Source organism: Neovison vison, chromosome 7, assembly GCF_020171115.1.
Source record: "Neovison vison isolate M4711 chromosome 7, ASM_NN_V1, whole genome shotgun sequence".
NCBI classification, from domain to species: Eukaryota; Metazoa; Chordata; class Mammalia; order Carnivora; family Mustelidae; genus Neogale; species Neogale vison.
The window spans coordinates 96,309,922-96,598,279 of record NC_058097.1 but is presented as its reverse complement, the minus strand read 5'-3'; the positions used below and the strand labels follow the sequence as shown (position 1 = coordinate 96,598,279).

Genomic DNA, 288,358 nt, shown 5'->3' with positions numbered 1-288,358 from the left:
ACTGAGCACAGAGCCACACACCAGACTCAATCTCGTGACCTTGAGATCACAACCCAAGCCAAAACCAAGAGTCTGCTCACTTAACCCAGTGAGCCACTCAGGTGGCCCCAGAATTCTTTTAAATAAACTAGGTCCTAATTAAAAAATGTTCACTGTATCCACAAAGAGTGTTCCCAAAAGTTAGCAAAATGCTCTCCACTGGTAGCTTTACCATGTAAAGAACATAACATGAGAAAATTATTTTAATGAAAACTATATGTGAAATTAATTGTTGAGAGAAGTGCAAATCTAAGAATTTCCATATGCCTCCTGGCCCTCACTCACTTCTTTTTTCCCCCAATGAATGAGAAAAAAGGAGCCACTCTTCCGCCATGCTGGCCACAGCCTTCTTACATGTGCCCTCCTAGCCAAGGCCAAGAGCAGCAGGGAGGTGGACACAGCTGCATTATTTTCTGAGACCACTGCACACTGATTCCTTTAAGTCTGACCACCAGAGCCATGAGTTCTAGCCCTCAGCAGTCTTTGAAGCTGTCATAAGCAGTATAGGCGATTTCACTATTCCACTAAAACCATGTTGAGCGTGGTTCCAACCCTGGGATCAGCAACGAGCAATTTAAAAATTTAATAGGTCTTAGCCTCCCTTACACCACTACTGAGATCTAGAAGTTGGCTGGATTTTGAACAACAAGGGAAATAATGTCGTCCAGAGCAATGTCTAGCCCACCACCATCCACAAAGTGAATGGAATTCTCATTTACTTCTACGTATTCTGGGTTGTGTCATTTTCAATAGGTGCATTTTTTAATTTGTTGTCCATGGAAAATATTTGTTTTTTTAGGTGTCTTGAATTGTCCTGGAAGTTTATCATGGCATCCAAACAGATGACTTGTCTTTCCAGAGTTTCACCAAAGGGTTTCCGTGCAACCTAAGTAGTATAAGTTCTCAAGAAGAAATTACATAGGTTCTTAATTTGTATTAGAGCCTAGTTTTCATAGATCCATAGAAGCCTAAATTTTCTCCTACCCACTATATGTGACCGTCCTCAAAAAGAAAAAGAAACAAAAAAACCTTCAAAAACTTTAATTTGCACCTTAAATATATTCTAGTGTAGAAGTTGCTACCTACTGAACATTAAGGCCCCAGCTCAAGGCTGACCATTATTAAAGGTCACTGCAGGCTGGGCTCATTAAAATTTCCAAGTAAGAGCATCAACCACAATGTCAGCCACAAAACAGTCCAACTTCTACCTTGCTGTTTTCTCTTGGATTCCCGCAGGACTGCCATCTCTCAGAAATTAACTAAGCTCCCTTGGACTTGGCTTACAAGATTGGGGGCCTGAGCACCAGAACTCACAGATGTTTTTGGCCTACATTGTCAGGGGGCAACAACACCTGAAACAAAAACCAGCCCTGGAGGAGTCTGACAGGGTGACTAAAAGGGGAGGAGGAGGTTTAGTAGAGATTTAATTCTATATTAGCAAAAACCTGGAGAAAAGCCCCAAACTAGTGTGTGTGTGTGTGTGTGTGTGCGCGCACGTGCGCGCGTGCATGCATGGGTGTGTACAGAGGTGTTTTTGCCTCTATTTGGATATGAGTTCCTCAAGATCACAGTGTTTTATCCATCTTTGTCTCCCCAGTATCTAGCGTAGCACATTGTCTACACTAGGTGTTCAATTAATGATTATTAAGTAGACTGCATTTTTTTTTTTCCAGGGTTGAGGCCTGGAAAGCCTTCTCTGTGCCATATCCTGGGAACTCCTGCGAGGCAGCGTGTCTCGGAGCCTCAGTGTATTTGGTTTCAAGCATTCTCTAGCATGATGACTAACCCTCCTACAATCCCAGGTACATTTTTATCAGTATAGATTTTAGGAAGCATATTGGGTCCAACTACCACGTCAGTGCTGTACCCAGAACTCCATTCTATTGGAAAACAGAATGACCTTATATTAATCTCTAAACTTTACACAACAATTAAGCAAAATGAGACAAGGCCCAATACTTTTTAAGCCCAGAGGTTGCCTTTCCGGTCTCATGATGAAGCCAATATACACAATACATACATCTCCTACTACCAATTCTTCAAGTCACAGCATGAGGACCAGAGCCATATTAAAAAGAAATAAATGGGCCATGACTTCCACTCCACCCCACCAAATGACCCAGGCGGGAAATTCCTACTTGCCCATTGCTCCATCAAACCTAGCTGAAGATAGAAACCTCTGGGTGGGGAGGTTTTTATTCAAATAAAGGGTGATGTTCCATGAGAAATCTCCTGGCAAGGCAGCCTACCCACCTGCCTGCAAAAGACCCAGACTCTGTGTCATGAGCTAAAGTGGAATCCCAGAGACGACAGCGCAAGCGTCCTCTCCCTCCTCAGCTCTACTGCTGTGACTGGGACAGGCTTTAGTGGCACAAGTTCCTCCTCTGTGGACCCTCCCTAAATGCTCCATCAGATGATCTCAGTGCCTTCAGCTTGCCACCTCCACGGATCCCGTAGTAATCTGTTAAATACAATTTTTATCCAGAGATAAGGGAGCTAGAGTCATGACTAACGTCTATTGAGCACTATGGGCTAGCCACGATGCTAAGCACTTTACAAATCACCCGTGTAACTCCTCCAGCAACACTATGAGGTAGGCATGCTCACTGTCATCCTCACTTTAGACAGAAGACTGAAAAACAGTGAAGCCTAGATCCTTGAGTCTCTAGTCCGGTCCTTTATCATTATGTGACATCGCTGTAACAAGTGTCACCAAACACTTTACTTCCTTCATTGTAACAATTAATTGCTGCCAAACTACCTGGGCAAGGATCCTTGTGGTTTGGAAACCCGTAAGGACTTCCTGGATCCATCCAAACAAGGTGGCTAACCTGAAATTCTATATGCCTCTCTGTATGCCATCCTACTGCACTTTTAGTCAGAGAGCTCCAGTGTTGATTAACTGATGAGAAATGCCTTATTTGCCTGTGACAATGGTGCGTATCAGAGCAGTTTCCCTTGAGCAGTGCCTAGTTGGTACTCTACTAACAGATAACAGATGTCTGATGATGGAGATATTTAGAAAAGCTTTTTCAGTTAGCAGAGCATGAGGTCACACATCTTGGTGTACTTACAAGCTTGGCAGTTGTAACCGTGACCATGATGAAGCACAAAGGAAATGCCTGGAGATGGGAAAGAGCTGATGAGGCTTCTTTAAAGAACTCCTGAGAGCATCACACTAGACAGTCATTTCTAGACATCTTAAAGGGGCATGGGTGTCAAATCAGGCTTCCCAAAAAACTCCGGGTAAGTTTATTAGAAGATAGAAGGTGATTGAGAGAGAGAAGAGAAAGAGAGAGAAGCTGGTGATAGCCAGGAGAGAGTGAATAAAGATGGAAGAAAATAGTCTACTGATAGAGACTGGGGTGGGTGGGGGAGGACATATTCACTATAATGAGCTAATTCCTAGGGTGATGGCCGTTGGTGGTCACTCTTCTCCAGAGCAGTGGTGAGAGCCAGAGGTACATTGTTCAAAAATGGCAGGTGGGGGAGATGGAAAAGAGAAAGAAGTTTTAAAGATAGTTGCTGTGGACCAGCAAGAATGCTGAAGCAAGAATGATACGGATTTACAGATAATAGGTTGCGGCTTTCATTATAACACACAAATTATTTAATGAATTAAGGTTTTCTCTACTCTGAGGTGTAGACATCTGTGGCTTTGTGGCAGGAGAGAAATTAGGAGAATAGAAAAGGGTGAAATTGAGCCAAATCATAGGGTTAATAGATAGAGTAATTAGAAAAGAATATATATATATAGTTTGAGGAAGCAAGAAGAGTTGAGAACCTGCATATATTCCTTCATTCATTTCATAACCTTTTACTGGGATCTATTGAATAATGGTCATCTGCTAGGTGTTGTCTACATCAGAATGAATGAGATCCTGCCCTGGAATTAAACATAAACTGCGGCAAGGCTGTCACTAATTGCTATGGAATACACGTATACACGTATGCTTTCTAAGAGGTGACAAGTCTGTCTCATGCTCAGACAATAAGAGAATCAGAGAAAAAAGCTTGAGTTATTCAGATAGCAGATAGATCCAGTCAAATGACATACAACAGAAAATAACTATTGACATAAATAGAGGCCAAAGATCATGAGAGGGGAGGGATCAGGAGTGGTGCGTGATCCTGGAAGAGAGGCCTGAGATTCAGAAGAGCTGGGAATCCAGGTTGCATCCAACCAATGGAAACACTGTTCCTTGACTTTAGAGAAAGGATATAATTTGGTGAAGGGACTAAACTCTCTGGCTTTCCCCCACCCCCTTCCATTCTTCATATGGGGTTGTCCAACCTAGAATGGTCTGGGATTAGGACTGTTGTAGCTGAGGGAGTCAAATGAAAGGAGTAAAAATCATTGCTTCAGCAACAACCAGGCAGGGATCCATGTCCATGTAGTCTGGTTGGCTTCGGGCCAATATTAATATCTTTATTGTTTTTGGAAGGATGAATCTGGACTATGAACATTAATCTGATGAATAACACAAAGATAAAAATATACATGACCTGTATCATCATCGCTCAGGTGTTTATTGCCTATCTTCTTCAAACTAGACTATAAGTTACATGAGGGTAGGGACCCCTTCTGTCTTGTGCATTGCTATCTTCCTGGTGCCTGGAATGGTGCCTGGACATACCAATCGCTGGGGGGGGGGCAGTGTTTTAGATGGCTTCGACACTGCCAGCAGACAGTGACACATGCAGACAGCAGGAGGGCAGCGGAGTATTAACTCTGCCATGGAGTTTTGGGCAGTCTTCGGAAAAAAGGTGGCATTTGAGCTTGAAGAGTGGGCAGGACTTTGTGAAATGGAATGGAAAAGGAAGAGTATTCCAGAAAGGGTGGAATAACATAAATAAAGGCAAAGTGTCATGAAGAAAATGGTATATTTGGGAGTTAATGACGTTTACTCTTTTTTTCAGAGAGAGGGAATGAGCAGGGGAGGGGTGCAGAGAGAGAAGGAGAGGGAGAGAGAATCTTAAGCAGACTCCACGCCCAGCACAGAGCCCAACTTGGGGCTCGATTCCATCACCCTGAGATCATGACCTGAGCTGAAATTAGGAGTCAGATGCTTAACCGACTGAGCCACCCAGGCGCCTCTGAGAAGTTTACTTTTTGAATGTTGATATTTTTTAAAAGTGGGACAGTATTAGTGCAGAGAAAACTTCCTTCCATACCATACTTTGTTCAATAGTTGTGAAACAAGGACCATGGGGGAATGCAAGTCAATTAAACTACTTTTAGAAGACTATGGAGTGAAATCCTTCCCATGGTGATAATCCTGCCCATAGCAAACTGCCCGGATATATGGCCTTGATCTAGCTCCTTCCTAGAGGTTTATTCAAAGAAGCAGGAAGAAACCGGAGTGCTGAAAGGCAAGGTAACAGTGGCTAATGTTTTCTAACCAAAAAGTTAGAAAAATCCAAGTTCAAGATTATTTAATGTGAACAGGCAACAGCACAAATGGTCACCGTTTCAAGATCAGCACTAACCCAACCAGTCATGAAAACAGACCACAGACGTGTACTTTCGGAGGCTCTCTTGGTGCACAGCAAGAGCTCTGCAAGCAAGCAAGCTCTGCACAGCAAGAGCTCTGCCTCTGGCCTCACAACAATCAGAGAGGTCGGGATCCCCATGGTCCAGGCTACAGAGGCGGAGCAAGGCTAGGGAACGCGGGTGGTAGATAAAACTGAGATCAGGCCAACCTCGAGGCTCACCCTCTTTCCCTGAACCCGTGCTGCCTCAACGTAAGCAGCGTTTTGCTTGATTATAGAGAAAACGTTCTCCCTTCGGCATGAAGTACCACACCACTGAAAGGCACAGCTTTCGGAGGGTGTTAAGGGAGTCATTCCGGGCCACTCCTGTTGCACTTCGAAGCAGGGCGCCCTAAAATAGCCCCCGAGCACGGTGTGGTCCATCCATTACAATTAACCCCGGGGTGAAGATACTGTTTCGAAGCCCTGGTTGAAATGCAGACATGTGACCTGGGAGGACTGACAGCATCTCTCAATTACACCTAATTAAAGAGTTGGCTCCTGGAGAACTTGACCCGACAGGTCCAGGAGTCGGGAAAGGCGGGCGCTGCCCACGCACCCAGGAGGCTGGTACCCGACACAGGAAAGCAGGTGGGGCGTCGTACCTGGACTGCGGCAATCAGGCTGTGAGGCCGCAAGGGCCGGAGCTGAGCTAAAGCAAACTTTGCCTTCTGGACAATTCTCTGGGAAGCAAGCGAGAAGCACACCGTGCCCCTCACTGCAAGCTCTCTGCAGGACACACTGACAGGTGTCCGGGTCCCCGGGCCTCCCGCGGATCCGCCGGGCGCGACCCAACCGGGCCAACCGCGGCCGCGGCCCCGCTCAGGGCCCCAGCCGCGGTCCCTCCCCCGGCCCCGCGCCCGCGCCCCCCGGCTGGGGACTGGGCATGCTCAGTCGCCGCCCGCGTCGCGCTCCCAGGGAAGCCTTCGCACGCCCTCCGCGGGCTGCTCTCGGTCGCCTCCCCGCCGCCGGCCGCCCGGGTGCCTCCCGGCTCGCTCCGCTCCCCGCGACCCAGATTCCTGGCCCGCCCCCGCCCCGCCCGCGCCCGCAGCCAGTGCGACAGCCGCGGCCACCCTGTGCAGCCGCGGTGCGGGGGACGGAGGGACCGTGTCCAGCGCCGCCGCCGAACGCGCAGCCCGAGTGCCTGCGGAGGGCGGGCATGGAGACCCGGCCGCCGCGCGCCGGGACCTGCTGAGCTTCCCGCCGCCGCCGGGGTCCGGGTGAGTCGCTGCGCCTGGGGGCGACCCGGGAGGGACAGAGGCGCGAGGGACAGAGGCGCGAGGGGCGAATGCCCTTGGAGAGCGGGGAGGTGGTGACGAGGACGCGGCACCGTGCGAGCTGCGTTGCGTCTGGGGCGCAGCGGAGAGGTCAGGGTTGTGGCCAGAGAGGGGCTGGAATGAGAGTGCGCCCTGCCTCGGTGCAGGGGCTTCGGGGGCAACCAGGACCGTCATCCTTTCCTCCTGCGCCCACCCCCCCGCAACTAACACCCACGGGGCTACGGGGCCGCGCGGGAGGCCGTTTGCGTCTCGGCCCGGACGCAGGTCACCTAGCGACCGAACCGAACGGGGGCTCTGGAGGAGGCATCCTTGGAAGAGGCCAACATGGGAGGTGGGGACACCACGGGCGGCCTGGCCCTGGCGAGTGGCCTTCCCGGGTCCTGGACCCCCGTCACCCCCAGCGCCGCGGCCTTGGGCCCCAGGGACGCTGCAGGGCTGCGGGGCAAGGGGTCCTCCGCGCTGCGGTCCCCGAGGGGCCGTCTGAGGAGCTCCTGCAACTGCTGGGAAACTCCTCACTCCGAAACCATCTCTTTCCCGGGCAGGTAGACTCGAACAGGCGTGTGGGGAGCGACGGGCGGCCGAGTGTGGTGGTGGGGTGTGTTGTTGTGAGCGCCTTTTTCCCCGGGTGTGGGTGCGTGCTCCTGCTCTGCCTCTCAGTGGGAGTCTGGTAACACGCCTTATGAATATTTCAGAAACGACCTCACTGGCTCGCTTGCTTCAGATCAAGTTTAGTGAGTGGTTTGTCAGCCCTGCTGCTCTGCACAGCCAGGTAGCAGCCCCGCACCTTCAGCTTTCCACATTTCCTCCCTTTTTCGCACCAAGTAGGAAAATGCCACTACTAACCCTCAGTGAGTTTTGGCATGGTCCCATACGTTGAGTGTGTCCTTTGGAGAGACCGTTTTGGGCAGGCTTCCAGGCATTGTTCTGCATCTCTGCAGTGTGTGCGTGTTGTGCGGTAGCTTGACAACCGTCCTTAACTGGAGCTGCCAATATGGTGGAAAGCAGGTACCTGGCTTGTGTTGGGCTAAACGTCTTAATTCATTATCCTCTTGTAACACCCAGTAGTTAGGGCGGACTTCGTCCTTCTCAGCCTAGAAGTTGAAGCTGAGATTAGTCCAGCTGAAATTCTGAGGAAGGTACATTCCAGTGTCCCTCTCCTTAGGGAGGTATTTCTCTCTCCTTAATGCTTTCATGGGAATAAGTAATGAGAAATCACTGTCAAGAACACGGAAAGAAGAATGCATTAATGTGGGAAACTTTGATGATCGGAACAAGCTGTCCCTTTCACTCCCACTGCACCATCCCCTTCGGTACACCAGCCCGCAGCGCACGCAGCAGTTAGCACTCTCCGGCCGTAGTCGTTTGCAGAAACCTGCTTTTGCTTTCCTTACTGAGACAGGTATGTCTTTTAAGGGCCTGTGAGGAATTCTTCTGTTGACCTCGGTTTCAAGCCTCCACGATTTACAGGAAACTCTCAGAGGCAGCTCTTTTCTGCTTTCCCGCCCATTCACACTGAAGCTGAAGCGCTTGGGTTTACAGCCGTTTCCCCTTTAGGGATGGCTTCACCAACAAAGACCCGCTGCGGTTACATCACAGGCCCCACCTCCGCCTGCCAGGCAGCCTCCCCCTAGCCTGTGAGTGAGGACAGCACGTCTCATGGTGCCAGATTAATGAAGAAAAGAAATCCCCAAATGAAAGACTTACTTATTTTCAATATTGTGTTTTGTGTTTTGCTGGTTTAATTGAAAATATGAAATTTTCAAAAATTATTATTAACACTTGTAGATAGGACTTGACTCAGGCATAGTAATAACGATGAATATCAGCTTTGTAAGAGATTTTGAGCAATGCAACAGTGTTCTTTCTGCTAAAATTATTAACAGATATTAGAAAGGAGTACTATAAATTAGCAAAATGGAAATTATGTACAGTAAACAGCATTTCCTAAAGCATGCTACTGAGATGTTCAGAAAGAAATGGAGCAGCATTAAAAGACATAAAATCTGCCCAAGTGAGAAGTTTGCAGAACTGGGACACAAACCTCCAAGGGCTCTAAAGAAACAACTTTAGAATTTTTAAGGAGTCACTTGTAGAACTGTCGGACTTAGCAAGTAAAAATACAGGCTGTCCAGTTAAATTTGAATTTCATATAAACAATGAATAATTGTTTTTAGTATAAGTATGCCCCATGTACTACTTGTGACATATTTATACTTTAAAAAATATTTGTTGTTTATTTGAAAATCAGTTTTGATGGAGCAGCTTGTATTTTATCTAGCAACTCTAGCCATTGGAACTTTCTCACTCCTCGTTTTTGGGTCACTTAGGGGTTGAAAATAAAGTGGAGCAGGAGTCAGGTGTTGTTCTGCAGACAATCTGGGACAAGCTCATTTCTGGTTCAAGCTATTGAAAATAACTCATGCTTAAAAGTTACTAGTTTCAGTTCAACACGTAATTGTTGAGTACCTCTGCTTGCTAGGCTTAGTGAGAGGTGCCAAAGCTGCAAAGATGAGTAGGGATGGCGTGGGTGTATGAGGGGGAATCCACATCATGAGACCTGAAATCTGCTACGCCAAGTGTGTGGGGGGAGCCTGGGATCGACACTGAATTCAGCTGGGCAGCTCCAGTCGGGGAGTGAGATGACCAGCACTTTTGACAGATCTGGCCTTGAATAAGAGTGAGATCCTATCCTTATTCTGGGAGGAAAACCACTCCGGGTTTATACCTAGTGAATGGGAGCCAGAATTGAAGGGTTTTCCTTGATGGCCTCAGAGGACAGAGAGGCCTGCTTGGCAAGGAAGTGAGGAGGAGATGCAAAAAGAGACTTTATGTAGCTGCTCATGGGAGCGAGCCGAGATGGGACAAGTGCAGGGCTTGCTAAAGGGTACCTGGGTGAACACATCTCCCTGCATTTAAAAAAGCATTGGCCTGCCCTCTGACTAATACCCAAAGTCCTGTTTCGCTATTCCACTTCCATCTTGCTTTCCTACGATAAAGTCATCAAGTAACACTGGAGAATAGCATTTTACAGTATTTTGTATGAAAGTAGGTACTTAAATGTAATATTGGAGCTGCTGATCAATATTCAGTTGCTTCTGGCACAAACTTCTGACATAGGATTAGCAGATGTTTCGGTTTTAGCAAATCTACTGCCTCAAGCAGGAAAAGATACTAACTTGCCATCATTTTCTGATGTTGTCCAGCTATCTTTAAGGAAACAGATTCTGATGGTGTTAAGAATGGAGATTTTACAGAAATAGCATGATGTGAAAATGACCATATGCTTGTAGTACCAGAGAGTACCTACTCAGAATATTCCAAATGCAATTAATTCCAAAAAATAGCACACCACTTATATTTGCGTCTTTGAAAACCCAGTGGGTGCCTTCACTATTAATCAGCACAGGACGTTTCCAGAGAAGCTGAAGATCAAACCAGTACGGTCCATGCAGAGAACTCGAAGATTCCAATCTGTCAGTCTCAAGCAAAGGACACAGAGTGCCATTCTAGATAGCACTTCTGTCAACAAATCTAGTTACCTGAGGGACCATCTTCAGAAAAGGCTCATATGTTTGAGTATCCAGATGGTTAAATTTCCATTTCATATTTTATAATGTCTTAAAAATCATAAAAAATTACTCTGTGCTAAAATGCATCATGAAGTAGTTAATTTGGGTCTTTCTGATCAAAGGATTATCCTTTAAAAATAGAGCAAAAAATAAAAAGTTCTATTTCAGGTATTTGTACTGTTCCTCTTTGTAGTGTCTGCCAAACATGTCTTGCCTTATAATTCTAATAGTAGATGAGGAAAAAAAGGTGATCGAGGACATACTGAACTTACTAAAATTCCTAGGTAATTAGACCATGGGTTTTATTTTGAGCAAGATTCCCCATGGATATGGCTTATTAAAGGAAGGCTTACTGCAGTGGTCTCCAATGACGGCTTACATGCACTACCACCCAAGAGAGATTTAACAGAAATCATGTGCTCTGCTGGCATTCTAAGTCCTCAGTAAATACTGTGAATTGAAAGAATCTGAAGACAGTGTGTTCTTGCATCCCAGAAGCAAGCGCAATCACGCTGACCACAAGCAAGTCTTATTTTACATCAGTTTCTGTGGTGTAAAAATGAAAGATAGGCACATTTAAAAAGAAAACGGTGCCAGCTCCAACCCTCTATGTCTATAAAATAAGTGTTAGCTGTTACAACTGTTTTAAGGGACAAATAACTTCATTTTCAGGGTAATTAGACAATTTGTATATTGTCTGCATACCCTCTGCTGTTTTAGACACCACTGAAATAATTCACAATTTGCTCTGTTTCATTTTTTGCTTTTTTGGTACAAAGCGAGATGATTGTGGTAAATGCTTAAGAGGAGCTCATTAAACCCCTTTAAAAAATCAGTCTCAAACAAGCTAATAACTACAGAATTCAAAGGTCTTTACATAGTTTTTAAATGTAGTTTCCATTTTAATTATTGGTATTAGGACTTGGTTAATTAGAATGCTTAGTAGAAGAGCTTATTTCAGCAGCTGTAGCTCTCCCTCCTATTTCTCTTGTACAACTAGATGGCAAAAAGCTGCCATGTGTTTAGAAGGTCTCATTCATGGTGAAACTAATAATTTATTTATCCCACAGCTGCTTTTTGGCTTAGCAAATATCAATGACATCATAAACTCGGCTTCCCACCCCCCCCTTTTTTTTTACATCACCAGTAGGCATTATAAATATTTTAAGTGTAAATCGATCCCTGCAATGTATTTACTATACTTTTCTTCCTTTTTAGAAGAAGAATAAGAATGTTCCAGCCTTCAGAATTTAGAAGCCAAATTTTCTGAAGATTCTACATTCCAGTAGAACACTTTAATTTTAATTAGATTTTCTTTAGTTTCTTAAGTTAGCAAAAAACTTAAAACAATAGTTTTTATTCAAGAATAAATGAATATATGATTATATATGAATATATGAATTATATTATGATTATCATATATATGATTATATATGAATATATGATTCAAAATCATATATTCTCTTAAAATGGTAATAAGCATTTATCAAAGTTATAATTTAAAAAAATGCACATTATGGACATCATTATTTTTAAGGCCTATATTAAAATGCCTTTTGTAGAATTTTGACTTTCATATTGACTCATGTACAATGCATACATAGCCGAACAGTAAACCCAGCATATGAAAATCAAGACTTACAAAAAGGATTGGGTGTCATAGTTTTTGCTTCACTTAAGAGTTCTGTGTTGTATCAGGAATGTCTCCTACTGCTCCAATGAATTGTAGATAACCTAGAGTATTTAAAATAGAGCCAGACCATCAGATTTTTACATCCTCACAATCATTCTGGAGCACATCTGTAAAAGAGGCTCTTGAGTAATGTTTGTGGGTGAGACACAGAAATGAGGTCTAGGATGTGGTCTAATAGCTGGGTTGATCAGCTGTACCCACAGAATGTTCACAGGTGTGGAAGCCAACATAGAAGGTGGCTTGTGTTGGCCTGCCTTGACCCTGACATTTCATAGTTTTTATCAACAACTCAGGCATACTTAGACTATAAGTATGTTAGGTTTGCTAATGATACAAAGCTCAAAGCACTAATGAATTTGAATGACAATCACTATTAAACTTAATATCCCTGAGCCCAGAGCAAGGGCTGAAACTAAGACTATGTTTCAAAAGAATAGATTTTGGCTTCATTTAGGTTCTAAAATCAGCTGCTCAAGGACATGGAATGGAACTCCTAGTTTAACAGTTTGGGTTGTAAAAAGTTAATACTCAGTTTGAGTATTAACCAACAAGACAAAAGAAATTAATGCTTTCTTTGGTGAGATTCCTAGACCAATAGAGTCCGTATCAGAAACAAACAACACAATACATTATACTCAAAATGATGCACTGCAGACCACCTGTCAGGGATATAACAAGGGGGACTGCCTTTGTTGGGTTGGATGCTGGCTCACATGACCTTAAAAGCACCTAAATCTGATTATGCAGTTTAAATTGAGCTTCCACACACCTATACGTCGTGAGTCGGCCAATGTCTCATTTAGCCTTATTTGGTAATATTTATGTAATGTGTAACCATTACATATCCTTTTGTGGACTTAGAGTGAGTATCTATCCTTATCCTTTTTTCTTAATGATTATTCCCTAGATAATTAATCAGTCATCACTTAAAGGAAGTGCATGTATTCTGTGACCACACTGGGTTAAATTTAAAAGGCCATTTCCAAGTATTCTTTCATTATCTAAGATCATAAGTAAATTCCTAATGCAAAATGATATGTATTTTGAATATCCATAAAATAGGCATGGGTCCAGGTTTTAATATAAAATTGCACAGTGCACCTAATCAACTTAGACAAAGATGGAAGGCAACCATGCTCACTCCATGTACTTGGTGTGTACTCCTCTGCATTGTGATTTGGCTTTTGAAAGTATTTCTTTAGAGTCTAGTGGACACTTGTTTCTTTTGAACACTGTCATCTGAACCCCTTTCCCATGTTGCAGGCTCTCCCACATTCTGAGGCAGAGCCCACTCCCCACCATAGGAGCTACAATGCTAGCTACATAATGTTTGCATCCAGGGCCCGTGACCCAGACTCTGCCCCAGTGGCAGGTGCTCCAGACAACAACATCCCTTGCCCCGTGCTGGGAGATCAGCAGGGCCTGCTCTGGAGTCTGGACCTGGTGGCAGCAGAAGAGGTGTCTTTACTGGACCAGCTCCATGCCATCATTTTAAGGGTTATTTTTGGCTACATAACCTCTAAACCTAGTTCTCTGGCCCTCCCGGAGAGTCTGTGGGTTACCTTCAGAACAAATTCCTTTTTGGCTAAAATAGGCAGAGCTAGTTTCTGGTCCTTGTGATAAGAAATCCCGACTATTAGAGGGTACACGTCCATGCTCATGCTGGCATATTAGTCACTGGGGCCTACTGAACATGATGCACTCTGAAAAGCACAAAAGAAATGTTTATTCATTTTCTGGGTATTTCTGGAATAAGGCACCTTGAAGAGGCACACGAAGCTGGTGTTTTCAAATTAGTGCTATGGGGACAAGTAGGAGGAGGTTGTCAAACAAGATGGAGACAGATATCATTTTGTGGGTTTACTGATTCTGAAGATTGATTTAGCATGGGAATAAAGGGTCGGAATAAGAAAGAATGCTCTTGGGAAAATACTATATTTCATCAATTCCAAGACGCCTTTTTTTTTTTTCATTGTAACTTTCATGAAATTAGGGAACATTGCTAGAGTGTGTCATATTTTAATTGCCACTTTTTTCTCCTAAACCCATCTACCATATTTCACCAAATATAAGACATCACTGATATAAACCATTAAATATTTTAACCACTAAGAAACAAGCTCCATAAATATTTTAATTTTTTTTTTTTTTTTTTTTTGGAGAGAGAGAGAATGTGGAGGGAGAAGGGGCAGAGCGAGAGGGAGAGAATCTCAAGCAGGCGCCATGCTTAGGGCAGAGCCCAATGTGGGGCTCCATCTCATGACCCCGAGATCATGACCTGAGCCGAAATCAAGAGTCAGATGCTTAAGCAACTGAGCCACCCAGTATCAGTAAATATTTTAATGGTGACACTTAACACCATATGGAGGTTCTAGGAGATTTAAAGTTCCTAAGAGAACCAAGTCAGTCATGGAAGTAGTGTGGGTTAGATACCAAATTCCTGTTCATTTTTGCTGTAGTCTCCCAAAGCTGTTAAAGAGCAATAAATTTACCTCTAACTTCTGTTCTAAACAAAGTCAGGTGCTAAACATCATTGCTTGGCTGTAAAACATGCCTCTATGGTTACAGTGATTCTCAATTTTGTTAAAGTCTTCTTTTTTTGTAAGTTTTTTTTTATTTAAAGGATTTTATTTTATTTTATTTATTTGACAGAGAGAGAGAGATCACAAGTAGGCAGAGAGGCAGGCAGAGAGATCGGGGAAAGCAGGCTCTCCACCGAGCAGAGGGCCTGATGTGGGGCTCGATCCCAGGATCCCTGAGATCCTGACCTGAGCCGAAGGCAGAGGCTTCACCCACTGAGCCACCCAGGTGCCCTATCTTTGGAGTTTTTTAAAAAGAAAACCAAATTAGGTTCACTTCCACGTCCACAGATTTCTTTTGAAGAAATTAATATGATTCTGGTAGTATATTACAGCTTTGGAGTAGTACTGATCTTGATTTTCCATTCTATAGCTTTCTCATGAATGTGTTTTCCAGATGAGAATTATTACAAATATACTGCTATTCTTGCCATTTCCAAAGCAGTCTTCAGAAAATTCATATCTATCCTCTTATTATTTTCATTCCCAAAAGGAGGATTCATAGTTACTATATCAAATGACTTGGACATTCTATTAGATAATGGGCACAGCCACACTGAACCATGTCAGCATGTGTTGACCCAAACTCTATGACCGTCCTGTTGATGATTTCCAGTGGCTCTTCATCTACGTCCCCTCTAGCCCTCAATCTGCAGCTTATGGCCTAGTCGGAAACTATTCTAGAAGTAGGGTGGGCTTTTTGAATCCACCCACTTGTTGCAGGCAGTGCTCTGGTTCCTTAAGCCTTAGTTTATCTTTCACTTTTTCTCTCTTTTCTGTCTTTCTGTAAGGGTTCACAGAGTTTAGGACACTGGACCTCCAGAGGCTGGAAGCACCATCCTCTGTGTGTCATCTTTAAAGTGTTTGTTGTTATCAGAGTAATAACTGTCACTTAAAATGGTACATAATTATCTGTCAAGTAAAGTATCAGTTCATTTTTTTCATGAAGATATCCTTTGTTAAGCCCCTGCTCACTAACATCCTGAGAATTTAACCTTTCTCAAATATGGGATCTTCTGATTCCTGGGTCCAAGGTCTTCTCATTCTCTACCTTCATTTTGGTGGAATGCTTCCTTCAGAAACTCCTAAAAAGACATGCTTGGAAGGTACATGAAAGGCTTGTCTGTCCAAAATGGTCTTCATGCTCACCTCATACTTAATATTAATATTTTGGCTGGGTATAAAACTCTAAATGGGAAAGAATTCTTTTTTTAGGATTTTACTTATTTATTTGACAGACAGAGATCACAAGTAGGCAGAGAGGCAGGCAGAGAGAGAGGAAGAAGCAGGCTCCCCACTGAGCAGAGAGCCCAACACGGGGCTCGATCCCAGGACCCTGGGATCATGACCTGAGCTGAAGGCAGAGGCCCTAACCCACTGAGCCATCCAGGCGCCCCTAAATGGGAAAGAATTTTTTCTCATAATTTTTATTCTTGCTTCTGTGTTCCTACTGAAAAACTGGATGCTCTGATTCTTAGCCCTTTGTATATGAACTGTTTTTATTCCCCCCCCCCCAGAAACATTTATGTTGTGAAATTTCATCAGGATGTGCCTTGGTGAGGGTTTTTGTTGTTTAAGGAGCTGGGTATCCTATGGCGCTTTTGATCTGGAGGCTTGGGTTCCTCAGTTCTTGGAATTTCGTGTTTTATTTCTTCAATAATTTTTTCACATACTTTTTCACTTTTCTTTTTCTCGGGAATATCTGTTGTTTGAATGCTGAATCTTTTCTTCCCATTTTTCGTCTTTTTCTCAATTTCTTCTCAGCAGGTTTCCTCAAATCTGGGTCATTTTTTCAACTTCCATTTCTATCATTAAAAAAATTTTTCTAAGAATATTTTCTTATTCTCATACTGTGGATTTTTATTGTTTCTTACAAATCTCTTTCATGAGCGTAATATTTTTTATAATATCTATGAAAACTAATTATGATGTATTACTTTCTTCTCTTTGCATTGCTTCTGATTCTTCCACATTTCCCCTTTCCTCAACTTTGAGTGTCTGTAATTCAGTCAAGTTAGAAACTTTTCTCAATTCTCTGATAATCCCTGGCTGTCTATTCATATTTAAGACTGAGGCACTAAAACACTGACTGGAAGCTTTGTGTGCATCAGTGGAGCTCATGACCAGTAAGGGGCTGGTGCTTCACTGGGGGAAATCCACATTCATGTCAGGTAATTTCCTAAGGGATAAATCCCCCACTGGCCTGAGGAGCACATTATGGCTGCCTCTGTTCTGGGAGCTGAGTAGAAGCAGCAGCCTGGACAAATCTCACATTTACCATGTAGACTTCCACTTAAGCTGCTTATATGCAGTATAAACAAAAGTTTGCAAAAGTTCAGAGCCTCTCTAGATTAACTTCTGCAAGAATAATCTCACCTCTTCTGAAAGGACAGAGAGCGGTTATATTTGCTTCCAAAGAATGGGGAAAGAGATCTAACTATTCCTTATGGGAAATGTCAACCAAACCTCCTGTGTTGACTTTATCCTACACTACCCTTTTGGAGGAATGGGACATTGCTAAGTCCTGAATATAACCAAGATTCTGTATTCTAAATTGTATTGCCTTTGGGTCACTTCCCTCACTGCAGGCTTCATCAGTTAGGCTAAGTAAATTACCACATGTCTATCCTTTTCAAACTCTAGAAATCTGCTGATATCTCATGTATTCCCCTGCTGCCCTCAGCCTTATGGATTTATGCCTTTTTTATTTCTTTACTCTCATGTCAGTGGGATTTCATGCATTTTATTTGCCATGTTTAAATGGAAGTGACATGACACAAGTTTTAAGGGCACATTTAAAAGGAATTAAAGGTGCAAAATACTATTAAATACACCAGCAATAACTATAGTGAGAGAATTACTACATAGTAAGGATCTCATATTGCTTATGTAGACCCACACAATTGCCATGCTTGTTTTGCTTACTTATCTCCTAACCCACAGTAACAATTAATACTCTCTTAACCTACTCATACAATCTTCTTAGCAAAATATTCTACATAACACATACTATTGCAAATAATATGTACTCCCCCCTAAAAAGAGAGAGAGAATTTCACATAATCACTGATCAGAATCTGGTCACACATCCTTGAAGAGTCCCTAATACTGACAGACTAGTTAGGAAGCCTTGCCTAAGAGGATAGTCTGGTTTAGTCTGACATGGCTGAAATGTATTTTCATTTGAAGCAGCTCAGAACTTCTGTACTGACTTCAGAAAGGCCCTAGACTCCATGTGTGAGATCTACTAGATTTCCCACTCCTGGAGGGCAAAGTCTGTATCCTGTTTGTTTTGTGTCTCTACTGCCTTGAAAGAACTGAGCATAATAAGTGAACATGTTTACTGACTAGAAATAAGAGCTGAGGTCTTTTCCTACCAGCTGGTTGTCTGGCCTTGGACAAGTCATTTGTTGGATCTGATTGAGACCCCAAAAGAGAAGGTCACTTAGAAGAGGTGAAGGGGAAGAAAAGGGAACACTTAGGTTTAAAAGGAAGGAAGAAGAAGAATGTGAAAGAGATGGAACCATGAGAACAGGGATCACAGAGACCAAAAACAGGCCCTTCAAGAAGCAGCACCACATGAAATCATATCAGCTACAGTAAAGACAGGAAAATGGAGCTTGGACTAGAAAATGCTCTATCTTCAACCAAGCATTTCCATATTCATTCATTCTTTGTGTAGATAAGGCATGTTCATCACTCCTGAGATGTTTATGATGAGAGCACAAGATGATAGCATAAGAAAGTTGTGCTGAACCTGATGTATGTGTGAGAACATTTGTGTGTGATTTGTGTATGCTGTGCATATACTGGAGGGACTATGTTCGGGAAGGGAACCAGAACCCAGAGACTATGCAGTAAAGGGTTGGGAGGCTCTCCAGTGAGTTAAGGACATGAGTTGCTCATATGTAATCAACCTATAACATATCATGGAAGTACTCAGCCTGGTGTAACCTGAATAGAAATGTTTGAGTTGGGGAATAAGAATCCCCTAGTGTGATTTTCTGCAGGCCCTTAGTCCTCTTTATCATTAACCAATGGATTCTTCTGCAGAAACACCATAGCCTGGAATTTGGAAATAAGTGGTAGGCTTCAATGTCTTACTCTATTTCACTGATAATAAGATTTGTTCCCCCACCACTGAAATTAGGTTGTATCACAGTTTAATTAGCAGCATTTTATTCTCCCTTAAGGACACATGACACATGATGCATTCTACCCTTGATGGCCTTGAGGAAATACCACTGGATAGAATAAAATAATATTCACTCAGCAAACATTTATCAAGTCATGTGTATCAAGTCATAGCTCTAAAGTGAGTTTAAAACTTTTTTAAAAAAATTTGTTTCACAGTATGAATTGTTGCAGAAGCCTAACCTAAAAGATCTACTTGTCCTCGGTGAATGCTATTATCTCATCTCTGTGATGCAGGTCAGCAACTGCCATATAGAGGCAGGGTACCGTTTGCCACCAGGCCCCTGGAAATGCTCCAATTCACTTCCCTGTCCAACGTTTATAGCAGATGCCTTCACTATATTTTCATTATATGCAAGAGAAAATTTTACAAAAAGCATCAATTTGGATTGGCAAAATCGTATCCATTTAATTTTTATGTAGACATAAGTGTATCATTCTTTTATTATGGTTTTATTTAGGAATTTAACTTTTAAAACTCAAATATATAATTGAGAATGAATAAAATCTACATTGAGTATTTTTGTGTTAAAATGGATTAATACTTCGATTTTGAAATATCCTTACTCTTTTAAAGATGAAAGACAAATCTGATCAATTCTGCTTTTCCCACCTTTTACTCCCTCCGTGAGAACAGTACAGACATGTAGGCAACCACATGAAAGCCAGAAAATCACTGTACCTTTAAAGCAGATCATAAATACATTTGCAGGCAGCCCTGAATTTTGTGGCTGGCATGGGCCTCTCTTGCTATAAATCACAAAAATAAACCCTGGAAGAGTGTTTGATTCCCGAAGAAAGAGGGAAAAAAACCTTCCTAGTTGTCATTTTAGTGAGCGTCAGCAGAGCATTTTTCAAGCTAATCGCCAGAGGAGGAAAGTTCTGGAATGTGGCCTCAGGGAGAATGTTATACATGAACATTAGATCTCAAACGCGGCGTGCTGGCCAGCATGTGTGAAATGTAAATGCATAATCTGAAGGAGTTTTCATTTCTCCAGGATGGTGAATTTTCACGTTGCCTGCTCTCTCCCTCATCTGCATACCTGTAATAAAGTCAAAAGTGGAATTGTATACAGATTTCAAATGCTCAAAAAATAGCCTTAGAAATGTTTCTTTCCCTTCTCTTTCCTTCCCTAGCCTGCCCTCCCTTCCTTTCTTATCTCACATGGTGAGTGACTGTGCTACATCCTTCAAAGACTGAGTCCCTCATCCATCTGGGGTTCCCTGACACAGTGCTTCTCAGGACATGAGAAACTAGGAAGCATGATGCAAGCTTAGCCATTCCCTAAACTTGCTAATCAGGACCTATTTGTTCACCTGATTTGAGTCTGATGCTTGGCCCACCGGTTAAAAGAATGGCCTCTGCCTTCTTGTGTTGTTTGTGGGTGGGCTCAGCCAGAGCCCAGCCCCTCACATGGCAGGTGGCTTACCGGCCACTCCTCAGCCACCGCCATCTGTCCTCTTGCTGGTGTTCCCACAGACACGTGCTCATTTGGGAGCAATTCTCAAGTAATGACATCCTAAAACGACCTTAGTGTCAAACATCTGTAAGGTTTGGCCTTTATCAGAATAGCTGCCTTCTCTCTGTTTTACCTACCCCTCCCCCCAGACATGGAGATGTGGCTGAAGAAAGGGTGGAAAAACACAAGCAAGAATCCCAAGTCTCAGGGCCCCTGGGTGGCTCAGTGGTTTAAGCCTCTGCCTCCAGCTCAGGTCATGATCTCAGTCCTGGGATCGAGGCCCACACTGGGCTCTCTGCTCAGCGGGGATCCTGCTTCCCCCCTCTCTCTCTCTGCCTGCCTCTGTGCCTACTTGTGATCTCTATCAAAAAAATTTTAAAAATCTAAAAAAAAAAAAAGAATCCCAAATCTCTCCTTGACTGATCAAGGGTGGGATGTCATCACTGTGACTTCACTGGATGCTTATGTCTTCATTAGGAACACAGACTCTTCCAGAGGGAAACTGCCTCCTTTGCCCCATAGGTGAAGGTAATTTACTTGGGTTTCTTATTGTCTCAAATACTTTTAGGAAATGTTTAAAGTGACATTGTCTTTATTTACAAAATGCGATTGAACCAAATCAGCCATAGCTTTCTTTTGATACCAAAAGCAGCTTTTGACTGAATGTGTTTTTAAGGGAGAAAGCTATAAAAGTTATTATTTCTGGACCTTATGGTTCAACTTGTCATTGTTTTCTTCTTTCCTTTTTTTTTTTCAAGATTTTATTTATTTTATTTACTGGGGCACCTGGGTGGCTCAGTGGGTTAAAGATTTTATTTATTTATTTGACAGAGAGAGAGAGAGAGAGAGATCACAAGTGGGCAGAGAGGCAGCCAGAGAGAGAGGGGGGAAGAGCCTTCTTCCCGCCCTGGGCTCGATCCCAGGACCCTGAGATCATGACCTGAGCCAAAGGCAGAAGCTTAACCCACTGAGCCACCCAGGCACCTCTGTTTTTTTCTTTCAAGTGAAATGAGAAGGAAGGCTCAAACTGAGGAAATTAAGTCAGGGGCAAATAATTTCACTACTGCTGACCTCAACTTTATCGTATGCAGAGTGAAGTTGTTGGTGTGCACCCCCCAACTGCTAAGCGGACTTTTTTTCACTACTGCTAATAACTGTTGTCCAAACTTTGCCTTTTGAATTCAGGAGGGGGAATGGAATGTGTTTTTATCTCCAGACTATAATTACACATTTTGACACTACCTGTTTGATTTTTTTCTCCTTACTTGTGCTGTAGCGTGAAAAGAAAACAACAGAAGCAGTTAGGGAAATCTAAAGGAGAATGGAACTTACTTTGCTTTTCAGTGTTTTCAAGAAAACTCATTCAACTTAATATATATCTTCTAGGTAGATGTGGAATATCTTACCAGCCATTAGGTATATTTTATGTATAGTAAAAAAAAAATTAGTATTTTCATTTGCAAAAAAGAAGGTGTAAAGTATTATGAAAACTAAAACACACAGAGGTGGACTGAAAGCAAACCCAGAGAAGACCCTGCTACACTGATCAATGACTCAAAAAATAATTTGGGGAGAATGAAATCACCACACAAACAGCACTGTGTACCTGGAGCTTGGATTTCATTGGATTTTCCCTAAGGGAAAATTTACACTGAGGGGAAGGGAACTTTTACTATTAGTTATTTCAGAATTATACTACCAAGGACTCATATGTCCTTGGAACTGTGGCCTCAAGAGAGGATATAAAACCCACCCGCTGGGGCTCTGTTGTGTAACTTCCCATAAAACGTTCTGTTTGGGAAACTCAGATCTGCAGTGTGTTTGCTTCGGGAAGGGAAAAAGGTTAATTTTTAGTGGAATGGTAACCCTTATTATGTAAGAGTCCCCTAGTTAGCTCCCAGAGGAACCCTTAGTTTTCAAGTGCAGATGTACCTCCAGGCTTTGATTATCCCCAGCTCTGCAGTTTGGGCTTGATCTGAGTACACTATTCATTTCTTTTACTCTTACGTCACTCCAGAATTTTACTTCAGTGGCTTCCAGAGGCAGCACAGGGGAGTAATAAATAGCAATGCCTCAGGAGCCAGGCTGCAAGGCTTTGAATCCCAGCTCTGCCAGTAGCAGCTGTGTGACTGTGGAAGGTTGCTTAACCTCTCTGTGTCTCAATTTCCCCAACTGTAAAATGGAGATAATAATTATTATTCACTTCATAGGATGACTGTTAAGTTACTATAAAAAGCTCATAGAATATTGCCTGGCATATGAGAAAGCACTTCATAAATATTGGGTATTATTCACAAAACTTTAGGCTGAGGCTAAATACGTAAATTAAATTTTACTTTTTAAATGTGTTCCATACAACTTTTTTTTTTTAAAAACTAGGATAATCCCAAATTAGGCAAGCTATGAGAGCAGAACACTGTTCGCTTTGTAGATTGTCTTTTAATTACATATAAACATTTTGCATCCACAAGCATTTTGGTTGTTACAGAGGATTTAGTCAGAATTTGAAAAGCTACATACAACATCGATTTTTTAGTCTCACTAGGGATTATGATTTTATGGAAAGGACTTTCTTTCCCTCTAGTTGAGTGTCTAATTCATTCCCTGGGATGTTCAATAGATAGATTGGTTTCTAAGAGGTAGGGTCACCCTGGGAGACTCTACAAAGAGCCTTAGGGGGCTTCTCACTCAAAGGAGGCAGGGCAGGTTCCCTGATAGCAGGTGAGAGGATGAGTTCTCAAACGAAGAGACACGCCTGCTTCCCCTTTCCTCCCAGCTGGAAAAAAAAAAGTACAAAGGGGACATAACCCCACACACAGCACTGAAGTGTCAACTGATCTCAGAGGTGTCTGATGCATCAAACACAGTCATTTGATCCTTCCCTTTGGAACAGGTCTGGGTAGCAGATTCATACACGTGGAAAGGAATCACTGCAGATAAACTAGCAGGATCAGGAAACCCACGTTATGATCATATTTTTTATTCTGGTTTTTAAAAATCTGCAGGGTTTTCTTTTTCTTCCAGTGGGGAGATTTTTCATTTGTTTTATTGGTGCTACTATGGAAGTGTGCTATTAAAGAATGGCATTGCTCTAAAAGAGTGCAGAGTTCGTTCCAAAAATCCCTTCTGAGCCCCCAGTGTGCCTGGCATTGTATCGGGCCCTGGGACTTCCCCAGTGCCCTAAAGGAGCACGGAGTCCAGAGGGGAAAGAAACAGGAAGCACATCACTTCAGAACAAAAGGAGAGATTTAAAATGGGGAATTTGATGTCCACCTGGTTAAAAACCCCTCTAGAGAGGAAGTTTGAGGGAAGAGAAGACCCAAGAGCAGTTCCCACATTGTCCCTGCATGCAGCGAAGCAGTTGGCATTAGAGTTCATGTCTGACCAGAAAAGGGTGAACTTTATATAAATAATACCTGAATAAATATGAATTAAACAAATAGTTAATATCAGTGTTTTTCAAGTAGTGAGACAGATACAAACAAGGCCAAGCGACTTAAATGAGTTAAGGTCAACAGGCTGGTGTGTAAAATACTTGAAAATCTATCCGGCCTACCATTTTGTTAAAATGCTGTGCAGACCAGAAGCAGCTGCAAATTCTCCCTGAACTCTGGCCCTGCCCAGCACTTGAAAAATGTTGCTTTGGCCACAAAGGGATAGATTAACTCAACGCCACTTACGGGGAAGGCAACTCAAAAGACTTTTTTTTTTTTAAATCACAGTGGCTCGGAGTGTCATATTTTCACACTATTTGTTCATGTTCCTACCTTTACTAGATTGTCTAGTTAACAGCAACTAGGACACTGACAAATTTGTGCCTCCTTTAAAACAAAGCCAGATTTTTAAAACTTAGTAAGCAGTAATTTTTTTTTAAAGGAAACATTTAAAGAAGCTACTGAATGAATATCCACTAAGCACTGAGTTAAACAGCATTTATACAGGCTTTCCACCCAAAGCCATTTTTGGTGTCTCCTCTTTGGGGGACAGATAATTAGAACTAATTGCTGTCTTTGTGTCCTGTTTGGGGGACAGATAATTGGAACTAATTGTTATTTTCTATCCCTTAACTTTTCCCATCCAACCAGTAAGTCCAGATGATGCTACCTTCTGAACATTTTCCACTGTTCACTTCTCTCCACCACCACTGTCAGTGTCCCGGTTTAGGTCACAACTTACCAGCATTTATCTAAATAGTCTCTTCAGTGATTCTTCCCTTGACAAAATGACCTTTTATTTTAGAAGAGTCTTTAGTAAGAAGGATAAAATACTGATACTAACAACTAGTACCAACTCATTTAGTGCATATTGTACACCTGTCACTATGCTAAGCACCTTACATGCTTTGGTTCATTCAATCCTTAGTACAACCCTACAAGGTAGTTATAATTCCTCTCTCCATCCACCAGGGAGAAAACTAAATCCTAGAGAGGTTAAACAACTTGTCTAAAGCCAGTTGGCAAGTGGTAGATCCCAGATACGAACTCTTTGTCTCTAAAACTTATGCTCTTAACTACCATGCACACTCTGCCATATTTGCTGAAATTCCCCTTAAATAGTAAAACTCCCTTGCAGTATTAAACTATGTTATAACACCCGGCACAATGCTAGCATATAAGAATTCAAAAAGGTTCTGTTTTGTTTTGTTTTGTTTGAATGGATAGATTCAGGAATACTCATGTAGACAGCAGGAAGCTGAAGTATTGCTTCACTTATCCCACATCATTATAAAATTTTTTTTAGATAAACCAGTTTTCTAGATAACAAATTAAACCATTTAAGAATATAATTATTTTTATCTTGATAAAACATTTCTGAAATGTATTTCATTCTTTATTGCCTTAGTAGTAAAGTTCTACTTTATTAACCTAATGACAGAAAAATTGTTATGAGCAAGAAATATTGTATACACTATTTATTTAGTATTTCCTTCTGGATTGCGGTTTTAATTACCATCAATATGCTGAGGAAGTCCAGATCTTTGTCTCCACCCAGAATTTCTCTCCTGACTTTCAGATCCATGGATATCCACACCACCACTTGACCCTGCAAGTTCAGAATACCTCGAACACCTCCAAATACACCTAGACCCTTAGATCTGCATCTCCAGAATTCCATATCTTAGTGAACATAGCCATAGGGACAGGCATAATGTCTGATGACTCCTTTTCCTTCAATGTTCCCTAACCAGCAAATTAACAAAAATTTTACATTCTAAATGTCTCTCAAATTCACCACACTTCTGCGTCCGTTGCCTTCTTTGGCCACTAAGTATCTCCACCTGGATTGTCGTAACAACACTCTAAATGGTGCACTTACCTACAATTCTAACACAATCTCACTCATTCTCCACACTACAATCAGAATTTATTTTTTAAAACTAGAAGTCTGGTCATGTCACATCTCAGTCTGAAAACTTTCAGTAGTTTCCCAGGCTCATGGGATCGAGGTTCCAAAGTTTTTAATATTGCTTATGAAGCCTTCTGAGACTTTCTTGCCTTTCCATATGTTGCCATCCCTTTTTACGGGTCCCGCTCACCGAACACAGCTAGGTCATAGAGAACATTTCCCCTCTGCGCGTTGTGTATTCTCCTGCTTCTAGGACCTTGCATGTGCTGTCTGCCCCGACCCTACATGGGAGGCGCACAGCTCCCATGCTCGTGAGCACAGCAGCTCTTCCCACTTGTAATACTGTGGTTAAGCACTGATTTGTTTCTCTCATCTTCTCTTTTCTCTCCCTCAAGGAGATGGATGGAACCCATGCCCACTGTATCCTGTTCACCCTGTATCCCTAGTACTAACTCTTGTGTCTAGAGCAGAGTAGGTACTAACATTTCTTTTAAATTTTAGTATAGTTTTAGATTTAGAGAAAAATTACAACACAAAGAGTTCCCTTGCACTGGCACCCAGTTTTCCCTACTGTCAACATCTTAAATTAATGTGATACATTTGTTACAATAGAGCAACATTAATACCTAATTATTAACTAAAGCCATGATATTCAGATTTCCATAGTTTTTTTTTTTTTTACATTTACTTATTTTTTTAGTAATCTCTACACCCAGTGTGGGCTTTGAACTCATCATCTCCAAGATCAAGTGTCACATGCTTCTCCAAATTAGCCAGCCAGGTGCTCCCAGATTTCCTTAGTTTTTAACCAAAATGTCCTTTTTCTGTTTCAGTATCCCATCCAGGAACCACATTCCATTTAGTACCCGTTTCTCCCTAGGTACCTCTTGGCCTTGAACAGTTTCTGAGACTTCCTTTCTTTTCGGTGATCTCGAGAATTATGAGGGATACTGACTGGGTATTTTGCGGACTACCCCTCAGTAAGAACTTATCTGATGTTTTCCTCATGATTAGACCAGGTTATGAGTTTGGAGGAGGAAGACCACAGAGGTAAAATGCCATTTCTATCACCTCATATCAAGGGTACAGAGCATCGGTATGACTTACCGCTGTGATGTTAACCTTGATCACCTAGCTGAGGTAGTATCTGCCAGATTTCTTTAGTACAGGGTTACTCATTTCCCCCCTTTCCATTTTGTAGTCAGGAGGTCACTACACTATGTCCAGCCTACATTCAAGGGGTTAGGAGTTAGGCTCCACCTCCTTGAGGCCAGAGTGTCCACATAAATTATCTGGAATTCATTTGTATTAGAGACATAGATATTCCTTATTTATTTCAGTATGCAATCGTAGATATTTATTTTCTACTTTGGGCAATAATCCAATACTACTTTATTTTTTGTACTTAAATAGTTCCAGCTTCGTCCATCAAGAACTTTTTCAGTTGGCTCCTGGGTTTATTTGACACATCGCTGATTGTCTTTCAAGCTCTCCCTCTTTCTGGCACAAGACACTTCAGGCCCACCTTGTGTATTCCCAGGCCTAGACCTAGAATCAGCCATTTCTTCAAGGAGTCCGGTTCCCTTCATTGTAAACTATTTCAAAACCACAGTCTGGGCTCTGGGTAGGTACCAACACTTTTTTAATACAAAACATGATTCATTTTTAAAAGCCACAAAAGCACAAAGACTAATATATCTTCCCAACACCCAAAATAAGCAGATGTTTTTTCCCTTTGTTTCGCTTCAGATATGTATAAAAAGTAAAACATGAAGTCGAAGGCCAATTTTCCCCAAAGGCCTTTTCCCCAGTCCTGACCCCTTCCTTGCCTCCCAGAAGCAACCACAATCTTGATGTGTAGATACTCTTTTTCAAGCATTCGCGGAACAGTTACAGAAGCATATTTATTAAAGGAAAAACCTGGCCTTTATGTGGTGAGCTGCCCCCCTTGTGGGCTGTGCTGGTTGGTAGTGGGGTCTGTACCCTGAGCCATGTGTCTGCACCCTCAGCTCCTCGCCTCACTCCTGCATACTGGGATTCCATCTCTCAGTCACCTCCAGTCACTCTCTTTTCTCTAGTCTGTAGCTTTCCATCTTGTCCCAACCTGCTGCTTTGTAGGCAGCTTCTGGCAACCTCCGTGTCAGGAGGAAGAAGACCAATAGCCCATAGACTTTGCAAAAGCCAACTATAAACTGGAAAGTGCTAGGCAAATAGAAAATGTTACTGTTTTGTTCAAAGTGCCAAAAGGGGAGGGGGGTGGGGACATAACATTCATACATTTGGAGTACTTGGCTCTTTCACATCTAATTTTTTTTTAAGATTTTATTTATTTATTTGTCAGAGAGAGAGAGAGCTAGCGAGCACAGGCAGACAGAATGGCAGAGGGAGAAACAGGGTCCCTACAGAACAAGGAGCCCAATGTGGGACTCGATCCCAGGACGCTGGGATCATGACCTGAGCCGAAGGCAGCCGCTCAATGAACTGAGCCACCCAGGCGTCCCTCACATCTAATTTTTAGCTTAAAGACATTACCAGTTGCTTTTAGTTATTTTTGAGTTGTACTTCTGGAAAGTTGAGGCTGCCAGACTTAAGACCACCAGATATCTAGAAATTAGGATAGTTAATTTCATGATTCTTCATTACTATTTTTCTTAAAAATACTCTTCTTCAAAATATAAGAATAATAAGCAAAACAGAGAAAACCCTTACTACTAAAGAGATTGCTTATGAAATGAATTCTTTCTCCAGCAAGGGACTGACAATGAGGGACTAATTATGCAATGATAAAGTGAAAGCCTTTGGCTGTAATCTCCATCCACTGGACTGCAGTGCTATGTGAGCACTCCAGCTGATCATGGTCTGGGTGCAGAGCATGTTATCTGCTTACTAAGGTAAGCAGTCATCTTGGGTTTGGGATGCCAAGCCCTATTAATAGTAAATATATTAAATTTCTTCCCACAGCTTACACTTACTCTGACAAAGGCAAACTTGGAAGCAATTACTTGAGGATAGTTTGGACAACACCTAGATAATCAAAACAGGCACAATGAAGCACTTCCTGAGGTAAGTACTTATGGTTCCCTGGTTGAGCCCTCTAAAATGGAGAAACTTCCTTCTGAGTTAGAAAAATAGTTCTGTTCACTATTTGTAATCCTATAACCAGATCTCTTAGAATTGCATAAAATAGCACTGTATTTTGGCTACGAATAATTTGGTCACAAGTTTCCTCTGCTGCCCTACCTGAATACTGATGTTAAGAGAGCACTTACAGTAGGAGCTTACCAGAGATCATAGAGAGCACAGGCACGAAAGCATGGGGTAGGTGTACTTTGGACAACCTGGATGCCATGTGTCTTCTAAAGCCTTAAGGTCAAGGTTTAAGGAATCAGCGAAGTAGTCAAGGAATCAGTATAATTTGTGTGGAATCATTTTCCTGGAAAAAGTAATTTTAAATATTCTTTAATTTAGATTTTGGTTGGCTGGCCATTCATATGGGCATTTTCAAACATTCCTTTTTGGTAAAAAAATGTATATATTTTATGCATATGTATATATTTTATGCATTTATGGTAAAAATGTATATATTTCACACACACACACATATTCATATTCTAAGCTTTTGCTCTTCCTGCCTCCTTGATGCCTCTGAAGTCTGCATGAATTGTTGGTTCCCTCAAGATTGTGCTGTGTAGAGTAACATATATGCTGGTGTATTCTATGGTGATATCGAATTGTTCTGAAAGCCATCTGACTGGAATTATAATTATAATTATTTTTAAGGGTATTTGATGGCCATTCACAATCTATTAATGAAATTCCCAGAGAAATTTTACATATTAAAATATTATAAAAGAGAGTTATTCTGGTCCCAAAAGTCAGAAAATAATAACATACTTTCCAGAATATTGAGTTTCTTTTTCTCAGGATAGCCTACTTCTATTACATATTCTTGCCCCTTGCTGTGGCTGTTTTCTCTAAGCAAATAATTAGTCAGCTCACTTCTTTTAGGAAGTGATTTCATTCTTTTAGTGGCTGCCATTTAAGATTTTCTTTTCCTCACTGATGTTGGTTGCATCACTGTGTGTGGAACACCTAGATCAGTTTGTGGGGGAATCACTGTGTTTTGGTGGGGCTACTGGTTTTAGAATTACAGAAAGTTCTCAGGAGGTCACTGTTAAACCATTTACAGAAATTAGCTTTGTTTTATTGTACAGAATATTTCTCAGCCTGTTTGTCTTAGCTGTGTAAAAGGACAATATTTGAAAAATCACTAGGACATCTGCCAGCAAAATACTGATGTGACATGATTGTGGTTGCCATGGTAATTAACCCATCGATTTACTCACATGTTCATGAAAAATTGGTATTTTTTAATCCCTCCTGAATGTAAACATGGTGTCTTTTAGTTGCAGAAGGTTTTAGTGTTAGGTGAAGCTTAGAGGTCAGGGTCTCCTTTTGAAAAGGGGGAGATGCTAGTGGTAAAGTCTGGGGCAAGATTCATATTACTGGGTTTCCTCTTCAAAGTCTTCATTTAGAAAAACTTGAGCAGCCTCACAACCAGCCATTTTAGGAGAAATAGTAGCATTTGTTTCTGTTAGTTTTCTACTAAGCTGAATAGCTACAACACTATGTCTAGTAGGGATGAGAAGATTTTTGTAATTAATTTGTACTTGGGTCTAAGAACCAATCTGGTAAAAACCTGCTGTGACTTCCCAAATGCCAGCACCAAGAACAGAACTAGCACATCCCAGTCAGTTCCATGTTCTGATACAAATCCTTCTCTTCCAACTCAAGACATATATTTTATAAATATTACTTGACATCAATCATTTAAATATGAAACAGAAGATAGGGTAACAGATTACATATCAAGAAAGAAAGTGAGGAGTTTCATTGACCATTGGTTTTGAAATAATAAAAGGAAACTCAATAATCACTGTCCCAAGTTGACTATTGCTTTGGCCCTAGTTTGTGTTTTTAATGCTTTTTTATTAAATTATAATGTGTGTATAGTCATTATATGTTGGTGTTTTTAATGCTTTTTATTATATATATATTATGTGCTTTTTATATATACATTATGAGTATATATTCAGTATATGTTGGTGTTTATGGAATCAGAAGGATAGGAGGGCAAGGAGAATTACCCTGAATTACAAGCTCTATCGGGTCATTTAAATTGCCTTTTTTCCCCCTGTAGTCCCTTTGAACAGATGTGGGACAATTTCAGCAATCTTTTCATTTGAACCAAAGAGGAGGTTATGTAAATACAGCCTGAAAAAATAAGGTGTTTATTCCTGAGCTCAGCAAATACATTATGCAGAATAAGGAGTTGATTCTGAGAAGAATTCAGTATTATTTAAAAGCCCACAGAGTCATTAATCTGTCAGCCTCTGAGTTGCTCTAGAATGAAATGCTTCATTTACAGCTCCAGAAGAAATGAGGTTAATCTTAAACCAGGTTGGGGGAAAGAATGGATTTTAATCCCTAGTTAAATGACAGGATACCCACACTCTGCTCTTTCTAGCTCACTTCTGCCATCAGTGTAACTGACATCAGTGTATTAATGGCATGGCTGTTCAGAGCATAGCAGAGTGGAGAAAATATCTGATTAAAAAATTACATGAAATATTAGAAATAAATGTCACAGGATTAATACACCAAGCTGAAGGGTATATTTGCAATTAAGAGTAGATACAGGATACTGTATAAGTAACCTGTAGTCATCTAGTGACTTTAGCCATGGTCTGCATGAAGGGAATACAAAGATAAAATGCAGAAGAAAGTGTATTTATATACATGACCAGAAAAGGAGGGAGCACTTCTTGAGCCCCACGTAGAACTGAGGCTTAGGGTTTAGTTTTTATATATCATTAATTTTATTTAAGTTGATGTATATAATAGGGATGGCTTAAAACTTGTACCAAGATCTTTTCCCATGCTAGGATTTTTTTAATTGAAATTATATTTTTTACAGTTATCAGAACATTATGAAATTTTCTAACAAAAGAAATCTTCTAAGTCACTCCCATGTAAACAATTGCTTCCAACTATGCCAGCCTCGGGATCTCACTTTCTTGGCCATAGACTTCACTGCGTACCTTTCTCCTCTGGCAGAAGAAAGTGAAGAAAAGCATCTGTCACACTCACACCTCCATGGGAGAAATTTTGAGAAATAGAACAAAGTTATAACCAGTTCCTGGCTATAAGGCAATGAAAGGGGGGAGAGTATTTTACTGTTATCATTAGGTAAATAAAGGCTTCCAATTAGCAAAAATATCTGTAAAGTGTTTTTTTAAGTAATTCAACTCAATATCTCAGTCCACCGATTTCATTTAGTAGGCACTTATCGCTAATAATTCCAGACGTATCCACATTTTAAATTTTTATTTTCTCTTTATAACAATTGTAACAAAGTAGGGATTACTATCCCTTTGTGCAGAGCAAGGCAAGAGGACTTAGCAAAGTTACATAACTCATCAGGGGCACAGATATTTGAAGGCAGGCCTGTCTGACCTCCAGAGCTGTTTCTCATCGTTTCTGCACCAGGTTACGTCCTCCCTCTGTGCCTGTTGTGAGGTGCTGGGTGACACAAAAGCGAATATGAGGGGACCTCTGCTGCAAACCTACTACTTGCTCCAGAGGTGAAGCCCACACATAGAAAACTCTGGTGTAAGCGGCAGGGTGCTCAGGACATGCCATTGGTATTTTGTGGCAGGAGTTTTCAGGGAAGGCTTCACTGAGGTGGGGCTGAGGCAAAGGAGGACTCAAGTCAGAGGCTGGGGGAGTGGAGAAGCCGCTGGGAAGGAACACAGCCTGGGAAAGCGTGACCAGCTGCCATAAGCAGCAGCTGGTCCAGGTTTATTGGCTGTAGACCTTTTTTAGGGTGAGTGAAAGAGAAGTGGCAAAGATAAACTCGGGGCAGTTCTCAGAGATCTTTGCAGGCCCAGCGTAACACAGCCCAAGAGCATGGTAACCTTTTCAGCCAGACCTACAGTGGGACCTGAAGAGAAGGGAGAGCCTGATGAAAACTCATTTTGCCTTCCTTGTGACACAAGGAAGGCTTCCTTGTGTCTAGTCTTCTCTTAGAGCCAGAAAGCTAGTCCATTCCCTTCACCTGATGAATGAGAGGGCAGAGACCCAGAGAAGCAAAGTAGCTTGTCCAAAGTCACACAGCTCATGGTGGCAAATGGCCAGAATGGAAGTCAGGCTTCCAGACACTTCCCTATTTAATCAGGCAGTATTTCCACTCAGCACCAACCAACGTCCACTGCTTTTAAATATTTTTTTTTTTATTTGAGAGAGAGAGCATGAGAGGAGAGAGATCAGCGAAAGAAGCAGACACCCTGCTGAGCAGGGAGCCCAATGAGGGACTCAATCCCAGGACTCCAGGATCACGACCCAAGCCGAAGGCAGTTGCCCAAGCTACTGAGCCACCCAGGCACCCCATCCACTGATTTAAAAGGGCAGATGATGTGTAGAGTCATGCATGTAGTTGTTCCAGAATTTGCTTAACACTGCTTGAGAGATGATGACTGAGCTTAGGAGATAGAGAAGCAGAGTTCTGAAAGGAGGAAGGTTTAGGGCCTGAGCATCCAAATACCTCTCTCCCTGGAGACAGGTACTTTTACCAGAGTTTTTTCTTTCTTAACACACACACACACACACACGCATGTAGATCACATGTGTACTTATATACATGCACGTGCACACATGAACACCTGTGTATATCTACACATACATATATTTTAAATTATTTTGTTCCCTGCGTTAAAAGAAAACAACAACAACAAACTGTTTCCATATCCTTGTTGAAATATGTTAACCTGAAAAGTTTCCTGGGCACTTTCCTGTGATTGGCCTCACCACCTGGCTCTGGTAGAGCGCCACCGTCGGCAGCTGCCCTCCCGTCCCTTTGCTCTCTCTCAGCTTTTCAAGGCCGACTTTCCAGCCACTTCACTGTTAAGCTCTTCCTTCAGAGCATGAGCAGGATAAATGAAAGCCAGGGACCCTCAATAAGTATTGGTTTGAATTTCATTCACTGAACTATTGTATGAAGGCAGGAAGGCATACTGATTTTCCATATTGTTTCTGTCTCCTTGTTAAGAGAATCAGGTGGCAGAGGCTGGCTTTCCTGTCCAATCTCAGAGGAAGGTACTTTCTTTCCTCTGTCTCTCTAACACTCTGGGCCATTTCTTTTATAGAATTATCACACTGTTTTTGTTTTTACCGTCATTTTTTTTACTAGACTATAAGTTCTTTGTGGACAAGGGTGGCATGGGATTTGCAGTGACACTAAGTTTTTGGCTCTGATCTACCTCTTCCCTCTGCCATAACCCCCCACCCCATTCTCTACTACACAACTTCTCATTTTGTACTCATTCAGTTTAGTGAAGGAATAAGTAAATTACATGTCAATGATCACTTTTCATTTTTCTCCCCAATTCATTTCAAATCTCCTTCCTTCAGCTACTCCAGGTCTTTTACTCAACAGAAATTAAAATATTCATAATACTGAGAACATTCTCCATGAAATGAATCTCTAACAGTAACAGGCCCACTCCTTATATGCCCTCTAGAAGGTTTTGAGGCCCACTGTGGATTATGACTTTATTTATAGATTTGGTTAATTTGGGTTCTTTTAAAAATATTTTTATTTACAATAAAACTTTATATTTGAGATTATGTTTAAATACTTCTTTGTTTCTTTTTTAAAAATACTTTTCAAATGTCAAAGTAAAATGTGTTTGCTGATTCCCTTATAAATAAGTCAATGAAAGTATTCTCCAACTAGTAAAACAAAAAATCTGAATTTTGTAAAATCTGAATTCTTGTAAAATGAATGTATTTAAGCATCATTTTTTAGTAGAGTAGGGGATCATCAATAAATCAAAATAAGCCTGTGCCTCCTTTCCTTTGAAATGAAAAGGATAAACCATAAATTTATTTATTGTTTTAGTTATCCCTCTGTCAGCTACTGCTCTCTAAGCCCTCAGATAAAATTTCCCTAGAATGTAAAAACAGTGCCCTTTGTTCCAGCAATAGAATGTGGAATGGTGTCAATCCATGATAAATTTATATCACTACTTTTCAAAGGCAGTGCGATCTTCATGCCCAGGGCACAGGGCAGGGCCTCACCGTGGCTCGGTGGGGGGAAACACTCTGGTCCTTCCAGAGGCCCACAAATGGTTCTTTGTGATACCATAGTATCAGTTCATGCATCAGGTCCTGTCCAGCCTATCTTAGTAGTAGCTAGCTCATTCTACACAGGGGCCCATTTACAAGGCCAAACCCCTAATGACAAGTTAATTCCCAACGGATTTCCAGTGCTCCTAATTAGGAACTCCCAATAGAACAACTAGATTTTTTTTAAAATATCATTTCAGAAAATGCATGAAATGCTGGAAACGACCACTGTTTTGTTCTTTATGGCCACTTAGATGGAAAATGTTTCATTTAGGAAACTGTAGTTTGAACCAAGAACTGTGATTATTTTGTATGTATCCTTCCTCACCAGTAGTGTACTTCTTATTTATTACAGGCTTTCTTCAAGCAAGAATTAAGTTTCATTAGCAAACTCACTGAAACTGTTCAAAATAAGCCACTTTTCTCTTATTATTCCAAACGAAGACGTCAGTAACAAATTTAAGATGCTGGAGTAGTGTTGCACTACAGGTACCCCACCCCCACCCCGCAGGCAGGGGGCTGCATGGTTCTGGGTGATTCTCCCATTTCAGAGGCCCCATCCCTGCTGTGTGGATTCCTCTAACAAAGCACCACAAGACAGGAGCTCGCTTTTATTTGGTGTTAGAGATATGATCCATTTTGAATAATTAACACTGGATGGCTATTCTGGTTCAAGCCAGAGAATGAATGTTAAATAATAGAAGTGATCATAACTGCCTTGTGGAAAAACACTGCTATGAACTCTACCATAAACCTTACTCAGCAGCATATTAATAAACAGTTGTAATAGAAAATGTTGGAAATAAAACATGCATAAGTAGTTCTAATTATTAAATCAGTTTCTCTCAGTGCTTGTGCAAGGCATTGTGTTAGGAAGCCACAATAAGTCCTTCTGGAACACTATCAAAATACTGTGATTAAAAAAAAGAAAGAGAAACAAACAAAAATTTCTGTCTATGCATGGAATTATTAAACATGGGATAGTGATCAGTATTTTCTCCTAGTACTCTTGAGAATGTTACTGTTGTTCCTACCAAATGTAGATCTTTTCAGTAATGAGTTGAGAATCTTCCATCAGAACTAAGAAAATAAGTCTAATGTTATAAAGGAAAAAAGCAAAAGATTCCCCTAATTAAAAGTAAGCCTCTGGTTTTGGTGATTTACACCAGGAAGACAGACCAAGCAGAATTATAAAACCCCTTAATAGAATTCAGATGGTAAAGAGGGTGTGGCTATAATTGTTCCTCTAAGAAGAGGACCGACCTACCTTCCTTCCTTCCTTCCTTCCTTCCTCCCAAACCAACCACTAATCAACTTAAGAACATTTCATGGTCCATTTTCTTAATTTCTTCCTTTTCATGGTAAACATGACAAAATATTCTCCCAAATTTCTCCCAAAACATTTAATCATGTTTATTCTCCTCTGGACCTTCAACTTTTTTTCATAAACTTTACAACTTAGGGACTTAAACACATTCAAAATCTTAAAAAGCTAGCCCCTAGCAACAATTTACGGTAAAGAACAGCCATCCTGAGCCGCTCATAGGGAGGCTTTGCTGATCTGGCCCTTTCATGAGAAAGCAAGTTGGATATTGTCACTGTCATCAAAACAAGGCTTCCAAAGTAAAGGGCAACACTGGTGTTTCCATCTCTGACCATGCCTTAGATTTATGATCTAAATGCAAAAATAAATTATATCTGTCAAAACATTGTTTGATCTGATGCTCTGGCTTGAAAAAAAACACAAAGTACCCAGCAAAGCAAGAAAACATAGTGCCTAGCATAGCGAGCTGGCATTTTAGTGAAATATTTGTGGGTATTTTGGCCCATTAGGAAAAATATTAAAATAATATCCTTAATAATTAATATTATCAGGATAACTGGCCCAGAAATTACAAAAGAATAAAGAAGCATTATATAAATGTCACTCTGCAAGTGAATGGGCATTTCCTGGGCACAGTTTGTGGCAGTATTTCTGTGACAGTGTGAGAGGGATGCCGTACACTTCAGAGATGAGCCCAGAGGGATGATGCAGCATCTCGAACCCCTCACTGTACATTTCCACTAGGTCTCTCAGTCTTCGACAACAGGAACATCCTCAGGGAAGTGGAAAAAAAGAAAAGAGAAAAGCAAACAGAACTTGATGTCTTTTCTCTCCTTTTATGTAAGGCTGTCTTAATGTAAAACAGCTCCCCAGGCATTTTCTTCTCATGTGCAAAGAGGCCAGTGGGAGAAATTATAGATTGGCTAGAAGCCATGGTACACCTGGACATCTGGCCCTAGGAGGACACTTCTAGGCCTCAAGCCACATCTTTGTATGGATCTATCTGATGGAGAAGCTGCATGGGGGGAAAGTTTCTAGTTTAATTTAAGCTGTAAAATGGTCTGATGGTTTGTACTTAAGTAGAGTAAATACAAAGATACTCCTTAAACAATAATCAGAACCCTTCGGTCTAGGAAGATTTGGTACTACAAGAACCTGATTGTCCTGAGAGTCCTGACACATGAACTGAAGAGGCTTCATCTGCGGAGGTGGCCCTTGTGCTAAGCAAACGACACAGGCACCATAAGGACAGATCATGGAAAGCTTTTACCTTCAACTTAGTAACAGGCATAAAGCTAACCTGTAACATCATTCCCACTTGGCTGGTGACCAGTTAACAAAGATATTGCTCAATCTTTTCTTCTGGCACAGCTATCTACTAGATGGAAAAACAAAATTTTTTCCAAGAGAGAAAGCTGAAGTTTAGTAAAATTTCTCACTCATCCAATTAAAATGTTCTTCTGGGGGCCCTGGGTGGCTCAGCTGCTTAAGTGTCTGCCCTCAACTGAGGTAATGAACCCAGGGTTCTGGGATCAAGTCCCACACTGGGCTCCTTGCTCAGCGGGTGACTGCTTCTCCCTCTCCCCTCTCCCTACTTGTGCACACATTCTCTCTCTCAAATAAATAAATAAAATCTTTTTAAAAAAGTGTTCCTCCAAATTTATTTTTAGGTTACCTTTTTTCGGGGGGGAAGGAACCTGATAACCTCCTAATACATTTTAGGATGTATTTGACTAAAATAGTTGAATATCAGACTTTATGAGATAGTAAATCCATTTTTTGTCTTTCAGCAGAATCTGACTTCACATAGATATTTTATATGCACTTTTGTAATGGCTTTTGGTGATCATTTTATACATTTTAATTGTTATAACCTTTTTTCTTAAATAAAATAAAATGTACTTATTATACAAAAAGGAAAATATATATTAGCCAAAAATGAAAATTAAAATTGCTCATAATTCTTCTACCTAGAAATACCACTATTAACATTTTTGTTGCATATCCTGCATCTTTTTCTCCTTGTTCATACCTCACAATTTTTTTTTCTTTCGAGAGAGAGGTGGGGAGGGACAGAGGGAGAGGGAGAGAGAATCTTAAGCAGACCCCATGTCCAGCACGGAGCCTGGCGCAGGGCTCATTCTCAAGACCCTGAGATTATGACCGGAGCTGAAATCAAGAGTCAGATATTAAACCAACTGAGCCACCCAGGTGCCCCGCCATTAGATTTTTTTTTTTTTTAAGAAAAAAGAGATCATTTCATATGTGTTTCTTTCTAATTTTTTTCTATTTGTTAAGTATATTATGACATTTTCTCATATTATTAGATCTTCTAGAACATAATTTTGTTGCCTACAAAGGATTCCATTCTGTTATCTTAGTGTAGCAGTTTGGTTACTTACTGTTTCCTCCATTCCCTTTGCATTTATATGATATAGATCCCATGCCCTTGTATAAATAAGCCTATTAGAATTTTTATTTTTAACACAGGCTGTCCAAGATATTAGGGCCAGAGCAATTAAGCAAAGGAACACAATCCAAGTGTTGGTTCATATTCATAGATGGATCACATGACTAAGGCTATTAGTTAACTACTCTCATTAATCTGAGTGACCCTGGATCACCTTATATTAGAGTTGGAGGGATTAGTGAACATTGGTGAAAAAGAAACCTCTTTTAGAAATGACACCAATAAGAAGTTATATAAAGAATTCTGCCTCTTAGGAATCCATAGTAGGAAGAGAAGATGGGTTGAATGTAAGTTCCTAGATGAGAAGTCCTCTTTACTGGTGTAGCCTGAGTCATTCTGAGACTCTAAGCAGTACTGTGAAGTAGAAGACACTCACATATTAAAAATAAAAGTCAGTGCCAAAGATGTTGTAAGTACATGACTGGCGACTATACATTTCATAGTTTGTTGAATTACTGGAGTGAGATAGAGGGTGCTACAAAGAAAACTTTGTTAGCAGGAGCCAAGAAGAAACTTGTCAAGAGGTGCAGTTTGGGGAAGGTTAAATCAGGGAATGTTGGAAAACTAAAGGTCAATCCATTTGTTCAATGAACTGATGAGGAGGCCTTCTGGCAAGTCCAAGATGTGGAGGGACTGGGCATCAGAGAAGACCGCTGCTACACAAGCAAGTCCTCTAGGGGGACAACAGTGCCTAAAGGAAAGCAGAGAGAAGGAGGGAAAGAATGAGAGCAAGGGAAGAATAAAAATAGTGCCCCCCACTCCCCTGCAAAGCACTAAGGAGGGCCTGGAAATGGACCAAGGCTAGCTGAGAGGCTGTCTACAGAGGCAGAAGACAAGAGCGGCCACAGCACGTTCTTCCCCAAGACTAAGGGACAGACAACTTCTAAAATACAAGGATACTGTCTTCAAGGTACTGATTTATTTTTAAAATGTTTTTAGGCAAAGGTACGAAAAGAAAGGATTCTTGGCTGAGCCTCACGTGACCTCAGTTTTTGGAATATCAAATATACTAGAACAGAGCATTCCAGAGTTGCTGGTAGCGTTCTCGCATCTTCACAGACCTTGGGTTCCCTCCCAATAATGGGTTTTGTAGATTCACCAAATAAAATAACATGGGATTAGAAAAATGAAATATGCTTGTGAATCCAGAAGTCTAATGGTTGATTTTCTTTTGGGCTTTTCCTGCTGGTGGTGGCTGCTTTCTGTTCTCTTCCAGACTTCTAGTGGAAGGGTGCTGTCTTTTGTCTTTGACAGAATGTTGTTCCAGGTGTGCCTGTATTTTTACTGTAAATTTTTGTGGCGCTGCCTAAAATTTGTAATGAGGAAGCTGACTGGAAGATGTGAATTGCAACGGATCTGTTACAATACCAAGCCTGGAGCTTCCAGAACCATGAAAATAGGTAAGCATGAAACAAAGAAGTAAGCAAAATGTAAGCTTGGTGGGATTGTGGGCATAGTGTGTTCTATCTGTGTATAGTAATTTTAAACCACTTGTAGAGGAAAATTTTTGAATGACTTTTTTTAATTGTTTTTAATTTTACAGAAACATCACTGAGGGATTCAAAAAGTAAAGTAAGTAAAATTATTTCTGTATTTTACAGCAACTTTTCACTTGGAGGCTTATCTCCACTGTCAAAAAATGAACATTTTAAGGAAGAAAAATATACCAATGACTGTGAAAGCTGAGAAGAAAGAGTGGTTTGCCCATCACAATCCACTCTACTTTTGACATGAGAGCAGCTACTGTATGTGAATTTCTAGGCATATTTATGATGCACTTATGACTTTGTTGTTGAATTAATCCTTTTTTATACTTTCCAAATCACAGAATGAATAGTCCTTGAAACTAAGAGCAATGTTAACTCTCTGGCATTTCTTTAATATCCAAATCTTTGAACTTTATACCCAAGATCTCCCAAGAAAATCAGAGAAGCTACTGTGCTAGCTCGTTTAACAGTTAAGCATCCATATAAGAGAGTAAATTTGGGGTCTTTTTTCAAGATTCTTGAATATTATAATTTTGGCAACCTTAAGACTATATCCACCATGTACTTCACTTAGTCATAGGCATACTGCCCATTAACAAAGAAACCATGTATATTGGATAAGAAAAATAAAATAATATTTCAATATAAATAGCTTGAAAAAGATGAAAACAGTTTAAAAAAAAACAAACTTTTATGTATTTCTGTTTTACGTTAATTACCTTAATCAGGAAAACTGCACTACCTCCCCTATTGTGAAAATGTCTAATTTACTAGAATTCAAATATGAAACCAATTTTTGTTTTTAGTTTAGCTGTAGTTTAGTCTCATTTAGAAGCTCTAAGCGAATACTCGAAGCCCCATCTAAGACCCCACTCAAGCCACTGATGCTCTTGACAAGGGAACTGACTGAAACATGTCTTCCAGCTGCTGCAGACTTCAGTGAGTGTTCACCCTGACGCCATTGAGAAAACTATAGAGGACATCATGGAGCTGAAAAAAATTAACCCCGACATAAATCCACAGTAAGAATGCACTTATGCTGCTGTAAACGTAGAACACACGGCATATACTTAGTGTGTCTCTAATGTCGAGCTCACTAGCGTGCTCTCCCTCTCTCCCTGTCACAGTCATCTGCAATGTATTTGGTTTTCAGGTGAAGAATAAAAAAAAAAAAAAAGGGTGCCTTTTTCATATTTGTAAAGAGCAGCAACTCTCTAGTTGTTATCATTTATGTTTATGCTTCTGAGCTGCAGTAAGAAATCTGATGGATGCCCTGATATCAGAAGATGAAATCGAGGGAGCCCATTTATCCACGGTTGCTCCGTGTGATGTCTGTTTTACACGAACAGTAAATGTTCACGTTGTAAATGTGCCTAAGCTGATTCTGCTCCTTCAAAAATATCCCTTCAGTTTATGACAGGCAGATAATCTTGGAGACTGTTCCTACTTGCTTGTCAAGAAGACTGGCATGTGTGGGAGGGAGAGATGGTTTTTATTTGAAGACTTCAGAACTTTGTAATTTAGTCATCTCATCTTGGAAATATTAAAATTCATTTGGCAATGTACATGACGTTTAAAATTAGCTTTATATTTTCCATTGGGTGCAGGATTTTTTCAGTAAAATTTTGGGCTAAGGATTTTGGGTAGAATAAATCCTGTAGGCAGATATATTTAGAGACAGTTTAGGTAGGTAACAATCAAACTGTCTTTTAAATGTGCATAGGCGAGAACTTCATGTTATCTCTGAGAAAGGCTTTTAATTGCCAAAGACAGGGAGCTGTAGTTGAAGGGCCCTTCAGAATGCACTTTGTATAGGTCTGTCTCTTGGAAGAATTCTGGGTACTAGCTAATTGGGGCTCATCACAAAACTCCATTTCTGCATGGTCTCCATAGCATTCTTCTGCAGACACTTCAGCTAATTAGCTGTCTTTTCCTTATTCAGTCATTAAGGGTGATTTAATTATACAGTAAATATCTTTTTGAAACCTCTGACATATACTTTATTTCTTTGGGAAGATATAAGGCAATTCATTTTAAATTAAGTTGAGCCAAAAATTTAAGACTGCAGTTGGGCATGAGGGATATATTAGACTCACAATTGTATTTGGAGATTGGATTAGATTTAATAGTAAATCTCTTTTGTCTCTTCTATGAAAGTTTTATGTTTCATTCAGAAGCATTTCCTTGCCATCTATTCTTTTGATTTCCTTTAGGGCAGAAAAAACCCTTATAGGCAGGAGACTGTGTTTTTACATCTCAATATGGATGTCAGTGTTTTCTAGACTGACATGACAAAATGTAATTTTTTAAAATTAAATAATTTTCTGGAAAAAAATCAGGAAAATAATTTTCTGGAAAAAAATCCAGGAAAAAGAGAAGGCTAGGGAAATATTTTATAATTTATATCCCATTACTACCGTTAACCAGCATAGTTACCATACAATGTTATACTAGTTTCAGATGCACCATATACTCACTCAGCACTTCCTCACATTCCCTGGTGCTCATCACAGCACGTGCCCTCCTTCATCCCCATTACCTGTGTCCCCCATTCGCCTACTCACTTCCCTTCTGGTGACCAGTAGTGTGTTCTCTGTAGTTGAAATTCTGGGTCTTGGTTTGTTTCTTTTTTTTCCCCTTTGTTTTTGTTTGTTTTGTTTCTTAGAGTCCACATGTGAGTGAAATCATACAGTATCTGTCTTTCTCTGACTGACTTACTTCACTTAGCATAATACTCTCTGGATTCGTCCACATTGTTGTAAAAAACAAAGTTTCATTCTTTTTTATGACTAAAATTCCACTGTATGTGTGTGTATATATGTGTATATATCTATATACATCTATATAGATATACATAGATATCACATCTTTATCCATTCACCTATTGATGGACACTTGGGCTGGTGCCATAATTTTAAACCACATTTTGTTTTAATTACATTTTTTAAGTGCTGCTTATGCACTTGAAAAATTACTACAGTAAAAATGGGGGGAAAATGGAATTGGTCCCTATTGTTGCTTCTTGTTTTATTTCTCTTGCTCTCTTCCTCAAAATCAACTCTCTTCTCAGTCATTCAGTGATTCCCTGGGTAACCAGAGCCACTCTATTCTTTTCCTAAATTTAAGTATCTCATTTGGTTTTTTGGTGCTATGATAACAGATAATTATCAGTGCCATTTAATTGAATATTCAGTTTAAGTTTAGTATTTGGGCTATCTGACCCTGTGCTCAATATGTGGAGTAGGTATACAGTCCTAAAATGTGTAATTCTCTATTACTCCCAGCATTAGACTTAACCTCTAAGCATCTTATTTTCTCCTCAAAAAAAAAAAAAAAAAAAAGATGGTCATGATTATAATAACTACCACAACAAAAATCTTCAAATTTAGTGTGAATTGGGAGTCGGACCATATTGGACAGTAACTCTGGGTGGAATCATATGAAATTGCCAACATTTAAGTATCTTTAAGCCACAAAGTAAATGGCTGTAGAGAAACAACAGGAACACATAAATGTGAAATACTACCTTCAGATTTTAAAATGCCATCACACAAGTACAGGAGAATATTTACATGACAGAAGCTTGTATGAAAAAAGGATTTTGGTGATTATTTTAGTCACCTGCTTGATAAAGCTGTTATGTGAGTGATTGAAAAGACCCTATTTTATCTGCTATGTTGTAGGGGAAAAAAACAAACTGAGGTCACAGGAAGTAGTGATCCTCTGTGTATCACACTTGCCAGACTGTTTCCGTTCTGGTGATCCGTTTTAAGGGGACTGTTATCCAAACAGAACACATTCAGAGAAGACTGAGTGAGAAAGTAAAACATGAGAAACTCATGTCCCATGAGAGGGAACTGAAAGAATCCAGGATTTTTTTTTTAAGCCTGAAGATCAGACTAGAAGAAAGAATCACTATCTTAAAATAAGTAGTCATGGCAGAGGAAGTTGGAAATAAATTTGCTCAGAGAACAAAATCTGAACCATTTGGTAATAGGGAAAGCAAAATTTGTTTCAACATAGGAAAAAGCATTCAGACAAATAGAGCATTCAGAATGTAATGAGAAATTTTATGAAGTGGTGAGTTCTTTCTCTTGGCATTGCCTCATGTGTCAGGGATGCTCCCAAGCATAGGCTTTCTTGTATTTGTTTCGATATTGTTGCTCTGAAATTTTCCTTCCACTGTGCCCCTGAGAGCAGTCTCTCTTTCACACACACATTATCACCTATATTTTCTACATCTTACTTAAGTTACTGGCGTTAAAGAGAGCCCTTTTTTTTAAGCCATATTGTTACAACTTGGTTTAAGAAAAAGCCAGAAAAAAAGGCAAATTTTAGCCAAGTTCTACAACTGTCCATTTGAAGCTTCAGTAAGAAACTATGCTGCCTCCACTCAAGAAGTAGTTGTGAGACCAATGCAGGAAAAGTAGCATTCTTTATTTTTCTGAGTAAACTAAATATGGTTCTATGTCCACAAAAAGAAAAGAGAAACTAGGCTTTGATTAAATACATCACGTATGAGCAATTTCCTCAATATTATATAAATATGGAAAAGTCCTATTGTGCACCCATCAAGTGAACTAATGCCAAAATATGTTTTGTTTTTCCTCAAGTGTGTTTCTTCTGTTTTTAAACACCTTAGGTTGGGAATCTCTCTTCAGGCTTGCCTTCTGCAAATAGTTGGCTACAGAAACCTTATCGCAGATGTGGAAAAACTGCGCAGAGAACCCTATGATTCTGATAACCCCCAACACGAAGAAATGCTTTTGAAGGTTAGACCTTGAACACATTTCTGTGCTTTTCTTAGGTCAGCTAAGCACTGCCAAGTACCGGCTAAGTGCTAGACACTGTTCAAAGAGGGAGGGTACAAAGATGAATAAGACATGGGTGTGGAACTGGTTGGCAAAGCCTACTTTGCTTGCTGGTTCAGATGTAGGAGGTAAATTCTTCATTAGAAAATTCATGTGGGAAGCTAAATGTAAAGCCATTTTTTTTTAATCTGAGAGAATATCAGAGGTGATTTTTGTGAATGCTCATATTCTGGCTTAGGTTTAGGCTATTTAACTGTATTGAAAGCCAGTAGGAGGAAGAGCATTTGTCAAAGAGTGACCTGGGATTTCCATTTATGACTTTTAATAGACATCAAAGAAGATGAAGTTGGTTTCTGCTTCATCAATAGCCCTCTAGGGAAATTACCTAAGATCTTATTGCTGATTATTTATTCATGTAACTTGGAGAGTATCAGAAGAGGAGGTTAAGGTTTATATCTGGTTTATTAAAACTGTTAGAAGAACAATATGCACTTGTAAATACTTCTGGCTGTCAAAGCAAAACCTTAAATATCTTATATGATCTGATGTGCATCATTAAACACCAATAAAACTTGACCCCAAAACACTGAATTTGGAGTTTAAGAAGTTAGGACCAAACCTTTAGAACTATTCATCTGAAATATTTTCTAAATTCACTCCTGAAAATAGATGCTTTTTAGGATGGAATACTTCCTTGTCCTTTGCTAGGATACAAAAAGACACTAACAAAATTGCAAGAAAACATTTGTTTAGCTGCCTTAACTTTATTTCATTGAAAAAAATGTCAATAGGAGCTGTAATTCTGTGTGAAAGAGTGCTGTATTTTTGTGTGAAGGAGTCCGTGCTTTTGTGTATGTAAATACACAAATGACTTGTCTCTGCTAATTAGCGCTATATCTGATATGAATCCCTGAAATTTAAAGAAGGCTCATTCTTAGAAGTAGTTTTTCTTCTTCCCTTTCTGCTCTGCTTAAATTTAGCTAACCTACTGGCTGAGCTTCATTTCCCGTTATTGCCTTTTTTATCGTGTTTTCTGATAGAAGTAGTCAAGTTCAATTAAAATGACCTCAAGGTGAGAAATAAGAGGTGAATGAAAGAGAAAAGTGGTAGAAAACTTAACAGAGTGGCCACAGGCAACTGAAGAATGCCTCAGAATGGCCGTGATGCCTTCAGAATCAGTGACATCCTGGTGCCTGCTGTGCACCGTCTGAGTTGATCTGTTGTACGAATGCCGCACATTGTGGGTTTTCAACAAATATGAGTGAATGAATGAATTACTGTGGTTCATTAGATACTAAAAGTCAAGAACTTTTATGACATACCTTTTATCTGTGGTCATGATTTGAGTTTGTACGTGTTATTTTTTACTGGCACAACCATAAGAGTTAAGCAAAGTGATGGTTGGTATCTACAGCTGAGCAAACTACAAGCATTTCAGTCCAGATTCTGATCCACACAGCTAGTAAGTTATAAAGCCAGGGATGTCCATTGCTGCCTTAAGCACTCTGAGGAAAGGTATCTTTTCTACCCTCAAGTATCTTGCAATCTAATTGGGGAGATACTATGCATCTACAAAATCACTAAACCTTAACCACAGAGCTCCCTCAAAATAGCTTTTGAATGTTTCCTATGTCCACCAACTTATTCTAACATTATCTCCAACTTGGGCTATTGTAATAGCCTTATAATTCTGCCACTAAGTTTTAGCTTCCTACATTCCATCTTCTAAAACACTGCTGGAGGGATTATCTAGTCACATTATTCCTTAGGTTAAAAACTTAAGGGGCGCCTGGGTGACTTAGTGGGGTAAGCCTCTGCCTTCGGCGCGGGTCATGATCTCAGGGTCCTGGGATAGAGCCCCACATGGGTCTCTCTGCCCAGCAGGGAGCCTGTTCCCCCACCCCTCTCTCTTCCTGCTGCTCTGCCTACTTATGATCTCTCTCTCTCTCTCTGACAAATAAATAAATAAATCTTTAAAAAAAAAAAAAACTTCAGATTCCCTCTATCTGACAGAAGAAATCCCATGCATCTTAACATGGCATTTAGGACCCCTTCTATCACTGCAAGCTGTATCTCCTGTATCCACCATGCTCTGTCATTCACCTTGACCACAACAGGCTGTGTATCCCATATGCCCAGATATTTGCCCATGTTATTCCCTCTATTACCTATTATTCTCACAGCAAAAGTCAGCTCTTTTTAAAATCCTTACTCGTGCAATTTTGAAATCTTCTCTAGTCTCCCCAAGAACGCTTAGGAATGGGATCTTTATTCTCTTCTTCAGTCAATTCAAATCCCAATTCTGATAATAAAATCAGTAATAATAAAACATTGAGAATTTAGCACACATTAATCATCACAGTAAATGTTTTGCAGCATTATTTCACTTAATGGTCACAATAACCTTGTGGTGAGATACTGATATTATCCCCATTTTCAGGTGAGGAAAATGAGGCCGGGCAGTGAAGTGTTAGAAAGGGTTCCTCACTACTGTACTACACTACCTCCCAAGGGAGAAACCATGTCTTTTTCCCATTTGTATTTCAAAAGGCTAGCCTGTGGTTTGTGTTTATTTTTTTTAAGATTTTATTTATTTATTTGACAGACAGAGATCACAAGTAGGCAGAGAGGCAGGCAGAGAAAGAGGAAGGGAAGCAGGCTCTCTGCTTCACAGAGAGCCCAATGCAGGACTTGATCCCAAGACCTTGGGATCGACGTGAGCCGAAGGCAGAGGCTTCACCCACTGAGCTACCCAGGTGCCCCCATGGTTTGTGTTTAAGTCCTGATCTTAGGCTGCTTCATTTTTAAAATGGGTAATAATACCCTTGTTATCTAGTCCATAAACTGTTTAAAGCAAGAGTCAGCAAACTAAAGCCTGTGGGCCAAATCTTGCCTCCCACCCATTTTTGTAAGCGAAGTTTTATTGGAATATGTCCATTCATTGATGTGTGTACTACCTGTGGCTGCTTTTGTACTACAATGTCAAAATTAAGTAACTGCAGCAGTGACCTTTTGGCAACCAAAGCCTAAAATATTTACTATCTGGCCCTTTACAGACAAATTTTGCCAACCCTTGATTTAGAGACTTTGGTAATATATTGCCATATTGTTTAAGTGCTTTGATTTATAAACACAGGAGACCATTATCAGTGCTTTAGTCTTAAAGTATAAAAAGATTTTATGGATTTTATGATCATTCAAATATAGGGTGAGATGAAACTGAATAACATTACTTTATGTTCATATAGCACTGTTCATGTAAGTTATTCACATGGACATTTTTATTAAACATTTTCTAACCACATTAATAATAAAGTGAAAATTTAAGGTGGAGTCACATACTTAATAGAAAATAATAGGAGTTCCTGGCTGTCAGTCACTTGAGCATCTAACTCTTGATTTCAGCTCAGGTCATGATCTCAGGGTCATGGGATTGAGCCCCACATTAGACTCTGCACCGAGCATGGAACCTGCTTAAGATTCTCTCTCTCGGGTGTCTGGGGTGCTCGGTGGGTTAAGCCTCTGCCTTCAGCTCAAGTCATGACCTCAGGGTCCTGGGATCGAGCCCCACATCGGGCTCTCTGCTCAGCGGGGAGCCTGCTTCATCCTCTCTCTCTGCCTGCCTCTCTGCCTGCTTGTGTTCTCTCTCAATAAATCTCTCTCAAATAAATAAAATCTTTTTTAAAATAAATAAATAAATAAATAAATAAAATCTTAAAAAAAAAGAAGAACAATTTTTAGCTATTGGTCTAGTCTGTCATGATACATGAAATTATTAAAATGGAATTTCTTTTTAAGCATTATTCAAACTTTTTATTCCCCTATTCATCTAATGAATGAGACTGATAATCTACCAATAGAAATCAAATGTTTGCTTTTGTCATTTCACTCCACTATGTTGGGCCCTGAGGTTACTTCAAATTATTGGCTAAATGAGTGTGATGAGCTTTACCAACTGTTTCCTTTCATTCTGGTTTGTTTCATTGTGGCAATAATCAAATCAGTTCCTAAAGAATTTTTAAAAAGAGGATTTTTCGCTCATATTTTTAGTCCTCCTCTGTTGAACCCCAAAATTTTCTGTCCTGATGAATGCAGAACACTGGCAAATTCTCATATGCATAATATAAAAAGAAATTTCTTATATGCATGTTTGCTATTTTGCTTTTAAGCATGATAGATTTACTTTCTTCCCTGATCTTTTTCTCTCACCCTTTAGACTGCATTTACCTGTTAAGCCATTAGCATATTATATCCTTTGAATTGTATTTTTTTGGTTAGTGTTTCCTATCACTGAATATTATGTTCTATATTGTCAGATGTGAGAATTCACTATAAAGCATGCTGTTTCTATATTACTAATATCTGTAAGATTTAAAATTCATATATCATAGAATAAATAATATAGAAGTTGAATTATGTCCAAACAGTAATAAGAAAATTTTTACATTTGCATTTGTCTCTGTTTATAATAAAGACAAATAATTATTAGTCTAAAAGGTAAATTTGCTTATGTACCCATCTCTATTTATTAGAAAGAAGAGTTTGAACATTATAGTTATGCAGCTATGGGTCTCACTCTTTCTCAAGTAATAGTATATGTTGAATCTATCTTTCCATAGAAAACTCAGGAAAACAGAACCAGCTCCTTAGTAAATAGCATAGTGTTTGCAATTTGTATTTGCCATTTAATATATGCTAATTGGAATTAAAATTCTTTTGGGTAACTCTTAAAAATGATAACATACTTTGAGGTCTATTTATTCATTAACACCAGTGACCCTCCTTTATCGAGTTATATGATGCTTATTTATTCTCACCTCTGCTACAGGTGAGAAAGGAAACTCGGGACGCCTGGGTGGCTCAGTTGGTTAAGCAGCTGCCTTCGGCTCAGGTCATGATCCCAGCGTTCTGGGATTGAGTCCCACATCGGGCTCCTTGCTCGGCAGGGAGTCTGCTTCTCCCTCTGCCTCTGCCTGCCTCTCTGTCTGCCTGTGCTCCCTCTCTCTGTGACAAATAAATAAATAAATTAATTAATTAAAAAAAAAAAAAGGAAACTCAAGTCAGTCCACTTTTCTTTTTGTTAATAATGCTGTAAAAATAATACATGGCCTCAAATTCTTCCCTATTCACCCCTTACCTTCATTCTCTGACATATTTTTGAGGACCTTTTGTGGGAGATTATGCAGTTATATATATATTTTAAAGATTTTATTTATTTATTTGACAGAGATCACAAGTAGGCAGAGAGGCAGGCAGAGAGAGAGAGAGAGGGAAGCAGGCTCCCCGCTGAGCAGAGAGCCCGATGCAGGGACCCTGAGATCGTGACCCGAGCTGAAGGCAAAGGCTTAACCCACTGAGCTACCCAATGCAGATATATTTTTTATCAGAAATTAAAACAAGGGTGCCTGAGTGGCTCAGTGGGTTGAGCCTCTGCCTTTGGCTCGGGTCATGATCTCAGGGTCCTGGGATTGGGCCCCTCGTTGGGCTCTCTGCTCAGTGGAGAGCCTGCTTCCCCCTGTCTCTCTGCCTAATTATGATCTCTCTCTGTCAAATAAATAAATAAAATCTTTAAAAATAAAAATAAAAAAGAAATTAAAACAGAAAGATGTAAAACACTAAAATATACAAGTACACATTTCATAGCCTCCAGAGTAATGACACTGTCACATGTAATGCAGCCTCTGGAAAATTCCACTATATACTCATGAGAAGATGAGACAGAAACGGCAAATAACTTCCTAGTTTCATTATGAAATAGTCTTTACCTCCCAGACCCTCTGAAAAGGTCTTGGAGTCCCTTCAGGGAGTCTTCAGAACACGATGAGAGAACTGCTGTCAAAGATCGTTGAAATATGATCAAATCTATATTCACCTTTGTACAGCTCCTCCTAATAACACAGTTTACAAAATCTGCCATAGGAAAGAGTGATTGTGTTTACATCAACAAGCTAACTTTCTGTCTTATCTGCCAGTTATGGAAATTCCTGAAGCCCAATACTCCATTGGAATCTCGGATTTCTAAGCAGTGGTGTGAAATTGGTTTCCAAGGTGATGATCCTAAAACAGATTTTCGAGGAATGGGACTTCTGGGCCTATACAATTTGCAGTAAGTAAAATGGAGAAGGGTCGACTATTAAAAAGTGATGTCCTGGTCATGTGGAAATGACAAAGCTGAGTGAGTTATCAGTTCCAAAAGCCACTTTATAGACAACTCCAAGAAAATACTGAAGTCCTCTGATAACTCAGGTTCCTAAAACTTAAAAAGGTACACCTCTTCCTTTTCTTTGGCAAACTTCATTGTGTTTTAGAAGTGGATCTCAAATGTTTTTATTTTTAATTTTGTATTATGAAAAAATTTAAGTAGATACAAAAACAAATGGACAACTGTAAAGAACCCCCTTATACTGCCCAGGTTCAGTGATTATCAAAATTTTTAAACACCTGCAATGCTTATTTTTTTTGGCAGAAGTGTTAATGAAATCCTATACTGTCATTTTGCCTTCACATTTCAATTTGGAGTGCTAATAAATCAGTACTACCTTATACAAACCACAGTGCCATTATCACATCTAACAAAATTAACAGTGATTCCTTGCTGTCATCTGTATCCAGTTCATACAAAAATTTCCCAGCTCTCTCAAAAATGTCTTCTTAGGCTGGCTTCTTTCAATCCAGTTCTATATGACTATCTACACATTGCATTTAGTTATTATGTCTCTCCCTGTCTACCTTCTCCTTTTGACCCCTCCCCAATGTCATAAACTTGTGCAAGACCCCAGGTCAGCTGTCCTCAAAATGTCCCATGGCCTGGATTTTTCTGAAAATTGGAGGTATTCGGAAAGCCTGAGGAAATTCAGATTGACATACGAGGGCAGCCCCCATTGTCCCCTGCTCAGTCCTACACTGAGAGGGATGAGAGGCATCACGGCTTGATGGCTACTTTGTAAAGTCCCCCACCAGCCCTTTATCCAACCATTTCATCCTTCAGTGTCTTCGCTGGATCAGTTAATTAATTGCACAAAAAGTGCTTTTCTAATTCTGTGATGCCTCCCACAATTGTTGGCTAGAATTCTGTAAAAACTTGGTTTCCCTCATCAACTATGGTTACTTACTTTCTCTAACATCTAGGCAGGACAGATGCTCAATTTTTCTGTTTAGTTGCCATTTATCAGAGTGAGGAGTTGGTGCCCTCATTCTCTCATAGTGACCAAAAAAATTTTTTCTTATTCTTTAAATACCATTCTTTTTTTTTTTATCTTTTTTTATTTTTTATTTGACACAGAGAGAGTGATCACAAGTAGGCAGAAAGGCAGGCGGGGTGGGGGGCGAAGCAGGCACCCTGCTGAGCAGAGAGCCCCATGTGGAGCTCAATTCCAGGACCCTGAGACCATGACCCAAGCCAAAGGCAGAGGCTTACCCCACTGAGCCACCCAGGCGCCTCTTTAAATACCATTCTTAATTCATGGTTCTTATATGTTCATCATGATTCAAATAACTGTGCTCATCCTTTTTTTCCATGTTTGAATTAATTCATATGGAGCCACTATTTTTCACGCCGAAGGGAGTCTTTTCAGTGGTTCTTTGTGTTTATTAGTTAGGATTCTGTTAGTTAAGATACCTATGTATTTTTGTATTATTAATTATTTTTATTAACATATAATGTATTATTTGCCCCAGACACATGGGGTTTGTGATATGGTGAGTGCTGTGAAGTGGAAACCTATGTATTTTTAAAAGAAACAAAGCCTGGGACACCTGGGTGCCTCAGTCAGTTAAACGTCTGCTTTCAGCTCAGGTCATGATCCTAGGGTCCTGGAATCAAGCCCTGCACTGGGCTCCCTGCTCAGTGGGGAGCCTGCTTCTTCCTCTGGCTGCAGCTCTCCTTGCTTGTGCTCTCTGACAAATAAATAAAATCTTAAAAAAAAAAAAAACAGAAGGAGCTAAGCCTTAGTCATTTTTGATGCTCCCTATTTTTTCCTCTAGATCTTTGCCTTTATTTAAAAATTGGGATGTTTGATAATCACCTATTCTTTTATGAAATGTTGTAAATACCACATTATTATATAAAATGAAATACTTTGGTTAAATTTTCTGAGAGAAAATTCTAAAGCTTGTTTTATGCTTCAGATTGATGTGGGAAATATATACAAGTCAAATTAAATAACAGATGCTAATATTTTATTTTGCTACTGTCTTTATGAAATACTTTTTATGATGTATTTTATAAGGTATGTAACTGTATTTTTAAGAAATTTCATTGCCCTTTTTCTCCGGGGTAGAATTTTGCTTTTAGCACCATATTTTCCATTCATCCAGAATTCTTATACCAGTGAATATTCTCTAAGACAAATGTACTTGAAGTGCATCGTCTCTCACCTCCTCTACTCTCTTCCTCTCTCTCCCTTGGTTGCTGCCACAGCCCCTCAGCATGTCCCTTCGTCCACGCTGCTTCTGCCTTCTGACGGACCTCATCCTGCCCCTTCATCTATAACCCCTGTAACTACAAATATCTTAGCCCCCTGGGGAATGGCAAAGTTCATAATTAAAATTTCAAACCTGTGGTGCCTGGGTGGCTCAGTTAGTTAAGAATCTGCCTTTGGCTCAAGTCATGATCCTGGGGCCCTGGGATTGAGTCCCCGATTAGGCTCGTTGCTCTGCGGGGAGTCTGCCTCTCCCTCTCCCTCTGCTCCTCCTGTTTGTGCTCTCTTGCTCACGCGCTCTCTCTCTGTCAAATAAATAAATAAATATCTTTAAAAATAAAAAGATAAAATAAAATTTCAGATGCAGTCAATACATTCCTAAATCTGTGTGGGTTTTACAACTACCCTATTATACTGTCATTACATCTGGAAAATTCTATTATGAAAAGCCGTCTGTTCGTTGGAAGAGCTGAAACAAGTAGAAATCTTCTGTTGGTGTCTACCTCTGAAAGCAAAATGGCCTGAAACTGGATTAAAATGAATGCATCCAACAGGTATGGTTTTCTTTCCCCCAACCACAGGTATTTTGCAGAAAGAGACGCTGCAGCAGCTCAGCAGGTCCTCTCTGACTCTCTTCATCCAAAATGCAGGTAATTGCTGAAAATAAAAGATGGATTAGGCTTATGGCTTCAGTAGGAAGAACTTCTCCTCTACAGATATGTCAGTGAGATTCTCAGGAGCACTGAGCCACCAGAGTGGGGCTTAAAGCTCTTTCAAAGGAGCCCTTTGGACAAATACTGAATAGGAGGGTTGAAGCTTCAGGTACTTATTACAAGATTCAGGATGTTAAGTGGCACCGTTCAAGTGAGATGAGTATTTAAAGGGACTGATAACATCGCTGGTGTCCAGAGGATTAAAGAGGTAGGCATGGAAGGAGAAAGCAGAGTCTAAAAGAAAGATTTCAGAGACAAAGGAGCACAATGGGGGAACAGAGGGGAGAATGGTGGCCATGCAGTCAAGGGCCAATTGAGAAAATCCAGAATGCTGAGGCTTTTTTATTTTCCTTGGTAAAAAATCTAGATTCTAAATACTCTGCATTTTCATTTACTTTTCTATATTCTTTTTTCCTTAACTGATTACATGAAGGGATATCACTAAAGAGGAAATAAGGTATTTTTTGTTTGCTTTTGTGTTTTGTTGCTTTTATTTAATTTTAGAATGAGTATGGGTAAGAATTTACAGAAATATAAATTCATGAAAATTTCTCAAAAAATAAACATTTTGCAACTTTTTAACTATTATACTTCATTATATTTAGGTTCTGTTTTAGTGAAGGAAAGCCAGCTTAGACCAACCTAACAGAAAATATCAAAGGGCCTTTCTACATTCATGGCTGTACCTGATCGGAGACCCATGTTCAGCAGTTCACCTAATAGCTGAACATGTCACCACACATGCTCTGACCTCATCTACTGCCCAGAGAGGGACATTTTATTTGGAAGTTTTGTTGCATAGAGCAATTTTGTTCTTCTACTGATATTTCTGATTTCATTATTAAAAATAGTAGTTATTGCATATGAGGAGTTCTACCATTTTGCAGTCACACTTTTGTATCACTTTTGTCTCCTCAGCATACCAAGATCCTTGTTAGTGTTCATATTCAATAAATTAACACAAAATTTTATCATACCATTCTCAAAGTCCAGAAACAGGCTAACTTTGCTCCCACCGCCTTATTAGTATACTTATTCAAGCTTCATTTGGCTACGTTCATTAAATTACACTAGGCTTTGTAAATTTGTATTTATAATCTTTTATTTATAAGATTACATTTTCATTTTCTTTACCTTTATTTGATTAAAACAGTAAAATCACTTAGCTCTTTCTTGATATAGATATTACCTGGTTAAAATCAAGCTACTTTAATTTTTTTAACTGCATTTTCTGAATTGCATATTTCTGTAATATAGAGATTCTGAACGTCCTCCAGTTAAAACTCTCTGGGGAGTCTGTGTCTAGACTCAGGTATTCCTGGAAGAGCATCAGAAAAACACATGAACCCTCAATGGCCATTGGGAAATGACAATAAGCTTAAAATATTTTTTTTGATTACTCATTATAGGATGATAAATTTTAGCTGCGAGCCATTCTCAAAGCTACGCTTTGTAGTTTTATTTCTTGTGTCAACCATCAGAGAGGATATATTTGAGAGTTTATGTGTGAATACTCTTACTTAAGAAGAGACTACTCTGTGTGTGTGTTTGTGTGTGTGTACAGGCATATAGGTAAAGCCACCATGCTTTTCTCCTCAACCCACCATAAAATTGAGTAGATGAACTTCAAATATTAATCACTTAATATTGATGGTAACTGTCAGTAAACAAAAAATCCAAATGTTTTTAAATGCTACTATCCTTCGTCAAGGTCTAAAATAAGTATATATTGACCACTTGTGATAGCAACATAGGTTCTGTCAGGCTCTGAATACTTCAGATGTTGAGCAGCAACATATATACTAAGGAAACTCCTGTCTACCCAACAGCAAGCATTATACACATCACTGTTATTGCCCTTGTAAACCTCCATCTTTTAAGTCCTGAAGAAGCTTGAGGGATATAAGTACATTCAATTTTAAGAGGAGAATTCTGCCTGCTGGATTGTTTGTTGTTGCTGTTGTGTGTTTCTTAAAGAAAGGGATTCATTCCATTTAGTCCAGAATATCCTATAAGTGATTGTGTGGAGGTCATTTGGCCTTTTATTTCCAATGCAGAAAGAGACTTTGTTTAACAAATACAGAGACACTATGTATTTATAAAGCTTTGTTAAGAGAAAATAGGTGCTTATAAATTTGTTTATTTAAAGTTTCTTAAATTTCTCCCCTAACTCAGTTTAGTTCAGATATGAATCTTGTAAGTAAAAATCTAATTCCTTTTTGGCTGGTTGGCTGTCTGGTTTGTAGGCAGTTACACTTTCAAAAGACATGGCATATTTTAACATGAATGAAAGGCAGTTACTTTGAATTACCACCTGTCATTTACAGAGTAGAAAGTATATATAGTTAAATATCAGTTTTGCATCATGCTTTTGTGGTCTTGTGCTGTGTGTATCACATGGGTGTGTAGTGGTTGCAACTTACTATAGAGAAACCTACTTAGATGGAAGCTTAATGTTCATAACTCTAGTTCTGAAAAGTTATTTAGTTCAAATGCTAACCACATTTTTTTCTGTAAAATGAGGATTACATTACCCATAAAGAGGAGTGGAACATTGTTCCTGTTTACAAAGCATTGATGGTATGGAGTGGGGGAGAAAGGGAAGGACTTGTGAGTCCACAAAGTAAAGAATGCAAAGCAGTATTTTCAGAATACTTCTGTGATAGACCCCTTTCTACAAAGACTATCCAGAAGCTCAAATTACAAAATGGACTAAAATGGAACTGCTATGGTTTAGCTAGCTGTCTTACCTTAGACAGAGGAAATGCCATAACACTTGTCAAAACAGAGTTTTTAAAACCTATATATCCTTCCTTCCTCTCTCCCTGCCTTCCTTCCTTTCACTAGTTCACTACTTTATTCATCAATGAGCATTTATTTGGCATCTAAAGTGAGCCAGACATCACAAATAAGAATGAATAGGATAAATGTCATGAAATAAAACCAAAAGAAATGCAAGCGGGAATTATGAAAGAGCAAGGGAGCAGCATCTGGTTAGGAGAGACATACCAGGCAAAGGTTCATGGAGAAAGTATTGTTTGATAATCAATGATCTCATAAAAAAGTACTTTAGTGTTTCACCTTAAGGACTGTCTCCCACCGCTGCACTAAAGGGAATAGGGGATAAGTAGCAGGGCTTTAAATAATCCCATTTCTGAGCTCCACATAAATTTTACTGTAGATTTTTAATTGATAAAATTTAAATTGGTTAGTGTTTGAGAACTGAGTTATAGACATCTCTGCATCTAGTCAACAGTTTTAATATAAACCTTAAAAGAGAAATTACCAATTAGAGATTAAATCCTTTTTTTTATTCATTCATTTAGCAAATTCAGCAAAGCAGAGTGGGAGAAGAAAAGGATGGATAAAGCAATTGGGTGAGTGTGGGATTTCATGTATAAAGATTGTCAGTCAGAACCTGAACCAGAAAAAAAAATGCCCTAAGAATACTGTAAAATATGACAAAATGTCCTGATAAAAATCCAGTTGGACTTTTAAAAGAAACTGTTCATATGTTTTTGGATTTATTTGTGGGATTCTATGGTACTACTTTCCCTTTGACCAGCTAACAATCTTTACAAAGCTCTAACTACATGGAAATGATTTTCAGAAATCCTCATTTAGAATTACAATTGGTAGGGTAGGGCTGCTCAGTTGGTTAAGCATCGACTTTGTTCTCGGCTCTGGTCTGGATCTCAGGGTTAGGAGTTCAGGCCCCGCATTGTGCTCCACGCTGGGTGTGGAGCCGACTTAAAAAAAAAAAGTGTATCTGATAGGGTTTTATTTAAGGATTTTTATCAAGTATCAGGTTATTAGATTATAAATTTACTTTATTAGTTTTTTTAAATGCCCCATTTTATTAAAAAATATTTCTGAATAGAAAACTCCTTTTTTTTTTTTAAATGTGCTGGACTTACATTACCCAGAGACTGAAGACATCAATTCCATTTAACTTTTGGTAGCCATGCAGAAGAGGTACTAGGAAATATACTCTGAATGTCAAGATACTTACTTAAATTCGATCTCATTTTGAGAGTAAAATATGATTATGGAAAATGTAGAAAATATAGGAAAGCAAACCCAAAAAATCACCTCTATATTATTCCTCTAACTTAGCATAGTAACATTTGGTGGCACTTCATTTTCACCCTCTTTTTGTGCACATTTGTAAGCATATAATAAAACACAGCTTGTTTCATACATAATGTTTCCAATTTAAATAGTCTTTAGGAATACAGTACTTATTGGCTGTAATATATGAGATTACCGTAATTTATTTAACCAGTCACCTTTTTTTTTAGAATATCTGAATAGTTTCTATGTCTTTGCCATTATAAATACTGCTATAATGACTATCCTTGAGTGTAAAGCTCTTCGTTTTAGATTTTGTTCTCTCATATATTTGGAAGTGGAATTACCAAATCAAAGCATATGGACTCTTAATTCCCTTGGTTACATTACTGGCATTCTCAAGTTACAAGATTCAGGGTAAAGATTGGGTAGAAAGGGAATGGCACCCTACCACTCTGATAATTCTGCAGTAATTTAAAAATTAGGTGATTTTTAAATGCTTATGTGACACACAGTTGGTTTTGTGGTTTGTGCTTTGCAGGTATTCGTTTGCAATTGTGGGCATCAATATAACTGATCTGGCATATAATCTTCTGGTGAGCGGAGCTCTAAAAACTCACTTCTACAACATTGCCCCAGAAGCTCCAACACTGTCTCATTTCCAGCAAACATTTTGTAAGTGTCCTATTGCTGAATTATCAATATAGTTTCTATGGAACATTCTCTGCATGGGGCAAAGCTGAGAGATCTTTGTGATTTGGCTGCGTGGGAATCTTTAAACTTCCCCTTTGGTTTTTGGGGTTTTTTTTATAGGTAATAAAAAAATTTATTAAAGCCACTGTAATCAAATCGATATGGCATTAACATAAAAAATATATAATTTAGAGGAACAAAGTAAAGACTCTAGGAGAAAAAGAGCACAATAAAAAATTAATACGCCATCAAAGGTAATATTTTAGTTCAGTGGGGAAAATGATGGATTAATTAAATGGTGCTAGCACTGTTTCTCAGGAAGAAAATATGATTAGGCACCTCTCTTTTTTAATTGTTGAAATATACTTGACATACAATGTTAAATTAGTTTCAGGTATACAACACAGCGATCTGACAATTCTGTACATTACTCAGGGCTCACCAAACTTCCCCTTTGGTTTTGATTTTGTTGTTTTCTCATTCCAATACCTAAAGTAATATTTTCAGGCACTGTGGATTTTTCTCTTTCCCAGCTCTTGCATGATGTCCACTATATCAGCTTCTGGCTTGGGTAGCTCTCTCCCTCTGATGCCGCATAGCATTGCACTTAAAAGCGTGCAGGTTCAGAAGACAGCCCGAGGTGACTCCCAGATCTATGTTTACCAGCCTCTCTAAGCCTCGCTTATGTCAGGTATAAAGTGAGTCCTCTTCTCATAGAGTTGCTATGCAGATAAAGTGAGATCATGGATAAAAAGTTCTTATTAGCTCACTCCATAGTTAGTGTTCAGTGAACAGTAGAAAGAGGAGATGCTGGTTTAGTGGGTGATACTGACGGCAGTGGGACTGTCAGTGGGATTACGTACCCTGCCGCCGCGAGTACTGCTACGGAAGGAAGTATAAGGAGGGGCATCCTTCAGGGTTACAGTTATACTGAGCTTTCAGAAGATGAAAACCGAGACTATATGACAGAGCCCTGGGATGGTATTTTCTATTCTTTGAATCCTAAAACCTGAATGTCACACCCTTATGGGCCACATACAGACTGGTTTGGAGGAACATGGAAAGATGTTCCAAGTCACCAAGCAACCCAGGCAATTTAAAGGAGAAATGTCATTTAAACCATGCTTATTGCTCTGAGGGCCTTGTACCCAGGCTTTCTTAGAAATTTTCTAAGAAAATTTTAGTTTTTCTTCTCTTTTAAATTTTTCCAGCTCTTCTCTTCTGTTAATTTGCTGAGCAGGTCTGCAGTCTATGGTTAAGACACAGCTGTTCATCCCAAATCCACTGCAGGGGAATACTGGTCCCCACTTCATTTTTACAATGTGACAGAGTAAACGGCAATTTTTCTCTAAACTCCTAACTAATAGTGATTATGTTACCTAGGATTTTGTCTTTTTTAGTGTTTGCTTAATCAGGACTTCTAGCTAGAAAGGGCACAGGTAATGCGTGCGTTATGCTCCTTTCGAAACTTCACTGTAGTTAACATAAAGGCTTTTTCCAAGAAATTATAAACCCACAAGGACAGGAAAAATCAGGAACGAGGCAGGAAAAACCTCATTTTGAAAGCTGGAAAACAGATGAAGTGAAAACTGATTTAGCAGTCCAGAAAAAGCAAATCCCAAATAGGTAGTGTGAAAATGTGACCTGATTTATTCCACGGGAGCTCCCAAAAGTTTCAGGAATTGGCAGCATTGGGTGTCTCTGGAAATAGGGGTGAAGGCAGGATCAAAAACAGCAAGACTGCTTGAAAGTGTCTTAAGAAACTCTGAGAGGCCCAAATCCCCTTCCCTAGGACACAGCTTTTGTCCTTCCCTGCCCCGCAGGAGAGGCGGGTGGATTATTCTCTAGAGAGTTAAAGGGTCTCCTCTGGTCTAAGGACAATCAGGTACAGGTACTGGCGAACCACACTGGAAGTGATGAAGGGGACTGAGTTGTGCAAGCGGCTTCTCCTTCCCCATTCCTCTAACTTCAGCAGCCAGTCATGAGAGTGACAGGGCCTTCTCTGGGTTGCTGGAGCAGCCCAACAGAAAAGAGCTTAAGATGCTGACCTCTGGGTCTCCTCAGTGGAACAGCCCAGCCATATCACTCTACAGTCATGCTCACACCCAAAAAGCCCTCCCACATGCACAGAACTTTTAGTCCCTGACTTTTTATTTAGTAAAAAATATTAAGACAGCCAAGGATTATCAGATGTCTCAGTGTTAAAAACAAGTCCTCAAATTCTTTGACAATCCTCCCATTAAGAGGTAGGGTTTGTTCCTCTTACCCCTTGTATCTGGGCTGACCTGTCGGTTGGCCAGTAGAATACAGCAGAAATGACACTATGTGACTTGCAAAACTACATTAGAAAAGGGTTTTGCCTTGTTCTCAGAGACTGAGCTGCTTTTGAAGGCATGAGCCACCATGTAACGAACTGATCTCTACATGTTATAAGGAAGTCTAGGATATATGGAGAAACCATACATAAGTGATCTCACTGACAGCTCCAGATGAGGCCATAGCCAACAGCTAGTGTCCCCACAGACATGTGAGTGAAGATACCTTCAAGTGATTTGTGCCACCAGATATCACCACCACACACTTCAGGCCTTCCCTGTTAGACTTCAGACATTGTAGAACCATCCCTCCTATTCCCTTTCTGAATTCTCAGTCCACTGAATTCATGAGTGTATTAAATGGTTGTTTTAAGCCACTGGATTTTGGAATAATTTCATAAGCAATACTAGATAACAAGAACAGTAATGAAAGCCTCAAACATGAAAGAGAGTCCAAAACAGCAGAAATAAAGCCACTAGAAGAAAATAGAAACTATGCAGGGAGAGGAAAACTTCAAAACTATGTATCATTAGTACCCGCAAGGAATTAAGAAATTGTAATTAGGAAACAAGAACAAGGTGCCACAGAAAGAACATTCAGAAGATAAAAGAGTGTTCTTAGAAATTAAAAATCAGAGAGCAAAAATGAAAGTGCCAACAGGGGATAAAGCTGAAAACACTCCCAGAAAGTAGAACAAAAAGTACAGATGAAAAATAGAAAATAAAAGTCAAGATATTAAAGGGCCATTTTAGAAGTCTTATATATGAATGATGGAATTTCCAGAAAAAGGAACAATGACACTAAAGGAAGGGAATCAAAAAAATAAATCAAGAAAAATTTCCAGAACTAAAGGATGAGTTTTCATAATAATAGAGATTAAAATATATTCATACTAAGGTCCCTGTCACTGTGAAATTTTATGAAACCAGAGAGAAATGATTCTAAAAATTTCCAAAGCTGCCACATGATGAATTGGGAATCAAGATGACACTGGAATTCTCAACAGCAACCTCTTCTGGAATACTCTAGAAGAGAGTGGAATAATGTCTTCAAAAATTTAAGAGAATTTTTTTAAAATCTAAGGGCATATGATTTCAATTTAGATTTCTATATCCAGGCTAACTTCCCAATTAAGTGTGAGAAAACAATAAAGACATATTTTAAATGCAAGGTTTTAAACATTTTATCTCTGTACCATTATTAGGAAGATCCTGAAGGATATGTTTTCACAAAGAGAGTAATCCTGAAAGAATAACTGGGGTCCAGAGAGCAGGAAATTTATTACAGGAACCAAGTGTAGAGAATCGTCAAGGATGAAGGTGAAGGGAAAGCCCAAGGCGCTATCTGTGCAGCAGGATAAGAATAATAAATCTAGATTATAACAGGTCAGAAGGCTCTGGTAGAGACTCTTTGAAGAAAATGAAACTGATGGAACATCTACTGTGTTGGAATACACTGCAAAGATGCTAGCATAGGTTAGAGTTAAGTGGGTGGAAACTAAGCAAATATAAACAGAGAGGGCAGCTGATAATACTACACAAAAAATTGTTAGAAAACATGTGATAATGTGGTTGGAATGGGTGAAAGGGAGCTACGTCTTCATCTTACAAAGCTAGTCCAGAATATCAAGCAATGGCAATCGTGTTATATAAAGCTATATATAATCAAATATAATCAAAAGAATCAGCACAAGAATTGATATGTTCCTTCAGGGAAGCAGTAATTAAGGTAGGAGGTGCTGCTGGTTTTGTATTTTTTTGTAAGAAGCCTTGTTAAACTATGAGACTAAACTATGTGCACAAATAACGTAGACAAAAAACAAAGTAAATTTAAGAATACATATACTTTATAACTTGTTAATAATGGGAAATTAAAGTCCCTGAATTGATAGGCCTTCAAGACAACCATAGCCCAAATGAGTAGCATGAAATAGGGTTACTATTTCCCATGGCCCTCACCAGGTTTTAGAAAGAGCAGCAATCCCCCTGTGAACTGGTGTATAAGCAGAGGGACTTGTCTCTCTCCAGAGGAAGCAAACTGTGTCCTGAATTTACTGTTCCTCTATCAGACATGATCAGTTCTGCACGTTTCCTCTGTAATATTCTTGCAATTACCTGTGTCCTTGCTTATGTTTCTGCTGTCTACTAACTGAACGCAGTGAAGCAAAACCAAGATACATTCTAGCAACAAATACACTGCAGGCTTGGGCTGGAAAGCCAAATTAGTATTCTAAACTGGTATTTCATCTAGGTGAAGAAATAGAAGAAAATAATAGCTCTATCATTCTGACTTTATAGTATTATTCAATGAAAACTGCACTGCCAAGGCGGTATGCTACAAAAACTGCATTCAATATAAAGCCCCACTGAACATACAGTTCCACTGAAATGAAGTAAGGCTGGGTGTAGTGAGCACAAGGAAAATATAATGATCAGAGGAAGAGGAAAAAGAATCATCTTTCCTTTGACCTTCAGAAGAAGAGGCTATTCAGTAAGAATAAGATCCAGAGAAAGAGAATACACTAGGAAAGGCGGCAGGTACAGTGGTGAGAAGGAGCTGATTTCTAGTCTCCCTTCCAGCTTCCGGCTATATTGTGTAACTGTATACACTATTCAAATATTTTTTTCTAAGCCCAATGTTCTCGTCTGTTAAATGAAGATATATGTGCACTACCCACTCTACAAACTGTTGTAAGAATTAAGCGACTGTAAGCAATAGCCTGGCCTCACTTTTCTCTCTCTACTTTCCATGCCATTTTGTTAGCTTCCTTAGCTACTATATCATTAGCTGAAATTGTCTCCCTGGGTGTCCCTCCTCAGAGACAGAGAACTGGGGAGCACAGGAACTGTACCTTTTTTCTTGTATCTGCTGCACTTTTGTTAACTGGCAGGTAAGCCAGCTGATCAATCAACCAAGTGGATAAGTGAACACTCTGTAATGTTAGAAAAATGAGTGGAGATTTATAATTATAATATGTACCCTGGAAGCCAAGCCACCATTTCTGCATTTTGATTAAAATCACATTATACAATCTCTATTTTCCCAGTGTGATAGCGAGAATCAGCAAGCTTGTACTTCACTTTTGTACCCTGAGATCCTGAGAAAGGATCCTGAGAATAGTGTCAATTCTAGTGCCATTTCTAGTCTTATCCTTGCCTGCCTTTTGTTTTTTTCTTGCTTTTTAAACCTTTCTAAATGTTTTTCTGTAATTGCATGTAAGGTAGAAAAATGGAGACACCAAATGGATCTGCATTCTTCTAACACTCTGTACGACAGTAGATCACCTTTAGAATGAGTTGCCAATGCACAAGCATACTGTGGAAGAGTGACTATTTATATATAAGATGCAAACTCTGAAAAACAATCTGAGGGGTTTGAAGTGGCAGGGGGGTGGGAGGTTGGGGTACCAGGTGGTGGGTATTATAGAGGGCACGGCTTGCATGGAGCACTGGGTGTGGTGAAAAAATAATGAATAATGTTTTTCTGAAAATAAATAAATTGAAAAAAAAGTGAATTCTTCATTAAAAGATAATTTTCATAGTGCCTGTTCATTATTGTCAATATGGGTAAAGATCTTAATCACTCATGAGATAATAATGGGATTCTAATTCACCATGTGTGATTTTAATTCATAGTATTAGAAGCCCGACTCTATATACAAAACATTTCAAGTGTGTTTATTTGAGCTTAGAGGCCAAGTCAGGAAAATTATGTATTTTATATAGCTCTGGAAGGAGAAATTGTTAAGTGGTCATAGATTTTACTTAAAACCATAAAAAATGTAATATTTAGGAAAAAGCCAAGGGAACTTAAAAAGAGGGCATCTTTTAGAACAATGGATCTTAAATTTTAGTGGCCTGAGATTCATTTTACTGCACTGCAGCTGAATCTGGGTTGGGAGGTCTGGACACTCAGAAAGTACACCACAGCATTTGTGGGATACTTTCGAAGTTTGCACAGTCACTGAAATGGACAGATGACTGAATTCTTTTGGTTGAATAAGGTGCTGAGATTAGAGGAAACTACTTCCTCTTGGTGTGCACTAAACCCCAAATAACGGTAAGTAGACTCCCAGTCACGGCACATGAGAAATAGTGAGGAGAAACAGGGATGCTTAACCTGGAAAAGGTAGAAGCTCAGGGCATAAGAGATATTTCAGTTACCTGAGTTGGAAAAGGACTGAATTTGTTCCAAGAAATACAGGATAAAAGATTTTGGCCCAGTGTGAGGAAAAACCCTTGAAGAATCAGGTTCTTCACATCCATGGCACAGGCTAATGTCAGTGTTATCACCAGAAGAGCTCAAGGCTGGATGCTGCCTCCAGGACTCCCAGCACCAGACAGAGCAGAGATGGACTGGACAGCCCCTGGGATTGCTGATACCTGTGATCTGGGGCTTCCTTGAAGTTCCCTGACATTTCCCTGACGGTACCCATAACAGTGGCAATGGGCCCTGGGGTGTGGCCCAGAGGCATGTGAGTGAGGGTTGCTGTAAGTCCCCATCAAGAGATATTAAAAACAGACACATCAGTTAATATGCTTAGAGGGCCCAAAGATAATCCAATCCTTAAAAAAATGCAGTGGTCACTGACATACTGCATGGAGCACTGGGTATGGTGCATAAACAATGAATTCTGTTATGCTGAAAAGAAATTAATAAAAAAAAATGCAATGGTCAAACCCCCAAAAAAGTAAAAAGTTTTCTCTCTCCTTACTACCTTTCTTTCTATAGTTATAGAGACAAGATACTTAAAAATGTAAAGCATATTTAACAGTGTGTTTAACCAGGTATGTTTGTGGAAGTAGACCAGTATCTGGAAGTGTGTTGGGGTGGGAAGGAGTTTCACTTCTAATTCTGTATTACAGTGAGACATGGTAAGGATTTTTTAAAACATGTTTATGGACCTATGTTAAAAGTTTTCTCATGAGTAGCTAATTAATAGAAAAACAAATGGGGTTTTTCTGTTTTTTGGTTTTTTTACTATTAGCATTGAGAATGTTTGCTCCCAAATTCTCTCCCCATGCCCCTTATCATTTCTGCTGCTCACTCCTTCCTGTGGAGGAAGAAGAGCTAGGATTCAAACCAGGTTTCCAGCTTCAGAATCCATCTTCTATATTCTGCTCCTTCTAACGCTAAAACCAAGAAAAGCTTCTGTAATGTTTGGTTTTTTAAACTAAGATTATTTCCTTAAATATTTTTTTCTAACATATAATGAGACACCTGAACTTGTAATAGGTGAGGAGTACATACAAATATCTATTACTATTGTAGTACATACAAATATCTATTACTGTGTTTTTTAAAACCTAGTCACATTTCAATTCTGAATGTGTGGGGGGGAGGGTACAGAGTGGGGAAACAGAACACAGTGAATAAATTCAAATACTTAACATTTATTCCAAAAATGTTTCCAATCCAGATCATTCATTGATAACACTTTTTTCCCCAATTTATTTATTTTCAGAAAAACATTATTCATTATTTTTTCACCACACCCAGTGCTCCATGCAAGCTGTGCCCTCTATAATATTGATAACACTTTTGAGACACAGAAGTGTTTGAATATGACATTATGCTTCAGAGCAAGAAGGTCTTATTAACAATTTCATGTAGTTTATTGACCAGTCTGTGTTGTTCAGAGTTGATTTACAATTTGTATTGTCTCATAATAAACTGTCAGAATGCATTTGTTTGATTTGTCAGAGTCACTTAAAACTTTACTTAAATCAAATATCAAGAGGGAAAAAAGGCTGAGTGAAGTAATTTTGAAAAATCAGACCATTATGTTAATTTAATCAGGAGGGGAAGGATGAAGTAGTCACTGTTGGCCTTTCAGATTATGTTCCAGATGTGATCCACACTCAAAAGATGGCGGGACTGATTTGTCTTCCTGGGAAGAGTGACAATAATTCCAAGACCAGTTGCAAAAATCTGCATATTGGTAGCGTCTACTGCACAAGTTTGAAAGAATAAACTTTAACAGTAGTATTTGCTGCATTTTGATCTCTTCTTTGAGCTCCATGGTTGCTGTCATTTGGTCTGACATCTCTTTCAGCATTCAGTGATTTTGAATGTGATTAAGGACTTCTTTTTCCTCCTGCATTCTTCCTGCATTCTTACCACTGTCTTATCTCTACCAGGCTATTTGATGCATGAGTTTCATAAGTTTTGGATTGAAGAGGACCCCATGGACATAATGGAATTCAATCGTGTGCGGGAGAAATTCCGCAAGAGGATCATAAGACAGCTGCAGAACCCAGACATGGCACTGTGCCCACACTTTGCTGCCTCAGAAGGTTTAATCAACATGTAGTCACCCATGCTGGTTTTAACAGATACCCCGGAACACTGCCTCATTGTCATGTTAGATCCCTGCTTAGGTCCCAGCTCACACACTGAATGCACAGTGATTGTATGCATGCTTTTTGGTACAGTATTTTCATCTCTTGGTCATAATTACCAGATCCACAGATACCACTATTTGGAGGATCTGTCATCCAGTGACTGTTCATATTGTGGCATTATGCAGTGTTACATTTGCCTTGACACCCAGGTATGGAGAGAGTTTTCTATTTTTTTAGATCGTTTTCCTCCCCCTCATAATTCAGCATTGAAGAACTGTATTTCTCTAGCTGTATTTTGTATGTAAGAGATTTAGATGAATCTTGTTCTGTGAAAGCCTTTTAATTTATTGTTCTGTTACATGACTACTGCTGCTAGCCAGGTTTACGCTTGGATCTCATTCCACTAAAGTATATGACTTTCAAATAATGAAGACAGACAGACACACGATAAGCCAAACCATTCCTGCAAACACAGCCCCGCTTCATGAAAATGTAACGAGGCTTACAAGAAGCAGATTTAGGTAGGTGCTGTTTTTGTTTGAAGAACCACAGAATTATATTGTATCCTTCCCCAGCTGCAACTGTGTCATAGTCATATGGACACCAAATTATTTTATTCCCATATTTTTACTGGCTTGGATGCCTAAATAAGTTTATGATGCTTGGAGCCTCAGAAAAGAAGTATACATACTTCAAGCTGCAAAAGGTTCTTCACTGCCTGCCTCTTGCTGAACTCAGAATTATACCCTGGCACTGTTCTGATCCAAGCATCTTTGCTTGGGGAACCCAGTGCTAACTGGCTTGTTTTCAATGTCAAGAGGTTACATCAAAAAACAATTTGCAAGAAAATGTGTTGCAAGAGAGGGACCTAAACTGTGTCCTTCTGTAATATTTCTTGAAAATAATGACCTTGTCTTGTATCAGTGAAAAAAGTAAATTGCTTGGAAGGGGTAAAACATCAAATCATTCCAGAACTGCTAAAAATCATTTTAAAAACCATGATTTAGTTTGGAATTATGACTGTAGTCTGTTGAATAGTATTTACCATGGCATTTCATACCCATGGTATTTTATACCTTCTGACTATCAATTTTAGTATTATTAGACATTTGTGTAATCACTTGCTTACTTAAATGAAGTCTGAGTACTGCCTAACTGTCATTATATGAATAAATTACATGTCATCCTACTGTAACGTATAGTGGATTTCATTTTAATATTTTTGTGCTTGTACAGCTTCTGAATATGCAAATACGTGAGTGGGTAGAATGTCAAAGACAGACAACCTAGAGCTGAATATAAATCACGCCATCATTCAGAGTAACCAGGTGTAAATTAGAATGTGTCATGTCTGAGAGACTTCTTCTATTTAATCTTGAGGCCTGATGGTGCTTTAATGAAAGAATAAGATTCAGCTTCCTCTTTGTAACTTCCTATAAAGCCTGGTTTGTCTGAGAGACAACTGATAAAGGCAACGTTAAGCTGCCTTTTGTTTCCTTGTCCCTTCTCGCTCCTCCGGGACTGTGCTATACTTTCTCTCTCAGCTGCATACCAGGTAGCAGTGTTTTGCACTGCGTCTAGTACAGCCCTGGGCCCTTCGACAGAATGGAGAAGGGAAGGAGTTGATGAACACGTCATGTGTATCGTGAGGAGTGACAAGAATATAGATTCCTCTCCAGGGTGAGAACGTGTGAACCTGCCAAACGGCCAGTCCTAGGAGCCGTCAGTGTGCCCTGCGCGGTCAGTACAGCCTCTGTCAGCCGTATGCGCACCCTGTCTCCTTCTATCCGCCACGGCCCCGTGTCACTGACGCGGCTTGATAGTATGTGACGTTTACACCAGCTCACGTCTCTTCTGCTCAGGTAGAGACAGTTGATGGTAACAGAGCTGAGAGTTTTCCCTCCCAGCTCCTTGCATCTCTCTCCGTTGTATCCTAACATGGCTGCACAATTTTAGGACGAACAAACTGCCAGCTCCATCTAGTTCTGAGTATTATTAGACTTCATGTTCACACCTCTTTGTGAAAGATGTGTTCTACCCAGTAACATGAAGTGAGGTGAGAAAAAGAAGAGGAGAAGGTTTCAAAAGCAAAAAAAAATGTGTAATGTGTATGTGTTTTTCCCTTGAGCATTCTTAGCTTGCTTATCTTTATTCCACGGAACAAGGGTTGACCACTTAAAATGTAAATTATGTGGTAGGGCTCTTACAAGTTTTCCAAAACACTGCTTGCTATGATAAAAACACAATCCTATATGTGCTACAGAAAGAAAACTCTTTGAAGCATCATTTTTGAAAATTATGACTTCCATTTGACTTTCCTTATCACGGTTCTTAGTATTATAACAGAAAAAAGTTTTTGCCTGATAACTGACCATCTTTTCCACTTAAAACTTAAATATATACCTATTTCAAAAGGTAGGATGACCTTACAATATATCTTCCAAGGCTCAAGACTTTTAAGAGAAAAAGAGGATACTGTTAATAATTTCTTTAGAACAACAGTGTGAACTGGGACAGTATAAGGAAACTGAGATGTTAGGTGCCTGAGAGAGACCAAGGAACAGACATAAGTAGGCACCATCTACCCACAACTCAGACTCATGCGACCTGATTTATTCACATTGAAGCCTCTGGCAGAATACATCCCAGGGATACAGACACTTTGATATCTAAGATATTACCCAACATCTTAAAGACCCATAAGAGGCACAAGCTTTATCTGAGAAGCTCACATGAATAGACTAGGTTTATTTATAGAAAGTCAGCATAGGGAAACAAAACCCAGCAATCAAACTCCATGGCCCTAAATTATCTTCATCTGTGAACAGATGGGGCCAGAACCAAACTGAAGAAATATCAGGGGCAGACCAGAGTTGGGGAAATGTGGGGATCAGGCATGAGAAACAGAAGGAAAAGAGGACAGGAAAAAAAAAGTGTCAGCTAGGCCCATAACCATAACTAGGAAACTTTGAGCCTCAGTGACATACTGTATCAAAGTAATGCCTCTAACTCTTCAGGGAGCTTAAAGTAATTGCTATAATCTGGAAACAAAATGGCAGAAAAGCAGAATCAAGTACAACATCAAGTCCTAGAATGACGCAGGTCCTAGTATGGAGTCCATTTCAAGACTGAACTGTAGTGAGTGCTGATGCTATGTGCCAGGACCATGCAAACCTTTATTTGCATTAGTTCATTTCCCCAACAGCATACAAAGTGAAATTGCTTCCTTTGTTTTTCAGACAAACAGGCTTATAGAGTCAAATATATTTTCGCAGGTCTCAAGAGAGCGAGATATCACCTCACACAGCAAAATCTTGGTGAGGATGTGAAGAAAAGGGAACCCGGGTACACAATGGGTGGGAATGCAAACTCGTGCAGCTACTCTGGAAAACAGTGTGGAGGATCCTCAAAAAATTAAAAATAGAGTTATTCTATGATCCAGCAATTCCATTTCTGGGTATTTATTCAAAGGAAATGAAAGCACTAACTCAAAAAGGTATCTTCAACCCCAAGTTTACTACAGCATTACATAAAATACTTAAAATAGCCAAGACATGAAAACAACTCAACTGTCCATCAAATGATGAAATATATATATATATATGCCATGTTTTCTTTATTCATATATTTTACATACACAAACATGCATGCATGTGTGTGCGCACGCGCACGCACATACACACCCAGGAATATTATTCAGCCATAAAAAAGAAGGAAATTCTGATATTTGTGACAACATGGATGGAACCTGAGGACATTATGCTAAGTGAAATAAGTCAAAGAAAGGCAAATACCTTATGATCTCACTTACATGCAGAATCTAAAACAAAACAAAACAAAACAACCCTGAACTCACAGATACAGATACAGATACATATTGTGTTTGCCAGAACAGGTGGTAGAGGCTGGGTGAAATGAGTAAAGGTGGCCAAGAGGTACAAAAAAGAAGTAGTAAATGGCACAGCTAGATCTTGAATCCCTTAAGCCCTGACTTTTAATCATCATGTCGCTCCCTAACTTATTCTCTACTTATTCTCTACTGCCCAGGGTGGATTATAAACTTAAGTACATAACCTACCCTGCAAGTGATGATTATATATACAAATAACAGTTCTTGCTCAGGTGTCTTTAGGATGAATTCATACACTGCAGATCACAAATGCTGTCATACTGTCCCTCAGGAATTCCCCCATTTTTGGTTAGAATTTCTTCCTTGATACACAAAGAACAATTTTGATACGATTGTGAGCTCTCTCTCCTAATCTGTCTCTCCCCCCAGAGTCCTGGAAGCCAGGACACCACCTCCAGTCTCCGCTGTGGGAAGCTTCAGTGAGGTTCCTCCGTGGGCCTGTTGAGCCTGGGCTGCAATATGCTCACATAGACGCTTAGGACAGAGGGCAGGGCAGGGTTACAAAAAATAAAATCCTGACTCAGTGCCTTCCTATTATTTTATGTTACATATCTGGCACTGTGGTTGGATTTGCAAAGGGGCTATAGATGAAAAGTTTATGGTGGGGCGCCTGGCTGGCCCAGTTGGGTAAGCGTCCAGCTCTTGGTTTTGGCTCAGGTCATGATCTCAGGATCATGAGATCAAAACCCATGTCTGGCTCTGCACTCAGCAAGGAGTCTGCCTGAGATTCTCTCTCTTCCTCTGCCACTCCCCCTACTCGTGTAGGCGTGCTCTCTCTATCTCTATCTCAAATAAATGTTTATAGCAATGAGAAAAGTGTGGCACAGAGAAGAGAAAGCTGAGATATAGCTTGTAAAGCAACAGTTGAACCCCCTCCATCATGCAAGGTGGGTTAAGGGAGGTCTCTTAAGACTGCCACCTACCATAACAATAGTTCAGATGCATTACACAGCGTCGCAAGACTTTATTAGGGACATTGCTAAATCAAGGATTAGCAAGAGGAAAGAAGATATGAGTATGTTCCATGTCCCAAGGCATAACAAGCCCTGTGTGCTATGCCAGACACACTGTAGGTCTGAGTTCGGGTGAAGAACCCCAGGTTCCTGTTGCCCTTGCTTGCTTTAGGGCAAGCCTGAAAGCAACCATGGGGAGGTGGTGATCTGACAGGATCACTTAGTACCCAGGCAGTCTGGATCTGGCTGCCAGCTGTCCACCCCGGCAGACCATGGGGTGTGTGGGATGTTGCCCTTGGGAAGGAAATCTCTGGTCCTAATGGAAGGAGAGCATAGATACAACCCCTTCCGAAGGGAGAGAAAAGAGCCTTCAGGCACAGATAGTTGGGTCAAGGAGCCCAAAGAGAGCTTTTGAGTTCTTTTTTGACAAATCTCATCACATCACACCCATACACTTACATTTTAGATATATTAGCTCTTCTGCGCCAAGTGTGTAGCAATTAACATGGAAGAGGGACATCAGCAGCCTCTAGGTGTATGATACTAACAGTTACATAATCTGCATTTGGTTGCGTTTTTACTATTTCTGCAAAGTACAGCAGGAAAAAACTGGCAGTCAGAAGACCCATCTTGCAGCATACCTGCTGCTAGCCTTCATTAGGTCAATGACTTGTCCTCTGTGACTTTGCTTTTATCATCCATAACAGAAAAATAATAATGACAGCTCCACTTCAGAAGATTATTGTCAAGAGTAAAAATCAAATAAGCTCTTATTAATTAAAGTGCTAGGGAAACTCCAAAGTACTGGTTAAACACATGTTTAATTATGGTTAGTATTTATCCATTAGGTTTTTGGCTGTGAGATTACTCTAAAAGAAAATTAAGCTATAAAATATGTCCTTGTAGCCAGTGTCCCCCATTAATTCAATTCAGTAAATATTTATTGAGAACTCACTTTGTGCCAGGCATCTCGCCAAGACTGGGGATAAAATGGGACACAAGACAGTATCCTTGGTCTCACAGACCTCATTGTCTAAATAGCGCCTTGCTTGTCAAATGTGGTCTTTGGGCCAGCAGCATGAGCACTGATAGAAATGAATCATCGCAGCCCCTCTCCAGACCTACTGAACAGGAATCATGTAACACTCTCCTCAACTGGTTCATGTACACGTTTAAGTTTGACAAGCACTGCTCTAGACGGTATTGATCCAGTCAGTCTCCACTGAAACCTGACAAAGCCTAAGCCTCAGCTGTTAATAGTTTAGAAATAAATCAAACATTCCCTTTGTTTTCCCACAACTTACTCCGGAAAACAAAGAAGGACTACATGTTCTGTTGTCATCTGCTCACAAGTGCAGACAGGAGTCAACATGGAAAAGGAGGAAGACCGTGACGGACAGGATGTCTGTGTCCCATCAGCACACTGTGTTCCCTTCATACGATGAAAACCTAATCTCCACTGTGATGGTCTTAGGAGGTGAGGCCTTTGGGGGTGATCAGGTCATAAGGCTCCCTGGATAGGAGTAATATCCAGGGATATTCTCTTATAAGATTCTCTTATAAGAAGAGACATGAGAATCTCTTTTCTCTTTCTCTCTCTCTCATCCTCTCTCTCCCTGAGCACACAATGAGAGGATGGCCATCAGCAGACCAAGATGAGTGCCCTCACCAGACAATGGATCTGCTGACAATTCAATCATGGACTTCCCAGCTTTCAGGACTATGAAAAATAAATTTTGTTTAAGCCATCCAGCCTATTGGTGGGCCCAGACTAAGGCCCAGACTAAGACATCAACTTGGACACAGGAGGATGGCCTGCCATTCCACCCCAAATGCTTCTTGAGGAGCCATAGCTGGTGCTGCCCCAGAGGCAGAGTTTCACTGAAGGCCATTCTCAGAGTTTTGCTCTCAAGGTTATCTAAGTGGCGAGCCTCTTACGTGCTGGAGAAAGCAAAGAGAATCTTCACAAATTAGTCAAAGTCTTCCCCTCACTGAACAGAAATCATCCAGCTGCAACTCAGTAACTATCCAGAGAAATCATTTGAAGTCTGAGGCATGTGCTTCCTAGAGCAAACCCAGAAGCCTGGAAGCAAGGGCGCCTGCCTAGCTCAGTTGGCTGAGCAGCTGCCTTCCACTCAGTTCATGATGCCAGGGTCCTGGGATCAAGTCCCACATTGGGCTCAGAGGGGAGCCTCCTTCTCCCTCTTCCTCTACTTTTCCCCCTGCCTGTACTCCTTCATGTGCTCTCTTTCAAATAAATCTTTAAAAAAATCAGAATAATGCAACTTTGCCACCCAAGTGTTTTGAACTTATTTTAAGAGAAAACTAAGAAGTGCACTTGTAGGGAGCACCAGGTGTTGTACAGAAGTGGTGAATCACTATAGCATTGTATTGTATATCTGAAACTAGTATGACCCTCTGTTACAGAAATTTAAATAAACAAATTTAAACAAACAAATGCTCAGGTATCTCAGTCAGCTAAGTGTCCAACTCTTAATTTCAGTTTAGGTCATGATTTCAGGGTCATGAGATAGAGCCCTGCCCCGGGCTGTGACTGGGTATGCAGTCTGCTTAAGATTCTCTCTCTCTCTTCTTCTGCCCTGTCCCACTCCTCTCTCTCTTTCCAAACAGACAAAAACTTTCAAGAAATTACTTAAAAAGAGAGAGAGCCAAACATTTGTAGAACAAGGTGGAGCCAGTCTTTAAAAAACCAAAGAATCTCACCTGACTTAAAGCAATCTGAATCTTTCCTCATGATCTAGAATAAGAGTGGCAAATTTAAGCCAATTTAAAATACTAGTCAATTATAAGAAAGCTATTTTTTAAAAAGATTTTATTTATTTGTGTGTGAGAGAGAGAGAGCATGAGAGGGGAGAAGGTCAGAGGAGAAGCAGACTCCCTGCTGAGCAGGAAGCCTGATGTGGGGCTCATCCCTGGGACTCCAGGATCATGACCTGAGCTGAAGGCAGTTGCTTAATCAATGGAGCCACCCCGGCACCCCAAGAAAGCTATTTAAATGTCCTTATGAAACTGCTACTTTTGGGGTTATGCTTATCCTTACAATAAGCCACAGCTAATTTCCTGGCTTTAGGTCTTTTCCTTGCTTATATTTGTGTTCCTAAGTCTATTTAAATATAAAATGAATTAACATGTATGAATGTTATACACAAATGTGAGGGTTTCTCTTTTTAAAAAATTATTACTATTGGGGCGCCTGAGTGGCTCAGTGGGTTAAAGTCTTTGCCTTCAGCTCAGGTCATGATCCCAGAGTCCTGGGATCGAGCCCCGCATCACGCTCTCTGCTCAGCGGGGAGCCTGCTTCCCTTCCTCTCTCTCTGCCTACCTCTGCCTACTTGTGATCTCTGTCTGTCAAATAAATAAATAAAATCTTTCAAAAAATAATAAAAAATTTAAAAATTAAAAAATAAAAATTATTACTATTTGCAGAAGGATACATGGATCACGTAAACAGGATTCATCTAAAACGCTGTTAACTTGTTGCAGATTTATTTTTTTATGAATTAAGATGTTTTAATTATATTAACTTTATTTACTTTCCCAGCTCTGAAAGCATTTTTTTAATCAAACTTTTTAAGATGACTGTATATCTTACCGCATGCAGTTTTAAGGAATGATAAGGAAGGAAAGATCCCATAAACCCTTCATCCATTTTCCCCCAATGGTTGCATCTTGCAAAACTATAGCACAATATCACAACCAGGAAACTGACACTGACACAATCCACCTCAGATTTCATCAGGGTTACATGTACTAATTTGTGTGAGTTTGGTTTCACCCAGCTTTATCCTGTGTGTACACTCGTGTAAGTGATACTACAATCAATGGTCAGATGGAATCATACAATATATAATCTTTTTTGATTAGCTTTTTCACTCAGCATAATTCCCTTAAGATCCATCCAAGTTTTTCCACATAGCAGTAGTTTATTCCTTTTTATTGCTAAGTAGTATTACATCAACTAACCATACCAGTTTCTTTTTTTTTTTAAGATTTTATTTATTTATTTGACAGAAATCACAAGTAGGCAGAGAGGCAGGCAGAGAGAGAGGAGGAAGCAGGCTCCCCGCTGAGCAGAGAGCCTGATGTGGGGCTCGATCCCAGGACCCTGGGATCATGACCTGAGCGGAAGGCAGAGGCTTAACGCTCTGAGCCACCCAGGCGCCCCTAACCATACCAGTTTCTTTAACCATTCATCTGTTGAACCAATTTGAAATATTTCTAGTTTTTGGCTACTATAAATAAAAGTTGCTCTGAACATTAATGTGCATATTTTTATGTGAAAACAATCCCCATCACTTATTTCATCCATCCACCCACCAACTTCTCCTCTGGTAACCATCAATTAGCTATCTATCGTTAAGAGTCTGTCTCTTGGTTTGTGTGTATGTGTCTCTCTTTTCCTTTGCTCATTTGTTTTGTTTCTCAAATTCCACATATAAGTGAAATCATATAGAACTTGTCTTTTTCTAACATCTCATTTAGCATATATTCTCCATCCACACCATTGCAAATGACAAGATTTCATTCCTTTTTACGGCTAATATTTCATTTTATATATATGTACACCATACCTTCCTTATCCATTCATCTACTAATGGACACATGGGCTGCAATGCACATTTAATTTCATAAGAAACAACCAAATTATTTTCCAGAGGAGCTGAACCATTGTACACAAAAGATGACCAAGAATTTCTACATACAGCAGAAGATGTCAGTAATTCCCCAATATCTGGCTGACCCACCTCTCACAGTGACTGAAACCCCTAATTTTGGCTACCCCAAAGTAAAGACTTACATTCCTTGTCTTCCCTTGCAGCTAGGTATGATTGCTTGACTAATTCTGGCTAATATCTTGTAAGTAGGAGTTGAGGGAAGCTTCTAAAAATATTCCATTAAAGAAATGCAGAATGTACCCTCTGCTCCTTTACTTATTTCTTGGTTTGTCCTGCTGCTATAAATTACATGTGATATTTGCCATCTTGGACCGTAAACACAAGAGCTGCTTTCTAGGGATGTCAGAGAGGTAAGCTGGAAGTAGCCTAAGTCCCTGAAGACCCTGGTAAACCTATTAGTCCTAGACTGTCTTGCCCAGACTTTTATGTGAAAGTAAAATACATTGTGTGATTTAGGTTGTTCTTTACTTCTTTCCCTCTTATTCACATCAGGACTGAATCCTGACCAGGTTCCAAAAGATGGAGACATAAATGATCCACCCAGGAAACACCATTAGTTCAGAATAGTGTGAGCACGGAGTACTCCTTGGCACCTAACTAGCAATGAAGCCGGAGACAAAGACAAAAACAAGGCCCTGTTACAAAGGGTATGGAATACCAGGTCCACTCATTTAGAGCAACAAAGAGCTCTCATTCAAAAGCTTGCTTAAAAGGTCTAGGAATACCCATGCATGCAGATGGGTTTTCCCACAAACAACGGAGAAGGAGGCTTGGCTTTGGCAGTAGGCTAGAACCTTCCTTGAGGCCGCTGCCTCCCAAGGATCTGCTGGGCAGCTCAGCCTCCTGGCTTCACTACTGTTTTGGCAGCTGCCACTGCAGCTGTGGTGTAGATATTATGACAAATAATTCAGGGCTTCCTGGTCACCAGATCTGTCCAGCAGCATTGCTTATAGTAAAGTATCACCAAAAATGCTTAAGAAGACAGTGCCTTCACACTCTGGCCCAAACTCCCCTCCCCAGTCGGGGAGGTGGGGGGGGTCTCAAGACCAGATGGGATTTCAGACACCCTTCTACCCTCTCCACACTTCTGGAGCTAAAGCACAAAACTCCTTCCCTCACCCACAGAATCCACATGCACACACACACACACACACACATGCACACTCAAACACTTTCTCACTCCCCTGCATGAACCACCCCCCCCACACACACGCACGGAGATAAACATGGCAACCTTGTGACAATCGCAGGTCTGTGATATGTATGATTACATTTAGGAAATGTATGATTTACATTTAGGAACTTCTCTCTGCTTGTTGCATGGAAAATGGTTTCAAAGGCAACAGGAGGGGCGCCTGGGTGGCTCAGTGGGTTAAGCCGCTGCCTTCAGCTTGGGTCATGATCTCAGGGTCCTGGAATCGAGCCCCGCGTCGGTGGGGGGGGGGTCTCTGCTCAGCAGGGAGCCTGATTCCTCCTCTCTCTCTCTGCCTGTCTCTCTGCCTACTTGTGATCTCTCTCTGTCAAATAAATAAATAAAATCTTAAAAAAAAAATGCAGCAGGAAAAGAAGCAAATAAAATTGTGATGCCCAAGCAAAAAATTCTGAGGGCCTGAACCAAAGCAGAGACTGGGGGAATGCATTTGAGGATCTCCTCCCTGCAGAGAGGAGGAGACAAATTTGAGTAGCACGAACAAGTAAAATCAACAGCATCTGGCAACTGGTAGATATAGGGATGAGGACAGGGAGGAGCATGGGGAAACTTCTGGGACAGAATAATGTATTAATACTAAAGCTACTAGAAACAGCCACCAAACACTGGCCACCAACTCCAAGCTACTCCCTGAGTCTAGGGCTTCATATTCATCACTGCTTAATTCTCAGACTCACTCTGTGGGATATAACTTTAATCCACACTTTACAAATAAGGAAAATGAGGCAGGGAAAAGTTGAGTATCCTACTCAGAACTCACCAGGTAGAAACCAACAAGGATATGCCTCAAACCCTGTTCTCTGGCTCAGTGCTGGTCTCTATGACACAGCCTATGCTATGTCTCCCAGTTCAGCACTCATATTCTGTTTTTCAGAAAAGGAACTGAAAGAAAATATACCAAAATGGTTACCTTTGGATGGGAGAAGCTGTTTTTATTTTATACACATCTATATTTTCCAAATTTTCTTCCATGTATTCGTATGGTATTTATAATCCAAAGGAAGCAATAAATGTTTCCATGTAAATAACAATATAACACTGAGAAAGAATAGCTCCGGAAATCTAAACGTATGCACATATTCCTTGGCAGGAAAGAGGGGACGGTCTTAAATCACAGGCCCAGGCCCAGGTTGCCGAAGTAGGGAGAGCCAAGCCTAATAAATACTCCCAGTAAAAGCCTTGTCAGATGGCAGACCTCTGGGCTGGTCCTGGCCAGGAAGGACCCCTCCTTTCACAAACCATTACCTTGAGAGATTCTCATTATCTCACTGGCTCTGAGACCATTAGTATGTTGGTTTTTCCTCTTTAAAAAAAAATTTGTCAGTAATAATTTCAGGAACTGAAGCAAAAATTCCAGACAGCACACCGTTTGCCAATACTTCATAAGTCTCTGAATAATGGCACCATGAATATTTATGTCTTGTTATTATCACAGCTACAAGGAATGACAGTTTCAGCACAAGTGACCATATTCATTTTCATCTCACTGTTTGACCCTGCATATTCTTTATTTCTCCCACTCAGCAGCATCATACACCTTGTTACAGACTTGCATATGGTCCTGTTACGTAGGTGGAATGCTCCTGGAAGAAAGACTCAGCTTTCTTTTCCTGTGCAACCAAAGAGCTAGGGAACCATGCACTTATCCATGTATCCATCAGCAAATACTCACTGAGGACCCTGTGCTGGGCTCTGGAACACAAAGCTGACATGTTCCATGCCTGCAAGTCAGGTCAGGAGACAGACAGGTCAACAGCCCATTACACTACAGTGAGGTGAGTGCAACGAATGGTTGGCACCAGATCGTAGGTACAGTGGCAGATAACACTACTGGGAACAACACGAACAAAGGCACCAAACTCAAAAGACCACAGTCTGGGCAGAGCATGACAAGCAGTTCAGTGTTGTCAGAGAGCAGGGAGACGGGATAAGAATGGCCTCAAAGGCTGCAAGAAAAAGCTGGGACTTGAGGGAGGATTTAAGAATCAAAAGTAAAGGGGCAAGACTGATGGGACATTGGGAGTAGTCTAGGAAACAAAATTATGGGACCCCAAACTGGAACTGAGGGGGTGGGTATATGGAAGAGGAAACAGATTCAGAAACTACTAGAAAGATTAAATCAGAAAGTACTGGTCCCTGATTAAAGGAGGAATACAAAACACATATGGATGAGTTGGAAGAGGAGTATCAGGGTACAGGAGAAGGAGAAGGAGCCAACACACAGAAAAATTTGCAGATTATTTTATGGAAATTTCATCTGTTTAAAACATGGTATCTTCCAATCCAGGTTCTTGTTGTCTCTTTTCAATATTCAAATCTTCTTCTAGTCCCTCAATAACATTTCATCATTTTCTTCACTTAGGTCACTTATTTCTTCCTAGATGAATACATATCGATTTTTATCTCCTTGTTGTTATTGTAAATGGGCTCTCTTTTTCATCATATTTTCTCATTAGTTGCATCAGTTAAAATTCACTTGGTTACAAATGACAGAAAATCCAACTCAAATTGATATAAACAAATAACAGTACACATATTGAACACTTTTTATTGCTAGATACTGATCCAAGCACTTTGTATGTATTAACCTTCTAACTCAGTTAAATAGAGGGAGAAAATTTAAACTAAAAAAATGAGTCCTGTCTTCAAATACAGATGGATCTAGCAGCTCAAAAACTCTCACGAGGACTCAGTATGTCTCCATCTCTTGGCTCCACAGAGGCAATGAATGAAACAACTTCCGAACTGTCTAATTTGAGGGACAGGCCTGGCAAGGATTTAGGTGGAGGAGCCTGCTCCAGTTAAAGACCTCACATTGAGTCTCGTCACTAGCCCAGCTTGAGGTGTGTGTGCATCACAGCTACTAGAGGGAAGTGGTGCTTTGACTGACTAGATGTGGTCATGTGTCGCTCTCCCAAAACTGTACACACTAAGAACAGGGGAGGAGCCACTCAGTCTTAAACAAATCCTTTGCAAAAAGTAGGGACATGGGAGAAGGTGGCAAAAAACAAAACAAAACAAAAAAAAAAACAATAGCATTTGTACTCCATTGGTCACTACTCCATCGATTACTATTATTCCTTTGGATTAAAACTATACACACACATATACATGCACCTAAATAGTACATGTGTAATATACACATAACAAGCAACCAGCCTGGATAATTTCAAGGTTACTTTAACTGGGTGTTGTATTAGAATGAATGTCCTAGTAGCCCCAATCTTTATGCTTCCCTGACTCTGATTTCTCTGCTCTCCCCACTGATTCTGGACTCAGCCTGATGCCTCGCTTTTATCAATGGGACAATCTCAAACAGTCCTGAAAAAGAAACTTTAGGTTTCTTCCTCTATTCTTTGAACTTGGCCACCACCAGGAAGACAAGCTTGGGCTAGCCTGCTAGAAGATCAAAACCCATGTGGAAGAAAGTCAAGATATCCTAGCTAAAGCTATCCTAGACCCAACCAGCCCCAGCTGACCTGCCCTCTAACTGCAGATGTATGAGCAAACAGGGCCAAGATTAGCCAAGTTCAGCCCAGATAAGCAGAACCACCCCACCACAGACTCATGAGAAATAAAAAATGCTTTTTGTTTTAAGCCATAAAGTTGTATAGTGATTTATAATGCAGCAATAGGTATCTGAAACAGACCTTCTCCATTTATGCCTAATAATATGAAAAACCTGACATATTAATGGGCTAGCTCTGCTCAGGAAGATAGCAGGAAAGAGACGGAGACATGGTTGCTGCCTCAGTAGGTTGCTACACTAGGCACACTAGCAGCCTGAGATCCCAGACAGCAGGGCCAAGAGTACTGAAAGGCAGAAGTAAGTTGTTAACAAAGGTGGTTTGCAAATCAGACCAAGTAAATTTCAATTCACGCATTTTTTGATATACTATTAAATGACGTAGAGGTCTAGGCCTTGAGGCAAAGGTAAAGGAGCTGGAACAAGGAGACACCACTCATGAAATGAGAGCATAATGACCCTTGTGATATGACCAAATGCACACAGGCGAGGTGTAGCTGACTGATATATAAATTGGAGAAGGGAAACAGCTGGCCTTAAAGTATAGGAAACATGAAGGAAAGAAACCACGCCAGATTTTCCCATGAAATGGGAAGAATATAATCCCTGGAAGTTTGGAAGCTTGCATAGTTTACTGATCTAAATCATGCTGCAAACCACAAAAAAATCTGGAAGAATTTATTTCATTATTTTTTGTGCTAGAATAGAAAAAAGCAGAGTTGACATCAGGAGTGAGTTTTGTTTCTGCTTGACCTTGAGCAAGTCACATAATGTCTTTGGGGTTTTTTGGTTTGGGTTTTTTTTAGGTTTGTTTATTTATTTTTAAGTATCTCTACATCCAACCCAGAGCTCAAGCACAACCCACGATCAAGAGTTGCACCCTCCACCAACTAAGCCAGCCAGGCACCCCAGAACATCTTTGAATCTTAGTTTTCTCAAACTAAAATAAGAAATTTAATGATCTCTAACCTTTGCTCTGTGTCTAAAAATTCTCCCCTTCTCACGCTCTCTCTCTTTCTCCTCCCACACTGCTACTCCCTCTCTTCTCTTCTTTCTCTCTACCTCCCGATATATAGCAAAAAATATAATTTCTGTCGTATTTCATCCACCTTACCTTTGATCCAAGAAGCAGCTCTTCTCCAGAGAGCTGGAAGAGGAGCAAAAAACCAAGCCAACTGTCATGTCAGAGCTAAGGATGAGGGAGATACACATATCTGTTTCCAAACATATGATGAAAAGAATAATCTCTTGGCTACCACCATTTTCCAGAAATTTCTCAAATCTTCCAACAGTAATAAGGACTCTTTTTTGACACTAGGAAAATAATCAAATGTCTTTTTCTCCTTGGAACACTAACCTGTTTGATGACACAGGAAGTGGCAGCCAAGTATCAACTTTAATTGCTCTCTTAATACACGTAGTAGATAAGGTCATTGTTTAGCTTCCAATATGCATCTCCATCCTAATAATACCCCAACTTTCTTGTGGAACTAATTTTCCTCCAGTGTGTGTTTTCTTAGAAGAAAATTTTTGGAAACCACTTTCCATAACAGAAGATGAAGGGCTCAGATCCTCCTCCTGGCCCTGGGAGTAGAGGCAGGAGTGATGCAAGTAACTAAGACTGACCAATAAGACACATCCTGAGGATTTAGAATTTGAGCCAGCTTCAGGGTGGCTCAAATCCCCAGGGTTGGGGATTATTCTTTTCAAATGTTGCTCACCACACAGTTCCTTCCCCAAAATGCCTACCGAGATTTCCATGAGTTTTTATGGGTTCTACATTTCCAAACTATTTGTTCAGCCTCCTGTTGTGTGAGTCCCCTAACAACCTGCCAAAATTTCCCTTTAGCTGAAGTTACTCTGAGTCAGTTTCTAGTATAGGAGACAGAGAAGCTTGATTGATGATGCAATAACATCCTGCCAAAACCAGTCTTAGGCATAAGTCAATGTTAGGCTCTCTTACCTCCTGTCCATTTACACACTGTTTCCTGTGCTTCAGGCATTTTTCTTCCTTCAATAATAATAATAACTATTATTTATTTATTTATTTATTTATTTATTTATTTAAAATTCCAGATTAGGTCCTAAATATGAGACCTGAAACCATAAAAATCCTAAAAGAGAGCACAAGCAGGAATTTTTCTGTCACTGCCCATAGCAGTATTTTTCTAGATATGTCTCAGGGAAGGGAAACAAAAGAAAAAAGAAAAAAAAAAAAAACACCACCTATTAGGACTACATCAAAATAAAAAGCTTTTTCACAGTGAAGGAACCAACAAGAAAACAAAAAGCAACCTACTGGATAGGAGAATATATTCACAAAATATATACCCAATAAGGAGTTAATACCCAAACTATATAAAGAACCTATATAACTCAACACCAAAAAAACAATTTTAAAATGGACGGAGGACCTGAATAGACATTTTTCCAAAGAGGACATATAGATAGCCAACAAACACATAAAAAGATGTTCACTCATCATCAGGGAAATGCAAATCAAAACCACAATGAGTTATCACCTCACACTTGTCAGAATGGCCAAAATAAAAAAGATAAGAAATAACTAGTGATGGCAAGGAGGTAGAGAAAAAAGAACCCTTGTATACTGCTGATGGGAGTATCAATTTGTACAGCCACCATGGCAAACATTATGGAGGTTCCCCCCAAAATTAAAAATATAAATACTGTCTGATACAACAATTCCTCTCCTGAGTATTTATTCAAAGAAAACAAAAATGCTAACTCAAAAAGATATATGCAACTACACCCAAATAAAAGAAATGTCAAGATTTAATTTTTAAAAAATAAATTTCTTTTTTTTTCTTTCTTTTCTCATTTATTCACTTATATACTATATAACAAGCTAGCTGTTTAACATCTATGGTCTAGATTTCTTCATATGCAAAATGAGTATAATAGAAACATCCACATCACAGAATTGTTATGAAGATTCAATGAGTTATATTACCTGAGAAATTAAGTAATAACGTAAATGAGAATAATGTCCAGCACCTGGTAAATGCTATATAATTATTTGCTATTGTCATTATGTACTGACTACTATACAAACAATTCTCTATGCCCTTCACAATGTATCAAGTAGGCACAATCATCTTTATATATATATATGGAAACTGAGACTTAGAGAAGGTAAAAACTTGCCCTGGGTCCCACACTTAGTACCAACGGCAGAGTCAGTTTCATGTCTATATCTAACTTCTACTGTCGGCCTCAACTCAAGTTTACCTCCTCCAGAAAGCCTTGAAAATCCCATGCATTTTCCATGATGACTAGCTATTACTCTCTAAGCAATAAAATTTAATTTTTATAAAATGGTGACCTTGGAGATAGAGTGGGAACTGAAGACTGACATTAATCAATGAACTTACCTCCATCTTTTCCTCTCCCTGGTCAAATTCCTATAACAAGGCAGTCTCCAAATTCCCGCTAATCTTTTTGTGACTGTATAAAAAATGAACTTAATCATTTTCTAAGCTTAACAGTACAATTGTCTAACACAAGAGTAACCTCTGTTTAGGCCATTTAGTATTTAGTTATTCCACTGTGGAAAATTTGCCATAATATTTCCAAAACAAGGTGGTGCTTTAGTCATTACGCATCTGGCCTCTAGGATGATTTACACTTTTTTCTGGTGTAAGTTTTAATTGAAGTATAATACAGTAATGTATAAAACATGGATTTTTACATATGTATAGCCAATGAAATCATTCATATCAAGAAAGGAAGTATCACCAGCTCTCCAGAGAGCTCCTTCATGTTCTGTCCATCAATAACCCCCATAAACAGAACCACTATTCTGCAGACTTCTATCAACCCAGATTATTAGTTTGCCTGTTTTCAAACTTAATATAAATGGAATTATAGGAAATGGACTCCACTGTATTTGGCCTCTTTAATTAAAGGTCATGTTTGTCAGATTTATACCTGTTGTTTCATACTCCAATACTTTGTTCTGCTTCGGTGCCACGTAATAATCCATTGTTTGAATTTTATAATTTACCTATGCTACAATTCATGAACATTTTGATTGTTTTCTATCTTGGTCTATTAGGAAGAGTACTGTAATAAACATTCTTGTGCAAGTCTTTTATTGCACATATACCTTCACTGATATAGTGTATTTATCTAGGAGTGAAACTGCTGGCTCATAAAACCAACATATAGCTTTCTGAATTTTCCAAAGTGATCCTATTAATTTCAAAGTAATTATATTAATTTTAGATCATAACAGCAGTATATGAGAATTGTTGTTTCTCTATATCTCACTAACACTAGATATTATTACATTCATTTTTTTCAACTATTTTGGCAGATGCACATATTATTTTTGCTTTAATTTAGATTTCTCTAATAACAAATGATATTAACTAATTTTATATTTGTTTATTGGCCATCTGAATATTTTTGTGAAATTCCTGTTCCATACTTCTACTCACTTAAAAAAAATACCCTGCCCAATTTCTCCTATTGATTGGCATATCTTTATATATTCTGTGAATCTTATATCAGATGTACATATTGAAAACACCTTTCACTCAGTGGTTTATCTTTTCACTCTCCTAATGGTAACTTTGGAGAAAACATGTTTTACATTGTAATGAGGTCTAATTTATCAACCATTTTTATTTTCACTCGATAGTATTTTTTAATTGAGGCATAGTTTATCAAACAATGCTGCATTAGTTTCAGGTGTATAACAGTGATTCAGCATCTCTATACCTTATGCTATGCTCACCACAGTGCAGCTACCATCTGTCACCGTACAATGCTATTACGCTACTATTGACTAGGGGCACCTGGGTGGCTCATTAAGTTAAGTGTCATGATCCCAGTGTCCTGGGATCAAGTCCTAGGTCAGGCTCCCTGCTCAGCTGGGAGCCTGCTTCTCCCTCTGCCAGCTGTTCCTCTGCTTGTGCTCACTCACTCTCTGTCAAATAAACAAATAAAAATCTTTGAAAAAGAAACAATACTACTGACTATATCCCCTATGCTGTGCCTTTCATCCCCATGACTTACTATTCATTCCATAACTGGAAGCCTGTATCTCCCACTGCCCTTCACCCATTTTGTCCATCCCCCCCACACCCCCAACCCCCCGCTCCTTTCCCACTGCAACCATCAGTTTGTTCTCTATTTGCAGACATTCTCTGCAGCTGAGTAGAAGTACCCTCCAGATCATCCCTCCCTTCCCACTCCCAATTCCCATCCCCCACCTCCATCCCCTGTCTAAACTGGGCCTTATGAATTCCTACATGAACTATCTCCACGGGTTCCAAATTGGTTACCTTACTACAACATTCCTCCATCAATCTATTCTACTATTCCTTGTGAAACTCACCTTCCAAGTGGTATCTATGATCACATTACTTCTGGCTCAAAAACCTTCCTTGATCCCTCACAACCTGTATTTCTTTTTTTTTTTTAAGACTTATTTATTTATTTATTTATTTGACACAGAGAGAGAGATCACAAGTAGGCAGAGAGGCAGGCAGAGAGAGAGGGAAGCAGGCTCCCCACTGAGCAGAGACCATGTGGGGCTCGATCCCAGGACCCTGAGATCATGACCTGGGCTGAAGGCAGAGGCTCAACCTACGGAGCCACCCAGGTGCCCAATCTGTATTTCTTTTATGTAAGAAAATAACTTTTAGACAGTATTTCATCCTCAAAGCATTTGGAACAACCACTGAGAAGGAAATGATGGAAATTTCACATAGACAAGAAAGTCAGAGGTGCCCAAAGTTAATTCATAGGCATACAAATTTAAATTTAAATTCAAACCCTAAAATCTCTATGAAAAATGAATTGGTGGGTACAGAAAGAGAAGAGGTGGTCTTGATCACTAGATGGAGTGAACTAAGGTTGTGGGTTCTGTTTAAACCAAAGCCTACCTCAAAGGCATCTTGCCTTCAATCTCTCCCCCTCCAAACTTTGTATCATACCACTACCAGAGATATCTTTCTAAAACCTAAATCTATGTCACGCCTTTGAGAGCTTCCCATTTTTATAAAATAATGTCCATACTTAGTATTCAGATGGAGATAACCTCTGGTATCTGATCTTACCGCAAGAGATTGAGTGCAAACACATCCAAAATTCTTCATCCCTCCCTGTATCCCCATCCCTTGCAATTTGACTTTGTAGCTGCTCCCAACAAGAGGTGGAGTCAACTTCCCCACCCTGTGAATTTAGGCTGGCCTGTGACTAACTTTGGCCAATAGAAAGTGGCAGAAATGCCAGAGGACCAATTACAAGCTGAGGTCTCAAGAGGCTTTGCCCACTTCTACTCACCTCAGAACCCTCCCACTGCCAAGTGAATAAACCCAGGCTAGCCTACTAAATGATGACAGGCCCAATCACCTTGATTCACCAGCCAACATCCAGCCAACCACCACATGTGTGGTTGCCATGAGAGGCAAAGCAGCCCCTAGTCTATCCATTTGGTCACCACAGGCTTTTAACCAAGCCCACCTGAATTCAGCCAAGCCCACATGAAATCAGCCAAGTCTGACCAGAACAGCAAAACCCCCCAACTGCCCTGTACCCTCATAAACAATAATTAATACTGATTGCTTAAAATACTACATTTATGGTAATTTGTTACACAACAAAGCTTACGGTGACTTACTACACAGCATATTTGAGACACCAATCTACTTTCCAGGTTCTCCTCCCACTCCCTACCTTGTACTCTGATATTCCTTCATCCCAAAGTACTTGAAATGCCCTATTTTACAATCATATCTCACTGCCTTTGTTATGCTGTACCCGCTGCCTAGAAGGCCCTTTCCTCTCTCCTATATTGTGAAAAATCTTATCGTTCAAGATCAAGCTCAAACATCATTCTTTCGATCATCAGGTATTTATCGAAGGCTAGGCACTGAAGTTTTAAAACTGAATAAAACATAGCCCACCCACTAAAGCAGCTCACAGTTCAGGAAAGGCTAATGTCACAGTCTTATTTCTTTCCCCTCCGGCTCCCTTCAGTAGACTTAAGTCTTTCTTATTTCTTCCCAAGCACTCTTATTCCTTAGTTACAACACTGCTCACAGTGTGGTGCCAGCCATAACAACAGTACCTGACTTCTAGAAATCTCATGAATAATAGATGGGACTATGAAGGCAAAACCCTTAGCATGGTGTGTGAAGCATAGTAAGTGGAAAATAAATGTTAGCTGTTGTGATTTTTAGTTAACACATACTCTCATCTCCCCTACTCGGCTGCGTGTAAGTTTCTTGAGAGCAGGAACTGAGCCAAATTCATCTTCGTGTCTGAAATACCTAAAGTGTATATGTGCCTGGCACATAATAAACACTCACCAGATGTTTGTTGAACAGCTATCACCAGATCTATAAGAACTGAGCACAAACCCAGTTAACTGCAGAGCTGTTCAGTGGCCCTGGGGCTTTAGTGTTATACTGGGGCGCCCTCTGCTGTGCATGGATTTCTTCACACATATGGGTATGAACCAAAACTCTTGAGGGAATTCAGGAGTAAAGCTAGAAATTTCCAGAAAGACTCGTTCCAGGCAAAGGATTCATCTCCTTAACAAGGGGGTACTGATTTCCCTCCCCAGTGCTACACCTGGGGTCATTCATTTTATAGCTGCAACCACCCACATCATCTGAGTTTTGAAAAAACAAAATGTTTTGGCTTGGGTTTAACTTTCTTTTTAAGATTTATTTATTGTGGAGAGAGTGAAAGAGAGAAAGAGAGCACGAGTAGAACGGGCAGAGAGAGAGAGATTCCCAGACTCTGCACTGAGCATGTAGCTGGATGCGGGCCTCAGTCTCACAAGCCCAAGTCACCACCTGAGCTGAAACCAAGAGTCAGACACTGAAATGACTGCACCACCCAGGCATCTCTGACTTGGGTTTTATATCTTGTCTAGATCACAAATAAGCCCTTCATAAGTAATAATGGAATAATAAACGAAAGAGAGGTTGTGGGATAGATGGAAGGACAGCTCACAGTCCTCCACACCTTACCATGTTTGAAAATCCTCTAAAAGAAAGCGAGAAAGCAACCATGTAGATGGGACGTGTCCATCTCTTGGGATTTTAACTAAAGACACTTGGATGTAGAAGTATGTCAACAGAGAGAACAGACAAATTCTGAGCAATGCCCATGTAAAGCACATAAATCATATCATGTGCCATGATTAACCATGTAACTGTAAAGAAAATGTTCAAATAGAAGGGATAAAAAAAATTAAAATCAATCATGCAGCAAATTACTTAAAATACTGCATTTGTCTGAAAAGAGAATATAATTTATAGATCAGCAGATACTGTTTGGACCCTGTGGTAAGAAAGGCAATGGGAGTGGGGAGATGCATTTCCGGTTATGTACCTGTTTTTACTTAAGAGAAACCATATTCAAAGAAAGCTGCTCTGAAATTACTCCAGGTACAGTGCTCCACAGGCACTGGCCTCTTCTCAGTCGCCTCCATTACAAACAAAGCCCCATGACATGGCAGTGCTATGCTCTTAAAGCCACGCTTCATGCCCTGAAGACCCAAAGCCAGGAGCAAGATGAGCCAAGCAGAGTACCGTGCCTTTTACAAATACAAAACTCCTTTATTCCCGAATTCTGCTACTGCTGGAGTATCAGTTCCTTTGAACTAATTTTGACTGAAATCGGCAATTGACACTCACCGGGATATATGATGGTTCTGTAACTGCAGCAACAAATTTGAGTAAAATTTAAAACCTTTTCCCTTTTTAGTGTTACCTGAGGCAAGTAAGAGGGCCACCTCTAGGGGAATCCTAAGCCTTTCCAAGGGATAGGAGAAGAAAATTCACAAAATTAAGATGAGGCAGGACAGAAGAGAAGATTAAGACAAAAATCACCAAACACAGGTAACATTCTCTGAAGAAAACGTACTCTCAAAAAAAGAGGGCACTCAAATAACCTGGAGACTATAGTCCAAATGGGTAAGATGAATTTTTTTTTTTTTTTTTAAGTCTGGATTTAGCTCTAGGGGCTCCTGTAGAGCAACTGTAGATCCGTGGGTTGCGAGTCTGAGCCCCACCTCGGGTGTAGAGATTATTTAAAAATAAAATCTCAAAATATAGAAGTAAATAAAATTTTAGAAATAAAAATATGGGCCAAGTACAAGTGACTCTAACTAGTCTACTAGTTAGACTGACTCTAATTCGTCTACTCTACTCCAGACAGGCCATAGTACTGTTTATTCTGGAAAGGTCGCTGACTTTGTAACACTTTTTCTTCCTTTTTTTTTTTCCTTAAAGATTTTGTCAGAGAAGAAATAAACACACGCAGGGAGAGCGGCGGGCAGAGGGAGAAGCAGGCTCCCCGCCGAGCAAGGAGCCCGGTGTGGGGGCTGGATCCCAGGACCCGAGCCCAAGGCAGACGCTTCACTGACTGAGCCTCCCACGCATCCCACATTCTTTTCTTCTAAAGGGATTCCCCCACACTCCCATACAGCGAACTCAACCCATTTAATAGAAGGGAGGGCGGTGCGCCCGAAAGTGAGGCCCGGCTGCTCCCGGCTTTCTCAGGATGTGGACGGCACAGACCCCAGACGCGCCTTGGTCTGTCCTCCGACCACCCTCCACCCTCCTTCCCAGTCGCGACCTCGAGAAGCCGGTCCGCAGCCTCCCCCACGGCACCGGCCCACGCGCTCGCTCGTGCCCGCCAAGTTCTCACACCCGGATACGTCAGGACTAGTCCGGCCAGGCGGAGCCCGAGCGCACCCCACTCGCGACGCTCACCGGCCGGGTGCCAGCCTACCTGTCTCAGGGCTCCGGTGTCCGCCGCCTCCGCGTGGCTCTGCACCGCGTGGCCACTTCCTCAGAATCACCTGAGGAGAAGCGTAAGGACGCCGGCGTCTCTGGAAGGTGCCAGTCCAGCACCGGGCTGTGCCCTCTTGCAGGACCTGCACAAGGCCTCCCCCGACGAGTGGGGTGGCCCTCAGGCCGCCCTGGAAGCCACCATGGTTCTGGACAAGAACGTCAGGGGCGCCCGCCCAGAGCCAGAGCCCTCGGGCGTGCCCTGCGGGCGCAGGCCCCCATATCTGTGAGCTCCCGGAGAACGACTTCCAGGGTGAGGAGGTGACCCCGTCAGGAAGATGGCGGCCCCCTGACTCAGCTCTCAAGCACAACCAGAGCCTCTGGAGCCCAGCAGGCTTTGAGGGGCCCCTGTAATGTCCCCTTCATGTCCCCCTGGTGTCGGAGCTTCTGCCTGAGCCTCCCAATGCAGCCACTAGACAACTTTTCGGCCATGCACAAGACCTTTCCCACACCTAGACCAAATGGAAAAATAAATGTTTTCGCAGGGAAAAACAAAACAAAAAGGCAGCCGCAGCTTGCCAGTCTTCTAGAGGAAGACCAAGTTGTAGATACAGAGAATATTAAAAGCTATTAGAGAATATAAGGGACAACTTTATAACTATGTATTTTTTCCTTGACCGTGTTAGTGGTTATTTCAAAGTCCGTGTCTGTTCTCTGTGGGTCTTCTTTATTGTCTGTTGTTTCTCATTTTTTATTATCTTCTTGTGTCTCTTCATGGGCCTTTTTTAATTGAGTGTAGATATTCCATATCAGAAATTATAAAAATAAATGGAGCTCTAGGATTATGAGAGAGTCTCTCCCAAGAAGGTTTTCATTTGCTCCACCAGACCACTGCCCCACTTAAGAATCTGTATCATCTTAATCTGGTCAGGGGGTTAGATGGTTCAAATCTAGACTTCAGGCACTTCTACTTTTGCCTAAAATGAATAAACCTCACTCTATATCTTTCTCTAAAATCATCTAACAACTATAAAAATAGTGAGTTTTCTGGTTATTTTTCTGCTCCAGTCTTAATTGAGTCTCTAGGACAAGCCCAAATCCTGGAACTACACAGCATGTGTCAACAGACTAGCTTCCAGAGAAACCTCTCTTTTCTAGTCGGAGGACCAGGTAGGGGATTGTGAATTTGAAGAAAATCTCCCACTTTTTTCTTTTATTAATCTCTTGACCCTGCCCTGTGTAGTCATAAAGCCACAACTCTTGCAACAAAGCAGCTGTGATGAGTGGCAGCCACCTAAAATCCGGAAAAAGTCCTTCTTTATTACATGAGAACTAAGAAAAGGAGTCCCTGTGATCTGAACAGTGTTGAAGGAAACTCTATTGTTTTCTCCCTCTTTTGTTTCTACCCTTTGTTTCTGAGCCAGACCCAGCTATGGAAAGTATGCAACTGCATGGAAAAACAACAACAACAGCAAAACCAGTACTCCTGCTTTCTAACTCCAGCTTTCTAAGGACCATGAAAAGGTGGTCTTGAGAGCTAGGGAATATTGGAAAAATCACAGAAGAGTGAGAACTGAAGAAATGAAGGCCCTAATTCTGTGTATGAAGACACTTCTTGAGCTCTTCATGAACTGCTATGACTCTGACTCTGGTAGCCAAAGGGTTCTATTCAAAGACCCCTCCCCAGCCAAGCTTACTGACAAAACTCGAGCGTGTCTGTACTTGGCCCTGACTCTTTGTTTTTCCAGGTCATGGAGCCCCTCATCCTCAGAAAACAGACAACTACAAAACATATTCCTCTCCAACCAAACCACAACACACATTCCGGAAGGGCCCTGGACAGAGGCTTCCCCACCTCCACCCCACCCCCACCCGGGCCCCTGACACTGAACTTGTTACTCCTGCTCTACCTGGCCAAGAGTTGACCTTTCTTACAAACCCTCCCCTGTGGGCGCAACCACAACCCACACCGTAAAATCCCTTAAAAGGCCCAGCCTAACAAACATAGGTCCAACATCTCCCTCCATGCCTGGCCTCTCTCCACCCTTGGAGAGTAAATAAACTCTGCCCTGCTTATTGCTCTACTTTTTTGTGCAAATCTTTGCCGCCAGCATTACTGGCCACCCTAACTGGTAGTACGGTGAAAGAGTGATACATTCTGATCAGGTAGGATATATCCCAGGAATGTAAGTAGATTAATTAATTACCAGATCAAATGAGAAAAAAAAGACCTGTATGATAATCTCAAAGGAATAACATTTGGTAAAGCTAAACCCATACCCTGGTTCTTTTAATTAGCTAATTCAAAATAGAAAAGAAATTTTAAAAAGAAAAGCAATTATCCTTATGAAGTAAAAGTTATCTACCAGAAATTTACATCATATCTAAAGGGGAAACTACAGAGGCATTCTCAGTCAAGTAAGTAACAAGAAAGGTAAGGGGAAAAGAGAATACTAACACCTTAGTTAAAAAAAAAAAAAGGTGAAAATTAGGTCTTTCTTGTTTTTTTAAAAAAGATTTATTTATTTGGGGTGCCTGGGTGGCTCAGTGGGTTAAAGCCTCTGCCTTCAGCTCAGGCCATGATCTCAGGGTCCTGGAATCGAGCCCCGCATCGGGGTCTCTGCTCAGCAGGGAGCCTGCTTCCTCCTCTCTCTCTGCCTGCCTCTCTGCCTACTTGTGGTCTCTGTCTGTCAAATAAATAAATAAGATTTTTTAAAAAGATTTATTTATTTATTTGGGGGGGTTGGCTGAGAGAGAGGGAGTAAAGCAGACCCTCCCCTCCCACTCAGCGCAGAGCCCATGTGCTCAGTCACACCACCCTGAGATCATAACTTGCACCAAATCAGGAGTTGGACCCTTAACTGAGTGAGCCACCCAGGCATCGCAGATCTTATTTCTTATTCTTGCCTTCTCTCATATAAACTCCCACCCCCAACACACACATGCTCTGATTCATGTGTAGGATTTGGTGGGGTAGTAAATCTCACAAGCTTACCTTATAGAGAGATGGTGCTCCGTTCTAGTAATCACACTCAACCTATGCGTCATAGTTATAAGTTATAATATCTAGAATCTACTGTATTAGAGTATTTTATATGTACTATTTCTACTTTTTCACTACCTTCGGAGGTACATAACATTATCTCCATTTTTAGATTGGACATTGCAGCTCTGGGAAATTATTTTGCTTATCATAGGTCACACAGCCCGTAAATGGCTGAGTCAGGATGAATACTTCAGCGGTAGCCAAAGCCAGAGCTTTTTCCACTATGCCCTATTGCCTCTCTTCTGAGGAAGAAGCTGTGGAAAGAATTCCTCTGGCATCACTCAGGGAATAAGATACTATGTCACTAGGAAGATTTTCTAGCCAAGGTCTTGATGCCTGTGATGATTCATATTTAGATCATGTTCCTTGAGAGTAGCAAATATATCTGAAAGCAGCTGGTTTCAGCATCTGAGTTGTAAAGAAAGTTCTCAGGGAAAGCATCCAGTAATATTGTAGGAAATCTCAGAGGTCACAGGAGCTGTTTGTTCCTCCCTGTGGCTAAAATTTTCCTCCTTCCAGCCATAATAATAAAGGCTAAATACTCTAAAGAAAAATTCCAGGAGAGTCTGCAGTTTTCTGATCCAAACCCCTGAGCCCACACTTTTTGGGTAACTGCACTATTAGCTGAATTCTGCGCAGAGGGGCCTGGACATCTAGCCAAGATGAAGTCCCAATGTATTTTCTGGCCTATGGCAAGGCAAACTTGGCCTTGGGGAGCCACATAATCACATATTTCCAGTTGTATACAAACAGACTGAGATCTACTCTTTGGGCCACAGCCTAAAAGAACTGAATTTTGCCCTTTTCCCTCCTGAGAGCTATGAAGAGAGATTCCATCACAGAAATCCAATTATTTGGTGGTGTCAGTTGGAAAATGGTGGCCGAATCATCAGGATATGTGGCTTCTTGCCACCAAATTGCAACTAACAGATCAAGAGTAGTTGCTTAACTTTTTTAAGCTTGGCTGCCCACCCTAAAATTTCACTGTTGAGACAAGTATCTTTGAAATTCTCTCTAGCTGAAACATTCCAGAAATTTTATCAGTCTGGTAGTGAAGAGAAAGTGACTCCCTATGTTTGAGATTAGCCCCAAATTATTTTGGGGGAACTTCTCCTGCCTCTCCATTGAAGTCGTGCCTACATCACTTGGTCTGGTTTAAGTATCATCATCGGATGCTGCCCAACGTGAACTCACGACTTCATTTGAAAGGTTTCTAGTTTTTTCTTTCTTTCTTCCTTTTTAAGAAACTTTGTATTTTTTGTCAACACTATTTCCATGTTGTTTGCCTTAGTGCAAGAGTAGCTTAAGAACATTCACTTTACCAAAGAGTTCCAAAAGCCTCAGGGAAACTCCAGCTAAACAAAATTTGAGTAAGTTTCTCTTTCCAGAAAATATAAGACATTATAATGAAGTGTTATAACCAGTTTTAATTAAATAGTATAATAAGATATATAACTCATATTTCAGGTCTGAATTCTTCACTTGTTATAATGAGCATTGGGTGTTGTATATAAGTGACAAATCACTGAATTGTACTCCTGAAGCCAATATTGCACTGACTGTTAACTAACTATAATTTAAATTTAAAAATTTTTTTGAAAAGGACTGAGTTCCTTCCCCTCTCCTTCTCGCCACTGCCTGCGGAGTTGACAGCCATCTCTTACTGGTTTTCTGGCCTTGAGGTTGCTGCTGCAGCCTGACCACTAACAGCAGACTGACCACCATGAGCTTCGAGTCAATGGCATCATGGCTGCCCTCAGACTTCTGGTGAAGTACAAAATCATTAAAAAGAGAACCAAGAGGTTCATCCAGAACCCGTCAGACCAATATGTCCAAATTAAACACAACTGGTGGAAACCCAGAAGCATTGACAATAGGGTGTGCAGAAGATTCAGGAGCCAGATCTTGATGCCCAACATTGGTTACGGAAGCAACAAGACAACAAAGCGCATGTTGCCCAGTGGCTTCCGGAAGTTCCTACTCCACAACGTCAAGGAGCTTGAAGTGCTGTTGATGTGCAATAAAGCTGACTGTGCAGAGACTGCTCACAATGTCTCCTCCAAGAACCACAAAGATGTGGACAAAACAGCCCAGCTGGCAATCAGAGTCACCAGTCCCCACGCTGGGCTGTGCAGTGAAGAAAATGAAGAGACAGTTTGTGTGCATATCACATTTGTGTTAATAAAACCATAAAACTACCACCCAGCATTTATTTCACTCCTGGAAAAAAAAAAAGGCTGAGTTCTTTTTGTGATTGGGACCCAGGTAGAAAAAGACTTCTGTTACCTTTTTTTTTTTTTTTTAAGTCATCATATCTAATATTCAGAAGCACATTTTTGAGTTGCAAATAAAGAATAGTACTTACCAAAATACATGCCTTATTATTGGGAACTACTGCATCCTTTTCTCCCATAGGAGATATTCCTTCATTCTCATCTCCATAGAAGAAGGGTCATGTGGTTTATGTAGCTAGGACTAAAGATGGGGCTTGCTTTGACTTTTCACTGTAAATAGAAAAAAATGTGCTTTTATTTGGGGGATTGATTTACAGATTAAGTATAGTCTCAGCCAATAGTCATATTAATCATTATGGTATAAATATAAGCTCCTTAAAATATCAGGAGAAGATAGAAAAGATGGGAACAAGTACAGACATCTTCAAGGAAAATATATTTCATGATACCTATCATGAAATACACATTCTCAGGAAGAGAACACATTATGGCTTAGAGGCTAATCATCAATAATAATCAATGTCAATGATATGATCTTTCATAAGTGGTATTCAAAATGAACTGGTCCAGAACCATTGTTAAAGTTAGTGGATTTAAGACAGGTTGCATTGTGAAGACAAATCATCTTGGGACTTGGCAGGACTTGGGGGGGGAGGGCTGGGTATCACTTTGCATGTCACTATAGCATGTGTTGAAAATAGACTTTTTTTTTTTTTTCCTCCATGGCCTTTTTGAGGCTGTGTCAGAGGACTCTAAAGCGGGTAAGTGGTTGGAAGAGAAGCAATTCGCAGGTGGATCTAGGTCAGACAGTATTGTCTGGAGCCTGTGAACATTGCTACCAGACCAGTATCACATCAGGCAGACCCTGGATGAAACAGCTGCTGCTAAGAAAAGTCATTTTCACTTTACCCACACAGGGAGAACATAACAAAGTTCTGTATTTTTAAAAATCTGAGGTCTAATGAGAAGACTGGTTTCCACTGATGTTCTAGCCTTGGGTGCAGTCTCATTGCCAGGAAGAAGGTGAGGTCAAATGGGAGCATAATTTGGAAGATCTCTTGATGTTTGTTTCTAACGCTTCAAAATTTGAGTGACAGTTCCAACATTTTCTTTGAAAATGTATCCAAATAGAACTCTTGTATACAAGCTAATACATTACACAACCTCAGGGTTAGAAATATTATTAGTATTAGTATTAGTGTTAGTATTAGTATTAGTATTAGTATTAGTGGAGGTGTAGAGAGCATCTGAATCTGCAGGTACAAAGAAGCAAATGCTTTTGAGAGATAAATCTATAGATCCAGCATGGGAACGACTAAAATAGGGTATAGAGGGTGCAAGGAGAGCTTTCCCTGTAAAGTCAGGGAGGAACAAGAACATAAATTAGCAGTTCAAGGGGATTGAGTGAGAATTCTGTGATCCCTCTGAGAAAGTCAAAGTGGGAGAACTTGTGAGTCCACCCAGCACCCAAATCCTTAATAGTATTAGAGATGCAAATCTTGTGGGTTAGCATGTGTGGATGTTGCAGATATGTGGTTCTCAAGCTTTAGGGAAATAAGAATCATCTAGGCAGTAAGCTTAAAAGATAGCAAGCCAGACCCTACTCCTAGAGATTCCATCAGTAGATTTGGGGTTGGCACAGGAATCCAGGTATCACTCAAATGGTCCTCGCATTTTGAGAAAAATACTGTACTCTTGGAGTAAAGGAATCAGCCATTCTCCTATCCCTTTCCTCTGCTTTGAAAAAAAAAAATCAAACTTTACAAAGTGTCTCATTTTCCCTCTTAAAAGAAATAGCATTGAAATCTTAGCGGAATTCCTTACCACAAATCTTTAACACTTTTTTAGGGTTACAATGTTCCAAACATTGTATACACTTTATTTATGTTACGATATTAACTATTGTTTAATGAGTATTTGCTAATTTCCAGGCACTCTAATTAAATGCAGGATATCTAAATAATATCTAAACTTCCTACAAAGAAAATATTATTCTCTATTGTTCTGGCTAAGAAAACTGTGGCTCACAAAAGTTCGGTAATTTGTCTGGGGTCACAGGTTAATACACAAAATAAAGTCTGTGAATCCAAAAACCGTACTTTTTCCAGTGCTTTATTTTAAAAATGATCTAATGAACGGGAGGTGAAAACATCTCCATGTGACAAACTCCTACAAGTGTGTATAAGAGGCTAATGCTGTAGACAGAGCTGTCATTTCTACTTAATCCTAACACTGACCCATTGAAAATAGCTTAAATCACCCATCAATATTCTTGTCCTTTCTTGTCTACTGCTCAGTTGACTAACAAAGAAAAGATGATTCCAGGACTTTGTATCAAACTCTTAGGAAATAGAGTTGTGTATATTACACACCCTGTATGTTTGACCTATAGAGCAATTAAATTATTTGCCTGGAGACCTCTGATATATACTATCCTTTGTCACTTTCAGCCCAGATTAAGGGATTGTGCCTTCTCCGCTAGAGTCACTCATCTGATAATGCAAAGGGGCAGCCCTGTGATTCAAAAGAGCTCTCTGTGATCAGAGCTGGAAAGAACCGGATTTGCCTCTCCGCTCCACCTCTCATTAGCTCTGTCTTAGGACTAATCAACTATCCTTTCTGAGCCTTTCTGTCCAGGCTTCTCACTCTTAAGGTATGAATGAAAATGGATACTTAACAAGATAAAAGAAATAAGCTTCTCTTTTTTTTTTTTAAAGATTTTTTATTTTATTTATTTGACAGAGAGACATCACAAGTAAGCAGAGATGCAGGCAGAGAGAGAGAGAGAGAGAGGAGGAAGCAGGCTCCCCGCTGAGCAGAGAGCCCGATGCGGGACTCGATCCCAGGACCCTGAGATCATGACCCGAGCCGAAGGCAGCGGCTCAACCCACTGAGCCACCCAGGTGCCCAAGTTTCTCTTATTTACACACAGTAGGTAGACTGTAGGTTTTGTTTAACTATGGTGTTTATAAATGAAGCTTAACCCTAACTTTATACAACTTAAAAAATGGAAATTTCTTCAGTATCACCCTGTTTGTGTAGATTAACTCAAATATGTGCTCAACACATTGAGCTTTGCTGAGTCATCCCTAAATACTGTCAAACTGTTCACGGTGGTGACAGAGATAGATCAAAAGAAGCAAGCCCCATGAATATTTCATAAAGATGCAAACTGCCTTTGGAAAAGCTGTTTCAACTGTCTAAAGTTTAAAGGAAGTTTGTTTTGTTCATTACTGTGAGACAGTTTTCAGAGCACAGATTTCATGCCCCCTCTTCTTACACTATGATGAGCAGAGATCATATATCTAATCAAAGAAATAGGTACATGTCTATTCCCAGGATTATTACATCCAGCCAAGCATTTCCTGATGGATTCAATGGATACTTACCTAGTGATGATGGTCCATCTAGCTGGACTCACCCAAGGACTAAAAAGAAATGAGAGAGACAAACAACAAATTCTGCAATGGGATAAGGGCTAAGAACACGTGAGGCATGAAACTCATAAAAAGAATCATCTGGGGATAACCTCCAAGAGGTAATAACACTTAATGGCAATCTTAACAAATGCATTAGCCAGGAAAAGAAAGAGAAGAAAGTTCAGGCAAAGGGAAGAGATGTACAAGGTCCCACCACTGTAAGAGAGCGTGGCATACTTGAAAACAACAAATAGTAAGAGATAGTGGGAAATGAGGGATGGAGTGGGGCACGTGGGAGAGGTAAACAGAAGAGAAGTTACAGGTAGACCTAAGTCAGCTCGAAAAGGTCTTCCATGCCAAAATTTTTAAAAGACATTCTAAAAGCAAGAAAATGAGAGAACACATCTAGGAGAATGATAGGTAATGTGTGTGGAGGAAAGAGGCACAGAACCAGTTTAGTTTATTTGATCCCTACCTAATGGGGGTACTCTAGGTATTCAGAACAGGATTCTGGGTAGTGAGGTCTCAAGGAGGTAACACACATACCCACCTGCTAAGAAAGGCTCTGGGATCCCATACAGGAATGACAGATCTCATGCACCCAAATGGCTGGTGGGCATGTGGAATGGCACAAGAATTGTGTCCTAGGGACATGCACCTGGGGTGCTCAGACAGTTCGGTGGCTGCCTTCAGCTCAGGTCATGATGGCAGGGTCCTGGGAGGGAGCCCTGCATCAGGATCCCTGTTCATCAGGGAGTCTGCTTCTCCCTCCCTCTCCACCTCTTGTTCTCTCTCTTTCTTTCTCTCTCCACGGAACAAGAAACACCTTTTTTTCTGCGAATCTTGCTCTTTTGACTCTAAACAAATAAGAATAGGAAGAAGATGGAAGAAAATAAAACTGCACATCCAACCTTTACCTTTTCATGTGGGACTGCCTTCTAAAGAAGGATTCTGCAGCAGAAAACCATTTACCATGCTAATGGACACCAAAAGAAAGCTGGGTGGCAATCCTTCTATCAGATAAATTAGATTTTAAACCAAAGACTATAATAAGAGATAAAGAAGGACATTATATCATATTTAAAGGGTCTCTCCAACAAGAAAATCTAACATTTGTAAATATTTACACCCCTAACATGGGAACAGCCAATTATATAAGCCAATTAATTATAAAATCAAAGAAACACATTGACAATAATACAGTAAAAGTAGGAGACTTTAATACCCCCTCACTGAAATGGACAGATCATTTAAGCAAAAGATCAACAAGGAAATAAAAACTCTAAATGACACACTGGGCCAGACAAACATCACAGATATATTCAGAACATTCCATCCCAAAGCAACAGAATACACATTCTTCTCTAGGGCACATGGAACATTCTCCAAAACAGATCACATCCTGGATCACAAATCAGGTCTCAACCAGTACCAAAAGATTGGGATCATTCCTACACATTTTCAGACCACAATGCTTTGAAACTCAAACTTAAACACAAGAGGAAAGTTGGAAAGAACTCAAATACATGGAAGCTAAAGAGCATCCTACTAAAGAAGGAATGGGTCAACCATGAATAAAGAAGAATTTTTAAAAATTCATGGAAACAAATGAAAATGAAAATATAACTGTTCAAAATCTTTTGCATGCAGCAAAGGCAGTCCTGAGAGGAAAGCATATAGCGATACAAGCCTTTCTCAAGAAACAAGAAAGGTCTCAAGGACACAGCCTAACCCTACACCTAAAGGAGTTGGAGAAAGAATAGGAAAGAAAGCCTAAACCCAGCAGGAGAAAAGAAATAATAAAGACCAGAGCAGAAATCACTGAAACAGAAACCAAAAAAATAGTAGAAGAGATCAATGAAACTAGGAGCTGGTTCTTTGAAAGAATTAATAAGATTGATAAACTCCTGGCCAGACTTATCAAAAAGAAAAGAGAAAGGACCCAAATAAATAAAATCATGAGTGAAAGAGGAGAGATCACAACCAACACCAAAGAAATACAAACAATAGTAAGAACACATTAGGAGCATCTATACACCAGCAAATTTGACAATCTGGAAGAAATGGATGAATTCCTAGAATGTATAAACTACCAAAAGTGAACCAGGAAGAAATAGAAAACCTGAACAGACCCAAAACCAGCAAGGAAATTGAAGTAGTAATCAAAAGTCTCCCAAAAAAACAAGAGCCCAGGCCCAGACGGCTTCCCAGGAGAATTCTACCAAACATTTAAAGAAGAACTAATACCTATTCTCCTGAAACTGTTCCAGAAAATGGAAATGGAAGGAAAACTTCCAAACTCATTTTAAAATTTATATGGTTGGTTGCCTCTGTACTATGAGCAGCTCAGCTTGACGAGGTGCTTGAATGGGCAATCTGGGGTTCATGAGGAGAAGAGATCATTACCCAACAGAGAGCTATCCCAAGGGTGAGTTGGTAGTGGGGAGAACTCTCCTCACTGCTGGGGTACATGTGGCCAGGTGTTCCGAGGCCCAGTGTCAGGTTCCTATGTAAGCCCGGGCATGATTCAGATGATTGTTGGGGGCAGGAGATCCCTTCCAGTGAGTGAGGAGGCATGACAGTGAGGAAAACCAGAGACCCTCCAACTTTGAATATCAGAGGCAGTCAGAACCTTGAGACCCGCCCTCCTGGGGTTTAACTTCTGTCTGGTTGGAGAGGTTCTTGTGCTTTAGCTGTGGTGATACTTTCAATTTCCTGGAATCGCCAAGCTGTCTGACCTTTGAAATTCTATTCTTGCTGTTCCCTCTGCCTGGAAATTCTTCCAACAACACCCACCCTATCCTCCCATTGAAGAACTTGTGCTATTATAACCACACAGTCATATATCTATCTCCCCCAGTAAATGAAATGCTCCTTGAGCAGGGGGCTTGCCCGTCTTATTAGCTATTTTATCCCCAGTGGTGGTATAATGCCCAACACATTCTAGTTCCATATAGGTGCTTGTCAAATTGAACGAACTAAAGCTCGAACTAAACTAAAGCTAGCGATGGTTCAAGCTCCTGAGCTGGAATAACAAGTAGGATCCAGCCTTCTGGTTGCCGAGAACTAGCATCTTGTTTCAGTGGGTGAGGCCAACACTGAGGGAACTGTGATGATTCAGGTACCTGAGGACTCAGGGAAGGTTGTACATAAAAGGAGACTTCCAGGACTCCTGGATGTCTCCATCAATGAAGTGTCTGCCTTCGGCTCAGGTCATGATCCTGGGGTCCTAGGATTGAACCCACGTTGGGCTCCCTGCTCCGTGGGGAGTCTCCTTCTCCCTCTCCCTTTGCCCCTCCCCCCCACTCATGTTCTCTTGCTCATTCTTCTCAAACAAATAAAGTCTTAAAAAAGGGGGGGAGGGGAGGAGACTTACAAGTCAAATAGGAATTTAGGTATAATGACTAGGACTTCTGAACCTGGAGGAAATCAGATACATTTGCTAATGGCTGTTCTACGCCCGCAGAGGCGATTCATATTGTGGTCTGCAAATGGGTCCCATCAGGAGATCCAGTCACAGCAAGTGAGGAAGAGAAAGGCAAGAGAGCAGAGAAATTACATAGAGAATTACAGCTGTTACCTTTATCTCATTAGCATGACATTCTAGAATGCTAAAGAACGTGAAGGTGAAAACTTATAATCAGGGGCGCCTGGGTGGCTCAGTGGGTTAAGACTCTGCCTTCGGCTCAGGTCATGAGCCTGAGCCTGGGATCGAGCCCCACAGTGGGCTCCATGCTCAGCAAGGAGCCTGCTTCCCCCTCTCTCTCTCTCTCTGCCTGCCTCTCTGCCTACTTGTGATCTCTGTCTGTCAAATAAATAAATAAAATCTTAAAAAAAAATTTAAAATCAAATGGTTTGGAGATCTGTAATAAAGCATGATTTGTTTGCAGTCCTGACAGAGATGAACATGGTGCTTTTGTCACCCTGGCGAGTGAGGTCTGTGGTCCTCAGCTCCCACATCTACTAAATGGGGTAAGACGCGGGAAGTGCCCAGTACAGGACTTCGTATACAGCAGACTCGGTACATGGCGGTTCTGGTAAGTGTCGGCACCAGCACTGACTGAGGTGATGAGACTTGTCACTCATTTTGTCCACTCCTCGCTCCACCTCCATACACACACCTTCTCAAACGCAGACACAAACAGCTGTAGATTGTCTGAGGTCTTCTTAGCGTGAGGGAGAGACTAATAACCCTCTGCCAAGGGCCCCTGAGCCCCATGTCTAGGAGGAGGCGCACTGCGCACTAAATTATTAATGACTGCACATCCCTGTGTGTAGTCTGACTCTAACATAGGAAGGGGAGGGCCATCTGGCTCAGGACTGACTCTTGATTTTGGCTCAGGTCACGATCTCAGGGAGCCCTGCATCAGTCTCACCAGGCTCGGAGCTCAAGGCTGAGTGGGGCAAGGGAGGTGTCCACTGCTTTCCCTCCCCCTTTCCCTCTGCCCCTCCCCTCCAAAATAAATAAATAAATCTTGAAAGAAATGAAATAAAATGAGGAACAGGACATTGAGGACCATACACTGCTATTTCCTAACTTTTGCTGGGAACCCTTCAAAAAAACAATTTTTCCCTTAATTATATCCGGGTTGGTAATTGGTTGCACAGAAGAATCACCTGGAATCCTTCTGAAAAAGAATGATGTTTGGGTTCACCCCAGACCAATTAGATTGCAAACCCCTGGGAAGGGGGCTCAAGTTTGGATGGTTTTCTGAAGATCCCAGGTGATTCTAACGCGTTGATTCATGTGCAGACCCTGGACCACAGCACCAGCCTCACCAAGAAGATTGTTTAAAGTGGGATCTCCTTTTGGGGTGCCTGGGTGGCTCAGTCAGTGAGGCGTCTGCCTTTGGCTCAGGTCATGATCCAAGTCCTTGGATCAAGTCCTGCATCAGGCTCCTTGCTCAGAGGGGATCCTGCTTCTCCTTCTTCTGCTCCCTCTGCTTGTGCTCGCTCTGTCAAATAAATAAATAAAATAGTTTTTAAAATATTAAAAAAATAAAATGTAGGGTGTGCCTGGGTGGCTCAGTGGGTTAAAGCTTCTGCCTTCGGTTCAGGTCATGATCCTAGGGTCTTGGGATCGAGCCCCACATCGGGCTCTCTGCTCAGCAGTGAGCCTGCATCCCCCCCTCTCACTCTGCCTGCCTCTCTGCCTACTTGTGATCTCTCTCTCTGTCAAATAAATAAATAAAATATTTTTTTAAAAATAAAAATAAATAAAATGTAGGCACTCAGGCCCCAGTCCAGACTGAATTAGAATTGAAACAAATCAGAATGCTCGCTTCCAATGATCCATAATCACATCAAGATTTGAGAAGTGCTAGTGAGGGTCAGGGATTCCCAACTGTGGCTGCACAACAGAATCATCTAGAGGAATCTGGGAAAATGCAGATGCTTGGGCTCTACCCCCTAAGGCTTCTACCTAATTGGTCCAAAAAGGATCACAAATAAATATTTTGAAAAGTCACCCCTAAGCACATAAGCTGGGCGGCCAGGGCTGAGAACCATGATGTTAGGCAGGCACTGCCCCAGAGATGGACTGAATTCTCAGCTGGGAGCACCTTCCTGAGGGGGCTCGGAAAGACGAGGTGAATCAACGTTTCTTTTCCCAGAAGTGCCAGAAAGAACAAGTATGGTCTCTCTAGTATGGGGCCTCCTAGCAACATGTTTAAGAAATGTTTACTTCATACACACATATGTAAATTTGTATTTTCTGTTTTTCTCCTTGTTATAACTGTAGTTTATTAATGACTAGATCTATGTGCATAATCATGTGTAATAAGCTGAAATATTCATGTCTTACTTTTATTCTTTGGCAATGATTTTAAATATTTACATTAAAACAAACAAGTGGATGTTATAGGGTACAATATCCATTTCTTGTGAATTTTAAAGATAAAATGCAAGACTTCAAAGAAATTTTTTTGTTTCAAGGGGACACTTCAGGCTATGCCCCAGACCTCCCACTGAAATTTATTCTCCCTCCGTCCTCAGGACTACTCCAGAGGGAAAGTCTGACGAAGCCTGAGTCAACAGAATTATTTGAAATGTGACAAATCTTAATTGATGTAGTTTCAAATCCCCAGCAGTTGAAGCATCTCGGCTTATCTCAAATGCCAGAAATACTGTAACATTTGTCACTTCAATCCCAGCCAAGGGTCAAATGCAGCACCACAAGCAGAAGCCGAAATAAATCCCAGAAGTCATTTTGCAGTTGACTTCACTTTATTCACATGATAGCTATAGGGGTTGACAATGACTTCCTCTAACATTTCTTTCTTCTGATGGGTTGATGGAGAGTTTGGCGGCAGACAGTGTGGGGAGAAGGGACATACGGGAAGACAGATCAGGGGTTTGTTACAATTCTACGTCATCACGAATCATTTAATTTTAACCTTGTGGTTTGTCTAACACATTTGCAGGAAGAGTTGAGGAATAGATCTAATGCTCACTGGCAGATACTTGACAGCCCTTGTGGGCGGCATCTTTAGAGGACACACAATTGATCCTAACAGTAGAGGACCTCAGACGGTGTGCTTGTGGGACAGAGGTGAGTGGGGGTTCTGAGAAAGGCATCCCATGACAGCAGTGGGCGCTCAGGACATCCAGCAGGCAGCTCGAGAGTTGCAGTCAATCCCAGGGGCGTGACATGGCTTCTCAGTACTGATAGGACCTCACAAGGAGCCACATAAGAATTACGGTGATCAGGACAATAGTGAAGTTGAGAAACAGCTCTCGGGTGGATATCCCCATTCTCCGAGTTGGCTCGATGAGAACGGACGGTGGACTTTGGAGGGCACGCCAAAGACCTCCTGCTTGTCCTCACCTAGTGGGAAGTAATGAAGAAAAACGGGGAGATTCATGAGGGTGCTGTCCTAGCTGTGGAAGAGCAGAGTGTAATGGGCTGAACGGTGGCCCCAGCAAAATTTACATGTTGAAGCCCTAACACCCTGCATCTCAATATATGACTGTATTTGGAGAAAGGGTCTTTCAAGAGGTAATTAAGTTTACCTGAGGCCATTAAGTTGTGCCCTGTTCCACGATAGCTGGTGTTCTTATAAGAAAAGTAGGCGAGGACACAGACATGTAAGAAGGAAGGCTGTGTGAAGGCAGGGAAGGCAGTCATCTACCAGACAAGGAGGGAAGCCACGGAAGGAATCAACCCTGCCAACGCCTTCTGTTTAAATGTCTAGCCTCGGGACGCCTGGGTGGCTCAGTTGGTTGGACGACTGCCTTCGGCTCAGGGCGTGATCCTGGAGTCCCGGGATCGAGTCCCACATCAGGCTCCCAGCTCCATGGGGAGTCTGCTTCGCTCTCTGACCTTCTCCTCGCTCATACTCTCTCTCACTGTCTCTCTCTCTCTCAAATAAATAAATAAATAAATGTCTAGCCTCCGAACTATCTTTGGACTAGGGCAGCAAGTCTTCCTGGGTCTCCAGCCTGCTGACCTCCCCTCTAGATTCCGGACTTGTCAGCATCCACAATCACCTAAGCCAATTTTATCCATATATCTGCCTACATCTGACTTGATATTCACATATACATGTGGGTCACACATACACACACACACACACACACACACACACACCCTACTAGCTCTGTTTGCCTGAAGAACCCTAACTAATAAGAACCTGGGTTTTCTGCCCAATGTCACAAAGACCAACAAAGTCCTAATTTTTTTCCTGGGATGAATATATAGATCCTCTGGATAAAACACAAAATATTGTATTTTCTCTCTCCCAGGATTTATGTGCTTGCCTTGCTAATGTGGGGTACCAGCAAGCAAAGTCACAGAAACAAAATAAAGCCTAAAAGCGGTATGATTTAGTATTTGTTCTTGCTTGGATTTGCGTGCAGGAGCAGGGCCCTGTCATCTCTTAAGGGCTGGGCTGCTGCAGGTCTCCATCCAAGCCCGCGAGTGCATGAAGGTCTTGCAGCAGCTGCTTGGCCTCTTCTAAGCCCTCCGCAGGGCACGGGCCCACCGGGGTCAACCGAAAGTCCCTCGCATAATAGGCACTCAGTCGACAGAGCAAGTGTTAACCTCATGGGTACTTCTATTTCAAAAAAGGCTTCTGCCAGCTATTTTTAGTCAAGTGCAGGATGTGCCTATATTGTAAACACTTTACAGAGCAGGGATGGTATCCTTAGAGTGCGTGCAGATCGTACGTGCAGGAAATCGTACTTCGAGAACATATGCAATGCAATCCATGAGATTATCGCCTTCGGTGATGTGGCATAATGAGTAGTTTGTGTTTGCAAACCGAATGAAATTAAAGATTAAAGATAAAATTTTAGATACTATGCAGTAAAAAAGTTTAGGGGTAAGGCATGTTTTGTTTATCTGTTAAGGGTAGGAGTTCAGGGGGTAGGAAGTGTTGTTAGTGTGCTTTCGGCCTGAATGGCATCTTTTAACCATCTAACGGGACTGAATGTAATTGTAATTGTAATTACCATGTTTATTATATTAGTAATGGGTGGAATTATTAGTTGTACACACCAACTAAATGATCGTTCTTCATGTTATGGGATGGTTGGTGTAATTAACACATAGGTTCTAAGGACATGGTGTCACCTAGGAGCTTGTCAGAATCTGGCTTTAAAAAATGGCCGATAATGATGATCTCTGTATCATTTTCCTTTGAATCGTTACCCATCCTTCAGCCCTCCACATCCAGGATACAGTGAATTCCAATGAAACTCTTCACAAAGGCTTGCTTGAAGGAGAAAGTAAACAGAAGAAAATAAATGGATAAAAGAAGTAGAGAGAATGTGTTAGAAGGTGTACAAGAGTAGAATTGGGAGAGGAAAGGGAAGGTGATGAATCCAGGCCAGGAGCCTGGGGACAAAGGAATAGGAATCAGAGGCAGACTCTTCCCTCTTAATAAAATCTAGTGCTAGTCCAAACACTAATTTATTTGGGTGCATTTTGGAGAAATACAGAGATATGCAAAGAGAGAGAGACTCTATTTATAATGATCAAAACAACCCAGTTCAGGGAGGGCAAAATCACTATCGCACCCAAACTGTTTTTTAGATTAATCTCTTAAATAAAGGGATCCATGGGGAGGGGCGCAACAGGAACATACTCAGAAAATGTTATTGAAAGCCGTCCACAGCTCTGTTTGGTGACATTCACAGCTCTGTGACCTTCACAACTCTGGCAAATGTTACCACGATTATTCTCTCTCCCACGACTATAGCTAAGAAGCTGCGAGATGAGGTACCTTGTTTGCGTGATGGCACATAGCAATTTAGAGCAGAACCAGAACAGGCAGACTGGAACTAGATGTTAGAATTGTGGTTACGATACTGGAGTGATTACAAGAATGAGTTATTACTCCAACTAACTGTCCTGACTACACAAAGCGTGTGTAAAATTTCAACACTTTGGGAAAACAATTTCACATTTTTTATTAAGGTTGTTAATGCTAACTCTCTATTACCTAGCTATTTCACTTCTGCTCTTAGAAACTCAAGCATGTGTGTACCAGGATCCATATATCAGAATGTTCACAGCCACATTTCATAATATCCACAACTGGAAACCATTCAGGTCTTCATCAACATCCATGGGATGGATGATGAGTTTTGGTACATTCATATATTTGAACACTATAGAGCAAAGCAAATATTTGAACTACAGCAACACAGAACAAGATGGCTGTCACAGGTACAACTGTCTGGCCAAAGAAGAATTTACAAAAGACAAACAGACTGTGATTCCATTTATACAAAACCCAGAATGGGGAACTCAATCGTGTTGTTTAGGAATCTTGACCTCGGTGGTAAAATTATAAAGAAGAGAATAAACAAATTTATCTCAGCAATCAAGATGGTGGGGCAGAAGGGAGAGAGAATCAAGAATGGACTTCTGGGGCGCCATCAACGATCTCTTTCTTGACCTGGGTGACAGAATACAGGTGCTGCTTTATAATTATTGTTCAAAATATGTTTTATGATTCTTTGCATTTTTATCCAGTAGTCTCTGAATTGGCAGGCTACCTCATATACTTCTTTATTTCCTACAGTTTACTTCTTACTATTACTCACACTTTGATGGTGAACTTGAATATTTGCTGTGTAATATGTGATTTAAATAAATAGAACACAAATAGTGAAGGTGAGAATTTAAAATGAATGCAATTGAATCAATGCTCAGGCTAACAGTAGGAAATGGACTTCACTATCACATACATTTATACCAAAGTTAGGCAGATGTTCAGATCAGCAACCTTCTACTTGTCTGTTGTGACCCCACAAAGACGATTGTGGTCTTGTTGTAAATATTCCCCAGAGTCAAGGTCCCACCATATGATCCAAAGTGACTGCCAGAGCCAGGAAAGCCCTGAATACATAGACATTGACCTTCTTTGAATGGAGGCTGTGAGAATTAGGAGGGTAGAAATGCATGCCACGAGATGGAAGAAAAAAAACAAATAAGAATAAATAATACTCTTTACATCGTAAAAAATACTGGACACAATAGGTATTGCCTATTTCATAAAGGAATGTAAATATACCTCGTGTTTCTCATTTGTAACTTGTACACACACACACACACACACACGCACACACACTCCCTCTCTTTCTTTCTCTGCTAAGTGTAAAAATCCTGCTGTCACCTGAAGAGGGTCAAGGACACACCTGGCTGCAGTAGGCTTCTTCTTTCTCTCTCCACCTCAGGCTCCCACTCCTGCTTGTCTCCCAGGCTCTCTGGGCTCCTGGACTCTGGGCAGGGCCTAAAGTAGTCAGAGGGCGGTGGCAGTCACTGATGTCACTGATGAAACATCTCAAAGGAACCACCTCCAATGGTTTGAGGCTATTTGTGTTTCGGGGGAACATAGACGTCTGTTGACTAAGACTCTAGTCCTTTGGCTGCTTATTTGTACTAACACCACACAGACCTAACATTTTCCCTTCCCATTGACTGTAGGCACGATCAATGTGGATTTTACATTTATCTTACACATCTTCATGAATAGCTCTAACATGTGTTTCAAACAACACAAACCCAAAGCAATAGACTAATACTAACAGATAACACTGAAATGGGCTGTTCACCCGACTCATCACACGAGGGTATAAAAAAATACAACTTCGTTTTCCCACCCGTATCCTTAACTATCCGAAATGTGCAGCATTCTCTGCCTTGCTCATGCACACCCCAAAGCGCACGGGCACCTATATTCAACAGACATCTCCAGCTCCTCCAGACTGACCTTCATCCAAGCAGTGAAAGCTATCTCCTCGGTCACCTGCTCTGCATAACATTCCAGCTAAGCCATATTTTGGAAGTTTACACATTAATATACAGTTTCATCCAAGACAGCTGTGGAAGGCATGGTTCATGTCTCTCTGTCAGTAAGCTAATCCCGCAGCAAATTCATACAGCAAAAGTCAGTCCTTCGGAGAGACCTCGGGGGGGGGGGGTAAAAGGAGACATGGTAGACACTAGCAGTCGTGAGTTATGGACCCTCTCTGCAAGAGACAGAAGCGTGTAACCTTCGGTTATAAACGCGAACTAAAACTAGGCTGCTACAATGAGTTTACAAGCAACATGCCCGAGGTCTGGAGGTAAATGGAGCCCTGAACTACTTAACAGAACTTGAAAGCACATCAGCAAAACACTTTCCCCGGGACCCCAGCAATTGCTTGCTCCGCAAATCCCTTCCTTACAGATAACAGAGAAAATTCCCCTCTGAATTCCCAAATTCAGGGTCAATCAAAATAATGCATTTCCAGAGGCATAAGCAAGCAAAATTCTCCCTCTCGTTGTGTTCATTGTCAGTCCTCTCCCCGCCGTGCCTCATACTGCAGAGACGTTACTAAAAGACTTTCCATCCTTTTCTTCATTTTCAACATAAACCCACTGACAGATAATGTTAAGACAACATTCTGTTGCCACACGCCTTGTAAAAAGATAGCTTGGTGAAGTGACAGATAGTATATAATAATTATAGCTCAATCGAACATTGGCACTGATGTGTTGCCATCTGGCAAACCCTCTCGAATGTAGTCAGATTTCTGTCTTTTGCCTGCGAGCCCTTGCCAGATCATTTCAAAAGCTAGGAGTGCTTTCCTAGTCACCAATCCACGCCTGTACCTTCTTTTAACCACTCAAAATTATGTTGGGGGCAATCAAAAGGTTATATATTATTAAAGAACATTTGAAAATAATAAATCATAAAGAAAATTTCTATTAGCTATTAATCTCACCACTCAACAGGGGGGAGGGAATCCTTTCTACTACTTTTTATTCATGCTCGGGCTGTACAGACACAATCTCAAATTCCCAAGATATTTTTGGTAAAGGGATCTGATCCCTGGAAAACCGTTATCTTTTTGGAGTCACACAGAATCAAATTCATACTATGCCCTGGGCCTGGTATTGTGTGTAGGGGACAAGCATTTATTTTGTACATGTTCAAAACAGGATTCGCTGTACAATCTCTAAAACATTATATATAATGGGGGGAATGTTAACATATTCTAAAACAGCTGGCCAACATGGTCAGTTTGGTGAAAAGGGGTCAATATCAACACAACTGAGAGGGAAAACCCTATTGCCTATTCATGAGTCATTTCCGTTGGCCTGCTTGGTTGCCCTACTGAAGTCTATCCACTTTGTACCAGGGACTACTCTGCCCAGGACATTGTCAAATTCCCGGATAGAGGCTCAGAAGCTTCTGCATAGTAGGGGATTATTCTGTGATGTCATGAGAGAGTGAGATTACATTGAGAATTTAGCTTGTTATCAGTTTGACCTGACCCGCTCCAGAAAAATATGCCACCCGAAGTCACTGGACAACTATTCAAGGCCTATGGGGGATATTTAGCCCTGCGGATTTGCAGGTCTTTTCCCAATAAATAAATAAATAAATAAACATTACTGTCTCTCCTTTAAGAACCTGAGAATAACAAGATTTCAAACCTCAGTGCCAAAGCAAAAGCATCCCTTTCAATTAACCTTCCTTGAGTCTGCTGCTACTTTCCTTTCTGTGAGCAGTTCCCAAGACTTAACAGCATGCATTCCTTCTCAGCTTTCTCTCAAGGTGCTGTTCCGCCCGTCAACAAGAAGACTTCATGGAAAATCCTTTGAGGTTATCTCTATGCCTATTAAAGTAGAATTCAGCCACAGGCCAAAAATGTCAAGTAAAGAGATACCTGGGTGGCTCAGTCAGTTAAGCGTCTGCCTTCTGCTCAGGTCGTGATCCCAGGGCCCTGGGAATTGAGCCCCGCATCGGGCCCCCGGCTCAACGGGGAGCCGGATTCTCCTTCTCCCTCTGCTGCTCCCACTGCTTGTGCTCTCTCTCTCTGCCAAATTAGTAAATAAATACAATCTTTTAAAAAATGTTGGGGCACCTGGGTGGCTCAGCTCAGGTCATCATCCCAGGGTCCTGGGATCGAGTCCCGCACCGGGCTCTCTGCTCAGCAGGGGGGAGCCTGCTTCCCCCTCTCTCTCTGCCTGCCTCTCTGCCTACTTGTGATCTCTGTCTGTCAAACAAATAAATAAAATCTTTTTTAAAAGACTTTAAAAATGTCAAGTAAATAATGTTCACACTGACGTGGGTACTGATGATCTGCTTGGCCCTTAGGCACCCATTCTTCGGTATAGTACATGCTTTGAGAATTAATGCTGAGCTTTTGTGCCCGGTTATTCCCCATTTTCATCCACCGTTTTACTTTGCAAAAACTGAACACCTCAAGTCAGTCCATGACTCCTGGGTCAAGTCTATGACATGACGGAAGAAATCAGCAAGGCCTGATGAAGGTGATAAGCTCTTAGCCCATCGAGGGGACGAATAGGATGATTTGTCTCGCCTTCCTCACCGTTGCGACTTCACATCCAGCTGCCCATGGAGCTGCTCAGAAGGAAAGAAGCTGCTTTCTGCTATGCTTTCTCATTAACCCAAACACCAATGCAAGCCCAAAGGAAGAGGAAACCCTATGTCTTGAAGCTCTTTCCGTGTCCTTGAAAAAGCCATGGTCATTACCTGTATTCTCAATCGCTTTTGGTTTACGTGTGATTTTATTTGTCTCACCCACCGGATTGCGTTTCAAAGGCAGGGATGGTTTTTTGTATTTCTTTTGTCCTCGAGCCATGCATAGAACCAACAGAATATCATAATAGATGCTCTAGAATGTATAGCAAGGGGCTCAGTTTGCTCCTGTCCTCCTGAGAGCCAGACGTGTCTGAGTGTGCCCCGCAAACCTGAGTGGGGGAAGTTGAGGTCGACATCTCTTCTACTCATCCAAGGATCTAGACACCACCTAGGACAGAAAACTCCTTTGAAGGGAAATGATCAAAAAAGATACATGCGGTTCAGCAGCAGGGAAACTACAGATGTCATTCCACTACACATAACACATCTGGCTAGCCAGGTCCCATGAGATGTGGATGTCAAGGTGGGACTAAACGTACAAAGGGAAAATAAATTAGGGGAAATGCCTGAGAGAGAAAACATGGAGAGAGAGAGAGCGAGACACTGAGGGAGCCATCAAACGGCAAGAGAAAGAGACGGGGGCGGGGGGAAAGGAAGAGAGGTGGGTAGAAGCATCGCAGACCGCAATTCAGTTCTACGGGACGTTTGACAAGGCTGCGAGGCCTCAAGTCATAGTTACATGTCAGAGACATCCCGTGTGTCCCAGGGAGGGGCTGGCCTTGGTCTTCCTCCCACGCTCAGCCATTGACTGGTTGAGCCCCCGGGGCACACGGCTTCTGTGTGGCCACGATCATGACTTCAGCTGGGATCCACCTCGACATCGCTGCTGTCGGTGAGAGGCACCATCTCACGGCCCCTTACCCATATGCTACCCATCCTGCTTCACTACAGCCTGGGGTCTGGGGCCTAGATAAGGATAAAAACTGTCCCTAGCTCGTAGCACTGAGCGGGAGAGAGAGAGAGAGACGCTCCCTCGACCTGCGCCATCTCGCGGACCACAGCATCGAGGGAATCAGCAATGTTCCTTCCTTCCTTCCATGAAGGGTCACGGAGCCTGAGAAGCCGCCGTGTGGATCAAGACCAACTTGCACTTCGCATCCAGCAGTGCAGGCCTCAGTAGCAAACACTCGCGGAGAGGAGCTGAAGCGGAAGGTAAAGGAAATGGCAAGCACAGTGCGGTAGCCAGCAGCTCTTGCGCCCGGGTCCGTGTGAACCACCTCTTCAAGCTGCTGGAAATGGTCAGGAGGAACATGAAAGGGGCAGCCGTCTTGCTTAACAGGTGGGAGCAAGAGCCAGAAAAAGAAAAATGTATTGGTCCTTTTTATAATAACCCATTTCACGTCCTGCTTTGGGGACATGACACCTGTTACCATCATTTGACTTGGAACCAATTAAATCCCTCTTCTCTGGAACAAGCGTATTTCTGCTCTATAATAAGATTCTGCAAGCAAACAGCTTTCTTTCAGCGCATTAAACAAAGAGCCAGGGAGAAAAAAGCAGCAGCCAAAAATGTGTTTACTACTAGGCTAATACCATCTGCCCTCAAAACACTCCCAGATTTCAGCCTGGCTTTGTTATTTTTCCTGATGGGAAATAAGAATTCAGCCGTCTTTCGATGAGCTGTTACTGAGTCGTTCAGGGAGACGGGCCAGGCACGCCTACTTGAAACCTGCTGGTTCCTGGTGAATTTGATCGAGGAGTTCACTGAGTCTCTCTTGAGAATCTGTCAGTCAGAATAACACAATTGCAATTTCGACACGAATTATAAGGCAAAATGGCTTGTTCTCTGTGAACGAGTACATCGGGCTTCAGCTAGGGCTTACGGAAGCCGAGAGAAGAGCGTCGTGACGAATCCTGAAAATCTAACTCTGCTCTCCGGGAAGGCAACGGTGCGACGCAAGCGCCTCGTCGCAGTAATGTGCGAGGTTAGCTGGGTGCAGCTGCAGGCTAGGTTTCCTTTTGGATGAGGGATGTGCTCTCTCCGAGGGCAATCGGGCACTTGCTCTAGACCCTGGGGAGTAACCTAACCTTTTACACTTTTACAGTAAGTAATGTGGAATTGCCAGGGGCTCGTGTTCTGGGAATTTGGGCAGCTTATGTGGGAGAGGTGGTTCAGGCCTCCTCTTAGTTTACATTTCGCTGGCTCCTGCCCTCAGGTGCCAGTGTTGAGGAGGAAAGGAGGCCCCCACACCTGAGGCCAGTTGTATCTGTGCCCTCATGAGGGTAACCCGTTGGCATTAACACAAACCCAGCCAGCAAACTTTTTCTTTGTCTCCTCCCATTCGGTCTCCCCTCTTTTTGCTAGATGCTCGCCAAGCCCTTACCAGCCAGCCAGGCCCACCAGGCACTGACACAAGCAGAGAGATTCCTGCCACTTCCACTCTGGCATCTCCCTAGCACCCCTCCCCACCCCGTGGCTTGGCTTGGCTTCTGCCTACAAGACCCCTCTCTTCTGCAGCCTCCTCTCCTGGGTACCACGGATTTTGACCAACACGGTCCTGGAGTTATGCTCACTTCTGGAGCAAGATGAGGGGGCGGTGAGGCAGGGTGCCTTCTGTGTGCTGAGGAATACGGAAGGAAGACCTCTTTGCCCTTGCTCCAGACATGAGTGCAGGGGGACATCCAGCCAGGCCCTACGTAGAAGTCAGACGCATCTTCTCATCTCAGACTCACTTCTCCCCTCCCACTAATAGCATTTGGTACTGAACTTTCCTTTTCTTAGGATGAATCGTCTCTCAGCAGGCGGCTAAGTTTCCAGAGCAAACCAGCCTCTCCCGGTCTGATGTTGAAATGCAGCCTTACACACCGCTCCCGCTCCTGCTCCCGCTCAGGACCCCCCACTCCAGTATCCTTGCACAGACCGTGTAGCACACTGCGCTTGCCACCAAACATCCCTCCATGGAGGACAGAGCAGGAATTGGCTTCTCCGCGCTGCAGACAGAAAGCATACTATTTTGTGTGTTAGCTGTTTCCTGTAACTCCCAGGTGAAGTTCCCATTCTTGATGATGAACAATGGTATCAGAGTCAAATCCAGCATCACAGGCCCAGGTCTAAGGGTGGGGTCTATGGAGCCTTACACAGTACGAACTCCAGCCTACTCTCAATGTGGACCTTCTAGTCCATCTCCCTGATTTCAGAATGAGGATCGGGTCTCTCCCCCTGCGGACGCAGCGCTGAGTCAGGTAGTGTAAGGAAGGTAGTGGATGGCCCCATAGAAGTTTATGGAATAAAAACATGTCTGAATGCAAAAATGATGGGTTGGTTAACAACTGTTCAACTCTGGAGAGTCACGGGCCAATGAATGTTGTAAAAATAAGCCTCCCGGGTGCCTGGGTGGTGCAGCTGGTTAAGCGTGGGACTCTTGGCTTGGCTCAGGTCATGCTCTCAGGGTCCTGAGATCAAGTCCCAGCTGGGGCTTCCCGCTCAGTGTGGCTTCTCCTTAAGTAAGACTCTCTCCCTCTCCCTCTGCCCTTCCTCCCGCTCACACACACTCCCTTTCTCCAAAATAAATAAATAAATAAATCTCTTCCAAAAATAATATAATATAATAAATAAATAAATAAAACTCTCTAACCTTTCAACAATTTATGTGATAAAAGATGATGATGTTCACAAGACCTGGAGTAATTGGACCCACTTAGGGTTTCCTGATCTAAAAACAGTACATTCTAGGCTTCTTACCACTGATCAGATCTGACAGCTATTTTTTTTTAAAGATTTTATTTATTTATTTGACAGACAGAGATCACAAGCAGACAGAGAGACTGGCAGAGAGAGAGGAGGAAGCAGGCTCCCTGCTGAGCAGAGAGCCCGATGCGGGGCTCAATCCCAGGACCCTGAGATCATGACCTGAGCCGAAGGCAGCGGCTTAACCCACTGGGCCACCCAGGCACCCCTGGCAGCTATTTTTTAGGTTAGTACATAATATGCTGAGCAGCAATGTAATTTGTTATAGATTTTTTAGAAGAAAACTTTTTAATTGAGCAATGTAAACTATAATTCAAATGTGCCTACCACACAAAATAAACAATTCTTAATATCTTTGTCAGATTGTTTCATGTCTTTTTTAAATAAGGGGATTAAAATATGATTGATAAAGCTGAGGTGCCGTTGAACTGTCAATGCTATGCTCCTTCCATCTCCCTCGATAAAACAGTTGCTATGAGTTTGGGGTACATCCAAGTTCTATAATTAAACCTTTTAGATTTAGCATCTAGATTATGCTAGTCTGGTAGATAGGTTTCCCTCTTTCTTTCTCCTCTGAAACAGTTTGTGTAAAATGGGCCTTATCTTTTATTTTTTTTCTTTTTTAAGATTTGGAACTACCAGTTCCTAAACTGTATGGGCCTGGTAACCTTTTTGGAGTATAAGAGGAAATTTTTGACTACTGATTTCATGATTTTTCATGGTTATAGGTTTTCTGTTTATTCTTAAGTCAATTCTGGAAATTTACTCTATTACTAGAAAATTATCCATTTAATGTTTTTGTGATTTTTTTTTCCAAGTTTCAAATTTTGTTTTCATTTATTTTCTCTCAGTACTTTGAAGCAATAACTGCACTCTTTCCTGGCTTCTGTTGCCAGACAATTATCTTCTATTTCTCTTCTCTATAATTAACCTCATTTATAATATTCTTACCATCCTAAATTTGTACAGAATTGTAGAAGCTGTGAGTTGAGAGATTATTCTGTCTAATCTCTGTTTTATAGATGAGGAAATCAAGGCCAAGGGAAGCTAAATGATTTGACAAAAAGATCACTCTAATCCCTTTCACCTATGTATTACAGGTTAATATTAATTTACTCTGAATAGCTAAAAGGTATGTTCATTTTATTGATCCATTTTGACATTCATCTGGATTCGACATAGGCATTATTCTCAGACATTAAAAGCTTTTCCCAACAGACTGACCCGAAGTAATTCTCCCTGATTATTCTCCTTCGTAGCATTCTGTTCTTTCCCTTTATAACACTTACCACAAAAAAATTTTTTAAGATTTTATTTATTTATTTGTCAGAGAGAGAGAGAGCACGCACAAGCAGGGAGAGTGGCAGGCAGAGGCAGAGAGAGAAGCAGGCTCCCTGCTGAGCAAGGAGCCCGATGTGGGTCTTGATCCAGAACCCTAGCATCATGACTTGAGCCGAAAGCAGAGGCTTAACCCACTAGGCCACCCAGGCGCCCCAAGGGGCTGCATTATTATCTCTACTATAAAGATCTTAAAAATACTGAGGCTAGGAGAGATTAGGCAAATGTCAAAAGGTCAGAAACCCAGCAAGTGGCAGACATAGGGCTCAATCCCAGGTTTAATCCCAGGGTCTAAGCTTTGAATCCTTACAGTATCTGGTTGTTAATTTCCTGGCTTCAATAGATGTTCAAGATTCATTAATAAGAATAGCATTCCTTTACCCTCAATTTAAAAGATTTCTGGGCTTCTGGGTGAAGAAAGCAGATTGAACATATGCATCTGATTTTGCTCCCGCTCCAAACCCTACTAAAATAACAGTAGGAGGATTTTTTTTAAAGACATAAAGCCATAAGGACAGGAGAATCAAGGAAAAAGCAGCAAATAAATTTTAAAAGCTGTAAAGCAAAAGGACGGGTGTAACCAATTTAGCTAAGCTAAGAAAGCTGAATCCTAAACTGGTAGTAGAGAAAGCCAACAGCCAATCTGATTTAGACTCTACAGATTGGCAGCAGTGGGGATAAAAAATGGGGTGTCTAAAATAAGGAGAATGAGAACCGGTTGAGAGTTTTTCAAGAAATTGTTAGGTGCCAAGATCTCTCCCTTCCCCCAGCTTTGGTACAGCCAACAGTTGCCCTTCCCCCTCCCAGACAGAAGGCTGGAGTTTTATTCCCTGGAGAGAGTCTCTGGACTAAGAAACCACAAGCACACTTAAAGAAAGAAGTATCCTATTGACAGGGGGATTTAAATGAATGTACATCTGTATGATGAACCTATCTCCCAACCAACCCCTCTTCTCCTGCTCAGGTTCCAAAAGAGTAGAAGCTAAGCCTTCACATGAAGCCCCAGGCAAAAGATGAGAAGAAACTTCTCTGAGGAATCTGGACAACCCAAGAGGAAGGAAAACTGACATTGGAATTCCCCAGTGAAAAGGCCTCAATATCAGTGCAACAGAATAGAAACCCCAGAAATAAACCCATGACTGTATGGTCAATTAATTCTTGGCAAAACAAGAAAGACTATCCAATGGCAAAGAGACAGTATCTTCAACAAATGATGTTGGGAAAGCTGGACAGCAACATGCAGAAGAATGAAATTGGACCACTTTCTTACACCATACACAAAAATAAACTCAAAATTTTTTAAGTACTTAAATGTGAGATAAGAAACCACAAAATTCCTAGAAGAGGCAGTAACTCCTCTGATTGGTCATAGCAACTTCATACTAGATGTCTTCTGAGGCAAGGGAAACAAAAGCAACAACAAACTATTGGGACTACATCAAGATAAAAAGCTTCTGGGGCGCCTGGGTGGCTCAGTGGGTTAAAGCCTCTGCCTTCGGCTCAGGTCATGATCCCAGCATCCTGGGATCGAGCCCCGCATCGGGCTCTCTGCTCTGCGGGGAGCCTGCTTCCTCCTCTCTCTCTGCCTGCCTCTCTGCCTACTTGTGATCTCTGTCTGTCAAATAAATAAAATCTTTAAAAAAAAAAAGATAAAAAGCTTCTGCACAGCAAAAGAAACAACCAACAAAACTAAAAGGCAACCTACAGAATGGTAGAAGACATTTGCAAGTGACTTATCTGATAAAGGGTTTGTGTCCAAATGTATAAAGAATTTCCAAAACTCAACAACCCAAAACAAATAATCCAGTTAAAAAATGGGCAGAAGACATGGACAGACATTTTTTCAAAGAAGACATACAAACAGCCAACAGACAGATGAGAAGATGTGGGAGAGAAATGCAAATCAAAACTACAGTGGGATATCACCTCACGCCTGTCAGAATGGCTAAACTCAAAAACACAAGAAACAACAGGTGTTAGTGAGGATGTGGAGAAAAAGGAACCCTCGTGCACTCTTGGAAGGAATGCAAACTGGTGCAGCCACTGTGGAAAAAAGCATGAAATTTCCTCCAAAATTTAAAAATAGAACTACACTATGAACTAACAATTTCACTGCTGGGTATTTTGAATACAAAAAAGACTAATTAAAAGGGATTCACACATCCATATATTCGCAGCATTATTCACAATAGCCAAGAAATAGAAGCAGCCCAAGTGTCCATCAGTTGACAAATGGATAAGGAAAATGTGGTCTACCTATATAATGGAATATTACTCAACCATGAAAAGGAATTAAATCTTGCCATTTGCAACAACATGGATGGAGCTAGAGAGCATTATGTTAAGTTAAATAAGTCCACCAGAGAAAGACTGATTTCAGTCATATGATTTCAATCATATGTGGGGTTTAGGATACAAAACAAATGAGCAAAGAGAAAAGAAAGAGAGAGAGAAACCAAGAAACAGACTCTTAACTATAGACAACACACTGACAGTGAGCAGAGGAAGGTGGACAGGGGGATGGAGGAAATAGGTGATGGGATGAAAGAGAGCCCTTGTCAAGATGAGCACCAGATGTTGTATGTGAGTGCTGAATCACCAAATCATACAACAGAAACTAATGTAATACTGCATGTTAACAAAAGGGAATTAAAATAAAAACTTAGAAAAAGAAAAGATGAAGAAGAAAAGAAAAGGCCCCAACAGCTCATCTTATAGAGAATTGTACCATTGGAAACCTGACTCATGTCCTCAAAGAGTCTTCACAGTTTTTAGTCCACATGCTTAAATATTAGCAGAAAAAGTAGAAGTTAGAGCCCCAAATAAACAGAAGAAAAGCAACTTGCAGGAGACAGAAATCATACAGGGGAGAAGAAAACATGCTAAGAAGAAATCAGATTGGTGTCCAATTTCTCACCAGCAACATTGGGAGATAGTAGGCAATGGAGAAATTACTTGAAAATTCTGAAGAAAAACTATCTCCAACATAGAATTTTATCCCCAGTCAACTATCCATCAAGGGAAAGGGTAAATAAAGATATTTTCAGACATGCTTGGCTTCAAGCTGTCGGGAGCCACGCTGGCAGAACAAGAACAAGACAGCGCATGTGCTTTTGAGGAACTAGATGTGATTGGCTGACAGCTTATGTAAGAGGTGCATGAACACTGCGTGACCCTTAGGTGGTGGAAGGGAATGATCATGCGCGCGCTGCATGTAAGGGCTGCTCATTGGCTGTTGCAAACTGTATATATATGCGTGAACTTCCGTGTAGGAGAGGAGCGCGGGGCCGGGGGAGTGGTGGACCAGCAGGGGTTCCCGGCGTCCCGGTGCGCGGGGCAGAGACCCCCGGATGCCCCGGACGGGGCTGCTTCAGCGGGGTGTCCCAGGGACAGAGCTGCCCCCAGATCGCGGCGCAGGAGGAGAGGCTATGAAGAGAGCGCAATAAAGAAGCTTGCCACCCTATGTGCCCCCGGGTCGTTCTTGATGGTGAGAGCGACACAAATGACTCACCTCCCATTAGTTCATCCCAGATGATGTGCTCCACAAAAAAGAAGGGGTTACTCATGAAGAAGGACATGAGATCCAAGAAACGACACTTCCAAGGGGATGCCAAGATAGTTGTGAATGGATGTGGCAAAGTGATGTCTGGGTACCTTGGAATAAAGAGCCATTGGTCTACACTGGAGTAGGTCAGCAGCCATGAGAGATGCCTTCTGGAAAGCACAAACTGCTGGCTTGATATGCCTGAATATCTTGAAAAGAGTTTTAGAGAATGAGAAAAATTTGGAGTTGAATAGCTCTTCCATATTAGAAAAGCAAGCAAGTAAACAAAAGATGTCAATTCTTACCAACAGGAAAAAAATTAAATTTTGTACAGAAAATGAAAAGGAGTCACAGTTTATTACGTGACTCAACTATGAATAGCATTTCCACCTCACTAATGTAAAAAATGAATATTGAGCTAGATGATATTAAGGCCTAACTCTATTGGGACATGGAGGAGAGACGAGTAAAAGGAAATAAGCTTTTCTACCATAGTAAGAAGTCAATATCATGCTTAAAGTTGAAAAATCAAGGAGTAATGCAAACACATTATTAAAAAATATGTAAGTAAACGTGAAATGAATCAGCAAAAAGGTGGAGATGTTGGCTTCTGAGGGAGGAGACATGGGGGTAAGCAGAGAACTACTCTGGGGCGTTGTAAAGTCATCAGTCACCTTACACTAGGACATGTATAACTTAAAAGATTAAAATGCAGATGTGGTCCCTGGGTAGCTCAGTCAGTTAAGTATGAGACTCTTGATTACAGCTGAGGTCTCAGTCTCAGGGTTGTGAAATCGAGCCCCGCACACCGTGCCGTGTGGAATCTGCTTGAGATTCTCTCTCTCTCTCTCTCCTGCCCCCCACTCTGTCCCAATCCCCTACCTGTGCACGCATGCTCTCTCTACCTCTGTAAAAAAAAAAAAAAATTAAATTAAAAAATAAAATAAAACAGATCAACGTTTCTGCGTAGTGTAACATGTTTATCCTCCATCTCTCTCCTCTTTTCCTCTTCCCCTCTCTTCTCTCCATGTTTCTCTCTCATTATAAGCCTTATGCCAACTCCTCTGGTCAATCAGCTGGAAGGAGGGTTTTAAAGAACAAGTTGACTTACTCTGGTAAATGAGCAGAACTCAATTAGACAATAAAGAAAATCATTTCCTTTCCAGCATTCTGTATAAATGGGCCCCAGACTTGCAAGAAATGGAAATTCTAGTCTTCGCATAAGACAACCTCTTAATGATTGATCTTTCACCTGTTTATAGCTGTCCTTAGTTCTTTCTGATCTTCTCTATAAAAGCCCTGCATCATCGCATAGGTTGAGTACTGAAACCTCTTCCACACTTCGTTCCATTTGTATTTTTTCTTACTTTGTTCTTTCCCTCTAGCAAATGCCTGTGTTAATATCTGACCCTTGCCAGGGGCATTGGGCCAAAGATAGTCCTCAGTCAAACTGTGGCCTGAAACAGATGGTGAGCTGCCCTCAGGGACTCAGGTTACACTTCCAAGGCGTTCTCACGTAACAGCTGTGTGCCTTTGATCAAAACACTGAGACACACAAACCCTCACGTCCACATACTTAAAAACCAGCCAGGACCCTGTTCTCTTGGATCAAGGAAAGGCATGCCGATGGCTCCATAGGACTCCATATGCAGTAAACACCCACCCTGCAGAAGATCACGCGGAGAAGCGGGCGATATGGGTCAGACAGAGGATGAGGAGGGGAGGGTCTCCCAGATGGAGCGCGGGGGTGGGGGCAGTTTCCCTGTGTTTACTCCCCACCTCCATACCTGCAGCAGTGCTCGGCATGTAGTAGGACTTCAACAAATATTGGTTGAGTAAACTCTGGAATAAATATGTTGCAGCTCTGTCTGGCACACACTTGACTTTTCTCAGATTAACACATTCCTGCTCATCCTTCAAGATTCAGTTTGCCTCCCTCTCATACAGCTTCCTTTGACCTGCTCGACTCCTTCTTCTCTATTTATCTACATTTTTAACACATTTCTGTAGCTTGTTGTTGCATCACAACCCTGCAGTTACATGCACGTCTGTCCTCCCTACACTTTTAGTTCTGGGGCACCTGGGTGGCTCAGTGGGTTACGCATCTGCCTTCGGCTCAGGTCATGATCCCAGGGTCCTGGGATCAAGCCCCGCATCGGGCTCCCAGCTCGGTGAGGGGTCTACTTCTCCTTCTCTCTCCCCACTATCTGCCCTGCTTTGTGCTCTCTCACTATCTCTGTCAAATAAATAAATAAAATCTTTTAAAAAAGAAGAAGAAGACTTTTAGTTCCTTGAGAGAGCTAAGGCTTTGCCTTATTTATTTCTGTATCCATGCTGCTGGCAAAGTACCTGTATATTCATTCATTCATTCATTCATTCATTCATCCAATTCAACCGGATTTCAGTATTTGTTATGTTCCAGGCACTAGAACGGGCTCTGGAGATACAGCAGTGAACAAGGCATGGCCTCCCACGCCACCAGGCTTATATTCTCTTTGGGGTTGCAGACAATTAAAGGAAGTGTGGCCCGTGCAGTGATAGGGTTGTGAGCACACTATGGGATCCCATGGGAAGAGCATCGCACGCAGAATCGGGGGAATAAGGAAAAGCCTCCAAATGGGACGCTGCCCAGAAGGACAAAGAACATCTGAAGAAGGAAGAGAAGTGAGCCGGGAAGCGTGGGACTGAGTGTTCCAGGAAGTATAGCAAGTGCAGGGAATGGAAGAAAGAAGAGAGGAAGACGAGCGGATGGACGGACAGGAGGAGGACGGGAAGAACAGAAGAAGCAATGGAGGGAGGAAGAGATACTACATGATCTCACTGGCCTCATAAGATTTCTTGTGCCAGAAGGTGGCCTTACCAAGAGTCCTAAATCTCCAGAGGCCGCCTGCTACCCCTCTGATCCGGGTGGTCTGTTTACATGCCCGTCACAGAATCATCGCAGGCTACTGTTGAGCCACAGAGGGAAAACCTACTTCAGTAACTCTTGTTCTACAGAGATAAAACCGAAGCCCCCAGAAGTAAGAAATGACAGCATGTGGCTTTTATCTCTATCTCACAAAGCATTTTCACCCCCATCCAGCCTTGTGAGGCAGCACCGTTTTCCTTCACCTATCAGGACACTGAGGCTTGAGTGGAATTAGCATAGCGGTAGCGCTGGAGGCTGGGTCTTCGGGAATCACATTCGCTGCTCATTCTGCCACACCTCAGCTCCTCTACCAAAGTCACAGCATTAGGAACAGGGCCAGCAGGAGACTGGACTCCTCATCCAAAGCTCCTTCCAGAAGGCAAGAGCGTCCTGACACCTAATACGGACTGACCGCTGCTAATTATCACAAGATGTCCCATTACGAGAATCCTTGTGTCGAACGACTTGTTCACCAGCAGCCTGAAGGACACTGAAATGATTGGGGTTTCCTTGGTCTTGCCTTGATTTGGCGTAAGGTTGTAGGTCAGCCTCCTTACAAATAAAAAGACTGTTAATTTTCACTCCATAAAAAAGCAAGATTTATGTAAAAGCAAGACTCTATAAACATAGTTAAAACACAAGCCAGAGACTGAGGAAAAAATATAAACTGCACCTTCAAGCAAAGAAATAATATCCAGAGTTCAGGAAATTCCTGCAAGTCAAGAAGAAAAAGACATAACCCAACAGAAACATGGGCAAAGGATATCAGTAGACACTCCACAACAAACAAGAAAATTTAATGGCCAATTAATGCATGAAAAATGATCACTGCCAATAAAAAATGCACAGTAAAACATGAAGATAACAAGTCTTCCACCTCAATCAGATTTATAAAAATTTTAAAGTCTAACCATAAGAATTGTGGATGAAGATAGAACCAAGAATCCCACTTTGGCAAGCACAAGACAATGTAGAGTAAAGCTGAAAAATGCTCAATGACCCAGCAATTAATTCCATAGCTAGATACATAATCAGAGATAGGTGATAGACAGATGGATAGATAGATAGATAATCCAAGAAATTCACACATATACACACCCCAGCGTGGTTCACTGAAGTATTGTTTGCCATCAAAGTTTTTAGAAAGCAAATTTCAGAATGCTGTATACTGTGTTACCATTTCTATAAATTCTATCATTACATATGAGTGGTGAAAATACAATTATATAATACATACATGAGCAAAAGTATAAATGCATGGACTGAACATTTACCAAAGTTGTGATAATGGTTTCCTCTGGGAAAGGACAGGAATGGGATTAAGAAGGGAACCCAGGGACTTCAATTTTGTTGGGTTTTCTTTTTTTCTTTTTTTATTTGAGTAGAGTTGGCACACCATGTTACATTCGTCTCACGTACGACACAGTGATTTAACTTCTCTGTACATGTTATGCTTATGGGCTTATTTTTCCTTAAAAATAATTTTTTAATCCAAACCTAAGACTTAAAAATATTTTCTAATTCTTTGTTCGTTTCTGCACCAAAATTATTTTTCAAAACATTTTAAGTAAGCCTGACGTTTCACACGCAAGTTTCAAATATTCTCTTCCCATTCCAGTCTTGACACCACCAGTCTGCTCATCTGCTAAAGAAAGAAAAGGTAGATTAGATCACTTCTAAGATTGCTTCCAGCCCTGACACTCGAACCTCCTACGAAATCTCAAAGGCTTTAAAGAGATTGCAAATGAGTGACCTTTTGTTGGAGTCAGTGCTGGAAAGGGGTTAGGAATCTACTGTCAGCTGTTACAAGGGAAGGAAACTGTGGAACATTTTTTTAATTATGAAAGCCTCTTCTTTTCTCAGTAGCTTCACCCCAGAGGCATTCCCCACTCAGTGTCTTATCTATTTATATTCTAGGAACCCTGTCGAAATGAAGCTTCCACACCAGGTTTAAATGGTGATGGGGTCTGGAAGTTCTGGATTATTTCTCTCCAGCTCCCACCCCCACCCCTAGCCAAATGCCTTGACATGAAACTCCATTATTACTAATTCTTGTATAGAACACTAAGTTTAAAGTTTTGGTGACCATATATTGAACCCGGAAGTAGAACTTGTGATCTGACACAGGTTCGATGATGGGACAGAATATTTGCCATCAGGAGGATCCCAGCAAGTCTCCAGTCCTGTGGGAGACGAAAGGAACCAGGGAGCATATTTGATAGGAAGACTGGCAGAACCAAGGATTTTATACCCATTTATACCCAGTCAAGATATCCTCTGGGTACGCAGAAACACTTCTGGAGAAACGTACTGGGGATAAGTTTCATCCAACCAAGAGAGAACTAAGAAAACTTGAGCAAGAGGTCTGCTGGTGAGCATTTGGTGTATTTTTACTGCAGAACTAAGAATAAAACAAGGCTTGGAAGACTGGCGTGTGAACAAAACAAAAACAATGCTGTTAACATACCAAGAGGAGAAGAGATTAAAGAGAAAGGAGAAAAAAGATGACTGACTGTGGGGAAAAAAAAAAGGAAAAAGGTTCCCCTTTAAACTAAAAGGGTATAAAACAGGAACGAGGGGTACCAGAAAAGATTTTAGAACAAAGATAACTATTATACGCACCCACGTTCTTTGCAGCACTATTTACAGTAGCCAAGACATGGAAACCAGCAAAGTGTCCATCAGTGGGTGAACACGTATGGAAAATGTGGTGTGTATGTACATATATTCCACAGATTGTTACCCAGCTGTAAAACAGAAGGAAATCTTGCTAGCTGCAACAACGGGAATGGACGCTAAGAGCCTTAGGCTAAGTGAAATAATAAGTCAGACATTGAGAGGCAAATACCATGTGAGCTCATTCATATGTGGAACCTAAAACAAACGCACAAACAAACAATTCGAACTCCTAGGTCCCGAGAACAGACTGGTGGTGGCCAGAGACAGGGGATAGGGGGAGGGCAAATGGATGAAGGGGATCAAGAGGGATAAACGCCCAACTGTAAAATAAATAAGTCATGGCTCTGTAATATACAGCATGGTGACCGTGGATAAATTCTCATCCCAAAGGAAAAAAATTGTAACCATATGTGGGGATGCATGTTAACAAGACTTACTGTGATCATTTCTCAATATGTGGAAACATTGAATCATTGTTTGTACACCTGAAACTAACATCATGTTACATGTCAATTACTTCTCAATTTAAAAAAACAAAGATAACTGTTACAACGAATAATACAAACTTTCCAACTGCCAAAAGAAATGTTTTTAAATAGTAAAGAAGCATAGTAAATATAATTTATACAATAGTTTAATAGTTGTAGCATTAAATAAACGTCAGGGTTGAGGAGTTATTTCCAGGATACCTTCTTAAGTGAAACAAGCACTAAAGAGTATGGAATAGTATGGCGTGCTAGCCTTTGTGTTAAAAGAGGGAGACAAGGGACGCCTGGGTGGCTCAGTTGGTTAAGCAGCTGCCTTCGGCTCAGGTCATGATCCCAGCGTCCTGGGATCGAGTCCCGCATCAGGCTCCTTGCTCGGCAGGGAGCCTGCTTCTCCCTCTGCCTCTGCCTGCCTCTCTGTCTGCCTGTGCTTGCTCTCTCTCCCTCTCTCTCTGACAAATAAATAAATAAAATCTTAAAAAAAAAAATAAAAAAAAAAGAGGGAGACAAGAGCTGTGCCTGTGGCTCAGTTGGTTGAGCATCTGACTCTTGATTTCAGCTCAGGGTCCTGAGTTTGAGTCTCAAGTCACTCCCAGAGCTCAGCCCAGAGTCTGCCTGTCCCTCTCCCTCTCCTCTTCCTCCCGCTCTCCCTCAAATAAATAAAATCTTAAAAAAAAGAGGAGACATACATGTACCTATTTATTTTTGCAAAAAGAAACACAAGAAGGATAACAAAAAGAATAATAAAATCGATTCCATACAGGGAGTGGGGAGAAATGAGGAAATGAGGAGAGATGGGTAGGAAGGGAACAGTAGTCCTCTGAGTACACTTTTGACTTTGGGAAGCATGTTAATACACTACATATTCAAACAATGAAATTAAATCAGCAAGAATGGGGATACCTAAAGCTGAGTATAAATGGAAACAAATGAATTCAATTGTACTTCCAATGAATGAATGAGAGAGGGAGGGAACAGGGCAAACAAATCCTAAACTCCTCTTTCAGTAGATTTGTTTTTCATAATGGTATGGATGGAACTATTCTGAATCCATCCTCTCTATTGTAGGACTGAGTAAAGGTGATTATGTTTGAGGAAGCCAGCATTCTCAGTATGAAGAAAGGAGGTACAACTATGCAACGGGCAGAAGAAAGGAAGATTCTTGCAGTCTTGAATTGACATTAGAAGTATAAACATGAACTCATGATTTCTGAAACACACCAACAGCAATGAGCAACCCCAGGGCCCAGATCTTGGTTTATAGTAGAAGTGACCTCAATAAAGATGAGGCAAAGATGATGTTGAAAAGAGGGGCTCATGACATGGGGAAAAAAAAAATGAATGTGTGTCCACACTTCACAACATTAATCAAGGTAAATCCCCGATGTGTTAAATAATTACATGTGAAAGATAAATCCACAAGGCAAATAAGAGAAAAAAAAAAGTCAGAAAAAATCTTATCAACTTAGAGAAGGATTTCTTAAACAAAGACCCAGTGTTGGTTGACCAGAAGGAGAGAAGTTGATGAGATCTGACTGCATCAAAATTAAGGATTTCTGTTCAACAAAGCACGCCATACCAAGGGGTAACATGACAGGTTAGAAGATGTTTGCCGTATATAAAACCAACAAGGAATTAACATCAAGGTTGTCCCCAGAACACCTGAAGACATCTAAGAAAAAGAAAGGACATTCAATTTTCCAAAAGGTAAAAAATATGAATACATAAATAGGATTCCCAAAATAGAAAAAAAAAAAAGTGAGTAGGAAACACCTGCCCTCCTCATCAAGATCTTCCTCTTCTTCCAGCACTGGGTATTATTTCTCTGGTCAGCAAATCTCTACACCAGTTACCATCTCAGTCTGGAGCTCATTCCCCTGAAATTTCCTTCGAATGACTCTTGTTTGTCAGATCTCCGTTTATGTGCTATGTCATCAGGGAGGTCCTTCCATCCCAATTCACCTAACAGAGCCGTCCCTCATCATTACGTCTTTATTACATCATGTACACTGATTACTTGGTGACATTCTCCTTTATCTGTGCACTGATTCCCCTCTCTAACCAGATGTCAAGACCCACAGAGGAGGGAGTGTGTCTCGTTCAACTTTGCATGCCTGGTGCTTGGCACAGAGTTGGTATTCAATACATTTTTGTGAATAAATATATTACTGTATGAAAAGAGTCATACCATCGATATTGCTGGCTTAATGAGCTTTCCAGACAAGGATGTTCAATCCTAATTAAATGACTAATTAAGGGGCGCCTGGGTGGCTCAGTGGGTTGGGCCGCTGCCTTCAGCTCAGGTCATGATCTCGGGGTCCTGGGATGGAGTCCCGCATCGGGCTCCCTGCTTGGCGGGGAGCCTGCTTCCTCCTCTCTCTCTCTCTCTGCCTGCCTCTCTGCCTACTTGTGATCTCTGTCTGTCAAATAAATGAATAAAATCTTTTAAAAAAAATAAATGACTAATTAATGGAATTTTGCTAAGCGGTGTTAAGCATCACATGAAGAACTGGATGGGACAACCATTTAATAGGCTCCTTCTAAAAATATTCTATGAGTCAAAGGAACACAGTTTCCTTGGATACTTTTGTTTTGACCACACTGCCTCGAGCTCATTCTTTTAGCCAACTGGATTAAGCCAATTGAAACTCAACCCTCTTTGAGACCGTGCACTTTCTAAACACCACCACCCAGAGGGGCCCTGATGTGAATTCCATCAACAGGAGGTGATATTTATGCAGAATATTCCATGAGGCAGAAATATTCTAACCATGAATCTTTGTGACCCAGGGTCACTGACAGTGGCTTCCCACTTTAAATTCTGTGGTGCAACAATCGCCACCTAACAGCGGAAACCCCTACACTCTGCTAAGTAGGTTTTGTGGGAGAAAAGTCAGTGAGGTATTTTTTTTAAAATAGGTCTCAGAAGGATGGAAAAAGGTGCTACGCCACCCCTGCCATTTTAGTTAAGACACGGAGACCTTGATTTAACAAGTTGTTGAATTTATTTCAACAAAATACTTACATGCTTGGAAAATCTGTCATACAGCTTCTCAACATGCCATGCGATTTCTAATGATCCATTTCTGTAACCTTCGCTTGCCCAGCGTAACCTGAGCCTCGTCCCTGAGGATTTGCTGGGATGTCTATTTATGAGGTCTGGTTTTGTTTGTTTTGCTTTACCTCAGAAGAAAAGGTATGCAGAATCCTAATTCTTTTTTTTTTTTTAAAGATTTTATTTATTTGATAGACAGAGATCACAAGTAGGCAGAGAGGCAGGCAGAGAGAGAGGAGGAAGCAGGCTCCCCACAGAGCAGAGAGCCCAATGCGGGGCTCGATCCCAGGACGCTGGGATCATGACCTGAGCCGAAGACAGCGGCTTTAACCCACTGAGCCACCCAGGCGCCCCCAGAATCCTAATTCTTTTTTTTTTTTTTTTAAAGATTTTATTTATTTATTTGACAGAGAGAAATCACAAGTAGATGGAGAGGCAGGCAGAGAGAGAGAGGGAAGCAGGCTCCCTGCCAAACAGAGAGCCCGATGCGGGACTCGATCCCAGGACCCTGAGATCATGACCTGAGCCGAAGGCAGCGGCTTAAGCCACTGAGCCACCTCTTAACACAGTGTCATCATCAGTCCAGGCCAAATACCACTCTTCTTATCTCTTGATTCTTTTATTTTATTTCTTTTTATATTTTACTTAATCCCTTTATTCTTTTCCTACATTCCCAATCCCCAGAGTCACTACCTAGAATGCATTTTATAGAATATTCTGATCAGGCATATATTCTCATGAAACTTATTCTTTTCAAATAACTTTAATTTTTTTTAAGATTTTATTTATTTATTTGACAGACAGAAATCACAAGTAGGCAGAGAGGCAGGCAGAGAGAGGGGAGGAAGCAGGCTCCCTGCTGGGCAGAGAGCTCGATGCGGGGCTCCATCCCAGGACCCTGGGATCGATCCCAGGACCCTGGGATCATGATCTGAGCCAAAGGCAGAGGCTTTAACCCACTGAGCCACCCAGGTGCCCCTCAAATAACTTTAATTTTTTTCTTACTGTCGCATCAACACTATTTTTAAAGGATTTTGTTTATTTATTTTATTTATTTATTTATTTATTATATAAAGCGCTAGAGTCGGGGGAGGGAGAGAGGGAGAAGCAGACTCTCCACTGAGCAGGGAGCCCAACGTGGGGTTTGATCCCTGGACTACAGGATCAGGACTTGAGCCGAAGACAGATGCTTAACTGACTGAGCCACCCAGGTGCCCCAACGCTATTTTTTAAAAAATTTTATTTATTTATTTTACAGAGATCACAAGCAGGCAGAGAGGCAGGCAGAGAGGAGGAAGCAGGCTCTCCACCGAGCAGAGAGCCCGATACGGGGCTCGATCCCTGGGCCCTGGGATCATGACCCGAGCTGAAGGCAGAGGCTTTAACCCACTGAGCCACCCAGGCACCCCCCCAACGCTATTTTTTGTTTTAAGTTTTTATTCATTCATTGGACAGAGAGAGAGAGAACAAGCAGGGGGAGCAGCAGGCGAGGGAGAAGCCGATTCCCCGCGGACCCTGGGATCATGACCTGAGCCAAAGGCAGATGCTCAACCGACTGAGCCACCCAGGTCACCATTTTTAAGGACTATTTGATCCTGTATAAATATCTAGTTCAAATTCTGTTTCAGCTTGTATCCACTATATTTTAGTGATCTATCCTCTTGTGCAAGTTTTATTGCTATTTGTCAAAAGATGCTTTCTCTATCACGTTCAACTTTGTTATCCCTGGCCTAGAGGAAGAGTGTTGATTTTTTTTTTATTTGACCTTGTACCCAACAATTTTATCAAATATTTGTATTAGTTCTAATATACTTACACATTGAATAGGTCGGTTTTAACTCTTCTGTTGAGGAGCAACAATATCTTATCGCCTTCAAGGTCCTTGGACTAAGAACCAGAGTGACATGAGACAGTTTAAGAGGAGAAAATCAATTTAATTCTGTACATACAAGGAATCCATGCACAGACATGGAAATTCTAGTCAGTCAGGCAAAATGAGGTATATGTGTCATTCTGAACCAAGGAAGGGGGTAGGGGTCTGGGACTTCAAAGGGAAGGACTGCAATTCACAGGAATATGAGAAAGAGTAAATGTTTGGTAAACGAATAGTTTCTGGGACATTTGGAAACAATGGGACCCGGAGGACTTGGCTCAAACAGGCCTTGCTAGAGGTTCCTCTCTGTCCGCCATATCCAGGTCCCAGTACAATGTGCTTCTCAGTGGGAAGAGCTCTCTTCCTGGAGCAGGTCCTCCATCTAAATTCTTTTTAGATAGTTGTGGAGGAAGCAAAGATCTTTTCCTGAATCTGCTGGGTTTTGATTGCTTTTAACTCAAAATAACTTCTGTGTCAAAGGGACCCAGGCTGGGGTGGCCTGCCCTTGGCCTCTACATGTTCCTTTCAGTCCTTACACTTCTTGCCTCTTTTGTTTGTCTCAGCAGTAGCCAGGACTTCCTTCACCATGGTAAAATATAGCAGTGAACAGGGGTACCTGTGTGGCTCAGCTGGCTAAGCACGTGACCCTTGTCTTCGGCTCAGGTCATGATCTCAGGGTTGGGAGGTAGAACCCTGCAATGGGGTCCATGTTGGGGAAGGAGCCTGCTTAAGTCTCTCTCTGCCCCTCCTCCCTGCTTGTGCACACATCAAAAAAAGTAATAGTGAACTGTTGGCTCCCAAACTGGCCTTGTACTCAGAGGGCAAAGAGAGACCTCAGAAAGAGACAGGTCCCTCCAAATTGGTAGGTGACCATTTTAATAGGCAAGGATACTTAAAAGACAGGCCGACTTGCCCACCTGCCTGCCATATCTTACAACTTTATGTAGAAGCCTTAACTGGCTTTGGTCTCCCATACCATCCCGATGGTCTCCACAACACATTGCTCTCTTAAGGCTGTGTCCTTGAACATGGCCTCCACTGTGGGAACGGTGGGCAGAAGCTGCATTCCAAGGACAGGAGAGTCAGGGAGGGGCTCCCAGTTTCCCAGGCCCAGCTCTTGAGTTGGCCAGGGGTCACCTTCTCTGGATTACCTCCTCCAACATGAACAAGGCTAACCATTGCAGCAAAAGACTGGAAAGCGTCCAAATGTCCATCGGTAAGGAACTGTTTGGATAAACTGTACCATTCTGCAGAGCACTCTACAACCATAGAAGTAAATAAGGGAGATCTCTTATTTTGCTGTGGAATAATCTCTGGGATTGCATGAAAAAGCAAGATTCCAAACAGAGTATATAGTGCATTCCCTTTACTTAAGGAAGAGACCGAGATACAGATGACAGAGAGAAAGAAAGAGAATTTTCCCCTCCTACTGTTAAATATGATTAAAGAAGACAATTCAGGTGATCCAAACAGACTTTAGCATTTTATGAAGTGGGCAGTTTCTATTCCCCAAAGGTCTGGCAACCTGCAAAACAGGGCAGAAGACACGATGCTTTCATGGGATAAAAAAGGAGGAACAAAGAAGTAACCTGGAGCCCAGAGTTGGCTTGGCGGTTGGGGACTGGCTGAGCTCTGTTTCTGGTCAAGCAGAACATTAGCAGGGACAGGAAAATTCTCCAAGTTTTGTTTTTTTTTTTTAAGATTTTTAAAATTATTTGACAGGCAGAAATCACAAGTGGGCAGAGAGGCAGGCAGAGAGAGGGGGAAGCAGGCTCCCCGCTGAGCAGAGAGCCCAATGCGGGGCTCGATCCCAGAACCCTGGGATCATGACCTGAGCTGAAGGCAGAGGCTTTAACCCACTGAGCCACCCAGGCGCCCCTCTCCAAGTTTTTTTGTTAGCTGATATGGTACCCCCAGACAAGATCTCCATCACAGGCCCAGAAACTTATTCTCGCAGAACTCTCCAGGGCGTGGTGCGAACATGGGTACGGTCAGGGCCTCCACTCCTCATCCTTGCAGGAGACTCTCTTGACCCAACATCGCAGCACAGTCCTTCATTCTGTGTTCCTTCTGCTGGATGCAGTGAGCTGTTGAATCTGGCTTCAACGACAGCATTCTTAGACTCAGGACATCTACACGGCTCTTCTTGGCGGCTTTCTGTCCCTACTTCTTATGACCCATATCACCTGCTATGTCTCTGAGGGGTTCTATTAAGCTTATTTTCTTTTAAAGTCTTAGTCCACGTTTCCCACTAATTGTTTTCCTCAATAAATTTCACTTGGTCAGGGTTCTTTCTCTCAAACACACCTGACTCCTGTGAACTTTTTCATCTGTGATGTGGACCTAGAGTGAGGAGTTGAGGCCCAGACCCTTGCTGGAATCATTCCTGGAGAGTTGGGGGGGTTCCCGTTTTTTAAACCTTCACCTGGTGACTCTGATTCGGTCTCCAAGTTATAGGAGAAGCTACATAAACTTCTCAGACATCACCCCTGAAAGATCTTTTTTTCTCTCTGCACTGTAACTGTCCACCCCAGATGTGTGGGGGTGTGATACTGGGATTGATAATAAGGAATACATATTTGGTCCTTGTCCTCCTCCTAGGCACCAAGGTCTTAAGATCTCTGGAATGTCCTAAGCAATAAAGGTGATAAAGGGGAGAGAAGCATCTGTGATGCTTACAAGCCCGTCTTAACCACATGGTGTTCATGCTAATGAGATCACTCTTGGTGGGGGCAGTGGTGGCAAGGACCAACCTTGTGATGAGAAGGTTGGAGATTCCAGTCCCACCCCAACTTCTAGGGAGGGGAGAGGGGCTGGAGGTGGAGTTCAATCACCATTGGTCAATGATTTTATCACTTGTGCCTACATAATGAAGATTCCATTTGAAAAAAAAGGTGGGGGGGAGCTGAAGGGGTTCAGAGAGCTTTCAGATGCTGGGAGGGTGGTCTTCCTTGAGAGGGCAGGATGCTCCTCACTCCTTCCCACAAACATTGCCTTCTGCACGTCTTCTGTCTTGGCTGGTCCTGAGTTACTGCCTTTTATGACAAATCAATCATCTAGTAAGCGCATGGCTTTCTGGACTTCTCTGAGCCCTTATAGCAAATTACAAAACCCGAGGAGGTTGTCTTAGGAACCACTGATTTCCATCTGGACGGTCAGAAGTACAGTGACCACCTAGGGCTTGGGGTGGATGTCTGAAAGCGAATGGGGCAGTCTGTGAGACGGAGCTCTTGAACCTGGGGCATGTGATGCTGGTGCAGGCAGACGGGGCCCGAAGGGAAGTGTGAGTGTAGCAGGAGAGAAAAACACTGCATTTTTTCATTAGGAAGAAGAGGGAGGCTCGATGCTGGGACCATATCCTTGTTATGCTGTTTCCCCACTGGTTCCCTCGCCCCGCACGGGAGCTGCCGTAGCTCTGTTCTACGCTGCAGGACGGCCCTCAGTGACCCACACGGGCAGCAGACAAGAGCATCACCAAGTTTCCCCTCGATCCAACTGGAGCCGGGACTTCCTCACCGTTCCCTGAGCTTCCCTTTCCACACCAGACCCTAATCACTTTGCACCTCCCCAAGGCTGACTCGTGGGGTTCTCATGCCTTCTGCTTCAGGACTTCAAATCCAGTGCTTTTCTCTCTCCTCCGCGGGGTGTCTGTGGCTGGGTGAGGAGGGCCGGCAGCCCTGCTAGTTCACCAGCTCATCTAGAACCAGAAGTAGCCTCTGTTCCTTAGCAGCATTAGAGCAAAGTCAGTGTGCTTGCTTGCTTTCTTCCTTTTTTTTTTTTTTAAAGATTTTATTTATTTGACACAGAGAGAGAAATCACAAGTAGTTAGAGAGGCAGGCAGAGAGGGAGGGGAAAGCAGGCTCCCTGCGGAGCAGAGAGCCCGATGCGGGGCTCGATCCCAGGACCCCGGGATCACGACCCGAGCTGAAGGCAGAGGCTTTAACCCACTGAACCACCCTGGTGCCCCTCTTTCTTCCTTTTTTTAAAGAAAAGAGCAGAGAGCCTGACACGGGGATCGGGAATTGATCCCAGGACCCTGAGATCAGTAGCTGAGCTGAAGTCAGATCCTTCACTCCGAGCCACCCAGGCGCCCCATCATGTGCTGTTCTTAACACTCAAGTCGGATTGGCAGAACCATTCACATATTTGAGTTTGCTTGTTCCAAGGGGGGAAAAAATGATCCCAGGCACTTAATTAGACGTTCATTACCCTGCCTGGGAGCTTCAGGGGCGCCTGCGTGGCTCAGGACACAGACAGACTATACATTTTATACGTTTTAATCCCGTTTTTTCCCTATCAATTAGTGATTTGATCTTGGGTAACTTAACTTCCTACAATCTCTGCTTTTTTTTTTTTAAATCCCATCTCATGTAGTGACTATGAGACTACACACAAAATCATGTACGAGGGACGCCTGGGTGGCGCAGTCGGTTGGACGACTGCCTTCGGCTCAGGTCATGATCCTGGAGTCCCGGGACCGAGTCCCGCATCGGGCTCCCAGCTCCATGGGGAGTCTGCTTCTCTCTCTGACCTTCTCCTTGCTCATGCTCTCTCTCACTGTCTGTCTCTCAAATCAATAAATAAAATCTTTTTTTAAAAATCATGTACGAAACATCAGAATAGAGTGCATCATGTCGTCCCAGGCAAATCAGCCTTCATCCCTTCACAAGCTTAAAACAAGCACAGTTTATCTGGGCCCCGATTTCATGGATCGGGAATTTGGGCTAGGATCAGCTGGGACGTTCTGGGAACAGGCTGTTGTCAGATGGAGCAAAGGCGGTCACAGGGCCGTTGTCTGTGTCCCCAACCTGCGGGGCACCCGGGCCACATGGGACTGACCAAAGCACGTTGCAGGTTCTGTCCAGACTCCAGGGGTTAGAGAAAGTCCAGGCACGTCTTGCCGGGAGGAAGGCCAGAGGCAGGTCCGCAAGCCGTCCCCACGGAGAGAAAAGCAGCACGTCCGCGTCTGCAATTTGCTGGAAGCGGGGAAGGTTACCGTCTTCCGAGACCGACCAGCCTGGGTTTGGATGCTGGTCCTGTCAGGTGACGGTGGGGTACAGGAGACGGGACTCAACCTTTCCGTGCCTCAGCCTTCTCCTCTGAGAGACCAGCTCCCCCTGCACAGAGTTCATGGGAGCGTCGGGGACTCGGGGAGTTACTGCTCACAAGGCACTTGAAGCGGAGTGTCGGCGGGGCTTGGCATGAAGCTCAGCGCGCCCCCGTCTCTCCTGACTTTCCCGCCCCGGTCCTCGCATTCCCTCCGGGAACAAGAGATCAGTGGCTCTCCCCACCCCTGCTGCCTTCAAAATGCTTCCCATCCCTCCGGGCTCTGCTCAAACACCCCCTTCCCCCAGACTCCCTCGTTCCCTTTAAGTGTGTTCCAACACCACCCTTCATCTCTGCGAGGGCACCTGTCACATGGCGCCCCGTGTGGATTACACGGTCACTCACCCAGACCCAAGGATGAGCTCCTCCGTGCTCCAGGCAGAGGATAAAGGGCTGATGAGTGGGACGCACAAAGTCCCCGGGTTTACTGGACTGCGCTGGAGAAGACAGTTGTGTGCATGCCTGTCTTTGCCCGATTACAGCTCCTGCAGGCAGGGATGACGTCACACCCACCTCATCCTTCCCAGTCCTCAGCCGTAGGAGGCACACAAAAAGCTGTTAATGGGATTGGAATATCTTTCACTGAATTCAACTGAACGTAATGTCACCAAATTGGCGATGCTTCATTTGGGTGAGCCTGCCTTTACATTTTCGGTTAATTTCCTTTCCCAAACCATCTCCTCAAGCTTTCCCTCTCCAGGCTTTGCAATGAAGACAGGTATTTTCTCCGGCTGAAGGCAGCAGGGTCGGCTACCAGTGCAAGCCGCGACTGGTAGGTTCTCGTGGGTCCGTGTGAACAAAGCCACCTCGCGTTCCCTCGTGTCATTCCCGAAATTCATGTCAGTGACTCAGTGCTATAACAAACACATGGGGTTACTGTCAGTGAATGTGGCAGGACTGAGCTCTGACTCTGGAAATACCTTCATGTCTTGAATCACCGAGTATTTTCGTGGGACTAAGCTTGTGAGAGTCTCTACTATGGAGTGTTTGAGGTGTCAGTGCAGTGCCAAATAAAAGGGTATTAAATGGTAAGACAAATTAAAGAAATTCATAAAGTACTGATTTTTCCCATGACTGCTGTTCTTAAAAATACAAATGATCAAATTCAGAATATTTTTTCTAATTAATGGGTGTGGCTGGCAGGGTCCTAAGCGTGTGTATTGTCTATCTATTTGATGCCCCAGAATGGGGCCGGCTGTTGCTATTCATGTTAACAAACAAATCCCGCTGAGTCCATTTTAAGATCTAACTGGCGTCGGGAAGCTGTTCAGGAAAGTTTCTTTAGCTGTCAGCTGGACAGTTCCCGACCTAGCAAGCAGGGCGGAACTCCCCATTCCAAGGAAGGAGGGTGGGGCAAGGACCTTATTAGCAAAAGAAAAGAAAGGATTTTTCCAGGCAAGGTCACCTTCCCTTAGAGGGAAGGGCAGGGGGTCTTATTAGGTGGGTGACCTCATCTTCCTTTGCGGGGATGGAGAGGGACCATGTGAAAGTCACATCATTGGTGCTGACCAAAAAATTCCTGACTGACAAGGTAAGATTACATTTCTGGAGCACCTGACTGGCTTGGTCAGTGGAGCTGGCTTGAGACTCTTTTTTTTTTTTTTTTAAGATTTTATTTATTTATTTGACAGACAGAGATCACAAGTAGGCAGAGAGGCAGGCAGAGAGAGGGGGGGGAGAAGCAAACTCCCCACTGAGCAGAGAGCCTGATACAGGGCTGGATCCCAGGACCCTGAGATCATGACTGGAGCCGAAGGCAGAGGCTTAACCCACTGAGACACCCAGGCGCCCCTTTGCTTGAGACTCTTAATCTGAGGATTGTGGGTTTGAGACCCATGTTGGGTGTAGATTACTTAAAAATAAAAATCTTAAAAACCCAAAACACGACATTTCTGGAGGAGGTTGGAATTGCAATCAGGTTAGGTAGTAAGCCCCATCCTCATGATGTGGCCTGGCCTAAGTGACTCCATCTTGGACTTGTGGTTTTCTAATTTTTTTTTTTTTTTTTTTTTTTGAGAGAGAGAGAGAGAGAGACTGCGCACACATGTGAGTTGGTGGGGGGCGGGGCAGACCTTAAGCTGGGCAGCTGGACGTGGAGCCCCAGGCATGGCTTGAGATCATGACCTAAGCCCAAATCAAGAGTCAGATGCTTAACTGGCTGAGCCACCCAGGTGCCCCAGTAACACTCCTATTTAACAAAATCAAGAAGGAGAAATAGGGTAAGGGATTTAACCAAGGTCATAAGGTTGGTTAGCAGCTGAGTTAAAACTCCTGACTTGCACATTGCTTTCTTCCCAATAGAGCACACTGCCCAGATATCAGACAGTGCATGTGTGTGTTGGGATCAGAAGCAGAAATTATCTACAAAAATCAAGGTGACTCCAAGAAGACTAGGATTCTGAAGGTCTGGGCTGACGTGCTTGATGGGGAGGGCAGGGCTCCAGGTCTCTGGGACTCGGCATCTCAGAGGGAGGCAGCACCCAGGGGGCCCCAGGCCAGGCAGGGACCCCGTTCCCAGTTTACTGCCGCTGACAGATAGATACAAGGATCAGGCTGGCTTTTCAGGGTGGGAAGGCGGCGAGAGTGTCAGTCCATCTGCTGTGTCTGGTATGGGGGCTGGGAAGAGAGTGTGAAAAAAGACATCAAGTCGTTTCTTCCTTCCACAGAGGGGCACATTTTCACTTTCCCAGATGGATGATAAAACAGATCTGAAGGCAGTCTTACAAAAATCTTGGGAGTCATAGGAGCTTCTGCTCCCAGTCCAAGCGGGGGGAATATGGAGCCTCCAAAGTAATACAATATTAATCAGATAAATGTACTTTTATCAGTTATTAATTATCAGAATGTCAGTAAAAAGATTCTGGGGGAATGAAGTCCCAGGGGCCTCCCGTCCTGTGTGACTGGTAGGTTTCTTCCAAATTTTTCATTGTTTCAACACTGCCACCTAGTGTCTACTTCTGGACTTACCAAGCCTGCAGCGACCTGCTCAAGTATTCAACTCTGAAGACAGGAAGGTCCATTTTCTCCACCTTGGAAAGGTATCTGTGATAATTTGTTGAGTGAGAGGTGGGGGGAGGGTGTCACAAAGTGGTAAGCACTATTATGGTTCAATGCAGGTAGATGTGTGTGTGCGTGTGTGTGTGTGTGTGTAAACTTGACTCATGGGAGCACAAGTATAAAAATCTGGAAAGACATTCTCCAAATTATTGATGCTGATTATCTCTGGTTGGTAGGATTTGGGGGGATTTTTGCTACCTTCTTATTCTTACCTGTATTTCTTTAGTTTTTCATAACAATAATCGGCCATTTGTGTAAATAGGGGGAAACAGCTTTTGAAAGGACTAAATGAGCCCCCAACATGAGAATCACCCTCAAAATACTATTTTCTGAAATTAGATCAATCCAGGAGAAATTTATGAAGCATATACTGTGTACAGGGTGTTCTTCTAATTGTAAGGTACACCAGGAAAGTAAGGTGATGTCCTTCTACCAAACTACTAGCCACCTTTTAAGGAGCATTTACTGTGTGCCAAGCACTGCGCCAAGCTCTTCCCACTGGAGATGTTGAATCAGTCCTGTAGGCTCCGCTCTTGGGGTGGGAATACTGAGGCTCAGAGAGGTTAAGTAACTTACCCCAAGTCACAAAGTTATAGGCTGTAACTCCTTCGACTGGATAGAAGATAAGCCAGACTTCAGCCCTGGGGATTCTCCAACACGAATTTCCTAAGCTACACCAGAGGTGATGTTAAGCAGGGAGTTGGGCTAGGACATCAGGCTGGGACAAATCTCTCTCTCAGGCTAGGAAGGCATGAAAGATCTTGTCTCACACCACCGATCTAGCATTGGGGTTTTGCTGGGCAGGATGTTAAGTGCAGCGTAGGTGAGAAGGGAAGAAATCCAAAGCAGCCAATCACAGACTCTAGGCAGAATAGGGAGAACATTCCAGAAGGGGGTGAATGAAAGGAAGCAAAGAGCAAGAGTTCAGAAGGGCTTGAAAAACTGGTGTGCTGGGTTTAGGGATGTAAATTGTACTCAGAATATAGAATATGGGACTCTATTGAGCACTTCTGATAGCAAGATACAGATTTATCATGAGAGTAACAGAGACAAGTTAAGGCAACAGATTGGCATGAAGGACATACTACATGTTGAGGTCCAGATGCGGGCAGTTCATCCACATGGGCACCGACCAAACAAATGATGGAGGCATTTGAATAGGAAGATGGCGGCCAGGGTCAGAGTCCCCAGTGAGAGCCGGCGAGTGAGTGGGGGGCAGGAGCTGGCTGACCATACCACGAGACAGAGAGTATGAAACTAAACGTGAAACTGAAAGAAAATCACAGACTAATCATTCCATTGGGCCAAAAACTGGAATAATATTGTTGGCAACAAATTTTACTGCTTCTGGCAATAATGCACAAATACTTTTTAATCAGAGAAATGACGCCTAGTAGATGTTAAGCTTCTTAAGAAAAATCGTTAGATTTTTTAAACTTGATAGTTTATTCTTTTATTTATTTATTTATTTATTTATTTATTTATTTGTCAGAGAGAGAGCGAGCGAGAGCGAGCACAGGCAGAGTCAGAGGGAGAAGCAGGCTCTCCGCGGAGCAAGGAGCCCGATGTGGGACTCGATCCCAGGACACTGGAATCATGACCCGAGCTGAAGGCAGCTGCTTAACCAACTGAGCCACTCAGGCGTCCTCCTAAGTTTAATATAGTGGAACAACTTTGTCCAGGTAACAACTTCGTAGGAGTTTCTTTTTTCTCTTTTTCAGCCAGGAAGGCACCAGAAAACTGCTCTATCCTCAGTGACAACAGTTTCCCTTCAAAAGGGGATAGGATAGCTCAGGTTCATTGAAAATAGTTACTTCCCCAGAATTTGGTGTAGACACAGGTGAATCCCTTGGAAAATCTCCTCTAAAAGGGTGAGTTACCTTCATGGCTTTCAAAGGAGTTAAGATTGCCTCCTTCAGGAAGACTGATGGTCTATAGGTTTTCAGGTAATTCAGGGAAGCGGGAGAGCCCCTCAAGAGAGAATTTTCTTACTAATAAGGACCATGAGCTCTAGACTAATTCATTAGTAAAATAAACATGATGTAACTGTGCCCCATTTTATGGAGCAGTTTCTATCTGTGACATTAATAATGACGAGTCATTGGGGCACCTGGGTGGCTCAGTGGGTTAAAGCCTCTGCCTTCAGCTCAGGTCATGATCCCAGTGTCCTGGGATCGAGCCCCGCCTCGGGCTCTCTGCTCAGCGGGGAGCCTGCTTCCTCCTCTCTCTCTGCCTGCCTCTCTGCCTACTTGTGATCTGTCAAGTAAATAAATAAAATCTTTAAAAATAATAATAATAATAATAATGACGAGTCACTTTCTGCTTTCTTGACTTTTGGATCTTGGCCCTTCGCAGTCCACAACAGAAACAACTGTCTCAAGATGACAAGGGAAGTCGTGAGATTGCGAAACTCAAAAGAGTTGAAGTGTAGCGTGGGGGGCGGAGGGGTGTGTGACTGCAGCTGTGGGAGGCAGAACCAGCATCCCCGGAGGATGAAGGGCCCCAACATGGCCGGAAGGGTGGTGTTGCACAGTGCTCAGCACTAGAGGGCAACCCAGCGGCTCTGTGATCACAAGACTGGTGGTTTCCTCCAGAAGACATCTCTGCCCAGGCCCAAAGATGCCTTGTGTCCTCCAATTCACCCAAGCATTTTTTAGGTTGGTTGTTTCTTGTTTGATTTTTTTTTTTCAAGTCATAGACAAAGAACTCCATCTCTTACAGGGTTTAACTTCAGAATATTAATTATTCTAGCTGGCGTTTCTAACAGTTCCCCAGGTAGCAGGCCTATGTCCGGAAAGCAACCAAAACCTGAAGCTCAGAACTTATTCTCAAATTACCAGGCCCTGAAAGGACTCTCTGACAGGCGTGAGTGCTACCAAGTTCTAGATCAAATGATTGCACCTGAGTGCCACTAATCAGGACAAAACAAAGCATCCATGCTTAAAGCCCACAATTCTCCTGGTTCTAACAAGACTTCCATGCGTCTAAATGACTATGATTTTATTATGAAAATTAAAACAGTGTTTTGCAATTTGATTACTCTTTATTTCTGTCACACATTACTGGTGTTGCTATTTCAACAGTGACAGATAATGAAGGCATTATTACTACGTTACCATAGCGTCACAGTGTGATGGTAGAGTTCAGCCTCTGGAGTCAGACAGATGAGAGTCTAAATTTCATAGAGTTGCTTAACGTCTTTAGGTCTTCCGACAGATAGAGATGCACATAAACACCCCCAAGGCTTCTCCCCGTCCAAGCACATAGTAGAACTGCATTTCCTTTGAATCTGGACAAGGCCAGGTGACTTGCTTTGGCCGATGAAATGTAAGAGAAAGTGCTACCTGCCCCTTCCAGGCAGCCTTTAAGAGTCAGGGAGGGATTTTCTGTGATTCCCTCTTTCTGGTAAAGCTGTTTCATTAGCCAGAGCCCCAGAGTGAGGACAACTTGAACCAGATCCACAGTGGACTGGAGCATGGCCAAAAATGAAATCTTTGTTGTTTTAAGCCAATAATATATTTGCTGTTGTTTGTTACAGCAGCATAACTTAACCTATCTTGACTAATAAAGCCCAATTTCCTCACTTGTTCAATAGGGGCATGAATAGAATCTGCATTCTTAGAGGCACCCAGGTGGCACAATCAGTTAAGCATCCGACTCTTGATTTTAGCTCAGTCTTAATCTCAGGGTCATGAGCTCAGGGCCTGTGTTGGGCTCCACACCCTACTTTAAAAAAAAAAAAAAAAAAAGAATTTACCTCTTTAGAATGTTGTGAAGTTTACATAAATAATGCAGGTTTTAGGAAAACCCACCATGCTGTGAGACACGTACTATGTCTAGATCAGTAAGAGGTACAAGTAGAAAGGGGCAAAGAATTGCTCAAGATCATCCAGATTTTTAATCATAGAACCATCCTTTCCTCCTAAGCAGTCACTTGGAGAGTCTATCAGAGTGCTAGTTCTCTACTCAGACATGCAAATTCTGGCTTCCAAATATAGTCACTCTCCCCAGGGTTCCTGTGAATACTGGGGTGATCATAATTTCCTCTTATTCCCTTCTATTTAATTTGCTTGACATTTCTCAGCAACACTTGTCTAACCACAGGAAATACAACCTACTGATCTAGGTGCTTCTTTCACCCAACTAGTACAGCATTTCCTCACCAAATATCTTCCAGAATTCTTTGGCCCTATTTGCACTCATGCCAAGAATGAGATGACCTGGGAGGAAGACTCACAAGCAGTTCACAGATACCATCCGGCCTCATCCCACACACTAAATCATCTTTGGGTTTCTTCCACCACAGAATTATTACCTACTTTCCAAAACCAAAAATAATGCTTCTCAACTCCAAGATTGACCAGAACATAGAAACACATGGTCAGCAACAGAAATGCAGTTCTACTGAGTCCCTGTTAGTTTTAAGGCTTGATGTTTGGTGCTGTGTTAAATGTTTCAAAGTGTATGTTCATGACCTTTCTCATTCCATCGGTGTTTCAGTTTGCTACGAGTAGGGCAAGATCTGCCCATCTAGATTTTACACTTTCATGAGAAGGGTAAAATATTCACATGGGTTGGCAATTAGGTAAATTAGCAATATAAGGCAGAAAGTAGACCTCAAACTCAGTGTTTTCGTAGACTTCCCATTTTCTTACATTAGATATTGATTCTACAAACCAACTTTTGAAAGCCCTTCGGTGCCATTCATAGTACCAGAGGCCCCCGGGCTCTGACTTTCCCTAGTTTCTTCTTGTCCCACGCATCGTTGTCTTGGGGATCTACGTGAATATCCTCCCATAACCTAGCCAACCTTCTTCCTAGGAGATAAGCATGCCCTCACTGAACTCCAGGCAATTAGAAAGTGCCCTGCTGGGTATTTACCCCAAAGATACAGATGTAGTGAAAAGAAGAGCCATATGTATCCCAAGGTTTATAGCAGCAATGGCCACAGTCGCCAAACTGTAGAAAGAGCCAAGATGCCCTTCAACGGACGAATAGATAAGGAAGATGTGGTCCATATACACTATGGAGTATGATGCCTCCATCAGAAAGGATGAATACCCAACTTTTGTAGCAACATGAACAGGACTAGAGGAGACGATGCTGCGTGAAATAAGTCAAGCAGAGAGAGTCAATTATCATATGGTTTCACTGGTGGAGCATAAGGAATAACATGGAGGACATTGGGAGACGGAGAGGAGAAGTGAGTTGGGGAAAGTCGGAGGGGGAGACGAACCATGAGAGACTGTGGACTCTGAGAAACAAACTGAGGGTTTTGGAGGGGCGGGGCTGGGGGGTTGGGTGAGCCTGGTGGTGGGTATCAAGGCACGTATTGCATGGAGCACTGGGTGTGCTGCATAAACAATGGATCTTGGAACACTGCATCAAAAACCAATGATGTGGGGTGCCTGGGTGGCTCAGTGGTTCAATCCTCTGCCTTCGGCTCAGGTCATGATCTCAGGGTCCTGGGATCGAGCCCCACATCGGGCTCTCTGCTCAGCGGGGAACCTGTTTCCTCCTCTCTCTCTGCCTGCCTCTCTGCCTACTTGTGATCTCTGCCTGTCAAATAAATAAATAAAATATTAAAAAAAAAAACCAATGATGTATTTTATGGTGACTAACATAACACAATAAAAATATACACATATACATATATAAAATAAATAAATAAATTTCTATCTGGAAAAAGAAAAGAAAAGAAATTGCCCTGCTCTCTACAAAAAAGTCTCCCAGAGTCTCCTGGCCTGACCTGGAGTCATCCTGCTCTGCTCCACGCAATGAGACAGGGGCATGAACGATGTTCGTGCATCAGGACCTAACAGGCCCAGGGGATGGACACTTGGCTCCCCAGTCGAGCCACATACCCCTGCTCTGGCATGGCTCACACTTTAGTGAGCAGATCAGGAACCAGGCCCTAGCTCTCCTCCTCCCGTCTAATCCTCCGAATGGACATTTACACTCAACCAACAGATGGACTAGGGAACCGAGGCTTTACAGGAATGCCTCTAGGTGGGTGTCAAGGGTGGGGGCAGATTCCCCGAAGCAGCTGCAAGCAATCTTACTGACAAAGCAATTTCTAGAGAAAAGAGATGCGAGAAGGTAAGGTGGGGACAAGGCTGGTGTTACTGGTGACGGCAGTGTCGGTCGCGTGTCTGTGCGTGTCCCCGTGTGTAAAGGTGTACGCACTGAACGAGCAGTCTTTTCACAAAGACCAAGCTGGATGAGGTCTCACACGGGCTCACAAGACCAAAGTCTGAAAAGAAATCTGAAAGAAGGAAAAAATGGGAAACACTCGGATGCGACTGAAAAGCCTGGTTACCCAGCAGGAAGAGACATCGGTGGTCAAGGAAGGCGGGATTCTGCACGGAAACTCCAGCTTCGTCATCTCAGCCTCTCCGCTGGGTCAGCCGTGGCTAGGAACAGCGGGTCGGGGGATGACCATTTGGCACCATCTGAATACTTGATGCGATCAGGGGGAGCCAACAATTGTTCAAATGACTTTTGTATTTTTCCTTGGTATCACTTCTCTTTCCCTTCCAACCTAAATTTCCAAATTTCCTCCTCCTCCAAAAGTATCTGCACTTGAAGATTGCTTGAGGGACCTCCGGGTGGCTCAGTGGATTGAGCATTCGACACCGGACTACAGCCTGGGTTGTGATCTGGGGTAGTGGGATGGAGCCCTGCATTGGGCTCCACGCTCAGCGCAGATCTGCTTGTCCCTCTCCCTCTGCTTCTTCCCAGCCCCTCTCTCAAATAAATAAAATAAATCTTAAAAAAACATAAAAGATTGTTCTAAGAAGATAATACTGAGACCAAGGAATAAAGTGCATGACAAAAGCACTAAGAGAAGACATTTGGGGACATTAAATTCTACAAGTAAAATTTTGCAGGTCTGAAGCGCCTTTACTCCCCTTGAGATACCATCTCTAGATTGCTGGATGTCTCAAAACACCCTTTCTAAGGCTACTGGAGAACTGCCTGTTCAGCATTACCTAATTTCCTCATAAATCTCTTGCCTTTTCATCAGCTAAGTGGCTATCTGCTGAATTTCCCTGATTTATGGATCTCTTTTGAGGGCTGAGGATATGTCCAGATACTAAGTGATTAAATGTGGATGGAAATGGCACGTCCCCATAATAATGATGGAGGAGAGAACCGTGACTAGGCATACAGAGGGCCACAGACACACAGGCGGACAGACGCTTAAAAGGGCAGGCTCCGGGGCTGCGGGGAAAACTGCACTAACAAGCTGGGCTCTACACGAGAATCTCCCATCTTCTCTCCCAGGATGCGTGTGCTGACTCAGGGTCGGGGGATGGGGTCGGGGGGGGTGCCTACTGCAGGCGGCTAGAGCTGCTGAAAGCAATCCTGGCTTCTGTTTTCACTATGGGCACCAAACTGTGTGCCCTCCTCGAGATGGTTCAGCTTGCCTAAGCACTCCGTCCTTCGGCGGCTCATCGAAGACAATCCCTGCTGAGGGAAGTCATCCTAGCACACTCTTTTAGGGGCGCCTGGGGGGCTCAGCTAGTTAAGCACCTGTTTTCAGCTCAGGTTGGTCCTGGAATCCAGCCTCGTGTGGCGCTCCCTGCTCAGCAGGGAGTCTGCTCCGCCCCCCTCCTTCTTCCCCTCCTCCCTGCTTGTGCGCGCTCTCTCTCAAATGCATAAATAAAATCTTTTAAAAAGGACCTGGAAAAGTTGTAAAATGCAAGGTGGTTTAGGTCACAGGTCTTTGTCAGACTTGCTAAAGCGCCACCTGCTGGACACGCCATGGATAACACACATACATTCTCCGCAAGCCGCTGGTCCCCAAAAGGGGGGGAAACGTCCACTGTCAACCAGAGAACATAGTTTCCAGGTCCAAACAGTGAGAATGACTCCAGCCAAGCCCCCTCTTCTTCCAGCATCACCACAGTCCAAATGTGCAATTTATTACCTCAATACAACACGAGGGAACAATCCAGCAGCCATATTATACTATTCAGCAGGGTTTTGTTAATGGCATAAATATCTACAAGAAAATACTGAAAAATCAATATTCTTCTAATAGGGTGGAAAGAATTTATGGGAGGTTATCAGCTTAAGAACGTGTTACATTTCAAAAGCTTGTATGTGAGCCAGATGTTTGAAAATACATTTTCCATGGAAGTAGTGGTACCGAGACGGGGGAAACTCTCGGTCTTCACGGACTTACATAAACCAGGATGCAGGATTTGTGATCCGATTATTTAAGTGCTGTCACTCACAGCACGGCTTCTCTGGAACACTGAATTCTAAGTTTTGATTTAGGATGCTCAGGGTTGAACTCCTTTGCCCCTCTCCAGAGGAAGCAGGTAAGGAAAAAAAACACTGGGTTTAGGGGGACAGGGAGAAAGAGCCAAGCCAGGAGATTAACACTGCGCACATATATCTGCAGAAAACGCCTTAGTGTAGGTCAGTCTCCCCTTAAATGTTCTGAACTGCAGCCAGAGACAAAGTTCATTTAATAAATGTCCAAGGGGGCGCCTGGGTGGCTCAGTCTGCCTTCGGCTCAAGTAGTGATCTAGGGGTGCTGGGGTCAAGCTCCCTGTTCGGCTGGGGAGTCTGCTTCTCCCTCTCCCTTCGCCCCACCCTGCTGCTCCTGCTTGCTCTCTTTCTCCAGTAAATTAACAAAATCTTTTTTAAAAGTAACTAAATGCCCAAGAACTGAGACAAAAAGAGGTCTAGAAAGATGAATAGAGACCACGGTTGACCTCGAAGAGCTCAGCCGGTGGTGAGAGCGGCAGGTAAACAGCAAGCACTCCATGAGTGCAACAAGGAACATATGAACAAGGGCCCTGGGAACCTAGAGGAGAGGGAGCCTGACAGCCTAAGAAAGGCTTCAGAGCAAGAGACGACGGTTGAGCTCAGACTTGACACGCACGTGGGGCGCCGCCACCGCAGGCTCTTCACGTCACCCCGCGCACACAGGTTTGTTCCTAGGCAGGGTGTTTAAGAAATAATGTGTTCATCCAAACGGAAGTCTTGCCCCAAAGGTGAAACACAGCAATCTAACCTTTTCCCATTCATTGGCAGCTGTGAATGATACACAGTGAAAATCAAACATCAGTTTTAAAGGGCTGCAGACAAAAGTTATTTCACTCGAAAAACTTAAAAAAAAGAAAAAGGAAAAGAAAAATTAAGGTAATTCAGAATTTTACAAAGTTTCTTCCAGCAAATGATCCGTGGGCTCCCTCTGACTTCCCCTCCATCCCAACATAACCCCAGGTAGGTCTGCCGCAGCTCACCAAAGACGTGATTCTGAGAAGCCGGACAGGAAGAAATGTTGACTATATTAAGTCATTTAAAAATCAGAAGGGGAACGGGTTCATCAAAGAAACCACACAACAAATGTATTGCCATGAAATCAAAATCTTTTAATCACATGAACAGTTACCCTCAATTTCTTTATTACATTAAAAAAAAGTTTACATAGAGTTTACAGTTTTTGCAAAGTGGCAGCATGGTCGTGGACAGTCATAATGATGCTACACGTTCACACTGTGAATTGAAGAAGGATCGTAAAAATCTCACGGCACGTTACAAATCCTCGGTGAGAAGCCGTGCACTGTCCTCTTCGAACAGCGGACAGAGGGTCCCCAAGTCTCCCGCACCACCCCTCTCTCCTGCCTGGACTATGCTCACACCGGTATCCCAGTCTTTCTCAAGGGCTACCTCACCCCCGTTGCTGCCATATGCAATCATCAGACCCCGTGGTGGGCCACAGGGCTTGCGGACGAGGACGACCTCAGCAAGACAAAACACCCGGAGGCCTCCAACTGTGGAAGGCTTCTCCCCTCCGGAACAGGCCTGGACTGCCCCCATTCCTGCCCCAACAGCCCGCCTGAGGCCGCGCCCTGAGGCTGGATCACGCCTGGGTATCCGTCCCACCAGGCTTTCCCGCGGGTGCCTCCGAGACCCCAGCGTGGCGCGCACCTGTCTCCCTGGCACGACCGGGCATTGGTCCTCAAACCCACGGACACACGATCCTAGCCACCTCAGCTTCTGCTCTATTTTCCAATTTCTAGTTTTGATGCATTATTTTCTATTCCTTTGTAAAATCTAACCACTGGCTCCAATCCAAGGTCGCAGGGCTCGCCCCCCCCAATAATTTTCCAAGAGTCCCCTCTGCCCCCAGCAGGCTCTGCCACCTCCCAGCGACGGCCCCCGGTTTCCCGGGAAGCCTCGGATGCCCACGCTCGGCGCCTTCCGCTGCAGCTACAAGGTGGCGGAATGGGTCTCCGGCAGGTTCTCCTCCAACTTCAGCCCCAGGTTGTCGATGCCGATGCTGGTGACCGGCGGCACGTCGCTGTCCGCCGGCTCGGCCGTGCGCGTCGGGGTGGAGCAGTACAGCACGAAGCCCACCATGATGACGGTGAAGGACAGGATGTAGAGCCCGGAGAACTAGGAGGAGAACAGGCGGGGGCTGTGGTCTCTGATGCCCTGGGCCAACCACGCGTTCCCGTGACCTTTGTTTCTGGAAGCTGCCTAAGGAGACGCCGACACCCCCAAGCCCTCCGGTGCATGCGCGCGTGAAGACAGGGTCTCGGGCATCACCTGTCCCACCCGCCAATCCCTGCATCTCTAGGAAACGGAACTTCTGCCTTTCTCTGTGCTACGCCCGGCTGGACCACCACCCGGCAACCAGCCCCACTCAGTGCAGCCCCTCAGGGGTCAGCCCGGACACCAGGAGCGAGCCCATTTCAGACCCTAAGCCCTGCTTGTAATGTGGCTACGAAGCAGAGAAACACAGGACCCAGGATAAAATGTGGGCAAACAGAGAAGACAAGTTCTCCACAACCCTTCGCGTATGCGAACGCAATAAAATCCAGTTTGTTAAAACTTAATAAATTATCTTCTTTCGGTAGACAAGGGTAACAAGCAGGTAAGATTTCTAGAGCTCGAAGAACGTCATTTTTTGGGAAAAGCCTCAAACCCCAAGAGGTCACTGGTGTGAAGTGCAGTCGGACAAGCCCAGGGCGCAGAGCCTTGTGGGTGAGCCTCCCACCGTCCGGGCTTCCGGAAGGACCAACTGCAGCGAGAGCCCATTCTGACAAACACACCACAAGGATGTTCAGAGTTTCTGGTGACCTTCTCCAACCCGCCCCCTCTGTTAGGAAAACAAACATCCAGAATAAAATGCAGTGAAGACAAAAACACGAATTCACTGTTTATTATTACTGAAAAACGGCCTTCTGACATACCCCCAAAGTTTAAATAAATAATAATATGCACTTTGCATATTTGCTCTTATTTGAATGGAGGAGCCATACAGAAGTTCAAGTATTAAGGAAATTAATAATTGTTTTTAACAGCATGAAAGATCAAAGAAATAGAAGAGCTGAAGACTGACCAAGGATGATGTAGTAAAAATTAAGGAAACTATGTAACGTAACTAATGTGCCATTAAACACCTAGGATCATTTTTTTTTCTTGGTACAAGAAAACTCAAATTTATGAGTGGTCTTGCTAACCTGATTTCAAAGTTAAGAACGGAGGATGCTGGGAGTGTTTGGTGGCTCCGTCGGTTAAGCGTCTGACTTCTGCTCAGGTCATGATCTAGGGTTATGGGATCGAGCCCTGCTTTAGGCTCCCCACTCCGTAGGGAGTCTCCCTCTCCCTCTACCCTCCCCACCACTTGTGCTCTCTCAGATAAATAAATAAAATCTTAATTAAAAAAAAAAAAGAATGGAGCATGCTATTTTATTCAAGCCAACAAATGTTTAATTCACTTAAGATTTCAAAGTATTGCCTAAAAAGAGTTCTAATGCCTAAAAAGAGTTCTAATAAGAAGGTGATAAAGAAAAACAATAAGAAAACATAACAGACTGGGAAAGGAGAGGAGAGGGGGAGAGAGGAGAAAGAACAAGATACACTCCAAAAAGTAGCAAGAGGAACTAAATAGGGTTTTGAAATGAGTATTATGTACAGTCCTGGTCATCTTTGGGCTTCTCTGAGTCACCACTGGCTTCTGCACGTTTATTTTCTAAAGATGCTCAATCACTTCTTAACCTTAAGCCTTTAGATATCTTTAAGGAATGGAAGAGCCACAGCCCTCCCCAAAACAGGAAAGCCTTCACCAGATTCAGTGCAAAGAGTCAATGATAATGACGTGAGTCAAGCTTGGCTTGACACCCAAACCTGGCTTTAGTTCTTGGATCCAAACCAAGCATGGTCCTCACAAGCATGGCCAAACAAAGCTGGCATTTCATAAATATTTGTTGGGGAAAAAGAAGATTCAGAGACTATTAGGGAAAATTAAACCTATTTAGATTACCCTTAATTTTCAAAGTCAGTATTATAAAGTCAGTATCTATGGCCTCCTATAAAATGTTTAATATTACCTGTAGGGAAGCCTACATAACTTGTTCAAAACATGTCCTGTTTGGTTTGGTGGTTTTAAATGGTTGGATCCTCTTAAGAACAAGGTGATCAAATGGAGTCATTTCCCTTAGAAGGGAGAGACTCCGAGGGAATGAGGGAAGTCTCCTGAATTAGAGGCTCTAACCTTTATCTCCCTTCTTCTCATTCTTTTCTTTTCTTTTCTTTTTTTCTTTTCCTTTTTTTTAATTCTACTGGTTGTGTCAGGATCTATACTGGAAGTTTCTTGTGGCTACTCTGGTCAGTAAGTATTTACTCAAGATCAGTTCCAGAAGAGGCAGAGTCTGACACTGAGGAGTGCAGAAATTTTTAAACTTTTCAACTGTGGATTTTAAAAATGAGAGCCAAGGTTATTTTAGAAACTACAATATTAAGAATTGGTGGTATACTGGGCTTATAACTGCCTTTAAAACTGCTTCTAAAATGCTAGGTATTGTGCACCTGGGGGGCTCAGTAGGTTAAGAATTTGCCTTCAGCTCAGGTCATGAGCTCTCAGGGTCAAGCAATCGAGTCCCATGTCGGGCTCCCTGCTCCATGGGGAGTTGGCTTCTCCCTCTGTCTCTCTCTACCTCTCATGAATAAATAACTAAAATCTTTAAATAACTTTTTTTAAGCACTAGGTATCTTCTTTAAGCTCTGAATGGTTTCCCACCTCTGTAATTTACTCTGAAGATCACAGCAGACCCACTCTGTTCTACAAGTCTTGAAATGGCCTTTGAACAAAAACAATTAAATCTGATCTGGGTTAAGAGATGTGCAGGGACAAAGAAACATAAAGCAAAAGAATGGAGAAGGAATTTAACGTTCGCATGCTCTAATTTTGAAATAACGGTTTAAAGTTATATGGTCAAAAAAAATGAAATACAAAAAGCTTTTTCATGTTCAAGTTAAGAGCAGTTAAAGAGCAAATATCTATATGAAAAGAGCTTATAAAAGGTAGTGGCAGGTATATTTTAAAAGCTTTTCTTTCTTTAACCTTACTTCCTCCTTCCCGCTGGGATAGTATTTTACTTAGAAGAAATTAAACTACTAAAGCTAAACCAATATATTTGGTTTAAAAAGAAAAACGCACAGGTGAGTGGGGTCCTACTTTACATAGATAGACCTATAACCACTAAGCCTAACTGCAGATAGAAACAACATCACCTCCTGGTGGCAGCCATGTGAAATGCAAGCACAGCACCACAGTTCACTTTTAAGGCTCATTTTGTAGCCCTTGGCAGCTGTTCTCATTAAAAAATAATAATAATAATAGGGCACCTGGGTAGCTCAGTGGGTTAAAGCCTCTGCCTCGGCTTGGGTCATGATCTCAGGGTTCTGGAATCAAGCCCTGTGTTGGGCTCTCGGCTCAGCGGAGAGCCTGCTTCCTCCTCTCTCTCTCTCTGCCTACCTGTGATCTCTGTCAAATAAATAAATAAAATCTTTAAAATAATAATAAGAAGAATTTTTTAAAATTCTAGGCCTGTTAGGTCACTTCTCTGATTCACTCCAACATTTGTTACTTTTTAATGATACAACAAAAAGTTACAAATACTCTTTCAGTCTAAGTTCAGGAACACTTTAACCACCAAGTTTGTAAAGATAACACCGAGTTCCTTTCATACGTAAGGCAAATGGTTTATGTTTCTTAAGCCGAAATTTCTGAGAACCCACTGAACAAGGCGCTGTGAGTTCATGGCCAATTCCTGGGAATAGTGTAAATCAGTGTCAAGCAATTTCTGCCTGGGTATAAAATTCCACAAGGACAAAGAAATGTATTTGCTGTCCCCAAATGAAACTAAAAGTATCAAGCAACAGCCAACATTCTCGGTATTTGTTCAAATAACTAGGATAGCAAGCTCATCGACAAGCATTTACTGAAGGTATACTCAAGAAAGACAGATTTCCAATGTAGCAGTTCTCAAAGTACACTCCTAAGACCTTAGGCACCCAAGACCCTTTCAAAAGTCTATAACATCAAAACTTTTATTATATTACGAACATGATTCTATTTGCATGGAGTACAGATCGTCCAACGAGATTGTTGCCCAAAAAGATGAAGTTTTATTTGTGGATCTAAAAGACACCCACAGAGGGGCACCTGGGTGGCTCAGTTGGTTAAGCAGCTGCCTTCGGCTCAGGTCATGATCCCAGCATCCTGGGATCGAGTCCCATATCGGGCTCCTTGCTCCGCGGGGAGCCTGCTTCTCCCTCTGCCTCTGCCTGCCACTCTGTCTGCCTGTGCTCACTCTCGCTCTCTCTCTCTGACAAATAAATAAATAAAATCTTCAAAAAAAAAATAAAATAAAAGACACCCACAGCTTCTTTTAGGCCAAGCAAGTGTTTCTATTTGAACACGATCTTTTTGCTTACCTTATAGCCAAACAGAAAGAGTCCAAAGAAAAGACTGTAGAGGTCGGCCGTCAGGATGCCCAAGTTCACAGAGGTGGCACTGGTGACTTTAATCACTAGTGGCATGAAGCTGTACAGGCAAAACATAGAGAGGGCAAACGCCACAAACAGCAGAGCTGCAGAAAAAGCAAAGTGTAACAGCTAACATTTCAGGAAGAAATCAGAAGGCAAAGACCCTTTTAAAGTTTGGCTGCCATCTACAATTCCCTGACCCTTCCACAAACTCTCCACAGAGCCACTTGCTAATGCTCAGCATTGCAAATGCTGAAATTTGCAGAAAGCCCTCAGGGCAAAAAATAGTCATAATAATAACAAGATACGACAACGAGGAAGGACTTCAAAATCGCAACACGGTGTTCAATGGTGAAGTCCCTGGGGACTTGCTCATGGTGTGAATGGTTCAGCAGCTCTCATCACTGGCCCTAACCGCCCACCCCAGAGAGCGCGATGCTGTGATAAAAGGTCAATAAAAGCAGAATCACTATCAAGAAGAATCACCATCGTCTTTCGTTTGTTTTTGTCTGGTTCATTGGTTGGACGTGTCACTGGACTCAGAATAAAGCGTTTTTAGTCACCAAAGGCGGCTTATGCTTTATTACCTCGTGCTCACGTCCCTAAATTCAGCGCCCTCCGAAAGCACGGTCTAACCATCCTCTTCCGGGCACAGCACGTGACCGCTCAGCTTTGCAACCACTCCTTCAATCCCACCCCCGTACTCAACACACCCCCACTCACACTCACTCCCATTCACGCACACTCTCACACTCTCACAAGCCAGCTTCTTTAACTGAATCAAATTACGTAAGCACAGCTGACACACATTCCCCGGCCTGTTTCTAACTTCCTTCCACCCGTCACTCAGTAAGGTTGGAGGAGTCCTTCCTAACCGTTCCCTCACTGTTTGCTACATTGTTTGTCTGTGCAGATGCCCAGGAACGTCAGGTGAGAGTCATATGGAAGGGGGCGGGTGATTCCACGCCACCAGAGTATTGGGGTTAATGTTTCACGCATTACATGGAGCAGACAACCTTCAAACGAGGTTTGAGGACTCACGACGCAGACCTAATGGAAAGTGAGTGGGACCAAAGGTCAGCCAGTCTTGTTCAGAATTCCTGGTAAAGAAAAGCTGTTCCTGGGCGTAAAGATTAAGAATTAACTCCTGTGAAGGTTCATTTACGAGTTCTCAGGGAAAACTCAATGTAAAACCCCGGAGACCTCTGGGTACCACATTGCTCTGTGATTTTACAGAAATGGTTTAATATTACTTAAATGAAGTATCTATTTCGCAATGCGTACTCTTGTCACTCGAGAGGAAAGGGAGACATGGACGTACATACCGATCTTCCAGTCCCACCGAATGCCGGCAATATCCTTATATTCCACGACCAACCTGAGATCAAAACCACAGAGAACCACACATCATTGTCACTAGCTTATAAGCATTTTAGTTGCTCTACTCCAGCTAAGGTGAGGAATTATGTTGATTTTTAAATTTTTCTTACTGTATAAAAATAAATATCTATAACATAAATGACAACAAGTAAAACCAAAGGAGCCCGCAAACATGCTCTAGGCCCTTCGAGGCACTTTTCAAAGAGCACCCAGCATGAGATTATGCTTTCCATTTCAACAGGGAGTTAATATTTTCTGTTAATAACTGAAAAATAAAGTCTGTACTGGGAATGCCTGTACCACACCGTAAGCAGAAATCCTAAGCCTCACGCGCATGTAAGAAAACAAGGTGCGATTCTCGGTATTTCAAGAATCTTCTAATCATTAGCCAGCTCCTGATTTCACACGGGAATCTGGGCCAAACCACAATGAGTATCGGTAGCGGGAAAGGGATCGTGTACCACAGATGGGCTTATCTTGTTTTGAAGGGAGACTTTAGACTCTTACAGCTGTATGCCGCTGATCACTGTTCCAAATAAGCCCACCATCCCTAAAAACTCCTGTCTGCTCAGCTTCTTCACAACGTACTCTTCACACACGTTAGACACAGCATAGAGGGAAGCGCCTAGAAGGACCAAGATGTCACCAATCAGGACGTTACTGCCTATAGGAAGACAAGACACAAAGGTACACAGCGTCAAGACAGGGGACCCTTCTTGCCTGGCTCTAGGAGTTGATCTGGTTCACATCCATTTGAATAAGATTTTATAGAAGGGGAGACCCTGGTTTCTAGAAGTTTAAAGACTCTTACTCCTCTCACTTTCTGGCATAATTCTGCTGTGATTTTTCATATTCTGACCCCTCGGGAGATGATGCGACTGGAAGACGGATAATGTAAGGCCTAAGGAAATGATTCTATGACAAAGAAATTAATGGAATTTAGGGAAGGGAATTAACTAAAAACTACAGGGAAGGAAGCTAGGTAGTCAAGGTCATCTTCTCTCAATCCAAGGACACCGTGAAGTCACTTGTAGACTTGGTAAATTCAGACACCATATTTAGATTTTATAGCATCATCTGAACTTTGACCCGAGGGAAGTCCAAGTGTTCTCATTCAAGGAGCGACTAGAAAGAGGTCGGTCACCCAGTGGACAGAAGCTTCCTTCTGATAAAGAACCATGAATCTACAGTAGGATTTCTTTTTCTTTCTTTTTTTTTTTTAATATTTTATTTATTTATTTGACAGAGAGAGATCACAAGTAGGCAGAGAGGCAGGCAGAGAGAGAGGAGGAAGCAGGCTCCCTGCCGAGCAGAGAGCCCGATGCGGGGCTCGATCCCAGGACCCTGAGATCATGACCTGAGCCGAAGGCAGAGGCTTAACCCACGGAGCCACCCAGGCGCCCCTACAGTAGGCTTTCCAGTAACTAATCCAAATGGATGGACCAAAAGAGTAATATTGCAAATATTTAAAGAAACTTCTCTCTCATGAGACAAAACAAAACTATTTAGTGTGACAAAAAGGAGCCAGGACCATGGGCAGGCAGGAATGCAAAGCACGCTTGGTGGACCGTGTCCTGACAGCAGAAGCCAGTAAATGTGAAAATAAAACTGAAAAGACAGTTTAAGCAAGACATGTCTTCCGTCTTTTCCCGTAGAGCTTTGCAATACGGAAGCGAAAACACAAGCTACACCTTGTTTTCTGTGACCAAAGCAGAAGGACTGCAGCCTCACCTGAATTGTCCTCCCTCCCCGCCAGGATGTCTGCACCGACCATCGTCCCCACACCCAACAGACACACAGCCACGGCGATGAAGTGGGTCGCTCTGTATCTTGCGTAAAGAATAAACCACGAGAGAGCCATCAGCACAGGGATCCCGAAGCAGTCCAAGAGCTGCAAGGAAGGAGACACAAACAGCGTGAGCCTTTTGTCCTTAACTAAAACACGGGTAACTCATGCTTGGAGTTCCTGCCCGTCCTGTATGGCTCGATGGCGATCTAACGGATTACTCAGGTTTACCTTCCCCTGGATGGACGCACCGGATCTTCACAGCCCTGTGAGACTGAAACCACGGTCCCCGCTTTACACATGAGGAAAACCAAGGCGCAGTCGGGTTAAATGAGGTGCTCCGAATCCCACAGCTGGAAGCGGGAGAACCCGTGGCTGACCCCAGGGGTTCTGTCTCCTAGACTGTGTTGTATCTCTACCCTCCCGCTCGTGCTGCTCCTCCAGTCCAGCAGGCAGACCTGCCCTCCCTCACTCGACCAGTACTTCCGCACCTCAGGTCGGGGAGACCTTAGGAGAGGAGCTGGATGCAGAGAACGAGAGAGACAAGGCCCAGCTCTCAGGAGCCGACAGAAGGCTGGACAGACACAGAGGAAATAGTCACACAGGCAGGTGTTTAACTGCTGTTGGGCTGAGAGCCACCGAGAGGTCCAGGAGACTGTCAGAAAGCCGAAAGACACCATTTCCCTGACAGAGTGGCCAGCCGCACCGTGGCTCACAGCAAATCGATATTCCTCCGTCACCCAGTGATCGTGGGTCCAGAAAAACCCTCTCCACGCCTAATAATATGGCCAGGCTACAAAAGTCACAGCAAATTCAAAATCACTTGTAAGATTAAGGGGGAAAACATGGAGATTTTATTCCCTCCATTCTTGAATTCACAAATCGTGTGAAGTGCATTCAAGGATAAAATATATTCCGTACGCTAATAATAGTCCCAAACCTACTCTACCATTCCTCCTGTTCCTTCTTTTTTTTTTTTTTTTTAACCTTGACTTGGATTCTCTCTGTGTCTGTCTCATTTTGGACAAGGCCCTAAATCTCCCGCAGCCTCCTTCGAGCCCATCCCCGGCCGCTGACTGATGCCTTTGGTTGCGGTGTCAGTCCTGCAGGCCCCGGCGCCTGGGAGCGGGAACGGGCACCTCGCCTCGTTATTTATTCCAGCTGCAGAGCTCCAATCCCCTAAGTGCTTTACGGAGCCAGCCTGAATAACAAGCCATTAAACGATGCCAATGATAACAGCCTGTCCCGGAAGACGCCAGCACAATCCAGCCATAATGACTTAACAAAGTCTAAACGATGTTCCTTAAACCAAAAAAAGTTAAAAAAAAAAAAAAAAGGTCCCTCTCTAAAGTCTCGCAGGAGACTCCCTATCCTTAAATTGTGTCTTAAAATTGAACTTAAGTTTATTCTATTCTGGGGGCGCCTGAGGGGGGCTCCATCGGTGAAGCCTCTGCCTTCCGCTCAGGTCATGATCTCAGGGTCCTGGGATCCAGCCCCGAGTGGAGCTCCCTGCTCAGCAGGGAGCCTGCTTCTCTCTCTGCCTCTGCCTGCTGCTCCCTTGTTTGTGCTCTCTCGATCCCTCTATGTCAAATAAATAAATAAATCTTAAAAAGAAATGTGCTCTATTTTCAACAATTTGGGGTGGGCCGTGAGTGGCCATCTCAGGGACCTGCCTACGCCGTGCTCCCTGGCCAGTCCTCCTTGGCGTCACAGTCGGAAATGAAGAGATCAGACCAGATGATCTCACAGGTTCAAAAGTTCCACTTCTCATCTGCTCTCCAGCACGCTGGGGCATCTACCTACATGGACTCTCCTTCTTATATACTCTTGGTGATGGCTGTCTTCTCCTTGATGAGTTCAGCCCCAAGACCCTCCCTATTTAACCTAATCTTTAAAAATTACTGGGGCCCCTGGGAGGCTCAGTTGTTAAGCAGCTGCCTTCGGCTCAGGTCATGTTCCCAGGGTCCTGGGATCAAGCCCTACGTTGGTCCCTGCTCGGCGGAATCAAGCCCTACGTTGGTCCCTGCTCGGCGGAAGCCTGCTTCTCTCTCTCCCACTCCCTCTGCTTGTGTTCCCTCTCTCTCTCTGTGTCCGCAAGGTATGAAGTCAGACGGCCAGCGGAGGGAGGCACAGGTACAAAACAGAGTCAGACTTTGTTAGAAATACTTTATTAGACATGGAGCGGAAAGGACAAAGGGAGACAGAAGGAGACCTTAGAGAATGGAGGACGGGGCGTCAAACGGCACGTGTTCTAGGAAGAACAGAGCAGCCCAACGGAGGAGAAGCTGGCCGTGGGTGGGGAAGGAACAGAGGGGAACAGAAGGAACAGTGGTAAAGCAGGAGGACACAGGGGCGGAAACCTAGCCCACAGGGTGCCCACAGACACGTTGTAAGCGTCCCATAAACCACTCCGTCCGTGGTTGCCACTCCAGCATCTGCGAAGGAATCCTTAAGGAGGAGGTTCAGAGACCCCCAGAGCCCAACTTCCATCCTTCTACCCACACTGCAGATTTACTCAAGTAGAGAAGCATTTGGAAGAGGCCCAGGGACAGTCCGAACCAGCTCAGCGGGGAGCTGTGCCTGCCAGATGGCCTTTTTGTCATGGACTCCTTGAGAGGACCAGAGCACGTACCTTGTGACGACCACATGCGTGTTTTTCTAAGAGGCTAGAATGGAAGAAACCGTTTTCAATTCAGAGACCCAACTGTTAGGGGTTTTGCTTAGCTGCGTTTAGACCTTGTACCAAGTCAAAACTGGTCATTATCGGTCATCTAGAGTTCCAGGAAATTATAATCAAGTAATTGTGTACAATGAGGGTAGATGTGACTAGGAAATGCCATCTTCTATTTAAGTGTACGCTTATTACCCGGAGCTAAAAGCACATGTAACCCTATTTGTGAGGAACTTGATCCTTTAGGTAACTCTTGTTTTTAACAGTTGTTTTTTTAAGATTTTATTTATTTATTTGTCAGAGAGAGAGAGATCACAAGCAGGAGGAACAGCAGAGAGAGCAGAGAGCCTGCTGAGCAGAGAGCCCGATGTGGGGCTTGATCCCAGGACCCTGGGATTATGACCTGAGACGAAGGCAGATGCTTAACTCACTGAGCCACCCAAGCATCCCTACCTCCTGGTTTTAATTTTTATGAATGCTGGGTTTTCCTACATGCTTCCTGTGATATCTGTCTTAACTCTAATTTCCCAAAACCAAAAGGTCTGCTGAAGACAATCTTAGCATGATCAGCATGATGTTACGGAAGAGAAAATATTGAATATGATGCATTCAGATAATGGTAGCATTTAATGTATATTCACATTGGGAAAGTACTGAATTTTCATCAGTCCTCACATCTTCCAAGCAAAATAAGTCTAATTACACTTTAATTTTTCCAGAGAGGAGATAAGGACACCTCTGTTTCATATAGTGAGAAAACTGATACATCAGAAAATTACAAATTTAGGGGCACCTGGGTGCATCAGCCGGTGAAGGCCTTCAGCTCAGGTCACGATCTCAGGGTCCTGGGATCGAGCCCCACATTAGGCTCCTTGCTCAGCGGGGAGTCTGCTTCTACCCCTCCTCTTCACCCCAGATCCTGTTCTCTTTGTCTCTCACTCTCCTTCTCAGATAAATAAATAAAAACCTTTAAAAAAACTTACAAATGTATTAATTGTGAAGACTAAACCTGGCATTGGAGTCTCTCACTTTCACTTCCCTTCAGGAAACTTGAGTTGTTCGCAGCGGTGACTCACTGTCATTATACAGCCCAGAGTTCGCTACCATCGAGACAACTGAATCAGTCTTCCTCAACACCTAGCTAAAAAGTACTGCTCTGCAGGAACATTTTTCCTTTAATGTAGCAAGAATAAAACCTAAAAAAGGAATAGGGACATCAGTTTTACCTCTGGCTACTCAAGGTGCGTAATCTCTACCCCCAGATATCTACAAGTTTGCTTCCAACAACTACAATGGCTCATTTTGTCTCGAATATCTACTTCCCTAGCAAACATTCAACTTTTCTGCAGCACAAAAGTACATTCCCTTTATACACCATCTTCAAGCAAACTTAAAAAAGAATTCTTGTCAAAAGCACAGCATCAATTGCCAACCAGATATTTATGCTTATTTTGGTAGCAACTGTTTAATTCCATAACAGCTTTGACAGTTTGGCAACTGATTAACTTGTATACATTTTCTCTAATTCAGGGAAATTTTACTCATTAGCACCTATGCTCCGTGAAGAAACAGACAGTGTCCACTGTGTTTAGGTTTTTCTACAAGGAAACAGCTTTTCCATGAAAATGGGTTAGCACATATGGGTTCGGATTCTTCTCTCGAAGCTGAAAAACCCACACGGGTCGGAGGAGGGCCCCTCACCTGGACACTGGTGAGAGTGGTGTACTGGTACGCTCTGACGATCAGGTAATTAGCTTCCACATCTGCTAGCCCGAGCAGGACGTACTTCCACCATTTTCTCTTCAAGATGGATACAAGGTTATCGCTACCTGGTTGAAAGAAATCCGGGTTGGTACCTGTGCCTTGAAAATGATGTTACGCATGTTGATTTAAAGATTAAAGAGTCAAAGTAAAGGTTTACTACGTCTTTTGAATATGGTCACTCTTTTATTAAAAAAAAAAAAAAAAAGATTTTATTTATTTATTTCACAGAGAGAAACACAGCGAGAGAGGGAACACAAGCAGGGGGAGTGGGAGAGGGAGAAGCAGGCTTCCACCAATAGGGGAGCCCGATGCTGGGCTCGATCCCGGGACACTGAGATCATGACACGAGCCAAAGGCAAATGCTCAACGACTGAGCCACCCAGGGGCCCTGAATGTGGCCACTTCTAATTTCCATTATTCATAACCAAAATGCCTAAGATAGTTTAGCAAGTTGTTAGATTTCTTCTATTACAAGACCCAAGCTAAGATGTCCGCATAGACCAAGGTTTTAAAGAAACCACCAGAGAGGGCGCCTGGGTGGCTCGGTGGGTTAAAGCCTCTGCCTTCGGCTCAGGTCATGATCCCGGGGTTCTAGGATCGAGCCCCGCATCAGGCTCTCTCCTCAGTGGGGAGCCTGCTCTCCCCCTCTCTCTCTGCCTGCCTCTCTGCCTACTTGTGATCTCTGTCAAATAAATAAAATCTTAAAAAAAAAAAAAAAAAGGAAAAAGAAAGCACCAAAGAGAAGTAAGTAGGAGAAAAGGGGTTAAATTTCATTTCCTACTGTAACAGAAATATAATAACCAGGTATGGGTTTAAATGCTGTCATTCCTGACAAGCTACAGGTTATCCTTAAAAAATCAAATGTTTTCTTATGAATTCAATGGCTATTTAACATCTGCATGTGGTCATTCTTCTGGAAGAGATGTGCTTTCCAAAGAAAATTAAGTCAGTGGTAAGTTCATAAAAAAGATTTGGTGGCATCACTGAACAAACACCTTTTACCCCCAAATTCTACTTATTCAAGTTAATGGCAATTCACTTCTTTGGAGTGTCTCGTTGGCAGAGTGGAGATATATAATTAGCACACATATGAGAAGACTTTATAGTAAAAATAACCTACAAGTAGGAATCATAACCAAATGATTGTTATTAAAACCCAATTAGCAGGAACATCCTGAAAACACAAAGTCAGTCTTCTCAAGATGACATGGCAGACGCCCACCCACCATCCCACAGGGGACCTCACTGATGTACTTACGAGTCACACTGACTCCCTAAAGGCCAACATTACAAAGGAGCAAAGTCTAGCCCTATTGACCATGTACCCAGGCATCTAATTCCAACTCCTAAGCTCTTACCAAATTTGGCACTTTCCCCTTAAGATGTTTTCCCCTCTCCCCCAACTGGTTTCCACTTTCTTTCAAAAATAAGTCACTTAGGGAGCCTGGATGGCTCAGCTGGTTGGGCGTCTGCCTTCAGCTTGGGTCATGATCCTGGAGTCCCGGGATCGAGTACCGCATTGGGCTCCCTGCTCAGCAGGGAGTCTGCTTCTCCCACTGACCTCTCTCCTTTCATGCTCTCTCTCTCAAATAAATAAATAAAATCTTTAAAAAAAAAAGTCACTTATCCCGACACTGGAATACCATTGTGTATGTTAAGGTTCATATGACGTAAGGATTCACAAGCATTGGTGATTTCTTTTTTTATCTATTTTTTTTTATTTGACAGACAGAGATCACAAGTAGGCAGAGAGGCAGGCAGAGAGAGAGAGGGGGAAGCAGGCTCCCTGCTGAGCAGAGAGCCCGATACGGGACTCGATCCCAGAACCCCGGGATCATGACCTGAGCCGAAGGCAGAGGCTTTAACCCACCGAGCCACCCAGGAGCCCAAGCACTGATGATTTCATCATTCACCTTAAAACGATGAAGACGGAAGTATTGCCCTCTCCTGATCAGTTGATGGGCTACCCATCGTCTTCACGTTTCTGAGTTCCATCCCATTTCATGTATTTTTAAAAGCCATGCCCCCCTCTCGTGGGAAGGATGTCTGTCATGACTAGCAGCCCTCAGCGTGGCGGTAAAAGGATGGGCCCAGAGGCAGACTAGTTGGGTCGGAATCCGGCTCCAATTCCTACCTACAGGACTCATGGCCCATTACCTAAGTGCTGCATGCCTCAGTTTCCTCATCTTCAAAGTGGGAGTAACAGTAATCCCCACGTGCTTCACTGGGAGTGAGGTGACACATCACCAAAGTGAGTTAATCAATTAAAATGATGCCTAGCACAGAACTGTCCACCAGAATCTCACTTTGCCCATTTTCTGTGTCGTTAGCTACAAATCATATTTCTACAATGATTCTAAAACAACTTCACTTGGGCGTCTGGGTGGCTCCGTCAGGCAAGCCTCGGATGCTTGGTTTCGGCTCACGTGGTGATCTCAGGGTTGTGAGATCGAGCCCCACACTGGGCTCCTCGTTCAGCAGGGGGTCTGCTTGAGATTCTCTCCCCCTGCCCCATCCCCTGCTTAGACGCACACACTCTCCATATCTCTCTATAATAAACAATGAAATCTTTTTAAAAAGAATGATAAATTATTTATTTTTTTAAGATTTTATTGATTTATTGGACAGAGAGAGAGAAGCAGTGGGAGAGGGAACACAAGCAGCGGAGGCAGCAGAGGGAGAGGGAGCAGCAGATGCCCCACCGAGCCAGGGAGCCCGATGCGGGGCTCGATCCCAGGACTCTGGGATCATGACCTGAGCCGAAGTCAGACACTTAACAAATGAGTCACTCAGGGGCCCCAAGAATGATAAATCCTTAAAAAACGACAACAACAACAAAAACCAGCCAGCGATAAAGATGTTAATTCCTTGCCAGTTCCTTGTCTTTGTCACCCTCAGGACACAGACTTCATGTACATGCACCCAGTGTTCCACTTAACTGGAAATATATATATTTTGGAGAGTGAGGCTCTTTTTAAGGACTGTTTAGTATTGTCTCTTAAATATCAACCACAGGAGAAAAAAACAAAACCTAACTCGTAATGGCATTTACAAATTTTTTTTTAATTTAAATTTTTTAATTTTTTTTAAAGTAATTCCTATACCCAATATAGGGCTCAAGAGTCCCACACTAAGTCAGCCAGGCACACCAGCACTTTTTTATATTTTGACAACTTCTACTGGGACAGTTTGGCGCTACCTGTTTTTTGTTTTTTGTTTTTTTTTTTTTAAGATTTTATTTGTTTATTTGACAGAGAGAGAGATCACAAGTAGGCAGAGAGGTAGGCAGGGAGAGAGAGGGGGGAAGCAGACTCCCTGCTGAGCAGAGAGCCCGACTCGGGGCTCGATCCCAGGACTCTGGGATCATGACCTGAGCTGAAGGCAGAGGCTTAACCCACTGAGCCACCCAGGCGCCCCAGCGCAACCTGTTTTAATCAACATTTTCACCGAATTATACCTAAATCTCCATAAATTTTCAGAGCATTCAGGGGTGTCATACTTATCTAATGAAGAACAGTTTCCTGTTCTTGGTTTTTACCTCATTTTATTTTTTTTTAGTATCTAGAAGCCAAAACATTTTTACGGAGATAATTTGTTGAAAAGGTCACCCTCACATTTGACCTACCTGACTGAAATGCCAGCGTCACTGTATAAAAGAGAAACAGCAGGCAGTAGTTGATAAAGCTCTGAAGCATGGGGGTGTTCACTTTGTATTTTTCTGCCAGGAACTGGCTGGTGATGGCTGTCCCGCATATGCACAAGGACAACATCTGACCCAGGGCAATTGTCTTCAAGATATTCCTAGAAAACAAAGGAGAAAATCAGAACAACTCCCAACTAAGTTATTACACACACACACACACACACACAGAGGCTCAACACGAAGAAATATTCTAATTATCCCAGGTGGTTCTTCAGTTCACTTCATTGCTCACTTCACATGCACTAAAACAAAAGTTTCATATTTCGAGAGACTCTATCTTTGCTCTTTTACATTTCTGATTTTGCCCCTCATTCCCACCAAAAAACATATTCCCCACCTTCACTGACCACACAGAGATCGTTTGGATTACTAAGTGATGTCATCTACCGTTTAAAGTATGTGGGTGATTTTTCCTTTTTTTTTTTTTTTTTTTAACGTTGACACTAGTTTTAAATTCTTCCCATGCATGAAGTGTTCACCACTTTCTCAACCTTTTGTTCTCCCGGGGACTTGATTTCTTCAACGAGAAGCTTTCAATGGCTTTCAAGGTTGCCTGCAGGTTTGAATCATGGAGAGTTTTCGAAGGTTTTATTGTTTATTTATTTTAGAGCGAGAGAGTGAGCATCACACACATGCAGGCATGAGTGGGGGGAGGGGCAGAGAGAGACCCACAAGAAGACTCCCCACTGAGTGCAGAGCCTGATGCAGGGCTTGATCCCACGACCCTGAGATCCTGACTCGAGTGGAAATCAAGAGTCTGACAGTAACCGACTGGGCCACCCAGCACCCCTGAATCATGACGCCAATGTTCAGCTGCGCCTGGATGGACCGACCGCATCCTCGTCTCTGGCAGTGGGTCCCAGACGTCGGGATCCCAGGCATCAGGGTCCCAGGAGTGGATGATGCTCCAAGCTTCCCAGGTTATTCCAGTGTGCAGCCAAGACTCTGAATCACACTAGAGGCTGACACTTTGAATTCACAGAAGAATAAGACCCAGACTCTGCCTTTTGGCATTTAAAAGTAGCGTCTTAACAACCAACAAAACCACATCATCATCAATGGAAAGTAGAGGACGGCATGAAAGGTGCCACAGGGGCAGAATGTAGAGAACCCAGCAGCCTGTGAAACCTCAGGGGGAAGTATTGAAAATGATCTCTGGGTTTCTTTCTTCCTTCCTTTCTTTCTTTTTTTTTAGATTTTATTTATTTATTTGAGAGGGCAGGGAGAGTGAGAATGAGCGAGCACAGGGTAGGGAGGGGCAGAGGGAGAGAGAATCTCAAGCAGACTCTGAGCTGAGCGCAGAGCCCGCCACGGGGCTCGATCCCACGACCCTGAAACAATGACCTGAGCCAAAACCAAGAGTGGGACGTTCAACCATCTGAGCTGCCTAGGGTTAGGGTTTCTAGAGTGAATGACTGGGCAAATCCCAGGAAAAACAGGAAGAGGTTTGTGACAGGAGGACTCTAAGAAGCTCCCCAGGGAGTCTCTGCTTCCTGGCAGCTTTGCCCTGTGTGATCTCCTCTTGAGTGTGGGCAGGACCCGTGACTTGCTTCTAACCACTGGAATACAGTACAAGTAATGGGATGTCCATCCTGCAAGTCAACTCTACTCTCTCCCCTGCTGGATCCCATGAAACAAGCTTATACAGAAAGACCCATGTGGAAAGGAACTGAAGGTGCATTCTGGCCAAACCCCAGCAAGGAACTGGGAACATCAGCCCACCGATCGGCAAGGAAAGGAAACTTGCTAACGTCCACGTGAGCTTAGAAGCAGATCTGTCCCCGCTGGAGGCCGCAGCTGGGTCCCCAGCCCTGGCAGACACCGTGACTGCAGCATAGCGAGAGGCCTCTAAGCCAAGGTCAGAGCTAGACCTCGCCCTGATGCCTGATCCCCAACACCTGTGTCTTACAAAGGTCACGAAGTCTGCGACAATGTGTTACCCAGTAACAGATAACAAAGTTGAAACTCTGGACTGCAGAAAGTTAGACCACATCTATTTTCTCTGCACTACACACCCAGGGCCTGGCGCTTTGCTGTCCCTCAGTTAAGTATGTGTTGAATGAATGTAAATGGATAAAGAAATGATCATATATGCTCAAATATATGGTACCTCCAAATATAAGACACTTCTCTAGTTCTCCAGTGAAACCCAAGAGTCAGAGAAAAATTAGAAATTATGGGAGTGCCGTGATACAGAAGCTAAGAATGGATACACTTTTTTTTAAAAGGAAGAGATCATCGATATGATAGTATCAAAAACTACAGAGAGAAGGGGCAGCCTTATGGCTAAAGAGATAGAGTTGGACTGGCAAGCTGGAAGTTTCCCATCGCTTTCAAAGAAAGCTTTTGGCTAGTGGGAATGCCCAAAGTCGGATTCTGGTGGGTGGGGTGTGTAGATTATGAGCCACTGAATGCATCAAGCAGAAATAACTGTTTTTTTGTTTTTGTTTTTGTTTTTAATGATGAAAAGGAGAACAGAAATAAGGAAAGAGTTTGAGGAATACACAGCAGTGTTGAAGGCAGGTTATTATTATTTATCATTATGATCATCTCATTAAACTTGGAAGTGTAAACTTATCTGGGAGATGAGCAGAAGGCAGTGTGAAGGAAAACTTGAAGACTGACCAAAAAGAAGCTGAAAGGAGATAGTAAAGACAGCTCCTAGAAGGATCAGGACACAGGACTGAGAACCACCACTTTTGTTCAAAATGTTCCTATAAATCCTTCCAGAGTTGCTCAGAAGCAAAGTAGAAAATACCAAAACTGCAGCAGAAGACAAAGAATATCTGTTCTAAGAGTTTACAATGTATTTTTCCCTCTGGAATGTTTACTTCAGTAATTTGCAACTAACTCAAACAATCCTAGCCCAGGAGCCCAAAAACAAAGGGGACGCTTGCTGGGTGAGTCAGCCCTAAGTGAACATACTGGAAGAGTCTTTGCCATGTGTCAGGACAAGAAGAGAAAATCTGAGGGGCGCCCAGGTGGCTCGGTCAGTTAAGTGTCCGACTTGATTTCAACTCAGGGCATGATCTCAGGGTAGTGGGATCGAGCCCCACATCCGGCTCCACACTGAGCACAGAGCCTGCTTAAGACTCTGTCCCTCTTCTTCAACTCCTCTGGCCATTCACACATGCGCTTGCGCTCTCTCTCTCTCTCTCTCTCTCAAATAAAAATAAAAATAACAGAAACAAAAACCCTTAAGAGACACACTCTGTGCCTCAGAGGTTCAGAGTCTCCTGGGGATAAACAGGCATGTAAACTAGGAATTAGGACAAGACAAGTGCTATAATGCACTGGCTTACAAAACTTCAAGAGTTCACCAGACTCGTGTTCACCAGAACAGCAAGGAAAGGCATGCTAAGCAGATGGAACAGCATATACTAAGGCACAGAGCCCTAAAACAGTAGGGCACATTCAGGGATTTCAAGTGGGTTGATGGAGCTGTAAAGAAGGTGAAACGAGGAAAATGGCAGCAGATGAGGGCGGGAAGAGTCCACCCAAGCCAGATCAAAAAGGGCCTTGGATCCAATGCTCTAAAGTTGGCATCTTATCTTGCTGGGGGGGAGATCATGGAGATCTTCTGAATAGGAGGGAGTGAAGTGACTAGCACATCAGTGACTGAGCATTCCTGGGTCCCTAAATATGTCATAGTACATAGCACCAAAACCTTACCCTTAATGCCTCACATGAAAACCAGTTGAAGAGGAAAGTTGACAGAGCGGAGTCTAGAAGAGTACCCGGTTTTCTAGGTCAGACAGCTGGACAGATCACAATATGGTTAGCCAAGACCCCAAGGGTAGCAGGAAAAAGGCACATCTGGAAAAGAGAATAACTCCATTTGGACATGCTGGAGTTTGTGTAATTATGAGACGGTCAAGGAAAAAAGCTGGATAGTTCCAGTAGGCAGTTGAGAGCTGGGAAGAAGGACTGGGTTGCAGAAATAAATTTGAGAATTAAAAGCATAGAGATGGCAACTGAAGTTGGAATATAAATAATGCTAAGACATATACATTAAAAAAAAGAGAGATTAAGGAGCCAGAGGAAGAAAGGGAATTAGAGATAAGGATGGAGAGGCATGTCCAGAGAAGAGGGAGAGAACAAGGGAGGAAGACCATTCTGGAAGCAGGAGAAGACGGCACTTTAAAGAGAAAGTGCTCTACCATTCGGGCTGTAGCAAATTTCTCCTAACTGCACCTCTCTCCACGGATCCAGTCTCTACTCCCTAGCAGGAGTCAATGTTCCAAATGTTAATGGAAAGTTAATGGTGATCACCCCCTTAACTTTCCACCCTTCCTGAAATCTCTCAGCAAGGATCCCTTCATCCTTAAATGAAAGCCAAACCTTAAAGTGGCCTGCAGGGCACCCTATCCATCTGACCCCAAACTCCCTTTGCCGGTCTCACTGGGGACTACCCTCTCACAGCTTTAATTGTTGCTTTTTTAAACTTCTATAAGATACTCGACATATAACAAAGTATAATGTATAGCCAACACACATGGATGTATCTACCAGGGAGCCTGGGAACAAAATATTGGCAACATGGACACGTCCCCCTCCTGCTCTCCCCAGCCTCAGCTCTCGGAGGTAATCAGCTGCTCCAGAACTGGGCATCTATCTATGCCATGCATTTCCCTGTATTTTAATACTTATGCAAATACCCCTAAGCAATAAACAGCATTGCTCTGCTTGCTTTAAATTTTTATATAAACAGCGTAACAGGTAGGTACAGTTTTGTTGCAACTTGCTATTTTGATCAACAGTGTACAAGAGTCTTCTTGTCCATAGGCTAGTTCTGGTTCATTCCTTCCTAGTACATGATCCTATCACTTTCTCCATTCCCTTCTTGATACTTAGGTTGTATTCTAAGGGGTGTGTGTGTGTGTGTGTGAGCTCTTGTAAACAATGCCTCCACAAACATTCTTGCATACGTCTCCCCGACTTATCTAGGAGTTTTTCGGGTTTTTAAGAAAACTGCGGCAGGCGTGTTGCTGATATGCTAATACAGAATCTGCTCAGGATGGCAGGACCTAAGCTCTCAGGATGGCCTGGCAGGGACTACTCAGAGTATCCTGCAAATAGAATGACTTCCTACTTGTTGCGCGAAGTTTAAAGGAATCACCAGCTCTGGAGAAACATCTCAGAGTGGAACGGCTGCTCTTAACCTCACAGAAGCATCTTCCATTTTGTTTGTTTTGCTCGATGCCTCTTGAAAGTGTTCTCTTACCACATGTTGTTTACTCTGTTACTCTCAAAAGGAAGGAAGTGCAGGAATCCCTGCTCTTCAAGAGGAAGAATGGTATCAGTCCCTGGCCAGAGGCAAAGACGTTTTTTAGGCTCTGGAAGGACACTTTCAGTCAGGTGAGCAAGAAGTTCAGGACTTGCTCCCACAAGGGTAGGAGTCTTTCCAGGGAGGCTGTGCCCATCACCCGCTGATGAGGCCAACTGGATCCCAGCGTTCTGACCTCTTCCTCTTGTGCTCACTTCTTTCTAAAGGACACACTGATTCTAGATTTTAGGCTAAACAAAAGAAATTCACTACTCGGTCTGCCTAGAGCACCAGGAGACGACTGAAGTCAAAGAGCCAAAGCTAAAAAGTGGGAAAGTGTCTTCATTCTGCGTCACCGTGCCCGGCTCCGGACTCCCTCAGGAATCGCGCGAGGAAGGACACCTGCACGAAGCAACGGTTCCAGCTCTCCTGTACTTCGCCGCTCGGCTGATCTCGCTGCACAGGACACGTTCTCCACGTAACCCTCACCGTGACCGGAGAAAAGTACGACCAGCCTCCTGCCATGGGGGAGGAAACCGAAACTCGGAGGGGCTGCGTGACTCAGCTACAGCCGCGCAGCCACGAGAAGGCAGAGGAAGTCAGCGCTCTCAGCCATTAAAAGACTGATCAGGGGTTCGAATCTGCTTATAGAAAAAGACCTAGGGAAAGGTCTCCTCTCCTCCCTGGAAGAAAGTCTCAGAAGTGCAGAACTTTGGTGCTAACCCCCCCTTTTTTTTAATGGAAAGATTGTGACCCAGGAAGAAGGAAGAGTTTTACCCCAGATGATAGAGAAGCCGACGGGGATGCCCAAGTTGTCTGGTCACCAATAACTGCTGGTCCCCCCGCAGCACGTGGTCTTGGGATAACAGTGAGATCCTCCCTCAGTGTTGGTTTCTTAATTTCTGTATCTCCTCCTCCTCACTCCCCGGCCCACACCCCTCTCTTCATCCTTCTTCCCTTCTCCGCCATGACTTAATAACAGAGCTAATACCAGAAAACCCATTCTTCAAAGGATCCCCACCTCACTGCCCAGAAAGGATCTAGGCTGCTCTCTCTGCTACCAGAACGAGCCCTGCTTCCCTGTCCATCAGCGGGGACCTGGGTGTCCGAACTACAGGGCCCCAGGGAGCTAACCAAGTGGCCCATAACCTAACCAAATTCAGACCATTTTTCCCATCCCATAATGGACTCAAGAGCAATGATACATTTGAAATAAGCGAGGATAGAAGTCTGGAAGCACTAAGCCCTGTTCGCAAATTGACAAAGTTCCTCTGGTGAGCTCTCATTTGCCATCTAAAATAGCACAATGAAGCAAGCTGTCCTCCAACTATAAAGTATCACCATCCTCTACCACAACAACCAAAAAAAGTCGCAAATTGAGTAGGGAGATTTAAAGTTACAGGAATGCACTTCTCTTGGCTCCAAATCATAATGACCTCATCTATAATGGAGAAGCAAGAGGGCAAGAGACAGGGAGAGGGGGAGAGAGAGACTGGGGGGGGGGGTGGGCATTGGGAGGGAGAGAAAGACTGGGAGGGAGAGAGAGAGAGCCCTAGGGAGAGAGGGAGAAGCTGAGAACCTGAAGGAGGTGGGCACTGAACACAAGAAAGAAGAGAAAAAGTATCCAGACTTGTCAAGAGAGATACCAAAGGCCTCGGAACAATTTTTGTTACTGTGGCTTCACAGGAAAGCATTTGTGTTTTTACCACAAGGTCCTGGTTCACGGAGTTCTGACCTGACCACAGGGACTCTCCAAACCGTAACAAAACCCGTTCCTTCCTAAGGAAAAACCGCCAGAAACAACGTGCATCAAACCATGGGGTGTATCCCGTCCCGGTTTTTCAAACGGAACCTCCACTGCAGTGAACTCCAAAGGCAGGACATGGTTCCAGCTCTAAGATACATTATCCAAGGTGGCTTCCTGCTGGGGGAGCCAGGCCCCCGGAAAACAGAACGGACAGGAGTTGTCATTACTCGGGGTAGGCTGGGAAGGCAGGTGCAAGATAAATGAAGGAGGACACTTCTGACCGCATTACTGCTCGAGTATATTACGTGAATTTAAGAATTTAGGGAGCCCGAATGGTTCAGTCCATTAAGCCACTGCCTTTGGCTCAGGTCATGATCCCAGGGTCCTGGGATGGAGCCCCACATCGGGGTCCCAGCTCAGCAGGGAGTCTGCTTCTCCTGCTGCCCCTCCCCCTGCTCATGCTCTCTCTCTCTCTCTCTCTAGCTCTCTCTCAAGTAAATAATAAATAAAAATCTTTAAAAAGAGAGAGAATTTAAGGATGGAAAGAAGAAAAGAGTTTTAAAGCATTTTATCTCCCCCCTTCCTTCTTCCAGAAAACTTAAAAGCACGTATCTTCATATCCTTTCCATTCCAAAATACTCGTGTACACACTTGTTAATGGAACTCTATTTCCTATCTTCTCTTTTTCATGTGTTCAGTCGTGTATTTACTGAAGTCTGTTGGGTGCCTAACACATGCTAAGAGAAAGGGATTTAGAATTTAAAAGACCCATGTATTTACTGGTCCCATATCCCATTCTACCCAGACCAGATCGGGGGGCTCAGGCTTTGTGCCTGGAAAAAACACCACACCCCTCTATTATAATACCTACCACACTGCCTCGGGTCTCCCCCTCTCCAGATCTCTACTCCAAGAGGACAGGGGCATTCATCTCTTCCATGATGAACACAGTGCCTAGTACACATAAGTGCTTAACGGGCTCCTGGTCATTTTTAAACATAATAAGGAGCTTTCTGTTTGGTGGAGGAGAAGGACCTCACCACACAGAACCACAACAAGATGGAAAGCGTCCGTGTCGAGCTGGGTCTGTGGTCAAGGGGAAGAAAGGACCCAGACTGCCCAGTGAAGGTTCCCAGGATGGGTCAGAAAAGTCAACAATTTCCAGGAAGATTCAGGAATGAAGAAAAAGCTATATGGGTTCTTGCCTACTTCAAACACTAGTTTTACATAAAATATACATGAGACACAAAGATCAGATTGATTCATTTCTTTAGCTCTTCTTAACAAGCAATAAAGTCAACCATCAGTGCTCTGCTTAAGCGTACATTTTTTAAAAAAATCATTGGAGGGTTTGAAAAAAAAAAAAAAAGAACAAACAAACCTGACCTCAGCCCAAACCAGTTGAGTCAGATTCTTAGGAAAGTGGGGAAGTCGGGTCCCATTATCAGTCTACTTAAATAGCCCCCTGGGTGAGTCTAATTATTATACAATGAGGATGGCAAACCATTGAGTTTTTCTCTTCCTTTTATTTGAAGGAAAAAAAAAAAAGAGTTCCAAATGAGTGATTAAAATGCACTGCTGGAATGCAAATCACATATTTTTCTTCACTTTATGTCTCAATAAATCTGTGCTGCTGGGTTGCACACTGTCAGCTAAAGGCAGGATTTCATACTAGGACTAAGAGGCTTGTATGGAGCCAAGCTTCCTTGGAGAGATTTTTAAAATCCATCACACCTGTCACCTTAAATATCTGGTAGAGAACAGTAACTTCCAGCCCCTCTATAAAAATCCTATTACAATGCTGAAAAGAAACACTCATTTAGACCAAGTCCTCAGCCTAAGCATAAAGATCATCCAGTGTCTATTACTAGAGCATTTAAAATGATACTGGCAGCAAGCTAGAAAATAGTGTTTCTTTTTTTTTTTTTTTTTAAAGACTTTATTTATTTATTTGACAGACAGAGATCACAAGTAGGCAGAGAGGCAGGCAGAGAGAGGGAGGGAGGAAAGCAGGCTCCCTGCTGAGCAGAGAGCCCGATATGGGGCTCGATCCCAGGATCCCGAGATCATGACCTGAGCCGAAGGCAGAGGTTTAACCCACTGATCCACCCAGGTGCCCCAATAGTGTTTCTTTACATAGCGAGAAGCAGCCTCGATGACAGGTTATCTTCTTTCCGTATCTACATTTCTAGGATACAAAAATTTAGCCATTACTGTATCATGACCTTCTTCTTTTTTTTTTTTTTAAACGCTTAAAACATATTTTAATAAGTTGATGCTGTATTACTGCTCCATTTCTCAGAAAAACTCCAAAGATATCAGGGACAAATCAAACATGGTACACCAATAAAAAAAAATGCACAGCATAACTACCTAAGATAGGCAAGGCTACTGTCCAGCCTTCAGCACACAGCAACCCTGCTCCCAAGATGGTACTAGGCCTATCAAGAAAAGCTGTGAACAGCAACATCACAGACACAAAAGGGCCACTCCTGAGTTGTCCAAACCCATGAAAAATGATGGAGGCAACTTAACACAAGATTTTTTAAAGATACACTAAAATGAAAATCTCTAAGAGAAAACGTCTTCCTTAGGACAATGAAGGGGTGGGGCATCTGGGTGGCTCAGTGGGTTAAGCTGCTGCCTTCGGCTCGGGTCATGACCTCAGGGTCCTGGGATCGAGTCCCGCATGGGGCTCTCTGCTCAGAGGGGAGCCTGCTTCCCTTCCTCTCTCTCTCTCTGCCTGCCTCTCCGTCTACCTGTGATTTCTCTCTGTCAAATAAATAAATAAAATCTTTAAAAAAAAAAAAAAAGGACAATGAAGGGGTAATATATGGGATATAACAGAACCATGCATCATGACCTTCTTATAAACACAAGGAGCTAGCGCTTTGGAAGAACCCCAGTCTCACGTAAAAAGGCATATTCAAGGCCACCGAAGCCAAATTTCAAAGACTAGAAAGTGTACTAGGATATATCATGACCTTAAAACGAAGGCAAGTAAGGGAAGGAAATGGGTTTTCTCCCCCCCCCACTAGATTCTGTCTTACACAGAGTTGATGCTCAGTAAATGTTTATTAGATTAGTGACTACACGCAATTAGTTCTTGAGAGGTGGTAATGTCAGATGAGATCCTGTAACATTAGAACACAAGGGAGACAAATACTGCAGTTAGGAGACACGGAGAGAGGAGCTCAAGCACCGTGATAGTGGCAGTAACAAGAGCACAACAAACAGAGAACACTGGGGTCTAGATTTAAATTTGAAAAAAGAAAGAGAAGAGGGCGCCTGGGTGGCTCAGTGGGTTGAGCCGCTGCCTTCGGCTCGGGTCATGATCTCAGGGTCCTGGGATCGAGTCCCGCATCGGGCTCTCTGCTCAGCAGGGAGCCTGCTTCCCTCTCTCTCTCTGCCTGCCTCTCCATCTACTTGTGATTTCTCTCTGTCAAATAAATAAATAAAATCTTTAAAAAAAAAAAAAAGAAAGAAAGAAAGAGAAGAGAAACAGGTGCTGACAAGTGGAAAACGTGTTTCCCACTTCATGTTTTGTTCCATAAAAGGCTGGTGGAGACTGTACCCCAGATGTGATCTTTAGGGAAGGAGAATTCCTTGTGAACACTGTGGAGAGAACCCTAGACTTCGAATCAGAATGTTTAATCCCACCCCTTAGGGGTGTTATGAAGTTCAACTGGTGTTTCAAAAACTTTCTTTTTTTACTTTTTTAAAAAGATTTATTTATTTGAGAGAGAGCAGGCACACAAATGGAGGGCAGGGTCGGAGGGATAGTGAGAGACAGAGAATCCAAGCTGACCCCCTCGCTGGGTGCAGAGCCCAAGGCGGGACTCGATCTCACAAACCACGTGATCAGGACCTGAGCCAAAACCGAGAGTCAGATGTTCAGCCGACTATGCCCCTGTTTCTTTATTTTAATGGGTGTAAAACCACTTGTTTTACAAGGGCTAATTAATGTAACCTGTAGAAAAGTACCCACCGCCTTAGGCACCCAGTAAATTTTCTTTCCCTCGTTCCTCTGGCTCACCCAGCCTTTTGGAACCCTTCTGCCCAGAACTGTCCAACAGAAGTTGCCATAAGTGGCAAGAGTAGCCACAAACCAACACTGTGCAGTGGCGTTACTGCAGTGACGGAAATGTTTGAGAAGGAGCTACTGAGCATCTGAAATGGAGCTAGGAGTGTGAATGAGGACCTGAAGTTTCTACTGTAGTTCAGTGTAATTCATTCTGATTTATGTCGCCACATGTGGCTAGGAGCTACCACACAGAACACGACAACTCCAGACCGGTGCTTCTCCAGTCTTAATGTGATGGGAACACCTGAAGATCTTGTTACATTTCACATTCTGGGGGTGCCTGGGTGGCTCAGTGGGTTACGCCTCTGCCTTCAGCTCCGGTCATGATCCCAGGGTCTTCACATCGATCCCGCATCCAGCTCTCTGCTCAGCAAGGAGTCTGCTTCTCCCTCTCCCTCGGCCCCCCGCTGCCCACTCATGTTCCTACTCTCCCTCTCTCAAGTAAATAAAATCTTTTTTTTTTTTTTTTTTAAATTGCACATTGTGATTCAACACATTTGGAGAGAAGCCTGAGATGTGCACTTTACACCAGCTCTCGGGGATGCCTGGGTTTCTGGTCCACGGACCACACTTTGAGGAGCAGAGCTCTAGAGAAGGGCTTCCAGGTCTGAGTTCTCTCAATTCTAGAAATCCACAGAACAAATGATGGCAGTCTGGACACAATCTGTGACACTTCAAAAGGCTTAGTGGTACTTCTGACTGTTGCTGTTTGCTAACAGAGCAAAATGACACAATCCTTACGGGGGACACAGCATGGGGAATTGTACTTCTCCCGGTCTCTCACCAAGACCCTCTGGCAAAAATACAGAAGGCCTACATACAGGCTATTCATTACGGGACTATCTGTAACAGTAAAGGACTAAAGAAAAAAAACCTAAATGCCTACCAATAGGGAACCCCCCGAATAAACAGAAAAGAGTACCGTGGGCTATAAACGCCGGGCACACATTTCTACCCACTGCTATGAAGTGACCGCCAGGATCTACTTTAAAAAAGCAAATGCGGAGCAAAATGAGTATGGAATGCTAACGCTGACCCGTGTTTGTTATTTTTAAGTGTAAAGAGAAAACCAAAACTGTTTTCAAAGTCATCTACAGGCCAGGAAAGAAAAAAGAAAAATTATCCTGATGCCCTGGTTAATAGTGGAGGAAAAGGAGATGAAGATGAGAGATTGAACAGGGTGAGGTAAAACCCCTTACGTTCTGAACCCTACTGAAAATTAGAATTAACTTATACCGTATTTCATATATTTTAAAGATGCATAATTCCTATCTCTGTCCACTGAAAAGCCAGCTTGAAACAATGACCGACCAACAATCTTGAACATTCTTTGTGCCTAGGGACAGCATCTAAATGTGATTTCCCACTAAAAAGAATGAGGGCTCCTTGGAGAACCGCTGATTTCAGACTTGGGGTAAGAAACATACAAAATAAGCCTAGACTATCTCGTCACACTGGATGGCAATAAAGTGAGCAAAACACAATGCATCATGACAAAAAGACATTCTGAACATCAAAAGAACCACCGCAATGGACCGAAATACCTCAAATACGTTTAAATCCATGAATTAATAAGCAATGCTTAAAATTAAAAATAATAATAATAAAACTCATGGAGTGCCTGCGTGGCTCAGTCGGTTAAGCCTCCGACTCTTGGTTTTGGCTCAGGTCCTGATCTCAGGATCACAAGATCCAGCCCTGCGTCGGGCTCCTCGCTCAGTAGGGATCTGCTGGAGGTTCTCTCTTTCCCTCTCCCTCTGTCCCTCCCCCTGCATGTGCTCTCTCCCTGCCTCTCTGTCTCTCTATATATAAAATAATAAACAAAAAATAAAAATAGGGGCGCCTGGATGGCTCAGTGGGTTAAACCTCTGCGCCTTCGGCTCAGGTCATGATCTCAGGGTCCTGGGATCGAGCCCCGCATCGGGCTCTCTGCTCAACAAGGAGCCTGCTTCCCCTTCTCTCTCTGCCTGCCTCTCTGCCTCGTTGTGATCTCTGTCTGTCAAATAAATAAATAAAATCTTTAAAAATGAAATAAAATAAAATAAAAAATAATAAAAAATAAAAATAAAACTCAATGGTAACCTTGGAAGGATGCTAGGGAACCAACAGCCCATTATTTTGAAAATTCACACATAAAGAGTAAGAAACAAACATTTACCCTGCCCTTCCTATACAAATGATACCTCAGGGCAATGAGATGATGACAGAAATACACTCCCTAAAGGGTTCGTATCCAAAATATATACAGAACTTGAATAACTCAATATCCAAAAACCCCCCAAATAATCCAATTAAAAAATGGGCAGAAGACATGAACAGTCATTTCGCCAAAGAAGACATGCAGGTGGCCAAAAGACACATGAAAAGATCCAAATCAAAACTATAATGAGGGGCTCCTGGGTGGCTCAGTCAGTTAAGCGTCCGACTCTTGGTTTTGGCTTAGGTCGTGATTTCGGGGTCTTGAGATGGAGCCCCAAGTCCGGTTCTGTGCTCAGCAGGGAGTCTGCTTCTCCCTCTCCCTCTGCCCTTCCTTGCCCCAGCTCCTATGCATGCACACACACATGTGCTCTCTCTCTCTCTCTCAAATAAATAAAATCTTTTAAAAATAAAATGAAAATTTAAAATAAGTTGCATTGCATCTTGACATGAACAGAGTAACAGTGGTCTGCTCTTCTGAACAATGTCAACTCCAGAAAAAGGAAACTTGGCAAGTTATCTGTTTCTCCAGTCCCATCAAGAAGCAAGGGTCCCCTGATCTCAACAAATCACTCATCATTGGAAGGCAGGTACAGAGAGTAGAGGTGTGGGTCTCATAAAGATGGGCAGTGGGGTGGATAGACATGTGATTTCTTTTGTCTTTGTTCTACATTCACTAAGCAACTTCAGAGCTCATATTTCCCAAGTATGTTTTTCTGTTGGGATGGTCTTCCTATGAGCAGCTGTCAAATTTGACAGCAACAATTCTCATTATAAATTAAAACATTTATTTTCAGGCGTAAATGTGAGCTTGAGTAGCAAGAATCATCTTATCCAGAGCCTGGTGACCTCCTCAAGTGAACTGACTGTGATGTCCCAGACACAGAAGACTGGAATATTCCAGCAACGTACAAGAATCCAGAGTTTCAGAGGTCAGCTTTCTTATCCACAATGCTAGAAGCTCGTTCATGGAGATTTGCCAAAACCACAGTCCCATACTTAACTAAGTCATTGAAGCAGGCTCTTCTAAAAAGGGTGCCATAAATAACACCCATCAAGTTTTCTTGTATTTATGATTATTATGTAGAACAATGGAGCAGGACACTTCTGGAATTAGGACAACATCTTTCCTCTACCATCTTCACCATATGTCCTATTGAACTTCTTAGATCCAAGGTGGGGGAGTGGGGCTAACCAAGTCTTCAGTATTCTGTAACAATACAGCGGAAGCCGAGAGAAGGGCAAGCTTAGCGCCCATCTAAATCCAGCAAGGAACCCACCCAATTGCACCCACTCACTTTAACTGTACCTCAGGTATGTTCACAGTCTGAACTTCAACCTCTGGACCTTCCCAACGGCTCATTCCTGGAATTGTTTCTTTCTCTTTTTTTCTTCCCCCAGTGATTTTATTTATTTGAGAAAGAGAGTGAGTGGGAGGGAGAGGGAGAGAATCTCAAGTAGACGCCCCACTGGGCATGGAGCCCAACATGGGGCCCCATCCCATGACCCTGAGGTTCAGGACCTGAACCAAAACCAAGAGTGAGCCACCCTGATGCCCCTGAACTGTTTCTTCCTATTCTGACTCTCTGGGAACAAGAGAAGGCCTACAGCCAAAGGACACTAGTCAAAGGGATAAGAAGTCAGTGACTACAATGACTGATGGGTCAAAATGCCTGATTGAACCTTAAAATTAACAGAGAATTTAGGTTGAATTATAGGACATTTTTGGTTATTTTCTTCTTTATCCATTCTGGGCATACCAAATTTTCTAACAAGGAGAAATCTATTTTTCCAAATCTATGTTTTTTTCTTTAAAGAACCAGGAAAGGACCAGAAAGCAAGCATGAAGAGTAACATGGGAAGCATTCCTGACTCCTTGCTCTGAATCCTTGTGCTCATCTGGATTCAGAGCTCACCTTCTCTCCTAAGACCTGGGACTCTTTGTCCAGACAACTTGAGGTTCCAGACGCTGACTTAGAGCGCCCCGGATTTGCCAGTAAGGCATGTATCAAATTACCAGGTATTTGTAATTTTTATTTATTTATCACATTCATGCTAATGGACCCCATCAGAATATCTGACATTGTTTTCCACAGGGCCTTGCCATTTACAAAAACGTTCCTGCATCTTCTCGTTTTTAAGTTTTGACCCAGCAGTGACAGATGAACAAAATGAAGCTTGGAAAGGTGAAACGGGTCACCCAACTCGCGTTGTTCAAAAGTGGCAGAATCGGGGACAAAATGCAAACCCCTAGCACTAAGCAAAGTGCATCTGCTAGCCTACTACATTCCCTCCTACATGGCTCTGTTAAATAACTTCAGGAGGTCTGGCTGGTGAAGTCGGTTAAGTGTCCCCTCTTGGTTTCGGCTCAGGTCATGATCTCAGGGTCCTAGAATCGAGCCCTGTGCTGGGCTCCAGACTCGCTAGGAATCTGTTTGGGATTCCCTCTCTCCTCTCCCCCGACCCATCCCAACACTCTCATTGGCTCGCTTGTGCTCTTTCTCTCAAATAAACAAATAAATCTTTAAAAAAAATTAAATAAAATAACTTCAGAACAGAGGACTCATCCTCTTTTCTTCCCTCTTTAACCCATTTTTTTTTAAGATTTTTATTTATTTATTTGACAGAGAAAAACACAGTGAAAAAGGAAACACAAGCAGGGGGAGTGGGAGAGGGAGAGGCAGGATCCCCACTGAGCAGGGAGCCTGATGTGTAGCTTGATCCCAGGACCCTGGGATCATGACCTGAGCCGAAGGCAGATGCTTAATAACTGAGCCACCCAGGCGCCCCTCTCTAACCCATATTTGATGAAAATGGGCGAAGCTGCAAAAATGCAGGTCAGATCATTCAACGGCTCTTCTTTAAATGCCTGGCCTTTTAGCCGATCATTGAATAGGACTTCAATAATGTATTTTCCCGTACAAAATCCAGTCCATGATAATTGTAGACTCAGTTATCACAGAACAGGTTCCTATAGAATGAGAACTATGTTACATTTTACTTGGAATTTTGTGGGCAAATATACCCTAACACACTCCAGTCGATTTAATCAATACTGTCTGCACTAATGAAGGACACAACCTTCCCTAATACGTGTCCACTTTAATCATCACAATGTCATCCCACAGCCAAGAAGAGAAAGCTAGCAGTATCAAATCTTCTGGAAAATTAGAATTCGGCAGAAAATCAAGTGAATGCTAGTTGAAGGGGTCAGCACTCCCCGCCTTGGTTGGCTTCTGAGCCTTTGCACGCACGCGCACGCACACACACACACACACACACAGGCAGAAAGAAGTATGCAGGGACAGGGAATGGCCACCGAAGGATGTGAGGGAAACCACACCACCGCCTGCAACACGGCAGCCTGGTCTGACGGAGCTGACCTGTCTCAGGGATGCTCAAATCGAGTTTCTTTTTTTTTTTTTCTTTTTTTTTTTTTTTAAAGATTTTATTTATTTATTTGAGAGAGAGAGACAGTGAGAGAGCATGGGCGAGGAGAAGGTCAGAGAGCGAAGCAGACTCCCCATGGAGCTGGGAGCCTGATGTGGGACTCGATCCCGGGACTCCAGGATCACGCCCTGAGCCGAAGGCAGTCGTCCAACCAACTGAGCCACCCAGGCGTCCCTCAAATCGAGTTTCTATCTGTGCCTTTTCGGAGGAGCGGGGGTAGCCCTTGCTGTCCCCCTCCCAGACTCCTACCTAGAGAGCAGAATGTGTGCGAATTCTCATCTTTTGGGGGGAAATCGTCCCACAACAGCAACTTCAACAGCCCACAGTGACCTTTTTATTACCATCTTCTTAACAGTATCCTGTTCAATCCAGCAAGTATTTTTTACTACCAAGTACGTCCCAGACACGGCCAAGCTCCGAGGACAGGAAGTGACCAGCCCCGCCTTCACCCATCTCTTAACACAGCAGCGAAGAAAAACACGGAACAGTTGGACTTACTTCATGTAGCGTCCTTGAGGTCCATCCGTTTTGTCAAAAACGGCACTAGGGGACCTAACCTAATGTAAGACTCCGTGGGAGGCTTTCCTCACGAGGTGATACTTCATCGGAGACTTGACCCATGAAGACAAGTCGTTCGGGTCAAGAGACAAGGACAGGAACTGCTGTCCCAGCAGCAGGAACAGCGCGCACCGTCCATCACCCTCCGTGCCCACAGCCGGTCCATGCAGCTCCCGTGCAGAGGGACGGCCACCGGATCTCTCTCAAGCATGTCCTGCAGCTTAAAACCGAGTCTAGCACAGCTCGGTTGATTACTTCAAACGCTGACCAAAGGCGGTGGGTTAAAGGAGTCGAGAAAACGTTTCCTTGACATTTTATGAATCATTGTTTAGTTTTTCACCAGCATCAAGGGGTCTTGGGGCTCTATTTTCTTCTCGGAACCACGTTTAGATTCTATCACCAAATGGAGGAGGCAGAATAAGTTTTTCCATGTGAACCTGGGAATACATCACCTCCCAAACTGGAACATGATAAGGAATATATATTTTTGATCTTGGCCTCCCCAGAGCTCCTAAAAGTGATAAGAGAAAGAGGAGCATCTTCTGTTCTTCATGACAAGCCCCATTCAAGGACACCCAAGTTTATTTTGAGGAGGTGACTTCTGGAAAGCCCCTAAGGAGAGGGGAGCTGGTTTCCGGGGAATCCAGCCTGGACATGGAGGCTTGGACCCTTCACCCCCAGGATGGGGAGAGGGGCTGGAGGCTGAGCCATGCCCTGACGACCAATGAGCTCATCTCCTGTGCCTATATAATGACACCCTCCCTAAAACCCCTAACTAAACGGAAGGCTGGGTGGCTCAGTACGTTAAGCATCTGGCTCTTGGTCTCAGCTCAGATCATGATCCCAGGCTCTGAGCTCCTCGGTCAGCAGGGAGTCTGCCTGAGGATTCCCTCCCTCTCCCTCTGCCCCTCCCCCACCTCGCGCTCTCTCTAAAATTAATAAATAAATAAATCTTTTTTTTCTTTTCTTTTTTTTTTTTTTTAAATCCTAACCAAGGAACTCAGAGACCTTCCAGGTTTGGTGAACACACTGAGGTGCTAGGAGGGTGAAGTTCCCTGCCCTTTTCCTTCCCCACTACCTCGCCCTATGCACCTCTTCTACCTGGCTGTTTCTGAGTTGTACCTTTTCATCATCGACTGGTAATTTAATAAATAAACTGTTTCCCTGAGTTCTGTGAGCTGCTCTAGCAAATCACTGAACCCAAGGCGGAGGTCATGGGAGCCTCTGATTTGTAGTTGGTCAGTCAGAAGTACAAGGTGCCAACCTGGCAATCCTGACCAGTGTCTGAAGTGGGGGGTAGGGAGCTGGGGGAGGGCAACCTTGGGGGACCCCTTCACCTGTGCTACTTCCAGGCAGTGTCATAACGAAATCATAAGACACCCATTCTGTCTGGAGAACAGTATCTAGTACTGTTACTGTCATGGTTGTTGTTACCATCGTTGTAGTTACTATTTAATTACCACTGTGACTGTTACCACTGTTACTCTTAACAGTGAGAACAGTATCTAACACCCCGAGTGCACTCTTTCTACATCTCAGGTCCCGTCCCAACAATTTCAGGATTTCACAGTCCTGTTTCATTCAATCCTAAGAGGTAGGTGCTTTGTTGTTGGTTTTTATAACAAAACTGAGGCACAGAGATGTCGCACATCATGCCCAGTATCACACAGCTAGCGAATGGCAGAACCTGGAGAGCAACCAAGCAGGGTGGGCTCCTCCTCTCTGTCGCACAGGAGTATGCTGCTGGCCTCTAGCAGGGACTCAGAAAACCTTTTTCATTATCTTAACAAAAGTGAGGTGGCTTCATAAAAATAACGGTGGGGCCAGCGCCATACCAAGTGTTTATCTGTGTTACTCCACTTAAAACTCACAAAACGGGTGCCTGGTGGCTCAGTCGTTTAAGCATCTGCCTTCAGCTCAGGTCATGATCCCAGGGTCCTGGGATCGAGTCCCACACATCGAGCTCCCTGATCGCCGGGGAGTCTGCTTCTCGGTCTCTCTTTTCTCCCTCCCTCTCTCAAACACCTTCTGCCTGCTGCTCCCCCTGCTTGTATTCTCACTCTGTCAAATAAATAAATAAAACCTTTTTAATAAATAAATAAATAAAACTCACAAAACCTCTCCTGGGACAGGGATCACGCGTACACGCCTGCCCCCGTGAGAAATGTCCCTAAGGTCAGAAAATCACCAAGTCTCTGTTTTTCCCCATTCTACACACTGCCTCCCTGATGATTAAGAAAAATAAATCCTGTAATATTGAAGATTCTGACACCACTCGAGGAGATCAAGTGGTACAAATTATCCTGCATCTCTAACAGCTGGCACAGCTTAGCACCACCCATTTGATGGTGTGTTTGATCTTAATATGATCTTGTTTCTCATGGAAACAAGAGAGGACATAATATCTATATACGATACCCTCCCTCTGTCCTCTGACGTGGGACTGGTTGAAATGAGAAAGCGTGAAACACGTGGGCACATTGCCGATTCTCTTTGGTTACCTGTGACAGGCCTGTGACTCCTACAGCCTCGACAGATGTGGGGACGGGGGCAGCAATAACTGTGGTCAGTATGTGAGGACTGGCCTCTCACCTCCAGGACCCTCCCAACCCCCAGACGCCTCCGTGAGAATTCAGCCAGAGGCACCCACAGGAACCTGCTCCAGAGGCCAGGAACAGGAGCCCCAGGCGGGCGGGCAAGGAGGGTGCAGGGGTGGGGGAAGTGCGGATTCTCAAGGACGGGCTTCGTCCGGGCCAAGCAGTGCCCTGCTGATTCAAGGGTCTGGATGATGACATTTACAACAGGTGCGCCGCCCTCTCTCCACCCACCCGGTCTGGCACAGGCGCGGAAGGAAACAGACTAACCCTGTTCTCAGCAAGCAGCCAAGAAGCCACAGACCATCAAACTCTAAATTCCGACGACTGCCTTCTCGCGGAGGCTACATCAGAAGTTCTGAAGGGCCATTTTTTTTTTTTTAACTGTTGTAAAATCTCAATGAGCCTTCCTGCAGATGATCAAAACAAAACTGCTTGTTTCTGCGTGTGGCTTAAACCATCAAAGGTGATCCTGGAGTGAGGACAAGCAACCAGTGGGCAGTTAAAAGAAGGAAATGAACAGCAGCCAGAGCACAGACAGAAAACGCCCGTGTGGCTGGGTTCCGGGCCCCAGCCCTGTCCCCGCCCTCTGAGGTTTGGCACATTCTCCTCCTCAAACTCTGTGAGGCTGTAAATCCTCTGTTTTACCTACACCAGTGGGGAGCTGCATTTTCTCACTAATACACTCATCAAACATCAACCAGGCACTAGAAAAAAGCAATCTGAGTCTGCTCTAGAAAGTTCCTGGCACTTGGCCTGGAGGGATGGGGAGGCAGAGGCGGAAGGGAGATTTCCTGTGAGCTTGTGAGCTTTTCAACCCTCCACAAGGGCTCACACCAGAAAAACCCACTCCCCTCCTTAGTCAGCTTCCCTGCTCCTGATTTAACCCAGCCAACTCTCAAGCTTTTCAAAAGAATGCCCGTATTAGGCAAAGAGAAGTAAATCACCATTTGTGGGGAACCTGAAGCCAACTCCAACTTTTTCGACTCTCAGGGGGTATCCTTAAAATCCATGTAAATTGCACCGTGTATAGGGCAAACCATTTATTATAAAAACAACGTGCAAAACATGGTTTTTTTTTTTTTAAAGATTTTATTTACTTATTTAACAGAGAGAGAGAGACCAAGCAGGGGGAGCTGCAGAGGGAGAGGGAGAAGCTGGTTCCTTGCTAAGCAGGAAGCCTGATGCAGAGCTCAATCCCAGGACCCCAAGATCATGACCTGAGCCAAAGGCCAACGCTTTCCCCACTCAGTCACCCAGGCATCCCACAACATGGCTCTTCCACAGGTAATAGGGGCATCTTTCCAAAGTGGAAACACGAAGGCCTATGAACAGAGCCCCACCTGCACCGGAGATCAGGGATGTGCAGATTAGAGACACCCTTTACATTCATTGGACTCAAAAGTTTAAAAGTCTAATAATACCAAGTGTTAGAAAGGATGTTTGTTCTCATACTCAGTGGGTGGCTTCGTAAACTGGTACAACCGCTTCAGGAACAGTTCAGCATTCTGTGAAGTTGAAGTCACCTGCCCTAGCATCTAGCTGTCCCCACCCCCGCCCACCCTTGGATACTCTGTATGCACGGTGTGTGTGCGCGCGTGTGTGTGTGTGTGTGTGTGTGTATAAAAGAAGAGCTGGGCACCTGGGTGGCTCAGGCAGTTGAGCTCAGACTCTTAATTTTGGCTCAGGTTGTGATCTTAGGGTCATGAGCTCGAGCCCCATGTCTGGGCTCTGCGTTGAGCGTGGAACCTGCTGAAGATTCTTTCCCTCTCCCTCTGCCCTTCTTCCCACTCATGCTCTCTTTCTCTCACTCGCTTGGGAAAAAAAAAAAAAAAAAGAAGTGTGTATACGTGATCAATAGAAGACATATAGCAGACTGTTCCTGGAAGTCCTGTTCACTATAAGAAAAACCCTGGAAAAAACCCAAATGCCCATTAACTGAATTAATAAAGTACGGTTTATGCACAGGAAAGAATATTACATAGAGTCCAAGTGAGGGTTCTTGTAGCATTAGGCAACTGCACAGATCAATCTTGGCAGTGTGACACGGAAGGGGAACTAAATCACGACAGACTGTCTGTAGTATGATATCCTTTTAATAAAGTAAAAGAAAAGATAGTAAAAGCATACTTTTTAGAAATACACAGAGGAACAAGGTGAAACCTCGTTGCCCTCCTTCCTACTGTGTAACCTTGTGACTCTTAGGGAAAATACCTGATCCCTCCATGCCTCAGTTTCCACGTGTGTCCAGTGAGGCTGCCAATGACAGCATTATAATGCTTACAGCAGAAATTTACTGTAGGACGACATTGACTTAAGCCTCTCTGAGGTCCCAGAACAGGGAGGTTGCTCTAAGTTCACCAACTCAGCTTTACCCAACAAAGCCTTTATTTTATATTATTAATTTTTTTTTAACTTTGGCTTGATAGCACTGTGAAAAGCTTAAGAAATGGTTCTTATAGACTCTTTTTTTTTTTTTAAGATTTTATTTTTGGGCTCTCTGCTCAGCAGGGAGCCTGCTTCCCCCTCTTTCTCTGCCTGCCTCTCTGCCTACTTGTGATCTCTCTCTCTCTCTGTCAAATAAATAAAATCTTTAAAAAATTTTTTTTATTTTTTATTTTTTATTTATTTTTATTTTTTATGGGTAATCTCTACACCCAACGTGGGGTCTGAACCACAACCCCGAGATCAAGAGTCACATGCTCCCCTGACTGAGCCAGCCAGACGCCCCTCTTCTAACCTCTTCCAAGCAGGGTCGTCCCAGTACGACTCTGGCTAGCTGGACATCACACACCACAATACCGGCCTCACACTGTCACTAAGGATTTGTCGGACTGAAGAAACTGAGTCAGTATGTTCCTTAAGTATGCTATCTTACAAGAAATGACTAGAAAGTGGTTTAGGACTTAACTATGATTTTTTCATAGACTCTCTCTCTGCCTCATTAACACAAGAAGCCAAATTTTTGTGCTGTATCGCTTATCTGATGACTTTAATTAACACAGACATCTGTCACCATTTAAAAATAAAAGACCTCAAATCTATGGACTAAAAGTTTCTATAATTTATTAAAATGAAAATTATTTAAATCTTTATTCACAGCCCACTAATACTTTCACCACAAGCAATTCTGAGAAATCGGGTTATCTGGTTTCTACAGGGTCAGCACAGAAGTCCTCATTTAGAAAAAATGCAGACTTCCGGAGATATGTTCAGTAACACAGAAAAAATCACATGTGACAACTGTGGGAAAAAAAAAAAAAAAGACAAATAATTGACTTCACTGGCCCCTGAACATATTCTTATTACTGCTGCTCAGCAGAATAATTAAACTTCACGAGGATGATCCTGAATCGTGAAGAAAAGGTGTTATGAATACGCGTTACTAAAAGGTGAATAGTCTCATACATTTGTTTTAAATATGCCATAAAGGGGGCGCCTGGGTGGCTCAGTGGGTTAAAGCCTCTGCCTTCAGCTCAGGTCGTGATCCCAGGGTCCTGGGATCGAGCCCCGTATCGGGCTCTCTGCTTGGCAGGGAGCCTGCTTCCTCCTCTCTCTCTGCCTGCCTCTCTGCCTACTTGTGATTTCTATCTGTCAAATAAATAAATAAAATCTTAATAAATAAATAATTAAATATGCCATAAAGACTTTCTTTTTTTTTTTTTTTAAGAGAGGGAGAGAGGTAGGGGAAGGGGCAGAGGGAGAGGGAGAGAGTCTCGTGAGCAAACTCAACGCCCAGCACAGAGTCCAAGGTGGGGTTCAATCTCACGACCCTGAGATCATGACCTGAGCTCACATCGAGAGTCAGACACTTGACCGGCTGAGACACTCAGGTGCCCCTACCACGAAGAGATTTAAAAAATGTTTTGGTTTTTTCTGGGCAAAATCTCAGGATTAGTTGCAAATATACCCACAAAATAGTGGCATGCCCTCGAAAGCTGTCCAATACAAATCAATAAAATGTGGAAGAACTGCCGCCCAAAATCATGAATTAGTTTACAGAAGTGAGTCATCCACTTCATGCCTAAAGCCACTCAACTGGATTTTAAAGTAAACTTTAATACTCAAAAGAGTGCGTTTTAAGTTACCTGCAAATTCACCTGTGTGAAAGGATCCGTTTTTCTCTGATGATCCTCAATAAATAATACTATAAGGAAGGTTTTATAGCTTTTTTGATAAACTTACCCAAACTTACATACACAAGCAGTTACCCTGGGAGGCAACTCACTTCTTCCCCAGACGCGGCTACCGTCCAGGGCAAACGGCCCGCTTGAACCTCAGCCCTAACGCGGGCATCTGATCGACACGTCCCGCCGCACGCAGGCTAGCATTGTTCCTAGAAATCCAGAGCCACGGCTTCGGGTCAAAGCCAGGCACAAGGTCAGCTGTACCGGTATTTCAGACAAACTGCCATCCCCAGCCTTAACGCATTCTCCCAGGCTGGTGATGACGACCCCTATGGCCCGATACGGTCCATGTAATGAGTGAGGAACGGGGCCAGAAGGATATGGACAAAGAGCCCCGAAGCCAAGACGTGTGTGAAGAGAGGGAAGAAAACTGCCCGACTCGGGGCCATCTACAGGGTCTCTATGCAGCCCGAAGACGGGGGATAAGACAACCCTCCATGGAGAAAGCTACAGGTGGGAAGTGTGTGCAGGGAATCACAGGCTTGTTGCTGTTCTCAGAGACTGGCATTCCGGAAGAGGGATGATGAGCCCGGAGAGGCATGGGGGCCAGTGACGGGCGGCCTCTGTCGTTCATGTTAGGGTTGGCCCTCCTAAAAGGACAAATACTGCGTGATGGCACTTCCATGAGGGACCGAGAATAGTCAGTTCATAGAGACAGACAGAAGCGGGACGGTGCTTACCAGCGGCTGAGGAGAGAGGGGGACGCGGAGTGAGCATTCGACAGGGACAGGGTTTCTGTATGGGACGAGCGACAAATTCTTGAAGTGGACAGTGGTGATGGGTGTACAACACTGTGAATGTACTTCATGTGACTGAATTGTACCCTTAAAAATGGTTACAGTGGGTGCCTGGGTGGCTCAGTGGGTTAAGCCTCTGCCTTCGGCTCAGGTCATGGTATCAGGGTCCTGGGATCGAGCCCCGCATCGGGCTCTCTGCCCCGCGGGGAGCCTGCTTCCTCCTCTCTCTCTCTGCCTGCCTCTCTGCCTACGTGTGATCTCTGTCTGTCAAATAAATAAATAAAACCTTTAAAAAAAAAGTGGTTACAAAGGTAAATTTTTTGATTTATATTTTACCACAATGAAAACCACCAAAAATGTAATCATCGTGTTCAGGGGAAGGAGGAGGAGGAGGAGGCGGCACGGGAAGTGGGGATGGGACCCACCCCACAGCTGGAGCTCTGTCCCATCTCCAGTTGCTCTCGGACTTTTTAGCTCCAGAACCCTTTCTGCAACCATCCGGCATAAAAACCTAACCACACACCAGGCAGAGAAACAGATCTGATGGGTTCCAGACACCAGCCCAGGAGCCCACCAGGTCCCAACCTGCCCCACAAGAGCCCCTGAGGAGTCTCCAGGGAACCCCAAAAGCACCCTGGTTTGCAAACGCGGTGCAGGTCCCCAGAGGAAGCTGAACAGGATGCGATGGGATTTCTGAAAGAGTAAGGTAGGTCTGGTCCTTAAGATCAAAGGAAACTGTCCTGAGTCTGCCTCTCAGCTGCGCCTGGGGGCAGGGTACTGACCTGCCACCAACAGGACTAAAAATATTTGCACAGGATTGTTGTTAAGACCTGGTGGATGAAGGGAAGTCAGATGCCTGACATGGGTGAATTCTCACTTGACGGCAGCGGTGACAGCGTCCGGTGTTATACGGCAGCACTCTGGCTCCTGTGACGGAGACGCTGGGGCAGGAAGTGCAGGGATGGCCGCTGGGACAAGAGTCCGCGTGAGAGACGAGAGAGGCCCGCTCTGAAGTCCTGAGCGCAGGGACTAAAGGGGGAGGTGGACCCTGGAAATAGCCCAGAAGTGCTGTCAGGATGGGGAATTGGGGCATGTGGGGGGCAGAGTGGGTTGGGCTTGGTTTGGGCCAGGGTGGTGGGCTCGGGGTCATGAGATCAGGCAGCTCCGTGTCTCCCTAAGCAGAGTGGGCTCGTCCCTCTTCCTCCCCCTCGGCCCCTCCCCATGCTCTCTCTGTCTCTCAAATAAATAAATAAATCTTTTTTAAGAAAAGAAAAAGATGGAGCAGCCATCAAAAAAAAAAAGAAAAAAAGAAAAAAGAAATCTTGTCATTTGCAACGATGTAGATGAAACTAGAGGGTATTATGTTAAGCGAAATAAGTCAGTCAGTCAGAAAGGGACAATTATCAGATGATCTCTCTGATACGAGGAATTTCAGAAGCAGGGTAGGGCGCCGTGGGGGGTAGGGAGGGAAAAAAATGAACAAGATGGGACCGAGGAGGGAGACAAACCATCTCAGGAAACAAACTGAGGGCTGCTGGGGGGAGGGAGGAGGGAGGGACGGGGCGATGGAGATGGACACTGCGGAGGGCATGTGTTACGGGGAGTGCTGGGAATTGTGTGAGCCTGACCATTCACCTGTTACCTGTTACCACGCCCCCTCCCCCCAACAAACAATACATTACATGTTAATGATAAAAAAAAATTTAAAAAGAAAGAGAATAAGGTGGGAATAAGCACTGGAAAGCCACCATCTCATTCATGTCCCCATCAGCTTGAAGAAAGGAGCAGAGATCAGCAGGAGTAACTCAAAGGTTGCGTGTGCAGCTGCTCTGCAGGAGGGAGAGGACGGCAGTCGGGGGCAGACACCTGCCAGGGGCCCAGGCAGGGCACGCTGGAGTGAAGTGACGTCCACCCTCATCCACCCTCACCTCCGTCCCACGCTGCATGGGGACACTGACCGCCTGCCCCTTTACCAACTCCCTGCCGCACTGAGAAGCTAATAAAAAGGTACACGCTGTCCAGCCAAAAATCACTCCTCCACCCACCCCCTCCCTCCAAGCTCTTAGAGCTTGTGGGCCACAACCCAGAGAGACGGCCTCCTCCTCTTTCCAGAGCAGCTGCCAGGGTTCTAGAACAGCCTGCCAGCAGGGCCCAGAACAGCAGCAGTGAGATCAGTGAGCAGTGAAGCTGGTGCCCACAGAGGCCCCATCCTGGGGTTCATCCCCTCTCTCCTCCTTAGTCACCCAGCAGGACGCACCTGAGCCTGGCCACTGGCTCTTCCCCAGCACAGAAGGAGACATGCAGGAGCACGCTGGCCACCCTGTGGTTTGTGGAGGCTACGAGTTGGAAACTGCATGGGTAGCCAGCCCTGGAGGGCCGTGGGAGCATGGACGGCTCTGTGCGGGCACCTGGGTGGCTCGGCGGGCTGAGCACCTGACTCTTGACTTAGGCTCAGTTGTGATTTCAGGGTCCTGAGATGGAGCCCTTCGTGGGGCTCTGTACTCAGCAGGGAGTCTGCTTAGGATTCTCTCCCTCTGCCCCTCCCCCCACTCACCCTCCCTCACCCTCTCTCTCTCTCTCTCTCTCTCTCTCTCTCTAAAATAAATAATATTAAAAGAAAAGAAAAGAGATTATAGGGGGCACCTGGGTGGCTCAGTGGGTTAAGCCGCTGCCTTCGGCTCAGGTCATGATCTCAGGGTCCTGGGATCGAGTCCCGCATCGGGCTCTCTGCTCAGCAGGGAGCCTGCTTCCTCCTCTCTCTCTGCCTGCCTCTCTGCCTGCTTGTGATCTCCGTCTGTCAAATAAATAAAATCTTAAAAAAAAAAAGAAAAGAAAAGAGATTATAAAATTCCTATGGGGGGGCACCTGGGTGGCTCAGTCGGTTAAGCATCTACCTTCAGCTCAGGTCAGCTTCACGATCCAGGGTCCAGGGATTGAGCCCAAGGTCAGGCTCCCCTGCTTCTCCCTCTCTGCCTGCTGCTCCTCCTGCTTGTACGCGTGCTCTCACGCTCTCTCTCTCTGTCAAATAAATAAGTAAAATCTTAAAAAAATAATAAAAGATAAAAAATAAAATTCCTGTTGGGAACTAGGGATTCATTCAATCATCTGGTGTTCATCGTGTACCTGCACACGCAACTCTGTCTCAGCAGAGTAGACAACAGTGACTAAAAAGTAAGTAGCACTTCTCCCCTCCTGGTGTCAGTAGAGGAGACAGATGTGAATTAAATAATCTCACCGAGGCAAGGGGGAAGGGAGGAGATATGTTGGAGACGGGCAGGATCTAGAGTTCCTCAGTTTTGCACTTACACGAGCCACAGAAAGCCACTTACATCCTTGCTTATGTGACCTTAAGGAACGGTCCCGCTCGGCAGAGCTGCAAGCCACCCAGAGACCTTGCTGTGCCCACAAGGAACCCTCAGGAGATGTCTGTCCCATCAACGGATGAAGGCTCTACAGTTCACCACTAAACGACGCTTTCAAAAACTCCTGGGCCTTCACATTTGAAAGGAGGAAACTGAGCAGAAAGGAGGAGCCCAAGGGCCAGGCCCGTTGCCAGACAGTCACAGGTGTGCACAGTGCACAGGTGTCCACAGACCGACAACTAGTGGCCTTGCCTCCTCACGCCCACGCCCCCCTCACACCAAGCTACTTGCAGTTCCTTAAGCAAAACACTCTTCCTCTCCTAGTTCACCTGGAAAACTCCTATTAATGCCTCCGATTCCTGATCACCCTCTCGGCCACGCTTTCCAACCCTACCTCACCCTGGTGACCTTGATTTCTGCCTTCCTTCGTGCCCTCTGTACCTTGTGCTCACCTCTACTAAATGCGACACGATCATGAACTCTCTCAAACTAAACCCTAGTCATCTCTTGTAGGCCAGAGAGGGGTCTAAAACCTAGAACACCACAGAGGCTCGAGGTGTAGCAAATGAAAGAACAAATGAACCCATGTCCTGCATCATGCTACAAATAGAGTAGGGTAAAGTCTGTGCCCTCAAAAGCTTACCATCTTAGATAACAAATAAATGAAAAGATGTAGAAAAACTGATAAGAATTAAAATATTAGAATTCTACAGGTGCCTCGGTGGCTCTTGATTTTGGCTCAGGTCATGATCTCAGGGTTGCGAGATCAAGCCCCAATTAGTGGGGAGTCCACTTGAGAGTGTCTCCCTCTCCCCATTCTGCCTACCCCTTGCTCCCTTGCACTTTCTCTCTCTCTCTCTGTCTCTCTAAAGTAAATAAATATTGGGGCACCTGGGTGGCTCAGGTCATGACCTCAGGGTCCAGGGTTCAAGTCCCGCATCAGGCTCCCTGCTCAGTGGGTAGTTGGCTTCTCCCTCTGCCCCTCCCCCCACTCATGTTTACACTCTCTCTCTCAAATAAAATCTTTAAAAAAAGAAAAATATTAGAATTCTAAGTCAACATTACACTTAGAGAAAATAAATTCCTGTACCCAAAAGTCCCTTCGTATATACCATCACACATCCTCACAAAATTTAGAAATAAAAGACTTGAAAGAAACACACAAAATACAACTGTAAATACAGTTAGTGGAATGTAAAGGATTCTGATCTTGTTATGTGCAACTGCATCTTTAAAATGAACGGGAACTCATTTTTCATCAGTATAAAATACTGAAAATATAACCTAAAAAGGCTTACCATTTCTTCAACGGGGAAAGGACAAATACGTGAAATAAACATTGAAGATGCTTGCTAGAGATGCAAACTCGGTAGTCATGGTAAGAAATACGCATTTTTTCATATACGATTACAGTACAGGTGTTAGGACGTAAACTGCTAAATGGCATCCAATTAAATACATCTCAGGGATCCTAGGAAACCCAGAGCCTCCGGTCACAGCCATTGTCATTTGCACAATAGCAACAAATGGCTGAAGCCCAAGTTACACGTGAAGCCGTCTCGAAAACATACAGTGCTTCTTACCATGAATGCCTGGCGCATACTGAGTCCTCGATAAACTTTATTGAGTGAGTGATCTGACAGTCTTATTCAAAGGGAAAAATTATCTACTAGTGAGGCAAGTTTATCAGGAGCTGGGGTTACCTAGAATACATCCTTCTCATAATGAAAACAGGCCCCAAATGTTTCCCCTATATTTAGCACTCAGTTGCTGAAAGGGCTACTCTTTTCCCTTTTTGTGCCTCTCCCTCTGTGTACAAACTACCCCGCCACATACTTCCCATGTGGTAATAACACATCCACGCATCAGCCTCCCTCATGGCTCTCTGGCTACAGCCAGCGATTCAAACTTAAATCTGGGAGGTGAGTTTTAATACCAAGAGTTTAAAACAATGAGTATAAAGGATACTGGATATCTGCTAAAGTGCATTTTTCTGACTGCTCGGTCAGATAAGGAAAAACTGCAAAGCAGAATCCGAGTGTCTGGACGGTTGCCAGAGGTAGGAATGAAAACCTTAGTGAACAAGAGCTCTGCCAACCAGGCACCGGGGTGGCTCAGTCGGTAATCCAGCCAACTCTTGATTTCAGCTCAAGTCCTGATCTCATGGGTCATGAGATCAAGCCCGGCGTCCGGTTCTGTGCTCAGAGGGAGTCTGCTTGGATATTCTCTCTCTCTGCCCCTTCCCCTGTTCACACTTTGTCTCTATCTCTAAAATTAAAAAAATAATAACAAAATTAAGAAAATAAATGTTAAGAGGCTTTAAAAAAAAAAGAAAAATAACAAAATTTTAAAAGAGCTCTGCCAAACAAAAACTAAATACATAAATAAAGCTCCAGCCAAACATCCTTAGAATAAAGACCAATGAAAAGAAGCACGCAGGGAGTGTGGCAGAAGGTAAAGGAAGCCTCAAGACCCTTGTCATCCCTCATTCATTCATGCATTTATGTGCTAAGGGTTGTTGGAGACAGAAAAAGGAAAAAGTCTTCATTCCTGCTGTGAAGGACTCCATCCATTAGAAATGTAAAATGGCCACAAACAGCTATCACATGAGTAAGAAAATAACAATGCACAAAGGAGGTACAAAAAAGTGTGTTCAGAGACAGAAGAAATCTCCTATTTAGGAAGGTATTAGATACCAGGATTTTGAAAAGATGAGAACATTAGGAGAAAAATAGTAATCACTGCTAACCCTTGTTCTTCTGTCTTGCTACGCTGCCGTCTGCCACACTGTTTGCCCAACCTTAGGGCCTCTGGCACCTCCTGAAACAACACCCAGGAACGGAGGGCTGATGGCAGGCGACCACCAAACTCCACAGAGCAGTACCATGAGCCAGGCGGTGTAGTCAGCCACCTCAGTTCACAATTTCCCCTACAAGGCACAAACTATTATCTTCTCCAGTTTACAAGTAAGAAAACGGGGCACAGAGAAGTTAAGTGACTTGCCCAAGGTCACCCAGCTCATAAGTGGCACAAACAGGAGCTGAGACCAGAATCTGGGCCCTTAGCCATGAAACCCGTCGCTGCCTCCCAGCCGAGAACCTGTGGGCATTTATCAGGACATACACAGCTGGAGGACGCAGGCGATTTTGACCGACTTGGCCCTGTAAGCACACTCATGTATTTCCCACTATTCTTATCTGTGCAACAAAAATGTGCACACCATTCCTGACCTGATTTTGAAAATGAGTTTTCACAATCTTTAATGGGATATTTGCTTTGTTAATCTGGGCCCGGGGGGGGGGGGGGGGTGCCTGTTTCATGAGGGGGCCAGGTGGGCAGAAGTAGTTAAATAACAGTCTTGACGGGCGCTGGAGGGCACCACCCTTTACGGGTCATCTCAAAATCTTGGGCAAAATGCCCAGCTTTGCTTGTTTCTTCCCCAGAGTGGCTGTAACGACAGTGTCACCTACGAAATAGGCAAAACCACCTGATGGTGTCCACATGAACAGGCCAAGCACAGGCTGCGCCATACCCAAGGCTTTGGTGACTGAGGTCCTAAGTCCTCTGCGTCTGCAGGAGGCAAGCCCCGCGGCGACCACAGAAAGGCTTTCCCGGAGCAGGGTCGCCGCCAATCCCTGAAGCACTTCGCTGTTCCCGGCACCCCCGGGCCCGGAGGGGGCTGTGTCACCTCGCCCCGGGCCAGGGAGGAGGCAGGCTCCGGACGAGCTCGGGGCGGGACCACAAAACTTCACCCAGATTCCTCATTTCGGGTGAACTCACCGCTCCGTGGAGGACCGCGGCCCTGCCGGACCGGCCTGGCAGCGGCAGGAAGCCGGGCGCGGGCTCCCCCACCTGCCGGGCATCCCCGGGGAGCTCGTCCCCTCCCGGTCGCCGGCGACGAGGCGGAGAAGGGGGCCGGGGGTGCCGCCGAGGACCCACCTGACCGCGCCGACACGGCCGACGTCCGCCGAATCGTCTGGAACACATTCCCACGATTTCCAAGAGGGCGCCGCGGCGGGAGAGCGCGCGGCGCCTCACAAAGCCAGGTGAGCCGCCACGTCCCCGCCGCACGTGCTGAGCCGCCAGACCCGGCCCGGGAGTCCGCGCGGCCGCCCCCCGCCTTCCCGGCCGGCCGCCCCCGCACTCACCAGGTGAAGAGCTGGCCTTTGAGCCCGCGCAGCAGGCTCCCCAGCGCGCCCGCCGCTCCCGGCGCGTACGGCTGCGGGACGCCGGGTCCCGCCGACGAGGCCGCCTCCATGCAGGCTCGGCGCCCGGAACCCCCCGACGTGCCGGGGCGGGGAGGACTGGGGCGGGGGGCGGCGCCTGGGCGGCCGGCGGGACCCGGCCCCGTGCCCGCGCGCCCGCGCCCGCTTGCTCGCTCGCGTGCCTCCCTCCTCGGGCCTCGGCGGCCGCCCAGCCCTCACCCTCCTCAGGCCTCCGGGGCGGGACCAGACAGCCGCGGACTACAGCCTGGCCCCTCCCGGGGCGCCGGAGGACACCGGGCGCTGCGCTCCCCCGCCCGGGCACTGGCGCCTCGGGGATGCGTGACACCCCACATGCGTTTCGGGGTTTTATGGGTCCCTGTTCAGAAGCGGCTCACGAGGTGAGGCGAGGCTACGCCGCGTGCCCCGACCTAAGGAGCCGTGACTTTGCAACCGCCCGAACTTTGCTAACCGGGAAGGGCCGCTGACTCCTCCCCGGCGGGCTGACGCCTCCCCCGCCCGCCGCCCTCCCTCTCTTTGACAAAAGACACTTCCATCTAAAAGGACTCAAACGCTCCGTTGGGGGCTCTTCTTTTCAGTGCAAAACCTGCGTAAACTCCCACAGGGATTTTTGCGACACGCCTTCGTGGGGTGCCTCGCTCGTGAGGGTGTGCGCGGCGCGGCCCTCGGGGTGCAGGCTCGGCCGGCAGGTGCCCGCGCCGCGCTCGCCGCCCCGCGCGGGCGCGCACCCAGGGCCCCCGGCGCCCGGCCACGCCTTGCGATGCCTCTGCGGGCGGAGGAGCGACGAGCACCTGCGGTGGAAAAGTTCCCGATCGTCACCCACAGAAGGACCCAGAAGACCAGGGAGAAGGTATGGGACCCTTTCTCTACCTAACCACCTCCCTCCCCGGGCCAGGGCGGAGGACCGAGGAGGGGTGTGAAGAAGGAGCAAAATAAAGGTAAATTCAAACGAGTTGGCAGTTCCGTGAGAAGGTTCTAAGAAAGAAAATAGATTTTGAAGAATGGAATGAAGCTTTAGGGACCCCAAGTTCAGCAGCTACAGGAACCCCCAAAGTTTAAATGAAATTATTATTTTTTAATTGTTGGAGAACAAGGTCATCCAAGAGAGGGACCACGGAGTATTAACGGTACAACAGCATCGCAAGGAAAAGAGCTGTGCCAAGACTTGGGAGGATTTTCCCTAGCTCTTTTTGAGTAAAAAAAGTAAGATATAGAGAAGTATGTTTAATGTAATCTCATTTTTCTAAACCAAACTGCCCATTATATCTTATATATTGACAGTGTTGAATTTTACCTGAGCCCTGTGCTTCTGGAAGGCAGTAGTGGTTAGGAACCACCCGGGTGGCTCAGTCGGTTAAGCATCCCACCCTTGATCTAGGCTCAGGTCATGATCTCAGGGTCCTGAGATAGAACCCCAGAAGGGGCTCCCCCCACTGGGCTCCCCTGCTGGGCTCCTGTTTCTACCTAAGATTCTCTCTCTCCCACTGCCTGCCCCACCCCCTTGCTTTCTCAGAAAGAAAGAAAGGAATTCCCCCCTACTTTAGTATTCTTAGAAGAGGCAAGCTGCAAAGAAACAGGCTTCCCGTGTGACTCAGATAAAGACCCAGAGTTGTTCTTTTTCCCTAGGACAAAGCCAGACAGACACCCTCCAAGCTCCAGTCCTCTGCCGCATAAATGATGGCTAAACCACTTTTCCCCACTGACCATTCAGAACAAAATACTTGTTAACTCAACTGACTAAATTCCTCTTCTTCCTCCAGGCCTGGGAACTTTCACCCACCTCAGCCTGAGCCAGCTTGTAACCATCCTTAATGGGTCCCTCTTGAGAACTTGGTCCCCTCAAAGTAAATTAGTCTCAGGCCCAGGGGCCTGGGATTGAGCCCCACACCAAGCTTCCTGCTCCACAGGAGGCCTGCTTCTCCCTCTCCCACTCCCCTGCTTGTGTTCCCTTTCTCGCTGCTGTGTCTCTCTCTCGAATAAATAAATGGAATCTTAAAAAAAAAATTAAAAAAAAAAATAAAGGGGCGCCTGGGTGGCTCAGTGGGTTAAGCTGCTGCCTTCGGCTCAGGTCATGATCTCAGGGTCCTGGGATCGAGTCCCGCATCGGGCTCTCTGCTCGGCAGGGAGCCTGCTTCCCTCTCTCTCTCTCTCTGCCTGCCTCTCAGTCTACTTGTGATTTCTGTCAAATAAATAAATAAAATCTTTAAAAAAAAAAAAAAAAGAGGTAAAACGTTCTCTGATCTACAATTCAATCAAGCCAGCCTCCCATTCCACTCTTTCCTCGGGAGGGAAGAGTTCCTATTCCCCTTTTGCACCAGTCCTCCCCTTCCTCCTCCCAATAATTCTTTCCAATAGTCTCTTCTTACCTAAATCAGATTTTTAAAAAGATTTTACTTAAGTTATCTCCCCACCCCACATGGGGCTTGAACTCACAACCCTCAGATCAAGAGTCTCATGTCCACCAATCTAGGCAGCCAGGCACCCTAGATTTGTTTTTTATTTGACAATAATATGTCTATAGGTACGTGAGCATGGAGAAAAGTATGGGACACATGTCAACACAAGTAACCTGAGAGAAGTTAAGGGATACAGACAAGAAAAAAAAAAAAAGCCCACACTTAAAAAAAAAAAAAAAAAACCTCCAGCTTGTATGATATAGTCTCTATTATATTAGAGTGTGTGTTCTAAATATGAGATGAAAAGGTAGATTTAGATGTTGGGGCAGGCTGAATAATACCCCCCCAAAAAATATTCAGTTCCTAATCTCTAGAACATGAGAATATTCCTTTAAAATATGCGGTGTCTCTCCCAATCGGATGGGGTCCCCAAATGTAGGGAGGAGGCCCGCGGTACCTGCGGTGAAAAGATTCACCTGAGGCAAAACAAAGAAGGTAGAAGTTTCTGGAATTCATAGCAAGGGAGCTGATAGGAAGCGTATGACAGGTCAGACAGCAAAGGAGACACTGCTGGGAGCCAGTGGGTGGGTCTGTATTTAAAGGAGGAAGGTGAGGAGGTATGGGAATGGAACTTACAGAATTTTCTTTTTTTGGTTACTGTGTCCAGGTGTCAATAAGCCATGGGTCAGTTAGGGCTTACAGATGTTTTCAGATGGGCTTGTGTGCATTCAGCCGCCTAAGGGCCCTTTCTCCATTCCATTGCACAAACAAGCCTGTTGCCTAAAAGCTGCCTCTACAGTACAGTGGAAGAGATTTGCAGATGTGATTAAATGATAGATCTTGAGATGAGGAAATTATCCTGATTTATCTGGTGGGCTTTAACGTAGTCACACATGTCGTGACGGGAGAAAATCCCATAGAGATTTACAGCGGGAGAGAAAGTGACACTGAGAGAAGCAGAGATTGGGGGATACACCTTGAAAATATACCACATTTTCAAAGCCAAGGAGTCAACAGCCATGAGAAGCTCGGAGCCTCAAGGAGGAAGTAGCACTGCCCACTGAAGCCTCATGTATAGCCCAATAAAACTGCTTTCAAACTTCTGACCTCCAGAACCGTAAGAGAATAACTTTTGCTTTTTGAAGCTCCTAGACTGGTAATGATTTGTTACAGCAGCCGGAGGAAACAAGCAGCTACACTAACTTGTAGAGATAGGATACACTGTTGGGTGAAAGAAGCAAGTTACAGACTTGCAGAGTAGTTGTATAACATGATTCTGTTTTAGTAAACGCCACCAACTAAGTAAGTATCTTTATATATCCTGTACACATCTATATGCGTGTATTTACCTTTGCTTCTGTTTATATGAGGAAGAAGGTATAGAAGAGTATATACCAGGCTACTGGTCCTGTTTAAGTCACGGAAGTGGTGGGAGGCAGGGTGGCGGAGAGGGAAAGGGGAAGAAAAACGTCCTTATATTATACATCTTCATTTTGTGTTCTTACTGTAGGCATATGCTACTTCCGCAGCTTGAAAAATATTCAACTAAGACATTTTTTCCCACTGGTCATGTTAATCCTAATTGAAAACGTATTAGGCTCAACATCTCACCCACACAGAAAAATGAGGTCAGGAAATATAGTCAACCACTGATGTGGATTCTGAAGTTAAGGACAAAGTTATATGTATTTTCTAAACTGAAGATCCACCTCAAAAAGCAATAGTAGGATGGCTCTAGCTTTGCCCCCAAAGTGAGCTCATCCCCTAACTAAAGATTATTGATCAGTGATCAGTCTAATATTATTTTGGTATCAGGATTAAAATATATTGAGTGGATCTGTGGGCAATCAATCCACAAGGTTTTGTCAAAGGAAATTCACTAAAAACAATTATTTAGTTGTTGGGAGCTTTTGTACATAATAGCCTTACTTCTTACAAGTACCAAAAAACAGCTACCACTAACTGAGCACCTACTATCTGCCGAATACTTCACAGACATTTTCAATTCTGTTCCAGTTATCTATTGTATATATCAAATCACCCAAAACCTTAGTGGCTTCATACAATAATCCCTTTATGGTTTCTGTGGGTCAGATATTTAGGAAGGTTTGGGCCAGACCATCAAGGTCTTCCATGCATTTGCAGTCAAAAGATAGTTGAAGCTGAAAGGTGGCGGTGTTGGGGGGTGGTTGGGTGTTAGGTAGGCTGGAGCAGTGAGGGACTGACCCACCTCTCTCTTTCTTCACTTAGACCATGGGGTCTCTTGTTGTGGGCTAATTTGGACTTCCTTCCAGCCTGATGACTTTGGGGTTATTAGACTGCTTATATGGCAACTGGTCAACCACCCCCAAGCTAGTGTCCCAGGAGAAAAAAAACCGAAACATTGCTAATGTCCTCCAGCCAAAGACCACTGACAATATACATGTAGTTAAACAAGTAGAATTTATTATTCCTTGCACCAAGGGAGAACAAACCCCATGGGAGAACCATTGGCTTTCTCAGTAAGAGGATGTTAGGAAGAACCTATTATAGGATGGGGCTTTGATTGAATGATTTGAGGAACGATGTAAGGAAGCAAGGATTTGCTCTGGGTTGAATGCTGTTGGACTGGATGCGATTTTGATTGGTATCTCAATCAATATCTCTCATCTATATGGAGGGCCAGGTATGGTGGGGCTAAAACTCCAATTGGTAAAGAAGTAGTAGCCACTCATTTTGACCAAAGAGAGAAGGAGAGTCAGTATTTTGTGGGTGGTGCAGTGATCCTGGCTTCTGCTTCGATAAAATTAGGAACTGGCCTTGTCTTGTCTCATTTTATCATGGTCTCAGAGTAATCTTGTCTGAGGATGGTATACTCCGTGAGATTGTTTATGTCCAACACGAGAAAAAATGAAAAATGGCCTAGCTGTGAGTGCCAGGCCAGTTTCCAAATGTTAAAGCCTCCTTTTCTTCTTTTTTTTTTTTTTTTTCTTTTTGGTCTTTGTAGCTCCATTTATGGCCCTAGCATCAAAAGTCACTTAGCATCATCTTCATTATAATCACAAGGCCATCCAGACGCAAGGATCCCTGTTTTGGATTGATTGCATGTGCCCCTCCCAAATGAGTGTGTTGAAATCTAATCCCCAGTGTGGTGGTGTCTGGAGGTGGGGTCTTTGGGAGGTAATTTAGGTCCTGAACGGAGGCCATAGAGCTGGCTCACTTCTTCTCTGCCTCGTGAGGATACAGTGAGCATTCAGGAGCCTACAACCCAGACGAGGGCTCTCCCCAGATCCTGACCATGCTAGCACCTGGTTCTCAGACTAAGAGCTTCCAGAACAAAGAAATAAATGCTTGTTGTTTAAGGAAAATGGTCTATGGTAACTTGTTAAAGCAGCTCCAATAGACAAAGACAATACCCACCTGTCTATGGGAGACATGTCACAGAGAAGTCACAGCGAGGAGAGAGCCTGTGGGATGGGAGATACTGTTGCAAACATCCTTGCAAAGCAGAGTCGGCCACAAATGCTTTCCGAAATGCTAGGCTTCCCATCTGATCAGCTCTTTAGCCCTGTTTTTTCAGGTGAATAAGCGAAAGCTCAGAAAGATAAGGGACTTGCCCCTGTTCTTCAGGATAGTAACTGATGCTGACATCAGTCTCCCCAGGCTGCTCCTCCAACGTAACTGACAAGCACACAGGAGCCTTGTTCTCTAGATCTTCTTTCCCCTGTTTGGACAAATAATTGTAAATAAACATACTTTGAAATTTCACCCAATACAACAGACTGTCTAATAAAAGCTGTTACGGTCACATCCGTATTGATTCTTATCAATCCCATAACATAAGATTGTGGTTCTCAGTGTTTAAGATTTTATATCATGTCATTTTGTGAGGCATATTTGAACCCTAAAAATGCCATATTCATAAGGAACTACAAGAGGATTAAAAAGAAGAAACATTTTCAAACAAACTGCAGACATCAGTGTTTAAAACTCTTTGAATCCAGGGGTGCCTGGTGGCTCAGTCAGTTAAGCATCTGACTCTTGATCGCCACTCAGGTCTTGATCTCAAGCTCATGAGTTCATGCTCACATTGGCCTCCATGCTGGGTGGGGAGGCTACTTAAAAAAAAAAAGAAAAAATAGACTCTTTGAATCCAGAACTAATGTCCTTTTCATGAAAAGTAAATGGGAACGTTACAAATGCAGTCTGTATTTAACTTCCTCTTAAAGCCCTTATATAAAAAGCCTTATTTTAATACAATGGGAGTTTATTTAGTCATAACAAAGGAAATCCTGCCATTTGCCTCAACATGGTTGAAACTTGAGGGCATTGTGCTAAGTGAAATAAGTCAGAAAAAGACAAATATTGCATGACCTTACTTATATGCAGAACCTTAAAAAGGTGAACCAGAGAATAGAGTAGAATGGTGGTTCCCAGGGGCTAGGAGCTAGAGATGGGGAAGAGTACTAACCTTCAGTTATAAGATGAATAAGATCTTGGATCCAATGTACATCCTGGTGATGACAGTTAGCCACACTGAATTGTAAACTTGAAATTTGCTAAGAGAACAGACCTTAAATGTTTTCATGGAAAAAAAAAAAAAGAAGAAAGCATGTGAGGGAATGGGTGAGTTAATTTAACCTTAATGTGATAATCACTGTACCACGTATATATATATGGATGTCAAAGGATCATACTGTACACTTCCAACTGACACAATGTTATTTGTCAATTACATCTGGATGAAGCTGGAGGAAAATCCCTTATTTTAAAAGATCCACTTTCTAGCATCCTACTGCCACTACACATGAGGCCCACAAGACCCTGTCTTGTTCTAGCTAAGCCTCCTTACCTTCTCTTCCCCAGGTGTTCTAAGAATCTTGGTGTCAAGCTGTCTTCGATCTGAATTGCTGGAAGTACACAAGGTACCAAAAATGAAAATGTCAGAATTATTTGTCATTAAACAGAGTGAATCAATAATACTGCATGCTTAGACGGCAACTTTGGAGAACTCACATCAAAACCATTATCTGATGATAGGGAGTATTGTAAATCAATTGAGCAGGTATTGGTTGAATACAAAGTATTTGCAGGCTGCAGTTCTAGATATGATCAGCAATATTCGAGACAGGAAAAATGCTTTTACCTTTTCTTCCACCTTTCCTTCCTTCCCTCCCCACAAACACTTTAGAACACTTGCTCTAACCAGGTGTTCTAGGTCGGTGTAGGTGCCATGGAAATGGTGGCAGGAAAAGTTTAATAATGTAGGTGGCAGGGAAAATTTAATAATGAAGAAGTCTCGGCTCTTGCCCTTGAATGGTCTGAAATTTAATAGAGAATATCTGCATGGAACCCTACAGGACCCTATTATCGCTGCAAGGAGAGAAGAAAGAGCTTGAAACATGACCTTTTTCCAGGATTACTTCTTAGTCACAGCCAGCCCCCACATCATGTCCTCTTTTCTGCACAGTCCTGAAGGATTTCTCTTCTCCTCCCCTCTTCCAGATGTTACTGCCTGAATCCTTTCCCCTCAGATCGTCCAGCATCTGAAATAAGGACTTACGGGTCAATGAAGAGGAAACAAATGTGCAGTTGAAAAACAATAAAAAATCAAAAAGGGGGGAGGGGCTCTTCAAAAGAAACCTAAAGTTTGTGGTTACCCATAGCTATTTCCTATTACCCGGCTGCATGGTTTCAAATACTATCCAGAGGCTGATGATGCCCACATTTTTTTATCTCCGGTATGGGAATCCCCTGAGCTGGAAATTCACATGTCTGACTGCTTACTTGACACGTCTACCAGGAAATCTTTAAGACATCGCAAACATGGCCCTGATGAAATTCTTTGTCTTTCAGTAACGTGTCTGTAGAGTAGCTTGAACTAGTGTATAGCTGGACTTTGTTTTGTGTTTTGATCTGATGATCTTTGTCTTTTCATCAGAGTTTAATATAGTTACACATAGAATGATTAATGGAATATTCAGATTTATTTATATCAAATTACTATATGTTTTCAACTTGTCTAACTTAATGGTACTTTTTTTTTCTCTTTCTTGCCTTCTTTTGGATTGGCTATATTTTTTTCTCTATTTTTAAGTTATATAACTTCATATGTTTATAAATGTTTATGTATAAGTTATATAACTATGTTTATTCTTTTGGGTTGCCCTAGCTATTCTAACATGCAAACATTTTTTTAAAGATTTTATTTATTTATTTGACACACAGAGAGAGAGAGAGAGAGAGCGCGCACAAGTAGGCACAGCAGCAGGCGATGGAGAGCAGTAAGCAGGCTCCCCGCTGAACAGGGAGCCAGACGTGGGGCTCGATCCCAGGACCCTGAGACCATGACTTGAGCTGAAGGCAGCCACTTAACCAACTGAGCCACTCACACATATGTCTCTAACATGCAAACTTAACAAAGTTTGAAATTAATCGGTGTTAATCCTTTTTCTAAACAATACAAGAACTCTAGAATAATAATTTCTCTAAGTTTCATTGTCTAGTACTTTAATTTTTCCTTTTTTTCCCACACAAAATAGATAAATTTATTATTGTTTCATACAGTCACTGATTATTTGGACATATCTAGGGCCAGATTCATGGATGTGTGACCTATAAAGTCCCATGGAGCCTCCTGCTCAGGAGGGCCCAATGCTTGACTCCTTACTCTTGAAATTTTTAATAATTTTTTAAACAAGGAGCCCTGCACTTTCAGGGCTCTGCACTGAGACCCCAAAATTATGTAGCCAGATCTTCCATCAAGAATTTATTTTCTTTCCACTTGAGTTACATCTTAGAACTTCCTTTAGAGTGTCTTTTGATAGTAAAGTCTCTCTATTTTTGATTGTCTGAAAGTATCTTGATGGTATCTTCTTTTTCTTTTAATTTTTTTAAATTAGAGACACAGAGAGAAAGCACAAGCCGTGGGGGAGGGGCAGAGTAAGAGGGAGAAGCAGACTCCTCACTGAGCAGAAAGCCCAAGGCAGGACTGCATCCCAGGACCTTGGGATCATGACCTGAGCAGAAGGCAGACCCTTAGCTGACTGAGCCACCCAGTGGAAGAGAAGATGTCTCTCTTCTTTGTTTTGTTGTTGCTGTTTTTTTTGTTGTTGTTGTTTAGATTTTATTTATTTATGGGGGGGCAAGGAGGAGCAGAGGGAGAAGGACAAGCACACTGTGCTGAGTACAGAGCCCAACATGGGGCTTGATCCCAAGATTCTGAAATCATGACCTGAGCTAAAACCAAGAGTCAGACACTTAACTGACTGAGCCACCCAGGCACCGCCCTTCTTTATTTTTTAAGATAGTTTTGGTGGTTATATAACCTCAGAGTGATGAATATTTTCTCTCACCATTTGGAATATATTTTACCTGTCTACACTGTTACAGCTGAGTCAGCCAACCATCAAATTACCTTTTTCTTGTAGGTGACAAGACTCTTCCTGTGGCTTTTTACTATCTTTTCTGTTTTGTTTTTTGTTTGTTTGTTTGTTTGTTTGCTTGCTTGGGGGTTTTTTGTTGTTGGTTTTTGGGGTTTTTTTGTTTGTTTGTTTGTTTGTTTTGAGGTTGTACATTTCACTGTGATGTATCTCGATGTTGATATATTGTTTGAAATTTGCTTGGCTTTGTTGGGCTTCCCAGATTTGAAGATATCTTTCAATACATGGGAAAATATTCAACCATTAGATCCATATTGCCCTTTCTCTGGTTTATTATCTTCTTCAGAAACTACTTTATGGGGTGCCTGGGTGGCTCAGTGGGTTAAGCCTCTGCCTTCGGCTCGGGTCGTGATCCCGGGGTCCTGGGATCGAGCCCCGCATCGGGCTCTCTGCTCAGCGGGGAGCCTGCTTCCTCCTCTCTCTCTGCCTGCCTCTCTGCCTACTTGTGGTCTCTGTCTGTCAAATAAATAAGTAAAATCTTTAAAAAAAAGAAAAAAGGGGCACCTGGGTGGCTCAGTGGGTTAAGCCTCTGCCTTCAGCTCAGGTCATGATCTCAGGGTCCTGGGATCGAGTCCCGCATCGGGCTCCCTGCTCAGCAGGGAGCCTGCTTCTCTCTCTCTCTCTCTGCCTGCCTCTCTGTCTACTGTGATCTCTCTCTGTCAAATAAATAAATAAAATCTTTAAAAAAAATAAAAAGAAAAAGAAAAAAAAGAAAAAAAACTACTTTATTTATTTATTAAAACTCCTTTTATTTTTTTTTTTAAAGATTTTATTTATGTATTTATTTTAGAGAGATAGAGAGTGAGACTGGGGCAGGAGAATGGGGGAGGGGTGAGAAAGAATCTCAAGCAGACTTCCCATAGACTGTGGATTCCCAACACAGGGCTCAATCTCAGAATCCTGAGATCGTGACCTCAGCCGAAATCAAGAGTTGGACACTCAACTGACTGAGCCACCGAGATGCCCCAGGAACTCCTTTCAGACGTAGATCAGACATTCTTATTCTCTCCTCCACATTTCTCAGTTTCTTTTATATTTTCCATGTTTTTTTTCTTTAAATTTATTCTGGAAAATTATTTCAACTCTACTTTCAATAATGTTAATTCTCTTTTTAACTGTGTCTAATGGTGATTAAACCAATTTTGAGATTTTCTTTTCAATTATTTCTAGAGGTTATTTTGCAAATTTACTTGTTTCTTCCTCATATTTTCAAGCTTCACTCTTGTTGCTTTTAACAATGTTATTTTATATATATTCTATCTTAAAATTTCAAAAGTTGACATTTTTATAGTCCTACTTCTGCTGTTCCTTGCTTCTATCTTTTCTTACTGTTAATACTTTATTTCTCTCTTCTCTTTTATTTAGAGAGAGAGTGAGCATGAGCAGGGCAGGGGCAGAGGGAGAGAGAAAGAATCCTAAGCAGACTCCATGCTCCGCGCAGACCCTGACTGGGGCTCCATCTCATGACCCTGAGGTTATGACCTGAGCTGAAATCAGGAGTCATCTGCTTAGCCAACTGAGCCATCCAGGCACCCCAATGCCTAACTTCTCTTGAACTGTTCTTTTCTTTGAAATATCTGTGAGGCAGCAACCTCTTCGACCTCAGCGGCAGCAACTTCTTCCTAAAAACATGGCCAAAGGCAAGGGAAGCAAGGGCAAAAATGAGCTATTGGGACTTCATCAAGATCAAAAGCTTTTGCACAGGAAAGGAAACAGTTAACAAAACCAAAAGACAACTGACAGAATGGGAGAAGATATTCGCAAACAACATATCAGATAAAGGGCTAGTATCCAAAATCTATGAAGAACTTATCAAACGCAACACCCAAAGAACAAATAATCCAATTAAGAAATGGGCCGAGGACACAAACAGACATTTCTGCAAAAATGACATCCAGATGGCCAACAGACACATGAAAAAGTGCTGAACATCACTCAGCATCAGGGAAATATAAATCAAAACCACAATGAGATACCACCTCACACCAGTCCGAATGGCTAAAATTAACAAGTCAGGAAAGGACAGATGCTGGAGGATGTGGAGAAAGGGGAACCCTCCTACACTGTTGGTGGGAATGCAAGCTGGTGCAGCCACTCTGGAAAAAGCATGTAGGTTCCTCAAGAAGTTGAAAATAGAGCTACCCTACGATCCATCAATCGCACTACTGGGTATTTACCCTAAAGATACAAATAGTGGGGCGCCTGGGTGGCTCAGTGGGTTAAAGCCTCTGCCTTTGGCTCAGGTCATGATCCCAGGGTCCTGGAACCGAGCCCCACATCGGGGTCTCTGCTCATCAGGGAGCCTGCTTCGTCCTCTCTCTCTGCCTGCCTCTCTGCCTACATGTGATCTCTGTCAAATAAATAAATAAAATCTTTAAAAAAAAAAAAAAAGATACAAATGTAGTAATCCGAAGGGGCACATGCACCCAAATGTTTATAGCAGCAATGTCCACAATAGCCAAACTGTGGAAAGAACCTAGATGTCCATCAACAGATGAATGGATAAAGAAGATGTGGTGTATCTATACAATGGAATACTATGCAGCCATCAAAAGAAATGAAATCTTGCCATTTGCAACGATGTGGATGGAACTAGAGGGTATTATGCTTAGCAAAATAAGTCAATTGGAGAAAGACAATTATCATATGATCTCCCTGATATGAGGAAGTTGAGAGGCAACATGGGGGGTTTGGGGAGTAGGAAAGACATAAATGTAACAAGATGGGATCGAGAGGGAGACAAACCATAAGAGACTCTTAATCTCACAAAACAAACTGGGGGTTGCCGGGGAGAGGTGGGGAGGGAGAGGGTGGTTGAGTTATGGGCATTGGGGAGGGTGTGTGCTATGGTGAGTGCTGTAAAGTGTGTAAACCTGGCGATTCACAGACCTGTACTCGGGGCTAATAATATATTATATGTTAACAAAAATTATTTTTAATTTTTTTAAAAAAGAAAAAAGAAGAAATATTATCTGTGAATATGTTAATATCTAGATTGGAGTTGACTGCTCTCAAAGTTGAGTTACTTCTATGTGGGGGACCCAAAGGATTTCTTCTCTTTTGGTGCCCAAGGTTCTCTATCACACCACGTTGAAGAATGAAGAGGTAGACCAGATGGGGTAGTTCTTGGAGCCTCCACCTTTATTCAGAGGTTTATTAGCAGGCCCTCACCTTAAGCGTGCCCAGAACTTTAACATTTACACTTAAACCTTCAGGGTTTCTCAGCAACCTTCAGGGCAAAAATGAGCTTTAACACATTCTTAGTTCCCTGGGTCTCTGATTTTGGAGGCCACTGCAGAGGTGCGCCTTTCCTTCCAACTCAGCAATGGATTTCATGCACATTTGGGTGTTTTCTAGTTTGGGGATTACTCAAATCTGGTTTTGCCCACGGAACTCTGCTGACACCGAGTTTATAGATTTTTCACACCAATAGGACCAATAAATCTCGACGTTGGAATAGTATGCTGCATTGGAAAAAACACAATGTACTTATGTGTGAAACAACATGGGATGAATCTAAAGAAGTATATAGAGTGAAAAAATCCAGAACTACTCGGGGCTTCCATTTATGTGAATTTCAAGAAGCCTAAGAATGTAATCTATTGTGACAGGAATCAGAATAGTGGTTACTTCTGGTGTTAGGGGTTGAGTTGAGTTTCCCAAAGAGATAAGTTGAAGTCCTATTTCCTGTGCCCATGAATGTGACCTTATTGGAAATAGGATCTTTGAAGATCTAATAAGTAGGACAGGGTCATGGTCAATTAGGGTGGGCCCTACCTCAATGATGGGTGTCATTTAAGATGGAAAATTTGGACACAGAGACAGAGGGATGTGGATGGAGAAGGCTGTGTGATGAGGAGGCAGAGCTCAGTGAGGCAGCTGCAGGACAGGGAGCTCTGAGGACACCGGCAGCCAGCAGGAGCTGGGAGACAGTCTACAACAGCTTCTCCCCAAGAGCCTCCAGAAGGAACCAGTATAACTGATACCTCGATTTTGGACTTCTAGCATCCAGAACTCAGAGAGAATAAATTTCTGTTGTGCAAGCCATTGTTTTGTGGCAATCTGTAATGAAAGCCCTGGGAAACTCCCTGTGGGGAGGTATTAACTAAGGAGAGAACATGAAGGAACCTTCTGGGCTATGAAAAACCATTTTGTATCTTAATCTGGGGAGTGGTTACATAAGGTATATACATGGAAAAACTTTATGGAGCTACACTGTTAACCTGCATCTTACTCTAAGTGATACCCAATTTAAAAAATAAATAAAAAGGAAATCAGGGGCACCGGAGTGGCTTAGTGGGTTAAGCAACTGCCCTCAGCTCAGGTCATGATCCCAGGGTCCTGGGATCAAGCCCTATGACCGGATCCCTGCTCAGCGGGAAGTCTGCTTCTCCCTCTCCCTCTGCTGCTTCCCTGCTTATGTGCACACTCTCTCTGTCAAATAAATAATAAAATCTTAAAAAAAAAAAAGAAACAAAAAATATAGTACAAAAAAATTTTTAAGTAAAATAAGGATGCTGAGGTTATCTTTTTGTGCCTCCCGATCTAACGTTCTTGAAAAGAGCTTTTGCTTTCGTTGAGCACAGAAACGGTGAAGGGAGCTAACTCAGACTGGCTCTCACAGAGGCCGTCACCCCGATGAGGCAAGAGTAGTTGAGGGCTAGCCCCTTGGGTCTGCAGATCCAGGAGCTTGACCCAGTCATAACCCAAAGATGAAACAGCACAGAGACATGTCTTTTTTTTTCTTTTTTACTTATTTATTTATTTGAGAGAGAGGAGGAGAGAGAGCAGGCGAGCAGGGAGAGGAGCAGAGGGACAAGCAGACTCCCTGCTGAGCCTGGAGCCCGACTCCGGGCTTGATCTCACCACCCCGCGATCACGACCTCAGCCCAAGTCAAGAGTCAGACGCTTAACCGACTGAGCCACCCAGGTGCCCCAAGAGACATGTCTTATTCTAATCTTTTCACTCAGGGTTGCAAATGCAGAAAACAGCATTTAGGAACTCCTTTTTTAAACATACAAGGATATAAATTGGGGAATTGGAATTAGGTGCTTACAAAAAAAATGTCTGGAACACGTAGAGAAGCAGACTCTAGTCTGGTCTCAGGCCATGACGTCTAGGAAGAACCCAGAACCAGCCCAGCAGAGGAGCCCCAGGCTCTGCTACAACCAGGAAGATGGAGAAACAGGGGCTGTCTCCAGAACCTACCATGGAAGCTAAGGGATCAGGAAGTGCCCGCTGCTGCACGTCGTGCTTGAGGGTTCCCTCATGCCTGGCACATACCCCACACCTTGCCTCTTGCTATCAGCACAGCTGGAGGTTGGACACTGAAGAAAAACGACACCCCATGACTGTACATGACGGCTGACAGATGCCTTCACCTCACTTCCACCTTAAACCATAACTGATGTATCTAATGTGTGGAAACTATCACAACAATAACCATAAATACAAGGGAAGCCCAGTCTGTAACTTTGCACTCTGAAGTCTAGGAAGGCAAAGTAGGAAGCCTCGGGAATGGAGGCTGAGTTATGAATTATATTCCCCCCAAAGTTCAGCCTTTGGTTACTCAACGTCTATGTGCACTTGTACCCATGCTGAACCTTCCACACAACGGCAACGAAACAACCCATTCTGGTCTCACACGATGCAGTTATCCTTCGTGGTATAAAGACACACCAAAACCTCTCACAGGGAGGATACGTCCAGATTCTAAAGAATCACGCCCTCCGTCTCTGCTTGCTGTTCATTCCCCTTCTTGTCCAGCCACAGTCCACGTTCTGTAACAGCGCTGAATTCTGAGGCCAACCGCCAACCACACACCCTGTATAAATCCGAGGGAAACAAAGAAGAAAAGAATGAAGGGAAGTGGTTCAGGTGTATACCTGTTAACCCGAGTCCGAGGCTTGCTGCACTTACTTATTTGGGAGGTGGTCTCCTGAAGGAGGAACTGGAGACTGGGCTGAGCGAGACAGGAAAGGGGAAAGCCAACGAGGCATCGTTATGAGCCGGTCACCGCTGTGGACAAGTGCCGCTGAGCTCCCCGGAACTTCTCTGGGGAACAGATTAAACACAACTCAGAGGTGACCTCTCAAGGTCAGAGGTCGAAATGTATCCAACAACCCCACCCCAAACCCCCATAACGGAGAGTTGCCCGGGCCGCTAACGCTTCCCTGTCTGGGGCACACTCGCAACAGCAGAGAAAACAGAAACACCTGAAACGACACGCTGTCAGCACGCCAAGGGGTGGTCCACGGGGAGATTATTGCCCCTAATGGCCCCTGAACCAGAGGCGGCAGCAGCAACGGGGGGTCTGCTACCACATAGAACCCAAAAAGGAAACAAATCTGGGTTGCGATTAATGGGTCACAGAACTGCAGCCGGTATCAAGAATTTCCTTGTTCATTCCTCACTCGGTGCTCCCTTTGCTCTCAGGTGCAGCTGACTTGGGTCTGACCCGGCAGGATGGTCCCAACGAAGAATGCAATAAAATGCGGTCGCTGAGAGCGTGGTCAGGAACTGTCATCCGGAGGCGAAGCCCAGAGCTGCCACTCATTCACTCTGTGACCTTGGTCCAGTTACTTCATTTCCCTGTGCCTCGGTGTGGTCATCTGCAAACAGTCGGGAAAGCGTCGACACCTAGTGGTGCCGGGAGAACCAACGGAGCTGGCGCGTGTAAAAGCAAGGACAGTACCTGAGGCGCAGTCGAGGCTACTGGAGAACCAATTTGTTCTCATTTCTTTCCCAAGAAGTCCCTACCTGCATTAGGAAGGTAGTTTTCCACTTTTATCACTGGCTTGGCACAGGAGAGGCAAACCAACAGGTTCCCTCGATTCCAAAAATACCCTGTCTTTGTCCGCTTGTATAGCAGGAACCCTATTTCTCCTTGATGATCAAGATCAGCCATCCCAGTAAGGATAGTGACCCTCGATCTGCCAAGAGCAAGCAACTGGACGCTGGATCGCTGTGGCAGAAAAACCCCAAGGTCTTTACCAGCCGCACCCAACGCGGAAGTAACACAGATACCCTCTCCCTCGTCTCTGCCTTTCAAATCTTGACCACACACATCTTGTAACAACCGAGCTATTGTCAATTAAAAAAAAAAAAATACACTTAACAGAGATGCTTCCTGAAATACTTACAAGATAATATTTCATCTCTCTAGTAACCGGAATATTTCTATCTGTGAGATGTAATGTCTCTCTGTCTTGGATAGTGCTGAAGGTTTTAACTTTCTGGGCTACTTACCAGCAGTAGGATTCCAACCTAAGCACAGTGTTTATTAGAAATGCATGTCTTAGGGGCACCTGGGTGGCTCAGTTTAAAGCCTCTGCCTTCCATGGGCGCCTGGGTGGCTCAGTGGGTTAAGCCGCTGCCTTCGGCTCAGGTCATGATCTCGGGGTCCTGGGATCGAGTCCCGCATCGGGCTCTCTGCTCAGCAGGGAGTCTGCTTCCTCCTCTCTCTCTCTGCCTGCCTCTCTGCCTACTTGTAATCTTTCTCTGTCAAATAAATAAATAAAATCTTTAAAAAAAAAAAAAAAAGATCTCTGTCAAATAAATAAGTAAAATCTTTAAAAAAAAAAAAAAAGAAAGAAATACATGTCTTAAAGTGGAGGGTCCCATGGGTGGCATTACACGGCAGGAGTTTGGTAATTAATCCACTCATTCTTCCTGGTTTTGCTTTCAAAGGCAACAAACCTTGGGGAACACCTTCCTCTAGTCCTGTTTATGCTAATCACATTCTCACTGAGAAATAAATAAGGAGGCTTTATGGAAAATATCAAGGGAAAATAATGACAGGGAACAGTGCACGAGGAAGCTGGGTTCATTACCTAGAGCTGTTCCACGTAACATTGCCGTGGGAGGTTATTGCATTATTGTCCGGATACTGATGCACTTTCGAAAAATTTCCAAGCAGCAGCAGAAACAGAAGAGGTTAGGACATTTAGGTTGTAATGGAACATCATTTAGAAGTGCTGCTGTTAAAAAGTAAGTAGGTAAGCACTTGGGAAATTTGGGCATATAGTATTGAGTACCTAAAAAGATGATATTTTAAGCCCGAGAATGAACTAAAAGTCCTATTGAACAGCTGACAGTTTTGAAAAGTATCGAAAAACTATAGTAGCACAAAGAATCGAAAGGATAACTATAGTGCCATCTGTATCAATTACATAAACACGGTGCCCTAATGGTCCTTCCAATTATCCCCGCAGGCTCGACCCACTTGTCAGCAAAAATTAAATGGCAGAGTTATTGTGAAATTATTTCTGAGATGCTACCGACTTTTACAAAACACTCTTCAGGACATTTACTAATGCACTACAGTGTTGTTATAAATAATTAAAATCAAATAAATTCAGAATAGCTGAATAATTTAAACTCTTGTCAAAATGAATCAGCTGAGAATATTCTGAGGTTTAACATATTTGATTTCCATGCTTTGATTTACTTGTTTTCTCATTAAATCAGATAAAATAAAATGAAAAAGCCATTCAACTTCCAATTCCTCTATGCCAAACAACATTGCCTTGGTCGTCCTGCAAAATCCGTCAGTTGGAAAACAAACTTCAATGTGTCAACAAAAGGGACTTATAAAATTTGGAATTTGGGTGGATTTTCCACAAATCCCATGCACTCTAAATTCAAATCACAGTACTGTCTCTCCATAAGTACTGTCCTGTTTTCACAGACTATATATCCCAGGTTTTGGTTTCATGTATATATGGTCCTTGGGCTCAAGACATTAATATATGTATTATTGTGTATATGTGTCCTTGGCAGCAAGAAATTGGCAATATATGAAGGAAATAAAGGATGTAAAATAAAAGTTAATGGACAAAGTGAGGCACCAAATGTCAAGTGTCATAAATTCTAATGGGATTCAAAATTAGATGAGACAGCACCAGGCTTAATCAGAAAAAAACTTCCAAAAAAAAAAAAAAAAGAAGAAGAAGAAGAAGAAAGGAAGGAAGGCAGGAAGGCTCTTTCTCTGAGCTTTCCATTACAGTTAGGACCTTGGATAAGGTGGTGAGTAAGACAGCATTTGGAATTAAAGTACAAAGTGGAGTATTATGTATAAACATGAAAGAATAAACAAAGAGCCTGCCAAAAGAGGGGTCTTCCGGGTCCAAAACAGAAGAGGAGGAAAGAAGCACAGGTTGGAACCACACCAGGAAGGGCCTTGAACTGAGGTCAAGTGGTTTCAGTTTCATTGGACAGACAGTAAGAGGCCCTTTGAGCAGTCTGAGTACTAAGAAGCTTGCTCCTATGGAACACATTAGAAAGACGGGATTGAACGCAGGGAAGACCCATTACAAGGTAATTATTGCCACCCGGATGGTAGCAGGTGCTAGAAATACAAAAGAAGGAAGGAACCTTCAAAGGAGGCATCTGCAGAACCGACGGAAGTTGGCGATTGGCAAGAAGAAGAGATGAGAGAAAGCCCAAGAAAGGACTCGTGTTGACAGAGGGAGAGAAATCAACAGTTCATGCTGAAGAGAATGGGTTTGATTTTCAAGCTTCCGGGGCAGCTCTGTTTGCTGGGGGTCACGTCTGGACCTGTTTAAGATACATGGGAAAGAAGATGCTAGAGAAAGAGATCTGGAACTCTGGTCGAGCCATGGCAGCTGAACGATGAAGCAAAATGAAATTCCCTGAGGAAAATGTGGGTAGAGAAACACAGAATGAGCCTAGCAAATGCCCTCGCTTAGGAGAGAGAGGAAGGGAGGCCTTTGGTGGAAGCCAGAACATTTGATGGATGTAGCAGAAGCCGCTTTTAGGCAAACAGGCCTGAGCAATGGAATACAGAAAAGGCCACAGCCACCCCCTGGCTGACTAGGGACAGGCCCATCAGGGGACCCACCTGAGAACATGGGCTACTGACTACCAGGCACAGTGACCAAAAAAGGGAGAATTCCCTATGCGGCCTTACCTGCTCACCTTCCCTCTTTAAAAGCACCCTCCACCCACCCTCTGCCTCCTGGCAGACAGCCTCACCTCTGCTGCCCTGCCTGCCACTCCCCTGCGCTCTCTTCAACCAAATTCTCTCTCCTTGTTCGGCCTCCCATGAGTCCTTTCACTGCCAACCCCACCTGCTGCCACCCGCTCGTCACCCCACCTTTGGGGCCCCCATCTGACTGAGAGACACCACAGGTGTCCATGCAGGAATGGAAATCTGTAATATGAGTGATGATTATGATTATTATTTTAGAAGTTTATCCCTCAATATTGTTCAGACAGATAAGAGATATTGAAAATTTACAAAAGAATAATGAAAAAGCAAGAACGATAACAACCCAAATTCTATTTCACGAATTCTGCCAGTAGAAGTTCTAACGTATCAAGAGAGATAAAGACTGGGGTGTTTTCAGGTTAAATGCGTGTTGCTCATTTACGTGAGATGAAGGCTGATAAAGTATTTGTATACAAATATTTGAGCTACTAATGAATACACAATTTCTAGAAGGATATGATGAAATTATCCATAATAATTACCTGTTTATCTAGGGGGAAATAAATCATCTATGCTAGCTACCTGAATCAATTAACTAATTAGATTTTTTAAATAAGTTGATGGAGTGAATAGGATTAATGTATTTGATTGATTGTTTTAGAATCATGTGGTCACATGGACAAAGGCAAATATATTCAAATATATGCTTAAATCCTAATTATTCACTAACACGTTATAGATGTTTCTCAAACCTCCTCACCGATGAATCCTTAAATTCTAACTAGGTTGATCCCATTTCTACATTATGTCAAGCAACAAAGTAACATTTAGAAATAATTACCTGGTATACAAGCATGAGAATACTGTTGATGAATTATTATGGAACTGCTGAATTATTGGAAGAACTTAAAGACGTTGATATTAAAGCCAGGAAAGTGCTTGGTAACATAGTATGGATTTGGGAGTCAGGCAAACTGAGATCCAGACAGAACATTAAGAGGATTACATGAGTGGATGAGTGAATGTATACACATAGGAAATGGTAAGTGCTTAGTTAATATTGCTTAATAATTAGTTACGGACATTCTGAACTTCACGTGCTCACGGGCAGTGCAGGAAACCAGACATATTAATCACCATTAAAATAAAGTAAAATGAGGTGTGCCTGGGTGGCTCAGTGGGTTAAAACCTCTGCCTTTGGCTCAGGTCATGATCCCAGGGTCCTGGGATCGAGTCCCGTATCGGGCTCTCTGCTCAGCGGAGAGCCTGCTTCCTCCTCTTTCTCTGCTTGCCCTTCTGCCTACCTGTGATCTCTGTCTGTCAAATAAATAAATAAAATCTTTAAAAAAAAAAAAAGTAAAATGATGCAGTAACAATTGAAAGATCCCCTGGGGCTCCAAGCACCCCGGAATGGACCCCTTCTCAGGAGGAGACCCCCGGACCCAAAAACCAAGCCGAGTCCACTGATCAGATGCAAACAGCACGAGGTTTATTGAGTTGACACAGGTACCTGCGGGCGGTCAAGTCTTAGGAAGACTTGTGCGCCAGCCCTTTGTTCAGGGCCTTTTTATGGGGTTTGGGGAAGCAAAAGCATACGTACAGAAGCAGAAACATAGTTACAAGGTTCTTATTGGCTGGTTTAAATGTAAGGCATACTCCGTGTTTGTAGATTGGCTTTGAAGGACCCCGGCACGCGAAGAGAAAGGTGGGGAGGGGGAGTGAGGAGGGGGAGTTGGACCTTATTACTCAGCAGAGAAACATCCTGCCTACGTGACTAGGCCCACGTACCTAGGCGACCCCCCTTGCCTACATGACTATGCACATAAAGTATCCTGTTGAAACAGGAGACCAGTATCACCCCCTAAAAGCCAAGCGGTTACAGAAAGGCAAGGGAGTGGTTAAACAATTAACTGGGGGAGGGGTCTAACAGGGGAAGGGCTAGCGATTACAGAAAAGCCAAGAAGCAGTTAGTTAATCAATGGCTGGGGGGGGTGTCTATATGCGGAGTCTTTCATTCCCCCCTTTTTCTTTATCATGGATAGAATCTTATATCCATTCGCTCTGGTCCTGTACCAGGTCAGTTTGGGATCTGGTCTGTCGAATTAGCTGATATTGCTGTGTCACCAGTGGTTTCGCAGCCCCAATAGCGACTATAAAAGTGGGATGTCCCACTCCAGTAGGTCCACTCTCTGGGTCTGTGAAACCCGGGGCATAAGTGTTCTTAACATACTTTGTTGACTTCAGTCCCCATAGCTTCCCCAAGGATTTAACCCGAGTTGCCCCCAGGGGGGATGGTTGTGAAGGCGGTCAAAGTAATTTTCTACGTCCTAATTGGCTGGAGTTCCCATTGCTAGCTTGCAGATGTTAGGGTGTACTAGCTGCAGGGCTTGCAGATGGGCTTGAGGAACTGAGTTATGTGTCTTTGGAAATTGGGCTATTGATAAGGTAACTTCTTTGTTGTAAATCTTAAGGACATTTGCAAACAAAGGGAGACTCCTGCCTTACGAGACTGTGATCTCTGCAATATAAACATTTGTTCTTTTTTCAGGGCAGTCAGGGGTGCCTGTGAAATGTCATACATATTATCAAGGGGAGGGGTGGAGAGGGGGTGCAAGGCGCCAGCCCCTGCTCCCTCTTCAGCCAGCCTCCTGAACAATTTTGACCCTTAAATCTTTAAGGTGGTTGAAGGTGGAAGGTCTTATCTTCTGTAACTTCTTCCTGCTGAATAGGGGCGTAGAGCTGTCCCTACCTACTCAGGTCAACATTGATCAGTGGAGGAATGTATAGGGGAGTTACAAAAGGCGGAGGCAGCTGAATCCAGTGCTGACAGTGAAAAAGTATCTTTGCGCATGGTAAGGATCATCTGTCATGGTGAAGTCATTGCAGCGATGGAGTCTCGGCACCAAGTAGAGAAACAGCGAACAAAGCAACATGTTAAGGTTAATAAGGCGATAAGAATGAGAAGCCCAAAAAGGAGATTTGGCTATAGTCCTCCTCCAAACCAGTAAGCTAACCAATTGCTGAGAGAGAGAGAAGGATCTTGTAGAGCTTTAATCTGGGCATTCATATCCTTTATTAATCCTGTGACACTTTTGTGATAGTCTGGGATGTACATACAACATTCTGTCTTGATAATTACATATATGCCACATGACATCCTCTAGTCACAAAGATGGAACAAAAATGGATGCTAAGTGATTATACCATTTAAAAAATAGATCGCATCCATCTTTGTTTTAAGTTGGGGAGATTAGCTGGAGTTGTAATGGTTTTAGTAATGCGCCCATGAATCCAGGCAAATCCTAGGGTACAGCGACCTATCCACCCTGGAGGAAGCCAGGGCCACAGGTTTGTTTCACATAGCAATCCCCTTTTTTTCCAAATTGCTCCATGGGCATGTAGTACCAGGAAGGCATATTTGGAGTCAGTGTTAATGTTTATTCTTAGGCTTTGGCAATTGCAAAGTGCTAGTGAACACTACAGTATACCTAGCTTTTCTTATTTTTTTTTTTCTATGAAAACTATTGTCATCAGTAAACTGTCATTCATCTGGCATATCTGTAAGTATAGCCCAATATTTAATTAGTCGGCCTTCATCATTCTTTGGTGGCCTTTGAATTCTAAGAAAAATCTGGACCTGATGTGAACTCATTAGTTAGGGGCTGTTTTAGGTTTCGCTAAAGCATCTGTTTGCAATTGCACCTCAACAGAGGTGGCCTCTAGGATAAATATGACTAAGGGATGAAACCAATAAGAAGACCTTTGAGTGGTCCAGCCTTAACAATATCCTGATTACAGAGGATCACTGTCAAGTGAGAAAACTTGTCAAGAGATAAGGGGAGTTCCCCATGCATCATCCGATCTAATCATAAAGAAAGTGGGGTCATCCATTATCTCTATAAGTCCATAGTTAATCCTATGGAGTGCAATAGGCTGGCCTTTAGGCAATTTCATTATCCCAGCCACAAACAAGGTGTTAGTTAAGTTATACAATTATAGGGGAATCAATCCCATTTTCCAGTTGTTTAATCATGTGCCGTGGGGTCTTGTTAATATACCCACAAGATAATAAGATTGATTAAAGAAGCTATTGTGTAACTTCTCTGAAGTTTACCTCAAATTGTTTAGCTTAGGTAAACAAACATTTAAAGACAATCGAATCTAGAATTTAATATCCATAAAGGTGTGTTATTAAAATATAATTTTTCTCTCTAAGATAACCCTCATTTACAGAGATAGCCAAATCAGGACTAAGTCACTTGTGAAACAAGTCCAGTTTTAACAAACTTGGCCCATTATTTACATAAGCTCAGCAAGAACAGTTGAGTGTGATCATATAGATCTTTTAGAATCTGCTTTGCTGGAACTTCTTATAAGGAATCTCTAGGTTGAACTTCTAGTAGCCTCTCCAGGCCAGAAGCCAAGCCACATACTTGCCATCAGGCATGCCTGCAATACCTGTCGATTTGGGCATATGCCTCTTCATGAGATTCTGCACCTACCAAGGAGTGACATTCTTTACTCACCTGGTGAGGCTGCTGGGAACTCTGTAAACAAGGTATCAGGCCAATAGTCCCAAGGGGCTTTATGGCTCCAGGTTTCATAAAGTCAACCTTAGTTCCTTAAAGCTGTCTGGTCATATCTGAGTCTATGCATGTCTTTTTCAACTATGACATTCCAGTCAAAGCCTTGGTAAAATAACCAGTTTCCAATGCTGTCCTGTTACAAAGAGAACAGATTCTTATTGAACTTATGCAAATGACTGATTGCCATGGAAGAAAGACTACTTATTGAGACCTTTTGGTTTCAGAGGGTTTAGATAGAGAGAAAAGTTGAATGCCTTGAGCACTTTTACATCTCTGTGAGTTACAGATAACTTAAGAAAAAGTATCCCTAGTCTGGAAGAGCAAACATTAGAGAGAACCAGCAATGTCTAAAATAAGAGACACAACATTATAATCTTTTAGTTCATTTAGTTCCATGTTACTAATTCTGGTGAATGCACCTTTAGTTAGTTTTGGAAATTCTTACCCATTTCAGTTTTAGGATTTTCAAGTATATCAAATATCTGTATTTGTCCTGGAAGTCCTTTGTCTGAATCTCCTTGAAGATAAAACTCATTTTACAAAAGAATTAAAATAATTATAAATGACAAAAACTCGGAATGTATATGGTTAGAGCTGAAGAGACACGGGAGTTTACAATTTAGCTGCAAGGAAATCAGGTTATTTTTGTGACACATAATATTTCTGTAATTACAATATCAAGCGATGATCTTTCAAAACATTAAAACTTTAGGAAATGCATAGAATCTCTAGAATAATTATAGCATTTTCCCAAATGTAACCCAAGGTTTATCATTGGTTTAAATCTTGTCAACAATTGCTAAAATCTTAGAAAGTTTTAAAGTACATGCCTAAATATAATTAGGGATGTTAAACACGTGATAAAACAAAACATAGAGACTGGGTTTTCTGGGCTGGCAAAGAGAAAACCATTTATTTACATTCTCTTATCTGATCAATTAATCTAAGAAAACTTTGTCCTTTTAAACAAAGAAAATCAGCTTTTTTTTTTTTTTTTTTATACCAGTGTCTTTTCCCTTTTTAATTTTATTTTTAAGTGTGCAGTCTTAAGATAGGAGTTTTCTGGGTTTTTCTCCCATCATGAATGATGTCGCAGACAAGGGAGGGGGATCTTTCCCCTGCTGTCCTGCTCGCATTCCCCATAGGAACTTAGGAGTGTTTTAGCTAAGGCCTGTCCAAATAAATCCCAGACCAGGCTACTCCGTGGAGTAGATGACCGTTCTGCCATATGACGCCCTGCGAGACTCAGGGTGCAGCCCACTCAGACTCCGTAGCCGAAGCAGTGAAGCCGTACAGACAGATTTACACAGTCAGGCACTCTTCAGATTCAAACAGGTTGGATACCCTCCCTTTTGGGTATCTCTGGATAATGGGAGGTGATCAATCTCCCTTTTTACTCTTTACAGATTAGAGTGAATTTCTATGGTTACAGGCAATGGAGGATGGCAACCGGGTGTTTTCGCAGTCTCTCAAGGTTGGGCTGCTTTCTTAATCTCTCAAGGCCAAATGGCCCTTATACTTGGAAGTATAATCTATGTGGAGGCAGGTCAGGAGAGTATTAAATCACCTTGGAGGCTGTTTTTCTTTTTTTGTCTGTCCTGACCATATCTAAAATTCCTTTTCTGAAGATTTCCCTTCATAAACCTTTTACATCTTTCCTTTGCATTCAGGTTTTGTCCCAAGCCATTTTCTTTCAAACAACCATTTTATTGAGGACAAAATTACCTTCCCTAATCTTCAACAAAATGTATTCCCATTCCTTAAATCTTTCTTACATATCTCCTACTTTCCTATATATAGTTTCCCTTTATTTTCATCAGTCTTAGTTACACTAAGCAGAACTTTGTATTGTTAGAAACACCTTTAGTTATTAGCCATTTGTGAACTGTTACAACAGAATTCTTCAGGTGGCAAATTTATGAATCAGTTAAGTGGAAAACAAGTTTACCAGCAGATTTAAATACTCTTAGTTTCTTTGCAGTAAGAAGTCAAAAGCATAAACCTACATCCAGTAATTAACGACTTAGCATTTTATCCTGTTTGGTTAAGATATAGATGTCCACAATTCAATTCCGTTTGTCATCCAAGCAAAACTTTAAAACTTTCAGGTTACCAAAGACTTTGAAAGCTACTTCAGCAATTACCCATTAGAACTTTGAGACAGACAATTAACCATCAGTTTAGTCATCTCTTTGCTAACAAATTTTAACAAATAACATGAGCTTATTTGACCTTCAGTAAACTTCGAAGTTTCACATTTACTGCTGATAACTTAAAAGACACATCTTATCTTAGTTAAACCAACAAACTTAACTTCATTCTAATACTGATTTACAGTTCACCTGGACCCACTCCATTTCAAATGTTTACCTGAGACACAAGTGGGAAGATCTGGAGTGGGGTGTTAGGTCCAGGGGGTGCTCTTCTTGCTCGTTGACAGTGGAGAGAGAAGGAGCCGTGGTGCATGATCGAGAGGCTAGTCATGCAGGCTGCACGCACATTGGTACAGAAATACGATAAGGGGGAAACAGAAGAAACAAAGTGCTGCCAGGAGGCAGAGAAAAGATTCCCGGTTTTAGAGCTCATAAGCCCCAACAGAGGAGCAGATGCCATGTTTTCCCATCAGCAAGGGGGGAGGGGTTAAGCAGTCCAAGTCGGGCCAGAGAACACAGGGAAACTTCCCCGAAACAAAGAGAGTTTCGGCAGCTGCTTGGGAATATTCCTTATGGTCTCTGTCTCGAGTTAGACCAACCCGTTGGTTCCAGTTATAGCCATTAACATGGGAAGTGAGTGAGGGAGAAACCCCACATCTATTAGGAGAAACTCAGAATCTCTCCAGTGACCTAAAGTGAGACTTAAGGGGGTGGTAAGTGTTTGCCCCATTTTAGAGTCAAAGAAAACACCAAGGACAATAAGTAAGACACACAAAACAGTTAACAAGAAGGACGCTGCGCGATTTCGGTACAAAACCGAAAGCAAAAACTCAAGCGGAGATCCTGGGGGTCCGGATTCCCCCTCTCCAACCAAGGCCACGTATCTCTCTGATACAGGCTGAGCTCCAAATGCCCCGCTGCACCAGGGCCCAAATGTCCCGAAGGACTCAAATGTCCCGCCCGGGAGGACTACAAACGCCTCTGGAACGTCTTCCAGGGCTGCGAGGGAGAAGTCCGAGCCCGTCAGCTCCTTCTGGCCCCCGCCAAATACAAATGGATCCGATCGAACCCCAAACCAAACGCATGCGCAAATACTCAAATGTCCCGTCCTGCGGGACTACAAACGCCTCTGGAACGTCTTCCAGGGCTGCGAGGGAGAAGTCCGAGCCCGTCAGCTCCTTCTGGCCCCCGCCAAATACAAATGGATCCGATCGAACCCCAAACCAAACGCATGCGCAAATTCATAAGTAACAGGTTCAGACGCAGCCACAGACGCAACGAACAGACACAACGAATAGAGTGCTGGCCAGCTTACCTCCTGACAGTGGGTCGGTGGTCCTTGGGTGGGGGGTCTCGTATCCCGGACGAGCCCCCAAATGAAAGATCCCCTGGGGCTCCAAGCACCCCGGAATGGACCCCTTCTCAGGAGGAGACCCCCGGACCCAAAAACCAAGCCGAGTCCACTGATCAGATGCAAACAGCACGAGGTTTATTGAGTTGACACAGGTACCTGCGGGCGGTCAAGTCTTAGGAAGACTTGTGCGCCAGCCCTTTGTTCAGGGCCTTTTTATGGGGTTTGGGGAAGCAAAAGCATACGTACAGAAGCAGAAACATAGTTACAAGGTTCTTATTGGCTGGTTTAAATGTAAGGCATACTCCGTGTTTGTAGATTGGCTTTGAAGGACCCCGGCACGCGAAGAGAAAGGTGGGGAGGGGGAGTGAGGAGGGGGAGTTGGACCTTATTACTCAGCAGAGAAACATCCTGCCTACGTGACTAGGCCCACGTACCTAGGCGACCCCCCTTGCCTACATGACTATGCACATAAAGTATCCTGTTGAAACAGGAGACCAGTATCACCCCCTAAAAGCCAAGTGGTTACAGAAAGGCAAGGGAGTGGTTAAACAATTAACTGGGGGAGGGGTCTAACAGGGGAAGGGCTAGCGATTACAGAAAAGCCAAGAAGCAGTTAGTTAATCAATGGCTGGGGGGGGTGTCTATATGCGGAGTCTTTCACAATAATGCTTATTATTATTTTTTGTTATTGTGGACTTACCATATTATTGTTACCCCATCTTAAAGAATGAGAAACTGAGGGACGCCTGGGTGGCTCAGTTGGTTAAGCAGCTGCCTTCAGCTCAGGTCATGGTCCCAGGGTCCTGGGATCAAGTCCCACATCGGGCTCCTTGCTCAGCAGGGAGCCTGCTTCCCCCTCTGCCTCTGCCTGCCATTCTGTCTGCCTGTGCTCGCTCTCTCTCCCTCTCTCTCTCTCTGATAAATAAATAAAATCTTAAAAAAAAAAAAAAAAAGAATGAGAAACTGAGACCTAGAGAGGTCATATAAATGGCTCAATGTCACACAGTTAATAAATAATACATTCAAACCAGATTTGCTAACTTCACAGTGTGGGCTTTTCAACAGACATGGATTATGTCTCCAGACGGAGTTGAAAAGGAGTTTCCACAGAAGTAGAAAGGAGGAGGTTCTTGGTACAAAAGGCAAGACACAGCACAGAGAGGGTAACAGGGACTCAGGAATGATTTTACTGAGATGAAAAAGGCAGCTTCTTAAACAGTAGGGGTTTGGCAGACAAATAGAATGTTGCAGGCAAAAAGGGGAATTACGGACAGATAACGTGTGGCTGGCTTGGGGAGATGTGGTCAAACACAAGGTCAGAAAGGTCAGCAGGAACATGCCTTCAAGAGCCTGATGCCTCCTGAAGAGTTGTGACACCAGGAACCATGAGGATGTTATGCTCATGGGGACATTAACGGGTGTGACGGAGAGGAGTGTAATAGCCTGGGCAAAAGTAACAGGAGCCAACACTAAGGGCAGGACGGCAGGAACAGAGTGCGGAAACATTACAAAGTAGAATCTACGAAGAGACCCGATAGGACGTCAGGGGTGAAGGGGCCAGGGGGACCCTAGGCTAACTCCTGGCTTCTGACTAAGGCCATTGCACAAAAGATGGCTTTTTCCTCTTGAAGACTCTTGGGAGAGGAGCAAGTCTGAAGTGGGAAAGAATGAATTTTACATTGGATCTCTTGTGTTTGGAGTTCTTAAGACATCCAGATGGAGAAGAATAGTGAGGTGGTAAAAAATATGTCTGCCACTCAGAAGTGATCTCTTAATATCCATTACTGTCAAACGGATGTAGCCCTTCCAAATGTACAATATCCTTCTGTTAATTAGAGAAACATGCTTTTACGTATGGACATACAAACATATAGATGTAATAACATACGCCAGTGAGCATAACCGTACTACTGGTCAACGCCCAGATCTCTGCAGGGAAAGCCAGGCTGCAACCTGGGATCTATCCATTAGACTGCACTGCCTCCGTGTGTATCCTAGACGCAACAGCAGAAGGAAAGGGCCTCACCCACCTCACTGTTTTAGGAAAACATTCTCAAATACTTGGAGGCCAAAAGGGATCAAACAGGACAGATTTTTAGTCTATGTAACCTCTTAGGAAACATTTTAGGAGTTCTGCCATAGTCTGATATTTCCCAGAATAAAACCTTAACTCAATAATAATTTCTATAGGACCTAAAAAAAGGGGTTATTCAGTAATCTGAAAGGATTTTATCCTTAGCTGTATTAAGTTACCAAGAAGTAATGGACCAATTAGAAAAAAGGGCTAGAAGTAAAATCTAATTAGTTGCAATACTATCTTCCTGTGGTCTTCGGCCAAAAGCACTAAAGGTCAGAATTTATGCCCAGGGTTAATAAAAAGCCAAAGCATTGTTAAGCACTACAGTGAGCATACTCTGAAGATTTAGGGGAAAATACCAAGACAATAAAGAATGACTTTTCTAGCCTGAGGGAGAGAGGACTCACACAAGTTCTACAATATAGTTAGCACTTAGCCATGCAGACAGAGAAAGAAACGCCTCCTTTCTTCAAAAGCAGACACCATGCAACTCTGAAAGGGGAGAACAATTATGAGGCAGGAGGGAAAAGAAATTGAAAAAATACAGTGATCTGGGGCTTTAAAACTCAAATTTGCTTACTTTTTGGAAAGGGGGAAGAGACTCTGCCAATTACAAGATAGTTGGGATTTGAACCCAAGAAACCTATCTCTGTCTTCTAATTTTATGCTTCCAGTCACCCTGTTTTCTGCCTTTTAACAGAGAAGCTTAGATGTTATCTTCCCAAACCCCAAGTCAAAATGTCTGAAATCCTGTCATCAACCATCACCTGGGGAAGACTTTGTCTTCCTTCAAAGCACAATCCTAAGTGAGGGGAAATCTAAGGTCTAGGTCACCTACATTTTCATTAATTTATTCAGTAATTAAATACTGACTCCTTACTCCATGCCAGGCATGTTCTAGCTATGCCATATATACAACATGGAAGATGGGTTTGGAAAGTGAATGAATGAGTGAACGAATGATAGAGGAAAATAGCGGGTGGTTGTAAGTGCTGGTGGCAGGAGGGAAGGTGAAGCAGAAACTGATGATAAGCTTCACCTTGAAGTCAGAGAAACTAAGGACTAGCTTGTCTTTCCCACAAGCCAGTGTTTGGACCTTGGGCAGAGCTCCTCACTCTTTGGATCTTTGTTCCTCACCCACCAAAGTCATTTTTTAAAATACGGAGTATTGAACAATAAATAAATAAAATATAGCATGTTGAACATCTGTTTATCCTTGTTCATTTCCAAAACCTCGGGGAGTAATAGACTAACCAAAAAAGAGGGCTTCTGGGTGGCTCAGTCATTAGGCGTCTGCCTTCAGCTCAGGTCACCATCCCTGGGTCCTGGGATCGAGCCCCACATCCGGATCTCTGCTCAGCGTGGAGTCTACCTCTTCCTCTCCCTCTCCCTCTGTGATCTCTCTCATTTTCGCTGTCTCTCAAATAAATAAATAAAATCTTTAAAAGAAAAAAAAAAGGATTAACATAAAAAGGAAGACTTAAACCCACCAGGACAAAAAGAAGAGAAGACAAGACAAGGGTGTCAACCACGCTTTAGAAGATAAAAGTAGTTGAACCCTTGGTAATTCACTTAGAAGAAGTAAGGAAGCTGAAACCTACCTAGTGTAGAAAGTCAGAGGCCAAAATTAACTACTAGATAAAATAAAATGAAGTCAGAAAAAGCAGACAATGCCAGGACCAAAATAAAACTTTGGGTGCATCTGATTAAGCCATGTCTAAAAAACAAAACAAAACACTGAAAATAATAATTTTACCAGAGAGAACATACAATAATGTATCTGTGAAACAAAAACAGTATGGTGTAAAGAGAAAATAACTAGAAGGCATCAACAACAACAAAAACTACTTGGAAATTAAAGGACAATAGCAAAAATTTTAAATTCAACAGGAAAGGAGCTCCTGGGTGGCTCAATCAGTTAAACAGCCGAGTTTTGATCTCGGCTGAGGTCTTGATCTCAGGGTTGTGAGTTCAAGCCCAGTGAAAAATAAATTCACTGTTAAGAGTAAAAGATAAAGTTCAGGAAATCTAGTAAGAAGGGAAAACCAAGACACAAAGAGAGTGAAAGTGGGAGATAATAAGAAGAAAATCAGGAGATAGATCCAAAAGATTTTACATCCAAGTTTCAGACATTTCAGGAAGAGCATGAAGAAGTGAAGATAAAGGAAATTCTCAAATCAAAACAGATACCAAAAAAATCCTCATATTGAAAAACAAAGAGAATCCATAATGAAAGAACCCACAGCAAAAGAGAAAGTTGCGGGCGCCTGGGTGGCTCAGTGGGTTAAGCCGCTGCCTTTGGCTCGGGTCATGATCTCAGGGTCCTGGGATCGAGCCCCACATCGGGCTCTCTGCTCAGTGGGGAGCCTGCTTCCTCCCTCTCTCTCTGCCTGCCTCTCTGCCTGCTTGTGATCTCTCTCTGTCAAATAAGTAAATAAAATCTTTAAAAAAAAAAAAAAGAAAGTTGCATCATTGCAACATTTTATAAATGTTTATTTTATAAAAACAGTTGTTTCCGCACAAATGGTTAAGAATAAAAATGTTTAGGACTTCTCAAGCACAACACTGGAATCTGGGTGACAGAGCTGAAGTGTCTTCAGAATTCTGATGGAAAATTATTTCCGACAATAAAACTTTAAGGCAAGTTATTAAGTAAATACGAGGGTAAAATAAAAACATTTTAGACACGAAATTTCTCCAAAAAAATTCCTTGCTCTGCATCCTTTTTTGGGAAGCTGCTGGAGAATGGGACCGACCAAATCCAAAAGTCTTTGGAGACAGAGATAAAGTGTGGTGGTTGCAATGGATTGGCGCATGTATTATTCTAACCTGCCTGGCTTCTGCGGGGTATTTTGTTTGGTTGGTTTTGGTTTTGGGGTTTTTTTAGAGGCTGGAAAGCTTAAAACTGCTTTCATACAATTCTCTTAAGGACCTCTGTTTTTTTTGTTGTTGTTGTTTTGTTTTTTTAAAAAGGTTTTACTTATTTATTTGAGAGAGATCACAAGCAGGCAGAGAGGCAGGCAGAGAGAGAGGAGGAAGCACGCTCCCTGCTGAGCAGAGAGCCCGATGTGGGGCTCGATCTCAGGACTCCGAGTTCATGACCTGAGCCGAAGGCAGCGGCTTAACCCGCTGAGCCATCCAGGCGCCCCAAGGACCTCTGTTTTATGAATCACATGCATGCATCTGGACTTGAATTCAGGACTGAGTGGAGTGGGGAATGAGGGTACACCGTACGTGGCATCTTTTTTTTGCTGCTGGGACCGTAGCCAGTGCAAATGGCCTGGGAGCCATCGGACTCCTGTTCCTGGAGACACCGCTGTAGCGTGGCTTCCTGACCCCGCCCTCTCCCCGCCCCCACCCGGCCATAACGCTCCAACATCGTGCTCAGACGCCTAAGGAAGCAGTCCAGGAGCCAGTCTTGTCCTCGGAGTCATCCCTGGAGCCCCATCCAGAGCCTGCCCCGCTCCAGACCCTCGCAGCAATTATTTTCACCCCGGAATTCTTTCCTGCATTAAATACTTTCTACTTACAAACAGCTGGGCTGATTTCTGTTGTCTCTCTGGCCCTGGGAGGATGGCAGGCAACAGACCTTCAAGGATCAAGATCTGGGGTTGTGCGGCCTGGGTTTTTTTTGGAAGGAGTGGGGAGCTGTTACAGTGAGAAGACGGGGTTCTGACAGACCACACGTCCCCACGGCCTGTGACCGAAATTAGCACCTGCGCGAACTGAAATGTGACTTTTGTAGGCACCGCTTGGGTGTAGCCAGACCCCTCCCAGGGAGTCCTGGTGGAGGGACTCTGAGACCTTCCCCTGCTGGGTCTTCCGCATGCATGCTCTGCTTCTGGGCCATAGAAAACACCCACTCGTCCTTTGCTCCAACAAAGGAGAATGGAGGTTAGTCCCATCACACCGGCAACCTCTCCTTCTCTCCTCCGCGAGAAGAGAGCCAGCAAGGGCTTCCCTCTTCAGATTAATCAGGTGTCCTCAAAAGTTGTTCCCAACCCGCTGGGGGCACTTGTTGAGCTCTGTGAGCCGTCCTGTTGAGGGGCTCCCCCTGGACTTGAGAGGAGGAGCAGGCATCCTTGGGGAAGGGAGGAGGAACTCACAGAACCCTACCAGCTCCCTCCAAAACTCATCTCTCCTCACCAGCAGTCCCTGACCTAACACTCTCTACACAGACAGGGGCATGCGAGTTGAATAACCAGTTGGGGGGTGTCTCATGAAATTTTTGTATCTTGGTCTGAAGACGTTTTGGGATATGTTCTCTGTTGCTCAGGGGATGAAGGTGAAACTGCCACGATATATTGTTTTTGTTTTGTTTTAAAAGATGCTACTTATTTATTTGTGGGGGTGCAAGCAGGGGGAGAGGGAGAAGCAAGACTCCCCGCTGAGCAGAGAGCCGGACTCGAGGCTCGATCCCAGAACCCTGAGATTGATGAAGTTCTAGAACCTAGGTGAGGTTCGGGGCTGAGGTCCGGAGCCGATGACCAAGAAAGAATTCTTGAGACATCTTTGGTGCAAAATGGTGGTTTATTAAAGCACGGGGACAGGACCCGTGGGCAGGCAGAGATGCGGCCGCCCCCGGTTGTGAGGGATGGCAGGTTATGTACCCTGCAGTTGGGGGAAGGTGGGGGGGAAGGTGAGGGGAAGGGAGGTTTCTACGGAGTTTTCATATGCTAAAGAGGGCCTACAAGGTGCCAGGATGTCAGAGGCAAACCGGAGGCCTTGCCCTTGTGGCTTGATCAATGTTGTCTTTAGACCAGCTATTAACATTAAGATAGCTGGGAGACTTTTTGGCGGGATGTCACAATCCTGCTATCAATCGCCTTTGTTAGTGAGATTTAGGACATTTGTAAGCCAAGGGAGACTCATGTCTAGCAGGATTGTGAGCTCTGCAAGTTAACTATTTGCTTATTGTTCATGGCAGTCAGGGCTGCCTGAGGGATGCTACACTTATGACAGAGGGGGAGCGGATGGAGAGGGGGGTGCAAGGCGCCAGCTTTTGTTTGGTCTTCAGCCAGCCCTGTGCTCCCTCATCAAGATCATGACCTGAGCCGAAGGCAGACGCTTAACCGACTGAGCCCCCCGGGTGCTCCAAGACTGGATAATTTGTAAGGTCTCTTCCAGCTCTAAAAAGTGTATTGTGGAGGTGGCCGGAGGTATATTTGAAGAGAAGAGCAAAATGCTCGTGGTAATAGCAGTGAGAAGAGGAGGAAAGGCGTGCACGTGTGTGTCGCAGGATGGGGCCGGGGTGCAGGTAGCCGCTGGCCACACAATAGTTACTCCCTGTTGATTCCCCCTGAGAGCCGTAGAAGACGGTTGGAAAGGGTGACCACCCAAGACTTCAAAGACCGACTGTCCAGACACCATCATGTGAAGAGACTTGAAGATGGTGGTCTAGGAGAAGAAAAAGGTTTTTTCTTCTTCTTTTTGAGATCTTTAGGATGTTGGGGAAATACTATTCAATATATTTCAGTAGGGGAGGAATGTAACATTGACTCTTACAACACACTCAGTCTCCGGCGGCCTGGATGGCTCAGTGGGGGGAGCACGCAACTCTTGATCTCGGGGTTGTGAGTTCAAGCATCACGTGGGGCACAGAGATCACTCAGAAACAGAATCTTTAGAACGGCTCTATGTTTTTAATAAAAATAAATGGGCACTCTTTTGCAGCAACTCTGTGAATCCATTACCGAAAAATGCAGGCTACATTTCAGGCTGCCTATTCCTAGGGAAATGTTGCTTGACAGAAAACGTAGTAAAAGCAAAGTCATTTCTTAAAGGATAATGGGAGCCCAGGCATTTAGGTCTGATGAGGTGAAGAGGTCCTGACCACTCTTTGGTGGACTTTCACTCAGAAATAACTGGCATCGGAGAAGGTTTAGAATTGGAAGAGTGCCAATTCTTTGTCTTTGCTCTCCCTTAATAATATTGGTTTCTGAGCATTTGTGTAGAGAAAAATTTTCTAAATGTCTTAGGTCTGCGATTAGAGGAAACTTTGCTTCGACATTCACAGTTCAGAAATTCGAACAAAATTGCTTTCTTTAATGATCCTGAAATTCATTGTGATGGTTTATACCTTGACCTTTGCGTCATTTAATTTCCAGTGATGGGAAACGTGAGGTAAGGAAAAACCGAAGTGATTGATCACCGAGTTAGTCACCCTCAGCAGAACTGTCAATTTGATAGGTAAATCTGGGCATCATTGATTTAATTTGCATCTCTTTGATTACCAGTGAAGTGGGGCATTTTTTTCAGTGCTTACTTGCCATTTGTATTTCTTCATTTCTGAATAACCTGCTCCCTGGTAGAAATGGTCTTTTGATAAATCAAATGGTAATTTCCAGTGGAATAAAGACAAACTATATTCCAGCCCCTCTCTTTCCTAATTTGTGCCTCAAGATACTGCTCTTGGTTGAGTAGATTATAGACCTCTAGCCATAAAACAATAAAAAAAAACAAACTAAAAAACTAACCATCTTAAATGTGAATCACTTTTAAATGTCTTTGCTATAACTGTTCTGCTGTCTATTTTCACACAAGAAATGCCTCTAAAAAATCAACTGTTCTAACAATAAATTCTTACCCTTGAAAGACAGATATCAATGTTTAACTTGCTTATCAATTATAAACTTACACAAGTTAACTCATTGCGTCGCCAACATGGATTTTCTTTTTTTTTTTTTTAAGAACTTTTTAAAAAAATATTTTATTTATTTATCTGACAGAGATCACAGGTAGGCAGAGAGGCAGGCAGAGAGAGAGGAGGAAGCAGGCTCCCTGCTGAGCAGAGCCCGATGCAGGGCTCTGGGATCACGACCGGAGCCGAAGGCAGAGGCTTTTAACCCTCTGAGCCACCCAGGTGCCCCCCTACATGGATTTTCATTTTGGATGGCTGAGATAGCCATGGAGTTTCGTCTGATGTAAAATTTTTTCCAGGTTAAGCTCCTAAAGTCATGCTTCATTACATTGAAATTTGGGGACTTGAAGACCCTTGCATCTCTGTGCTAGAATGAATTAGAAACTTCTGCCTGAGGAGAATCTAGGCTCTACCCAAGGGTATTCCTGTGACCTATTTCCACACCCTTCTAAGACTTCTCTGCCATCAAAAGAGGCTGTCAATCCTATCCCTAGCCCAGATCACTATTAATATTTATGGCTGTACCTTGAACTACACTGTAAGTCCCTGGCATTGAGAATGACATTGAATTCACAGTACTTATCCAAAGTAAGAGATGATATTTCTGGAGGATTGCCCGAATGGGCTAGTCCCCAGTTCATGCTAAGATCCATCCCTAGGAAAGACCAAACCAGAAGAGAAGTGGACCTCAGCCCCTGATGATTCTGTTCCTGCTAAATTAAACTCAGACATGATGTCATTGGCCTACACCAAGGGACCATTGGTATGAAATAATCAAACTCACTGGCCTCTCACTTTCTTGACCTCCTTCTCTGTGGACATTCTTCATCTACACCCCCTGAGATATCTACTCTCTCGAGTCATGTCCTGAATATCATCACCGGAAATGGTACCACTTACTTCCAAACCCACAGCTCTAATATCTGAACCTCTTTGCTGCCCACCCAGCTTTCTTAACCAAGGAGCGCATGCCACATCCTTCATATCATTAAGACCCGCTGTCCATCGACTCCCCCATCACCACCATGTCAATCTATCATTCCAAGTTTTATTGTCTCTACTTCCTTCCTTATCCACCTTAGGAAACATGGCCTCAATTTTTGATCACACATGTCATTTAAAAATACAAGGGTAAGGGCGCCTGGGTGGCTCAGTCAGTTAAGTGTCTGACTCTTGATTTCAGCTCAGGTCATGATCTCAGGGTCCTAGAATCTAGCCCTCCATCCGGCTTTGTGGTTAGTGGGGAGTCTGCTTGAGGATTTCTCTCGCACGCTCTGCCCCTTCCCCACTCATGTGCCCATGTTCTCTCTCTCAAATAAGTAAATCATAAAAAAATAAAAATCCAAGGGTATATCTTGGCTTTAGCTCTGGCTTGATGCTAGGGATCAGATGAGCTGAAAAGAACTGTTTCTTTCTGGGTTTAAGAGCTGGGCTTCCTCTATGTGAGTTCCACCCTCAGGCAGACCCTGTCCAGGCTGTACGCACTAGCCTCAAAGTTCCAAGTCCAACAGAAAGAGAGTTTCTCTTTTAAAGTTGCTTTCACTAAAGCCCTGAGATTCGCTGAGAATCAGGCAGAGGAGGAGCACTTCACACATCCTTCGTCCTGCTCGGGAGAATGTCAGCACGAAATAGATGCTTCCGTGGTCGTTTTGGAGATGAGAGCCACGCGGGGAGCACGGCAGAACGACAGCATAGTACCGCCTCGGTCTCTACCTTTGTAAAGCTGCCCTCTCGGTCTGGGGCATTTCAGGAGCTCACTAAGCATAATAATGTACAAGCAAACCGAAAGTAGAAAGTGAAGGAAAATCCAACGGTACCAAAGTGTATCTTTAATGCCAAGTTTAAGTGTTGTTCTTTAAGCAATGTGTATGGGTACATACATGGGGTATTTGAAGTAGTTTGAGCTGCAAAGTGGTGAGATTATCCTATGTGTCAGAAAGAGTCTTGAAGACCTTCTGGAGTTAGACAAAACCTGAGGAGCTGAGCTTGTAACAACTTTGGTAAGAGAGGAGAAGGGTCAGAATCAGGGAAAGAGGGTGCCTGGGTGGCTCAGTGGGTTAAGCCGCTGCCTTCGGCTCAGGTCATGATCTCAGGGTCCTGGGATCGAGTCCCGCATCGGGCTCTCTGCTCAGCAGCGAGCCTGCTTCCTCCTCTCTCTCTCTCTGCCTGCCTCTCTGCCTACTTGTGATCTGTCTCTGTCAAATAAATAAATAAAAAATCTTTAAAAAAAAAAAAAAAAAAAAAGGGCGCCTGGGTGGCTCAGTGGGTTAAGCCGCTGCCTTCGGCTCAGGTCATGATCTCAGGGTCCTGGGATCGAGTCCCGCATCGGGCTCTCTGCTCAGCAGGGAGCCTGCTTCCTCCTCTCTCTCTCTGCCTGCCTCTCTGCCTACTTGTAATCTCTCTCTGTCAAATAAATAAATAAAATCTTTAAAAAAAAAAAAAAAAAAAAAAGAATCAGGGAAAGAGTATTGGGGCAGGCAGAGTGTAAACAGATTTTAAAGATATATACAAGGTGGAATTGACCAGAATCTGGTCCACCGGAATGACTTGTGAAGCAGCAGAGACAAATAAACAGTTACAAGACGACAGCCAACTGGGGCGCCGGGTGGCGCAGTCAGGAGAGCCGCAGACTCGTGGTTTAGGCTCAGGCCATGATCTCGGGTCCTGGGATCGAGCCCCACGTCCCGCTCTGCCTCCGAGTGGAGTCTGCTCCAGCATTCTCTCTCTCCCTCTGCCCCTCCCCTGGCTCACTAGAGCGCTCTTTCTCTAAAATAAATACATAAATTTAAAACAAAACAAAACAAAACTACAACCAACTGATATAGAAGTCCAAAACAGGCATTCCAGAGGGGTGACATGAAACACTGCAGCTAGCCTTTCCAGCAGATGTTTCATTCACCACCCAGGTGTGTATTTCTCACAAAAGTCCTGACAGTCACACGCGTGCTCTGTCTGAACGAATGTGCATGGTTTACGAGAGTGCACGCATATTAAAATCACTCTTACAGGGGCTCCTGGGGGGCTCACTCAGTTAAATGTCTGTCTTCAGGTCAGATTATGAACCCAGGGTCCTAGGATCGAAACCCCCCCCACAAGCTGGACTCCCTGCTCAGTGGGGAGTCTGCTTCTCCTTCTGTCTCCCCACCCCTGCTCATGCTCACTCAAGTGTTCTTTCTCTCTTTCTCTCTCATAAAAACAAATAAGTAAAATGATTAAAAAAAAAAAAATAAGGGGCACCTGGCTCAGTCAGTTAAGCAGCTGCCTTTGGCTCAAGTCGTGATCCCAGGGTCCTTGGATCAAGTCCCGCTTCGGAGCAGGGAGCCTGCTTCTCCCCCTGCCTGCCGCTGCCCCTGCTTGTGCTCTCTCCCTCTCTCTGACAAATAAATAAATAAAAATCTTTAAAATAATAAACCCCTCTTACATATCAGTCATCATTTGGATCAGTCCCTCCTCTTTAGCAGGCAAGAGTTCTAAGTCTACCGATTCAGGCGTCCATATGAACTGTAACTTTCTCTTTCTACAATTCACCGTTGTCTTTGTTTAGAGTCTTCATTCTACTCAATGCTCTAATGGAGTTACTTGGGCTCTACGCACCCCGCCCCAGCCATTGCAGGTTTAAACTTTGTCCACTCGGGATTTTTTTCCCTTCCTGTCCATGTTTATTCAGGTCATTTAGAGTGGGAGAGACTGAGAGTGGACTTGCACATTGGTCCAAATGAAAAATGGCAACAGCCTTCCCTGATGCAACGGCTGCAGAGTCGTATCGTTTAAGTATAAAGGAGCAAACAGAGGAAATTCTACCGTTCACGTGTCCCTCGCAGGGCAAATATACCAAAACAATAATAATGCCTACACGCGGTAGAAAACTACTATTGTATTTTTAATTCGTAAATTGACTTCTGATTCACTTTGGATGAACTGCCCTATTCGGAAGCGAACTGTGAAGATCGTAAGTTTTTAGAGTATTGAGAATGGCATGAACATACACTGCAAACTGACTTCTAATTCTAAGCAATCATTCCAGCCCGTTCTATTCATAAACTTGGGAAGACTCTACTTGTCCCCAACAGCCTCAAGACAGTTCAAAGAGACTAGCTCACCAATTAAGTCAGAACCAGGGTTCCAGCATCATCAGCCCGAGTCTGAGGAGCTGGGATTGAGGGCAGTGAGGATGTCGGTCACGTCACAGGAAGCCCTCAGTAATCCGCGTCGTGATTCCCTCATAGAACCACTAGGAAAACAGCCAGCTTTGACATCAGATTTCTTTTTTTTTTTTTTTTGACATCAGATTTCTTATCAAAATTAATCCTTGGTAGGAAAAGATTGTGCAACACTCAGTTTATAAACACAGAATCGTAACTGATAACGCCCGGTGTCTGTTCTTCATACCCAGAAATACTTTTCCTTGAATTCCCATCCAAAGTCTTCAGCCCTCATGTCTGAAATCAAATGTCACTATCTTTTCAATTTAAAGATCACTTATCAGGGGTGCCTGGCTGGCTCTGTCCATAGAGCATGTAACGTTTTTTTTGTTTTTTTTTTTTCAGGTTTTTATTTTTTTATTTTTTTTTCAATTTATTTATTTTCAGAAAAACATTATTCATTATTTTTTCACCACACCCAGTGCTCCATGCAAGCCGTGCCCTCTATAATACCCACCACCTGGTTCCCCCAACCTCCCACCCCCCCCAACTTCAAACCCCTCAGATTGTTTTTCAGAGTCCATAGTCTCTCATGGTTCACCTCCCCTTCCAATTTACCCAAATTCCCTATTCCTCTCTAACGCCCCTTGTCCTCCATGCTATTTGTTACGCTCCACAAATAAGTGAAACCATATGATAATTGACTCTCTCTGCTTGACTTATTTCACTCAGCATAATCTCTTCCAGTCCCGTCCATGTTGCTACAAAAGTTGGGTATTCATCCTTTCTGATGGAGGCATAATACTCCATAGTGTATATGGACCACATCTTCCTTATCCATTCATCCGTTGAAGGGCATCTTGGTTCTTTCCATAGTTTGGCGACCATGGCCATTGCTGCTATAAACATTGGGGTACAGATGGCCCTTCTTTTCACGACATCTGTATCTTGATCTCAGGGTTGTAAGTTCGAGCCCCATGTTAGGTGTAGAGATTACTTAAAAATACTATCTTGAAAAAGAAAATAAAGATCCTATTTAAGTTACCCTGATTTTGTCTTCTAGAGGGAAACTTATGGGCAGCTTGAATTTATTAAACAAATATTAAACAAATATTTATCAGTGGTCATTATAAACCAAGTACTGTGCTGGGCATTGGTTCACAACCATGAATAAAACAGTCCAAAACAAAAAACCCTACCCTGATGGAGCTTACATTCTCTTCGGGGAGGCAGACAATAAACAAAATAAATAAGTAAAATGCATATCAACCTATATGATGATACGCACTATGGAGAAAAATAAAGCAGAGAAGGGGCTGGGGTACATAGAACAGGGAAGGAAATCTCCATGAAGACATTCAAATGGAGCCTGAATGAGGCGAGAGATGCAGGGCTTGCAAAGACAAAAGAAAAGAGCCCTTCCAGAGGGGACGGCAGGTACAAAGATGTTGAGGTGGCAGCCTGCCTCTCACGTTGGAGAAACATCAAGGAAACCAGCATGCTGTGAAGGTATTGAAGGGAAGGTAGAAGATGAGGCCCAAGAGGTAATGAGAGACCAAGGACTGTGACTTTCCCCATGAGATAAGAAGCCATTAGAAGTTCCTGAGCACAGAAGTGAGGGGACCTTACTTACATCTTGCAGGGTCATTATAGCTGCTAGGTGGAAAATGGCAATGGTACTAGCAGGGCAAGACCTAACTAGAGACTGTGACCGTAATCCAGACCAGAGGTGACAACAACTCAGATCATGGTGGCAGAGGGGAAAGTGGGAAGAAATTGTTAGATCAATATATTTTAAATACACAGCCTATGGAATTTGCTGATAGAATACTTATGGGGGGGGGCGCCTGGGTGGCTCACTGGGTTAAGCCGCTGCCTTCGGCTCGGGTCATGATCTCAGGGTCCTGGGATCGAGTCCCACATCGGGCTCTCAGCTCAGCAGGGAGCCTGCTTCTTCCTCTCTCTCTGCCTGCCTCTCTGTCTACTTGTGATCTCTCTCTGTCAAATAAATAAATAAAATCTTAAAAAAAAAAAAAGAATACTTATGGGGGAATGACAAAGAGAGGAATTAAGAATGAGATGTTTGTCCAAAGAAGACATCCAGATGGCCAACAAACACATTAAAAGATGCTTGACATCACTCACCAGTGAAATACAAATCAAAACCCCAATGAAATATGGTCTCAGACCTGTCAGAATGGCTAAAATTAACAACACAGGAAACAACAGGTGTTGGCGAGGATGCAGAGAAAGGGGAGCCCTCGTACGCTGTTGGTGGGAATGCAAGCTGGCGCAGCCACTCTGGAAAGCATTATGGAGGTTCCTCAAAAAGTTGAAAATAGAGCTACCCTATGACCCAGCAATTGCGCTACTGTGTATTTAACCAAAGGATACAAAAATACTGATTTGAAGGGGCAGGTACTCCCTGATGTTTATAGCAGCATTATCTACAATAACCAAACTGTGGAGAGACCCCAAACCTTCCTTGACTAATGAATGGATAAAGAAGATGAGGTATACACACATACACACACGCTCACATACAACACACATTACTAAAAAGTCTCATGAAACAAACATTTTTTTAAAGGTTGTATTTATCTGAGGGAGAGAGAGAGAGCGAGCATGAGTGGGGGGGCAGAGGAAGAGGGAGAAGCAGACTCCCCATTGAGCAGGGAGTCCCAAGTGGGGCTTGATCCCAGAACCCTGAGATCTTGACCTGAGCTAAAGGCAGACACCTAACTGATTGAGCCACCCAGGAGCCCCAAAACAAACATCTTTATTATGTGTGATGTACTCTGGTGTTTTGTTTTGTTTTTAGTTCTGGCAGTTACCCATGAAATTGATTTTATAACTTCCAGTTTGAAAAACACTGACGTAGATCAACTTGTTTTAGTGTCCAGGTGAGGAAGCAGAGAGAACAGAGAAATTGAGTAATTGCAAAAAGTCCCCAAAGTTTGTAGCAACACAGGGACCTGAACACAGGTCTCTTGACTCCTGGGCAATAAACAACAGAAAGAGGCTAGATCCTCCTTTTTGGCACTTGTCATACTTTCACTTGATTTTAAAATATACAAATCAAAGCAGTATATCCTGAGTAACAGTGTAAGCAGCTCTCTTAAATTAAATATGCCCTAACTATGTGCCTTATTTTCTAAGCTAAACCTTATTTTTTTTTTTTTTAATAAAGATTTTATTTATGGGGCCCCTGGGTGGCTCAGTGGGTTAAGCCGCTGCCTTCGGCTCAGGTCATGATCCCAGAGTTCTGGGATCGAGTCCCGCATCGGGCTCTCTGCTCGGCAAGGAGCCTGCTTCCTCCTCTCTCTCTCTGCCTGCCTCTCTGCCTACTTGTGATCTCTCTCTGTCAAATGGATAAATAAAATCTTTAAAAAAAAAAAAAAGATTTTATTTATTTATTTGACAGACAGAGATCACAAGTAGGCAGAGAGGCAAGCAGAGAGAGAGAAAGGAGGAAGCAGGCTCCCCACAGAGCAGAGAGCCCGATGTGGGGCTCTATCCCAGGACCCTGGGATCATGACCTGAGCCGAAGGCAGAGGCATTAACCCACTGAGCCACCCAGGCGCCCCTAAGCTAAACCTTCTAAAAACACTTCTCATTAAAATATTATTTGTACTCAGCATAATCCAAATCTACTTAAAATTGAAATTGTTCCTGGATTATTCAAAGGCAAAACTTAGGGATCATAAAATTATTCCGTTTCAGCTCATCATGAAGCTCGTTGGGTTAAGTGCAGACCGCACATATATAGAAGTTCAAGGTCATAGAGAAGTATGGTTAACAGCTCATTTCCACTCAGTGAGCATTTGCAGAGCACCACTATCGTGTGGGCTGTTGTGCTTGCTGGGGAAATAACAATGAATTAGTAATTGCCTTGAGGAACTTGCCATCTAGCCAGACAGCCAAACCAAGAGCCATAATTCAATATGACATATATTATAGAAGATATGAGATATCCTAGAAGTATAGAGTATTCCTTGCTTAACCACTGTAGGAACACAGATGAGTGAACAATCAATTCTCCTTGAGGATATAAGTGGTTGAGAAAGATTACAAAGGGGAGATAATATTTGCCCTGGGCCTTGAAAGATGAAGAGAAATTTGCTGACCAGATGGAGGTTGAAAAGGATATCAGAAGAGGACACAATAGCATAGGGGGGGAAAGTCTAGCATGAATAGAGGGGTCACTGACTAGATCTCAGAGGCCACATTAGGATTGGGACGTGTATTACATTATTATTCAGACCTTATCCTAGGTGAGTGAGGATATGGGAGGCTGTCATAGACGGAATTATATCGCTCAAAAGAGATACAAGGAAGTCCTTCAGAACTTCCGAATGTGCCTTATTTGGAAACAGTCTTCACAGATGCTCAAAGCTAAAATGAGGTCATTATCTGATAGGACTGGTGTCCTCACAGAAAGGGGGAAATTTGGACACAGACACAGACACTCACAGAAGGGAGTCTTTGTGAAGAGACACAGGAAAAATGCCACATCACAATGGAGGACTGGAATGGTCCTCCTACATGCCAAGGATTGCCAAAGATTGCCCAGCAAGTCACCGGGAGCTAGGAAAGGGGCCTGGAACAGATTCTCCCCCACAGCCCGAAGAAGGTATCAAGCCTGGAACCCACTGGACTTCTAGCCTCTGACACAATAAATTTCTGTTCCTTGAAGCCATTTGGCTGGTGGCACTTTGTTACAACACCCCCGGGAAACTACTACAGAGGTTATTGAGCAGGACCTGAAGTGATAAGAAATTGAACAAAGACAATGACAGTGGGAAGTTCAGAAAAGGTCACAAATCTGAAAGATATTGCTGAGGTAAAAGTACCAGGATTTGATGATTGGCTGAAAATGCCAAAAGAGTCCAAAAGGGATGAAGATGCTATTGCTTCATAATCAACTGAATGTGGTGTCTAAACTACCTTAGACCTTAGATCCTTGTTTCATCTGTCCTGAGGCCAGGGACCTTACAGAAAGCCCCATGCCTCTTCCTCTGCCTAATGGTGTATCTAACTATGTTCCTGAACTCCCACTTAGACCTTCCTTTGGACTGGCTTCCCCAATTTCCATTTGGTTGACATGTAGCTATATTCCACTCTATCTACCTAGTCCCTTTAAGGGGCTTCACTTGACCTGCTACTTTCTTCCCCATTTTAGTTTTGTCCAGGATGCTACATATTAGATTATCCTTAGCTCTACATTCTGCTGTCTTTAGACCAGATCCATCCCTTCCTTATCCACGGCACAGACCCCTACCCCCAGATTCAGCACCATAAGCTCTCACTTGTCTAGGCAGCTAGAATAGCCATTGAACACACCAACCTACCTATAAAGTATGGGGAGGGGGAAATGTAGCAAGAAATATGATTTCAGGGACGCCTGGGTGGCTTAGTCAGTTAAGCATCTGCCTTCAGCTCAAGTCATGATCTCAGGGTCCTGGGATCAAGCCCCGCTTTGGGCTCCCTGCTCAGTGCCGAGTCTGCTTCTCCCTCTCCCTCTGCCTGCAGCTTCCCTTGCTTGTCTCTTTCTGTGTCAAATAAATAAAATCTTTTAAAAAATAGATGATTTCACTTTTCCACATTATAGAGATATTTTTGGCACAAAGGGAAGCCACTGAACAATCCTTTCTCCAGAACCACTAATAGCCCGTATATCCCATCCAAAGGGATTGGCTTGCTACATATTCCTATCTCACTGGCCATATATCTTTGGTATAAACACCTGTTCCAAACCGGGCCAATGGAGAAGCCCCTGGAGAAAAATGTAAATCGATCTCTGTATGTGTCTAGATATCTAACACAGAGCTTGCAGCAACTATAGGTTTCCATATGGACTAAGCAGGAGACAAAGCTGGTTTGCAGAGAGGTAAGAAGTAAGCAGATGTTAGAAGGAAGTAAATAGGAGAGAGACAGAGACCCACGCTGCCTGTGTTCCTTACAGCTTTCCCTTTCCTTCCAATCCTTTTATGACACCATCTGCATTCCTGCCTGTGGATTATGTAAAAATACCTCTGTATCCTTATGATAAGTACATTTGTCTTTTTGTATCATCCTAACTGGAGATTGTTTCAGAGGATCCTAACCAACACAGACCTAAGGGGAGAGGTCGTTGGAAGACAGAGCAGAGGTTGAGGGGAGGACACATGGTTTGGGTAAGGGAGGAATTGGAGTCACTGGAGTTGATGATGTCATCAGAAGCAGCTCAAAGTAATGGAAAACGGGAGGAGAGGGTAAAGAGACAAAATGGGTATCTTAGGAACATTAATATTTACGCAAAAGATAACAAAAAGAGGAGTCAGTAAATAAGGTTTTAAAATACAGAGGACTAGTAGAGAATGCTTTTGTAAAAGCCAAGAAATAATAGTTTGCAGGTTATCCTTACAGAAAACCCAACCTTCAGGGGCTTAAAAAGGGACTGACTTATTTGTGTCAAACAACAAGATGTTCAGAGCTGGTACAACAGATCCTCAATTCCATGAAGAACTCAAGCTCTTCCTCTCTCTTCTACCACCGTCATTAGCATCTAGCCTTCATCGCTACAGTTACAAGATGATTGTTAAACCTTCTCCATAGGCAGGAAAAGCAAAAGAGAAAGAATGAAGGCCTGTATGGCTGCTGGACCCTTATCAGAAAAGTAAGACTTTACCAAAAGTCCTATTTAAGTCTCATTGGTCAGAATTCTATCACCTGGCCATCCTTACCTAGAGACTAGAAGAGAACTCTGGATAGAATGATGGGTCACCCAATAGGCTTTTTTTTTTTTTTTAAGATTTTATTTATTTATTTGACAGAGAGAGAGATCACAAGTAGGCAGAGAGGCAGGCAGAGAGAGATGGGGAAGCAGGCTCCCCGCCAAGCAGAAAGTCCGACGTGGGGCTCCATCCCAGGGCCCTGAGATCATGACCTGAGCCGAAGGTAGAGGCTTAACCCATTGAGCCACCCAGGCACCCCTTAAAATTTTTTATTTATTAATTTGTCAGAGAGAGCACAAGCAGGGGGAGTGGCAGGCAGAGGGAGAAGCAGGCTCTCCTAGGAGCAAGGAGCCCGATGTGGGACTTGATCCCAGGACCCTGGGGATCATGACCTGAGCTGAAGACAGACACTTAACCAAATGAGTACCCAGTCGTCCCCCCAATCCGCTTTTAACAAAAGATTAGAATCAACAAAAGCCAGAGGAGGTGAAGAATGACAAGTAAAGATAGATGAGGGGATGGAGGCACATTTGATAGAAAGTCCCTGACAACCTATCAAATGCAGTTTCAGGGGGCACTTGGCTGGCTCAGTCATTGGACCCTGGGACTCCTCTCCAGGCTGAGTTAAAACCTCAGGTTGGATGTAGAGATTACTTTAAAAAAAAAAAAATTTTTTTTTTAAAGCAATTTCATCAGGTATGGAGAAGGCTGTTGAAGACTAACTGGGTTGGTGAGAAATGACTACAGATGGTTCTTTCCTAATGTCTGAAAAGGAGAATAATGGAGGAAACAAAAATCGAAAGAAGCGTAGGTAGAGCAGCCTTGTCTGGCTTTAGGATTGTGACTACTTGAGCGTGTTTACAGGCTGAGGAGTCCAAGCAATTGGAGAGATCAGAGCTATGAATAGCATGACAAAAGATCAACTATAGGAAAAAAGTGCAAAGTCCTCTGGGTGACTGGGGATTAAATGCGATATTGAAAGCGACTTCTTTGTCTCCAAAACAAAAGAGGAAGTTAAGGATGAATAACAATAGTGCAGGTTTGGATGTGGGCATGAAAAAAGTGGAATTGTCAAAAACTCTTATTTTTGCAAAAACACTTTAAAACTGTTGTAAGTTTTAAACGCCAGACCCTGAATGCACTACTGCCACGTTCTCAGAAGCGCACGAAGGACCGGCGAGATCGCATCGGAATTCAGGTGTGCTCCGCATCCGGCTCCCGGACCTGACTCGGCGAGGGGGCGCCCCTTCGCGGTCTTCCGACTCCCAGAACGGAGACCCAGAAGAATCGGAGCTTCCGCGAGCATCTCAACATGTAACTCTCCCGACCCTGCCCTCCGGGCTGGAAGGCCCCCGAGGACGGCGTGATCCCCGGCATTCTTCTCGCTCCTCCGCGGCTCTGAAAGCAGCGAGGCAGGTACCCGGGGGCGGCAGGAGCCACGGCCGAAGCGCCCGCGGGAAGCCTCCAGAACTCGCTCTGCACATTCATTTCGAGTCTGCTCTTCGCTCCTTCACTTGGAGCGCGTCTGAGGCGGCGCTGAGCAAGACTACACTGCAGGACGCCGTCCGCTGGAACCCGCAGCAGTCCGGGAAGGCGCAGAGCTCCCAGGGCCGCTCCCGTCCACGGACGAACGCGCAGCAGCCGTGACCCCGGTTTCGGCCTCCGCGCCTTGCAGGAGCCCACCCCCACCGACTCCGACAAGCCCGCCCCCTCTCCCCCGCAAGAAAACGATTCTCACTTTTCATTGGCTGACCCTGGCGGAGGGGAGCCCCTGCTTCATTTTCATTGGCGGCCGTTGCCGTCACGTCCTCTCGCCACACCCACCCGCCCGGCGGCGCCCAGTGAGCGTCGTGGGAGAAAGATTTACCGAGGCGGCGGCGGGAGTCGCGCGCAGCCAGCCCGGGAGGTCCTCCCTCCTCGCCCCACTGCGCCGCGGCCCCCGCCCCGCCCACTGGCCCGAGGCCCCGCCCCCGGCCCGGCCGGGTCCCGCCCCTCCCTCCAGAGAGGGCGGGGACCAGGCGAGGCGGCGGCCGCAGTCGCAGGAATATGCTGGAAGCCGGCGGGCGGACGCCCGGGCGGTGCTGAAGGGACAGTTCCCGCCGCCAAACTTGCCCCGCGGCGGCCGGGCGGGTGGGGCGGCCCCCGACCCCGCGGGGGCACGTGAGCGATGGAGACCATCTGGATCTACCAGTTCCGCCTCATCGTGATCGGGGACTCCACGGTGGGCAAGTCGTGCCTCCTGCACCGCTTCACGCAGGGCCGCTTCCCCGGGCTGCGCTCCCCCGCCTGCGACCCCACGGTCGGCGTGGACTTCTTCTCCCGCCTGCTGGAGATCGAGCCTGGCAAGCGGATCAAGCTGCAGCTGTGGGACACGGCGGGGCAGGAGCGCTTCAGGTAGGGCCGCGGCGACCCCGGGGCACCCCGGGGACCGCCCCCGCCCGGCTCGGAGGAGGCTCCGGCCCTTCCCCCTCGAAAGTGCAAACACTCCATCCTCGCTTCCCCTTTGCCCCTCCTCTTCCAGGGACGACTTCCTCCTCCGCAATTTCTCACTTCTTTCTTTGGCGCCCATTTCCTGCGCCCTTCCTTTCCCGCCCGAACCGGGGTGGGGGGGTGGTCCCCAGTCGCGGACCCCCTCTTGCCCCGCGCTCTCTGCCCCTGCGGATGTTGGGATCCCCAACTCTTCGGCACCCCTTCCCCTGCCGCCTGCTCCCCAAACTCGGCGCCCTTCGCTGCGCACACCCTGACCCGGCCCCCCGCTTCCGAGCGCCCTTTCTGCACCCCGCTCTGTGCGGCCCGGGGAGGACTGCAAAAGTGGGGTTCCCACGTTGGTGATCGGTCCCTCCGGCTCGACGGCGAGCGCCGCTCCCGCCCAGCCTGCCCGAGCTCCCTGGGCACGGTACCGAGAGGGAGGGGTATGCGGTAATGGTTGGCACACCTCGCGGCGCCGAATGCGGTCATCAGAAATGCTGGGCCATGTGACCCGTGGGAATGTGTCTTAGGTGGCAGCTGGATGGAACATCAGGGACACAGGCACAGCGTGGTGGTGGTAGGGGGGTGGGGGTGGGTCCTTGTTTTGTTTAGTTAGGGCTCAGTTGTCTTTAGAAGTTGGTCATCGTTGGTGGTTTAGTGGAGAGGAGAGAGACACACTGAGATTTGGTCACGAACTTTTCCTGAATGGTATTGATAAGGGGTGCCTAACGTTCCAGGGTGCTAATACGTCAGAAAATGCGATCTGAATAGAGAAAGAGGGCTCCAAATGAAGAGTCTCATTCCAATGTTCACCGAGACCCTGAAGGAACGATTTTGCAAAGACAACTCAGGTTACGCAAATAAAAATTAAATGTGATTTGTTCGCATTTCCGGGATCTTTAAGGCTGAACCGCATAATAAAGCATATTTTGAAGTTCTAGGAGTTGAGGACACTCTTTTTTTTAGAGAAAGGTAGGAAATTTGATACACTGTAATGTTTTGGATTGTGGCTTTTTTGTTTTTCATGTTTTTTTTTTTTTTTTAAGATTGCACTGTCACCTGTAACTCACTTAAGCAAGCATTTTGCAATCTTTAGCAAGTACTCGGCTTGTGAAACGCAGGAGTCCATGAAGGGACTTCCCAAACGTGGCTTCCCCTCACCAGCCCCAGCCGGTCCCTTTCCAAGGAGATCGGCCTCTTCTGTAATAGAGGATGTTCCAACTTTTAAAGTTCTGGCTTCCATTCCCAGCTACATGCTGATTCAGACAGATGATAAGTGAACCAACTGCTTAGCTTGCTCAGACCTTAGTTTTCTCCTGTGTATGAAGTGGAAAGATGATAACACCAGCCTTTCAGAGAGATATTAAAGCTTCCTGTTTGAATTAGAGTTCCATGAAGAATTTTGTTTTACCTTTTTGGGAATCTTTTCTTTTTTTTTTTTTTTAACATTAAAATAATTTATTCAGCCATATTAAAAATTGACTAGATGAGATTGGGAATCTTTTTTTTAGTTAAAATAAGGTTTCAGACATGTGATTCCTCATCTGTAAAATGGGGTCATTATGATCTCTTAAGATTCCTTCCAGTTTTATCATTTGTTTTTAAGATTTTTATTTATTTATTTGACAGAAAACAGGAGGGGGAACACAAGCAGAGGGAGTCGGAGAGGGAAAAGCAAACTCCCCACTGAGCAGGGAGTCCCATGGGGGACTGTATCCCAGGACCCTGAGGTCAAGACCCAAGCTGAAGGCAGAGGCTTAACCCACTGAGCTACCGAGGCACCCTCCAGTTTTACTTTTGTTAAGACTGATTGCAGGGCGCCTGGGTGGCTCAGTGGGTTAAGCCGCTGCCTTCGGCTCAGGTCATGATCTCAGGGTCCTGGGATCGGTCATGATCTCAGGGTCCTGGGATTGAGTCCCGCATCGGGCTCTCTGCTCGGCAGGGAGCCTGCTTCCTCCTCTCTCTCTCTCTGCCTGCCTCTCTGCCTACTTGTGATCTCTCTCTATCAAATAAATAAATAAAATCTTTAAAAAAAAAAAAAAAAGACTGATTGCAAATTCCTGTCCTTGGCATCTCCGTCAGAGATGAAACTTTAGATATTTTGTGGTCCCCAAAAAAAAGCATTTACTAATAGCTCTTGCTTTACCCTCTGAAATGAATATAATAAAAACATATTCTTTATGCCTTAAACTCCTAAAAACTAGTGAGTTGCAACTTCAAGAAACATAAGTTGTAAAATCTTATTGTATTTAATCATTTCCTTAAAAGTTGCCCCTCAACTTATTGACAAGATAGTTAAGGATAATTAATTTGTTAGAGTTTAAAGTCCTTTCTGCTAAATCATTGTTTTTAATGTCTTTGAGCACATGTAAATAGTAATTCGTTGTATACACATTATTAAAACCAGAGTACCTCTCCCATAATAATACAAGGACATTTAGGGAATGTTTACTGACAGTGAGTCATGCTTTGTTTTGTCTGGCTCTTTACCAAAGATATATTCATAAATACATAAGTATTTCAGTAGCTACCTCCAAATACTTGATTTTCTGTTAAGCAGAATATTTCACCATATAAAACAATCGTTGTTAAATCATTCTGTATCTTTATCTAAGAAAACAGATACATTTTGAATAGTAAATATCCTACACATTTTATTTCATAGCAAGGTACTGGAGTTCATGAAGATATTAGCCATATCATATCATTGGGAATTCATGGGAAATTTTATATTTGAAGATTTATTATTGATTGGCTACAAATTAGCAAAAAGGAATTTTTTTTTTTTAAGACTTTGTTTATTTATTTGACAGAGAGATCACAAGTAGGCAGAGAGGCAGGCAGAGAGAGATGGGGAATTCCGCAGGCTCCCCCCTGAGCAGAGAGCCTGATGCAGGGCTTGATCCCAGGACCCCAAGACCATAACCTGAGCCAAAAGCAGAGGCTTTAACCCACTGAGCCACTCAGGCACCCCAAAAAGGAATCTTCTTTAGATAACTCAGGGTGTAGCTTGAAAGCGTTAAGAAAACAGAACAAAATAATGAGCTGATATTTATTGCCATACTTAGCCTTAGTTTTCTTCCCCCTAGTTTGAGATATAATTGACACATAAAGCCTTAATTTTCAATGTTTAGATTAACACATGCTAGAAGACATAATTACTTGCAAAAAATAAGAACGAACAAAAGATCAAAGCAAAAATGGGCTTACAAAAATAATATATGTGAGCGTACCATAAATTGTAATATTCTTATTGACACTGTGTTAATGATAATAAATGTCAAATTCCTGTATTAAGGAGAGTCAAAATTACAGTCCCTTCGTTAAAGATGAAAATGTATTTCTCACGTATAAAAGTCTCAAGGTAACTGGTCTTTGTTGGTGGAGGGACTCTGCTCTGAACCATCATTTGGGTACCATTCTTTTGAATTTTCTGCCAGCCCTAAGATAATATCGCCTTTGTGAACACTGTGTTCCGGCATGAGGGACAGGGGAAAAAAACCAAAACGTTAAATCAAACAATGTTCCTTTTTTTTTTTTTTTTTTTTTTTTTTAAGTAGGCCCCATGCCTAATATGGGGCTTGAATTCACAACCCCAAGGTCAAGAGTTGCATGCTCCAGTGAGTGGGCCAGCCACCCAGGTGTCCCAGCAATGTGCCTCTTACGCAAGTGAGACCGCTGTGGGACAGATCACTTCAGCTCTAAGTTCGCTGAGAAGAAGTTAGTTCCAAGACCACAGTTAGGCTGAGCCACCATGTATGTGCCCGTGAAGAAGGGAAGGTGGGTCTGGCATTGTGGGTTTTGCAGGGAAACTAGCAAACACCACTTTCAAATTTTAATCATCACAGTGGACAAAGTTTAGCAGGAAAGGAGGCAAGACTATCCTATAACACAGTGTGTTTTTTTTTTAATATTTTTTATTTTATTTATTTGACAGAGAGAGATCACAAGTAGGCAGAGAGGCAGGCAGAGAGAGAGAGAGAGAGAGAGAGAGAGGAGGAAGCAGGTTCCCTGCTGAGCAGAGAGCCCGATGCGGGACTCGATCCCAGGACCCTGAGATCATGACCTGAGCCGAAGGCAGTGGCTTAACCCACTGAGCCACCCAGGCGCCCCGTTTTTAAGATTTTATTTATTTGACAGAGAGAAATCACAAGTAGACAGAGAGGCAGGCAGAGAGAGAGAGAGGGAAGCAGGCTCCCTGCTGAGCAGAGAGCCTGATGCGGGACCTGATCCCAGGACCCTGAGATCATGACCTGAGCCGAAGGCAGCAGCTTAACCCACTGAGCCACCCAGGCGCCCCTAACACAGTGTTAATAAAGATAAATATTAGAAGGTGCTGGAAGTGTGGAAAGCATCAACTATAAGGATAAAAATGTTGAACTTCCCATGGAAAGCGCTTAAAGCAATATGAAGATAAAACGAGATAAAGAAATAGCTACGTTGGCTTGTAGGGATAGGAGATTTCACAGCTTCAATCTAGATTTTGCTTTTTATTTCTTGTTGTCTGATCTTTGGGGTGTTATGGTTACAGCGAGTGATTATAAAGCTAGCTATAGGGGTGCCTGGGTGGCTCCGGGGGTTAAAGCCTCTGCCTTCTGCTCAGGTCATGATCCCGGGGTTCTGGGATCGAGTTCCGTATCGGGCTCTCTGCTCAGCAGGGATCCTGCTTCCTCCTCTCTCTGCCTTCTTCTCTGCCTACTTGTGATCTCTGTCAAATAAATAAATAAAATCTTAAAAAAAAAAAAAGCTAGCTATAAAGAGAGTAAGATGTTCCTGGTAGAGTGCTTCTCAGAGTGTGTCCTGCCGCACCGTTATCCCTTGTGATTCTTTTTTAACAAGGAATTCTGTGCCCAGGTAAATTTGGGAATCCCTGTACTCCATGTATCACTCTCTTAGAAACTGATATCAAAGGCTCCCAGAAGTCCGTTTAACTTTGATTAAACCATCATGTCTCAAATTTTATTTTTTAAAATGTAAAAATTTACGCTAACTCGTGCCAGAAGGAGTGTAACCCCAGAGAGGCTCCACGGATGAGCTCCTGTGGTCACATCCTTGGAGCAGAACCCCTGAACTTCTCTTCTGAGGTGTAGAGCGATGGCGGACCTTCTGATGTTCCTTTACCAGCTAATTAGCCAAGGGCGTTAAGTAGCCAGTGCTGCTGAGGGATAGCCCTGCCCTCCACTGGCCCCCAGCATCTGCGCCTGGCCTTTACCTAACCCGCGGAATGGTCTGAGCCCCGCCCTGCCCTCCATGTGCCTTATCGTCTCCTTTTCTGTAGCATTTCTTCTCTGGATCTTTCTCTTCCTGTCGTGTCCTACCTCTCCTTCAGCGGCTTATTTTTCCGCTACCCTCTCCTGTCTGTCCCTCTCCCCTTTCCTCCCACCCTCTTTCTCTCTCCTTCCTTCTCACGCAGAGTGTCTCTTGCTCTCATTTCATTTCCTCTGTCCCGCTGGCTCCCTTGTGTCTCTGCTGCCTCCCTCCCTTCAAAATATGCATGTGAATAATGTTTAAATGTGGCTTAATTTGCCTCTGAAACCAATAATACATGATATGTTAATTCTTGAATTTAAATTTTAAAAAGATTTAAAAAATCAAAGTGGCTTAACTTATGTTCTTTGTTTTTTAATTTTTTAAAAGATTTTATTAATTTATTTGACAGAGATCACAAGTAGGTAGAGAGGCAGGCCGGGGTAGGCGTGGGGGTGGGGGTGGAGCAGGCTCCCTACTAAGCAGAGAGCCCGATGCAGGGCTCGATCCCAAGACCCTGAGATCGTGACCTGAGCAGAAGGCAGAGGCTTAACCACTGAGCCAACCAGGCACCCATTAAGAGAACGTTTTGAATGCTCAAACTAAATTGCTTCGTTTTGTTTTTGATTCCTTCCCTCTTGATTGCAGTTCGTAGTCTTCAAGAGAACAAGATTTTCCAGTCCTGGATCGGTGGGTTCATAACGGCATGTGTCACAGAGCGGAAGTTGTCCGCAATTAAGTGCCATAGTCCGCACAGTCTCCTGTCGGTCCAGGTTTTTAGAAACAGTAAAAGCGATGCTCTGTTTGTGTTGAGTCATCAGATAAAATAATGTCTTGGTTTAAATTATTTGTGCTGTAGGGGTGCCTGGGTGGCTCAGGTCAGGATCCTGGGAATTCTGGGATGGGGCCCTGCACGAGGCTCTCTGCTTAGCGGGGATCCTGCTTCTCCCTCTCCCTCTCCCCATCCCCCTCCTTTTGCCCCTCCGCCTCCCTTTGGCCAGCCCGGCGCTAATGCTCACTCCCACTCTCAAATAAATAAATCTTTAAAAAAATAAACTAAAAATAAAAGTAAATGAAAATTTCTACCCCACACACTCTACCTGGCTTATCACGAAACATCTCATTAGGGTAAAAATCACTGTTTTCTGAAAGGAACGTAATAAATGTACTATTACTATGTAATAAAATACTGGTCTAACCTTCAAGAGTCCCAGAAAAACATGAAGCAAAGGTCAAAGTATGTTCTAAATTTATAAGTGTATTTCTAGTTTAAGCTGTAAAAGAGTTTCAAAATACAGGTGAGCCGTTCTGTATATAAGAGTGAGTATGAGTAAGCAAACATTGATGGCTAGCTCACATATTATTTTAGTTTGGCTTAAAATCTTAACAGTGTTCTCTTGAACATTCTGAAATGTAGTAAAGTTTTTCTGTTTTTCTTCCTATGGTAGCGATTTAGGAACAACTTGCTAAGTCCAATAACTGCTTTACTGGCAGCAAGTCTTTAAGACCATCAGCTGGTATCAATAGCAAGGGTATAAAGAAGCCATCAAAATAACTCAGTGCCAACAAAATACTGAGGTGAAGGGGCAGAGACTTCTTCTTTTTTAAATATTTTATTTTACTATTATTTTTTATTAACATGTAATATATTATTTGCTTCAGGGGTAAAGGTCTGGGATTCATCAGTCTTATACAATTCACAGTACTCACTGTAGCACATGCCCTCCCCAGTGTCCGTCACCCCGCTACCCTATTCCTCCCACCTCCCTCCACTCCAGCAATTCTCAGTTTGTTTCCTGAGACCAAGACTCTCTTAAGGTTTGTCTCCCTCTCTGGTTTCGTCGTGTTTCATTTTTTCCTTCCTTACCCTAGGATCCTTTGCCTTGTTTCTTAAATACCACCTATCAGTGAGATTGAATGATGATTGTCTTTCTCTGATTGACTTATTTCACTTAGCATAATACCCTCTAGTTGCATCCACATCATTGCAAATGGCAAGCTTTTTGGGTTTTTTGATGGCTGCATAGTATTTCATTGTATATATACACACCACCTCTTCTTTATCCATTCATGTGTTGATGGACATCTAGGTTTTTTCCATAGTTTGGTTATTGTGGACATTGCTGCTAATAACATTTTGGTGCACGTGCCTCTTCGGATCACTACATTTGCATCTTTGGGGTAAATACCCAGTAGTGCGATTGCTGGGTCATATGGTAACTCTATTTTCAACTTCTTGAGGAACCTCCATGTTGTTTTCCAGAGTGGCTATACCAGCAAGGGAGCTGAGACTCCTCTTAGGCTTGCTTCCATGTCACTTATGTGGTGAGTGAGTTGGAAGTCATGTGCGAAATGTCTTGGCAGAGCCATGCTCAGAAGGTCACCAGTGACTTTTCTTGGCAAAATGTGATCTTTCTCTATGCCTGTTTTTTTTTTAATTCATTTATTTATTTTTTAGTTATCTCTACACCCAATGTGGGGCTTGAACTCATGGCCCCTGAGATCAAGAGCTGCACACCCTTTGAACGTGGCCAGCCAGGAGCCTTATTAATATTTTTTTTTCTAATTTTTATATGATTGGGTATGGTTTCTTTTTAAATTATCTTGCTGTACTAAGAATGTTAAAAGTGGTTTTCCTTCTGATTTTTAAGTCTTTGTAAATATATTTCCTTTTTGTAGGACTACTGGCCTACAGCCTCACGCAAGGCTTAGAGACAACCTTAATAACAGATTCCTGCATCAGAAATACAAGGGAACAGTGTGGGACCCAAACTGCACCCTCCCTGAGAAACGATTGAGAAAGCATACTCCAGACAGGAGTTAGGTGATATTAAGAACTTACTGGCGTGATGAAGAAAAGATTATAATTTCTTAAATTCTAGATATTGTCTCTTGTTTTCCTTCAATGTAGCAATTTTGCAGAGTGATGTTAATAGGTATAATTTGAGAAGAGGCTTCCTTGATCAAATAATTTGGGAAATGTTGGGCTGTTGCAGGATTCCTCAGAGTTTCTAATCTACGGATATAGTAATATATATTGTGAATCCCCAAGGTAGATGTGGTGTTTCCCTAACCCAGAGTCCTTTTACACAGGGCGTTTTATTTTATTTTATTTTATTTTATTTAAGATTTTTATTTGTTTGTCAGAGAGAAAGAGAGAAAGTAAGCACCAGGAGGGGTGGGTAGAGGGAGAATCAGGCTCCCCACTGAGCAGGGAGCCCGAGGTGGGACTCGATCCCAGGACCCCGAAATTATGGCCTGAGCTGAAGGCAGACACTTAACCGACTGAGCACCCAGGCACCTCTTCGCAGAGCAGTTTAGGAACTGGTAGGTCAGCAGGTAGCTGGAGCACTTCAGGAGACAACACTTCAAAAAAAGAAAAAAAATTAATTTTTTTAATTCCTTAAATTTTAATTTAAGGAATTTAATTCCTTAAATTTTAGGAATATATTGAGAATCTCTCCCAGTTTCTTTTTTCATGTGATTCTCCATGTCCCTTTTTGCTGCTGCTCCTGGGTATGATGTCATCCGATTTCCCCTTTAAAACTCTTGATGTTTTAGGAAAAATCCAGTACCCCTTCAGAATCCCTTGGTTTGTGTCCCCGCAGTCAAAAATAAGAGGTGATCTTCCTGACTTCTAGCCCTTTGTCACACTTTCACTCAGATCACATGGGACCTTCGGCATTTGTTTTAAACACAGAACCTCCCAGTGGTAATCACTAGAGAAACTGGAAGAAAGGTAAAGGAGCAAATGGATGAAACTTCTTAGTTTCAGATTGTTTAGGTACGGAAGAGCTACCGTAGAAAGGCTGTGGGAAAGCGAATGTCAATGACGCAGATAGAAGGTGAAATTGTGAAGACCGATTTGCTAGAATAGATGGATAGACTGTGGAAAGAGGAATTACAAGTGAGAGAGAAGATGCCATTAGCTATATAGCAGACAACCATTGACAGCAAAGAAAATTAGTGAGGAAGGGGGCCGGGGGACAGACACGTGAAAGAAGCCACAGAGGGGCCCCTAGGGGCTCAGCTGGTTATTCACCTGCCTCCGGTTCAGGTCATTATCTCAGAGTTCTGGGATCGAGCCCCGCATCAGGCTCCACGTTCAGCAGGGAGTCTGGTTCTCCCTCTGCTCCCCCGGTCATGTTCTCTCTCTCTCTCTCAAATAAATAAATAAAATCTTAAAAAAAAAAAAAAAAAGTGCTGCAGGGGTCAGCCACACTGTGGTCAGCATACTGGCCATTTTACCCATAAGTAACTGTAACCACAGGACTGGGAGAGAACAGACGGGGGATCTGCTAACAGCAGACTCAGTTGTTAATAATACAGTTAATGCCCAGGACGGCTTTAACTTGCCCCAGAGGTTATAGCTCCTGGGTGGTTTGCTCAAGGACCCTGTTCTCTTAACTGTGTGTTCCGAGCTCTTTCTGCTGTACAGGCCTCCTGTCGTGATGGAAAAGACTTTTACTGCACGCTATGAAGTTTCTGTCCTGAAAAGTACTTTGTGGGCACACAGCCACCTCCCCCCGACCCCCATCTTCTCTATACCCGCGTTAGTTACCGGCTCCACCCAAACCGTAATTTTACTGCTGTGCTCAGAAAACAGGGGGGAAGTAGCTTTGCACACAGTAGCATTACTCATCACTGGCAGCAGACAGCTGTGGCTGCACGGACCCTTCCCCCGCCCCCATGCAGTGCTCCCTGGCTGCACTGCTGCACTCAGCGGTAGAAACGAGCCCAGTCGCTGCTGTGGACAAGCCTGTATGATGTGTCCCCCCTCGTTAGGCAAGGAGAGGCTTCGGGTCCCGCCCAGAGCTAGCTACCAGCAAATGCTGGCCCTGGTGACCTCTGATTTCATAAGTGCCACAGAGTAGCTTTCCAGTCCTTAGCCCTGTCCCCTTTTGTCCTAGAGAAATTGAAATCAACCAGGATGATTTCCTTGTGGAAATCCAGGCACTGAGTCAGCTTAACTGTTTGTCCAGCACTAGATCTAATAACAAATAGAAACATAAGTAGGAGGAGGGGGTGTCTGGGTGGCTCCGTCAGTTAAGCGTCCCACTCTTGGTTACAGCTTAGGTCAAGATCTTGGGTCATGGGATCAAGCCCTGCATAGGGCTCTGCGCTCAGGAGGAGTCAGCTTGAGATTCTCTCTCTCTCTCTCTCTCTCAAATGAATAAATAGAATTTTTTCTAAAAATCAGTAAGCTATAGTCTCACTTTCAAGGTCCACGCTGTCCCTCGACAGTACGGACTATGCTGTTGGAACGAAGAGACTGCCCGAATCTGGCTTCTTAAATTTTTGCAGGGCTTTTTGCTCCTCCCGTAATAAAGTGGACAATCAGGGTGTCTTTGCTTCAGGACCAGCTTCCAGGATTCTTCAGTTACTGTTTCCCAGTGAGCTGGAAGGAGGGGGAGGAAGCCAACTGCAAATGGCTTCTCCAAGGGGTTGGATGGCAGACTGTACACACTGCTTCTCCTGTCCCATTAATCTGGATTTCATGACGTGACCATAGCGGACTGCAAGAGAGTTGGGGAACACAGTCTCTCCCAAAACTTGGGAGTTCTGCCAGGAAAGGAAGACAGGAAGAGCACAGCCTGGGGAACAGCTGTCTTTCTCCGTGAGTTGTAGCTAGAAAGATAATAATCAAATTTTGCAATAAGGGCTGATAAGTATGAAAGTAAGTTCCAGCGGTGGAGCAAGGGGAGGCATCATCCTCCGTACCTCGGGCGAGGGCTCATTTCAAAGGATGGATCCCAAAGAGCTGGTCCTTGATGCTGGGACATGAAGGATGTGTGAGTAGAGGGAGAAGTAACAAATGGACCAACTACAGTAGAGAAAGAAGTGGCTTCCGGTAATGATGGCAAATTGAACACCTGTATCCATTCTAGCCTTTTTTTCCCTGAGCTCTCAGTAAATGAGGATAGCTTTGTTTTGGAACCATAAACCCTCAGACAAGGAGAGTTAGGTAAGGAGACAACAACACCAAAGTTTTGGAAGCAGGAAAGCAGGTGGAGGGCTGGTCAGTGAATTAGCAGATTCACGGGCTAGAAGCTTAGAAAGCAACGGAAGGACAAAAGCTGACAACCAACCCAGTATATTCCAGTATTTTCCATCGAAACTCCAGATCCTTCTGGAAGTAAGAGTGTGAAAATAAGAATCATTGATTGCCAGTCTGGTTAAGAAAGTTTGGGTTCTCACATCCCTACCACCATCCCACACACCCGGTAACATCCTCTCCCCCACATTGGCAAAAACTAGAAATTTATCCTTGGGAAAGTTAAGTCTTCAGTTGGAAGAACCAGGCAGAGTTGAAGTCAGGCTGCCTTATTAAAAATAAGGGCGTTTAGTGAATGCGTGCTTGTCCGATGCTAATACAGTCTAGTTCTCTCCCCTCTCCCCTGCTCAGCTTCCAGAATGCTGCCGTCAGCCAATACCCCCCACCTTCAAACATTGGTGAAACCATTTCTGTTCTGAAGGATCTGACCAGCCCCAAAGAAGAAACGTAAGGTACCAACTTGAGAGATCCTGCAACTCAGTGATCCAGCCTCAATTTCTGGCCATGGGGCTTTTGGTGTCAATGCAAGACTGCAAGAAATATTAGGGGGGGCCCTGGGTGGCTCAGTCGGTTAAGCTTCTGCCTTTGGCTCAGGTCATGATCCCAGACTGGGATGGAGTCCTGCATCGGGCTCTCTGCTCAGCAGGGGGCCTGCTTCTCCCTCTCCCTCTGCTGCTCCCCCTGCTTCTGTGCGCTCTCACTTTCTGTCAAATAAATAAATAAAATCTTTAAAAAAAAATCAGCCCAGCTTCTTTATCATTCTTCCCATTCATATGAGGGGGGCTTGTTACTACAGCAAGCCTGGCCTATCTTCACAAACACACAGGATAATTGTAAGCCTAGAAAAGGTTGTGCAGGAAAGAAGAAGTCACAGTTTATTTCAGGGCTTGGCAATGAAAAGAATGCCTGTGATCAGAATAACACAAATGCCAAGGAAGGATCTGCCTGAAATGATGATGTCATGATACTGGCTGTTGGGGGCTGGGGGAAAGGAACGATGTGTGGTAAGTACGCATGTCACTTTGATGAAAACATGAGCTTAAGAAAAAGGAGGGGCACCTGGGGGGCTCCGTCGGTGGAACCACTGACTCTTGGTTTCGGCTCAGGTTGTGATCTCAGTGGTGGGACTGAGCCCCGCATCAGGCTCTGTGCTCAGGGGGCCTCTGCTTCTCTCCGTCTCCCTCACACTTCTCCCCACCCCGATCCGCGCGTGCGAGTGAGCTCTCTCTCTTGCTCCATCTCAAATAAGTAAGTAAAATCTTTTTCAGAAAAAGAGGGAAAAGAACGTGAACGGAATCTGTTCAAATGCCTTGAAAATGAAAGCCCCATCACTTCAGAGACAGAATCAAGTGAGAAAAGGCTACACATCAGTTATAATTCCGCGATGTGGGGAGCTACACAAAAGCACGTGAGACGGGGCAGCGCAGAGAAGGTTGTGTGGAAACAGACATAAGTCACAAAAATGGTGGAGGAATTATAACCCAAGAAAAACTATTTTTTTTTTAAAGATTTTATTTATTTATTTGACACAGAGAGGGAGAGATCACAAGTAGGCAGAGAGGCAGGCAGAGGGGGCGGGGAAGCAGGAGGCTCCCTGCTGAGCAGAGAGCCCGCGGGGGCTCGATGTGGGGCTCGATCCCAGGACCCTTAGATCATGACCTGAGCCAAAGGCAGAGGCTTAACCCACTGAGCCACCCCGGTGCCCCAAAAAACTATTCTTTAATTGTGTTAGATTACATAATGCTCTGTGTTATATGGAACATAAAGTAATCATGAGAAGATGGTCCTTGTCTTATTTCTATTTGGCAGAAGAATGCCAGAAAGCATTGGAAGTGCGTGCTGAAGTCTTGTATGTTTTCTGGTAACACACCGAGTAGAAAATAAGCATCCCGTCATTATCACCTTACAGACAGTTAGCGAAGCTAGAAACAAACCATTCCCATTCATTTCCAAATAAACTCTTCCGATTTTCACACATAACTTGTTCTACTTTCCAGAAACCACTGGAAAGTACAATTTGAATCCCTACCAACTGTCAAAGAGCAGTTCTTGAGAAAATGTGGATGATTTCACCTATATGCTTATAAGTATATGCAGTTATTCAGCCCCTTTCTCTCCTTTTGGCTTCGCAAATCCCTGCTGTATAAATAGCAAAAGGAGAAAAGCTTTTTGGTATTTCTCTGTTCTTCCGTTTGCTCTGCATTTGCGTGCTGCCTTGGCACAGTCTGACAGTAGGCACTTACTCGGCTGTGGATGTGTTCCTTTACAAATACTGCTAGGACTGCTCGTGCCCAGTTCTGTGGTGGACACTGGGGAGACAGCAGTCCACAAAAACGGACAGCAATCCTTGCTTTCGTGAAACTCATCTGCTAGTGGAGGAGTCAGTCTCTACCACATAAGCTGGAAAACTACATAGGGTGTCGGTGTTAAGTGCTGTGGAGGAAACTAGAAGGTAAGAGGCGAATAGAGTGTTGTAGGAGCTGGAAAGACCTCACTGTCATCGAGTGAGGATCTGTCAAAGGAGGAAAATAGAAGGTGGTCGTGGGAATTACTTACAGGCAGAGAGACTGGCTCGTTAGGTGTTGTCAGTAATGCAGATAGCTTCTTCAACCACAGACTTGATCTTTTATGCAGAGACCCTGAGAGTACACAAAGAAAAAAAGAGTTTTAATGTTTGCGTGTATAAAGAAGGATTTCCTAAGTCGTCAGCTCCACATTTCAGAATCTCAGGGCAGAGAAGGGCTGGTAGCCTCAGTGATCATAAAAGAAAGAGGAGGGAAAAAAAAAAAAAAAAAAAAGAAAGAGGAGAAACTTGTGTTTTCGTCTCTTGAAGGCTGTCCTAAGAGCCTGACTCACAAAGCCAAGTGACTTCACCAAGTGAAACAGGTAAATACAGTGTCAACACAGTGACCGTTTCCAGAAGGGCAGTGGGAACGTGATGTCATGGTAGAAGGCACGCACGAGGCTAAGGCATTCGTAGACTGCTTACTGGCAGCAGCCTTTGGCATCCAAGTCCGTCTCCTCTCCATGCCGACTTTACAACTGGCAAAGCCACAAGAAGGGCATTTCCAGGATGGAACATCTGGTTTATTTTACTTTTTTATTTATTTTTTTCAGTATTCCACGATTCATTGTTCACGCACCACACCCAGAGCTGCACACAGCCCCTGCGCTCCTTAATACCCACCGCCAGGCTCACCCCTCCCCCAACCCTGGTTTGTTTTCTCTAAGTCAGTCAGCAAGTGCTCTGTACCTTGTCGCTTTTTTTTTTTTTTTTTTAAAGATTTTATTTATTTATTTGACAGAGAGAAATCACAAGTAGGCAGAGGCAGGCAGAGAGAGAGAGAGGGAAGCGGGCTCCCTGCTGAGCAGAGAGCCCGATGCGGGACTCGATCCCAGGACCCTGAGATCATGACCTGAGCCGAAGGCAGTGGCCCAACCCACTGAGCCACCCAGGAGCCCCCCTTGTCGCTTTTTTAAGACACCTGTGCACATCCAACAAAATTCATATCAATAGCATAAAAGGTTTAGATAATCTGGCCACTTTCAGATAAAATTTTTTTTCAAAGATTTTATTTATTTATTTGACAGAGAGAGATTACAAGTAGGCAGAGAGGCAGGCAGAGAGAGAGAGGAGGAAGCAGGCTCCCTGCTGAGCAGAGAGCCGGATGTGGGACTCGATCCCAGGACCCTGAGATCATGACCTGAGCCAAAGGCAGCGGCTTAACCCACTGAGCCACCCAGGCGCCCTCAGATAAAATTTTATATTAAGTAATTATAGTAGAAATAATCGTGTGCATTCCAGGACCTGTAGACTTTTGTCCTTCATATGACAGCAGCGTCTTGTTCTCCGTTTCCTCCAGGAAACTAGATAACTGTTTAATTTGAGATATTTACATTTTTTAGAATCTCAGTCTCACACGTCATGTGGGCCAAAAAAATTCTAGATTCCCTGAGGCTCTTCATTCACCCTGGAGTGCATCGCTCCTATATTAAGTCCTTTGTTGTAAACGTCAGCAACACCTGGTGCTATCAGTATCCCTTGTCTACATAGTGTTTTAGGAAAAAGAAAAGAGGAAAATTAACATAAAATAGTTGGCCATTTTTCTTTTCTGAAGCAAAAATAGTGCAAGAATCAACCTTGCAGGGGCACCTGACCGGCTCAGTCAGTTAAACGTCTGCCTTTGGCTTGGATCATGGTCTCAGGGTCCTGGGCTCGAGCCCCACATTGGGCTCCCTGCTCCATGAGGAGTCTGCTTCTCCCTCTCCGATTCCCCCGGCTTGTGCTCTCTTGCTCTCTCTGTCTCTCAAATGGATAAATAAAATCTTAAAAAAAAAGGGGGGGGTTGAAAGAAAATGTGGTATAGACATAAAATTGAATAGTATTCAGCCATTAAAAAGAAATTCCGTCATAGGCGACAACATAGGTGAATCTTGAGGACGTTATGCTAAGTGAAAATACCGAGTTACAGGACAAATACGGCATGATTCTGCGTCTGTGAGGCATCTACAGTGATCAGATGCGTGGAACCAGAAAGAAGAGTGGTTCCCACGGGCTGGGGGGAGGGAGAAGGAAGTGAGTTGCAGTTCGCTGGGTATGAAGTTTCAGTCATGCAAGATGAGAAAGTTCTAGAGACGTGATGTACAGTATTGTGCTTCCACTTTATTTTATTTTTATTTATTTTTTTTTAAAGATTTTATTTATTTATTTGCGAGAGAGAGACAGTGAGAGAGAGCACGAGCGAGGAGAAGGTCAGAGAGCGAAGCAGACTCCCCATGGAGCTGGGAGCCTGATGCGGGACTTGATCCCGGGACTCCAGGATCACGCCCTGAGCTGAAGGCAGTCGTCCAACCAACTGAGCCACCCAGGCGTCCCTGTGCTTCCACTTTAAAACAAGAGATGGACCTCTTATATTTTTACCAATTTCAAAGAAGAACGAGTTTTGGCCTCGTGTGGATGTGGAAGGTTATTAAACGTTTTTGACTTTGTTTTGTCATTGTTGTCTTGCAAAATACATGTGGACTCTGTCTGGTCTTTGGTTGCCAGCACCAACATGGGCTTGAGGAAATCTAAATCTTCACGAAACGGAAGTTTCTGGAAGCATGTCTGAGGCATAGAGACTTGACTGGAAGCTGAACGGGCCAGGCTTGGAATGAATCAGAAGATCCCAGGAGTTCTGGGCAACGAGAGCCAAAGGAGGCCAGGGTGGTCCTCACCCTCCTGTCGTCTTCTGTCACCGGGCAGCTCACTGCCGTAAGAAGCCCCAAATGGCCAGCCAGCAGTCTCAGCTAATTCCGTAGAAGCATCCCAGCGTTCTCTGGTGAAAGCATTTCTCCCTGGGATACTAAAACCCTGACGTCAGCAGAGTTCAGAGTCACGGGGATTAGAAGCAACAAAAAATTGTAGTGACTCATTAAGTGTAATTGTGAAAGGCCCCATCATCCGACTTCCACCCTTTGTCTCCCAAACCACAGCCTCTGTTTATGAGGAAAACCACCTCGTACTCGGTCCCTCGTGCGTTTAAAACACATACATTCCGAATCCTGCTGGAATCTTCCAAGCTGTTACCTCCTGAACGTAGGTGTAACTGAGTCTTAACCCGTTCCCCAATTTTGCAGGGCCAGATGCGGGACAGTGACACGGTAAGATCAACGAACCCCACGGCATCTGCCCATTTCCCTGTCTCTACCTCTGCTAAGTGACATCTTTGGTCTGTAGCACAGTGTGGGATGCCACATCCATGTGTCAGGGATCCTGTAAGTTCACAGATGGGGGTGCTGGCATGGTTTGAGTCCAGATTCCGTGTCTGTTACAGTGGGGACGCATCGGCGTCCCCTCCATGGTGATCGGGCCAGAGAAACATACCATAATCCAGAGTGTCAGCAGCTGCTGAGAAATTGACTTCTGACCAGCGACAGTCTAGGCAAGAGAAAGTCTTTGTCGAGCCCCATCACTGCCTCCATTTCTGTGCCCTGGTCACTTTGAGTCTAAACTGGGGTGAAAATACGGACTGATAATGACATGACAGGGTATTTTGTTTCAGCGGTTATTAGGCACGCTCCCCAGAGGGGAGTGGGAGCGAGGACTCGCAGAGAATACCCGCATTCACAGGCTCCAGACCTGTCAGTACACCTTGCGCCCAGCCCCACACCTTTAGCCTCTGCTTATGAATTGCTGTAGATCCTCACCTACCTCTTTCCATCTCCTTCTCTGGAAATAGTACCACGAGACGGCCACAAATGGGAGGAACTTTCTTTTCCACGAAACTTCAAGTCTGCTGTTGAGTGGGGCTGACTGAGGCCAGCACGCCGCGCAGAGGCATCTGTAAGGCAGACGTGAGCGTTCTCCCCTTTTGGTTATAGGGAAATCCCGCTAAGGCCACAGGTTGAGAGGGTCCTGCAAAAGCCGGCGTGCTGGGCGCGTGAGTCTTGTTACTCTAGGACTCCCATCCTGCCCGTATACATGGCTTCTGCTTGGTGACCATGTTCCAGCCTGCTGAAACAGGACCCCCAGCTCCGGGGAGCACTCAGATTACACCCTCGCCTGGCGTTCCAGGCAGTTAGTGTCTGTTCAAGCCAGGTTGTAAGTCAAGAACTAGTTCTCAAAAGTATAATGGCTCTTGACAAAGAGAGCAGAACTTTATTCCAAAATGCCACTCCTGTAATCACCCAGCGGAACCTTCCCCAGGCATGACAGAGCATCCCAGTCGGCTGTGCATACTTCTGGCAGGTGCCATCAGATCTGATGGACCATGGGCCAAGCAGCCAAGCTCCGTGCATTGTACCTTGGGCCAGCCGAAGGGACTTCTCTTGCTTTCTGCCCTATTAAGCTGATAGCCTTTTGGGTCTCCGACTTAATGGGTCAGAGAAGTACCTTTAAATATTATACAAGTGTCCCCCAAGTGTCCCCCACGATCCAAAAAGGCCCACCAAGTATTAAGCTTTTTTCTTCTTGGTAGCGGACATAAGATGCACAGGTCATCTTTGGAGAGGTTTTAACACCATTCCTCAGATTAAGGGACCACCCTCGCCCAAGAAACTTCACAGAAATTACTGACTGCTGTATTTTCGTGGGATTTATACTTGGGGTGGATCTATCTGTCTATATTTAATTTATCCGCTCTTCTCTAGCCACTGACGTGCTCATAGAATCTCAGCGACCTTGGTATGAGAATAGAACACACGGCTAATGGCTCTCAATATTGGGCACCTTTCTCTTTTTTTTTTTGCACTGCTGGTATCTCTTTCCCTCAAACATCCTCATTCTCTCTGCCACTTCTCCCGTTTCTCCAGTGGCCGTGTTCCTGGCTTTACCAGATCCACTGCTTACCTCCTCACTAAGAATGGGCGCCAGGCACTTGAGAATCACTGGATATTGGGTGGCACCTGCTCACCTTTCACAATTAGCAAACCAATATCCTGAATTCAGAAAGTGGAAGAAGGTGGAGAAGGGTGGTATGCAAGAGTTACTAACTTGAACACGGTTCATTCTGCCTGCCAACCTGAGAAATAGACTGACCAAGCGACCGTCATATTTCCTTCAATGGAGGTATCCAATAAGAGGAGCGAAGTGTTCCTCCAGTTCTCTTTGGTGGGGAGAAAGGTTGAAAGGGAAATCCTGTTCCTTCCTATAGTAGAAGTCTAAGTGTTAGAGAAGGGGAGAAGAGTTTCTCCTGATGCCAGCAGTGTTCCTTGGCGGTGTTGAATGTCTACTTGGGATTGGTTATAATTAATTCATGGGGACACCAGCCTGCCTGGTTGAGTGATTTTCCCAGAAACATTCAGCCGCATGCCGGACTGCTCCAGAGATGAATTTTCCCCGATGAGTGTAGCCGTGGGGGAGGAGCTTGGGAATTTAGGTATTTCCAAGAGACCAATAATAGTGATGTCTCACAGAACAACGAAAGAGGTAAAAATAGGAGGGAATGAATGTAATGGGTAGAGAGTAACAGAGTTACTCAGTAGATTACAAATGTGGGTACAGTTTTAAAGTTGCCACTGAACATGGGCTGCAGAGTGTGAGCTTTTGATCAAAAGTAGACCGTAAATCCACAGGTTTGGATGTAGTGAATTTCTGATAATGAAAAGGAAGTAGATGAGAAAGGAAGAATAGAGGGGATGGTTCTTTAGAAACGAGGAGAGGAAGTCGAGTAGCAGAGGTGACAGCAGACAACCCTTCTGGCGACAGGAGTAGAACGACAGGAATTGTGATGGAAAGCAAAGCACTGATGTCTTCAGCACATGGAGAATGACCTCGCACTTGGCTGATGGCGACAGATGACAGAGCCAGACGGCATACACCTCAAAGGAGCAGAGAAGTTTTGGGGTTTTTCTTTCTGGTTTTGTTTTGTTCTGGTTTGTTTGTTTGTTTTGTTTGTTTGTTTGTTTTTATGACACGGGCTGGGAGAGAATTATCTGGAAGTGGCATTGGGGAAGCAGAAACCATCTCCTCCAGATCCTATAGGAAGAGCAACTCAGTCAGGCTGCAGGGAAGCCATGTGATCCAGAAATGAAATTACATACAGCAGGTGTCAGTAAAGGCAAGGAGGAGGGGAAAACATTCTGCCAGGAGACAAGTCTTTGAATGTGGGATAGCAGTCACTCATAATGTAGCTTTCAGGTGTATAAGACCCAGTAGGTTTCTTGAATACTCAAAACCAAACTGGGGTGCCGGCCTTGGGGCTCGATGGGATCATGACCTGAGCCGAAGGCAGACACTCAACTGACTGAGCCACCCAGGCACCCCAAAGATAAAATCTTTAAAAAAAGATCAGATCTTCCACTTGGGAGAAACACGGATCTGCTGAGTACTTGTATCCCTGAAGCTGTCCCCGTGAGTCACCTTCCCCTTTATACCAGCATTGTGCTGGATTCAGCAGGCGCCATGTCCCCTTCCCAGTTTTGCCAGAGGGTAACCTCATAACTCTTTTTTTTTTTTTCAAGAGTTTATTTATTTATTTGACAGAGAGAGAGAGATATCACAAGTAGGCAGAGAGGCAGGCAAAGAGAGGAGGAAGCAGGCTCCCTGCTGAGCAGAGAGCCCCATGCGGGGCTCCATCCCAGGACCCTGGGATCATGACCTGAGCCGAAGGTATCGGCTTAACCCACTGAGCCACCCAGGCGCCCCCCTCATAACTCTTAATTTTTCTAGTAACACACCTGAGACCAGATTGGAACCCATTCCTTTTTCTCTCCCTTCCTTCTCTTCTTTCCTTCCTTCTGTTTCCCCCCTCCCCTAATATTTCTTTCCCTTTATATCATGCATTCATTCAGTGAGACTCTCACAGCCCAGAAGGAAAGAGTTGAAGTGACCCGCAGCAACATGCTGTTGCCCACAGAGAACTGCTGCTGTCATGAACTCCGCAATTCTTTGTAGGGAGGCCGACCGACATAGTTCTTCTAGGATCTGTACCCTGCTTCTGTAACACCTGTGAGAACTTCTGGAGACCTCACTGTGACCCAAGAGAGCAGGTCCAAAGAAAGATCGTTGCTTCGCATCTCCTTCTGTAAGACCTGCCTTTCAAGTTCCGGTTTTCAGGCTCTAGGCCTGGCTCTCCCCCTTAATAACTGACAGCAGGGTTGCCCAGTTGTTTTAGGGGAGACCTGTCCCGCTGGGACAACCATATCTGAATCTGAAACCTAATCAGATCGAATTCTAAGCCTAATATCCATGTCCACACATAGAAGCTGAAGATCAAGTTATTACATAGAAAATGACAGGGGTGTCTGTGATCGAGCCCCACACTGGGCTCTCTGCTAGGTGGGGAGCCTGCTTCCCGCTCTCTCTCTGCCTGCCTCTCTGCCTGCTTGTGATCTCTCTCTCTGTGTCAAATAATTAAATAAATAAAAGAAAATCTTAAAAATGACAGACGTCATATTGAGACCATTTATTCCAACTAATCATTAATAAGGGCTGTTTTATACTGTACATGGTATCTATTTTGCTATAATTTCATGCTATAGAATAACTTGCCAGCTGTATTCCCAATGTGTTTGCAAAATTAAATACAAAGGGCTAGAAAACATGGCATTTCCCACAGTGTAAGACATGCCTCTGTCTAATACAAAAGCAGTTCAGCTGCTTTTGTAGTTTTGTGTTCAACCACAGAAGTATGTCTTTATAAATTAAACTATTGGTAGATTAAATAGGGGGGATAAAAGTAATGCAGACTTGGTGTTGGGTAAATTAAAGCTTCCGGTCCAATAATGTAGCCTTAGTTGGGTTTCTTCTAAGGCCCTGCACGCCTGCCTAAATTCACATGTATAAAACAGTAACAAGTTATCCTTCAATTTTTTTTTAAGTTCAGTAACTTAAATGAACTACATCTGAAGCCTGCCAAAGTTGGTGGGAGATTTTTTCTTATTGTCAGTGGCTGTGTAGTGCAGTTGTCCTTGAGAATCTCTCTACTAAGAATTCTGAAGAGGGGGCGCCTGGATGGCCCAGTCAGTTAAACGTCCCATTCTTGATTTCGGTTGAGGTCGTGATCTCAGGGTTATGAGATCGAGCCCCATGTCAGGGGAGTCTGCTGGGGATTCTCTCCCACTCCTTCTGCCCCTCTTCCTGCTCTCTTGCCCACTCTCTCTCTCCAAAGTAAATTTAAAGAAAAATCTGGGGCCCCTGGACAGCTCAGTCGGTTGAGCATCTGCCTTCAGCTCAGGTCATGATCCCAGGCTCCTGGGATCGAGTTGGGCTCCTTGCTCAGTGGGGAGCCTGCATCTCCCTCTGCCTCTGCCTGCGGCTCCCCCTGCTTATGCTCTCTCTCTGTCAAATAAATAGATAAAATCTTTAAAAAAAAAAAAAAAAAAGAATCCTGAGGAGAAGCAGGGAAGCAAACAAAAGGGAATGAAAAAAGAGGTGGAGTACTTTCTTCACACTCCCACAACAAATGAGGCTTGAGGTATTGGGTCACTGAACTGAGCTGTGATTTCAGCAGTAAGGGTAATGAAGGTACAGAAGATATGGGAGAGAGTACTGGTTGCCCTACGGACCCCCCCCACAAAGATCTTTGGGGGTCAGATGAGCTTCATTAAGGATCATCTCAATGTTCAAGATCGTTGACTGCTCAGAAACTGAGACACGGACAATCTTTGCTTCGTACAACCCTTAACACTTTTCCTCCCTGTTAAGATTAATCAGTCCAGTATAACAAATATTAAGTGACATCTGTCATTTGCCAGGCAGTATGATTGTTGGATACTTGAGAAAAGATGACCCTCAAGAGCCTTGAGTTGAGTGGGAGACATACCAGCCGATCCAATCAGCACACGGTGAAAACGGATAGAATCATAATGGCAATATGCCAGAGGCTCAATGGAGTTAGAAGAAGATTGCCTAAGAGAGGTGGAGAACAGAGCCCAGGAGCAGGGAAAGCTTCTCATATATATGATTTTTGAACTTGTGCTTGAAGGAGAAATAGGAGTTATCTAGGCAGAAAAGGGTAGAAGACATTCTAGGTGGAAAAAATAATATGTAAAGGCAAGAAATGGAAGAGAGAGTATGGTCTTGCTGCCTTGCCTCATGGTTCGATCAGGAAATAAACAGCACATTTGAAGGGTTAACTAAAAGTTTAATGAAGTGAGTGGGAAGTGACCATGTCTGGAAGTATGGACAAGGTGAAGGACGTCAGCAAAGGATGGTGAGGCATTCGGAGTTAGCAATGACGAGAAGCCATTCACCACCTGGCCAAAAGAGACAGGAAGGAGAATGGGATTTCCCAAACCCAGTGGAACCCATTAGAAAGGCGCTTCCCGATGGGAGCCATGACCAGAAACAGGAACACAGCTGCTCTTCAGCCATGGTCTGGCTGAGACAAAGAGAAGAGTGGACACACAACCTCTTTCCTCTGGTCTCCAGCTGGTGCTTCCATGGGCTGGACCTCACTGCAACTGGGCAACTTCACCAAATCTTTCCAAATCCCTATTTTTAATCCCAGTAATGTAATAATGACTCTTACCAGATCCTTGAACATAAAAACGAATCATTGTAAGTGCAAGATGACATACGATGTAAGTCCTTTGTCCATTTAAGAATAACCCACTTCAATGTTCTGTCCTTGGATGAAACCAGCTCGCCTGTTAGTTTCCGAGCACTTTTGTCCACTTAAGACACTTCCTGTTTGATTTCTAAGTTCGGGGTAAGTCACAATGAGCTACCTTCACCTTTTATTACGGTGCTACATTGGAAGGGGAGAAGCAGAACGTGTCCTTTGACAACCCGTTTTTCTCCTTATTTTCCAGATCAATAACACGATCTTACTACCGCAACTCAGTTGGTGGGTTTTTGGTGTTTGACATCACCAACCGACGGTCTTTCGAACACGTGAAAGATTGGCTGGAGGAGGCAAAAATGCACGTGCAGCCGTTTCGGATTGTGTTTCTGCTGGTGGGGCACAAGTGTGACTTGGCTTCGCGACGTCAGGTGACGAGGGAAGAAGCCGAAAACCTGTCCGCAGACTGTGGTATGAAGTATATAGAAACCTCTGCCAAAGACGCCACAAATGTCGAGGAATCCTTCACCATCTTGACGAGAGACATTTATGAGCTTATTAAAAGGGGGGAAATTTGTATTCAGGATGGCTGGGAAGGGGTTAAAAGTGGTTTTGTTCCAAATACTGTGCATTCTTCCGAGGAGGCAGTGAAGCCCAGAAAAGAGTGCTTCTGCTGACTTCAGATCGGCCAGAGAACGGCGGTGGAGACTGGGGGTCATCTCAGGATTAGCACCAACATTAACGGCAGAACAGTCACGACAAAGAGACTCCCGCCCGCCTCCACCCTCCTTCAGAAGGCTGTGCTTCCCTGCCACACGACCACACCGAGTATTTTGTTCAGTTATCAGGCAAAGCAGACAACTTTTTCTTGAAACTTGAGCATCTACAGAATTACTCCCATTCCCACTTCGTTAGCGTATAGCTCGCTTTAATGTCCACGTATACCCATATTACTCATTTTTCTTGACAATTAGAAATGGGTTTTTGGGGGGTATACAGTCCGACCGGAAAGAATGTATCAGGCCTTGCAGTCTCATGAGTTAATTTGTTGATATGGAATAGTAAAGTGGATTTCAGTGTGCACCGTTGGCTTACAAAGTAAACAATCTCAGACGTGTCTTCAACTGGGACTAACATAACACTTCCTTGTATAAGGTACCGCGTTTTTAACCATTCTGTGAAATGTTTATCCTCCCTTAATTTGCCTGAACATAACAAAATAAGTTTTATACTCCTTTTTGTTCTCTTATTTACTGTTCCTGATAATCTTATGTTTTATAAAGATATCTAAGGATCCAAGCAGAATATTTTATTGCAAATATTTATAAAAATTAAAAGCGAAGGACCGTTCATCAGCTTATGTTTTAATGTTATAGTATATTGTCCTTGTTTAGATAAGAAAAAATTTATTTATGTACAGGCATTTTCAAAGAAAGTAAATGCAACTTACCATGAACTATTGTCAAAACTATTGATATAAGTAAATATGGAAGGTTTTTAGAGATCGCTTTGCTGTCCACATAAGTTTCTGAATTTCCCTATTTCTGGTATAAGATAATTATAGGAAATATTTCTGGACAAAGAAGATTGGTTAGATGTTTGATATAGTTAGCATTCAAATTGTATTTCAGTAAAATTAAAGATAAAATAATGAGTTAGGGCTGCAAAATGACTTCTGAGTTTTCTGATTTTTAATTTATTGATTAAATTTTCCTCCTGAAGGCACATTGTGATCACAAACTCATATTTCATAACCTACATTTCCATTCTCTTAACCATCCCTCATCACAGAGGGGCACCAAACGCAGCCCCTTTCTGAAATCATGGTTTTACCGTTAACATAGTATCTCCATTTGTTTGAAAACCAAAGTGATATGGTGGAAAGAATACTTAACGAAAAACCAGAAAACCTGGGTTCTAAGCTTGCCGTTTCTGTACCAGTACTTGGGCATGAGTGAATCACTTAACCTCACTGCATATCAGTGCTCTCCACTGTAAAATGAGGCTAATAAACCCATTTGTTTTGCTTCATGGGATTATTTTGAGATCAAGAGCATCGCGTGAATAGCTCCGTAAAGAAAAAGCATTTTGCAAAGATGAGCCTGGTATCAGCTGCTCCTGGGCATACTATTATTATATGTACAACAGTTGAGAATTTTGTTTTCTCATGTTCTTTCCTTTCGTGCCCACATTCTGCAGAGGGAGCAGAAGAAGGTGCATGCTTTTGTGGACCTGGGGGGCATCTCTTGGTTTTGTGTATGCCCTCCGCCCTCTTGCTCTGAAACACCGCTCCTCCACTGTGGAAATGATAGGGAGGGAAATCCCAGGAGACTTAATTCAATCAGAAGTCATGTTTGAATGTGGGTTTTGTGCATCTTTGAAGTAGGTATTTAATTATATTTTAAATACTTGTACCTTTTCTAGGTTCGTGGAAGTATTTCTAGTAGTGCTTATGGAAAGAAGAATATAAATTATAACTTCACTGTAATATCGTGAAGAGTTCTATTGTCAACATTTTCTTGATATCCTTGTATTAATTTCACTCGAGGGAGTTCAAACTGTAATTGATCAGATGAGAAGAGCTGTCCCCCAAACGTGAAGTCATCTATTTTCACTGCAACAGTTGTAAATCTCGGAAACTGGAGTATCTAGCAATAATTTAAAGTACAGGGCCCCTGTGCCTACTTGTAAAGCTAAACTATGAAATATGACTTAACTTTCAGTGGTCGCCCTTTATAAGACTAACATTAGGATAAGACTAATAATCAGCCTAGAGGGTATGATGTGTTCCAAGATTTAGAATAGAACCACAGAGTCAGAAGAAACAAATGGAAATGCAGGGCCCCCCAAAATTGTTACTTAAACAAGGTCACACAAAAGCAGAAGCAAGCTAGAACTCTGCCTGGTCAGGGTTCCTTCCGTATCCCTGCTGTGTCAGGGGTGTGTGCACATGTGTGCGTGTGTGGCAAAGCAAAGCGAAAATATGATCTAGCTGAATCTACAAAATACTAAAATTGGGCCATAGCAATCTGAATTATAGAAGAGTTGTTTGTGGTGCAACAATACTAAAATGAACAGTAACTACAAAGATCGGAGTTCTTTTTTTTTTTTTTAAGATTTTATTTATTTATTTGACAGAGATCACAAGTAGGCAGAGAGGCAGGCAGAGAGAGAGGGGGACACAGGCTCCCTGCTGAGCAGAGAACCTGATGGGGGCTCGATCCCAGGACCCTGGGATCATGACCTGGGCCAAAGGCAGAGGCTTTAACCCACTGAGCCACCCAGGCGCCCCAAAGGTTGGAGTTCTTATGCAAACTTGCCAAATGTCTGTATAACCTTAGCCAGATATTTTTTCCATATATATATAGATAGATATAGATATATAAAATAACTGACCTATTTTCTTACACATTATTATGGAGAAGATGGATAATGACGCCAAAATGATAAAAACAGTTGCTCCAGGCAGAACATTTGGACTGTCTTACAAGTCAGATATACTTGAATCAGATGTACTTGAAATTATTTAATTTAAAATTCACTTAATTTAAATATAAACCTATTTAAATTTAAAATCCAGAACTAATGGATGATGTAGCTAATTACCAGACATTTTAAATAAACATGATAAAGAAGAAATGAAAAACCCTCTGATCGTATAATACACTGGTCCCTGACACTTTTCGTCTTGAGTTGCATTAACTCTTTCAGTGCCTGAGTAAATGGGATGGTTCATTAAATGGTAAGCTTAAGCCAAAATGATTTTGTAAACGAAATGCTTCTAAATGTGGCCTTTGTACACCTAAGAGGAGCAATCACGATTTGAGAGTTTACACTAGGTTTCCAAAAGCCTCCACGTCCTCCATGATTTTTTTTTAGCGGCAACCCAAGTAGCCTTTATTATTGTTAAGATAACTGCCAATCTATTTATCCAACTTTACGGCATCCAGAAACTGAATCTGTGGATTAATAAAATCCTTTTAGGAGTGCTTTTGATTTTATATTGCCTTGGTTCCATCACGTACAAAGCTTCCGCTGACTTCAAAGTGTGCACTGTATTTGAATAATTTCCTTAGGTCTGACAGAGTCACAAGGATTTGAAAGCCTGAAGACCCATTGCAGAAGCTAATTCATTTGTTCCCCAGTAACTGCCTGGAGAGATTTAGTTGGAAATGCACAGGAAACATGTAAATCTTTAAGCGGGGAGGGGAGAAGAAGAAGAAAGACTATAAAGGCTTTTAAAGTTAGATCCCTTGAATGTTAATACAGAATACATTCCCAACAAGAAGCTCGCTCTTGGAAATTCCGCAGATGATAAATAGCCATCTCTATTTCGAAATCTTTCTAAATCCCAGTGTTTTCACCACACTTTCCTGAGCGACCAATCCTCACCTGATCTTAACTAACACTTTTCTCCTGAACTTGGAGGAACTGCTACATGACTTGGTATTTCCATAATCCTAATCACCAATGGAAGTAGACACGTGAGTGCTGAGCTGTGACAATCTGTAACAATCATTGCAGACTCTGATTCACTTACTACGCATAATGATGGTAGAGAATAAATGAAGAAAAAAGAAAACTTTTGAAGATTATATTTTAAATGAGTGCTCCTTGTTACTCTCTGGAAAATTTGTTTGTCTTTTTTTAAATAGTGCCTAAAACATTGTCTTATTGGTGTGCTCTAAAGTGACTAGTAATCAATGATTATTACGTTAAATTAATCCTATTAAATGTGGATTTCATATACATAGTTTAAATTTCTACATTCCACAGAGAAACAAACGTGTTTGGCTACAATCATCTCTTGCCAGTTTTTTTTTTTTTTTTTTTTTTAGAATGACAACCAATGGAAGAAAGACATGGTCTACATTTTTTCAAAATGTGTTATTAGTGTTATTTGATTTTAAATAATGAATAAAAAGAATGAGAATGAGACCTTGGTTGTCCCAGGACTATTACATTACCCGTCTTTAGTGGTTCTTTCAAAACAGCAAAGATTTAATGTAATTAAATGTGTCCGTGTGTGTGTGTGTGTGTGTGTGTGTATTTGCAAATGAAATGCAATTAAGAATGAGATCTGAAATCCCATATATATTACAGAATACCCTGGCCGAGTGTGGGGCAGAACCCCATAATCAATCATTTATATATGTACAGCAAAACACATGAATAACCTGTCTGTAAATAACTTGTCCTCCGGGACGCCTGGGTGGCTCAGCTGGTTAAGCAGCTGCCTTCGGCTCAGGTCATGATCCCGGCGTCCTGGGATCGAGTCCCACATCAGGCTCCTTGCTCGGCAGGGAGCCTGCTCCTCCCTCTGCCTCTGCCTGCCATTCTGTCTGCCTGTGCTCGCTCTCTCTCCCTCTCTCTCTGATGAATAAATAGAATCTTAAAAAAAATAATAATAATAATTTGTCCTCAATTGAGATCAGACTTTTTTGCTACCAAATGAGTTTTCAAGAGCATTGGAAATTTTCAGGGCTTCTTGGGTTTCAGAATTTCAGAAAAGGATCATGGTCTTTAATTATGCCTTGAAAGATAACACAGAATTTGTGACTTTTCTGTTCTTATTTCATCTTTTTCATGCTTCAGCCTTGCACATAGCCAAAGCTCATCATGTTTTGAGTCGAGCTAATCACACAGAAAAAGATTTCATAGCTTCTGCACAGATAACCAGTTACACGTGTAAACTACTTACTACACTTGGCACGTAGTAAGTGCTCAGTAAATGTTACCTTTTATTTTTGTTTTTGGGAGTAGTCTTACAACCACCGAATTGCTGAGAAGCGAGTTTTAATCCCCATGATGCGCCAGAAATTAATTGTTGATAATGGCAGTCGTACAGATCACTGCCAAGGGTCATGACTCTCTGTAATGGTCTGATTCTTAGAATCAGGGGAGAGCGCTTTAGCAGGACAAGCAGAAGATGATACAGTTCTTGGGGACGGCTGGCGTTCCCTGACAGCATCTCCCCCAACGGACAGGTGATCAAATGAGTGTGGCCGTCTCAACCGAGATGTGAGAAACAATCATCACCAGAAGAGTTAGTGCGTGTGCCCGGTGCGGTAAGGACCCTGGGCCATAAAGGATTGGGCTTCTTCGTTATGTATAAAATGATTCTCCGTAGCACTGTTTTTTTTTTTTTTAAGGTATTTTGGAAATAGCTTTACTGACATAGAATTCACGTACTGCACAATTCACCCATTAAAGATGTATAATTAGATGGTTTTCAGATACTCCAAAATGTGCAACCATCACCACAATCCATTTTAGAACATTTTTGTCACCTCAAAAAGGAAACCCAACACCCTTTAGCTATCATTCCCAACACCCGTCCCAACTCACACCACCTGAGTCTTTTTTTTTTAATTTACCATCTTTTTTTTTTTAAAGATTTTATTTATTTATTTGACATACAGAGATCACAAGTAGAGAGGCAGGCAGAGAGAGAGAGGAGGAAGCAGGCTCCCTGCTGAGCAGAGAGCCCGATGTGGGGCTCGATCCCAGGACCCTGAGATCATGACCTGAGCCGAAGGCAGAGGCTTTAACCCACTGAGCGACCCAGGTGCCCCACACCTGAGTCTTAAACAACCACTGAATCTACTTTGTGTCTCTATTTGCCTATACTGGACATTTTATATAAAGGGAATCAAATAATATGTCACCTTTCGTGACTGGCTTCCTTCATTTGGCACATTTTTAAGGTAGTATCCTTATTCACCTTTTTGTTTTTATAGTTAGCTTTATGCCCAATCTTGAACCTGCAACTCTTAGGTCAAGAGTGGCATGCTCTACCGACTGAGGCAGCCAGACACCCAGTACCACTATTTTAATAAAAGAATCCCCACTGTGTAAAAAGTATTAGTTCACTGTACCAAATTTGGGCAATATAGAAAATAGAAGAGGGGCACTAGGTGGCTCAGTCCGGTAAGCGTCCACCTCTTGGTTTCAGCTCAGGTCCTGCTCTCAGGATAGTGGGATCGATTCCCATGTCAAGCTCTGCGCTCGGTGAGGAGTCTGCTTGTGCCTCTCCCTCTTCCCCTCTCCCCACTCACGCTTTCTCTCTTTCTCTAAAATAAATTAATAAAATCTTTAAAAAAGGAAAGAAAAATAGAAGACAGGAAAATCACCATTAGACCCATCACCTGAAAAATGATTATTACAATATTTAATCTATTCCTCTTTGTAGTAATGCAACCATGTTGTACAACAGAAAAAAATCTAACAATAGAGATATAAAGTGGAAAGTGAAATTTCCTTTTACCCTCTCCAACTCCATTTCCCTTAAGAGACAATCACTGTTCACAATTTTATATTTCTTTCATGTCTTTTTCCTATGTATTTGTACATAAAATACACACATGATGGGTAAGCGACCCCACAAATGAGATCAGTTATAACCTTGCTCTGTAACTTGCTTTTTGCACATGATAGGGTCTTGGAAATCTCTTCCATTTTGATACAGACTGATTTATTTTTTTAGACTTTATTTATTTATCTGACAGATCACAAGTAAGCAGAGAGGCAGACAGAGGGAGAGGAACGGAAACAGGCTCCCCGCTGAGCAGAGATCCCAATGCGGGGCTCGATCCCAGGACCCTGAGATCATGACCTGAGTTGAAGGCAGAGGCTTTAAGCCACTGAGCCACCCAGGCGCCCCTTGATACAGACTGATTTTTTTTTTAAAGATTTTATTTATTTATTTGACAGAGAGATCACAAGTAGACAGAGAGGCAGGCAGAGAGAGAGAGAGAGGGAAGCAGGCTCCCCGCTGAGCAGAGAAGCCGATGCGGGACTAGATCCCAGGACCCTGAGACCATGACCTGAGCTGAAGGCAGCGACTTAACCCACTGAGCCACCCAGGTGCCCGAGTTTAGTTTAGTTTTTTAAGTAGGCTCCAAGCCCAGCACAGAGTCCAGCATGGGGCTCAAACTCACCACCCTGAGATCAAGACTTGAGCTGAGATCAAAAGTCGTATGTTTAACCAACTGAGCCAGCCAGGCCCCGCTGGCTTAAGATTTTAAGGAATTTTCTGTACCCCACGTGGAGCTTGAACTCACGAATTCCAGATCGAGAGTCGCATTCTAGGGGCACCTGGGTGGTTCAGTCAGTTGAGCGCCTGCCTTCTACTAGGGTGGTAATCCTGGGGTCCTGGGTTCAAGCCCAACATTGGGCTCCCTGCTCAGTGGGGAGTCTGCTTGTCCCTTTCCCTCTGTCTCTCCCCGCTGGGCTCACGCTCTCTCTCTCTCTCTCTCTCTCTCTCTCCATCACTCTCTCTCAAATAAATAAATAAAATCTTTTTTAAAAAATCACATGCTGCACTGACCACGCCCGCCAGTCACCCTGAATCATTTACTGAAGTTTTAAAACACAGTTTCAGAATGACTAGCCCAATTACTCCAAGCCCCTCCCATGCCCATCAGCACCCAGACTGTGGTCTCTAAATTCTATTTCCCCTTCAAAAGAAAAGGCACCAGGGCTCTTTGGTGAAATGGCTGCTTCTCAGTGTGGGGCCAGAACTGAACACAATGAGCCCGTACATCTTGTCACACCAGAAGGCAAGGAAGCGACCCAAGAATACTACGGACACACCAAAAGAACATAGAAGCAAACCTGGAAAGGCTAAAGCTGGGACAATATGAGCATCAAAATGAAAAACAGTGGAGTAAAAGAGCATTAAATACTTTTAAATCAATGGGTTCAAATGACAATAAGAAAAACTCATATTTCTGGGGCCCCTGGGTGGCTCAGTCAGTTAAGCATCTTGACTCTTCCAAGATGGAAAAGGTTCAGTGTAATTATCCTGCCATGGGTGACTGGTTGATCCCTGTCTAGGGGATCCCCAAGACCACACCCAGGAGAACATGCCACATCTATCTTATAAAGGAGTGTTGTACTTGACGGATCTGAAGGAATCCAGCTCATGAAGGTGAGTCGTGGGCGCGTAGACACTTGGTGCTTCATGGTCTGGCTCTTCACCTCTACCAGTGCCCCAGCTTTATGCCAGAGCTGTTTTTGAAAAGGCATAGAGGGGCGCCTGGGTGGCTCAGTGGGTTAAGCCTCTACCTTCAGCTCAGGTCATGATCTCAGGGTCCTGGGATCGAGCCCCGAATCAGGCTCTCTGCTCAGCAGGGAGCCTGCTTCCCCCTTGCTCTCTGCCTGCCTCTCTGCTTACTTGTGATCTCTCTCTCTCTAATAAATAAATAAGATATTTTAAAAAATTAAAAAGACACAGGGCAGGGGCGCCTGGGTGGCTCAGTGGGTTAAGCCGCTGCCTTCGGCTCAGGTCATGATCTCGGGGTCCTGGGATCGAGTCCCGCATCGGGCTCTCTGCTCAGCAGGAAGCCTGCTTCCCTCTCTCTCTCTCTGCCTGCCTCTCCATCTACTTGTGATTTCTCTCTGTCAAATAAATAAATAAAATCTTTAAAAAAAAAAAAAAGACACAGGGCAGCACCTGTGGCTCAGTCAGTTACAACCTACCCGTGGTTTGGGCTCAGGTCACGATCTCATGGATTGTGAGATCGCGTCCCATGTGCCACTCCGTGCTCAGTGCGGAGTTGGCTTGAGATTCTCTCTCTCTCTCCAACGAATAAATACAATCTTTTAAAAAATATATATAAAATAATGATAAAATAAAAAGGCACGCAATTCTCTGCTATCGACGGGATGACTTTGATCAGGAATCCGAACGGCTACTTGTGATTCTCCCACTGGGTCTCACCATAGACTCTGCAATGTCTTTCCTGACCACTAACGGTGGAAGGTCTGGTGATTTATGGTCCAAGTGGTAGGGCCACTTGCTCTGTGGTTTAGACCCACTATGGAGCCCTTTCCTCTTCTGCAAACGTGAGTAGGGGTGGGAGCACTATTCTCTGCTGGGGACCAAGTTGTCTTCAGGACTTGAGGTCCACCAGCCTTTGTACTTCCTTTTCACGGGAAGATGCAACTGTCTGTTCTCTAATTTGGAGAGAGTGTCTCAGCGTGCAGCTGGTCACCAACCCTCTCAAATTCTACAGTTTCACTTGGGCAGGCTCTCTGAGCGTTCTAACCCTTTCTTCTACGATCAGTCCCAGCAGTTCTAGCGTTCCAACTTCTTAGTGTGTCATAACTTCTCTGTTTCTGGAGGGCGTCCTAAGAGAAAGTTGGCACTTTCCTAAGAGAAAGTTTCCTCAGGTTCTTGCCAGAGCATGAAATCCAAGATCCCGCGAAAAGGCTCCCAAATCAGTAAAATTTCCCTTATCCAACCCTGTGTCCTGTTGCTCAAGCATGTCCAGAAGCCAGTAGACTGCACAAACCCCCAGCCCATGCCCACCCCTACGTGCAGTCTTACAGTTCCTTTGGGGATGTAGTCTCTTTTCTCCCTTCTCTGGCTCCCCACACTCCTGACTGGGTTGCATTGTGACCTAACCCTGGTTCAGCTGGAGGAGAAGCACATGTTGCCTTGTGTGAAAACAAAACAAGACAAACACCTCTGCATTATCAAGAAGCCGAGGGAGAAGTGCTGGTTCTTAGTGGTGAGGGGTGGGCTGTCCGGCTCAGAGGTCTCAGAGAAGTCTGATGATTCAAGACAAGATTCTGGGTCATCATGGCTGAGGACAAGATGTCCTTAGTCCATGTGTCAGGCCCCCTTGTTTTTCAGTCAGGGCCCTGACCTTGGCGCGGAAGACCAGCCCTGCAGGTCGTAGAACTCCCTCTGGAGCTCGGCTACTCGGAGGAGTAAGTCCGGGGCCTGGAGCTGGCGTCCCCTACCCTCCCGCTGTCGGAGATGAGCCTCTGTGTGAACCCACAGGGACACCTTCTGAATTTCACAGTAGTCCACAGCGGCAATTCATGCTCTCAGACTGTCACCATCGTTTTCTTGTACTTGGCGACAGCCACTGACACCCTCTTGCACATAGTTACTACCGTAACCTTCTTATAGTTAATCTCTATTACTCAGACGCCTGGTAGAGTGCAGAGCTAATGGCTTTCCTTCCAGCCTCTATCAAATAATTCACCACTAGACAAAGTGGGAATGATCTGTGATGGGGGGGGTCCTCATCCTAATAGTAGGAAATTATCCAGTTCTAAAATCCCATATTAGCTGCTTGTCTATGGAACCCTCCTTCCGGTGACCACTGTCCCACGAAGCTGACTCTGAAGACAGAGTTAGGTGGAGATGGCCCGGACTTTTATTCTCTTTGTTGAGAAGCCGTAGGAGCTGAGCCTCCCAGAAGAGGCGTGGCCTTGGGTGAAGGGCTTCCCTATAGCTGAGGCAGTCAGAACATTGCCAGCAGGCAGAAGAGCTGGGACAACGCGCCTTTCACGGAAGGTGTAAGGACCTATTTAGCCAGAGCGACTCCATCTTGTTTAAAAGCCATTTTGTTGTTTGTGCAGTAAAACTTAAACTGACCCTGCCGCTCCCCCTACCCCCAAGAAACTCACTTAGAAGCAAGTCTGGGAAACCAGTAAAATATGGTCAGCTCGTTCCTAATAACAGAGCCCAGAATACAAGGACGAGTCGGGCCAGGGGGCGACATCCAATCAGTAAGAAACACACGCACTTTTCCCCTAACCACCAAAGAATGTAAACCCTGCTGTTTGGGCACCAATCTTGAGCACCAATTCTACTTTTTTTAAAAATATTTTATTTATTTATTTGACAGAGAGAGAGCACAAGCAGGCAGAGAGGCAGGCAGAGAGAGAGGAGGAAGCAGGCTCCCCGCCAAGCAGAGAACCCGATGCGGGGCTCGATCCCAGGACCCTGAGATCATGACCTGAGCCAAAGGCAGCGGCTTAACCCACTGAGACACCCAGGCGCCCCTTGAGCACCAATTCTGACCAGGGTAACAGGTTAGGTCAAACAGCTACTATAGGGTAAATTGTAATTCAATTAGCCACCTGCGTGTGACCTAACATGACTACAATCCCATTGGCCACCTATGTGTGGCCAAACTTTTGCTCCATAAAAGGTAGCCTGTAAGATGGGGAGGGGTCGCTCTCTTTGGAGGCAGCCCTGACCGGTCAGTCAGTCGATTCTTGAGCCTGTAAGCTGGGGGTGGTCGCTCTCTTGGAGACGGCCCTGGCCGGTCAGTCTGACTTCTAGCGCTTGGCACAGAATAGAGCTTTGCAGAACTTTAACTTTGTTTCAGGCTCGTTCCCCTGGCCGATCAGTCTGATTTCTTTTTTTTTTTTTTTTAAAGATTTTATTTATTTATTTGACAGAGAGATCACAAGTAGACAGAGAGGCAGGCAGAGAGAGAGAGAGGGAAGCAGGCTCCCTGCCGAGCAGAGAGCCCGATGCGGGACTCGATCTCAGGACCCTGAGATCATGACCTGAGCCGAAGGCAGCGGCTTAACCCACTGAGCCACCCAGGCGCCCCGATCAGTCTGATTTCTAATAGTTATCATAAATAAAGCTTTAAATAACGTTTACTTTGTCTCAGTCTCGTTTTGCTTAACAACGGACCTAACAGAAGGAAGTTCAGAATGGGGAATCTCAGAAGCTTACAAACTAGAGCATCAACCGAGTGGGTTGTGTTGATTCAGTAAGGAAGAAGTAACTGTCAGGGGAAACTGAATATTAAATAATGATATCAAGATGTGTTGACTTTTTTTTTTTTTAGTGCAATATCGGTTTACTGTCTTGTTTTTAGATGGAGCCCTTACCATTTACAGACGCATACTAAGATGCTGATGGCAGGCTATCTGGAATTTGCTTCAAAATAATAGATTGGAAGTATACGTGGGACAAGAGTGATTGTGAATCGTTGGTGTGGATGGAAGACAAAATAACGGGCTGCCCCCAAAGATGTCCGTGTTCTGATCTCCAGGGTGAGAAGGAATGTTACAGGTGTTACAGATCTGGATTAGTGGGAAGGTGATCTGGGATTTTCCAGGTGAGCCCCATGTAATCGTAAGAGTCTTTGTAAGAGGGAGGCAAGAGGCAAAGCCAAAAAAGACGACAGCCATGTGTCAGTGGAGGCAAGAAGAGTCAGAGAGAGAAGTCTTGGCTAGGCGGAGGAGGGAGCCAACAGCACAGAAGGCAGCCAGCTGCCAGTGGGCAGGAAAGGCAAGGAACAGATTCCTTCCTAGAAACTTCAGAACAAATGCAGCCCTGCTGCCACCTTGATTTTGGACTTTCAGCCTCCAGAACCGTAAGGGAGTAAATCTGTATGGTTTTAAGCAACTAAATTTAGGGTAATTTGTTGCAGCAGCCATACGAATCTAATACTGTAGGCATATGGGTTTCCACTGTGGTATTTTTTTACTTTTGTGAAATTTCCTTTTTTTTTTTTAAATTTTATCTACTTATTATTTGAGAAGGAGATTGAGAGAATGAGTGGGAGGATGGGCAGAGGGAGAAGCAGACTCCCTGTAGCGCCGGGAGCGCAACATAGGTCTTGATCCCAGGACCTTGGGATCATGACCTGAGCCAAAGGCAGATGCTTATCCGACAGAGTCACCCAAGTGCCCCTACTTTTGTGAAATTTCTTATGTTAAAAAAGTGTTCTGAAAAAATAAAAGAAACCCAGCATTGAAAAAAGTAAAGCAGGGGCACGTGGGTGGCTCGGATATTAAGCGTCTGCCTTCAGCTCAGGTCACAATCTGGGGTACTGGAATCGAGCATCGGGCTCTCTGCTTGGCAGGAAGCCTGGTTGCTTCTCCCTCTCCCACTCCCCCTGCTTGTGTCCCCTCCCTCGTTGTGTCTCTCTCTGTCAAATAAATAAATAAAATCTTAAAAAAAAAAAGAAAAGAAAAAAAAAGAAAAGAAAAAGTAGAGCACATGGGGGCGAGAAGCGGAGGTTGGTGGACAAAGTGGCAAAACTGTAGTTTCGATGTTGACGTGACGCGGGGGCCCTGGGCTGGCTCAGTCATTGGAGCCTGAGATTCTTTTTTTTTTTTTTTTTTAAAGATTTTATTTATTTATTTGACAGAGAGAAATCACAAGTAGATGGAGAGGCAGGCAGAGAGAGAGAGGGAAGCAGGCTCCCTGCCGAGCAGAGAGCCCGATGCGGGACTCGATCCCAGGACCATGAGATCATGACCTGAGCCGAAGGCAGCGGCTCAACCACTGAGCCACCCAGGCACCCAGGAGCCTGAGATTCTTGATCTCAAGAGTTGTGAGTTCAAGCCCCACGTTGGGTGTAGAGATTACTGAAATAAATAAACTTTAAAAATATGTTGATATAACTTTGTTGCCTACTCTTGTGAAGCCTGGGATGTTTTAATTTCATAAGTTATAAGTAGTTTATTAAGCAAACTAAAGGAGACATATCCTTTGCACTCCAATGACTGGATTCCTTGGGCACAGAAAAATACTCTGACAGTTTACTTAGAGTTTAATTCAGTTAGGAAATTGAGTTTCACGTAGAAAGTCTGTAAATTCTATTACTAAGATATTATTTTCATAATTCATCCTTATCTTGTAAAATGTCTAAACAAAGAATTTAAAAATAAATTGGATAAGGCTTTTGAATGATAGCTTAAGGAGAATTACTATTACAGAATTTTAAAATAAAGTTCTAATTAGAGGAGGTCTCCAAGTGATAGCATGAATAAAAATGTTATAATTGGCCAACAGCTGCTAATTTCTGTTTCTTCCACTTAGCGCTAATTAGGCAAGATAAAGTTGCTTGTTTTTTCTGGTACTGGGAAAGTGAATAATTGTATGTGTAATTATAGATAATGAAACAAGTATT

At 43.4% G+C, this 288,358-nt stretch overlaps 5 protein-coding genes and 1 pseudogene across 13 annotated transcripts; 3 read left to right on the top strand and 3 right to left on the bottom strand.

Moving 5' to 3' along the window:
• Nucleotides 1–6,719: 6,719 nt before the first annotated feature.
• On the top strand, nucleotides 6,720–68,713 carry ELMOD1 (ELMO domain containing 1). 3 transcript variants are annotated; one of them, XM_044257721.1, is made up of 12 exons: nucleotides 6,720–6,791; nucleotides 28,651–28,752; nucleotides 39,924–40,069; nucleotides 40,213–40,241; nucleotides 41,081–41,178; nucleotides 44,799–44,928; nucleotides 50,940–51,073; nucleotides 53,969–54,037; nucleotides 54,534–54,557; nucleotides 57,427–57,477; nucleotides 58,713–58,846; nucleotides 67,321–68,713. In XM_044257721.1, the coding sequence occupies exons 2-12, from the start codon at nucleotides 28,736–28,738 to the stop codon at nucleotides 67,491–67,493; spliced, it is 1,005 nt and encodes a 334-aa protein (XP_044113656.1). In that variant the 5' UTR covers nucleotides 6,720–6,791; nucleotides 28,651–28,735; the 3' UTR covers nucleotides 67,494–68,713. The 3 variants fall into 3 exon arrangements, with proteins under 3 accessions (XP_044113656.1, XP_044113657.1, XP_044113658.1); XM_044257722.1 differs by lacking the exon at nucleotides 6,720–6,791 and having other exon boundaries at nucleotides 39,886–40,069; XM_044257723.1 differs by lacking the exons at nucleotides 6,720–6,791; nucleotides 54,534–54,557.
• LOC122913430 lies at nucleotides 14,940–16,424 on the bottom strand (annotated as a pseudogene).
• A 27,675-nt stretch (nucleotides 68,714–96,388) lies between the features above and the next one.
• Nucleotides 96,389–96,835, top strand: LOC122913429 (60S ribosomal protein L32-like). Its single transcript, XM_044260166.1, has one exon. It carries the CDS (start codon nucleotides 96,389–96,391, stop codon nucleotides 96,833–96,835), a length of 447 nt encoding a protein of 148 aa, XP_044116101.1.
• Nucleotides 96,836–106,507: 9,672 nt separating this feature from the next.
• SLN (sarcolipin) lies at nucleotides 106,508–139,385 on the bottom strand. 3 transcript variants are annotated; one of them, XM_044260600.1, is made up of 2 exons: nucleotides 139,260–139,385; nucleotides 106,508–107,121 (listed from the first exon to the last, which is right to left on the bottom strand). In XM_044260600.1, exon 2 carries the CDS (start codon nucleotides 107,046–107,048, stop codon nucleotides 106,953–106,955), a length of 96 nt encoding a protein of 31 aa, XP_044116535.1. In that variant the 5' UTR covers nucleotides 107,049–107,121; nucleotides 139,260–139,385; the 3' UTR covers nucleotides 106,508–106,952. The 3 variants fall into 3 exon arrangements, with proteins under 3 accessions (XP_044116535.1, XP_044116534.1, XP_044116536.1); XM_044260599.1 differs by lacking the exon at nucleotides 139,260–139,385 and adding an exon at nucleotides 110,940–111,002; XM_044260601.1 differs by lacking the exon at nucleotides 139,260–139,385 and adding an exon at nucleotides 110,918–110,937.
• An 11,957-nt stretch (nucleotides 139,386–151,342) lies between these two features.
• On the bottom strand, nucleotides 151,343–200,535 carry SLC35F2 (solute carrier family 35 member F2). Its single transcript, XM_044257720.1, has 8 exons — nucleotides 200,404–200,535; nucleotides 167,997–168,172; nucleotides 164,309–164,436; nucleotides 159,882–160,041; nucleotides 158,658–158,814; nucleotides 158,096–158,148; nucleotides 156,720–156,874; nucleotides 151,343–152,390 (listed from the first exon to the last, which is right to left on the bottom strand). The coding sequence occupies exons 1-8, from the start codon at nucleotides 200,511–200,513 to the stop codon at nucleotides 152,205–152,207; spliced, it is 1,125 nt and encodes a 374-aa protein (XP_044113655.1). The 5' UTR covers nucleotides 200,514–200,535; the 3' UTR covers nucleotides 151,343–152,204.
• A 693-nt stretch (nucleotides 200,536–201,228) lies between these two features.
• RAB39A (RAB39A, member RAS oncogene family) lies at nucleotides 201,229–274,637 on the top strand. Of its 5 annotated transcripts, none has more exons than XR_006385575.1 (3): nucleotides 201,229–201,328; nucleotides 207,720–207,778; nucleotides 273,925–273,994. XR_006385575.1 is itself a non-coding variant. In XM_044257718.1 (2 exons), the coding sequence occupies exons 1-2, from the start codon at nucleotides 250,084–250,086 to the stop codon at nucleotides 274,349–274,351; spliced, it is 654 nt and encodes a 217-aa protein (XP_044113653.1). In that variant the 3' UTR covers nucleotides 274,352–274,637. The 5 variants fall into 5 exon arrangements, 1 of the variants encoding a protein (XP_044113653.1); XR_006385574.1 differs by lacking the exon at nucleotides 273,925–273,994 and adding an exon at nucleotides 216,732–217,651; XR_006385576.1 differs by lacking the exon at nucleotides 273,925–273,994 and adding an exon at nucleotides 208,359–208,899.
• Nucleotides 274,638–288,358: the final 13,721 nt, after the last annotated feature.

Coding starts and splice junctions, on each gene's coding strand:
- SLN (XM_044260600.1), bottom strand. CDS start 107,048: ATGGGGATATCCACCCGAGAGCTGTTTCTCAACTTCACTATTGTCCTG.
- ELMOD1 (XM_044257721.1), top strand. Junction 40,070..40,212: donor TTCCAGAACCATGAAAATAG/GTAAGCATGAAA, acceptor TTAATTTTACAG/AAACATCACTGAGGGATTCA. Junction 54,558..57,426: donor ATCACTAAAGAGGAAATAAG/GTATTTTTTGTT, acceptor TCATTCATTTAG/CAAATTCAGCAAAGCAGAGT.
- SLC35F2 (XM_044257720.1), bottom strand. CDS start 200,513: ATGGAGGCGGCCTCGTCGGCGGGACCCGGCGTCCCGCAGCCGTACGCG. Junction 160,042..164,308: donor CCACTCTCACCAGTGTCCAG/GTGAGGGGCCCT, acceptor CCTTCCTTGCAG/CTCTTGGACTGCTTCGGGAT. Junction 152,391..156,719: donor TCTTTCTGTTTGGCTATAAG/GTAAGCAAAAAG, acceptor TTCTCCTCCTAG/TTCTCCGGGCTCTACATCCT.
- RAB39A (XM_044257718.1), top strand. CDS start 250,084: ATGGAGACCATCTGGATCTACCAGTTCCGCCTCATCGTGATCGGGGAC. Junction 250,311..273,924: donor GCGGGGCAGGAGCGCTTCAG/GTAGGGCCGCGG, acceptor CTTATTTTCCAG/ATCAATAACACGATCTTACT.
- LOC122913429 (XM_044260166.1), top strand. CDS start 96,389: ATGGCTGCCCTCAGACTTCTGGTGAAGTACAAAATCATTAAAAAGAGA.